The 288,358-nt window shown below is 38.0% G+C and overlaps 1 protein-coding gene across 11 annotated transcripts; it reads right to left on the bottom strand.

The window, feature by feature from the left end:
* Positions 1–93,920: 93,920 nt before the first annotated feature.
* CCDC171 (coiled-coil domain containing 171) lies at positions 93,921–284,115 on the bottom strand. Of its 11 annotated transcripts, none has more exons than XR_014880683.1 (26): positions 283,905–284,114; positions 282,628–282,799; positions 279,231–279,369; positions 277,070–277,244; positions 272,001–272,182; positions 266,092–266,238; positions 255,097–255,189; positions 252,187–252,347; positions 244,402–244,540; positions 233,626–233,728; positions 228,789–228,892; positions 225,921–226,010; positions 223,876–224,076; positions 221,810–221,977; positions 219,711–219,899; positions 213,807–214,311; positions 212,996–213,112; positions 208,198–208,424; positions 207,370–207,552; positions 203,048–203,233; positions 177,837–177,982; positions 174,983–175,037; positions 163,286–163,417; positions 138,353–138,502; positions 101,704–101,834; positions 99,921–100,057 (listed from the first exon to the last, which is right to left on the bottom strand). XR_014880683.1 is itself a non-coding variant. In XM_085214404.1 (26 exons), the coding sequence occupies exons 2-25, from the start codon at positions 282,684–282,686 to the stop codon at positions 136,652–136,654; spliced, it is 3,837 nt and encodes a 1,278-aa protein (XP_085070530.1). In that variant the 5' UTR covers positions 282,687–282,799; positions 283,905–284,115; the 3' UTR covers positions 105,042–117,963; positions 136,635–136,651. The 11 variants fall into 11 exon arrangements, 9 of the variants coding, with proteins under 9 accessions (XP_085070534.1, XP_085070530.1, XP_085070531.1 ...); XR_014880684.1 differs by lacking the exons at positions 99,921–100,057; positions 101,704–101,834 and adding exons at positions 105,042–117,963; positions 127,651–127,878; XM_085214404.1 differs by lacking the exons at positions 99,921–100,057; positions 101,704–101,834 and adding exons at positions 105,042–117,963; positions 136,635–136,837 and having other exon boundaries at positions 283,905–284,115.
* Between the last annotated feature and the right edge of the window lie 4,243 nt (positions 284,116–288,358).

The raw sequence follows: 288,358 nt of genomic DNA, 5'->3' as shown, positions 1-288,358 counted from the left end.
CCTAAGCTGCCACCCCAAATTGCCAATACACTAGGTCCATCAGCTTTCCTAAGCAGCAGTAAACTCATGAGAAATAGAAGTGCTCAGTGTTCAGCACATCTATAATTGTGAACAAAAAGTTTAAACCAAATGAAAACCAAGATGCTGTGGTGTTACATGATCAAAACCTTACAGGCTCTGATGGAAGGACTAGGGAGGATTGGTCGGCGTTTGGAAATAAAGCTGTAGTAGAGAGAAACAGGGAATTTTAAAACTGAGGATGGAGAGCAATTGACTCTGCTAATGGAAACACATGCAGTATTAAATGAAAGTACTCCACACCTTCTTCCTAAGGTGGCACTTGGGAGCTCAGTCTCTGCATCCTGTAGGGTATGCTTCAAGCACAGTGTGAGGGGGAAATCAGCTGCATGATTCCAGCTCTGGTTAATGGGAGCTGTGCTCCTAATCCACATGGTGCACAGTATAAAATATTTACCTATGCCTTTCTAGTGAGGCTACTTGTGTAATTTCAAGGGAAGAAGTAGCCAAGGGGAAACTGCTTTATACCAATTAAATGGAGAAGAACTGGATGGAGGGCAATTCAGGGTGTTCACCCTTACCGGGAGATCTGTGTTTAAACATCTCGATGGGACATTTTTTAATGAAGAACAAAACTTCACGCCCTGTGTATGTCAGAAAGGGCTAGCTGGGGCCCACAACACAGAATTTCTCTCTGAGGAAGAAGACTAGTATGCACTGAAGCTTCCTGCTGAGTGATATATTTACTTTATCAAGATGCTCACAGAGAACTGTGTAAGCATGTGTATTCATAAATCATTTCACCTCTGGACTATTGATGGGAAAATGCCACAAGGCTAGAAGGTTTAGAAAACACCTTCCGAGTGTGTTGAAGCTTTTGTCAAAGTTTATCAGATTCTTTCTGACCCTGTGAAGTTTTCTTCTCGTCTTTCTTCTACTCCTCCTCTTTATTCAGCTTATAAAGTTTTTTTCCACTCCTCCTATTCCCTTCATTCTTCATTTGCTCTACTCCAGTCTTCAGTTTTGCTATAGTGCTGCAGCTCTCCTGTCTCCAAAAACAAACAGCTGTTGTGCTGATCTTCAATCTCAATCTGAAATGAAGAGGCCAGAACAGAAAAGTGTAGAAGATGCTTTCGTGGTATATCAATATCTTAAGTCACTTTGTCTCATTTTGCTTAGTCACAACTGAGTCTAAGTTGGTACAGACCATGCTGGATTGGGCTTTAGGTAACCTGATGTAGTGTAAAGAAAATCATGGCATGAGTTGGAACTAGTTTCTAGCATTATGATCCTTTCCATCTCAAACCATTCTATGACTCTATGACTATTATTCAATTATTCTCTGATTTAATAGTCAACTTCCTGAGGACCAAAAAGAAATACTCCACTGTGAGTATTGGGCACCTTTGCGCATGTCGCATCAGTAGAAGCATTTGGAATAGGGAAGCTTAAACACCATCTGGCCTGTCAACTCTGATGACGTTCTAATGCGTCCTACATCTACAGATCAGAAGTTTCATCCATAAATGTTTAAAAGAGCAATCCACCTACAGTCAGGCCCAGCAAAACTTTACTACAGATATTTGTGGAAAAAAGAAAAAAAAAAAAGAAAAAAGAAAAAAGAAAAAAAGAAAAGAAAAAAAAAAAAGAGCACAGCCACTGGATCAGAAATTTACTAAATCTCTCTCAAATTTTTAAATAATCCAGACTGGTGTACTGGTGCCTGTGCATTGTTTTACAATTATTTTATTTCATCATACAATACAGAGTCCTCTGTGTAGGATACACAGTTTGGATGCAACTCTTCCTCACACTGGGCATCAATGAAACATCAGTGCAAGCCACAATTGGACAGTTTTAGACCAACACTGTGGTATCAGAGGAGTTACTCTTTATTGGCAAGGGTGTAAATGAGATCAGAATCTGGCCAGTTCTGTACCACTGCAATCATACTTGAGAGCTGAGCTAAGACTCACAGGCAAGAATGTGCATTTATCTGCCAAGCCTATCAGCTTGTTGAACCTCAGGTTACATATGTTTGCAGATTTTCTACACGAGCAGTAACAAAGACGATCATCTGGTGTAGGACAACTACAAAAGATAATCATTTATACTGAGTTCTGGTACGCAGTTCCTGCTGCTTCTGATGTTTGCAGCTATGAAGGTATCAACTCTTTTGTCTCCAGTGTTACTCTAGTTTTCCCAGCCAGCAAGTCAGTCAGATCGAGTCTGAACTGCCAGACGTTTCCATCCAGCTCACTAGAGTACATTCAATTTAGGCAGAAGTGGTGAGAAAAGAGCACTCATGCAGCTCCTGCTTGCTATGCTGCCAGACAAGAAAGGGCTGCTGCCGTTCCCACAGAGTAAGAGGCAAGGGCTCATGGGTGGGTGGAATGCAGACAACTGTGCAAAGATTAGGATTAGAAAACAGTATACAAAAGCACTCTTGGTCCTATTCTGCATTTACCAAAATCATCTCTAGATAGTGACTTGCTCTCCTGCAGAGATCTGTAACGGGTTGCCTGGGGTTCACCAAAGCCTCACCCTCTTATGCAGGTTTTCTTTGCTGCTGCTGCTTTAAAACCCTTTCATTTGTTTTATGCATCTCAAAACATAATTTACAGATACAATACACTGAGAAATACTGTGTCCGCTCTCTCACAAGAAAAAGTAGGTTTTCTGTACCTTTGGCTTAGGAGCAGCATCTGCTCTTTCCTGGAGAATATGGGACTCCCAAGGATGCTACATTAATATGCACTTTTGCACACTACTGAAGTGACAAGTAGTGGAGGAATTGAGAATGGATTACCTTATTCTGCTCCCCAAGTCCCCTTCTGAGTAGTACTCACGTCAAAAGGAGAAAGACAATGACACAATAAGTCTGTCAAGGTTGCAACACACAAATGTCCCAGTATGTTTCTGATCAATTGCCCAATTTAAGACCTTTGACTGCTGATGCAACCCAGTCTGGCCACTCTGGTCCCCCTGCAAGTAAAGATAGTGAAGTGAGAAAAAGACAGGTTTTGGCTTCTTAAGAGGAGAATTATTTATTTATTTATTTATTTATTTATTTATTTATTTTATTTTATTTTATTTTAAACATAAAACAGAAAGGAGGCAAGAATATGAGCATTCAAGATCCCAGGAGTTCACAACAAATAATGTAGGTTTGGGAGGAATGCCCTAATATCAAAACCCTTCTGCATCCTGGAATACTAATACGTGCTGAAAAGCGAGTAGAGTTAACTTTACGAAAACTAACAAGGATAGTACTTCCTTCCAGTGAAGTACATTTCATGTATTTGTGACCATAAACTTTCTCAATAGTCAGTATACTACTTTCTTATCCTATCCTCATGAATTCCTTTCTGTCAGTGTCCAGCTTTAGCCAGCAACCCTTTAACTGAACAACACTTTTAAGTTACTTGGGCAAAAAAATGTCTATTCCCCCTTCCCAACCACTCCCATTCCATTAGGACTCATACTGGAAAGTATCAGCTTTTGATCCTCTCTTTCCATCTGCTGCAAACTGCTGCAAACTGCTGCAAAAGGGTAATTCGGTTCCTTGGCAAAGAGGCAGAACAGAGGCAGCAAGGAGAGTCTCAGAACTGGCTTTTCACTGGGTTTCAGCAAGAAGTGACAATAAGGAAGACTCAATATCCATGTAAGTGCAGAGAAATTCAGAGAAAATGAGGCAGGTGGTTGTTCATCTTTGAGTTCACCAAGAAATACTGGGCCATGCTGAGCCCATCAGGAAGACCCAAGGCCTGAGCAACCTGATCTATTTGTAGATGTCCCTGTTCATTGTAGGGGAGTTGGATGACTTTAGGGGGTCTTTCAAGCTCAAACAGTTCTATGATTCTGTGAAGACCCATGTTGCTATCCTACTTCTGCTCAGGCTGAAACAGTTACTCTTATCACAAGAAATTGTCTCTGTAAAATAAGGACAACAATCTTGCATGAAAAAATGCACAGCTAGCCACACTAGCCATGTTCACAATGGCCACCTCAGCATCTTTGTGCAGAGGCATGCTCCTGTGCAATTGAGACAGGCTCCGTGGGCCAGAGATCACCATGATGCCAATTACTGCAAGCCTAAACAGGACCAGTTAGAGGTAGTTAATGATATCCATATTTCTTGTTGAGGCTGGCAGACTTCTCTGGGTGAAGTTTCCCTGCTTCATGAGAGTAAAGCCATTCCCACTTCCCATTTCTGGAAAAAAAAAAAAAAAAAGGAAAAATAAAAACCAATAATTGTATTTGTTACCATTCAGCTGCAGTGGGGTGGGAGGACAGTGGATGATTCCTTTCTCTCCTCAGAAATGTGATAGCTTCAGAAAATCTTCCACCTGGAAGAATGAACAACCACTCCATGCACACCCAAATGCAATATGTGCATGTACAGAAAGTGGGCAGTGTCTTTCATCTTACCTCTATAACTTTGTAATCTTCTGCCGTGCTCTGTGTACTTACATACCAATATATGTTCTTTATCCAACAGTCAGATTGCTGATGGCCAGACTTGTTTCTTTGAATTTTAGTGTTTCCCTGCAGAAACTAACAACCTACTCAAAGATTAGGACAGGCACAAGGCATTGCCCCTCTGTTCTCCATGAGGAATGGTGAGAAAGAGAAAGAAAAGAAATAGAAGAAATAAAGACTGTTCCCATGGGTTTGCAGTCCACAGTGGAGATACATGCAGTAAAGTGCAAAAATACTTTATTATTGTCATGTGCAGAAAACTTTTCCTGTTGTCAAGTGCAAGCAAGCTGAATTGGCTTCAGAGAGACAGGCTGCTAGCCAGTAAGCCCTGAACACCAGCCCACATGTAACAGCTCTCCAGAGGCTGCCAGCCCTATAGAGAGACCAGAAAGCAAAAGAAAGCATTTAAAAGCAGCCCATCCCTTCTCGCTGAGAGCTGGCTCAAGTAAACCAAAGTGCAGTCGCAGCACTCAAGGAAAGCCCCCACCCCTTGTTTCTTGGGCCATCTTCAACCTGGCAGAGGCCCACAGCGGAGCAGGGAGACAGCTTCCCACCCCCTGCCTCTTGATTATGGGTCGGCTCAGATTAGGGCAGGCCTGTCAGAGGACGGAGGGGCAGACCACCCCAGCCTGCGTGGGCCAGCTGGAATCCCTCTGTGTCCACCAGAGACACAGCGGGCCCAGGGGCCCTGCTTGGGCGATGGCCTGGGGTGGATTACTCAGAGAAAGACAGGGAACATAAACACTGGCTTTGTTCTGGTTTGGCCCTCAGAGGCATGTGAGAAACAAAGAGAATTTCCCTGCAGCATCATCCTCCCGAGTCTGCAGAAGCAGAGTAAGAAAAAAGGAGGGCCATAAACCCTCTCTGACATACAGTTCTAGGCCACCAGTCTGCATGCTAGGTTACTGCCTGTGTGTTTGTTAAGAGAATATTCATTATCATGATCTGGAAGATGCAGAGTAAATCCTGCCTTATGAAAAAATTAATAAATGGACAACTTCCCACGTAGCCACAGCACTGACACAGAACCTGTCACTTCTTTCCAGGCCACAGGCCCGCCATATTGTTTGCCCTCCTCACCCTCCCCTGGTAGGTCAGTGCAGGTTAGGGTTCATATGCCACCACTGTTGGGGTTCTCTGGGTGAGATCAGAATCCATGCACACTTGTGTGTGAGCACATGCATGGCACCATGCAGTGACGGATACTTGTGTTTATTGGTGTTATTTGTAAAGGTACCTGGAGGCAGTATAGCAGTGACTGGCAATGGCAAATGGTCACAAGGGGGAGTGGGTTGTCTGTCCCACACTGGTAAGGACTCATGCTGGAGAAATCTCTGCACCATTGTGAACTATCCTCCTGTTGGAGGGTCTCAAACTGTGCTCAGGAGACTTAATGCTTCTCCTTGGCATGTCCTTCTGGTAGTGCTTCCTCTTTTCTGTGATACCTTTTGCTGCCTGGGGGAAATTTCCCAAGGATCTCAACTGGCACCCAGAAAGCTCTGCAAAACCCCAGTAAGATGGTGGCATCCTTTTGCCCAAGGACATGCAACTGCAGCTGTTCAGGCTCACCCAGAGGAACAGAAAAGTCTCCACGGGTTTGGAAAGGAGGACAAAGAAGGAGCATCAGGCTTCTTGAACTGGATGCTATGCTCACTGAGTTAAACATAGTACTAAGCTACTTCAGACATAGCTGCTAGCCAGATGTATTTGCCTGTCTAGTTGGAGCCCCATACATGGCCATCAAATACTATTCCTGTGTAGATTTCAAACCCTTTCTTCTCTTATCTATAACATCATGGTGACACATAGAAGGTGGATACTAATCAGTTCTTCTCTTTCACGGTGAAAATAAGGGAGTGGTAAGTGGAGTTAGTGGGACGTATGTTCAAAACAAACTTAAGTCGATCACACAGAGTATAGAGACTTTTAATGGAGCAAGACAAAGTCAGGGGAATTCTGTGATCATATGAGCAAAAGCTCTCCACAAACTTTAGGTATTTCTTCTAAAGAAAATCAAATCAAGCTAACTCTGAGGATTCACTATTGCCTAGTGAATATCATGTATGAATCTCACTGGGTTAACAATGATATACTTTACCCAAAACCTCGAAAAATAATTGGTTAATTGTGATCTTTGCTTACTGAAGGAAGGAATCAAAGTAAGATTTACAGACACAGTAGTGTTCCTTGCTTACCATAAAGTACTTCACAAAAAATAACTATCTTCTGTAATTCCAAAGCATGTAAGTAGCTCTAAACAATATTTTCCATTAAGATGTGAATAAGTTATTATCAAGTAAAGCACAACTGGTTTAGACTTCGTAATTGTTCCTTGTTAGCTCAAGTTCATCGTGTGGCCCTCCTCAGAAGAACAGTTTAAAAACGTGGCAGAATAAGCTCATGTCCTCTTTCAGCTCAGCTATGGAGCGCAGGACCCAGGCAACATAATCTTACTGCTCTATTGCAGATGTTCAACTTTGAATTATATTGCTGGCAGGTACAAGAATTGTATTCCTTGAATATAAATGGGCATCTTTTTGTGCTAAGTTATATGCAATTGATTTCCTGTGAGTTCTGACTTTAAGTGAAAACAGAAAAAAAGGGAAGGGAGAGAGAAAAGGAAGGGAGGGAGGGAAGGAAGGAAGGAAGGAAGGAAGGAAGGAAGGAAGGAAGGAAGGAAGGAAGGAAGGAAGGAAGGAAGGAAGGAAGGAAGGAAGGAAGGAAGGAAGGAAGGAAGGAAGGAAGGAAGGAAGGAAGGAAGGAAGGAAGGAAGGAAGGAAGGAAGGGGAAGGAAGGGAAGGAGGAGAGAGAAGGGAGAAGGAATGGAAGGGGAAAGGGAAGAGGGAAGGAATGGAGGAAGGAAAGAGGGAAGGAAGGCAAGGGAAGAGGGAAGAGAGGACAAGAAGGAAGAAAATTGAAGAGAAGAAGCAAGAGAAAAAAATAGAGCTCTTTCAGTCTCCTCTGGAGGTCTAAAAGGTCTTATTACCAGTGATAATTTAGCTAACAAACATCTGACCTGAATCAGCTTATGCAGCTATTTGGGTCCTTTCTTCACTTTAAAAATAAATCCTCAAGCCCCAGTTGGAAAAGCTTGCATGGCAAGGGAGATTTAATCCATACCAAGATTTTGGTCAGATATTTTTCAAACACTGGCATAAATTTTTAATTTGGACTTTGATATCCAAACAGGCCCAGCTGTAGTCCTCCTGGGGATCCTTCCAGAGGCCTGGACTTTGAACAGGCTCTGCAGCAAACTGCAGAGACTACTGAAAATTCTGACGGCTGGTGCTGAACTACTGAGCACTACAATAAACTGGAAAGCAACACATCCTCCCACTTGGAGGGTCTGTTTAGAAAGAGTTTCTCGAAGGAGAACAAATGGAAATATAGTACACAGAGGCAGGAAATGCTGGTGTATTTGTGTCTCCATCTGGGAAACATTCTGGGAATGTACTGAGAAACACAGTATTAACACCTTGAAACGTGAAAAAGCAAATAAACATGACTGGATATGATTTCATTATTTGCTTTATTCTGTTTTGATTTCCTCTTCACACTGCAGGTACCATGTACAGTATTTTTTAGATCTGGCCCTAGATAACCATGTGTTAACTCTTTGGATGCTGATCATTAAAAAAAACTAAAAAGGGATTTTTCTTTTCTTGTGGCAAGCCTTCTTAGATCTTCCACAATCTTCACTTCACTGCAGGTTGTGGCCAGCTGCTTCTTTTTGAGAGCAGCAAGTCAAGAACATGAAACATGGTAAAGACATTTTCTTACTGTTTGAGGTCCAATACCCATTAGAAGTGTAAAGCTTTGATATGCTAATATCTTACCAACAGAAATTAATACTACAGACAGAGCTCCAGGTACAGCTGCTATGGTATTTTGAATGCAGATTATCTTAATGATATTAATTCACTAGAAAACCACACTTTCGTTAAATAGTGAAGTCAATGTCATTATGCCATTGCTAACTAAGAAAGTATGATTACCTGGACTTGAGACAGAGAAATTCAATAGTGCTACAACAGTGTAAAACTGAGCTGATGTGATGTGATCATCAGATTCTGATGTCTCATCATCTGTGACACCTCTGGAAGATGACAGATCTGGTTTTCTTTCTCAAGCACTGAGTTCTTTGGATTGGTTAGCATGTTTTAGCGAACAATTCTTAAGCCTTTGCATAGTTGGCCTAGACAGTCTTGAAGGTTTTTTCCAGCCTTGGTTATTCTATGCTTCTACTGTTCTTTTCACTCCGTAATAGAAACTCCTAATTGTGAATTTAGGCACCATGAAAATAATAAACATCATTGAGTATACAGAAAGGGATGTTGTAAGACATAATGGAAATATATTAAAAAATATATATCTTAGAAGAATGTCCACTAATCTTCTTTCTGTTGCAGCTGACTTTAGCCAAACACTATGCTTCTCCTGTTCCATGAACATCAAGTTCACTAGCAAAAAGAAAATATAATAAAAAGAAATATGAGAGACTAGATCTGTTGGAGTGTGTCCAAAGGAGGGCCACAGAAATGATCCAAGGGATGGAACACCTCTCCTACAAGGACAGGCTGAGAGAGCTGGGTTGTTCTGTCTGGAGGAGGCTGCAAGGTGACCTGATAGCAGCTTTTCAGTATTTAAAGGGGAGCTACAGGAAAGAAGGGGACAGACTCTTCAGCAGGTTCTGTTGTGACAGAACAAACATTGATTTCAAGCTTGAAGAGGGTAGACTTAGGTTAGATAAAAGGAAGAAGTCTTTACTGTGAAAGTGGTAAAGCACTGGAAGAAGTTGTCCAGGGATGTGGTTGATGCCCCATCCCTGAAGACCTTGAAGACTGGACCAGGCCTGGGAAACCTGATCTAGCTGTGGAGGTCCCTGTTCATTACAGGGAAGTTGAACTAGATGGCCCTTAAAGGTCCCTTCCAGCTCTAAGGAATTTATGATTCTGTGATTCTATGAAATGTCACCATTACCACCACAACCACCACCAAAAAAAACAAAAAACAAAAACAAAAAAAAAACTTATTTTACAAAGAAACAGCCAGATGGGAGAGAGTATGTTGTTTCTAAAGATTCTGGCAATAATAAAATGTAATAAAATGCTCTGGAGAAGTTCTTGTTGCCACTGATCAATGCAAGATAAGCAAAAGTACCAGCTTATCTAACAAAATGACAACAACAAACTTTCTGAGAAGAGGTGTAATTTGCTCCATAGACCTTCTTTCTAAAACTCTCCTTGGTTTCCTTTTGTGATATGAACTCACATCTCCAAGTGGAGGACTGTGCCCACCATCTCAGTAGAGGGGTTCTGCACTGAGAAGATATTTCAACAACTATTAGCCTGAAACAATAAAAGTTTTCCCTGACTATGTCTATACAGTCAGTATAGTCCACTAATTGTCTGTTTCTGTGAGCCTGAATTAAAAAACAGCCCCAAAATATATCGCCTGAGTTTAATCTCTGCTTATTAAATTCACTATACATCTCTTCACTATACATCTCTCACTGAAGATTCTGATTTTCTTATGGAACTATAAGGAAGTGAAAAAAATACCAGGTCTGTGCAATACAGGAAAATCTGTTGAAGCAAGGCACAGTTCTTCAAAATCTTATATAGAAGAGAGGGCCAAGAAACTACTGTAAATGGAAATCAGGCTCTCCAAAGTAGCTGACTTTATGCAAAGCAGGCAAGTGCAGTCAAAACACTTACAGCAATCAATTGAAGTTGTTGGGTAAAGTTTTTTTCCATGTCCCATAAATTATTGAACAGTTAATTTTGTCTTTTTGCCTGCAAGACATTCTAGCTTCAGGATGACAGCTTTATCCATTAAAGGGAGTGTGGTGACAGCAGTACAGAGTGCTGAGAATGCAGGGAGAGGAGGCCCATTCTCAGCTGCATTACCACTGAGAAATACTGGGACACATCAACATCTTAATCAATATGCGAAAGTCAATTACCGGGGAAGCACAAGGCTTAAGCAGGATCTGATTATTAGGTTCATGTTTAGTCCACTGAATGGGTGAAATCAATATCAAGCTGAATTTAGTATAGAAAATACATAACCATCCAGTCCTACTCAACCTTTCTCCCCTCTTTCAGGACTCCCGGGCTGGATTCACATGTCTTTTCTCTCTATTTTTCATTTTGCAAGAGTATATCTCAAGGCATGCAGCAAAAAGGGTAGGCACAGAACAGACTGCAAAAGGCCAAACTCTAAGCCAGGGACTCAACCCCTGAGTGGTTCCAAAGGTGCAGTTCTGTAGAGAAATATCCTTTTGGGTGAAAGATGTAATTCTTCAGAAATGTGTTTCTGTTTTTCTCCCCTTCGGAGGATTCAGCTGATCAAGACACTGAGTACTGGCAATGCAAGTACTGTTGAGTGCTTTTTTTTTTTTTTTTTTTTTTTTTTTTTTTATGAACAGGAGCTAAGAAGCTATCTGGGTCACTCTGTCTCTTGATTTATATTCTGTGTAACTCCATGGGTGTGAAAGTGTTGATGCACGAATGGAAATGAGAATAGAATGTGGTAACTTTGATGTAGAAGTGACTTCAGATATTTTTTCTGTTCAACTGTACTTGTTGGTTTCATTATTTTTTGGTGGCAAAACTAATGGAGCTGAATCACTGTTTTTGCAGGCACAGCATGAACATGTGGAATAGTTGGTCTTGCCCATAGCCAGGCATTTAATGTCTTTGTTATATTCAGTTGCTGTGGTTCCATACTAAGAAGAAGGATCAAAAGGTGAAAACCATGACTGAATATTGGAAACTGAATCCTTTACTTGATGAAGAGGCTCAATTTACACAGAAAGCAACTCTGTTTAAAGTCTTTGAAAATTCAGAAATGTATAGAAAGAATAACAATTAAGGAAGGTGTCTTGTATAAAGAAGAGTGAAAGGAGTGAATAGCATAATCTGATCAGGCAGTATGAAAGACTATGGCAGGTGCTTATTATGCTAAGGTAAAGACCTGAGTTAGGAAAAAAGGAACAAAGAGAGTCTTCAGAATAGGCACTATGGACCTGCCCTGAAGTTAGCTGTAATACTCAGGTTCAAGTCTATGGTGCAAGGTCAGACTATTGTTTAGTCTTCAAAGTCATCTTCAGGTGTGACTGTACTCTCAGTGACAGCCCTCCAGAGCAGAAGAGAACTTCAGTCTCTCCTGAATTTGGGAAGCCTCAGCAGAGAGACTCTCCCTGAATTTAGAAAAAAATCTCTGGGTTTGGGTGACCAAGAAAAGCCTGGGTAAGGCAGAAAAAGAGAAAGTTGTGACTGGAACACAAATTGCACTTGCTATCTGGTGTTAGGAGGAGAATCAAGCTGATTGATTTTGCTGCAGTGCAGCAGTCTGATTTGGGATGAGATCCTGCATGACCTCTCATCTCCATCTTTGCAGAGCAGAAAACTTACTTGGGTGTATTGAGGAAATGTGCATACCTTGCAGGTAAAGTGCTCTCCCTCCTTTTTTGCTATCAAGTAGGTAACTTAAAAGCATAATAAAGCAACAAATTCAGGGTAGAAAAGGTGTGTCCAGAAATTTAAAATGCAAACAAAAATAAGCTGATGTCAGCCACTGCTTGGAACCTTCTCACCTTTGTTTTTATCAGAGAAAAAAAATGTGAGAAAAAATTGGCCGTGTAAAGGGATATTGAAAGCATGACATATTTGTCTGTTAAGTATAAATATGAACAGCTATGGAGATCTGGTGCTATGGTGCTAGGTTTTAACTCCAGTAACATTTATCTAGTGCCAGGAAACACTAGATTTAGTACCTGAGGGATTGCAGTCTCAAATACCTTCAACATTTTTTTTAATATGCTGCCAAGAATTTAAATTGGTAAAAGCTGGGGACTGACAAAAACTTGATCCCCAAGAGCTTTTCTGGCACTAGTTTATCATGGAATATGGTACCATTATTTTTATTACAATTATTTTTTTGGTGGTGGTCGGGGAGCTCATTTATAACTCTGTGACTTCTAATCCCAGATGTATTTTTTAAAATCTTAAATAAACAAAGGGTTTGATTTTCTTGGTGACGCTAGGAGCTGTCATTCATTTTATATACAATATGTCTTCTTGGATTGTACTCATTTTAACATACTTCTTGAAAGGTCAAGAGCAGGCAACAGAATAAAAAAAAAAAAAAAAAAAAAACCCTGACTGCAGGGTACACATTCTCTCCAAACCACTACCACCCATCTGGTGCCTCTCCATTCCAGGGAGGGATGGACTTACATTATGTAGCAAAGTAAGCTCAGCAGCAATCTTGGGCTTAGTCCTGCTTTCACTGAAGTAAAAAACCAGCACGTGTTTTGTTGTACATGTGTAATGGGAGCAGGCATTTTGCAGGGAAATGCAGACTTGCAGAGGGAAGACTTCTGTTGGAGATAGGTATCTAACAAAATGATGCTTACTGCTTATTGGATTAATAGTACCCTTTTTTATCTTTCACTAGGTAAAAGGTCCCTGTGATGACTGAAGGAAAAGAAAAATCAAGAGTCTCTCTCACACTGCTGTCATCATACAGACCAAATTAGCTGATGTGAAGTCTAAGCTCACTTTACAGTTTGGGGTAGGAAATTGATCTAACTTGCACGCTGATTGTGTTGCCTCTGGGGCAGGCCCAGGAAGCTACCTTGGCCTCTGCAGTAGAGAAGTCTCAGTGCCAACTCTATGGAGATGAGGGGTGCCTTCAAGCTTTCACTTTCCACCTTCAAGCTTTACGCAGTTGTCTTGCAAACCTCTGTATGTTTATCAAACAGGCAACTACAAGTAAGAACTCTGGTGAATAATTTTAGTCACTTACGGTGATAAAGCAAATAAATAGAATAGTGAGTAAAATCACAAAGGTTTCTGATTCCCAGATTTATGCTCATTTCATCGAGTCAGGTTGCAGCCAACAACAGCATGTATGAAATACAAAGGTAATATATACAGTACTATCTTTATGGTCCCACATTGCTCTCAAATGCCACAACCAGATCTCCTTAAATTTACCTTTAGGTTCACTCAGTAACAATTTATTGGGCTTGATGGGCTTTTTTTGTGAAAAGAATTTGTCATCTTGTCCCATGAACAAACATGGCATGGCTTGTACTGCTTGGAACACCATCAATTTTACTGTACAGTTAGGTTAGGTCTCCCAGGAACTTGTATTCTAACTGATACCTGTGGTATGGGTAAACTATCCATTGGATTTTATTTTCCCATGCAGTTCAAAGCACAAGATAAAATTCCTTCCACCTGTTGGAGAGAAATAAACATTTTTTGGTGTATAGAAAGAAGAGCAGCTACGTAGGTTTTGGTCTTCCCTTACATTTTGCTGTTAAAAGAACAAGCACAACAGTTTTCTTATTAAAAGAATTATTGCTTAGGTTTATAGTATGCCTTTTACCTTGAAGGAACACAAAACACTTTGCAAATTGGTGCTTGGACCTGGCAAGCTTCTGTACCCTCACTGCGTCCTGTTGACTTGAATGATGTTCCCAACACATAAAGATTTCTCCATATGGATCCACTTGCAGATCTGGCCCTCAAGGCACAATTTGTCCCTGTGCCAAGAGAATAAAAGCACTTTGAAGAAAGGAAACTTTATACATTTCTGCTCAGAGTTTCCACCTGGGCTTTGTTCCTTGTGGAAGGAGAGGGTTTATGAGTTTCCAAGAGCAATGGGTGTTCTAGGATCTGCTGAAGAGCCCAGAGCCAGAGCTCCATTTCTTTCTGGCCCCACCACAACCTTGCTTTCTGAATAGCCATTTTGCGATGTCTGCATACTACTTCACATGAAAGTTACCTCTTCTGTACCAATCCTCCTTTAATGCACCTGAGGGAGTGTGCACATCTACAAATGCACATGGCATTCATGGGATTATTCTCCCCGCACAAAGGGACAATGGTGGTACTAGAGTGGGCAGCACTGCAGCTAAGCATTTGCCCCCGAAGCAGGAGAGTGCCTCAACAGATGACTGAGCATAATCTCAGTGAAGGTCCCTGAGCAGTCTTCCACACAGAATTGAGTGATGAGGAGGATGCAACTGCAGAGCTGGTACCTTCTCCAGTCTCCTTCCCAGAGGTGTAACAGTTTGATGTGTTTCTCCTGCTCTCCAAACCTAGAAATAATTCCCAGGTCCTTTATAAGTGGTGCTCAGCCCGTGTGACACCCTGCAGAAATCCAGTCCCCTTTGACAAGGTGATTTGATAAGAAAGAGTTCTCCTTTATTGCTACTGTAAGTTAAGTCAGTGAGCTGAATACACTGGAAATTTTAGTTAGGATGCCCAAATTAATATTCCTACTCATTTAAAAAATTATGTAAGATACCTGGATTCTTTAAAGGCAAAGACTTTCACTCTGAGATAGCTTCCAGCCAGAGTCTACATAAAAGCCCCAGACATTTGTTCATTTCTTTCTTTGTAATGGTTATACATACCCATTTGCTTATGTAATTGGTTATACACTACATATGCAATTGTATAAACTGCTGGCATAATTTTCCAGAGAGCCTTTATTTGCAGTGACAGTTTCTATTGCAAGCAGAAAGCAGATATGTCCACCTCTGAGAGGGACGGAGGAGGTTGCTCTGCTTTTAGTACAGAAGAGTTGAAATCTTGCTAAAGGAGTTGCGAATTAACAACATGGGGAACAAATTCTCAAATTCTGGCTTCTGAAAATTGTTTGCAGCCATGACATAGTGCAGCTTGTCCCCACCCAAAATGTGTAGTGAATTTGTGGTAACTTGGAGAATAGCTTCTTTCACATAAAATTACTTAACAAATGCTTTCACACTGTCCTATAAATAGCAAGAATACACATTTGCATGTTAGTACAGGCCTTCTGTTAGTCCAGAAAGGTAATATACTCTCAGTTCCCCTATCTAAACAAATGCAAGAAAAATGCATTATTTTGGAATGCATTTAGTCTGAGAAACACACACGTCCAGTTAAATCTCTAGTTATGCCTTTCTACTCAAAGCATGTGCTCATTAATTGCTTGAATGTTTCACATTGTCATAACTAGCTAGAAGCATCCTAACTGAATACGCTCCACACAATCACCTCAGATCAATGCGGTGGTAGGTCTCCTTTCATCCCTAGTCCAATAACCCCCCTCCAACAACAGAGGTCCTTTGCAGACACAGGGCCCTGATTTATGTTTAATGCAGCAGTGTTTTTACTGCTTTTGGCACAAGATGTTTGAAAGAGGTGAAAAAGACACACAGGCAAAAAGTCTGTTTAGAAAACAATTCCAACATAAGCACCATATGCCTTCAACTCATAGGTTCATTTCCAGGCAAGTCACCACAGCAAGCACAACAATTTAGCTCCCTTTTTAATTTTTTCCCCTTTTAAAGGGGGAGGAGAGTGGGGAGGTAGAGTGTGTGGGGGGTGTCATTTCCTTCCTATAGGATTTTTTATTAGTTTATTTTAACTGTTTTTCTTTCCCTCTGCTGGTTTACTGCCTTGTATCTATCTACCCCTCAGGAGTTTAAAAGCCTCAAGTAAGTATTATTAGATTTTTAAAGTGTATTTTCTGATTGCATGTGTGTGTTGGAGGAAGTTGAACCCTCATACACTAAGGAGCAGGCTGGCTTAAATTGTCATTGGTCCACTGGCTTCAGTGTGGGGATGGCAATTCACCCCAGCTGGGAACATGCCTCCATGGTGTCTCATTGATTCCTGGAAGCGCAGAGACCAAATGAATCTCGCACATAACTTTTTTATTCCATCAAATGTTTTGATGTGTACATGAACAAAATTTCTCTGGACTGGGAAAAGAAACCCCATATTGCTAAAAAAAAAAAAAGGTAAAAGCTATAAGAGAGCAAAACAAAACTAACTAATAAAACACATTAATTTTGTTACCCCTTTGTTCTGTGCTGCTGGTGGTCAAGATAAAGCCCTACTAAACTACTTCACCAGAACAAGGCATTTTTGGTAAGAAAGTTTTGACAGGGCATAAAGGGATATGGCTGCACAAAGGAGTGATGCCGCTACCTCTGTATGAACTGGGAAGTTAAAGACCACAGTTTTTAAAATCTGAATTTTATTTTTCCAGGAATTCAAAGTCTTGGTCTCTCTTGAGCTTTTTGGCATCGATGAATGAAAGTCTTCTGTGTGTTTCAAACAAAGGGAAAAAGGTGCTTAGCTCTGAGTAATCGTGATCGTCAGACACCTGGAAAAAAAACACAAGGTTTAAAATTTATACCACTTCTAATGGATACAGATTATCCATCCTGCAGCATGGATGCATATCAGTGTTGATTGAACAATAACGGCTGAAGAGCTGTTTGTTACTTAAAATTAATGAAATACAATGAATAATATACAATGCTGTTTGACCATATTCATAATCTGGCCACAGCCTATGCATGGAATAAAAACGGAGTGGTTTTTGCATTGAGTCATAATAAATGATTTGCAAATAATTTTTGAAGTTTCTTGGCCAGTTCCATTACATGTGGGCTGCAGGGCTCTCCCAGGATAGCTGCACTCTAAAGCAGCCTTTCTAGGTCAGAGGAATACCCAAATCCAGGGTCCTCCGCTCTCTGCTGGATCTGCAGAAGGTAACAAAGTTCATATTAGGAGTGAATGGGACTGTAATGCAAACTGAGCTCTGTGTCCCTTCTGCCATGGAAAACATCAGATATTCCCAGTTGTCTTAAAGGATCTTATTAAAGGAGAGGTTCTTTCATTTTTTTAAAACATAATTCATAAGGGGAAAGAAAAAAAAAAGAAAAGAAAACAGGAAAATTCAAAAGCAGAAGTGGGGTGGGGAGGGGAAGCAAAGATGCACTTTTCCTTCCTTTATTGAAAACTGACTGGAAACCCCAAAAGGTAATGCCAGTGACACCATCTGCCCAAAGCTCCCAAAGCACTTCACAAACGCCAGCAGAGCTGCCTGTCACAGGCAGAGCATCTCCAGCCAGGCAGGGGCTAGCGCAGGGTTGACAAAGTGCTGGGAACTTGGTTGGCACACTGCGGGTCCAGGCTGCCACACTGAGTGAGTGATCTGGTAGGGAACGGAGCCCGATGAGTTTCCTGTGCTAACACTGTTGGCCCCGCAGATGCCCTCCACCAAAGTCCTGCCAGAAAGCACACGCCCTCAAAATGGTCTGTTGAAAAGAGAAGTTTCTTTTGTGTAAAAGGCAGCAGTCTTTTAGTGCAGTCTCTTTTTTCAGTGCGACAGAGATGTCAGCCCAGAGTAAAACATGACAAGAAGATCCCGAGAGATCATCCAGTCACATCCACCAGCGTGTGATGACAGTGCCAGAGTACTGTGCCCCACCAGCAGCTGTAAGCAGAAAATATTTGTGCTAATAACAATATGACACCAACAGAAAGAGGACCTGGGGACATAGAGAGAATTTCTGGAATTAAAGGAATTAGCTGGAGGCCAGGTGGTGGGAGCATGAGTGGTGAGGTGGAGTGACATAAAGAGACCCATGTGGGTACGATGTTTATTTCTGAGCTGCTTTTTTTGTTTGTTTTAAATTTTAATTTTTAGGGGATTTGTTGTTTGTTTGTTTTCCTCTTCTCGCCTGGAAGCTTGAGATGGGCAACTCGTGTTTTGAACTTCCCACTAAAAACATACAAGATGCAGATCCAAACAATACAGTGATGCTATTGAAAAATCAAATTTTGCTATCTCTGAACTCCATGCCCGCCTTGACTTCTGCAGCCTCTGCCCCTTCTTACCCAATCTGCCCTTCAGTCTGTGTCTAGACAATACTTCATGTTGGTTCATGAAATCCTATCAACCCACTTTTTTTCTTCCCAAAGTATCAAGCTAGCAATCACGTGTCTGCCCCATTGACCACAAGCTCATATATCCTCCTTCCTCCTCCTTTTTCTTCTTCTTCTTTTTTTTTTCTTCTCTCTGGCAATTAAAAAAAGTAAAATCTAAGACCAAACAAATCAATGTTTACGGATTTGTAATAAGTTTCTTTCTACTTATTTATTTATTTCCTCTTTAGTCACTAAAGAAGCAGCAGCAACTTGCAAGGAGCAGTTGTTGCCAGAGGGTGAATCATAGCTATATTGATTTGATTATGTAAAAGCTCAGAGGAACCTAAAGCCAGATACAGAAATATCTCATAGTCCAAACCCTGTGGGACACACACTAGTAAAAAAGCAATCTTTATATTGTTCCTGATAAAAGCATCATTAGTTTCCTCAGAGTGAAGCCATTTCTCTGCTGATACAGTATATGGTTTTCCTTTTCTCCAGAATCCACTCAGACATAATTAACACTCAGTTACGAGACTTCGGCTTCCCTCTGGAGTGCGTGCTTTGAGGCCGGCGGGAGCGCGGGCGTGCGAGCCTCCGAATCCTCGCTGCCCCTCTGCCACCGCTCTGCCGGCTCCTCGGTCTCCCCCCTCCCTCCCTCCCTCCTTTCCTTCCTCCCTCCCTCCCAGGCTTTGCACCACAACAAAGGCAAGGAATCGCACAAACGCAGGCACACGGACCTGCACAGGCAGACAGCTTTCCGGCTTGTCACAACAAAGAGCTCGCATCTGCTGTTTGCTGCGGAGCGGCTCTCGCGGGCGCCGCAGAGCGGGGGGAGCGTTCCGCCGCGGCCGACCCGGAGGTGCGGTGGGACGGCAGGGGCAGCGGGGCTGCGCCGGAGCGCTGCGGTGAGCCGCGGCGATACCGAGTGCTGCTCGTGCTTTTGCTTCCCTGCCGCACAGGTAATGTCTGGAGAGGCTGAAGCCGGCATAGGCATGCTCATTAACTTCGTATTTTTCTGCATATGGTGAAGGGAAAAAATAATCCTGCCGCTCAGATATCTACCCTGAGTGGATGTGACTTCATGGCAGGGAAAAAATATATTGTGAGCCAGTTTACTTTTCCTTCCTTCCTTCCTTCCTTCCTTCCTTCCTTCCTTCCTTCCTTCCTTTCCTTCCCTTCCTTCCTTTCCTTCCTTTCCTTCCTTTCCTTCCTTTCCTTCCTTTCCTTCCTTTCCTTCCTTCTTTCTTTCCTTCTTTCCTTCTTTCTTTCTTTCCTTCGATTTCAACAACTTCTTTTGGCCCAATCAGCGGAAAATGCTCTGAACTTTAACATCACTAGTTTGTATCTGAAATTCAGGCTTTGCTGTAAGATGTAAAGCTGAGGTGGTACCAGATAGATGTGGCACAGCTATGCTACTTTCTAAAGTAGAAACCTCAGAGAAGAAACCTCTTGTAGCTGAGAGAGCAAAAAGAAAGAATCATTTCAATCTTTGAACCTGTCTTCTCTTCACATCAATGCGAAGACTCCTCTAGGAAACTTTAAGACAACTGGGAGTTTTGCTGACAACTCTGAAGGATTCATGCACATGCTGTTTGAAACAATGCCAGAAAACTCTAAATGTGCTGCTTCTGGGGCACATTTTACTTCATTTTACTTACCTGCAAAAGCCTTTAACCTTAGTGTAGTATCACTAACATGACAACAGTTAACATTTCACCTTCTTAAAATGCCCAGCAATTGGGATTATTATTAACAAGCAAATTATTCCTTTTTTTTTTCTCTCTCTCTCTCTAGGCCCTTTTTTTTTTTTTTAATTATTATTATATATTTCTCAGAGTTGTTTCATTGGCTGCAATCCTGGCTAGCATTCCCTTGAACTCTTCATAAATTGCCACATAACCACGTGCAGGCTCAAGCATGATGTTTAGGAGGCTTGTAAGATCAAGCCTGCTGAGCATTGAATTGCATAGCCAGTGCTTAAGAGGAAAGGCTGTTCATATAAATAATTTATTCACCCTACCATTTGCAATGATTTTTTTTCATTATCAACACAAGGATATCTCCTGTGGTCTCACATCTCTTCACCTCCTTCTGCTGCACCCACAGTGGTAGGTATGGGACTGTATAGAACAGTAAGACAAGGGCAGCAACCCAACTGACTGCCTGATTAACCTGTTCAAGTAGGCCAGGTCGTTGCTGCTCACAGCCTCATCTGTCTCCCATTGTTATACTGTGCTGAATCCCAAAGATGTTAGATGCCTTCTGTCACGTAAAAGCCACAAGGTGCCATTTCAGCAATGGGAACTGTGCACACCAAATAGTTCCCAGGTATCGACCTGGAGTATGGTCTCTGAATGTCTTCTAACACAAAGGTGAGAAAAGATCTCATTAAAAGGAGGCTTCAATTACTGAATAAATATTTTATCCATTTTACTCATTAACAAAGGAAGTTTTTAAGCAAATATTAATTACTCCATGATAGGTTATTTGTATTCTGTCTTCTTAATACACTGTGTAGTTGAAGCCTGTGAATTAAGAGCCTATTCCTGATCCATATGTGGTCTTAATTGATAGCTAAAGGTAAGAACTAGCTTTTGGCATGACCTTTGAAGTTTAAGTGAGCAGCTAACATGACCTACAGAATTACAAGTCTGTCCAAATGGTCAGTAGATATCTGTCATTTCAGTTCTCTCAGCATTCAAAACAGGTGAACTCAGCACCTCGCTTGAGGCCGGGAAGAGCAGCTTGCTTTTGGTGGTCTGTGATCTAATGGACAACTTTGTGCTCAAAGTCCCTTGAGCCTCTTTGGGTCCATCCTATCTGAAGTCCTCAAAACATTTGTCTCCAGAGCAGCTAACATGTTTAGAAATCAGACGTGTAAGAAAACTGTGAGAGTTTAAGAAACAAAAGTTTTTAAGCAAATGTTGCAGTTTTGGAGTAGCTGACGCACAATTTTGTTTTTAATAGATTTACTGACTGAAACAATCTTTAATTAGATGGTTTTAATTAGAATTCACTTCCATAAGTTATAAGTCACAAAGTCAGATTCCACTTAAAATAAAAATATCAGCATTTCTGTTTTAGAGAACATTTGTGTTGCCTGGTCACTGGAATTAAATTAGTCCGTCTTTTTTTCTATGAAACAATTTGAGGCTTTTAATTTGCATATATAAGGCATCAATGAGAGCATCAAGGAAAACCTTAGACCAAAATCACAATAATCAGTGGGATTATATGGTTGCTAACTGTGAGCCCTTGTTCTGAGATGGCTTTGCAACTGAGAATGAAGCTAAATACAAATGGTTAAATTCACACAACAAACACCCATATGTTTTGTTTTGCGCTGTCTGTATCTATTCATCAGAAAAACCTTCCATTTAGGGAAGGTGTTCTTACACTGAAAAATGTTCAGTTCATTGGCTTATTCCCTGTAAGAATTAATAAACCCCTGAAAAATTGCTGTGCGCAACAGCTTTAATAGCTCTGTCCGGCTGCTTCCCAGTCTCTACCTCTTGAAAATAAAACAAATTCTAACTATAAATCAAGGCCATTGAAAATGGAGGCCAGTCGCACATCACAGAGAATGGTTTTATAGGTGGAACGTGGGCTTGCTAATTTCTAGAATAAATTATTGTATTTTACTGGATGCAGTTCCATTTACACACTTTCTGTCACAAAGACTTAAAAACAAAATCCCTGCAAAAGACTGATTTTAATATGCTTAATTCTTTTCCAGGCATTTTTCAGTATAAAATGTTTAGCTGACAATGTGCCAGGAAATCCCTTTCATTAAAATAAACACTGATGCACACATTGCAAAGCTATCTCACTTATAGTATCAATGATCTTTAATAGAGTTGTTTTATTAGCAGAATAACATTTCCACCTGACAAGTCTGGAGTCAATATTTAACAGATTTAGGTCAGATTTAGCAATAGGATTTTCCAAAACCTGGCAAAACTAAATTCTGTCTGCAAACTCCTAAAGTAGGTTTACAGATTACAAAATGAGCATTTTCATAAATATGCATGTCTCATAAATATTTGAGAAAAAAAATGAAATGAGATCCAATATATAAATGATTCTCTAATTAATAATTCTTTTGATAGGGCAGTCTTGAATACATATTAAACGCATTAGAAGAAAGAGAGAAAAAGAGGAAAAGAAGGATATAAGGAAGGGGGGAGGAAGGGAAGGAAGGAGGGTAGAAGAGGAAAAGAAAGGAGGTAAACAGTAAATAATAGTAAAGAGAAAAATGCAAGGAAAGGGACAGGAAGAGACAGGAATGGAAGGTACAGGAATGGAAGGGATGGAAAAGGAGAAAAATACATATCTTGAAAGGGGAAGGGAAGGGAAGGGAAGGGAAGGGAAGGGAAGGGAAGGGAAGGGAAGGGAAGGGAAGGGAAGGGAAGGGAAGGGAAGGGAAGGGAAGGGAAGGGAAGGGAAGGGAAGGGAAGGGAAGGGAGGGGAGGGGAGGGGAGGGGAGGGGAGGGGAGGGGAGGGGAGGGGAGGGGAAAGGGGGAAAGGGAGGGGAGGGGAGGGAAGGGGAGGGGAGGGGAGGGAGGGAAAGGGAGGGGAGGGAAGGGAAGGGGAGGGAAAGGGAGGGGAGGGAAGGGAGGGGAGGGGAGGGAGGGAGGGAGGGGAGGGGAGGGAGAGGGGAGGGGAGGGAGGGGAGGGAGGGAGGGAAAGGGAGGGGAGGGGAGGGAGGGGAGGGGAGGGGAGGGAGGGAAAGGGAGGGGAGGGAAGGGAAGGGGAGGAAAGGGAGGGGAGGGAAGGGAAGGGGAGGTGAGGGAAGGGGAGGGGAGGGGAGGGAAAAAGGTGAGGGAAAAAGGAGAGGGGAAGGGAGATAGGGGAAGGGAAAAAGGTGAGGGAAAAAGGGGAGGGGAGGGAGGGAGGGAGGGGGAGGGGAGGGGAGGGGAGGGGAGGGGAGGGAGGGAGGGGAGGGGAGGGGAGGGGAGGGGAGGGAGGGAGGGGAGGGGAGGGGAGGGAGGAGGGGAGGGGAGGGGGGAGGGGAAAAAACATATTTTGAAACAGTAGCAAGATTTTTAAATCCTACTTGTTCATTCTAAAGTTTGAAAATCAGTCAGGAAGACCCTTTAATCTCATCAATATTATACAAAGGTCCTCACATGTATAGCCTGTTGCACATGAAAGATTGCTGTTTGATTCCTGGCACAGCTGGAGTCCAGGTCTTCAGGCAGCAGAGCTGCATGAATTTAAGAACACTTCTTACTTCAGGAAGTGAAAATTCTGAGGAAGAGTAGGTTAGAAGAGCAATCTTAGTTTCTGTACACATTTGTGAGCAGTTACACTGAGAATGTGTTGGTTCTATCTCTTGGCTGGTACTGCTGAGTTTGAGCTATGTCTGCAGAAAAGACTGGCAAAAATTACTTTAGAGCAAACAGCAGAACAGTGATCTATAAGTTGTCCATCTGGCTTCTGCCCCATTCCTTGTGTTGATACAAGAGCTTCTTAGTCCCTTGTCTTACACTACTAGATCCCGTATCAAGGAAATCTCACCAGCAATGCAAAATCCAAAAAATCAATGGAGAAACAGGTTTGTATACATCTGATTCATCTTTCTAAGCTTGTGATTTTCAGCTAAGCTGAACAATTTTTGTTGACATTCACCAGTACTGCTATTTATGAAGTTACTGTACTTGTTCATCCATGCGATTATTGACTACAAGAAATTTCTTCCTTTTACACATACCACATAACATTCCTCATCCATTCCCTAGTGAAAAAAGAATCTGTACTTCTACTTAGACCCACTCAAGAATTACAGCTTCTGCTGCATTTTTCAAAATAGTTAAGAGAATGAGTTTCTTTCCAAAGTAGTGGCGTTAAAGATTCAAGAAACAATATTAAATCTCTGTTCCACACACAGAACAACATGCCCAGCAAAATGCAGCCAAGGTGCATGAAAAATAAACAAGAGATAAGAGAGGAATTCAGCTACTACCCTTTCAGGGAATTTTAGTTAAGAACTTAGGAACTCCTACCTTCATTGTGAAGAAAAAAAGCTTTTTTCTTCAAAAGTTACTGAGGGTAAGAAAGTTTGCATTTGTCGGTCATACTCTGCACATGGGGACACTGAGTTTGCTGTATGCATCAAAGTGGCCAAGTATTTGTCACTTACTAGACCTAGGCCAACACTCCTTCGTTTTGAAATATGAATCCAGCTTTTCAAACTATACCCAAGAAAATAATTTCTATGAAATGTGTAAGTACTAGGATCCTATCTGTTCATCCTCCAAAGTGTTTGCACATGACATGTTAGCATGTTAGCTCAGAAATGGTTTGGACTATAAATTAAGATGGCCAGGTTCTGTGAACAGAGATGTGTATTTCCATAATAAAGTTAGAGTGCAGTTGTGATCATGTGGCCTATGGGTGGAACCACTGTCTTTTTGAAGTCCTTACAGTAGGAGAAAGACTTTTTTTTTTTTTTTTTTCTTTTTCCAAACAAAACTTAAAGAAGTTTGGACTCCAAGAAAGTGCACTATATTCCTCCTAAACTTCCCTAATTAGAAGACAAAAATGTATATCTTGCTCTTATCTCGGATTCACAGAAGCTGAAAAATAGTAGAAATACTGTTTCTAGTAAAAGTATTACCATTTCTTACTAGAAATAGTAGGAAAGTGACAGATACCCAGCACTTATATGCTACAGTGAATGGCATTCTACAAATGGCATATTATTTATGTATTAACAAATATGAATTAAGTATTAGAAGGACCTCTACACGTGTTATAATGCTAAAGAATGAATGCTTGAATTTACAAGAAACTAATTCAAAATACATTGTAAAGAAATCACAGTTGGTTGGACATAGAATACTGCTAAAGAAACTTCTGGAGAAGTGATAAAAATGGGGCACTAGAAGCTAGAAGAAAGAAGAAAGATAAAAAGCATATTCTAAGAAAAAAAAATCTTGGGGAATGGGACAAGGGAGATCTCCCTTTCTGACAGTATATATTCTCTATTCACTGAACAGAAAATGTGGATATTGAAATGAGCAGGACACTAACTTTACCACTGAAACTCATGTAGAAAAGATGTTTTACCTACTTACAGATATATATTTATACACATTTTATAACTTTAGTACTTTTTAATGACGAAATGCATCATTTATGGCAATGAACAAAGCAATGCTCTCAAAGTATCTGCCACTACCGCAACAGAAATAAATAGTAGGACCTCACATTACTGTGGCCAGTAGTGTCAAATAAAGGATAGGTACCAAGGGGATCTCCACTAATATTTCTCATGAAGGAGAAAACAAACCACAACCTAATTGTGAATGAAATTCTGTTGGACAGCTCCAAGTGAAGATGTGGAGACTGAATTCCCCTTACGAGCAGCAACACTTTGACTAGGCTGGCAAAATTTCTTTGCAATTACAGTTGTAGGGTTAAACTGAGAACCTTCCAAAGTCACCGGCTTTAACTAGTATAAAATAAACAAAATCTATTTAAATCTTAAAGAAAAAAAAAAAAAAGAAAAAACGACATTTCAGATACTTACATGTTCTTTACTACTAGAGATTTAAAACATCTCTGTCTCCACTTCATGAGTGGAACTATGAAGTTAAGGAAAAATCAAGATCCTTGATTTTTTGATTTGGGGTGCAAGGAGAGTAAGCAAATATTTGTCAGGATTTTTTACTTACGTACTGAGGTGTAAAAGCAGAAAGATAAAATGAGAAATGAAATCCCCACCCAGTATCGTTTTCTGATCAACTGTTTTTATAAGGGTTTCATTATTGGATGTCCTTGAAAATTCTGGAGAGTAGCAGAAGGCATACAATATTACTTAATAACACCTGAATAGAATATTAGTGTATTGATCTACCTCATGAGCCATTTGTACAGCCTGGTGAAATCTTCAAAATTTTCACAATAGATATCCAAATACTAGATATTCAAATAGGTCCTAAAGCAGTATTGTGTGTCTTCAATGCATAGATGCTATTTTATCTGTTCTAATAAGGAATTTAAATGCAATGCAATAGAAGATGCAAACCTAAAACAAAACCAAAAGATAAAATCTACATAGAGAAATAATAGAAAAACACATGAAGAGATCCAAGCTAAATGAGAATTAACTTTATATCTTTGCACTTTGCAGTATATCGTGTTCACACACCCAATTAAAAGAAATGCCATCTCATTTGGAAAATATCTATTGATTTCCCAGTTCATCAGATCAGCTTGATGTGTCCGGCAATGGCTCCTATGACATCATCAATATTTTTCTATTTAGAATAATGACTTATTTTATATACCAAGAGCCATAAAAAAGAGTATATACATATATTTCTAGGGACATCAGTTTAAAAACCATCTCGATTTCCCCCCTTAACATACAATATTTTTTATCCACCTTTAAAAAAATCTTGATCTTGCCATGAGATTCATTTATGGAACTCAGTAAATTTGTTTTGTTTATAAACCGACCACTAAATCATGTTTCCCATATTAGATGCTGTCGCTTTGGCCTGCTTTTAGGGTCCAAATTACACACATTTTTCTTTCAGAGTATGCAGAATACATTTCATAGAAATCCTCCCAGTCCTGCTGCCCCCCTCCCTTTTTCTTCTTTTGCAGCCTCCTGTATCTTTTAACTGTCTGGATTCCAATTGCTTCATATTATCTCTAAATCTTTCTACAGAGTCAAAAAAGTCATCCATTTAGCTAGATGTTTATTCTGTTCAATTCCTCATGTATGTTTTTCAAGCTACACTCACAGCTGAATCACAGCCCAGTTTCTAGTGGGAAGGAATATTTATATGCCCTGGACATAGATGTGCCCTTAATCAGAAGTCCCTATAGGACCAATTGCCATAGAAAAAATCAAGCAAGATCTGAGCCAGGAACCAGAAATGAGACAGTTTTGACATCTAACCTCATGTAATTTTTCCTTCTAAGAGTCTCACTCTGGAAATGGGGGAGGTAGAAGGAATTCCTTGTCTTTTCCCCTCATTTCCAGCCTACTCCACATGGAGGGCTCCCAGGCTCCACTGGGAAATAATTTTGCCAAGGATGCGAGGCTGCTTAGAGAGCTTGAAAACATCCTTGCAGCTGGAAGTGCAGCAAATGTACTAACACTGCTGCTTTCAAATATTCCTGATTTGCTCTACTTTTATACAGTTCTGCCTATTTCACAGGATATGGCCAATGTGTCTGTGCTAAGCAGACTACAGCAACGCCTTCCTACCTTTATGGTAAGAATTGAGAGACACAGGGTTGTTCTTCACTAGAGGTAATGCTATCACCTATTAAGACCCTGAAGTGGGGCTGGTTACAGTAGTTTGAATAAACAAAGCAAGACACTCATTACCAAACCCACTAATTCATCGTATCACCTCAGTAGTTACTGGAATGTGGTTTGCTGACCTCTGGTGGTTATCAAAGCTATTAGAGATGACTTGCCAGTCAGACCTGGAAAGTCAAAATCACTGAATCACAAAATCACAGAATGGCCAGGGTTGGAAGGGATCTGAAGGACCATGAATCTCCAGCCCCCTGCCACATACAGGGCCACTAACCTCCCCACTTAATGCTAGACCAGGCTGCCCCAAGGCCCCATCCAATCTGGCTTTGAACACCTCCAGGGACGGGGCATCCACAACCTCTCTGGGCAACCTGTTCCAGCACCTCACCACTCTCTCTGTAAAAAATTTCTCCCTGACATCCAACCTAAATCTCCCCTCCCTCAACTTAAAACCATCTGCTCTCATCCTGCAGTTATCTACCTTTTCAAAGAGTTGATTCCCTTCCTTTTTGTAGGCTCCCTTTAGGTACTGAAAGGCTGCAATGAGGTCACCCCACAGCCTTCTTTTTTCCAGGCTGAACAAGCCCAGCTCCCTCAGCCTGTCTTTGCAGGGGAGGTGCTCCAGTCCCCTGATCATCTTCGTGACCCTCCTCTGGAGTCTCTCCAGCAGCTCCCTGTCTTTCTTGTACTGGGGGCTCCACACTTGGATGCAGTACTCCAGATGGGGCCTCACAAGAGCAGAGTAGAGGGGGAAATCACCTCCCCGTCCCTGCTGGCCACCCCTCTTAAGAACTCTTACAGCCTATTCAGCTATGATTTTAAAAGGTGGGAAAAGCTGAGTATTTAAGTCCAGTTACCACTGTCCTGCTGGAGGCAGATTAAATCGCAACACTGATTCCTATACAGCATCAAGTTGATGTAATTTTACCTAGCACAAAATCTTAAATAAATCATAGAATAGAGTTATAGAATTTCTCAGGTTGGAAAAGACCTTAAAGATCATTGAGTCCCACCACCACCTAACCATACTACCCTAACTCTAACAACCCTCCAGTAAATCAATCCGCTAAATGTAGACCAACAGCTTCTGTCTCTTATGTCCTCTCAGCTAGCACATTTATTTTATCTTCCTTCCTGCATTGTTCCCATCCCTGATACATCCCCTAAGGAAAGCATGGATATCGTCATGCACCAGGCCCAGCAGAAAAGCTGAGAGAGTAGATGAGTGATGTCCTCTGCAGGGCTACACAGAAAGCCCCAGGAAGACTCTGGATAAGGCTCAGTGCTTTCTGTACAAATTTTTGCCTACAACGCTGCCTTAAACTCATCTGTGGAAAGCAGAGCTGAGGTGAAATGGACTCAATGGTACTGTCCACAAGATCCAGGGAGGGCCAAGGCCTGGACCTGCACTCAGTCTGTGCTTTCCCAGCTGTCTCTGACATCCTACTCACCGCACAATGCCCAGCAAGTCAGAGAGCAGCCCAGAACTGCCTGAAACTCATCTTCTGAGAATTAAAAAGATAAAAAAGGCAAGCCCTCTGTCTCAGACGTTATTAAAGTTTGCTATGAGTCATCTTTGTCCTAGGTTATATTCCTTCCAAGGAAGTGTTTTCCTCTGCCCATGGAAATGTAAACTAAATATAAATACAGCTTTCTCAGTGACATTTGACCAGTTTAATGACTATACCATCTTCAAGAACACTTTCTGTTCTTACGTACTGTTTCCAGATTGTTCCTATTTGCCTTTTTCTGACAGAATAGTGGCTAAAGCAGACTATAGTCTATTTGAGCCTGAAATAATTTCTGCTTACATATATGTCTGAAATTTTCTATTTAATAAGTGGTAAATGTTCACACCTGCTTTTTACCAGTGGACATGCATTACTCTGTTCAACAACATAGTGCCTCATTTATTCTTCTAGCTCTGTCACTGGTTCCCTGAGCTAACTGTGAGCACTGATCCTCATGATATGTTGAAATTACACTAAATTCATCAATATACATAATACTAAAAAAGATTCAAATAATTAACTTTTTAAAACAAACATGCTGTGGAAAACTTGCTCCAAACATCTCTTCTTGTCCTAGTGTTGACTTCGTTAGATTTGACTCTCTTCTCTGATAGAGAATAAGGTAATAGATGGCCCAGAGAATGTCTCATTAGCACACTTTTGGAAAATAAAAAAACACATTCACACTAACCATGCTATAAACGAGACTAAATGCGAGTTGTTTTTAAGGAATGTAAAAACATTGCATGAATACGGCTTTAGGGTGACTGCCCTGACTTCTGTTAGACTGAGTTTACAAAGAATCAGTGAAATATGGCCCGTACTGAAGATTCTTGGAATAAACTGTCATCATAAACTATTGGTTCTCAGTTCTTTTGTGTAAGCAGGTGTAGGCTAGCATCTGCTAGATGAGTAGCAGATACTATTTCCAGTATCTGCTTGGTGAAATAACAGATCATTTCATTATTAAGGGCTAAAATTTGTCCTCTGATATGTGTGAATGTCTCCCATTGAAGTAAATGAAAATGTCAATTAATTATTTTGCTTAGTTACAGGGGTGTAACTAGAGCAATAATGAGAAGAAATTAAAAGAAGAAAAATTTAGATTGACTATCAGAAGAAAACCCCAAGCAGTGAGACTATTTATAGCACTGAAGAATACATGTGATTTTAAATATGTGATTGATTCTGATTTTTTCATAATGTTGCATACATGTATATTTCAGTTCTTAAGTTAGGTCTGGACTGCATCTTTCCCATCATCAAAACATTAGATGGTGAAATAATTTCTCAAGGGAGAAGAACACTTGGGAACATTTAAATTAGATTGGAAAAACATCAGGAAATATGGCACAGAAATCAATTCCACATTAACAGGAAGATATAGTGGTTGATCTTTATCATCCCAGCATTCCACATAGTGTTTATAATTTGGATCTTATAGATTATTTCCACCTACAGGATGTGGAGGTCTGAGGAAGTGAAAGAAGGCATTTGTATTCACTTCATTACCTGTGTAGGCCAGGTACGTGTTGTCACCAGTTAGATGAATGATCTTGCTTCTTGCCACACCTTGTAATCTTCTATGTAGGAAGCATATAGAGCTATTTCTTATACACAGGACACACAATGTTTACAGCTACTGTTAGAAAAGTCAGATATTTTTTGTGTCTGCATGTATTTCCAAGCTGTGTTCATGAATCTTTGGTATAAAGAAGATGAAAATCAGAAAAGTAGAAGGTGCTAGTGAGCCATACAGCTCAGAACTGCTCAATAAATGCATATTCTAAACCATAGCAGCAAAAATGATGACAAAGCCTTTATGTTTTCTGATAATAAGCTCTTTGAAACACTGCAGGCAGACTCTCTCTACATCATGTCACACAGGACAAGGAATGGGACAGGGCCTCAGTGCTTCTCAATTCGTAGACATGCCGTACAATACAACAACCCAGCCTTATAAAGGCATGCTGAATGAGGCTGTGTGCCTGCAAGGGAAATTTAATTGGATTTCTTTATAGGTTACAACAATCCAATGAAAAAATTATGTAAGAATAGCATGATTCAATTTCAGCATGCACTTCCCCTTTTAAAAGAGAGAATTCTTCATGCATACAGAAAATAAAAGTAAAGATGAAAACAACCTAAATCAGTGGTTTTCACCCCTAATAGACTGCATGGCCCAACTTTCAACAGCATAGATATTGTATGTGTCACTGTCCCAAGTTAGGACATAAAAACACAAATTATAAGCCATTTAATGTGAATATATAGGCTTTCAGAGCTTCTGGCTTTGACTTTTTGGAAGAATAATGATGTCTTTCATTCTGTCCCCATACTCTGGATTACAGTGACTTAGAAAATGAAAAAAAATAAAATATTGCTTCATACAGCTTGCAGTATCCACGTCAGTGAATGAGTTTGGACATTGCAGGTTTGAGTTGCTTGGGTGTAACTTGAATATTTTTGCGCCTTTCTTCACGCTTTACACACATTTTCACTTTAAGTAGCAGCCCCATAAAAACATACAGGTTTTGGATTTCTTTAGGGTACATGCAGAATGCTTGCAAGTGTGCATGTGTGTGTTTCTGTAGATATATAACATATGTGCCCATTAATCAAACCTTAATACTCAATGAAAATTGACACCTAGCTTGACAACAACTTGTTGATTTCTGATACAGTCAGATACAGCAAATCATAAACCCTTTGGTGACTTCAAATAAAGTTATATGGATAATTTTGATTGTATTTCATGTGGAAATGAGGAAGATAAGCAATAATATCAGTTTCACTAAATTTTATAGTAAGCCTAACCTACTTACTTCCTTGATTATTAGTACAACACAAGGTTTTAGATTGGGAATATTAAACTACTTGTTAGCATTTTTAGGCATTTTGACATATAAGCAAGGGACAGAAGAGTCTTATGGCTCCAAGAAAAAAAAGCAGAGATAAATATAATGCTGTAGAATAAAGATGTTAATTTTATACTTCTGCCGAAATTATCAGCAATCAAAACTAGATCAATACTGATATTAAAAATTTATTGTTAGGTTAAAAAAAAAAAAAAGTCTTTCACATATGATGGAACTCTTATTTTAGAAATTACAGTTCAAATGTTATGACTGTGAAATAAAATGTTATATACCAAGTATGTTGTTTTGCAGTAAGAGGCAAATTTTTGTAAAAAGGACTTGCAAAATACACAACGTAGTCACTATTACAGCATAAGTCCATCTATGCTATAGCTAGCACTAGCATTAACATTCTTTATCATAAAATTTCAAAAGCTCATAGTATTTTGCCTTCTGTGGCTTGTTTCCGGGATGGTTTATTGACCTGAATTAGTTGACACTTGAAGAAGTGTTTTCCTTCAACAGCCTGATCCCATGTTCTGAAGTACAGAGGCTTTCATGAGTTAACAAATTCCTCTAGCAATTTTTGACAGCAGTTTTCTGTGGATTCAGGCCCTGCGGCCTGAAGTTTCATATACTTAACTTTTTTCTCCCACTAATATTCCATGTTGAGTCCCTTCTGAGCCCTTGCTTTGGAAAGGCTACACAAAAATGAGTACTACTTAAGGAGATAATGTTTCAGAAAAAATGCACACCAGGGTCACAAATAAAGTGGTTTACACCAGCCTATACACCATCCAAGCAGCTCAACAGCTGCCAGGTTGGTTGCTCAGCTGGTGCAAGCTATATGTATTCACTGTGGGTCATCTTGCATTTGGTGCCTCTGAAAATAAAAACTAATAAAATGAAATAAGTAAATAGAAAAATAAGTCAATTCTTGCAAAAAAAATGAGCTTAATTATTTTGAAGGACTCTAAGCTGAACGCAATATGGATTTCTATTGAGGCTCAGGCTGTTTTCCTCAGAGAAAATAAATTACACATACTCTTACTCTGAGTGTGTGAAGGAAAGGAGTTGAAGGGAAATACGAGAAAGTATTTTGAAGATTTGGCCAGACAAGGAAATGGCTATGCATAGATGGAAAGGGTAGAGAGAAGAAGAAAGAAGCTGGAGGGAAGGATGTTAATTAATGGGAAGTGGTAGAAACAGCATCATTGTTATACGGTAATGGTGGGAAGGGAAGGTTCTGGGGGCTTAGACTAGTGGAACTGCTAATGCAGACTAATGCAGTTTAGAAAAATAGAGAAAAAAGGTTAAACAGATTTCTGAAGAAGTCTTTTGTCTTCTGACATCATTTCAGTTAGGGGGTGTTTTCCACATAGACTGTTTTTGGGAAGTCCTGGTCATATAGGAAGAGTTCATCTGAGCCCAAAGCTGAACAGAATATGGATTTTGCAAGCAATGCCAGACAACCCTACTGTTCCCTGCCACTTGTCATTTACCTACCATTTTTGCCATTCCTGGTTTTGGGGATCATATTCTGTAGTGTGTCTTAGGGCTGACACAGAATTAAAAAGCTCCCTGCAAAGAGTAAACAAAGGTGTACTCTTAAGCTGGATCCATTCACTGATGTGTCCTTACTGTAAAATGATGATATTGGTTCTTGTTTGATGTTAGCTGAGGATATACGGCCCTCATGCATAAGAAAAGCTGCATAGGAGGTATTTATCATGTATATGGACCAGAGTGAGGCTGACAGTGGAGAGCACATGCACTCCGTTTATACCACAAGCTCCCAGCCTTGTTAGAAAGAAGGCAGTGAGGAGAAGCAGAACACACACTGACGTGAATAAAGCAGTTTTGACTTATATGAGGTGTCCCCTGGTGGTATTTCCATCCACTCAAGAAATTCAGACTAGTATGGTAAAACCTTTTCACAATTCTCTGCATGCTTGGCTGTGGACGGCACTGAGGATGAGAATGCCTGGAGACTGGGAGGAGCAGGTGACCCTGGCGTGTATCCTGCCACTGCTTAGCAGAATGGCTGTTGTGAGCCAGAGCTCCCAAGGTGCCCTCTCTCATTCAGAGGGGTGTTCTCTGCCTCCTGTTTAGTCATCCTTGAGCCTGGAGTTTCTCCAAGACCCAAGGTCTTCCTGAGCATGAGCACATGCCTTTGGGGAACCTGTAGCTCCAAAACACTCTTGTGTGGTTTGTGGGAGACATGAGGCCAGAGGGCTGATGTGTGTCATACAAGCAGAGCTGGGAGCTCCTTCCAGCAAAGGAAGCCTCTTGCCTCAGAGGCTGGTGTCAAGGCAGAAACTTTGGGTTCTTTGATCATGGGGCAGTTTACTTGGTCCCTGGCCTAGGCATGGAAGACAACTATCTCAAAGGGGGAAACAAATCCTAGTGCAGGAGTTAGCACGGCTTATCGAAAGAGGGCCTTTCTCTTCTTCCCGGGGCCTGTGCCCCTCTGTCACGGACTTATATCTAAGGGTAACCCATGACATGTAGTCTACCTAGATTTCAGCAAAGCCTTTGACACGGTCTCTTACAGTATTCTCCTGGGGAAACTGCCAGCCCATAGCCTGGACAGATATATCCTTCTTTAGGTAAGGGACTGGCATGGGTGAATGGAGTTAAGTCCAGCTGGCAATCTGTTACAAGTGATGTCCCCTAGGAGTCAGTACTTGGACCCAACTTGTTTAATATCTTTATAGATAACCTAGGTGAGGGGATTGAGTGTACCCTCACTAAGTTTGCAGATGACACCAAGTAGGCAGGTGGCGCCAATTTGCCTGAGGTTAGGGAGGACCATTGAAGGGATCTAGACAAACTGGATCTCTAGGCTGAGGTGAATGGAATGAGGTTCAACAAGGCCAACAGTCGGGTCTTGCACTTTGGCCACAACAATCCCATGGAGGGCAATAGGCTTGGGACTGAGTGGCTGGATGAATGTGAAGAAGAAAGGGACCTGGGCGTATTGGTTGATGCTCGGCTGAATGTGAGCTGACAGTGTGCCCAGGAAGCCAAGAGGCCCAGTAACATCCTGGCCTGTGCTAGAAATAGAGTGGCCAGCAGGAACAGAGAGGTAATCATCAGCCTGTACTCAGCACTTCTCATCTTGTTGCTGTTACCTGGAAGAAGAGGCCAACCCCCACCTTGCTACAACCTCCTTTGGGTTGTAGTAGGGAGCGATAAGGTCTCCAGACCAAACAACCCAGTACTTTCAGCCACTCCGTATAAGACTCTGCTCCACACCCTTCACTGGCTTCACTGCCCTTCTCTGGACGTGCTCCTGCACCTCAGTGTCTTTCTTGAAGCGAAGGGCCCGTAACTGAACATGGTACTCCAGGTGCAGCCTCACTGTTGCCAAGTACAGAGGAACAATCACATCCTTGGTCCTGCTGACGACACTGTTACTGGGACAAGTCAGGATGCCATCGGCTGTCTTTGCTGTCTGGGCACACTGCTGGCAAACGTTCAGATGGCTCTTGACTAACGCCCCCCGATTTTCTCCACCACGTGCGCCATCCACTCTGCCCCACGCCTGTAGCTCTGCATGGGGTTGTTGTGACTCAAGTGCAGGACCTGGCACTTGGTCTTGCCGAGCCTCATGCCACTGATCTGCATCTGTCACCTGCAAACTTCCCGAGGGTGTGGGTTCTTTTTCTTTTTGTCAACCTCTTCCAAGTTCAGTTCAAGCTGAGCCTGCAGTGTGCACTTGCAGCCTGGAAGGCCAGTGTGTTCTGGGCTGCATTAAAAGAGGAATGGCCAGCAGGGAGAGGGAGAGGGAGGTGCTTGTCCTCCACTACCCCTCTCTTGGGAGGCCCCATACAGAGTACTGTGTCCAGGCCTGGGGCCCCCATAGAAGAAAGACAAGGAGCTCTTGGAGCAGGTCCAGAGGAGGGCCACTAAGATGATCAGAGGGCTGGAGCACCTCTACTATGAAGAACGGTTGAGGGAACTGGGCTTGTTTAGCTTGGAGAAGAGAAAGCTTCTGGGAGACCTCATTGTGGCCTTCCAATACTTGAAGGAAGCGTATAAAGAGGAGTGGGAAAGACTGTTTATGAGAGAGGACAGTAATAGGACAAGGTGGGATGATTTTAAACTAATGCAGGGAGTTTTGGGTTATATATTAAGAGGAGGTTTTTCACACATAGGGTGGTGACACACTGGAACAGGCTGCCCAGAATGGTTGTGGATGTCCCATCCCTGGAAGCAATCAAGGCAGGCTGGATGTGGCTCTGGGCAGCCTGGTCTAGAGGTTGGTGACCCTGCGCATTACACGGAGGTTTAAACTAGATGATCATTTTCTCTTTCAATTCAGGCCATTCTGTTTTTCTATGATTCTAAGCTGAGCCTTGACTTTCCTGAGCTTATCCCTATGCAACCTAGCAGTTTCTGTGTATTCTTCCCACAGTACATGTCACTGTTTCCACTGCCAGTGTTTTTTCCTCTCACTCTCCAGTTTGACCAGTAAGTCCCAGTTCAGCCACATGGGTCTCTTGCCTTCCTTTCCTGACATGCTACACCTGACATTGGAAAGCTCTTGCGCTCTGAGGAAAGCCTCCTTAAATATCTGCCAGCTTTGACAAGAGGACCCTTGTCAAGAGGACAGTTTCCCAGGGTTTCTTGTTGTTTAATTCCCCTAGGATCTGGAAGTCTGCTTTCCTAAGGTTTAGAGTCCTAATTTTATTCTTTGTGTGTAGACTGAACTCAACCATAATATGGTCACTGCTGCCCAGGCAGCCTCCAATCCCAGTGTCTCCAGTCAGTTAATTTACACTGGTCAGAAACATGTCCAATACTGAATACCCCTTTGTGGGGCCTTCAATTGTTTGACTCAGGAATTTATCCTCAGTGCATTCCAGGAGCATCCTGGATTGCCTACAGCTCATCTTGCTAATTTTCTAACAGGTGGTATAAATCCTCAAGCAGGACACGCACTTTCGATTGCAACACCTTCTATAGCTGGAGGTAGAATGCCTCATTGGCAGGCTCTGGTTGATCTGGTGGTCTGTAGTAGACAGAGATCACAAGACTCCCTTTGCTGCCTTGGTCTCTAATTGTCTGCTCTAGACTGTTGACTTGCTTATGATTGCTCTTTAGGGACAGCTCTTTACATTCTATTCCCTTCCTGATGTAGACAGAAACATCCCCTCCCCTCCTTTCTTGCCTGGGCCTTCGGTAGCCATTGATAGCCACACTCCAGTCATGGAAATCATGCCACCAGGTTTTGGTGACAATTGTATCGTGGTTTTCTAGTAGCATAAGCTCCTCCTGCTTGTTTCCCAAACTGCATGTATTGGTGTAGAGGCACTTCACCTTCCTAGTTGGTCTTGTCACTTCTTTAAAGGATAACTCCTTAAGCTCTTTTAGGTATTTTCCTTTGTTTTCTTTATTGCCATCTCCCATTGCCCCAGCATCACTTTTGTGTTTTGTGCACGCTATGTTGCCAGCACCCCTCAAAGCAGGGGCTTCTTCAAGGCCCCTGCCAGCGCCCTCTAACATAGGTAGGTCTTCCTATACCTTATCATGGGAAGGCTCACTATCCCTTCTGCCCATTCAGACCTAGTTTAAAGCTCTCCCAATGAGCCCAGTTAGCTTTTTCCCAAGAATCCTTCTCCCCCTTTGAGAAACACGAACCCCACCCAATACCCACATACCCAGGACTGTGTAGGCTAATTGGTTGTCAAAAAGAACAAAGTTCTGACAGTTCCAAAGCCAGGTATTTAAAGCTAAGCTCTTTTGATTTGTTTCCTTCTTCTGCCATGCTACACTCTGTTTGCCTAGTGGCAGGTTTTACACACAAAGGTGGGTTCAGCCACTGTCACCCCTGGCTGCGTCCACACCACGTCGGTACTTCTGAATGTCAGGAGCTGCTCATTCCCTTCCTAATTGTTTTTTTTTTGCAATGTTTTACCTCAGATTTACCTTTCTGCAAAGGTTCTGGGTGCAAATTTCTGCTATGCAGCTCACTTTCCCAAAGTTTTGCTAAAATCTCCCCTCCTTTAGTTTAAAACTATTCCCCCTTGTCCTATCACTATCTATCATGTCCTAACATGTAAGAAGTTGTTCCCCCTCCTGTTTATAATCTCCCTTTAAGTACTGAAAGGCCACAGTGAAGTTTCCCTGCAGCCTTCTCTTCCCCAGGATGAACAATCCCAGCTCCCCCAGCCTGTCTTCAAAGGAGAGGTGCTCCAGCTCACTGATCATACATGTGGTCTTCCTCTGGACCCTCTCCAGCAGTTTCACATCTTTTCTGTGTTGGAGGCCCCAGACGTGGATGCAGTACTACAGATGGGGCCTCACAAGGGCAGAGTAAAGAAGGACAGTCACCTCCCTTTCCCCACTGGCCACTCCTCTTCTGATGCAACACAGGATACCATTGGCCTTTCAAGCTGCAAGTGCATGTTGCTGGCTCATGTTACATTTTTCTTCAACCAAAATCTGAGTTCTTCTCAGGAGGGCTACTCTCAAGGAGTTCTTTCTTCCACTTTGTATACACATCTGGGATTACCTCAACCCAAGTGCAAAACCTTGTGCTTTGCTTTGTTGAACCTCAATAGTTTCACAAGGGCTCACTTTTTGAGTTTATTAAGATCGCTCTGGATGGCATCGCTTCCTTCTGCCATATCAACTGCACCCCTCAGCTTGGTGTCATCAACAAATTTGTTGAGGGTGCACTCAATCCCATCGTCTATACCAGCAATAAAGATGCTAAAGGGTACCTGTCCCAGGACAGCCCTTTGACAGACATTCATCACCTGCCTCCACTTGGATATAAAGCCACTGATCACAACCCTCTGACTGTGACCTTCCAACAGATTCCTTAACTAATGATAATCATCACTCTTCAAATCCACGCCTCTCCAATTTAGAGATAAGAATGTGGTGCAAGACCATACCAAAGGCCTTGCACAAGTCCAGGTAGATGACATCTGTTGCCCTCCCTTTGTCCACTGATGTCATCATTCCACTGTAGAAGGCCACCAGATTGGTCAGCCACAAACAGCACTTGGTGAAGCCATGCTGGCTGTCTCAGATCAAACTGCTCACAGAAGCACAGAATCACAGAACGACCAGGGTTGGAAGGGACCTCAAGGATCATGAATCTCCAACCCCCCTGCCACATGCAGGGCCACTAACCTCCCCACTTAATGCTAGACCAGGCTGCCCCAAGGCCCCATCCAATCTGGCCTTGAACACCTCCAGGGACGGGGCATCCACAACCTCTTTGGGCAACCTGTTCCAGCACCTCACCACTCTCTCTGTAAAAAATTTCTCCCTGACATCCAACCTAAATCTCCCCTCCCTCAACTTAAAACCATCTGCTCTCATCCTGCAGTTATCTACCTTTTCAAAGAGTTGATTCCCTTCCTTTTTGTAGGCTCCCTTTAGGTACTGAAAGGCTGCAATGAGGTCACCCCACAGCCTTCTTTTCTCCAGGCTGAACAAGCCCAGCTCCCTCAGCCTGTCTTCGCAGGGGAGGTGCTCCAGTCCCCTGATCATCTTCGTGACCCTCCTCTGGAGTCTCTCCAACAGCTCCCTGTCTTTCTTGTACTGGGAGCCCCAGACCTGGACACAGTACTCCAGATGGGGCCTCACAAGAGCAGAGTAGAGAGGGACAATCACCTCCCTGTCCCTGCTGGCCACCCCTCTTGTGATGGAGCCCAGGATACCATTCGCTTTTTGAGCTGCAAGAGCACACTGCTGGCTCATGTTAAGTTTTTCACCCATCAGGACCCCCAGGTCTTTCTCTGCAGGGCTGCTCTCAAGGTCCACTCTTTCCAGTCTGTATGGATGCCTGGGCTTCCCCTGGCCCCAGTGCAAAACCTTGCACTTTGCTGTGTTGAACCTCATCAGGTTCACCCGGGCCCACTTTTCAAGCCTGTCAAGGTCCTTCTGAATGGCATCCCTTCCTTCCATTGTGTCAACTGCACCACTCAGCTTGGTGTCATCAGCAAACTTGCTCGATTCCATCATTGATGTCATTGACAAAGATGTTAAAGATCATCAGTCCCAAGACAGACCCTAGGGGACGCCGCTCAGTACGAGCTTCCACCTGGACACAGAACCGTTAATCACCACCCTCTGTCTGTGGCCTTTCAACCAAATTCTTATCCATCAAGTGGTCCACCCATCAAATCCACATCCCTCCAATTTGAAGATAAGGATGTGATGGGGGACCATGTCAAAGGCCTTGCACAAGTCAAGGTGGATGACATTGGTCGTCTTTCCCTTGTCTACCAATGCCATCACTCCATCACAGAAAGCCATCAGATTGGTTAAGCATGACCTTCCCCTGGTGAAGCCGTGCTGGCGGTCTCAGATCACACGCTCATTCCTCATGTGATCAAGCTTGTCATCCAGGAGGATCTGTTCCATGATCTTCCCAGGTACAGAGGTGAGGCTCACCAGCCTGTAGTTCCCTGGGTCCTCCTTGCTCCCTTTCTTGTAAATGGGAGCGACGTGACCCTTACTCCAGTCATCTGGGACCTCACCTGACAGCCATGACTTTTCAAATATATGCATGGGATGATGTTCATCCCCCATGTGTCCTAATATGTTTTCAATGTGGATCTGTTCCACAACCTTCTCAGACACAGAGATGAGGCTCATCAACATGTAGCACACTGGGAGAGGGACTAGGAAAATCCCTTTCTGAGGGAGGTACTCAGTTACTTGATTTTTCATGAGTACATGTCAACTACTGTCAGAGAAGAGATAGTTAAATGTAATATTTAACAAATGCAGAAGGGGGAACGGTCTGAGCAATTCCTGTTTCTAGTTTTGATAGTGCTGATGAGAGATCCATGACAAAAGACTATTTTCAGTTTAATTCTATAGATAGGAGGTTTGTGTGGTGTGGCTTTGAGTATAACCTATGTTTAAAGTAAAAGCTAAATAGCCATACCTGGCAACCATATTTTCTTCATCTTTTGCAAGCTTTTCTCTGAGCTTCAAGGTACTAGCTAGAGGTATGGCAATGATTTAACACAGAGAAGAGGCTACTTGTGCTGGCCAAGGTGTGTGAGTGAGTCTGGATAGGAGAGTATCACAGGATGCGGGGGAAGGACCTCTACCCAGTTCTCCACCAAGCAAACTATACACTTGTTCAAGCTGTCAAGCCAGCTTCTCCAGAAAAATGCTGTGAGAAACAATGTCAAACGCTCTAATAAAATCCAGTTAGACAGCATTCACAACTTTAAATATTGCATAGTCTCTATTATACAGACCTTCATATTTTTGAGAAAATATTCTGTAGTCTGGAAAATTAATCTAAATTTTTTTCTTCTCCGAGATGCAAGGAATTACAACGAAATAAAAGGACGTAAAGGACAATTATCCCACTTCTGTTCTTAGCAGATCTCTGTTGAGCTCCAGGAGATAATATCAACAAGAAAGTGTCTTTTCAGACTGAAATGCAAATCTGTACATGGTCACATGAATAGTAATTTCCTTTAGTCGATTCTGCATTCCCTGATTTCCAATCAATGTTTTAATGGAAAAAAATGTATATACATACATACACACACTCAAGTCTGGTTACAAAGTTAATTCATCCTCAGGTTTAGTTTAGCTGAAAGGTACAATGAGCCTTTTACTAAGTGATTCCTTTATTATAAAATCCCTTAATTTCTGAAGAAAAAAAGAAAAAAAAAAACTTTTTAAAGTTCCAGGTCTTTCCAGCTGCTGACTTGTTTTAAAACATATACCTTTTCCCTTACCTTTTTTTCTCTAAGCTTTCTTGATGGCAGATAATTACAAGACAGAGTACACTCTATGCAGCAATGGTGATTATTGGAATCGCTATCAGAAACAAAAAAGTATTTATGAGGTTTTTTGTTTTTTTTTTTATATTGGAATAAAAGAAGAAAATGTGTTTGATCCTGAAAGTAAGGCCCTTTATGGGTTGTACAACCCTAATGCATAAGGGCCAGTCACTCTCAGTGCTTGAGTGGAAATTTTCATGCCACTGTGGATCCTGAAAATCCACAACAACCATAACAACAAACTCCTTCCTCTGTGTTTGGCTCCTTTTTCTATCTAGTGAAAGTCAGATGGAAAGCTATGGTGCTTTAGCTCTTAAAGAGTAGATGTAGATGTTTCAAAGACTATGTTCAGAATCTGATACAGGATTTCAAAACTTGTTTAGGGGCTATTAGAATAAAGACGGACAAGCAAGAATTGACATGGATGGTTACCTGCAAGAAGAGATTTCTTACTTTCCTCCAGCCATATTCTGACTTCCAAGCTAGAGAAGTAAGCAAACTTCAGTTTTAGGGTGAACACCATAACCAGTATAATAAATTAAGTACTGTCTATACCTTTTTGTGCCAACACTCATTGAATCCTGCAAGGAAATTTGGAAAATGGCAAGTAAATCTCATAAGACTCCAAAGATTTCACATGACCCATTAGTATTTTCACAAAACCAAATAGAATTAATGTACAATGTGGAGCCACAGTCCCTGGAAAACATCAACACTTTGACAGTTTCTTCCAGTCAACCGCTCTGAACATAACAGTTTCTTCCAGTCATCTAATCAGAAATTAAGTGTGTCTACAAACCAGAGCACGGAATCTTTTAATCTTATTTTGCAGAGAAATTGTGCATCAGGACATCAGTATTTAGACTAATATTGTCCTGTGAATTTAACCATTTCAAAATTATGAGCTAGGATAGAATAATAATAGTATTTTTGGTAGTCACTGTCAGTAGATGATTATTCCTGGTTTCTATTTCAGTCCTTTACATTACCATAGTTAAAGATCATGCCTATATCTGTCTGTATCAAAATGTTGCCAGCAGGTGCTTGTCTGCCACGTTAGGTATTCTTTGATACCATGCAATATTGTGTTTTAGCGAAACAGTAAGTATTCTTAACTGTGTGTGTGTTACAGATAGAGTAAAGAGAATGGCCTTGAAAACAAACACAAATTTAAAAATAATGCAGTGCTTGGATTCTGTCAAAACTGCTCAATAGAATTTTAATAATAATAATGATTTCTATAATATTCTATAGTCTGTTTTTCTGAATCATCTTATGAATTTCAGTAGACAGAAAGTAATTTATTACTGGATAAACACATGTAAATGGCTCTTGACAAAGTGGAAGAAAACCTTGCAGTTACTTAGGTTAGCAACAGATGTAGCCTGTGAAAGCTGAATGGCGGAAATGAAGAATTCTTCAAATGAAGAAAAAGAGAAAGGAAAAGAAAAAGGAAAAGAAAAGGAAAAAGAAAAGGAAAAGAAAAGGAAAAGGAAAAGAAAAAGAAAAAGAAAAAGAAAAAGAAAAAGAAAAAGAAAAAGAAAAAGAAAAAGAAAAGGAAAAAGAAAAGGAAAAAGAAAAGAAAGGAAAAGAGAGAGGGAAAGAAAAAAAAAAGAAAAAGAAAAAGAAAAAAGAAAAAGAAAAAGAAAAAAGAAAAAGAAGAAAAGAGAAAGAAGGAAAGTAAGAAAGAAAGGAGGCAGGAAGGGAAGAAGGAAAGGATGAAAGGAGGAAAGGGAAGGGAAGGAAAAAGAAAAAATGAAAAAGGAAAAATGAAAAAGGAAAAGAAGAAAGGAAAAAGGAAAACAGGAAAAAGGAGAAAGGAAAAAGAGGACAGGGGAAGGGTGGAGTGGAGAGGAGATAGTTGTATTAACTCATTAACATTTCCTTAAGGAAATATCTATGGAAACATAGCCAGAACATCTCTGTATTACTCCTTATGGGAAAATTTAACAGCTCCTTAGGGACAGTTTGAAGTGTGAAAATTAGGAGTCTGTCACTATGCTTTGCATAGTGTTTGAACAGTTACTAAGTACTTAGAGAAACTTTTATGGAATGCCTACAGAAGCCTGTCTTATTATTTCTCAACTGCTCTCTGCTGTTTCTGACAGATTGAAAATGCTATTGATTACAGAATAATCCCAATTTAAGAGAAGATCTAGTAGTAGGATAAAATGTCCATAAAAAATCCCTTAATACAGATATGTGAAGTGAAACCAAAAACCATGTATCAAAAAGGAAAATATTGTTATCACATCTGTCAAAGGAATTACCCTGTTTCAGTGAAACTCTTTTGCAGTAGTTCCTGTAATAAAGGATCTAAAGGATGGCTCCGGGAAGAGATCAACTTGTTAACAGAACACCGTGTATTGACTGTGTTCAAAAAGTCTGTATATTCAGCAAATCCCCATTGTAACACACCCTCTGCTATTGTAAGAACAGTAGTTCCTGTGGTGAGTATTTGACTCCACTGTGAACTGTATCTTTTGCACTACAAGACTTCAAAGTTAGCCACTTCAGAGAAAAGAAATGGAAATGCTTTCCCTTTAACTCTGTGCTTAACTGTTTAATGAAGAGTGCGGTCTTTAAAAGGTCAGTGAAGATATAGAAGCAGAAAGTGTCTGCTTTATCTAACAAGATAGAGCCTGTCTTCTTAATATTTAAAAATATTTAACAAGTTTATTCTGATGATATTGCAAGTATAAACCAATCTTCCCAAAAATAAGTACTGGCTCAAGCCTTTCATCATTTACATCGTGTTGGAATTTGAGCAACTCCGTTGAAGGCCACAGTCATGTTAGACTGCCTGATACTAGATTTAAGCCTGGGCTTCCAGCTTCTGTAGTATTTTCCTAAATCTACAGAAGAAAAAGAGGTGCTTTATTTACTTCTTCATTCTCTTCTCCTTCTCTACAAAGGAAAGAATTGAGGATTATCTAAATTTAGTTTGCTGTGGTTCAATACTCAGCAAAAGTGGGCATTTGCTGGGTGCTTGACCTTTGCCTGGTCATTTTCTAATAAAAAATAAAGAAAGCATAAGAAGGACATATATGTATGAGCTGTAAACTGTTGGCTTGCACTTTTTTATGCACGTATTTAACATTCTTGTTTTACAACCTTAACTCTCCCAAAAGAATTTTTAACAGTCACTAGACATGAGCAGTTGCCATGGGCTGTTTGTGATCAAAAGTGGAAAATGGCTACAGAAAAATGTTCTTGTTAATAAAGGATGGACACTAAGCTTTATGTGTGAGGCAAATTTGACAATTTTTTTTAGAAAACCAAAGTTCTAAAAATTAGAGGTAAAAGACATGATTCTGTTTTTGCTTCTGTTGTTTTTTTTACCACATTTAAAATAGAGAAAAAGAGGAGGATTCATCTGAGATCTGATTTATATATATATCTGTATTTGTGTATGTGTGTATATATGGAGAGAGATCAGGTATAAAATTCATTATTGTTCTTTGTACTGATTGAATGAAATTTTAAAAGGATGAATGAGGTGATATCTTTGTCATTGCATGAAAAAAGAATAGAACTTTGGGGTCTGGTTGTTAATTCTTTACTTTTGCTCTTCTCTGCCAGTAGACAAATTAGATATCATAATTAAATACACAAATGTAACAAATGGTGATTACTATACCATTTACAGTATAGTTTGCAAAAGATCTAGAGTACAGTATGTAGGATATAGGACCTTAAGATCCTTACCTCCTGAAGTCAGTGCAAAGTCTTATAAATATATATGTGTGTGTGCGTGTGCATGTGTATGTGTATACCATGGTGAATAATGTAAAACATTGAAACAGTATCTGCAGGGGCCAAATGTTCAGCTGCTGTAAATCAAGATAGCCTCAATCCAGTTAGCAGAGCTATGCTAATTGCCCCCGGCTGATAACAAAGACAACTTTTTTAGTCTTGTGGGTCCATCTCAGTGTGCAACAATCACTAAAAGCAAAAAGACTGAGCCAAACATACAAATGGTGCAAATGAACATATGTTGACTGACTTAATGGAGCTCTGCTGGTTTGTGTCAGCTAAGGGTTTGGTAAAATTTAAAGCAAAGAAGACACATTTCTCACAGAAGATTAATTATGTTTTCTACATACTCACTGGATACTCTTGAGGTACGTTGATTACATAATAACAAGCAGGTAATAAAAAATAATAATAATAAAAACCCTGAATTTGCAGGTGGTCCATTTATTGGACTGAAAATCAAAGACAAATATTTGAGAATCACAAGGTCTTCCTCAGGAGCTAAAGAAGATGGCAAGTTGGAGCAGCAGAAATGAGAGCCTGGTTCTGATTCAGGCTTCATAATTATGTTCAGAGACCAAGATCAAAGCACGAGCTGAGCAGGAAACGGCACAGGGAATGTCAGATGCAGATATTATACTCTGCTCCATTGCCGTCATCACTCAATCTGGGAGCAGATTCAGTGTGGTGAACAAACCAAACTAGAAAATGTGTTTAAAATAATTACCTTGACTGAAGCTTATTATTGTTTTCTTCAGACTATTTTTATTTAGCTACTGCAATTTTTTTTTTTGGCAGTACCACTCACAGAATCACAGAATCATATGGATTGGAAGGGACCTCTGGAGGTCGTCTAGTTCAGCTCCTGCTAAAGCAGATTCCCTCCAGTAGGTTACGCAGGAAAGTGTCCAGGTGGGTTTTAGATATATCCAGAAAAGTGTACCTTTTTTGAGTAGCCTGTTCCAGTGCTCTCTCATCCTCAAAATAAAGGCTTTTTCGTGTTCAGATGGAACTTTTTGTGTTCCAGTTTGTGCCCACTGCCCATTGTCACCAGGACTAATTGAGAAAAGTCTGGCCTCATCCACTTGAAAGTCACTTTTTAGATATTTGTAAGTGTTAATAAGTTCTTCTCTCAGCCTTTTCCAGGCTAAACAGTCCCAGGTCTCTCAGCTTTTCCTCATAAAGGAGATGCTCTAGGCTCCCGATTTTGTACCCTCTACTAGACTTTAAAAGTTCCTTGTCTTTCTTGAACTGGAGAGCCCAGTTCAAGAACACAGTACTGTAGATGTGGCTTCACGACGACATAGAAAATAGAGGCCAATAAATTCCCTCAACCACTGACTATGTCAGTGATGAAGATGTTGAAGAACAGAAGTCTCAGAATGGATGCCTAGGGAACACCAGTCATCACCAGCCTCCACATGAACACAGAAGTCATTGACCACAAACCTCTGGCTGTGGCCATCCAAACAATTCTTTATCCATTGGATAGTCTGACATTCAAATCCATATCTCCTCAATTTAGACATAGGAATGTGGTGTGTGACAGTGTCTAAGATCCTCTCCTTCTTTCTGTTTATTTCCTGTGCTGCATGCATTGGTATAAAGGCACTTCAGAGAAGAAATGCAAGCAGAGGATACAGGTTTCCTTAGTGGAATTCAAGAAAATCTGCAATAGCTATACATACCCTTGATGTGGCCTTCTTGTTCTTGTCCTGAGAGACAACTAAGGAACATTTGTCGCTCTTCTGGCAAGACCCCACCAGGTGAGACTTCACCTCTGGTACTGCACCCAGTTCTGGGCCCCCAACACAAGAATAACATGGGACTGTTGGATCAGGTCCAGAGGAGAGCCACGAAGACGATCAGAGGCCTGGAGTACCTCCATTATCAGGACAGCCTGAAAAAGCTGGGGTTCAGCCTGGAGAGGAGAAGGTTCCAAATAGACCTTCCAGTACCTGAAGGGGGACACAGGAAATCTGAGGAGGGAATTTTTATACCAGCATGTAGCAACAGAATGAGGAGAAATGGCTTTAAACTGGAAGAGGAGATTTAGACTTGATACTTGAAAGAAATTCTTTGAGGATGATGAAACACTGGAACAGGTTGCCCAGAGTTTTTGTGGATGCCCCCGCCTTGGGGGGCCAGGCTTTATGGGGCTTTGAGCAACCTGGTCTACTGGGAGATGTCTTGGCCTGCATGTCCTGCTATCCATGAGCTGTGGTACCTTCTCAGCAGTGTCCCAGATCTTGGCTCCTAGTAGGCAACAAATCTCTTAAGACTTCTGATTGGGCCAGCAGAGGGGAGCTTCTATGCTATTTAACAGAAAGTCAAATTCACTTCAAACATGTGGCATTTGTTTTCACAGTATCCAAAGCAGGCTGCTGGTATGGTTTTTCCTTGCAGACCTTGGTGTAAGATATTATTCTGCTAACATCAGTGTCTCAAAGCTTGCTGGGGATACAGATGGACTTACACAAGTCCAGACAAGTCCTGGGCAAAGGTGGTGAAATCCTTTGTCTGAAGGACATAGATGAACAAGTCCAGGCAAGTCCTGGACAAAGGTTGTGAAATCCTTTGTCTGGAGAACTTTGATGGACAAGGCCAGGGGCAAGGAGAGGAAGATAAGCTGCAGCTAAATAGCTGTGAAGCGGTCTTTTGTGTGGACTTATCTCAGGATGATGGCCATCTCGAGGGGATAGCACATGACTCTTGCTCAAGCGCCCAGGGATGCCACGTAGGTAGGAGAAAAAGGAGGATAAAAGGAGGAACCGAAAACCATGAGGGAGGTGTCTGCCATCAGATCCCTCACCACGGAATTCCTGCGTGCTGGCGGACTCCCCTGGGCCTGCTACCTGAGTCCTGCCGCTTCCTCCTGGATCGGCTCCGCGACCTCCTTCTGCCACCTGCTTGCTGCCCAAGGCCGGCCACTCTGCTTCTCTCTCCCCCCCTGCTGCATCTACCTCGGACCATCGAAACGTCGTGCAACGGGACTGCTGCGGGATCCTGGTGGTGACTATCCCCGCTTTACGCAATTCTTGCTTTCTTTCCTCTCTTTTCTATCACCCTCCTTCCCTTCCCCGTCTCCCTGATTAGGATTATAATAAACTGGTCGGACCAACATTTGAACCGTTGTTTCTTAATCTCACGCTGGGTATATAATATTAAAAGAACCTCATCTCCCTCCTATAAATCGGAGCGAGACACTTGGTCATGGGTGTCTGTAACTGTTAGAGCTTCATATCTGTTTTCGATTGTGAAGCTGGAGGGTGAATACTGAAGAGAAGCCCTGCTTTAGAGGGTCACCAGGGACCAATGTGCTTTATTCTCAGCGATGTCCGATACTGGAGTATGACTACTAAACTACCTATCCGTCTCTGATTTGGTGCCTCTAAAATTATGCAGCCTTTTAATTGCTTCCTGAAAATCAGCCACTTACTAGAAAAGATCACCCACCTGTGCCCACCTTGCACAGGTATTCACCTTATCACCAGAAGAAGGTTCAAGATGTAATCTACTGCCAGTATCAAGGTCTACTTTCTCAGTAGTTATGCCTGGGTGGATGTATCAGGCATCTCTGGGGATTTCTCTGAAGGGACACCGGGTTAAGCTCTCAGGCATGTGCTCAACCATTCTGGCTAAGATCAAGAGTGTTTCCACAGGTTGTGAACCTACAAGCAAGTTACAGCAGTCTGCCTGCACAAACTGCTGCAATAGAGTGTTGCTTCTAGCATACAGAGACAGAGTTAAATGATTGCCATCATTAACACAAGAAGTATCCTGGAGACTTTATTCCAATTTGACACAGTTTTTCCTGGGAAAGGTGTTACTGGAAAAGGGGAAAAAGTGGATGCAAAGTCAATGAAGACTTATTTCCATCTTCCCGATCACCATGATAGAAAGAGAAAATACTATACAGAGATTTCAGCAGATTGGCTCAGAGTGAAACAACAGCCTGTTGTGACTATAGTAGTAGTAATAGTAGTAGTTCAATGTCTATGAGGAGGTTCCATATTTTCCTTGAAATATAACAACTCCAACATCTAATTAAGATGGAGTTTTGGCAAGATAACAGTGAAAGGGATTCATCTTCATACATGTAACCTTATATATGGTAAGAAGTTTATCAGAATAATATTCTGGTTGCAGTTACACACTCTAGACAACTGTCAATGCAAAGATTACTAGTTATCTTAATCTTTGTTTTATTCTATACTATTTTTTTCCATGGAGTGTCTGAACTGACCTACATAAGCCTCTGCTGTTTTTCCTCATTAAAGTTTCCTTTATGAACACAAGTATCCTGAAACTCTTTCTAGAGGTGCACAAGGACAATGCAAATACAGTGTCAAGTTTGTCAAAGAGCAAGGAGGGCCATGAGTCACTACACTGAAGTGGAATGATGTATGATATAAAAAGAAAGCTCAGATAAGATGAGAGAAAATCTAACAGCAGATTCAAAGGAAGAATTTGTAAAGAGAAGTGATACTTAGCTCATAGAAGAGGGCAGTTTTATGAATTGATCACCACATTGCAAATCACATTTTCTCATGCAAATGTTTCTATCTTTGTCTTATAAGAACACGTAACTTTCAGAATCTTTTGTGATTGGTCTTAGAGCAGATTTCATTTCCATTCCACCACTGAGCATAGTCTGTAGATAACTCTTCAAGAGAATGTGGTTTTGCTCATATAATAATTAATAGAAAAACTTTTAATTTCATCTTTCCTGATACTGTTTTCTTTTTTTCTTCATAAAAAAAGTTCCTATACTTTTCAGTTATCCGGGCTAAAAAATCAGTTCTGAATCTAAATAGGTTTTCCTAAGGGAGATTCCAGCCACATATAACAACTTTATTTTTATCTTTTCTATGTGCACAGTGAAGACAGAAATCTAAAGAATGACAAAGAAATACAATCCTGTAACATTTGTAATTACAGTTATTGAAAGGTTACTAAAAGGTTTATAAAATGTACAAGAACCAGTTTTCATAAGGTAGTTATTTCTGTGATCTCTCCTCACTAAAACTCATTTTTAATATAGGTCAGGCAACTTGCGTTATTCAATGCATTCTGGGACAGGAACTTATATTTACCACTATTATGCTAATTAAGTATTGCTTTCAATAAATATATGTACTTTCTTCATTGTTTCCCTCAGCTGTCTAAATTGTAGCAAATTCAGTATAAATCAAGTATAAGATATACATTTTGGGGACATGGAGAACTGACACAAAACCAATATCCATCTGGTGAAGGTGTCAACCTACTGCTCTCTTGGAGATTGTGCCAAATATACATTTATTGTCACAGACAACACTGGAGTATCAGTGCCAATGTTCAAACTAGCTAGCTGGTGAAAACAAGCTGGATTCCAGACTGCACCACTCAGTGGCAAGTGAAGAGAATGGCTGTGTCCTAACAGCTATTCAGAAACAGAAGACCTACAAGGTTGACGTGAATGCTTTAATTCTTTGTAGAAATTACTTCCGTTTGTGCTTTTAGGATTTCAGGATCAAACAACTTTGAATCCAAAGCACTTCAAGCCTATCAACAACCCACATTCTTGCCAACCAAACCTTTGGAATTTCATGTAGCTCTAGCTTTTATCCCTGATCACACTTGGCTTTCACCTGACTTGTCATGCCTTTCTGCTATTATCTCACTTGAGTGTTTCTGAGTTGTTGTTTTCATGTTCTTTTCCCTGTGGATCCCAGCTTTATGCCTTTTTTTCCAAACAAATGATACATTTGAATCACTCAAAGAGAATTATTTCTTTTCTCTTCAGGCTCATTGACAATGGCAGAATGAGACATAACATCTTGCCTCCTATTTGCGCAGATGTTTTCTCTTGTCCTCCGTGATTTTAGTTCTCACTTCTCTCACTAACCAAAATTCCCAATGAGCTTTTTATTTGAGTCCCCAAAATACTGCTTTTCCTCACAGCCTTTCAGTCCTTCGTCAGTACTAAATCATCCAAACCACTGGATTAATTTAACAGTTGTACTAACAAAGGGCAGGGAAATTCCTTCTTCTGCCACTTGACTGTTACTGCAGTAATCAAAAAAGAAGAAAACTTCAGCAACTCTTTTTAAATTTAAGAAAAACACTCAAGCCCATATTTTCAGTCTATAGATAATTGAATGGGACCTCTCCTGTAATATATATTTTGCATTCTCATAAGCAAATTCACTTCTGCATATGTATAACAATTCACAACTGTAAGTGTTAGCATTTCATTCATTTCAAGTTTTCTTTTCCTGATCCTCAGCATAAAGTGGCTGTAGCCATTTTATCTCTTCAGTGAAGAACTGGCATCTACTAGATATGTCTTCTCTTTTCCCTGGTGAAACCCTTAATATTTGCCTGTTTTCACATGATGATACTTTCGTTTTTTTTTTCCCTATCATTACTTGTGTTTTCCTGAAATGGGAGAAGAAGGGAGATGTGAGAGATAGCAGTAGTCAACACTTTTGTAGACAACACATGGCCACTTTCAGATCTCATGTATATACCCGTGTTTTACCTCTACTATTTCAGTTAACTAGACTTTCTGTCAGATCTATAGAGCAAGATCAGTAGTATCTTTCTGCATCACTATTCCCAATATTATTAACCTGATGCTTTCTCAAGCTTTAGGCTAAATAAATCACTAGTTTTAAAAAAAAAGACAAATCTTTGCTCCAAATATTTTCAACCAGCAGTTAACATGCTGCAGGCATTTAGCTTAGATGCTTGTGAAGGTTGTTATTTTCAATTGTACTGAGATGAGTTAAGCAACTTCCTTGGGAATTAAGGTCCACACACTCCAAAGTAAGAGAAAACAAAACATAGATATGGAAGGCCTGAAGAAATCCCCTGATTCACCAGAATCCACTGTATTCACAGAATCACAGAATTGTGTAGGGGTTATAAAGGAGCTCTGGAGATCATCTAGTACAATCCCCCGTTAAAGCAAGGTTCCCTCATTGGTTGCACAGAAAAGGATCCAGGTGAGTTTTTAATATCTCCAGAGAAGGAGACTCCACTACCTCTGGGCAACCAGTGTTCTATCAACCTCAAAATAAAGAAGTTTTTCATGTTTAGATGGAACTTCCTGTGTTTCAGTTTGTGCCCACTGCCCCTTGTCCTGTCCCTGGGCACCACTGAAATAAGTCTGGCCCCATCCTCTTGAAAGCCACTCTTTAGATATTAATAAGTGTTCATAAAATTTCCTTTCAGTCTTCTCCAGGCTAAACAGTCCCAGCTTTCCCACACTTTCCTCATAAGAAAATGCAAGAACATGTTTGGCCCCCAAAACTCACCAAATATCTGTTCTGTATACCAGCAGCAAAATATGCCCCAGCACATCACAATAAAATTCTGATCTATCAAATGGACGAAAAGCCAAGTTGTGTCACAGGAAGACAATAGAAGGAGTCAAAGGCACTGCAAAACCTTTGCAGTCATGGGCAATTCACTGAACAATAACAACAACAAAACAGATGTTTTTAGGTCATGAGGGTACATCCACTTTTTCCACTCTGAGTAGCGAGAATTCTTTCTCCATCTGATGTAAAAAATAAAGATCTCCCTTGTTTCTAAACCTAGTAAGTAATGAACCTGAAGGATAAGGCAAGACACTTTCCTAGAGGAGTGTGATGCCACTGGAAGCAGTAGCAAAACTCAAAAATAAAAGCAAAAATAATATATTTACTTCATCTTGACTTCATAGCAATATTTACTTCTGATTTGCTGCATGCAAACTATGAAGTATGCAAACTACGTGACGTTATTTGTCATTTTTAAGAGACACTGTAGAATTATTGACAAGTCTAAATACAAACATTAATACTATGTGTAAAATATTTGATTTTGTGGTCATGAAAAGAAATATAATTTAAATATATTTTTAGTAAAAATCATTCGTGTAAGTATGAAGGGACCCCTTTCGGAGGTCATATGAAATAATAGCCTCTGCAGTGGATGGGGACCTATGAATTTTAGATAAAAAGAAAGATTTAATCTACCTATTTATTCCTGCTGAGCTTTTTTCTAAACCCACCCATACAGAAAACTAATACATTTGCATAACTTCTCTGCACATATGCTTAAAATAGTATGAAATTGGGCACTGTACAGATGGATCAAAATAAACGATAGCACTAGCAATAAATAATAATAAATAGTGCCTTTCCCCAAGCTCTGCAATCTGTGAGATCAAGCCAGCAGACCACCACCCATCTCCCTGCTGCACGATATGCTGAGATCAAACTCTTCACTGCAATGCTTGAAAGGCTCCTGATCCCCAAGGAAAATCATAGAAACTGTGCTAAGTTCAGAAACTATTTCATATGTACTGTACTCTGCTTGAAAAGAAAGCAAACATATTACTCACAGCTGCATTGCAACAAATTCAGAGATGAAGCCATTTGAGAGCCACTTTGTATTTTCTTTGGCCTCCACACAAATAGTTGACATCATTTCAGTTTTCACCATTCATCTACTGTTGCCCTGAGTTTAAGGCAGTATTTCAAAGTTTGGGGAAAATACTGGTTAATCAGTGGGGGGATTCCTCTGTGAACTCCTTCATCTCTTGCTATTGCCTGAAGCAGCAGATCCCATGCAAAAAGGATATTCAGTAGTCAAGTACACCTTTAAAATTTTTCCGTTGTTGAATTTAGAACTCTAAAAATTCAAATAAATCAATTTTAAAAATAAATAAACTCTTAAGTAGAAACAGAGGTACACAATAGTTGCTAGAATATTTATAGTCTTTGTGTTGCCTTATAGAATCACAGAATAGCTGAGGGTGGAAAGGACCTCTGGAGGTCATCTGGCCCAAACCCATTGCTCAAGCAGGACCACCCAGAGCCAATTGTTCAGGACTAAGTCCAGACAGCATTTGAAGATCACCAAGGAGGAGACTTCACATTTTATCTGGAGACGATTCATGCCAGTCCTCCCTCATTCACAAAGGAAATTGTTTCCTGATGTTTCAATGGAACTTTCTGCACTGTAGTTTGTGCCCATCATCCTAACTTAATTTCTAAAATTTGGGCTATCAAGATCACACAGGTGAAATTCTAGGTGAGCTGAAACACATTTACTGACATTAACTTTCATAATGCACCAGAGATAGTGAGAAATCAAAGAGTATCAGACATAAGGAGAAAAAGATATCTGAATTTATGGCTGTGACATTGTTTTGCACAAACCTTTTGCTACAAACCATTGTGCAAACTCTACAGAAAAGCCAGGACTCAGATATAAGGGAGGGGTAAGGAGCAGACAAACCTCACTCAGTCTGCAACAGAGGCTGTGCTCTACCTTGCCCTGGCACAAATTTAACTGGGGAAGTGCCAGTGCTTTGTTTGGGATTATACAAACCATACTCAAAGAAAGGTGGAAGTCATTCACCAGTCTATAGATGTACAGATTTCAGTCACAGTGAAATAGCAGCAGCATCAGAAATACAGCTCTTGGCTCCTGCATTGTCATTTCCAGTCTTACACACAAAAACTCTTTCCACTTTTCCATCTTGACCACACAAATTTTCTGAGGTGCTGCCTTTTACAGAGACTCTTTTTCATTCAAATGTAGCCTTTTTCTAATAGGTGTGTGGTATGTGTTTGCAGTAATTACAGATGTTGTCCTTTTCATTTATGCCTGCGCTATGCAGTTTGACATCATGTCATAAAAGTTTATGCGTTGTGTTCTCTGAGCTCCTTACTAATATCCCTGGCATTCTCCTTGGCTATCCAAAATCAATATCATTGCTCCTCTCTCAGTAAAAAATGGAGCGTTGAACAGAGTCCAAATGTGCACACTGACAATTTGCAGCAATTAGATGCTGTGCTAACAAATGGCCGTTCTATGGGTGATAAAGTGGGACCAGAAGGATCACTGACATCTTTCATATGGGCACCTACATATAGCTGGGACATTTAATAAGTGAGCTCACTCTTTATCCCTGTCTCTCTCATTGGATAGTCGCAGAAACAGTGAAATTAGGACAGAGAGGCATTCAAATTAGGAACCTGACAATCAATTTTTACTTGCAGATGGTAGATTGTAATCAATGTTAATTAACCAGATTCCTTTTCAGACCAGGCTACATCCAGACAGTAACTGCATATATTTTGACCAAGACAACTGATTTTGCTGGTCTTTAGAAAGGGACAGAGTGATGTCTTTCTGAACTGCAACAGAATACAAAATTAGGTAGAAAAAACTTGAATGACTTTGATTCCTTTAGGAATCAAACTGGCAGTGGGATGGTGCAATACTGGCCTTGCATTTCCTAGTTCAAATTCAACACTAGTTGTCAAGACCAAAAATTATTTCAGTTTTTAAAATAAGCTATGTAAAATAGATCTTAGTCCACAGGTCAAGCTCAGGGAAAAAAGTGCTGAATCAGAAATGACAACTACAGCATTAAAGTCTTCATAGAGTTCTCTTGTGAATTTGATGCTGTTCATAAAACCCAATTTATTTAAGGATGTAATTAAGAGAGACATCAATTTCAGTATACAAAAAAAGTTTCTATTTTCATTTCTACAGAAAAGGAAAAGGGAACTAAAATGTACTCCATAAGCCTAGAAACCAGAACCACAGAATCAAAATCTAGGGGTTGGAAGGAACCTCTGGAGAGATCCTACCTACAAGTAGGTTGCACAAGAAAGCATTCCAGGCATACTTTGAGTATGAGAGAAGGGAACTACGCAATCTCTGTGACTTGTTCCAATGCTCTGTCATTAGATGATTTTAAGTATATCACAGAATCATAGAAGTACAAAATCTTAGAATGGCTTGAGTTGGAAAGGGCTTTAAAGATCACCTAGTTCCAAACCCGTGCCATGTGCAGGGACTCTGTGAACTAGACCAGGTTGCCCAAAGCCCCATCCAACCCAGCCTTGAACATCTCCACAGAGAGAGCACCCACAAGGAGGGAGCAACTTTTTTCAGTATCTCTCCAATCCCATAGTGAAGAATTTCTTCTTTATGTGTAATCTAAATCTACCCTCTGTTAGTTTAAAACTATTACCTCTGTTCTATCACTATACTCCCCAGTAAAGAGTCCCTGATCTTTCCTGCTGGCCTTTAGGTAAAGGAGGGTCACAGTGAGGTCTCCCCAAAGTCTTCTCCTTTCTAGGTTGAACAAGCTCATATCTCCCACAGCTCCACGACCTTGGCTGGGCACTGCAGATCTAGTTAGAGTACTCCAGATGGTATCCCTCATTCTGCTGGTCATGCTTCTTTTGATGCAGCCCAGGATAATGCTATCTTTTTGGGCTGCAAGTGCGCACATCCCAATTTTTTTATTTCAAAAAAGGATGGGGGAGTGGTAGGAGAATGGCTGCATCCAAGTATTTCAACCCTGGGTTGGCAACACTGCACTCCTGGAAAGAGAACCAATGACTGAACTAACATACAAGCCCAGTTGTCTTCTCTCTTCCTGAAATGCTTGCTGCCAGATAAGTGGGCACAGTCTGAGGTAGCTGACCACATTGCTCCTGTGTGGGCTATGCTTGTCCTGTAGATAAACAAAGAAGTTCATTTTCTAGTGCTGTCAGATTATTGCCTCTTCCTGACACAGGACTCTTTAAAAATTCGCAAGAGAAGGAAAAATATACTGCAAAGCAGGATTTATATACTTGTCTTTATGCAAATCTTGCTGCATTGATCTGTGAATTTAGTGAATAAAGCTGTCTTTCCATGGATCTTTGACTGGAATAAAAATTGAGGTTTTCAATGAACTCTGAATGGCACAAGAATGAACTCTAGATAGCACCATAAAATGTTGCTATTCCTCTGGCTTAGAGGTGGCTTGATTGCAAACTCACTGTGACAGAGACTTTTTCTATTCTGCATCTATTCTCTGGAAGCCAGCAGGACATGATTTCTAATTAGTTCTTCTAAACGTGGCAGTGATACATAAGCATTTATGCAAAATTAGTATGAATGACTTGGGCAAAGAAAAGGCAAAAATGCTAATAAAATGTGCTGTTCTATATAGATAGTAGTAAAACTCTGATATGCTTGGTGACAGCAACTGTAGGTAAGACACTTAATGATGGTTACCCAGTTCCCTTTATGTGCAGTTGATACAAAATTAATTCCTTCTCTCTGTCCTTCCTCTTGTCACTTAATATGTCATCTTGCAGAAAAGGATTTGTACTATTACATATTTGTACAGCATCTATCACAATTGAAGGTGTACAGGGAAGGAGGTGCCTTGCCTCCAGGTGTTTGTTTGGATTGTTTGTAGAAAAAATGCTGACTAATGTATGAGGTTTCAAACAACACAGAATTTCTTACTCAAGATTTAGACATTTGTGAGTAATCTTTCTTTCTGTGGCATGTAAAGGAGTGCAATTTGTTACAGTTTTAATATAGACATGGCCTACCACCATCATGAAAAGGGTAGTCCTTGCCTAATGTTCCTGTTACAGAAGGTAGCAGAGAGAACCCCTTGCATTTTATGGAACGTAGATACCTAAATTCATGGTGAGGCAAATCAGTGCAGAATTCATAAAAAGAAACAGTGAGTGCAGATAGACTTTCGGGATGAAGTTCTATAAGCCATTCCTGCTTAGAGGGAAGGAAAATACATATATGTGTTCCAAGCTTATATATGCTGACAATATACATGCTCCAGGTATTCCTGTATCAGGCAGTATGCAAATCACATAAAAGAACAAAAGTGTCCTTTTTTCTTTCTCTGTTTTAAAAGAGCTGGTTTCCAGTTTTCCCTAAAACAGAAACTTCTGTCCTAACTGACAACACGGGTCAAAAGTTGTGGTAAAATGCATACAACCAAGAGATAGTTGTAGGCACAGATGTATATTTTACTATGGAGGAAATAAACATCACTGATCTACATTAGAGATCATTTAACTTCTACTCTTCAATACACAAGACTGGTTATAAGAATATCTTACTGTAAAAGGCTTGCATATTATCAAAAAACTTCATTCAGTCCTGGACTTTAAACAGATGATTTTTAATAGGCCTAAGCTGATCACAAGGGCAACAGTGAAACTTTCAGTGTAAGAGCAAAGACGTTTCATAGCTTTTCTATTTGGTTTGCTTCATACTGAGAATTTTAGTAGGCACTTAAACACTCTAAACAACTGGATGGTGTTGCTGGTAGCTGCTGAGATGAGAATGCCTTCAATGTCCTCTGCATCACAATAGACTTCCCTTGGTCACAAGTTTTTTGTCAAATGACACCCCAGCTGAAAAGCAACATTTGAAGCAGCTTTTAAAGTGGTGGCAAGGCAGAATGTTTTAGTCCAAGTGAGAGATCTTGTGCCTGGTGTAAAGGACTGACACCATGGCTCTTAAGACAGGTGGACAGAAGTCTGCTGCAGTAAAATTTGAAAACAGGTCTGGTTTGTTTCAAGGTCAACAGTGAATCTAGGTTTATCTGTTAAGTTTGAATCTTGATTTATTTCCAAACAAATTTTAAACAGTTTCTACTTCTAATACTAGGTTAAAGACCAGAGATTCAGATCCTCCAGTTGGGATTTGCTTTGAGATTTTGAATGCCTTAGAAAAGTGGTTAGAGGATGCCAGACTCCTGTCTCCCACAGTTGTGGATTAAAACTGGTCTCAAAGAGGGACAGTTTCATGTGATGTCATCCATCCAACATCATGGACTAGAAACACCAAGATCTTCCTTCCGGGCAACAGGAATTTCTGCCATGCAGATACATGATCCATAAAATATTTTCTCATTGTTTCTTTTCATAAAAGGGAAAAAAAATATATTTAATGTTCAACCATTGTCTAGAGAAAGGAAACAGTCACTAATGACTTCATTTCTCACACATTTTGAGTTGGTTACCTAGTAATGACAATATTAAGTTCAATTCATTTCTCTTGGTCATGCAGTACCTTAACTTTTACTAACTTAAGGGTGCTAAAATTTAAAGTTTCAAGCTAGTGAAGATCATATGGATTCCCATGCATTTCAGGCTTGTGAGTATTCCCAATTTTCAGCATTTTCTTGGCTCTCTACAGAAGCTCAGCAGTACAGTGGATGAAAACTTTTCTCAATTCTCCAGTCACCTCACCCAAAAGACTTCACTGATGGAACATTTTGCTGAAATGAGGTCAGGAAACTGTAACCCAGCACACCCCTCTACCCCCCCAGCACACAAACACATACATATACCCTAACACTCCATTAGTGCTGGCACAGCTGAAACCTATACCCAAATATTAGCAAAGGATTAACAAACTCTACCGAGAAACATGTATTCAGAGCTTTCATAGAATATGTCAAGCATTTAAGAGACACTTGCAAAAAATCCATATTTCTTATTCACCAAAGATAGACCATTCAGCACCTTGTAAGACTGAGACCTTTCAGTGAGTAACATTCTATTACTTCATAAGCATCACTGTATAGCATCCCAACAATTCAACCTCTACTGAAGACTACGTTGTCCAAGCAACTGATATGTTTCCTTTTCCCTCAAGAGAATCTTTCCTTAAGATATTTGTGTAAAGGGATCATTTTATCCAACACTGAAATACAGCCTCCCCTGTGGTATAACTTGGCAACTATTAATGGCACAGAGCAATACTGTATGAGAGGTTTAACATGAAAAGTGAAGACCATGAGAAAACAACTCTCCCTTAACAGCAAGTGGCCTATATACTTTCAGGCTTGTACTAGAAAGCATTCATTTTAAATGGAATATAGTTGAACATCATGTGGGTCAGACACCACAGCTATGATGATTGAATTAATATTAAAACACAAGGAATACCTGAGGATTGCTTATACACATACAATATTTAGCATTTGCTTTTCCAATTTTCTTGGCATAAAATATTTTTAGAGTTTGTCATACACAAGATGCACTTTGCAAAGTACACCTGGAAGCCAAGAGCTGGGATTTTTTGTTGTTGTTGTTGTTGTTTCGTGTTTTTTCATTTTGTTGTTGTTGTAGTTGTTGGTTTGTTTGTGTTTTTTGAGAGGATACCAACAGGTAGACTAAGCACATTTATTTATTTCTTTATTTGGACTGCCCTATTTTCTTTTCAGCACAGCCCTAATATTCTAGTGCTTTCAACAGAAAAATCCTGTAGGCACAAAAGGTTGTTACATTTGCCATTGGATGAGCTCATTACCAAGCAATATTCCAGGGATATTTTCAAGGATACAAAACAATGAATGTGAGTTTTTACCTTGCTGACACAGGGTTTGGTGTGAGCTGCAAGTTCTCTGGAATGGCAAACTTATTTAAATGTCACACATGCAGCCTGCTTGGGCTCACATGAGTCTTACTCACAGATTATTTTCTTCTAGCAAACTCATTTAAGATTGGCTAGAGTACAATGGGATGTCAGAGATAGACTTTCTCCTCCATTCTCATTCTCTTCATTGTTCCTGTCTCCTGTCTCAGTCAGTGAAAGGTCCTGATGGCCATTCTGGGATCTATTCCATTATCAACCATCTCATTTTCAGGGAAGTCAGAGAATTCAGAAAGACATAATAATAACTGTTTAAATGAATTGGACATATTCAAGCACAATTCAAATCTGACAGGAGACCAGCTATCTTCTCCGTCTCTACAGTAATGTTCCTGTGGTGAGGAAGCCTCTAAATTAGATACTTCAAGTCAAGTGCCTGAAACTGGGTAGGGTGAATATGGTCCATGATGTAGATAACCATTTTAGAACATATGTTTGACTTCCAGTCACTAAGAAATTAGCATACACCTGAGAAAAAATTTGTTACCAATCACTGTAAAGTAGTTTTTCAACACAAACAACAGCTCATTAAAGTACATATTTGGTAGAGTATTGTTATTGTATTATGTTGTGTGTTAAAAAAAAAAAGTCAAAGCAGACATGGAAAAATATTCAGATCTGGTTACATCTGTAGCACATAAATGATAGAAGAACATTCTGTGGTGATAGAGGGAGCACTGAGAGAGATGCAAAAGAAGGAAAGCAATTGTCCCCAGCATGCTGCTCCGTCAGTTCTCTGGAAGAAAACACATAATATGGCCAATAGAATCTCTATAAGTATGGGATTCAAATTTGATTGAGAAAGAAATGGAAATTGGGAAATTTTATTTGAATAGGCAAAAGAAAGAAAAAAGGGTGAATGAAACCTACTGGTCATTGTCAACAGGAAAGTTACAACTGACACTGAGCAAAAAACATCTCTGTGGAAAGAAGCAAAATAGTTTATAGCTAAACAGAGCAAGCCCATAAAACTCTCTACAATAGATATTCTGAAGCTGTTTTTTTCTCTTTGTTTTACTAGATATTAACTGATTCTTCTTTTAAAAAGTGTTTCTAGTAAGTAAGTTCTCTCTAGGCGTTCTCTCATTAAAATTACAGTAGTATTTGTTCAGTGTCCCCAAGCTGCTCTTGTTTTGGTTTGGCCTTGGCTTTTTTGTTTGGAGTTTGTGTTTGTTGATTTTTTTTTAATTTTTTTTTTTTCTTGGTGGGTTGAAGGGAGAGTGGAATGGTGGAGGGCAGGATTTATGCTCTCATTCTCAAATATAGTCTAAATTCTGTGTCCTATTAACCACAAAACAGTTCCTATTATATCTGTATAAGGTAATAAGAGATTGTGCTGCTAAATGTATCTAGAAAATAAAAGGTAGCTGCTGAGAAATTGCTGTAAAGCAACTACAAATGGAGTTAGAAACAAATTGAGCTAAATATTTATATTGGTAAAATCTGTCGTGGGTCTTGTGTTCCTAGGAGTTTAGAGTTAACTATCAGTTTGTGATTCAAGTGCAAAACAATGAATTTTCTCTTCTCAAGCCAGCAAAGGGCCCCAAACAACACCTCCAGGGAGACCTGATGTTTCAGACGACAGATTTAAGTTTGAAGTTTTCAGATGATTCTGTGTGAGTCTTAATTTATAACTATTTCACCAATAAACAAAGTAAGAAAAAATAAAAAGAATCCGTATCAAATATCAATGCATAATGGACAAAATATAAATATGGTCTGTTGCATATTACACTTTGTTTTGGTATCTTAATTTAATTTTTTTCTGGTTCATGGAAAAGGGGTACTACTTTCAAGAGTTTTCCTACTTCAACATCCAAAGGAAAATGAAAAAGTTCAAGGAATCATAAGGCCATGGAATCACAAAATGACTTTGGTTGGAAGAGACCTCAAAGATCATCTGGTTCCAACTCCCTTGCCAAGAGCAGGAACATCACCTAGATCAGATTTCTCAAAGATCCACCCAGATTGGCCTTTAACACTTCTGGAAATAGGGCATCCAGAGCTAGCCTGGGCAACTTGTTCCAGTACCTTACCACCGTCTGAAAAAAATTATGAGAATATGTTGCCAGTCTTGCTGGACTGTCCTACCACATCCACTGGTAGCCTTATGATTTCCATCTATTTGGGATGATGAGAGATGGACTGTGTGGGCAACATTTTCCTAGCAATTATGCCATCTTAGCAACTGTGAAACAGTGGGTCATCTCTGCTGGTGCAGACTTTTGTGAGTGCAGCTCACACGTTCCTCACTGATGAAAATGTATAGCTAATGGTGGTGACTATGTTAACAAATAACGTTTTGTAGCTGAGAATTTATCAAATAGTGTTAGTGTGTTCTTTGTAGCTGTTGTATTTTCCATGGAAATAAATAGGAGGCTTTATTTTCAGCATGACTGACTTAGTTTACAGTCATTATCCCTTGTCCTACTACTATCCTCCCTGATAAAATAGTCCATTTCCAGCTTTTTTGTAAGTCTTCTTTCAACTGGACGGCCACCATAAAATCTCCCTGGAGCCTTCTCTTCTCCAGATTGAATGGCACAACTTCTCAGAAATAAAAAGAAAAAAAGAAAAAAAGGAAAAAAGAAAAAAGAATAAAAAAGAATAAAAAGGAGGAGAGAGAAAGAAGATGGAAGAAAGAAAGGAAGGGAGGAAGGAAGGAGGGAAGAGAGAGAGAGAGAAAGGGAAAAAAATTAAAACATCTTAACAAAATCAAGGAAAGTATGAGGCTCTAGCAAAATAAATAAAGAAAAAACACTCAAAACCTAACGAGACAAGCAAATTTGGCTATCTGCCCCCCATTCAAATAACAATTTAGCTGATGAAAATGCTGCATTTTGTTGTAATCAAAAACAGCTATGTACTTGCGAAATTAAAGTGTTATTGTAATCGAGAAAGCTGAGCTTTGTGTAACATAGCTGTTGTTGGACAAGAGTCAATATCAGGAGTAAATGCTGAAAGAGGCATTGCAAAGTTTGATACAAAAACCTTCTTTATTTACACTTTTATAGATTATTTAGAAAAAAGAATCTGAAATGTCAATTAATAGAAAAGAGGTTATCAAATTTTCCTGAAAACAGAACAAAAATTCAAAACCATGTCAACTCTGCACCTCATTAGAAGAAATGAACAATTAAATATTCTTTATGTCTGGAGAGGTCTGGGTCAGACCTTTCAGCTTTTAGAAATATAGATTGCAAATATCACAAGGAAACTCTGATTGGAAACACCTTTACGCAGTATAACTTGAGGAAATAACTTGACATCAACAGGGGGCACTTCAGCACAAAGCTGTGTCTACCCAGATGCCTTACCTGTGTGAGCTAAAGGCTTGTTTGGAAACCACTGCTTCTAAATACAGAACAGAGGTACAAGTGCTGCTGTCCACAGTTGGTATTCATTGGTTCTTTTCAGGTTGGTCCATCCATTAATTTTTATTTTACTTTTTCAAGTTCTAAAGAAAGGAAAAACTGGAGTTATTTTCAAACCAGCATCCGGTCATGTTGTTGGTTTTTAACATGAGGTCAAATTCTGGATAAATAATTTGTTGTTTTTAAAAGGAATTCATAGATATTTGATAATTTTAGTTGTGAGACATGCAGCAGAAAACAGGGGAAGGAAAAAGTTCCAGGTTGTGCAATCCCCAACGACGCCAGTTTCTTCTGTTTCTTTCTTGTTTACAGAAACTTGTTGCATCCACAGGGTTTCTCCAGACATGCGTTTTGGGAAGCATTTGTCATGGGTTTGCCATTGAGTGACCTCACTCCCAGAAATCTGTTTGTAATGAGTAATAACAACAATGAAGATGTCATCAAGCTGTAAAATCCCCTGGAGAACTGGAGCCTGTTCTCAACTCACATTATATATAAACATTAGAAATATATGTAGCGTTGCAATATCCTATGGTTGTGCCTGCAAAAATAGAGGAGGTTAGGGCTTTTTCCCTACAAAACCACACTAAATTGTGAGGAAAGAGCTTTACTTAAAATTCTGTTATCTCCATTATCTTGCTGAACTAGAAATACTGGGCTAGTATCTAACCCTTCAGATTTGCAGTGTGCTTTGCCCATTCTAACACCAGGACATGATCTCTTCAGAAATGTCTCTGATGGCTGCCAGTCAAAGCTGCTGATGAAAGCCAAGTCTTCAGTCTGTCATGCTTTAAACATCAGTCTTGTCCCCTTTTATCTGGCTTTCTGTAGAGTTTACAATTCTTGCAAGGGAACAGTTTGTGAATTTTCATTCTTCCTCAGCTTTAATTTCACAGCATATCTTTTTTCTGCATGTAAATCTGGCTATAGAAACAAATAGAAACAAATTTCCTGAACACCCATAGCATCTAACTTTGGAAGCAACTCTTTGACTGGAACCACGTTATCTCCATGATGTACTCAGATCAGTTATTGTCTGAAGGATGTTAGTGTGTTGTACAAGGTCAAGGAAAATTTCTGGACACTCTTTTCCACGTAGAAAATGGCAAAAAATTTGCAAATAATAAAAAAAAAATTCACCTTGCCACTTGCAAGGTAAGTGCTTGGTTCATGTCATAGAATGGTAGAATGGCTTAGGTTGAAAGGGACCGCAAAGATCATCTAACTCCAGTCAGCCTAATGTAGACAGGGTTGCCAACTATTAAATCACGCACTAGATCATATACAGAAATAGATTTTCATGTAAACATTCTTCAAAAGAAACACTTTTATGAGTGCACAGCACAGTAGGCTTTGAGGAAAATGCAGAAATATTGTCCTTCCATGAACGCGTCAAAAAACAATGACTATTTCACACAACCTGATCAACTATTCTTCACTGAAATACTTCAGTGATTTCCAGGAAGAAGTCATCTCTGATGAAGAATATGAGAGAGGAAGGAATAGTGAAAGAACCCACATTAAAGAGAGGAGAGGATTTTCTTGACACGTAAGACTGGGATTCAGTAAAGCAACTGTAATAGCCCTTAGACTGCTTCAGTGCAGGTACTTAAGGTGTAAATGTTGATCATAGTGGTGAAAAATCCACTGTCCTACACAAACCTCATGGATTGCTTCTGCTTAAGAGGAAGGTGCAACAGCCATTTAGCAGGCTAACCTAGGGTAACCTGACCTCCAGTGATGCTTTCTCCTGCCCTCCATCCCACCTCCTTAATCAGCAAGTGATTTTTTGCTCTAGAGCATTAGGGTTTATAACATGCATTTGTTTTTGCTTGCCTAATAAAGATGGATCTTCTAATTATCCATGTGCTGTCTGATGCTTTAATAGAGCTCATTATGCTCTTAATCTTGTGTTTTACAGAGTGGAAATAAGAATTCCGCCTCCCCACACACCCCTCTAAAGGTTATGCTAACAATACAAAGTCTGCCATTTTTTTTCTGGCAAGGTCTTGAATACATCCCTCAGTGCTGCTGCTTGCCAGGCCCCACAGGCTCCCCCATCTTCCATGTGGACATGTAGTCAATCTGTGACAGACCCTGGCACCCCGATCAGCCTGTGTGCTTTCTTGGTCCGAGGGCCATGGCTGGCTTCCCAACCAGAAGATCTCTCTGGGGGATGAGGAGAATCTTTTCAAAATTCCTACCCAGGAAAAGGAAAGAAAACCAACCTGAACAAATAACAGCAATTGTTAAACAGAAGGCTGTCAATATAGCTCTAACTTCCACCAAGTAAAAAGATATTTTCTTTCTAAGATGTCTTGCTTCACAGCTTCTCTGAAATATCTCTTTTCTTTAGAAGCAGAAGCTGACAATTTTCCCCACTCCTAATTTTAAGATTTTACTTTTGTTCTTGCAATGTAGACTACTTTGTGGCCCTGCCTTGGCCTTCTGCTACTCTTCAAAAAGCAGGTATTTTTATGCAAGATGGCAGATGTTATCCACACACTTTGCAGACAACGTGCTGATCACACAGAACTTTTTTAATTCCTTGCTTCCAGTTGCATGGTTATGTTAAACAGGAAAATGTACATTTCTGAAAACTCATTGCCCATGTAAGAAAATGGCTGTAGTTGCTGCAAGGATCTGCTGCAGGTCAAGAATGGAAAGTAAACACACTATTTAAACTGTGGTATATCATATATTTAAAAAAAAAAAAAAAAAAAAAAGTCATTGGATGTACTGAATAAAATAAAAGTGAAAGTAGATAAGGAAATCCAAGGGAATGCTTTTCTGTTTTCAATTAATGTTTATTAGTTTGCAAATGGCTTTTTAAGTTTTTCCCACCTTTATATGCTATGAAGATATTTGGAATGTTAAAAGTAATTCAGAACCAGCATATCTATATAGGAAGACTTATGAAACATTTTGAGGTCATGTATGCCTGACTGTTATCTCACCAGAAAAGTTTCTTCAGCTCATCAAATTCTTGGTAGTGGTCACACATGCTGCTGATAGGACAAAATCTCCTTTTGAAACAGGGGGTGCAGAATCAGGACCTCAAAGCAGACATATGTTACTGATCTGACAGTGAGTAAAGCAGCAAGGTGCGTGGAATCTATTTCAACTTCTTTGGCACAATCTCAGAGTTAATTGAGTGTTGCCAAAACAACAAAATCAACTTAGGACCAAAAATTTTTTTATTGGAGCTGGCATCTTCAACATTTTGTTGACCCATAACGTCAGCGATACCTTTTTTCATCAAGTCATGAAAACCTTAAAAATGTCTACCGGTATATCAACATGTTCCAATCTTACAAAGAATAAGGACTGTTTGTAAGTCTGTTTCTGAATCCAGTCACACCATCATCAGATATAAGATTATAATTTTTATCCCTTATCTATTCATTTATTTTGTTAATTAGGGCACCATTTTTTTGTTTTGCTTTGTTTTGCACTACTTCACACTGCACTGCTCTAAAACAAGTTTTAATTTTAGTCCATACCATATATTTTACTGCCATATCCTGGGAGTGATCAATGACCTTTCTTAACAACGTGTCACTTTTCTGAATGTTATATGTAATTAAAAAATGAACACATGCTATATTTATATTTGGTAGTAAAAATTCCTTCTCATATAATGCTGCTATCGATACAATCATATAGACAGACATTGCTATTAATAGCAAAGCATGAACAAAACCACAAATGTAGAGATTTAGAGGAATTAGCCTCTCAGTAGTGTAATCATAACACATCACACATTTTGAATTCTAGCTGATGTGCTCCTATTTGCAATACTTTCTATTGCTTTGGGAACAACCTATTCCATTGCCCTGTCTCCCTGATTTCAGCTGAATGTTGCCTGTCTGAAAATGACAAGGATGGTAAGAACAAAGAGCCACTAGTAAAATAGCTTATGTATTGTTAGAGAATTTGGAAAGTGGTGATAAATGATATAGAAACATCCTCTATGTATGTAGAAATACAGTTTCTTACCAAAACTGAAGCAGCCCCAAGATTCTTTCACTTTTTTGACACAGACTGTTTTAGCATTTGAGAGGATATTCTGGCTCATATTAGCCCATAGTCTTTCCTAAAGTTATTTCCATATTTATTATGCCCCATTTTCCCTAGAACTAGATCCAGAACTAGATTACAAAAGTCCATGGTTTTCCTCTACTTCTAGCAGGTCTTCAAATCAATTTGCAGCTGATTATGTAAACTGCCCAGCTTCCTCTTGCTTAAAAAGATTCCCACACCGAAGCCCCTGTTTCACATCACTGTGAGTGCAGTTGACTAGTTTACCTGTGACTTTCCTGGGTAAAGTGTTTGTGGTCAGACACCTTCTGCTGTGAACTATGGACTGGGAAACTTGTTCTGTCTCTCTTTCAACAAAGCCTCGCTGTCTTCCACAGTACAGGATAAGGGACTGCTTGTTTGGAAAGGTTTGGTAGTTACTTTTTTATACATATTTTGTAGATGTATTAATGTCTTAAAATATTTGGCGTATTCAACAGACACTGGATATATTACAGCACAGTAAAAAGTGAAAGGAAAGGAAGAAACATTATCCTTGCCTTTGTTTTCTTTTTATGATTATTTTGAGGGTCATTCCAAAAGTAATGCCTTCTATTTCATTACGTTGACCCACAACATCAGAGGCAGATGTTGGCAGTAGGGCAGTAAAGGTTGTGCTTTCCCAACATTATTCCATTTCATGTTGTTGCCTTGTGATAGATGGCTGCAAAGGGGCAATCTGTCAAAACGGAGTCTGACATGGAAGTACATGTGAAGCAACAGTATGATACTGAATTTCTCCATGCAGAAAGAATTGCACCGACGCTTGCTGAAAGTGAATGGAGATCCAACAGTGGAATTGAGCACAGCGAGGGCTGGGTGGTGTGTTTCTGCAATAGAAACAGCAACATGAAAGACAAGACACATTCCAGACTGCCATGCACAACTGTCATAACACAAAATAAAAGGTGTCTCTATCAGCTCATCTGCATGAATCAGCTAATGGTGCTGACTATGTTGAACAGCAGTGTTTTGTAGCTGAGAATTTGTTCTACCAAATAATGTTATTGTGCCTTTTGTAGCCATTGTAGTTTCCATGGAAATGAATAGGAGGCATTACTTTCAGAGAGATCCTCGTATAATGTTTAATGAAAATAAACTGGATTATATTTTTGTTAGTTTAAGTGGCCTTTTTTCTTCCACTGTTTATTATCAGTGCATAAATGCTTAAATAGCAGGATCACCTTTCCAGGTCAGGAATTCACGTAGTCCCTCTATGCATATAAATATTACTTCAGCCTTCAAACTCCAGCACATACTAATTCACGCTACAAATAGTGTTTGTTTCCTTTCTGCAGGCATTCTATTTTTGACTGTGATGCCCATGTTTACATTTTAGAAACAGCAAGCTTCATCCTCTACTTAGTGTAGGAAACACCCCATGAAGGCAACAAAGTAAGCTGAATTAAGAAAATAATCAGAGCTTCGTAATCAGTGGCCTCCATTTTCTACTGTTCTAAGTTACAAAGCAAGCTGAAAGCTGTGCTGTCAGCAGTAAGAAATGGCCAGTGCAATAGGTCTCTGCCACAGCAGTGTGGATGACTGCACAATACTGCGTTCATCCAGAGATCCTTGGTGTCTTATGGTCATCTAGAGACATGCAGGTTGCTATGCCTAGAAGCAATCAGCCTTCCACTGTGACATGTAGCCAGCATGCAGAGATGCTTTGTACCACTGGAACACTCAGTCTGAACAGAGGCTCGAGGTATCTTCTGAAGATTACTAGTTCCTATGACTCCTCATGTCTACAGCCTCATTTTTAATACCCTGGCATATCATATAACATTCCACTTACTACTATCTGGTAAGTTGAGAGAGGGCACCTCATTCTAGATGTAAATAAACACAATTTAACCTAGAGGCCATGTGAAGAGGCCAGTGAAATTCTAAAATTGCTTTCTTCTTTTCCGGCAGCAAAACTTCCTTAGTTGCAGGTTCATGTTTCTGAATCATGTTTTCTCAGTGCAATATATGGGTGCATCAATCTAGCCAGGTGATATGCAGTGCAAAGGAATGGTATTGACTTAGGGATTGACTTAGAGTACTCCTAGAGATGGGAACAGCATTCAGAACTTTCTATGTGTAAAGAATTTCCTATATTTTGTTGTTGTTCAAGACTGGAGGTTATTTTTTGCAAATAGGCATCAACTTGCAAAGACAGTTGATCCTTTAATATAATTTACCTTCTGTTTGGTCCCCTTCTATATTGCCAGTATTCTCTTTGAAACCTCTGCCATTGTTTGTGTGCTTTGTAACACACAGTGTTACAAAGACCAGTGGCAGGGCTCACTTTCTAATAATGTAGAAATAACTTTCTAATGAAAATAAAAGATATTTTCAGATCATAAGAACACTCTCAAGCTGATCCCTGAGTGCACTATTTCATCTCTCCTTCAATTTTCTGCAGGTCGGAGTGACCCACTGTCTCTAAAATCAAGCTACCCTTTGCAGTTGAATTCCCATTGACAAGAGGAACAGGCAGTGATTTTAATTCCAGATGAAACTAGAGGAGGACAAATATCTGTGAAGAAGAGAGGATGGTGGCATGGCAGTGCAGTGAACTGTCTGAGAGCAAAGTGTTCAACATGCTCACTAATAAGTGTCAGCTTGATTTGAATCACTTGCTTAAGTGCAGCCTAGCTGAAGCCAAAAGAACATACCTTTCTTCGATGAAATGGAATCCCAATGCATAAATAAAAGATTTCACCTGGGAAGAGTGATTTATTATCTCCATCCCAAGAAACATGCCTATGATTTACCACAGCTCCTTGCTCTAAAGCAAAAGCAAAAAGTCCCTCCCCCAGTAAAATAACCTCAAATCAGTGACCACCATCACTACCTCCATTAGCTGGCAGAGAAGTCTGAGATACTTCTATGCTAGTAATTTAGCTGAAGTCAACAAAGTCATATGGATGAGAGAACAGACTAAGCGAGAGACAAACAGGGTTTCTGGTTCCAAACATCATGTGGAATTCTGATATTCATTAAAAAGAAGAAAAAAACTATATCATAGTAGGCTTCTGTCCAATCTAAAACTCTGATCCCATATCCCACTGAAGGAGCCAGCTAATTTATTCCTCACCATATGGATGTTGTAAAGCTGTGGAGATCAAAACCTTCCCTGACAGAACCTTGGATCCACCAAAGAAAACATTTCTGTTCCCTCTGAGCAGCCATGTAGGGATTTATGAAGAGCCTGATCCATGTTGGGACAAGGCTTTGGACAGCTTAGTCAATTCTAAAGAACATTCACGCAGCAGACAGAATCAATAAAGCTTATAATTTATTTACTTCATTCCTGAGTGTATGAGTTTTGATTTAAGGAGCTGACATGGGATGTCAAAGAGAGGAGGGACTTTCAGATGTGAATGGCAAGATTTAAATACTGTCTAGGTCTTAGGTAGATTCTCCAGAACAAGACACTATTCATAGAGACTCTCAGCAGATCACTACACTGCATCTGCTGCTAGCTGTTGCCATAAATTACATGCACCAAATTCAAAACCACTGGACTGTGATGACTCGCTCTCTCTGACTCTACTCACTCATGAAGCCTGAACTTCTACAAGCTGTGGGAGATACAAGCAGGATAAAACATACATCTCTAATTATATCTTCCTTCCTAATATCACTTGAAGTTGGGAAAAGAAAGAATGGTAAGGAAACTAGGAAGATCAAAAGTCAGGAAAAACTGAGTGCACAAGTCTCCTTTTTTGCCTGAGCACCCTCTCTTTGTTCCATCCAGAAAATTTCAGGGAAAATGCAAAGAAAATGGCTGTCAATGACAATAATTCTCTTGTGGAGACAAGTTCACTTCATTCCCCAGTAACTTTTTCTTCCTTTCCATTATGAAGTAAATTGTTTGTGGTTCCTGCAGAGTTGCTTGTTGAGACAATAGAATAATTTCAGGTGAAACAAATTCTTATTGGGGAAACATTATTCAATTTACTCAAGCTTTAACCTGAAATTAAGAAGCTACTTCTGAACTGCTTAGTGTCTCTTTTTTCTCTCCAGTTCTCAGCAAAGTGTTAGCCAGATTTAGCACAAAATGTTCACCAGTAGGGACAATTATGAAAGCATGACCAGCCTTGAAAATTTTCACGTGGCAGTGAGTAGTTGAAGACACTGCCTGAAAAGAGCATTGAGTGATCTACCCCTTCTTCTTTCCTTCCAGGGTTTTATGATCTCTAACAAAGGTGAAAAAATGATGTGAGCGTGACATGCCTATACATTTTCATTTACAAGATGTAAACTATTGCCTAAATCTCTAGTCCCATTTACATCATGAAACATAAATAAACATCAATCCAGGGAGATAAAGAAATGTGAGCTTTTGCAAGTGCTGTAATTGTACTAGTTCTGTCTTAATTTAATTTCTGGGGATTTCTTTCTAATGGGAGATCACAGAGCCATAATGTAACAGGAATGGAAACCTCCCTGAAGGAGGAAACCAGCAAGAGAGTAGGAGGAACTGGCATAGAGTATTTCCTTCAGCCTAGTGGCTACATCCTCTTAGACCGGAGCACACAGCTGACACTTAGCAGGAGAGAGCCTGCACATGGGCAACTACAGTGGAAAGACAAGGAGTGAAGAGTAAATCAGTCTTTGTTGCCCCCACTTTTTTTATTTTTTTTTTTATCAGAGCAAAAGCACAGCAAGGATGTGAATCTTAGCCTTCTCTGTGTTGTTTTCTAAGTTTCCTCAGAAACAATCTCAGCTGGTTTTGCAGCATCCAGAGAGTACCTATTCCCCCACTCAGGATTCCTGTCACTCCTTGTGCTGCACGGTAATGTCCATTACTAATAGACACAAAGGCACTAGAGAATCTGCAGTTTATTATGAGACTTCATTGGCCCTCCAAATGTAAGCTTTGAAGTCATAGTACTGCAGAGAAATTATCCCTCCTCAGCTTAAACAAAGTGGAATTTTCATCTTAACATCCTCAGAAAGTACAGTGCCCACTCCAAGAGCAGGGCAAGCAGAGCAAAGTACAAAACAGGTATATCAAAAATGTAAGCAACTTTCTCTTTCAGGAATAAATATTAGCACTAGCTAAAAGAAACTACAGAAAGACAGAGAGAAGCAGAGACCACCTATTTCCAGTATTCAGAAATATACAAATTGCAGAACTAAGATAAATAAAACATGTATCTGCCTCCTCTTTTCATGTTCACAAAATTAAAGGTAACAGTTGCATTTTTCTGCATTTCACAACTCAAGCGCACATAATAAAACTCCCAACTCTCAGTCATCTCTATATACAACATGCTTCTTGTTTTTGCCTGAGTGTGAAAAAGAATGTTTTATTTGTCATTCAGAGAATGCTCTGGAAAACAAACTTTGCATTTCTACTTCTTCTCTGTAACTAGGAAAAATATGACTCTTTAGGCTAACAAATCAGTTTACCACATGATAACCAACAGTCATTTTCGCCTGTTCTTGCATTCAACATAAAGCTACTGGTATTTCTGAAGGAAGTAGAAAATTGTAATGAATTTCCAGTTTCTGGTACCAATATACAAGGAAAATGATTCTATCAGTTCGTATCCCTTGCGCTTGTTCTGTCTGTATGTATTATTATTGGTTTTAACAACAAATCTTGTACTTCAGAAGTGGTCTAAGTAGTAAGCTTTGAAGTCATTTCAGTAGTACTGCAGAGAAATTATCCCTCCTCAGCTTAAACAAGGTGGAATTTTCATCTTAACATTCTCAGAAAGTACAGTGCCCACTCCAAGAGCAGTCATACTGTGCTTGAGTGAGGTTTATTTCACTCTTGGCAAGAAGTCACTTGTTTATTTGGAGGGGTTTAAACTTCTGCTTGTAGCAAAGTGAGAGGGGAAAAACCTCTCCTTTGTGCTCAGACTCTGAGTTTTTAGACCTTTTGTTTTTTTATATTGGAAAGAAGTTCTGAAAATCTCACCTCCATGTAGTCTGATGTACTAATATAATGCGCGGCTACTTGCTTTTACTCATCCTGTTGCCCCTCAACTTTATTATTGCTGGATTACTTCCAAAAAATCATCATAATAAAAAAACTTGTTCAGAATATGTTTATCCAAACACCTAAACCATTTTTTGAGGAACAAATCTGTATTGAGCAGAGAGATCATTTGCAGCAGTAATGTCTGGAAGAAAAGAAAATGAAAATTGTCAGTCAAAGTAAACAGATTCTATATTGCAACACCCAGGAGGCCGTGCTACAGTATATAATCTATTCAGTTGCTCACACCTAGTCCTATTTTCAAAGTCATAAACTGGGGTGGATTTGTCAGAGTTTCAACAATGTAATTGTTTAGCTGTAAATTTTCCTGCTGGCAAGTTCCAGAGTTTTCAGATAATCCCAGGCAGGGATTTAGGCTTGCAGTCACACACACAATAAATAGTTCACAGGTAACATGTGGAGCTTGCAAACCATGCTACCACAGAAGTTTGCAGGGGATTATGAGCTCCCTCAAGCACACAATGTAATTTGAATATATGATACATTGGTACTTTCATTGCAGTGAACAAAGAGAGTGACATTGTTGTGGATTATGTATGATTAATGGTAGATGTGCAGTGTAAGTTTAGAAGTGTGTAAATCACTCAATTTTTTTTGCATCTTGAGCAATAGGATGCATTCCCACTTGAAGCCATGTGGAGAAGGCTTGGCTCAGGCCTCATTTCAAAACAGTCAAGGGAAACACCTGTGTCTCTGTTAGCAGAAGGCATGGCCCATAGCTTCTTACTTTGGCTATTTTTTCCTGACTACACAACTTATGTCCTGGCAGCAAGATCTCCTGAGGACTTTTGTTTAATTTGAATGCTTATTTAGCTTCCATCTGAGCTATACAGCAGGGCTTGAAGTGTTTATAGAAAAAGCTAGAAAGATAGCAGTCATACTGAAACCACTTCGCAGGTAAACATGATGAGAGCTGATGTACATAAACTAATGAAGAGGAAAGGAGAGAGAAGAGCATTTCCGTTTCTCAGTGGATTAGTAAGCCAAAGACTATTTCCCTGGCTGAGCTGGAGTTTTCTCTCTCAAAGCACCTACACAGAGACATTTACTCCCATCTCTCACATACTCTTCCCCTTCTGTTGTGTGAAGGGTAGCACAAATCCTGACAACAGGACTCCTCTTCTGAAACTCACTGCAAATAACCTTCACCCCTCAACTCTTTAAAAAAAAAAAAAAAAAAAATGTATTGCAAGTATTTCAAAAGCTGTTCCCTTCCAAGTCCCTAAAATTGTGTGAGAGCAGGAGAGAGACTGCCACAGTATTCAACCCGCCGGAAGGGGCCTCACTCATAGTGCAAATTCTGCAGATACTGTGGTGGGATTGACCTTTGCACTCAAAGGGTTACCTGTTGCACCAGTTGGCACCATTGTTCTGTAACACCTTACCCAGTCCTGTTGTATTCTTAAGTCTTTCTCACCACTTCAGCTCCCCAGAGTTAAAAGAGACACAGCTGGCAGGAGCTCCTAGGACATCCTGGTGAGCCTTTCTTTCTGAAATCATTAATACTGCAGACCATCTCTGCTTTACTGCAAAAAAATGAATTTAAAAAAAAAAAATCACAGTTCTTTAAATAGAAATATGTATCAGATAGTATTCTCAAAAATACGTGGTGAGGCACTTAGCAGAATTTAGAAGAAAAACAAAGGAGAGTTGGCAGGTACAAAACAGACCTAGAGAAGGACAAAATAGCAAGCATTTTTCTCAGTGGTCCAGAATTTCCAGAGTTTTGTGGTACAAGTCTTGCTGGTGACCTCAGTGATGCATGGAGACACAGAAACACCAGCCACAGACATCTAGTTCCTATGGTGATCTTTATCTTACATTTTGCAGCTTCTCCCTTGTTTAGGAGCAGCAAGGCAGTTTTCAAAGTCCTCACAGATCACGTAATTCAAACTTCAGGATTTGGTGCGGAGAGTAAGAAAAACACTGAATATAGTCTTTTCCTGAAAAGTTATAAGCTTCTTCAAAGATAATTGTGAGTACAATTTTAGAACATAAAACTGAGTGTCAGAGAAAGAAAAAGCTATAAGTATTTGCTGCTTCCTTTTTCTATTCTATTGAAAACACACAGAAAGAATTGCCTTGTCTCCATCTTCCTTGAATACCCCTGAAGATCAAGAGGCTTATAGTCAAAGTTATTTTAAATTCCTCTGTAACACAGTTCTCTGGCTGGTATCTGTAACTGTGTGCTCGCCTCAAGCTTTATCCAATAATTAATCAAATTGCCTTGGTCACACATACTTGGACTGTAAAATTCCTCTGCAAGAGACACTCACCCCATACATGTCCTGACTCCATACACTAATTTATTCATCAATTTGGTCTGACTAGGAGCAGAGCTACTGTTTTTCACCGGGGGTCTGATCCAGCTCTCACTGATGTCAAAGGCAGTGCTCCTATTGACTTTCATGGGACACAGGATCAAGGTTTTCGCCCACCAGCAACAGACAGCAAGTCGTGCTGGTAGCAAGGGCAAGACTCCCAAAGGCAATGTAGAGTGCAACAAATTTACCATTGAGTGCTAGGTTTCTGGAGATGCTCCTTGTAATCAAATTGTCCATGCTCAGCGTATAGGTACTTATGCTGAGCAGCACTGCCCACAGTAGCTAAGCTCCCAAACACCTACTTCAGCCTCTGCCAAATTCAGAGGCCATTTCCTACTTTTCTTTCTTTCTACCTTCCTTCTTTTCTCTTTTTCTCTCTTTTTCTTTCTTTTTCTTTTTTAGAATCATAGAATCATAGAGTGGATTGGGTTGGAGGGGACCTCAAGCATCACCAGATTCTACCCCCCTGCCACGGGCAGGATTGCCATCCACTAGATCAAGTACCATATCAGGCAGTTCAGGGCCCCATCCAACCTGGCTTTGAACACCTCCAGACACGAGGCATCCACCACATCATTGGGCAACAAGTTCCAGCACCTCACTACCCAGACAGTGAAAAATTTCCTCTGACATAAAATCTAAATATCTCCTCCTTTAGTTTAAAACCATTCCACCTTGTCCTATCTCTATCTACCCATTGTAAAAAGTTGACTTCTCTCCTGTTTACAATCTGCTTATAAATATTGGAGGGCTGCAGTGAGGTCTCCCCACAACCATCTCTTTTCCAGGTTGAACAAGCCTAGCTCTCTCAGGCTTTCCTCATAGGAGAGGTACTCCAGCTCTCTGACTATCTTTGTAGCCCTCCCCTGAACCTGCTTCATAAACTCCACATCTTTCCTGTGCTGCGTGCCCCAGACCTGATGCAGTACTCCAAATGAGTCCTTATGAGGGCAGAGTAGAGGCAGACTAATACCTTCCTCACCCTGCTGGCCACCCCTCTTTTGCTGGAGCCCAGGATACTGTTAAGTTTTTCATCTGCCAGGACCCTTAAGTCCTTCTCTACAGGGCTGCTCTCAAGGAGCTCTTCTCCTGTTTTGTATATATTTTTGGGATTGCCCCAACTCAAGTGCAGCATTTTGCATTTAGTTTTATTATAATTCATTAAGTTCATATGGGTCCACCTTTCAAGTTTATCAAGGTCCCTCTGAGTGGCATCCCCTCCTTCTGTCATATCTACTGCACCATTTTGCCTGATTTCATCTGCAAACTTGCTGAGGATACAATCTATCCCGTCTATGTCATTGATAAAAATGTTAAATAGCACCAGTCCCAAGATAACCCCTGGGGACACCACTTGTTACTGGCCTGCACCTGGACATAGAGCCACTGACCACGATTCTCTGGCTGTAATCTTTCAACCAAGTCCTTGTCAGTCTTACAGAGTGGTCTTGGACTTGCTCTGCCCTTACAGTGGGGGGGAGTTTGCTCCCCCAGCTCCTTCCAAGAGGTTCAAGGATGGGAGGTTCGGAGATGTGAGAAATATGAGAATTCTGGCTGCCAGTGAAGACTGAGGGAAAGAACTCATTGAGTACCTCAGCCTTCTCCTTATCTGCTGTAAACAGTTCTTTTTTCTCATTTAGCAGAGAAGGTACACTCTCTTTGCACTATCTTTTTTGACTTAGGTACCTACAAAAGCCCTTCTTGTTGCTTTTAACATCCCTTGTCAAGTTCATTTCCATCTATATCTTGGCTTTCCTAATTCTGTCTCTGCATCCCTGTTTTCTTCCCAAGTTACCCATCCTTGTTTGACCAGAAGGTCCTTGCCAAGCCATGACAGTTTTCTGTTTCCTCTGTCTGCTTTCTTATTCTGACAAATTCTTATCTCTCTTTCTTTTATCTTCCTTTCTTCCTTCTTTGCAATCATTATAGAATCACAGATTGATTTGGGCTGGAAGGGCCTCTAAGATCATCTTGTTCCAACCCCCCTGCTATAGGCAGAGACTCCTCCCAATAGACCAGGATGCTCAAAGCCTTGTCTAGCCTCATCCCCCCAGGGAGGGGACATCCACAACCTGTTCCAGTGTCTCACCAACCTCACAGTAAAGAATTTATCTCTAATATCTAGTCTAAATCTTCTCTTTTCTAGGTTAAAGCCCATTTCCCCTCATCCTGTTGCAACACGTCCTTACAAAAAGTCCCTTCCAGCTTTTTGTAGGTCCCCTTCAGGTACTGGAAGGTCACTACAAGATCCCCCCGGATCCTTCTCCAGGTCATAGAGCCCCAACTCTCTCAGCCTCTCCTCACAGGAGAGGTGCTCAAGCCCTCTGATCATCTCTGTGGCCTTTCCCTGGACCATTTCCAATAGCTTGATGTCCCTTTTGTGTTGGGGGCCCCAGAACTGCATGCGGTGCTCCAGGTGGGGTCTCACAAGAGCAGAACAAAGGGGCAGAATCATTTTCCTTGACCTGATGATCATGCTTCTCTTGATGCAACCCAGGATACAGCTGGAATTCTGGGCTGCAAGCACACATTGCTGACTCATGTTAAGTCTTTCATCAACCAACACCACCAAATTCTTCTCAGGGCTTTCCCATCCTTTCTTACATCTTCCTTCCTTCCTTTCTTCCCTTCCTCTTTCCTTTCTTCCTCTCTTTTTAAATTTATCTTTTTCTCTTTTCTTCTTTACTATTGTTTTATTTTTTTCCCTCTCACTCTCCCTGCTGCCTGTATCCTGAGTTTGTTCTTGGTTTTTCATCAAAATGCAAAACAGCAAACATCTGTCCCATTCTTTAAAAGGCATCCAGGCTAATCTGACTATGATGTAGTTGAAAAAATCTATTTACAAATCAAGACACAGGATAGAGATGTCTTCAGTCTGTCTCCCTGCAGCTCTTTTCTCTCCGAAGTCTATGGGTGACAATAGAGGGAGAGATAGTCTGGCAGTTAGGAAAGCACTTTTCTTGGTATTATATACTGGTTCACCTTTATAAGATAAATTTTTATAGTAAACACTGAAGATTTACAATGACTGAACTGAGAGTAGACTTCATCCTTATTTGTATGAAGGTAGCATTTGCTCAATTTAGTTATTTTAAAGATGGCTTTTTAACTTTGATTATTAGTCAAATACCTTTTCTTTAGTCAGGATGTGACATGCTGTTTCTTCCATGTGTTCATTGGGCTAACTATTACTGCAGTTTATTTCTGCTTTTCTCTATCTTTGCTATGCCCCAAATATACTAAAATGTCCCATCTCTCACCATTTGAAGGTTAGAGGTGATTGGTTTATTTAGAGTTCACTTCAGTTATATTGACGCACACGCACTGAAACTGGCATGCTTGGGCCTCCAGGCTCCAGCTCTGAAAGCCGTTTCCATACCGAAAGAGGAGCAGAGGTAGGCTGTGACCCATCAGTAGGCTGTCTATACACTAAAATAATGGAGATTGTGATAAACTGTCACCAGAAGACAGTCTCAGTTCCTTGACTCCTAATGGTAGAATAACACAATAGGGTCAGACTAAAAAGGTTTCCTTATGAAAATTTTATCAGCAACTTTGGTAAATTGCTGTGGGAAAGGTGCTTTTCTCTCAGGCAGACCTGGAACCTGTTTTTACAAGGTACAGCTCGCATGCATTGCCTCACCCCCGCAAGATATTAAGGGCACTCAAATTGAATTAACACCAAATCAGGCCGGTGCACTTAACAATACAAATGCACTTAAGGGATGCCTCAGAATGATTTGTGACTAAAGAAAGCAAAGAAGAAATCAGCCTTCAAGACCACAGGGGTGGTGTTGTGTGTCATATACAGGAAAAGCCATAAGCACAACTTAGAATACCGGAAAACCATGAACTTCAAGGGCTCTCAGATACCTTAGACCCAGCCATAAAGTAGATGGTCTCTTTTGTGGTACATAGAAACAATTGATAAATAAATTAGAGACAATTTTCGTAGTGGCACAGTCTCCATTACCTCTGACAGCAACATAACTGCTTTGCTAAAATGATAAGAGGTGAATAATGGTGTATCAGGTAGCAGCAAGGAAATTCTCCTAGTTGCCTGTTCACTCCGTGAGAGCAATGACACAATGCAGAAGTGAATGAGATGGGATGTGGCAGCTGACAGGAAGTTCCATGTGAACTGCTGTTAAAGCAGACAAACTACAATCCTAATAAGACAGTGGAAATAGTGGTGTTTTGCTGAAGTGCCATACTCAATCTTTTCAGGAAGTCATCTCTGCTTGACACCTTTTTCATCAAATTATTTGTTTGCGTCTCTGGGTCTACAGGCCATATTCTCCCTTGTGTGAGGGCATGAGCTCACAACGTTTAGACTACAACCAAACATAAAGGAAGGTGAAAGACTCCAGATACATTTCTGAGGTCAGGATCTCTGTCTCATGAATAACATGTCACCCACAACACAGCCAACAAAGAAAAGCTTTGGGCTGGAAAACGTTTGCAAACAAAATATTCTGCCTAAAACAACATGGCTGCAGAAGGAGAAGGAAGCATGCTAGGCAGCAGTTCAGCTTCCACACTACACCTTTTGACTTTCCACTCTTCTACCTCATAGGAATTCAACATAAAAAGACATGACATGGCTGCTGAAATGGTTGACCCATTAGATGTCCTTCTTAACAAATATTTTTATGAAATTTAAAAAAGAGGACTGTGCAGCAGCTTCACATTAACTCAGACCCAGTTTCAGCTTGTTCTCACCATATGCTTATTAACACCTCTTAGAATACTTATCAGATGTCTGCTACATTTTTTTTTAACATTCAAGAGATATTCCACTTAACATCTGAAAGAAAAGGATCAAAAAAGGATTTTCACTTGCATTTTTGTTCCTGGAGAGAATTCCTTACTTGCTTTCTAAAATCAGGTTTTTGAATGATTTCTGGGGACAATCTTAGTTTAATGAAAAGGTCTGAAAGGTACACATAATAAATATCTGCATGAGTTAAAACTAATCAAGCAGATACAACATAGAAAGCCTAACGTACAAAACATAATCGTTAAAACTCACTGTATTCATACGTATGTCAGATTCCAATGATCTGTCTTTACTTCAGCTTCTTTATTCTCATTTGAGGCACATTTTATCTCAAATAAATCCAGTGAATGGAAGGTTACTAAATAATTAATAAACTAAATGATTAATAGGTATTGCAATAAATAATCAAGTGTTTTAAAATCAAATTTGTCAATAGGTTGCTAACAATTATTAAAAACCATGCATTACACCACCTCCTGACATTACCTTCCTATCACTTGTTTCTACACAACTTACACCTCTTGTTCACCTCTAATAAACATTTTTTAATTCCATAAGCTAGCTGGAAATGAAACGATATAGAATGCAACAGGAATACCTTGTGATCAAGTCTGGAGGCAGCTTAACTAATTTCTCTAGTGGTACAAGAAATAAAAGTCTAGGAATCTGGAGTGTACATATGTAGAAGAATCACAGAACTGCTGAGGTTGTCAGGGATCTCTTAGTCCATTTGGTCCAAACCCTGCTCAAACAGAGACAAGCAGAACAGGTTGCCCATAACCATATCCAGACAGTTTTTGGAGATCTCTGGAAAGAAAGTCTCCACAATCTCTGGGCAATCTGTGCCAGGGCATGGTCACCTACAAAGGGTAGAAGCGTTTCCTGATGTTCAGATGGAATCTGCTGTGTCCTAGTTAATGCCCATTCCTGCTGTCCTCGCTCTCGGCAGCACTGACAAGAGCCTGAGTCTGTCCTCTTTCCACCCTCCTTTCAGTTACTTACAAACACTGATGAGATCCCCTTGAGACTCTTCCAGACTGAAGAGTCCCAGCTCTGTCAGCATTTCTTCATATGAGTGGTGCTTCTTCCAATCCATTCTCTATCTCTGTGGCCTTTCACTGGACCCCCTCCAGTAGCTGCATCTCTCTCTTGTACTAAGAGTCCAGAAAAAGCACAGTGCACTCCAGGTATGGCCTCATCAGTGCTGAGCAGAGGGGAAGGCATACAAAACGTAGTTCAAAGTACCATTCACCTTCTTTCCAGAAAAGGCACGTAGGAATCCATGTTCAGTTTATTGTCTGTCAGGATCTACAGGTCATTTTCTGTAAAGCTGACCAACACAGCTTTAGGTTTATCAAACATCTAACCTGTTATATACAATATCACACTTCAGACTAACTCAAATTAACAATGTTAAAGCATCTACCAAATTCAGAAAGTTCAAAATTCAATCAAGGAAAAACTAATGAGAACATCAGGATTCTTCTCAAACCCTTTGGAACATTCACTTAAATTAGAATTGCTGAAATTTATGACTAAACTCATTTTTTATTACTATATTAAGTATTCAGTGGGCCATTAGTATATGAAAATAGGTCCCAGCAACTTTTTCCTTCAGGACCAATTTAAATAAACACAAATGAAGAAGAGGATGCTCCTGCTAAGAGTTAACGAAAGTCAGTAATACTGACTGAACTGCCAAACAAGGAGACAAAACATTGTTTGGTTTGGAATCAGTCCTTTCACATATCCCCTGACATTTTAAATGAGTTCATTGTATTTTATGAGCATAAAAGCTTCCCTCTCCATCAGTCAACCCCTTCTCTTCGTTTAATTTTAATACATGCTGTGAAGTTATATCCCTTGAAATCATTAGCTTGTCTGAAGATCCCCAGACACTCGCTCCTCAGTTCTCTCTCACAGTCCCACTCGCTCTTCTCCACTCCCCTTGAAGTTTTTACTCAGCTGTTTCAGCCCCCAGAAAATTATCAGTCACAACAGGAAAGTTTTCTCTCTCAAATTCATGCTCTGCAGGAGAACACAGAATAAATATCCTGCATATGTGCTTGTGTGTCCATGCATTTAACCTACACACTTCAGTGACTATATCTGCCTACCATAGGATTTACAATTGGAGGTGAGATTTGTTTTTTTTATTATTGCTGCAAGTGCTCACTCCAGCCAAGAAAGGGGAACTACAGCTTCTCTCCCATCCCTGATCACAAATCTGGGCAAGAGTTTCATGTTTCCTTTATTACATTACGTGTGGAGTTAGGTTTCACATTACATCCATAATGTGATCAACAACTGGGTAAACTTACATGTGCTGCTACAGTCTCATAAAGCCAACTAATATTAAAATATAAATATTTGTGTCGCTGAAAATTCTTGTGGTTGCAATGGTCAGTGTCAGAGGGTTCAACTGTGGCAGTAAGCGTGTCTGTCAAAAATTCTACTGTAGCAAGAGAAAAAACAGATTCAGTTTTCCATCATATAGCTTCTGATAGCATATGCCAATCAGGAGCTGTGGATTATATTTAATTACCTAGTTCTCTTGTCATAAAATCATATGATCTTTTGATTTGGAAAGGACATTTTAAGGTCATCTAGTCTAGCTCCTTTGAAATGAACAGGGACATGTACAGCTAGATCAGGTTGCTCAGGGCCTGGTCCAGGCTGACCTTGAATATCTCCAGGAATGAGGTACCTACTACCTCTCCAGGCAAACCATTTCAGTGCCTCACTACTCTTTATCAAGGAAATTTTTTCTCATATCCAGTCTAAACCTCCCATCTTTTAGTTTGAAGCCATTTCCTCTTGTCCTATCACAACCAGCTCTGCAATGGAGTCTCTCCTACTTTTATATCTCCTCTTCAGATACTGAAAGGCTGCTATCAGGTTCACCAAGAGATCTTCTCTTCTTCTTCAATCTGAACAGCCCCAGCTCTCTTATTCTGTCCTCACAGGGGAGGTGTTCCATCCCTTAGATTATTTTCGTGACCCTCCTCTGGATGCACTCAAACAGGTCCTTGTTCCTCCTGTCCCGTTCACATCTGGATGCAATACTTGAGGTGAGGTCTCATCAGCACAGAGTAGAGGAGTGGGATCATTTCCCTTGACTTGCTGATCACACTTCTTTTGATGTAGCCCAGGATATGGTTGACTTTCTGGGCTCTGAGTGTACCATGCTGGCTCATGTCCAGCTTGTCATCCTCAAATCTTTTTCAGCAGGGCTGTGCTCAATCCTTTCATCTCTCAGCTTGTATTCATAATGGAAGTTGCCATGGCCTAGGTGCAGGGACCTTGCATGTGGCTTTGTTGAATTTCATAAGATTGTTCTGAATCCACTGCTTGAGCCTTTCCAGATCTCTCTGTATGGCATCCCATCATTCATGTGTGTCAACCACATCACACAGCTTGGTGCCGTCTGCAAACTTGCTGAGGATGCACCCAATCCCATTGGATATATCATTGATGAAAATGTTAAAGAGCACAGGTCCTAGTACAGAACCCTGAGAGATACTGCTTGTCAATGATCTCCATTCAGACATTGATCAATTGACCAGTACTCTCTGAGTGCAATCTTGCAACCAGTTCCTTGTCCATCAAAGAGACCATCCATCAAATCTATATTCTTCCAATTTTAAGAGAATGATGTTGCAGGGTGCCATGTCAAAGGCATTAGTGAAGTCCAGATAGATGACATCAGTGCTCTTCTCTTGCACAGTGATACAGTTATATTATCATAGAAAGCCACTGAGTTTGTCAGGGAGGATTTGTTTTTGATGAAGCCATGCTGACTGTCTTTCTTCACCTCTCTGTCTCCCATGTGCTTTATCACTGTTTCCAGAAGGATCAGTTCCGTGATCTTCCCTGACACAGAGATGAGGCTGACAGATCAGTAGTTCTCTGGATTGCCCTTTCTAATCCATCTTAAAAACAGGTGTCATACTGCCTTTTTTTCCAGAAGCTTCACCTGGTTGCCATGACTTTTAAAATATCATTGAAAGTGAATTGGTGTCTTCATCAGCCAATTTCCTAAGGACTGTGGGAGGCATCTCATCTGGACGCATAGACTTATGGATATTCAGGTTCTCTGGTGGTTGTGAAGCTTTGGAGGAATCTTTGCTTCCAGTCAGAGGGACTTTTTCCCCCAAGATCCCAACTTCAAAACGATCTGCTCAAGGTGAGTGTGAAGATGTTTTTTGTCAAATGGAGATAGCATGTGTACATGAAACTATGGCAAAGATGTTATCTCCAGTTCTATTTTGGAAAATAAAACATTTGAATATTCTTCTCTTTTCAGAATAGGGAAGAAAATCAAAGAATAAAACAACCATGGGGGAAAAAAAAAAACAACACCACTTTCATTGATTAAGCCATTGCTAAAATTACATTTTTTGTCACTGTTCCTGAGAAATTTGTGGTTTCCAAAAAAATATTAATGAGTGTTGACACTTCGGGTCTTCTTCCATGTGGGTGGGTGGGTGGCCGCAGTGTTAACTAACTGAATCCATTTCAGAGAAATCTTTTGCTGCTGTCAAGTCCCAGTTCACAATCGAGTATGACAAAGAGCAGGAACCCTGCAACATCACCTGGCAAGGTGACCTGGAACACCGAAGCTTTCCTAAGACTGCCTGGAACAATGAACTTTCTTCTTCTCATAAAGAAAACAAAAAGTCTGTTCTTCTCCTTTTTTTCTCCTTCTTTCCCATATTTAGAACCATAGCTTCATTCAAAGGTTAGTTCTGGCATGATGGCCAATGCAATTTCCATATGGTATTTATTAATTTATTCCTTGCCTAAAATGCTTTTGGGACAATATATTTGTGTTAGTTAGATCTTGTACACAGAAAACCAGAGTTCTTAGAAAAGATAATTGGCTCATTATTTCTCATTTTTTAATTTGAAATCTTCTCTGTATTTTTTCCTGTTGTTATTGATTTTACTTGTTTATATGTATTTATTTCTTTTCTGGATTCATTTTATGAGGAGGTGTTGTTTGTTTTGCATTGTATTTTGCATTTGTGTATGCTTGTTTGTTTTTAGTTACAACCATTACTGAATTTTCTAGAAAACATCAGGTAATCTTATTAAAAATGAGGAGTATGGTTTTGCTTATATGTATCTCATAGATGTATCTCATGTAGGTAGAGCCCATTCCTTCTCTAGAATATTCTGCACTCTCTCTGAAACAGGAAATTCGATTCTGCTGGAATTTTCTTGTGAAACATAACACCACCAGAAGCTCCACATCCCACTCACAGTCTTAAACACCTTATTTCAACCTCTAGCAAACGAAGGTGCTGAAAATACTCTCACTTTGCCTACTTGCAATATTAATGAAAAACCTCAGTTAACATGTTTTCCAGTTCAACACAAGGCTACGGCAAACTCCTAATTCAGAAGAAGCGCTGGCTCACTGTTTCTTCCCTAAATGATATCCTATCTTCAGTACTGTAATTTCTAAGCTATGCCAAATGACACTAAGGTCATTTCACTCTGCAGTTTTACGTTCTATGTCCTCAGCAGAGTTATGTGATGAAGCAATTTTTACTGGTTTTCTTTCAGATCGAGTTGGTAGGAGTCTAGCAAGGAAGTTATCTTTCATGTAGGCTTCTTTGCTTGTTTGTGTATATAAATATATATGGTATTATATATATATTTTTTATCCTGTTTTATATTCTTGATGGTTAGTCATAAAACAGTCATAGAATGGTCCAAGTTGGAAGAAATCTTAAAGATCATCTAGTTCCAAACTTCTGCCATGGATAGCAATACTTTTCACTGGGAAGACATCCATCAGACTTCTCAAGGTTCCATCCAGCCTGGTGTTGAACACTTTCAGGGATGCAGCATCCACAGCCATTCTGGGCAACATATTGCAGTGTATCATCGCCCTCACAAGGAAGAATTTCTTCCTGATATCTAATCTGATCCTACCCTTGTTCAGTTAAAAATTGTTGTGTGTCAGATAAGAAGCTCCCTCCAGTTACACAGTCTGTAATTTTTTTCTGAGTCCAGCACTAGGCAGATAACAGCTGCGTTCAAATGATTTAGAATTACCCTGAGACCTCAAGCCCACCATGAAAAGTTTCAAGATCAAGGCAAATCTTGATGTTCTGAACCACAGAATTGCTGTAGCCCCTTTAAAATCTGACTTTCTGACTTTTTATTTCTACTCGGATTCCTTTGCAGAACAAAGGATCTTATGAGATCGATATCAATATGGCCACCTTGACTGTCTGAAAGAAAAACCCTGTGGTCCTTAACATTAATGCTTTACACTGACATCATGGCTACTCATGTTCTTATCTGACCATAAATATCAGCAAAATCTTTCCAAATCATGTTAGTTTCAATGCAAATAATTCACATCAGAGAGGAAAGTCCTGCTTTTTCTTAGCTGCAGATGTTCCAGGTCACTGGCTGTGAAGCATCACCCATCACATCAAAGGTTGTACAAATGAAATGGAAGAACCAGGGTATGTAGACCTTTTATTCCTAAAGCCTGAGCATATACTCTATTTATGGAAAAGGACTTTTCCACAGCTTTTTAGCTGTTGTATCTGTTCTAGTGCAATAAAGTACTGTGCCACTCAAATTGTAGTCATTTCTCAGCCTGGCTAAATTTTTACCTATTTTCAGCTAATAGAAAGAATGCTGTCTGTCATGGAGACCTCCAGTACATGACAATAGGCTAAATGACTGAAAGAATCATTTAATGTTTCTGAACTTGTTTTTCAAGAAGTTGTAAGTTGGAGTTTAGGAGGAGTACTTGTATCTACCACCAAAGTTTGTATCATTTGCAGAAAGTTTCTCCCATATCTTGCTTTAACATTTGTTTATTTATATCTGTACATACTCATATTTCAGATTTTATTTTGGTTTTTATTTTTCTGTGTTTTCTTCAGCGGTCATTTGCATAATGTTTAGAAATGGACCTTAATTTCAAAGATTGGCAGATTAAAAAGCAATAACTGTACATTGTACGGAAAAATCCCCCCATGATAGGTTGATAGGTTTTATACCAGGAAATTGTTTACTTCTCAGATATTTTGCCCATTATTTTTGTTTAGAGTAAAATTTCCTATAGAAAAAGAAGCCTGAAATGAAAGCAGAGTGAACCTCTTACCTCTTTGCTTAGAAAATGTAGGATTTGTAGGAAAAATGAGTAAATAGTTGGTTAATAAAAAGTCACTGTGAAGGGACACAGCCTTAGCAGGCCAAATCTTCAGTTGACAGAAACCAGTGTAACACTTCTATTTTCATCTCAGAGAACACTAGAAGTGCATTCAAAATATGACTTTAAGTTTCCCTTTTGCATACATTATGCTTTAAGAAAGACGTACTTTGCAATCCTATGTTAAAGAATTCTGTATCTTTATGATGATGAATAATATTTATTCAGTAAACAAAATCACTGATTCCTCCTCTTTTTTAAATAGAAGTAACCAATGAGAAATAATATAACAAACAAAAGTTCGGCTAACAGAATCAAATGAATAATTTTGAAAAGTCAGGCCTATTATTGACATGTCTAAATATTGACTTTAGCCTCTGTGAATAGATCATTAGTGTTTAATGTCAGAATGGACTTACCATAACAGAAGACAATGACTTCCCTTAAAAAATCGGCTTCTGACGAATGCATTCTCTATAATTACAGAACAACAATAATAATTACAGAAAAATGTGTATATACTTATTATGATTACTGACTGTGGTTATTCTTAGTGTGTTTTAATCACGGACCCTGTTGCTTCAGTGACTATCACTTTTAAGAACTGTTTTCATCTCAGGCAGAGTCTAACTTCCATTCCCTCTCTGTGAATCCTGCTAGGTATTTGGCTAATAGAGAGTCCTTCAGAATAATCTGCACACCATTTCACACTGCAGCTCACCTTCAGAGACTAGCATCACCCTGAGACCTCGCCCTGAGCCCCTCTGCATTCATCAGTGTCCTCTTAGACCAAGACACAGTGATGGGCAGTACTACAACAAGCTGAGTGTCAGGCCTGTGAGTGGTGAGCATAGATAGCACACCTCTCTTCGCTCATGACAATACCAGTTCACCTTTTTTTTTTGTTTGTTTTCTAAGATAAAATCTCTTAACCATGAGACCAACTTTAACTCAACAAGACATGGAAATGCATATTGTTTTCGTGCATCCTGACTGTAACAAATAACAAACTCTGCTACTTGTTCCTCCATTCCTGCAGAATGACTAGCCATTTTTCAGCAACAGTAATGATAATTGCTTGGAGAAATGGTAAACAGCATAAAGCCAGGTCAAACACCTGCAGCCTGAGAAAAAGGTGCAATTAAGATTACCTTTCTGAGACCTGCCCCTTATCTGTTATCTGAGTGCAATGTTGATTTAATGTCAGACTTCCAAACAAATAGTATATTAATACAAAAGAAATTGTATTATTTCCAGAGATTTCCAGGCTTATAGCAACAATGTGTTCCTTTTAGCGAACAATATTTTTACATGTCACATATACACCAGTTATTTCCCCACATGCATCTAACCCATGGTGACTGCCATTAACAAAACCATCACCCTTTTATTTAGTACCTATGCTGATTTTCCACTATTTCATGTGGCACTGATATTTAAGACAGAAGGTTTAGTAACCCCTTTGAATTCTGTCCTAGTATTTGTTTTACTTCAGTTCTCTTGGCATGGGTGTGAGATGTGTTAGGGAAAGACATCAATGTTAATAGCTTAGATAACGTCTCATACATTTTGTTCAAGATTTTCTGGTAAAAGTTCTCTGAATTAGGTGATTAAACAGTCTGATTTTCAAAAACATTTCTCAACATCATCTTTCATTTCCACTGGAACTGAAAAGGATTTAGCATTATATGGTAGAATTTTGGATTTCTATCAAATTTGTAACAAAAGTAATTAATAGTCATGACTCTTCACTATAAATCCTAACTGTACTAACTGCTAATGGGTCAGTGTTGACTCATTTTCTTTCTCCAGAGGCTTTATCTATGAAATTCTCTTTGTAATTTTTTTTCTTCTCTTATCATATGTCTGCTTTTCCTGTATTTTAACTCATATTCACTGCTGTTGTTTTCTACATTTCTTGTAATTTTTATGTCTTTGGAAAAGAAAATGTTTGTTTGCACCTCTATGTTTAATGTTTAAGAAATAAAATGATAATTTTAAAAATCTAAAACAAAATGACTCTTTAATTGCAAGTTCGTTGGGCAGCTAGTCAAATGTTTTATAACAAATTCCAATTATCATTACTAATTTTTTTTGTTGTTGTTGTTGTTAAATTTCCTTTTCCTAGATGATTTCTCTTGGAATTATTTTCAGTTTTATGAAAATGACCCTTTAACATATTTTTCTTCATCTATTATTGACTCAGACTGTATCATGTTTACACATTAACAAATGTAACTATTTAGTTAAGACAATTCACACTTTAAAAAATGACTAGTTACGAAGTCTAAGACCAATTTTTCCTTCTTTGAGGTGAAGCACAAAGCTCACAGGGGCTGGATATAGCACATACCAAGTTAGAAAAACAACTTTTAGAAATTCCAAAAGCAGGACATTGGCATACTTGTGTGACCTGGACTGAAGTCCCACACAAGGCACCCACCTGTTGAGAACTTTGGGGGATTCTGCTGAAGTCTTGCCCAGACTGAACAAACTCAGGTCTCTCAGCCTTTCCTCATAAGGGAGGAGCTCCAGGCCCCTAATCATCTTTGTGGCTCTCAGCTGGACTCTATAGAAGTTCCTTGTCTTTCTTGAATCTCGAACACAAACTTTTCTGCACACTGTACAGAGGGGTTAATGGTCTAGATAATGTTTGTATGTAGATATGCCCTGGAAAATTGGCAAACAGATGTGAAGGAGTATGCAAATTTTATTCGTTTGCATAAGGAAGTTCTTGTACTTCTGGATTATAAACTGTGAGAGACTACGCAATGGACTTCAAACAAAAAAAAAAACTGAAAAATTAACTGCAACCACTCTAAGTGCTTGATCAGAGGTTAGTGTAAACCTGGAATAGAGAGTAATGAGGTCTCCTTCAGTTTGGTTTGCTATTTTTAGTAGCAAAGGAATGTTAGGTTTAACTGTTACATGTTTCATATGCACATACATGGGCAAGGCTCTTTTGAAACATCTCTTTTGATGGCAAAAATCTTTGTAAAAGGGTTAACTGGAGTCATGCAATTACATGAAAGACACTTAAGTAAAAAAAAAAAGAAAGAAAGAAAAAGAGGAAAAACAAGATACAATTAACTTAAATTACTGCCTCACACTGACATGCAAAGCTGACAATAGATCGGGACTGTAATGTGGTTCCTTGTGGGAAGAATAGTAAGTTTATGTTGTAATTGACATTGTAGACTGAGTTTGTAACTTTTTAAGTGCATACTTATATGCCATGCTTAATCAATAAATCCTTTTTCACATTCAGAAAATGTCAACCAATTTAATAGTAACTAGTAGTCTCTTTGACAATGAGAATTCTTCATTTTTGACCTAGCAGACAGAGCCAGACAGAGCAAGGTTTGACAGAGATGAAATCTATCTTGCATGTTACAGGTATATAACAGTGGTGCACTGGTGAGGTTAAAAAGGGTTTCAACTCACCAGGCACTTTGATGCACTTTGTTTCCTTTGCTTCAATTCATGACCATAAGGCATAATGATGTTCTGGTTTGCTAGCATTGTTGGCATTGGCATTGTTGCCAATGTAGGCTTCAGGCCAGTCCTCCTCCCAAATACATTTCTTTTCACTGTGGTTGTTCATAAGAAAATACATATTTCACTGAACAAATAAAGACATTACCCTAAGAGGAGTATGGGATGACCACATGTCAGCCAGCCATCAACAGCACCAAGTCTTTGCTTAAAACTGGGGAATGCTATGGAACCAGAAGGCTACAGGGGCCTGCACCTAGATCAAAAAAGGTGTTGCTATAGAAAACCCCTATCTGATTTATCATTTCAAGGCAGGTGCTATTTTTGCTATAATATTTAAATCATCCTGCATTGTCCCTCATGAGATAGGAACTTCTAACAAAACAAATGAGCTGAGATTTCTTATCTGCTATGAGTAATTTGATGTTACACTCAAAAATTTGTTATGGCAAAAAGGGGCAATACATTTTATGTGGGAAATCAAGAATTTCTAGTTAGTTTAACTAAAATCCTACAGAGTAACTAAGCAACAACAAATAGTTCTGAATAGTTCAGCTAGAACAGTACTGACACTCATCTCCCAAATGATCTGATTAATACAAGGTAAATCTTAAAAATACAGTTTAGAATCATTATATGAAACTTCAAATTATCTTCCCCTTTCTCTGGTTTTATACTCACCTTTCCACAACAGCATCTCTACAGTTTGCTACCAGCTTCTTTACTGGCCTGAAACAGTTATGCCCTAATTTGCTCTATAGGGTGTATTTTACATTTTTGGATATCTGTTGCTTTTTACCCCTACAGCTGGTTGTGCTCAAGTTTCCAGTCGGCGTTCTTTTAAGTGACAGTGTCATATATTTAAAGTCCTGTGGTCTCCATGCCAACCTACTTCCTTCGTCGTATTATCCCAGGTCTGTACACCTCTGTGCTCCGTACTGTTCCCATCTGCAAGGCCTCTGCTGTCACATCATGCCTGCATTTCTCTGTATGAAATTATCATGCTGGAGTTGTAAACTTTGCATTCTGCACAGAATAACTATACTGTCTGTATAAAATTGTGACTATTCTGTGATTGTACAAAGAGAAGCAAAAGTAAAACAAATCAGACAAGAGTCACATGACCATTGGAAAAATTGCTGTTACAGCTAAATTAACTAAAACAAAAATCCAGGCAGGCCCCACACAAAGCCTGGCAAGCTTCAGTCTTGAAACCAAGTACAGTTATTGCTAAGTCTACAGATTTTACTGAGCTACACATGACTACCATGAGTTTCTTATAAAGAAAGGAAAAAACATATCCCAGAGGAAGAGGAATCATTCCAACAAAATGTTCCATGTTAGTCTAATGGGAAAAGTAAACATATGAATGCATTATCAGAAAAATAAAAGCTGAACTGACACTGAACCGGTTGCCACTCATGTTCTCCATGAAGCAAGCAAGCTTATTTGTAATAGACACCCCTCTTCCAGCTCAAGACACACATTCACATCCCACACTTCAGATTTTACTGCTATGTTTCCTGTGGCATATTAATGAGCAAAGTTAGAAATACCTACAAAAACATTTCTGAAATAGTTTTTATCGTATAAGGGCATTCCATTTCTAATGTACTAACCTATTATGAAATGTATGTATCTTGAATGTGCTGCACATCCATGTGGAAGTGATGAAAATATTTAGCACTTTTACAAAAGCCTTCTTTGGCTTAGAGTTTTTAACCCCCCCCAGTTTTATTTTGTAATGGCATTTGTCTTTTTCAGGGTCAAACAGACTGTCATTTGGCTTTCCCAAGTTGTAATGTCTATCAGCACATGCATAGCTGTGTACACAGATCACTGGTACATATATATTTGTATCACCATAACTTACAAATGCATACACTTTTATTTTTCTTTCCATTTTTCTATTGAGCATAAATGAGATTTCACTGATGTACACAAGCAAACAAATGTATCGTGGATGGACATCTTTGTAAGGTGGACTTTAGCCTCAAATAAATTATTGTAGTCAGGCTTAAAAGCCTACAGAATTGGAGATTTTAATGAAAGTAGAACACTACTGCAAAGAACGGCACTGCAAGTAGTCTTTTGTGCAGCAAAAGGAACAGAGAGACAAATCACAACATAGCAACAGTACTCCGCAACCCCTCATTCATGCTTTTAACAGCAGTTTTGTACTGAAAAATGAAAACAGTAAACAATAGCTCAAAATTTCTACCCACAGTATTAATATCAATGATGCTAATAAAACCAATAGCACAAATCTTGCTCTTAGCACAGTAGCACATGTTTAATTAATCAGGCCTACCATCCTCATTTGCCCTTCACTGGATTTCACTGATGATTACCCAGTGGAAAATTCAGCCCCTTAATGCAAACAATATCCTTTTTAACACTTTCTTTCCAGAGACCAGTTGTGAGGTGGTAGAGGCATCACTGAGACAGGGCCTGAGCACTCAGCCACCTTTCCATCACTTAACTCTTCCTTGGATTACAAACCAGCTTGCGAGGGCTTAATTTCCTTCCTCTTTTACAACAGTTTTCCTCCAAGACCTCTTTTATTTCAATTTTAGCTTTGATGAGAGAATTGCAGCCAAATATTTGCGCATTCTGTGAATGTGAGGCAAGAGAGGTATTAAGTGCTAAGTTATTCTAATTTATTCTGCTAAAGAAATTGTCTGAGGTAGCACAAAGATTGCCATGGCTTTGAATTTCAGGACAGTCACAAGTTTTACTTTTAAAGGCCATCAGAATTTTATTTTCTTGTTGGCAGTCCCACCCAGGAACAAGAGAGAAAAATCGCCTAAGAAATGAAGCCCTTGTAAATAAAATATAATTCGCAGACAAGGAGCAGAATTTTCCTCTGGGTCATTATTAGTGAAACCCAGTGAGGGGATAACAAGGACAGAGACCTGATTAATTAAACATTTGCACTTATTGTGCGTAATTACAGTTTCGTGAATCATCCCATGGACATCTGCTTGCACGGAGCTGGAGGACCCACCACACTGGGCTTTGCAGGCACCCCAGGCAGAGCTCTGCGTGAGGCCTCCTTCACCAGACCAAGCAGCCTCAGCCTGCCCTGGCACTTGTCCCCATGGGAGGCACCAGACTGCCCTGGGGGAGTGCTGCCAGCCTGCCATCGTGGGGTGACACCTGTGTTTTCACATATTCGGGTTCCCCTGGCACACAGATGGTAGATCCACGTATCTGTCATGCCAATCTACCTCCCAGCCCTGAATGGCTCACAGGATTTGATATGTGGGGGCTTTTCTTTGAAACATTTTTAGAACAGTCTCTGACATGCTGTATTTGCAATTTAAAGTTTTTCATTGCTTTTGTTTTACTAATTAACTTATCTTGGGTTTTGTAACATTCTGGCAAAAAAAAAGCCTTGAATTCCTGAACCATGGTGAAAACCTTGATGTCAGCACTATCAGCTGTATGCTGTGGAGTTGCTAATAGAGACTGTGTCAGCCTGCTTAAAATTTACTGCAGTAGAAACATTAAATTGTCATAGCTCACATGCAGCTCTGCAATACACTTCCTCTTTGAAAAATAAGGGCAAAAAACACATTTTGTGCATCTGTTTCTCAAAAAGGGCTAGGACCAATAGTATTCCAAGCAGCCCTATCGCTAAAACATGATCTCTGCTTCTGAAGTGGCTGAGAGAGGCTATGCCTCTTGGACAGGTTGCAACAAGCTCATCTGGGATGGGAAAGAGTATCTATTGCAGAAAGTTGTTCATTGAGCATCTCTGGAGAAATGGACACATTCATGAGAGAAAGCTCAAAATTTTGGTTTATGCCTTGGCTTCCACTTACTGATGCATTTGATGTGTCTGGAAATCCTCTGTGTTACTAGCTGCAGCTGAGGGAGAAGAAGAAACTCAAATAAAATTAAGGAAGAAAATATAATATCATATTTTTATAGTTTTTTTTCTATTCTGATAGTGAATATAAAATTTCTCACCTCCCTCCCTTTTCAACTGGTAATTATCCTTCTTTTTTTACAGTACCTGTAGTTCTCCTTCCTCTGCATGTGTAAGAACAGATAGTAAATAAGAACATTTCTGGAAAAAAAAGTATACAGCAAGAACAGTCTGGTTAAACAAGCTACTTCTTACATGATAATTGAAAAGCACAACAGGTTTTACAGCAACAGAGGCTTAGATGTATGTGATCAGAAGGGAAATGGAGAAAAAGAGTTGTACAGTTGAAAACTTCTGCTGTATTTTCTGTTGTAAGAGGAATGGGTTTAAAACCCTGTTAGCAAAACCCTGCCAGGCACTATGGGTGTCAGCATCTTGTGTATGCAAACAGCTGAGTTATGTTCAGTGCTATAGAAATCTAGCTGTCACAAGTCAAAAAGATGTGCTGAGTTGGCCCAATACAATTTTAGAAACTCATTCTTGTTGATTTTTCCTTGTAGAAAAATACTTTCTGCCCCAACATCACCTCACTCCAGTGTTAAATGATAATGCTTGTAGCAGGTTAGTACCTGGTTTCCTTTAGGGATATCTTCTTCAGCCCACAATCCACATGGCCAGCTGTGGCATTCTGCCAGAAAAACAGCATGCTTTGAATGCCCATCAGATCCGCCCACTGATGTGGTTGGTTTCTGTGTGGGAATAATAGATAGCAAAATGCATCTTCCAGCCCTTAGAAATGAAAATATGCTGGACTGACAAGTCCAGCACTGAAAAGCAAAAATAGAGCTGGATACCTGAGTCAAGTCTTCAGACAGAAAATCAATAAATGTACTGCATATCTGCAGGGACAGTGCAATTGAGCAAACCTGCAGGTTTTCTCTCTTTATTCTTCCCGCAGACAATGGGATCTAGCGCTAAGGGTCCAGTAAGGAAATAAACCAATTGAAAACTCTGTGTTTGGTTGGTTGGTTTATTTCTGTTTCTGCCTCTTTTTAAACCTCCTGTTCAGTTTTATGATTTCATTCTAAGTACTCTTCATTATTCATTGCATTAATCTGATGTGCTGCAGGTATATAGGTTTAGCAAAAGTGATATTTGAATACAATATATCTGAATGACTCAAAAGAGACAAACTACAGCGTGTTTTCAGTACAGAGGGGTATGGAGGTGTTGTCAGATACCATCAGCATGGGCCACTTCTCAATATGGCAGAATGAGGAAAATAAACAAAAAAGGAGAACTGGTGCCAATTTTATAAGTGAATTTAAAGGGTAAGTAAATGCACTTTGCTCATTTTCAAAAATATTTATTCAGTCATCATTTTCAAGCAGTTTATCACAGAAGTCAGATTACACATGTGTAACCCACCCATGCCTCCTAACAGTCTTCATAACAAACTAACTCAACTACAAACACATCAGCAGTGATCCTAATACCTTTCTTTATAAGACTACTTTTAAAAAAAGGAGGAGAATTAAGATGTTTTACAAATTCTAACCAGTTTATGCTGGGAATTTGGCTTTCTGTTCATGGCACCATTAAAGAAAAAAGGGGCTGTTCTCATGAACAGAACTAAGTTTTGCAATTAATTTAGTTTTCAGGTTGGAAGAGGCATTTTAAGGGCAGTTGTAACTCTCTCTGATCCTCATTACCGTAAATTATGAATTTTAATATTTCTCTTCCTTCACTGAAATAGTAGATTCTTCAGGTGAAAAGCACAAGACAATACAACTTGCTACAATAGAGAAATGTGGTAAACTACTCAATTGTCTTAGGTGATGAGGTGCTTAATTTGTTAGAAGGTGCCACTAGAAATACGTATTTGAACAGACACCTCTCCTGTCTGATACCTGACATAATGCAGAGTAGTGATCATTACTAAAAACAGTGTGATAATCAACTTCCTCACTTTTTGAGGGAGGTTGGGCAAGAGAAACAGAAAGAAATCTCCATAGTGATCCTATCACAGCAACTTTGCTATGAAAATCATTGGCTTTGCTACAAACTGTGCTGATCCTTATATGAAAACAAACAGCAGGGAATCCTGAACAACTTACCGGCAAACCACGTAGTAACCACAGCAGCATTTTTTTTCCCTTTAAACCTTGCACTGCATAGTGTTACAATTGACTGCGTGACGCAGTAGCAGAAATCAATTGAAAACTCTAATAAGGGCACCAGATAGGAATGAAGCAAAGCAAGTGAAAAAGATTGTAGATGACATAGCAGTGCCGTCCGAATACATGATAGGAATGCAAAAAACAGCTAGCAGTTCTCAGTGATGTCAGTCTGTTTCAGCTTCATCAGTACCAGAGCAATAACATTCTGCATAGGAGAGTCAGCACTTCAGAATAATCAGAGAATTACAGAATCACAGAATGAACTGAGCTGCAAGGGACCTTAAGTAACTTCTAGCTCCATATTCCCTATGCCTGGGATGGATCGCCAGTCAAGCTGCCCAGGATCCATGGTTCATTAAAAATGTGGCCATGAATACCTCCATGGATGGGGCATTCTTGGCCCTGATGAACATCACAGGATTCATTTATCTAAGATGGCCTGGACCCTGATGCACTACATTTTACTTGGCCCTGATGAACATCATTGCATTCATGCGGGCCTACTCCCCAAACCTATCCAAAACCCTTCGGACAGCATCTCTTCCTCCAGTTGTATCTGCTGTATCACTCACTTTGGTGTCATCAGCAAATACACTGAGAATGCACTCAGCCTGTCTAAGTCATTGATAAAGATGTTGAAGAGCACGATGGACCCCACAAGTATATCACTCATCACCAGTTTCCCTCTGGACATAGACCCACCAAATACAACCCTCTGGTGCCATTATCCATCCAAGTCTATAACCACTGAATAGTCCACTTTTCACATCCATTTCTCACCAGTTTATGGAAAAAAAACTGTGCTGTGGGATCCTATCAAAGACCCTGCACAAGTCTAGTTGGAAAACTAGTTGCTCTTTCTTTGCCTACTGATGCTGTCATTCCATTGTAGAAGCCATTAGATTGGTGAGGCATGATCAGCCCTTGGTGAAACCACTCTGGCTACCTCAAATCATCTCCTTGACTTGTACATATTTACTTTCATCATTTAGTCTTGGACTTGCTCTTTGCTTACAGTGAGAGGGCGTTTGATTCTCCCAATCTCCCTCTAGATGTTCAAGGATTTGAGAGATGGGAGACCTGACTGCCAGTGAAGACAGAGGTAAAAATCTTCTTCAGTACCTCAGCTTTTTCTGTGTCTGTTTTTGCCAGCAGAAAATTGTCTGTGCTTTCAGCTGATGTCAAGAATTGACTCATTTTCTCCTACTTTCTTTATCATTTGTACTACAGATTTTTTCTGATTGTGCAAAACTTCATGACAGGATAGTCATTTAATGTCAGTAAAAGTTAAGTATAGAAAAGACATAAAAAGGAAAATGGGGAAATCTACCTATCTATTTGTCTATCTATACATAAACTACACGTAAGCAGGTAACACGATATAGGCATGAGACAGCCACTTTCTTCTACGTTTTAAAATTTGCTTAAATATTTGACAGAACAACTGGTTGTGGATATGAGACCCATAGAAGTTAAGGAGGCTGAATATTTGAATCTATTTATCTCACATTCTTTGGGAATGTTTTCAACAATCTTAAAATGAGCTTGAAGCTCTTACTTTCAAAGTCTCCAAGAAAAGAGAAGGAATTCTACTTGTAGCAACAAAAATATCTACGGCACCTACTTATCTCAGAAGAGGAGAAACAATTAAAATCACTGAAAAGTTTCTCATTAACATTCCTTAAAGCACTGAGCATCTTTGCAGTTTCTTGTGTGTCCACCTTGGGGATAATATCGGTACAATTGTAGGTATGTATACAGATCGGGAGAGAAAATTCTTGAGGGTAGCCCTGTTGAGAAGGACTTAGGGGTCCTGATAGATGAAAAACATAACATGAACCAGCAGTGTGCACTTGCAGCCCAATGGTATTCTGGGTTCCATCAGAAGAGGAGTGGTCAGCAGGGTGAGGGAGGTGATTTTCCCCCTCTATTTTGCCCTCATCAGGACTCCAGATGGAGAACTGCATCCAGGTCTGGGGTTCCCAACACAGGAAAGATGTGGAGCTTTTGGAGCAGGGCCAGAGGAGGACTGTGAAGATGATCAGAGGGCTGGAGTACCTCTCCTATGAAGAAAGGCTGAAGGAGCTGAGCTTGTTCAACCTGGAAAACAGAAGGTTACATTGTGGTCTTCCAGTATTTATAGTCAGATTATAAACAGGAGGGTAATCAACTTTTTACATGGGTAGATAGAGAGTACAAGGCGAAATGGTTTTAAACTAAAGGAGGGGAGATTTAGATTAGATTTCAGGGGAGAAGTTTTTACTGAGAGTGGTGAGGTGCTGGAATATGTTGCCCAAAGAGGCTGTGGATGCCTCATCTCTACAGATATTGAAGGCCAGGTTGGATGGGGCCCTGAACAACGCGATCTAGTGGTGGCAATCCTGACTGTGGCAGAGGGTTGGAACTTTATGATGCTTGAGGTCTTTTCCAACCCAAGCCATTCTATTATTCTATGATTTTACTGGTGAAATAAAAAGACAGAACTTCCTCTTGACTTTAGTAGTGTCAGGATTTCACACAGGAGATATACCGCCTTAGTTTCTGTATAGTTTACTAATCTTCCTTCCTAAGTGCCATTCCTACTTTCCATTCTTAATATGACCAGGCTCTCTCCATCATAGTTGGTTTAATTATAATGATTTTATAACTGTTTATTATTATTGTTTATTATTAAGAGCTGTTATTAAGAGCTGTTTAAATTGATGCACTTCTTTGACTACTTACTAGTGATTAAGTCTTTCTGTTTTGGAACCTACTAAATCAGTAGAAAAACAAAGTGAAAATCCTGCAGCAGAAAATGTTTCTTGCAGCATCCCTATGCTGTGAAAAAAGAACCTTCTGAAGGTGATTTCTGGTTTATAAGACATCAGATCTTTGAAGTCCTTTCAATCTGGAATCAATTCAGAAATTTACAGAATATGGGGTATCAGCCTTTGTTTATTCATAGTGATGAGTTTAATTAACACAATGTATATTCGTCATTTTTTTGCTTTTAAACCTTACCATTTGCTCATCAGCCAATCAATAAGTATTTTAATCCTCTCTTGTTTTCAGACACAGTTTTAACATCCTACAAATAGGAGCAGACTTCACAATCATTAATAGCTATTAGCAACCCTTTTGTTTTCTGATCATCAGCAGTATCTATAAATTCCACTTTTATCCACATGTTATATTATCTATCCTTCACTTACAATCTATTTCTGCAGTATTCATTATATATATATATATATATCTGCAGAGAGGTTCTATCAACCAGTTTTAAGAAATTAATGTTTTAAACAATTTCCTTACAACCATTAGAATTTCTCCTATTTGACATGGAAAAAAAGAAAAACAATAAGAACAAATTTCAGCCATAGAAATACTTCCAGATCTGTTTGCAAAACATAAAGTACGGATGAGGAAAGTAAAGCAATTTTCCCTGTTATAAATACCATTAAACAATTTACTTCAAGATACAAACTAACTTTTTAACCTGAATAGGTCTTGGTGATAATTAAGTCCATCAAAATGAAAGTGTTTGAAGGTCTCCCCGACATGTCAAGATGCAGCTGAATTTCTGTTCAGATTTGATCACAAGGTTAAAGTTTTGGTATGACTTTGTAATTGTTTGCTCTACTCTTGCCTGTTAACCAAATTGATAGTTCTAGGTAGACACAGAAGAACAACTCCCACTTAAATCTTATTTCCATTTTATTCATGTAAATGGTTTTTAAGTGGGCTAGAAGAGTAGGCATGATTACCTGCTTTGTTTTCATCATTTCATTCATTGATTGAAGAGAGAAACAGCAGGGTGGTTGATATTTGAAGAACACCTTTTCCAAGTTCTATCTCAACAAGAAGAAATTCATGCAGGGTTGAAGGAGGCACTGCACTGTGGATGAGCAATAACACCTAATATAACTTATACTTAAAAGTGAAGTGTACATGTCATTGATACAGGAGCATGCTATCTAGAAGAGACTGATGAATCATGTCCAATTTTTTCAACACCTTTATTTGTGGTGGGAGTGTGGGATAGAGTGCATCCTCAGCATGTTCATAGATGCTCCAAAATGGGAAGAGGGGCTAATGTATCACAGAGTTTTTCCATGATTCAGCGGGACTGTAACAAGCTAGAGAATCCAGCAGAGGAAACTCCTGCTGTTCAGCAAGAGAAAATGGAATCTCCTGTATTTGAACCGGTAGCCAAACACTGGCTTAGGTTCTCTACTGAGGAAGCGGAATCTCTGTCATAGGTAGAATTATACGCTATGTCACTAAAAGAAAAGTGGCAATATATTTATTGATATAAAACAGAGATATAACAAAGCTTACTCATAAACATGAGAGTGACTTGAGATTTGAGATGGCAAAGTGCTCTGGATTATTTACTGTATGGAAGATAGGTTTAAACACATTTTTCCAGGAGAACCTCCCACTGACAAATAAGGTTCAGACTCTAAGATTTTCTAAACACCTAGACTTCAGTGAAGTGTAGCTGTGGCTGGATCCAAACTCAGGCTTGGTTAATGGTTTATGTCTAAAGGCTGAGGAGGCTCTCTCATTGAGTCATGAAGTTCAGACCCTCTTGCTTTCTAGACTCCTTGAACCAACAAGGTAATAAGTAGGCTACGTATAGTTGAATCCAATCCTAGTCCAAGGTTTGCTCAGTGTTTATGTCTAAAGGATTGTATGTGCACAATTAATCAAAGATACAATCTTAGTGAAGCTTATGAAGCAAGATATTAGTCACTTAAGAACTGTCTGTAGCAGCAAGAAGTTATTTGACATCATAAGGCATAAGGGAGCTCTGCAGCAGGTGTAACCTCAAGAAGAGTCTCTACTCAGTGAGTGATCCTGCTGTACAGCCAGTTGCCATATGGGAGAACTCAACAACCTCTTGGACTGCTCACTAATTACAAGGAAAGACAATTGACTTATAGTCATATTTGCATACTGTAGATGTTAATTTCTTCCAAATTTGACATGATTAAGACATTGACCAGCACTATGGATAGATGGGTGCATTGCTCAAATTAGACCTTGACTATTGTGTTATTATGTTTCCACAAATCCACTTTTAAACAGATGCAGCTGTCATGGTCACTCACATCTATAATGATTGTTGTTAATCATTAACTGCTCAAGCTGGGTGCAGCCATCAGGATCTGATAATTATTGTTTGAGCAGGGTTATGGGGAAATAAAGATCCGTCTATGGAAGAGGTAGAACACACAGTCATAGTCTCCATCCTTGGAGATTTTCATCATCTGACTGGGCACAACCTTGGACAACCTGCTCTATCAGACCCTGCTCTGAACAGGTGACACAGACTAGATTGTATCAAGACGTTCCTTCCAACATAGATGATTCAGTATTTCCGAGTTTTGTAAAACTTTCAGCCAGTGGTTTGTTTGCTGTTATTTGCTGCAGCAATTTATTAATTAGATGACTTTGTTCTGTGATCTATGAGAATGATTAAATCACTATTGTAGTGTGCCATAATGGAAGCAATCATCAAAAACCAGGAATGTCAGGAAACAACCTGAACGCTCTTGGGTACAGTGAGCTAAAGACAGTGAATTATGAAATTTTAGGGCATGCTCATCCTCTCTTTCGCTGTGAATACAAATGTCAAATTTCAAAACAACCATATTCTCCTTCCAACATGTTACTGGAGTGACTGGTCTCCTGGTGTGTACACTGCACACTATGCATTCTGAATATATACTGAGTGAATTGATTGATTTTGATAACTTTCATTTTGCTATTAGCTTTACACTTCTCTAAGTTCCAATCTTCAAAACTTTTAGTTATCATGTGGTGGTCCCCCACACATCCTTATCTCCAAAATGGAGGAATGTGGATTTGATGGGTGGACCACTGGGTGGATAAGGAATTGGTTAAAAGGCCACAGACTGAGGGTGGTCATCAATGGCTCTGTGTCCAGGTGGAGGCCAGTAACGAGCAGCATCCCGCAGGGGTCTGTCTTGGGACCGGTGCTCTTTAACGTCTTTGTCAATGACATCAATGATGGAATCGAGTGCACCCTCAGCAAGTTTGCTGATGACACCAAGCTGAGTGGTGTGATTGACACAATGGAAGGAAGGTATGCCATTCAGAAGGACCTTGACAGGCTGGAAAGGTGGGCCTGGGTGATGAGGTTCAACACAGCAAAGTGCAAGGTTTTGCACTTGGGCCAGGGGAAGCCCAGGCATCCATACAGACTGGAAAGAGTGGACCTTGAGAGCAGCCCTGCAGAGAAGGACCTGGGGGTCCTGATGGGTGAAAAACTTAACATGAGCCAGCAGTGTGCTCTTGCAGCTCAAAAAGCAAATGGTATCCTGGGCTCCATCCTGGCCAGCAGGGACAGGGAGGTGATTGTCTGCCCTGGTCTTGTGAGGCCCCATCTGGAGTACTGTGTCCAGGTCCGCAGCCCCCAGTACAAGAAAGACAGGGAGCTGTTGGAGAGGGTCCAGAGGAGAGCCACGAAGATGATCAGGGGACTGGAGCACCTCCCCTACGAAGACAGGCTGAGGGAGCTGGGCTTGTTCAGCCTGGAGAAAAGAAGGCTGCAGGGTGACCTCATTGCAGCCTTTCAATACCTAAAGGGAGCCTACAGACAGGAGGGGAATCAACTCTTTGAAAGGTTAGATAACTGCAGGACAAGGGGAAATGGTTTTAAGTTGAGGGAGGGAAGATTTAGGTTGGATGTCAGACAGAGAGAGTGGTGAGGCGCTGGAACAGGCTGCCCAGAGAGGTTGTGGATGCCCAGTCCCTGGAGGTGTTCAAGGCCAGACTGGATGGGGCCGTGGGCAGCCTGGCTTAGTATTAAATGTGGAGGTTGGTGGCCCTGCATGTGGCAGGGGGTTTGGAGATTCATGATCCTTCAGGTCCCTTCCAACCCGGGCCATTCTGTGATTCTGTGATTCTGTGAAATTACATTATTTATTTATTTATTTTAAGAAAAGCAAAAGCACTAAGGGTAAAACAATGTTTTCCTTTTGGACAGGCTACGTTTTTTTTTCTTTCTTCCTTTTTTTTTTTTTAGATTAACTCCTCACAATGTGAATAATCAGGGCAAAGAAAACTCAATAAGTATCTTTTAGAATTTATTTATGTTGGTATTTAGAACAAAAGTACAGTATTAGGTTTACAACTTAGCTCAGTGACCCTGTATTTCTGATAGAATAATATAAGGAAGATCTAATACAAGACAATACTAGAAACACTCAAAGTTTCACTACTTGGAAGTACTTTATTCCTTTCTTCATTCTCACAGAGAACTGCTTCACTCCAGGAAAAAAATAAAATTTTCACTGTAGGAAAAATACTAGATGTATAAACATAGAAAGCAAAGAGGAAAATTGTATATAAAAAAATTGAAATTTAAAAGTAAAGGTATTAAAAAGGAAAAAGAGCCTGTTAATACCACTAGAAAGTTTGGGTCACAACACTTTCCTCAAGAGTACAGCCTCGCAGATTTCAGTTTCAAGTCAACTCAAGCATTTCAACTTCATGTCCCTAAGATTTATACCCTTTTGAGAGCCTCAGATTTACAGTCTCTAAATTGGGTGTGAATTAGACAACAGACAATGAACAAAGATGACTAGCAGCTGTACAGAGAAATAAGTTTGTGTTTGACTGTCTCACACGGTGAACTGTAACTATGCTTTGTAAGAGGTTCTTGCAGACTCAGACAGCGGTAGAAACCATTTCAGTTATTAAAAGAAACCAAGGCTTTTTGTGCTGCACCAAAAAGAGGAAACTCCTCCCTTTCAAATTGTAAATCTTTAAAGTGCAATTCTTTCTGGCTGGAAGGAGGACTTCAGACACTTTTTCAAATAACCCCAACCATTTAATCTGTACCCTTCAGGAAGTCAAGCTGTGTGTGTACGTGAGACAGAAACATTTTTGCTGAAATAGGAAGAATCTTCTGTTCCTGCTCAGCCCACTGTTAAACTGCATGCTTCTGATAGGGAAAAAAACTTAGTTTTCTATTGCAGAGAACGGTATTATTTGCCTCATGAATGTAACTTCTGCAGTCTGGTCAGTACCTGTAACCACAGAAGACTACTGTGGGCAGATTTCTCCTGAAAAGGAAATGAAAGATGGATTCTTTAGGATAGAAATTTAGTTTTGTTTGTGTAGAAAACAGGCTGCATTTGATTTTACTGGAAAAGAGGTCTCAGACATTCATGAACGATCCTACTTATCAATTCTTAAATTTACAATTAGTGACAATCCAAAGTCATTTAGTCAAGGCATTGTCCCACTATGTTAGAAATTCTAGCAAATGCAGAACCCCAGGAGTAATATTTATCACTTACCCTATCTTTTCCTGTGCAATGATCAGCAATCAACCAACTACAGAAGTGCAAATCCAAACAACATAAGTATTTCACAAAAACTTAGTGAAGACATTAAATGTAATTACAGTTGTAGAAGAGAATGAGAGAATGTTTCATAAGAGAAAAAATGTACTTTCAGTAAATCAGGATAGCTTCACAGACTTCAGGATATTAGTATAGTAGAGATGACCATGAAATAACTTTGCAGATAGGTAATGGTTTTCATCTGAGGATTTTTTTAAAGTACTGCAGCAAAAATGGGTAGAAATTCTTATTCAGGATAGTTTTTATTCAAGCTTACAGATAAAGGAATTCCATGATGAAAGGATATGTTTATTTGTTTCTCTGGCTTCTTTTAAGGAGAAGTTGACATGAAAGATGAGGGGTTTATGTTCTGTTTCTGAGAGAGGGACAAAGCCAGCATCTTCTGCCCATATCACAGAATCATAGAAAGGATTGGGTTGGAAGTGACCTCAAAGACAACCTAGTTTCAACACCCTTTCTTCGTGCAGGATTGCCAGCCACTAAATCAAGTACTAGATCAGTGTGCCCAAGGCTCTATACACCTCCAAGGATGGAGCATCCACAACGCCTCTGAGCAATACATGCTAGCACATCACCACCCTCTCACTGAAAAATCCTCCCTGACACCTAATCTAAACCTCCTCTCTTTTAGTTTAAAACTGTTCCCCCTTGTCCTATCACTATTTACCTGTTTCCCTCCTGCACTGGAAGGCCACAGCATGTTCTCTCTCCAGCTTTCTCTTCTCCAGACTGAACACACCCAGCTCCCTCAGCTTGTCTTTGTAAGGGAAGTGCTCCAACATGTGAAATATTAATCCATGAGTAAAATCACACAAAACCTTTTCTTAGAATTAAGCAGGCTTTTGCTGCAGTACAAGGCTACAGCTTACTTCATGTCCTCTAAAGACCCAGAGATTCACTTTTCTGTCTGGTCTTTCACAGTTAAAGCTTTGTATAGCTGGTCTCCATTTTTAACTTATTTCCATAAAGCAGAAAAATATTGGAAAAATACTGTCATAGTTTTTCTTAATTGGTCATTTTTACGTGCCTTCCTCTTTGGAGAATTTTGACCAACTGACTAGAACTAAAGCTGTTCATGTATGAAGACACTGCATGGACAGTTAGACTTCAGCTACACCAGGTTCCCGCAAGTCTATGTACAGCTTCACCACTCTGTACTGGTCAGCACAGCACAGTTTTGAGTTTCTAGAAGCTGGAAGGATTCTTTTTTTTGAGTCAGTGGCGACACACAAGAATTGGGTCCTGAGGATCGGACTCCTATAGGTGCTGCCCACTGAACCCACACTGCTCTCCACCATATGCCAACAGGCTTGGCACAGATCTTGGAAGAAGCCAGTAATTTCTACTCTGAAGTTGTTAGTCCGATTCCAAACACTTTCACAGTGTCTTAGACATTATAAGGAAGCTAAATATTTTTATTGAAATCCATAAAGACACTTAAATGAGCTGCTGTTCCTAAGCACTAATACAGTTTTCTATGGAAAATCTGTGAGTGATTTACCACTGACAAAAGATTCAAGTGTTTAATTACACTTTTACTGCTCACATAATATTCAAATAATCTTAGCTATACTTTTTAGAACCAAAGTGTGTTGTTCTAATATCACTATAATATCTAATATCACTAATCACTAATTAGTAATTTAATTAGTAATTTAATAATCACTAATCACTAATATCACTATAAGATAACATCAGAATCAGGAAGTTTCTGTTTTTGTATGAAAATCTTTTGAAATATAAAGTTTTTCATACAAACTGGGCCCATTTGCAGTTGCAGACTTCAACCAGGCTGGCTAACATCAAGTTAAAAAATGACATTGGCTTGCAAAAAATCAAAGAACTATGAGTCATTAGCAAACTCATTTCCAGAACACAGAATTCTAATGACTTCCAGAAAATATCCTGCAGTCATGAGAAAAATCCTGGAAAGCACAGAGCCCAAATACATGACAAAACCCTGTGGGACTAGACAAGAAGCCTGCAGGCTACTTCAGCCAAAATAAGGAAGTTTATAGCAGCTGTCCATATGAGGAAGTTATTTTGGAACCGTTATTTTACCATGCAGAAGTACAGTATGAAACATACCCTATCTACTGTGCACACAAGATTTTGTAGGATCACCAATGTACACTGTTTCTCACATTCCACTTCAAGAGCTCTTGTTTATTTGTGAGAACACAGTTTACAATTTTCTGTGCCTTACATGCTATGTCTGTGCTTATTTCCCCAAAATGTTTTTAGATCAGCATGGAGATTTAACATTAAGAACTATATGGAGAAATAAAGTTTCTAATTTTTTTCTAAGACAAGAGGAAAAGCTACTGATGTGTCCTAAAGAAGCTTACAAAAGCTATCAGAAAGGGCTCCCACAACAAATCTTTTTGAAGTTGACTTTGCACTTTTCAAGGTACATTTACTAATTTACGTAACACACCCATCAAAAATCTTGAGATGAATTTATCTGGAGACCCAACAAGTCTGTCTTATCAGTCCTCTCAAAAGGCATGAAAACATATACAAGAAAAAAAATCTAGTTCACATTTCCTGTCAGTATATAATGAAAATTGCCACCATTTAGACAGTACAGGATTCCTACTCCAGCAGGGCAAGAATATTCTGCCTTCCACTCTATTCTTCTAGCAACACGATATGTCAGTGTATACTTTGCTGAAGAGAACTTTCTGTCAACAATCAGTGTTTCACTGGCATTAATGTGCAGTAAAAGACAACGAAGCATGACTCAATTAAACCACCAAATACTGCATTTAAATAACATTAACACCTGACATTTTAAAAGAACTGTGCAGGATTTTAGCTGCATGACTCTCGTTAAGGTCAGTGCTTTAATAATACAGCTTCTTAACCCAAATGCCTGACATAAACTTGTATCAGTAAGCCAATTGAGAATAAAGCCTGAAACTAGAATGCATCTTCTTCAACAAGTATATTGCAGGAAAGATTTCTCCCATGCTATTGTTTGCAGGAACAAATTTTATTAACATTCTCATGGCACAGAAGTAGGAAAGTACTTCATATTTAATATTTAATTATCTTGCTGTTCAGATAACTACCTTATGAACAAGGGATTTTGGAATAATTTTAAACCATTTTTTATTCATTAAAAATCTCAAATGTCATTGGGATGTTACAGAATGAATATAGCATGGGTTCCAGCTAGTGTGTGCCAGCAGATCCCTATGCATTAAAGAGATTTTATGTGTGGAGTCATGATGGGCTGGCAAATCAACAAACTTAGTATATATTGAAACTACTGAAAATATTGCCTGATTCATACAAATGTATCCCTATCATACACATATACCACATTCTTCCATCTAATGGTATTTTCCCTGTAAAATGTAAAAGATGTATGATTTACTTAACAGAGTACTGCTCACTGTAAATAGTCTATAATGTTTGTTGCCAGAACATTCAGAACCAAGACATTCCTGTAAATTAAGCCATTCAGGCACTGAGTGAACAGTTATTGAGGCTGCTATATGAGTTAGCTGTGTATCATGCAAAAAAGTAATGTAAATGTGTTTATGTATTAAATATAATTGTCTTTTATTTTGAAGAACCTGCACTAGGAGGTTATACATTTCTTCATCATGAAAAGAAAAGATAATTAAATAATAATGATCACAGTGTTTGTGTTTAGAGTGAATCCAGTGTTATTTATTTTTTAATTAATGATTTTTATTCAATAAATCATAACAAAATCTAGCAACTTCTGAAGTTTTAATCAGGCATCAGTAGAACCATGAGAAGACAATCTGGGATCAGCAATAATCATTTAATAGTATTATCTTACAAAGGGAGATGAAGTAGGAGTAGTGAATAAAGAAGTGAAGAAAAATTGTTCACTGGGCTCTACGTGCTGCTGATCATTCACAGGAAACAGTTTAGTTTTCAGACATTTCTTCATACTTTTATTTGAAATTATTCAATTTAATGCACTCTGTCACTGGACACCAGAAATGGCAGTGAAATACCCGTTTTCTTCTGCATTGCCGAATGACTGGTTTGTAAAGTAAGAATTTTTTTTTTTTTTAACATTAGCAATACGTAAAACTGTATTTATTGCACAAAATCCTTACACGATGCTCCCCATGACAGTAAAAAAAGACCTATATTAGCATGACAAAGAGGATATTGCCGTCCATCTTCCATTGATACGGAAGATCTATTTGAAGAGAAAAAATCAAGTCTACATCTGTAAAATCACAGTACAGGTACATAATCTATAAGGGTATTTATTTATAGCACTTTTCATCCAAAACCATCATACATAAAGGAGACAAATAGTTGTAACGTGTTAAGATCACTTTAAATTCTATTGTTTTAGTATTCAATACCCAGCATGGAGGAAAGAAGACACTTGAACACTGTAAAAGGTAAATTTCTGGGTCCTAAAAGGGAGCATAATGTGAAATGATTGTCTAAAAATAATCAGATTATGAAGACCAAAGTAAGGCTGAATCAAGCAAAGTCTACTAACATTATAATGGGCAAGATGAAAGCTGCAAAGACAGGAAAGAATGTGGCAGATCCACAATGTGAGTTTAAATTTCAAGCATATTAAATTTCAGTGCTGATCAACAACTGAGAGTGAAACATTGAGTAAGCTGGTGTCAAGGTCCAACAGTGGAAGAAAGATACTCTTCACATAAAGATTTGGATCTAACTGATACTGGTTCACTGGTCTTCAACTGAACAACAGAAAACACGAAGAGAAAAATTCTTCTGATGTAATTTTGTATTTCAAAAGAGAGCTTAAATAGTTTTTAGGTGTCAGCCTTTACCTCCAAATAAGCAGACTTGGATAACAATAAAGATTGGTACCTTTTAAAGTATAAGAATGACCCACCACTGAACAAGAAAATAAGAACAAGTTATGTGAACAACAAGTTGAATTCAAATCTCCTTGTACAGCTAGGGTCAGAGGGTTGTGATAAGTGGCACAAGGTCCACCTGTAAGTCTGTTATCAGTTGTGTAGCACAGGTGTAAATACTGGGGTCAGGACTGCTTAAGAACTTCACAAATGACCTAGTAAATGAAATGCAGTCACCCTCTACAAGTTTGCTGTTGAGAAAAAAGCTGGGAGGAGTGTCTGAGGTGGGGATCTAAGACAGGCTGGGGACTAATCAGATAGGGAACAACATAGCAAAAAAGAATCTGGAAGTCTTCACTGACTCTAAGTTGACCATCAGACAGGAATGCTCTCTTGCCCAAATCACTGACAGAATGATAGAATCATAGAATCACGGTCTCATTGACTGGGTGTGTTGGAAAGGATCTTAAGTATCATACAATCTTGCTTCCATGGGCAGTGTTGCAGTGGATCAGATAAGGCTATTCAGGGTCCCATCCAGCCTGGCCTTAAACACCTCCAGGGATGGGACATCTTCCAAACAGATAACCCAAATCTCACCTCTTTTAGTTTAAAAACATGCCCACATAAAAGGCCGCTTCCTTTCTGTTGGTAAGCTCCTTTTAAGTATCAGAAATCAACAATAAAGTCTCTCCTAAGCCCTTCCTTCTCCAGACAGAACAAGCCCAGCTCCCTCAGCTTGTCTTCATAGGTTAAATTCTCTAATCCTCTGAATATCTTCGCAGCCATCCTTTGAACATGCTCCAACAGTCCCACATACTTCTTATGCTGGCAGCCCCAGACTTGGACTCAGTACTTCAGATGGGCCTCATGAGAGAACAGTAGAGGAGAAAAACAGTTACCTCCCTCACTCTGTACACCCTCTTCTGATACAGCCCAGAATACAGATGGCCTTCTAGGATAGAAGCACACACTGCTGGCTGGATAATGACAAGCTTTTTGTCCACCAGAAAGCCAAGTCTCTCTCCACATGGTTGCTCTCATGAGAGTCCTTCTCCCAGTCTGTACATGTATCTAAGATGGCCTGGACCCTGCTGCACTACATTTTACTTGGCCCTGATGAACATCATTGCATTCATGCGGGCCTACTCCCCAAACCTATCCAAAACCCTTCGGACAGCATCTCTTCCTCCAGTTGTATCTGCTGTATCACTCACTTTGGTGTCATCAGCAAATACACTGAGAATGCATTCAGCCTGTCTAGGTCATTGATAAAGATGTTGAAGAGCACGATGGACCCCACTCATCACCAGTTTCCCTCTGGACATAGACCCACCAAATACAACCCTCTGGTGCCATTATCCATCCAAGTCTATAACCACTAAATAGTCCACTTTTCACATCCATTTCTCACCAGTTTATGGAAAAAAAACTGTGCTGTGGGATCCTATCAAAGACCCTGCACAAGTCTAGTTGGAAAACTAGTTGCTCTTTCTTTGCCTACTGATGCTGTCATTCCATTGTAGAAGCCATTAGATTGGTGAGGCACGATCAGCCCTTGGTGAAACCACTCTGGCTACCTCAAATCATCTCCTTGACTTGTACATATTTACTTTCATCATTTAGTCTTGGACTTGCTCTTTGCTTACAGTGAGAGGGAGTTTGATTCTCCCAATCTCCCTCTAGATGTTCAAGGATTTGAGAGATGGGAGACCTGACTGCCAGTGAAGACAGAGGTAAAAATCTTCTTCAGTACCTCAGCTTTTTCTGTGTCTGTTTTTGCCAGCAGAAAATTGTCTGTGCTTTTAGCTGATGTCAAGAATTGACCCATTTTTTCCAGGACCCATAGAATTGTAAACATTCAGTCTGAGTTGGTTCTGACTTCTTGTTCTATGTTGTAGGAGGGATTTTGCTCCCCATCCCTCACCTAAAGATTCAGGGATGTGAGAAGCCTGGCTACCAGGAAATTCTAAGGCAAAGAACTTGTTTACTACTTCAGACTTCCCCATTTTGGTTGAAGCCAGTTCTCTCTTTTCACTGATCAGATGAGCCTTGGCCTTTTTTGTCTGACCAGTGTACCTGTAGGATCTTTCCTGATCCCCTCTCTGCACATCCAGACAGCATCCCTGCATCATTCCTAGGCTGCATACTCCCTGCTTCTTCTGCCTGCACATTTCCTTGCTTTCCTTCCTTCAGTTTGTCCAGCAGATACTTACTTGTTCAGCTATGACAGTTTCTTGCCTCTGCATGTTTTCTTATACTGAGGGATGGAGATCTCTTACCCTCTCTGAAAGGTATCCTTACAGAGCTGCCAGCTCTGTTCCATTCCTATTTCCCTAGCGACAGTTTCCTGAGTGATCTCATCCAGCAATTCCTTAAACAGCCAGTTCACTTTACTGAAGTGTAGGGTCCTCACTTGCTCTTTGCCAGCCCCGTATTCCCTGAGATCATGAACACCACTGAGGCATGGTCACTACATCCCATCCACAGAGTCAATTCATCTGATGTGTTCTCCTCTTTCTTCCCAGGTCCCAGTCTCTAGCTGGGAGGAAAGTGGCAAAAAAAAGGATGCCGTCAGCCTCCTAGAGCTACTTCAGCTACTTCAGGAGAAGTGTTGACTGAAGGTTGAGGGATGTGACACTCCACGCCCTGATTTCAGCATGCCTGGAGTGCTAGTTCCCTTCCCGAGCCCCTATTAGGAAGACATGGACTTGCTGGAGTACCGAGAAGGTCCACAGAGTTGATTGCTGGAAGGCCTCAAGTTCCTATGTGGAGAAGCTAAGAAAGCTGTAATTCATTTAGCTTGCAGAAGATAAGGCTTAGGTTATAAATACCTGCAAAGTAAAGAAGATGCAGACAGTCTCTTCTGTGCAGTGCTCAGTGACAGGACAAGCAGCAATGGGCAAAAATGGAAATATACAAAATTCACTTAAATGTAAGAAAAGAAGCATTTTTACTCTCAGGGTGAATTCACACTGGAATAAGCTGAGAGGAGAGATTGTATATAGACTCCACTATTGCAGATACAGAATCCCAATTCAACATGACTCTCAGTAATTTTAGTTGACCATGTTCTGAGCACATGGCTTGAACTACTCGATCTCCAGATGTACCTTCCAAGCCCAACTGTCCTTTATTTACTTTGCACAGAAATAAAAATTCTTTTTCCAGCAGAGGAGAAGGCTCCCATAATTATACATCAAACTTTACTAACAGTAAAACTTGTACTGAATTTGCAAATATTTGTGGGAGAAAAGGAGAGCTGAAAAACCCTTCTCTGCTACTGCTGCAGTATTAATTGCTTACGGTATGTGATAATACAGTCAGCTCAATAAACACTTTGCCAAGAACTGCATGCAAACACATACTCAAAGAGTTTGTATTAAAAACTGTAAAACTTCCTATTCAGTAGAAATCATATAATTCATAATCTCTTTCTAGAGATGAGTTGCTTGTCAGGAAAATAAATTAATTTTATTTTTAGACCTACCAGAAGGCAGATCTGTAATTAATTATTTCTTGTGTGGTTTTCCAAAAATCCTGGAGAATATTCTAATCCACCAAAAACAGACTTCCTTCTAAGGAAAACTTGTTTGTTCTCATAGAACAATATAGATGATGGAATTGAAGTTCCTTAAGTGGAAGCAGTCCTTCTGACATCCCAAGCCCAAACCATGCATAGCTTTGAAAATAAGATTCAAGGTCTCAAACTTTGTAACTTCTGAAGCAGACAACAAAAGCAAAAGGTATAAAACCAGTCATGGATTCTCTTTTGGCACCTACTTTTACCAAACTGCATTGTCACTTTTTACACAAGCATGATTTTTTTAGTGTCCTCCCAGAATGGAAAGAAATGCTTTGGTAGGATCATTTGTAAACTATAATGGGAGATCTTGCCAGCTGGATTTCTTCTATTTGCTTGGAGTTTATCACAAATTCCAATTTATCACATGCCTGGAAAAGCAACGTGGGATTATTTAACTAATGATAATCCAGTTTATTACTCAACAACTTCTTTACAATATGTGAAAGAGGAGCTTCCCATTACAAATGAGACATCAAACATCCAAACAACACATATTTCAAAGTCTCTTCAAAGCACACGGGTTTATGAAAAAGTCTATAACTTTCAGCTGGTCAGTATTTTAACAGATTGAAAAGGCCCTCCTTTTAATAAAAGTATACAAATCAGTTTATGTGAGAAATCATAGCTCGCTAGATTATTTCTATTATCTACAACCAGTTTGCCATAGCTGTGACCTCTATACAATCTTAATGCTTGGAGAAGCTGAAGTAACTAGAGGAGATCAGACCTAGTGAAAGCTAGATATGGATTTCAGAAAGAAAAATAGATTTCATAAATAAATCACTTCTCTGTATCTAGATATACAATATCATATGTATTGGCGATGACAGGGAAGGGACAAGCATGTAGCAAATTTTCTTCACTAAGTTGAGATAATATAGTACTGTCTCCCTGAAACTACAGAGTACCATGAGAATATATTTTAAAAATGAAACACACAAACACTTCTATATGCAGTACTGAAAAAAACCTGCTCAATGTATTATGAAATATATTATTTCATTCTTTGTGCAAACATAACAGATGCTTGATAGTATATCCATCAGGGAAGAATACAGTACTTGCAGCACCTCAAGACTGGTCTCTTCCAGGAAGCAGGAGAGCCAGCAAAACCTCTATCTTCAGTGTTCAAGACTAAATTCATCAGCATTAAGAAAAGGAGTGTTCTTCCTGTATCAGATAACTTTTATTGTGAGAGTTCAGTTTTGGAGAATTTACTATTTGTTTTTGCATGGCTGTGTATTAGTACACATGCATATCATGACTGTCAGCAATGGACCTGTACAAGAGGCTACCTGAAAACATGAAAGTCTTTGATTAAAGTTCTTTTGTCAGGTGTTTGAGATTTGTATCAGCCTTCCTGGTACCTGAGAACAGGGGCATCTGGAAGACTTTGATCATCGTAAGTTGTATATTATCTACACAAATATTGTTTTCCAGAAAAAATGGAATTTCAGTAGTCAGGGCTCTAAAATCAAATCCTGTCTTTGACATACTAGAAGAAACTACAAATTCCTTAATGCATAATATTATTTTTCTAATGTATCACTGGTCCATAACAAGAAACAATCTATTATATAGATTTTGCATTCAATCTTTTTGTCAAAAACTACATAGTACATCAAAAGTTAATAACATTGGGGAGTTCAGTGATTAATATGGAAACAAGTGTTATATTACAGATTTTCTTTTGTTCCTCATTCACAATGATGAAACTGCTCGGATTTAACCTTTAAGGGTTAAAGAGTTTAATCAATGTCAATGTCTGATCTTCTGAAGGCGATAAAGAACAGTCTGTCTAGCGATACCCAACAGAACATCACTTTGTCAAGCCACAAAGCGCCCAATAGCTTGTCAAGTAAGCTACCAGAAACCTCTTTGTGGTTAGAACTCAGCTCCTTCCTGCTTGACCTATTATTTGATATTTGACCACTTGGTTGCAAGACACTTGCTCTTTCCAGCTGAAATGTCACTGGGGCATCTTGTCAGCTCCCCGACATCTCGGCCTGACATACAATTTTACTTTTGTGTGCTACAAGGCAGAAAATGCAGGGCAATGGCCTTGCTTTAAATTCTGTCAGCATCAAAGATAGGCATCACTCTTGGGTCCTACCAACAACAACAAAAAAGAAGTCTATTTGAAGGTCAAAACAGCCATTACTTTAAAGTCTTTCAGCTTAAACTAAATATATTACCTGCAACATTGGTTTGGAAACTGTCCTTATAAAGTACATAAACATATCATCAGAAATCCTCCCTGCACAATTGTTCTTCTTTCTTATGAAATGCAGACTTGGTAAAAGGGTGAGTTTTCAATGCCTGCAGGGACCAGATTCAGCAGTTAACTTAACTTGTTCAAATAGGCAAGTGGTATCATGTAGCTTTACAAGGAGCAACCTGACCTTCTCACATTGACCAGCAGTGACATTATTGTGCAGGAAGAGAAGCAGTCACATCATTTCTGTTTTGCACAACCTGCTTAAAGTTTGCAACTAAATGCTTGTCTTCAGTTGAGCTGACAAGAGAAAAGAGGGGGCTCAGTGAACCATGGCAGGGCTGCCATGAAATGACAGGAATCATTGGCATACATTTCAAATAGCTCTCTCAATCCTATTAAAGTATTGCAGTCCTGCTTTAAAATAGACAAGTATGAAACAACTTTGATAGATAGAGACTAAAATGGCTTATTGATTTTTTTTTTAAGACTGAGGAAAATTACCCAAAATGTGTCATTCTTTAACATTTAAAAATATATTACATAAAAAAGAGCAACCACAATAAATAAAAGTTAAAAAAATTACTGTTTTGGTATGCAAAGAACTAGTAGCATAGAAATGTGAACATATAAATGCACATTTTCATAAAACCGTAAAATTAATGTCAAAAAATACAAACGCTGAACTACAATCCAAAGGTAGCAACAAAATTGCACTTTAATTGCATCATTTTACATTAATGCAATTTTTTTTCCTTCTCGAAGATTATTGATACAAAATCCATTTTCCATTGTTCTTTTGGGACTGGATGTGACACTCAGGGTGAAGGAATAGACTGAAGACTGAGAATTGGCTCTATTGTGCATAAAACTGTTGTAGGATGTGTCAAGATCAGCTTGCAATGCCAAAAAATCTGGGATTCAACGCTGGTCAGGCTGAATTCCTAGCTTGATGTCATGGTGATGTTTGAACTCCCTCTTGATTCCTGAAGTAAAATGAAGTAATATAAAAAATAAAATCCTGAGAGATTCTACACTCAATGTTAAGCAAGCAAGAAAAATAGTGTATATATTGATGCACCTTTTATACTTATATTATACCCTTTACAAATAGATGTATATGAAGTATCTGCAAGTGTCCATTTTTTGCTTCAAACATTTATTTAAAGTATACCTGAATATATATATAAGTATATATAACCCTGTAATAAGCAGAAACAAAGCAGAAACACACCAATTGTGCACTAATAAGTATTATAAAAGCATGATAAAACTATAGTCCATCTTATTTGAAGTGTTTAAAATATCCACAGAAAACAGATAGTCCTTTTCATCACCATTTCTAAGTTCTGATTTTCTTAAGCAGGTACAGAAACATCTCTGTCACTGTTATTGGGAAAAATGCGCTTTGTTACCAGTGGAAGTTACTAAATCACTTTAAAATATATTTTGCCATAAATTGAAATCAAACATTGCATATTCTTTGAGCATTAGCTTGTTAGAAGACTGTTGAGAATATACACTGAGTGTACCTTGCCGGGGAACACAGCTCATCTTTCAGTGAATCAGACATTCAGTCAAACAGTTACAAAGGTTAGACCATCTAAAATTCAACACTAAATAACTTGCAGAGCCAAAACATTGTGCATTCTACTTTGAAAGATTATGAGTACCAGTATATTGACATTAATATAAACACTAAATAGAGACACTGCATATTTATTTGAATATCTATTAAAAAATACAAAATGCAATGTCATATTACTTTTCTGCCCTTTATCAAGGTACTTTTAGCCAACGTTCTACATAGCTGTGAGAAGTATAATCAATCATTTCACTATGCCAGAACGTATGGGAAAACTTCACATGCAAAGCATAACTATGGATAAGACAAAAAGTAAGGCTGTTACAGCGCATCCTATCTTATTTTTTAAACATTCTCTTTTCAGCATTTGAGAAGGAGTGTATGTGTATACACATAGACAAACACACAATGAGGAAGAAATGCACATATATATAGGCACACAGGTTCCAATACACAGACTCACAGATACACAGACAGAGGCAGCAGGGTGTATGTATATTCATATTTCAACTAATCCAGACTCAGTCATATGTATACGGACACGTTCATGAAAGATCCCCCTTTCCTCTCTTACTATTGCTGGAGAAAAATCAATGGTTGCTTCTAATACCTATTTCAACAGTTCTCTTTGATATGGACTCTTTTGATTTCCTGGCTCATCACATCTGCCATACTGCAGATCCTGTAAACAGCTGGGTTATGCTACACCTTCATTAAGAACACATATAGTAGCCAATTTAGATGACTGATGCAAGGAGATGATTAAAATGAGGTGGTGCCTTTAGTTTTTCTAAACTACGGTGGTTATGATGAGATAACCAGAGTGATCTATAACACACTGCCTATTCAGTCCTGCTCAATACTATGCAGAATGGGAACCACTACAGAGCAAAAGCACAAAGAAGCCTCACTGTGTTTGTAGCAGCATATCTGAAATGAGATCTCAGTGAAGGTATCCACCTCTTACACTGAGTAATAGTTTGTGATTTGTATGCTTTAATTAGCTGGCATAAATTCTCTCTCTAAAAAAAAAAAAGTCATTCAAAAGAAAATATTAACAAGATATTGAAATATGCAAATAAACTGTGAGATTATAGAAATAGTTCTGTGTGTAAGTAAATGAAGTCACTAAGGCATAAGTTATTAACAGGTTTCACTCTGGATAATAAATACTGAAGATAAATATAAACATAGAAATTTTTACTTCTTTCATTATCTTAATTTATCAGCATATCTTAATGACCAAAATTGCACGCTACTATTGCTACCTTATAATTTTTTTTTTTTTTTTTGATATAGTGATGTTACTTTTTGAGGAACATGACATCAAAATCCCAGTAAAAAGAAATGAGATTTCCTTTGAGAATAGCAGAAAAAAGTATGAAACTTAATGATTGGCAGCAAGTCAATAGACTATGTTACAGTAAAAGCTTCACTGTTGGGGGAAAAAAGCTCTGCTTTAGTTATCCAAATCCTGTGCTGTACATCTTGCAAGGAACAGAATACTATTCATTGAGTAGAAGGGAAATCAGATCGAATAACAACGTGATTGATGTAAAAAAAAATCTTGGCCGTTACTCATAAGAACTGTTTTGATGCAATATCATTAATATACACTCATGAAGAATAAGAAAAGCATGTTCTTTAGGTTAGTAGAGGAAAAAAAGTAGAACTGTTACAATACACGTTGTTTGAACACATACCCATACAACAGAATTTTAAAGGCAGCTATAATTTCCCAACAAAGCCCTTTGAACATTATTTTATTTAGAGACCTTTCTAAAATATGTATTAAACTGACAAACTCAGATGACTGTGCCATGGTTGTGATGATTATTCATCATATGAATATACATTCAGCTAATTTTTAAAAGAGGAATTACACATCTTAAATAAGGTGTCTGTTCAGGTATATCTTTAACACAGCATTTTTATTTACCTGATAAGCCATAAATGATTCCATCTAAACTGTTACACTTCATCAGGTAAATAGGTATTTAGGACACAGCAGGTCTAGCAAAAATAGGCTTTCAAAATGTTTATGGAACACAGTAATTGGTCATGTTTTATGGTCATTTTTCAAAACCTGATAACCTAACTTTATGAAAAACATTTTCCCAAAAGAAAAGAAAATATGAAAGATTAGTCTGTATTATGAAATATTTGCTTTTGATATTGTAGTTAATTCAAGCAATTTTTTTATGTTTACACATGGAAAATAGACTTCTAAAACTGTCCTTTACTGTTCTTTTGTGACTAACCTATGATACATTTGTGACCTAGTTAAGTGGTTGTCTCATAATATATGTGCTGTTTTACAGAAGTTGCTTTATAATGTATGACACTGCGAGAGAATATTACAATACCATCAGTGTTATGTTGATATGTATGTACCAGTCTATTCAAAAGCATCATGTTGGGATCAAAAACACCCTATTTTGCTTATTTATACCAACACTTGTGAAGTAATACACACAGTCAGATGCTTGGAAGTAGAAAACTGTCCATCTGTTTTGTCAGCGGTGCAAACAAATAACTACATGAAGAATTACACTGTCAGAAATATATTGTTTATCTTCAACAATGGGAATAAGATCTATAACCAGAGTAGAAGCCACAGATCAGTCAGAATGGTTTTAGCCTACAAAGTCAACACAAAGATAATTTTACTGGACCACAACCTTCACTATAATACCACAACTTTTCAATTGCTTTCTATTATTTGTATGCTAAACAACTCCTTCCAATTCAGCAATTTCCCACCACTAATTTTAGTCACTTTAAATTTCTTTCAAATATTCAGTTACAAAACACACTAGCACAAATTTCCTTTCTCCCCTTTTGTAACATACATAAAGCTATAATATATATATATATATCAAAATAGTAAACATAGTAACATGCTTTGTGACTTAAGGCTTCTGGACTGTGAACTGACAAACTTGCAGGTATTATTTTGACTGAGGTAAGGAAGTAATGCAGCCACTTAGAACAGAAAATGACCAAGAATGGTATGTAATGAAGGGGCAGAAAGAAAACCAAAGTTGCAGTGTAATACAAAGGCTCAGCTAGAGAGGTTCTCTGTAACTCACTCTTCTATCACATGGCAAATTAAAGATGACTGCTGAATTACAAGGCCAAAATGTTATCTACTGGAAGTCACCATGCTACAAGCTACCAAGATAGTGAGAATGGCTGGCAGAAAATAGAAGTGCAGAGGGAGAAGCAAGCTGTAGTTTCTCCCAGCAATCTCTAAAATCTTTGAAAAGGCTGTAGCACAGCCACTGAGGAGTAGAAAGGAATGTGAGTTAAGCACAGAAAGGAGAGCAAGGGGAAAAGTGGGAAACAATGTATTTCTTCACAGTTGATTTCTGGTACTGATTCCTTCCCTTCTCTCTCCCTTATCCCAAATCTAGAACATATACACATGTAGGCACCAACCAAATGGACAATAATATTTCTCCTTCTTCTTCCATCTGTGCTATCACTGTGTTCCTTCACTTCACCGCAGTGATATCTATCTCAGTAATTGTTACATAAACAAGCACAGTCTATGATTCCATTTTGCTGCACTTATGTGGAAAACCTGTTTCCCCGTAAAAAAGATGCAATTTTTCAGATCATTCACAATCTTCTTCTCAGACTGCTACTACCAAAACTGAGTTGGGTTTTGCCACACAATGGCAAGGGACATCAGTATGCTGCTAATTCGCTTGCTGTTAGAAGCAGCTCAAACAGCCGTTTCTCACTTGAAGTGAAACAAATAAAACATCAGACTGATGAAAATGCTAAAAGCAGCTGCTTAAAATGGAAAGTGTTACTATTGACATTGCTAGTTAACAAACTTCTTCAAAGCAAGAATGTATGCTGGCCAAAACTAGGAAGTTTGCTTCCTGAGTCAATGATTTTGCAATTCTGTATTCTGAGACTGTAAGACTAAATTTCTGCTCTGACACAAAGTAGGAAAATTGTAACGTTCAGTATAAATTTTAATTGTCAGCACTCCTGCCTGAATTCTGGAAACAATTTACCACCGGAGAATAATTCAGTGGACTGCCAACTCATTACATATTAAGTCAGAAAGGTAGACACACAACACACTTTCTTCCTTGGATGCTGCTAGCCAACAATACTAATGGCTTTTTTCATTTTCAAAGAATTCCCTCTTCAACTTTCAGGAGTTATTAAACAAACATGATTATAAAATATCTGGAAATCATTTTTTTCCTGCTTCTGTAGTGCTTTTGTATTTAATGCATTCAGTGAAATCACACTCTTGAGGCTCAATTAAAAACAATTAAAGGAAGATTTCATAATATTTTGCTTGTTTTCTAAAAGAAAATCTTGTTTTATTCAAACATACTTAAATCTGTTCCATTTGAAGAATGAAAGATGGCTTACCACATCAGAACACTTTATCTTCAATGTCTTCTTCACTTAAAGAGAGAAAATTTGGCTTTGCATTGTTAATTTTAATGATTTCCAAATCTTTTGGCCAGAAATCTACCCTACAGCCTACACAGTCTTTTTTTCCAGGTACTGCAATGGAATACACATAGCAATCTCCCATTTTCAGGTCAAGTTGTCTGCTCTGCACTGTAACAATTCCAAAACACTATGCAAAAAAAAAATATATATTTTTTTTTCATGGTGCACTATTTTCATGGTGAAAATGCTCGTTCAATATTGTCTTCAACCCAAGTTTTCAAATTCTTTACTAGAGGAGCACGATCTCATTAGAGAATTTTTGCCCATACTACCTACCAGAGACTTTCCACTTCCTCAAGAATAGAAGCAACTTTTATTAATTTATTTTTAGTCTTAATACCCATTCTGAATGGCTACTGGTTTATTTGTGCTGTGCAACTAACACTGAAAGGTACACTGTATTCTTACTAAGCCTTTATGACAGCTCTCCATGTCTTGCATCAGTGTACTGTAAGACACTGATCCTCCTGTTGCTTCCAATAAGCCTTTCTTAGCCTATGTGAGTTTTACTACAGCTTTTTATTGCCTCTGATCAGTATTTCTTTCTGATGGTCACCTTTTCTGCTCTTTCCTTTTTTTCCAGAAAGAAGATAGATGATGACTATAACTGGAGACTACATACACATGTACATATGCATGACCATACGCTGAGGCACAAGTGGCTCATGAAGTAGTGCTCGCCACTCACTGCTTAGGCTTTTCTTCTGTCAGGCTCATGGAAAAGCAGTCCCCATCCAATAAGTTAAGGTGTCAAACTTCATATTCTCTTGAGAAATGTGTTCAGTCATCAGCTGAACTCCTAGGCTTTGGGACTGTCTGTAAGCCTTCAAAGTTTCTTCTGAGTTGCATGCATACTGCCACCCTAGCATAAAAAGGAAAGTGTATTTACATTCATTTTGCCAAACATTAGCATCTTCTGTCCAATCATTTGAATGCAGAAGTGTTAGGAGAAAACAGCTTAGAGAACAAGAGTTGACACGTACAGTGTGAAATCTTAAGGTGCTTGAATGCAATGAGGGAGAAAGTGAGACAGAACCACATTTCATCTCCCTAACTGTGCGATAGTCCACATGAACTTTGTGACAGGTCTCTGTCTCTCAGCCACACTTGACTAGCTTCTGCTGACATTCAGCTGTCAGACAGCAGCCCTTTACCATGCCCCTAACATGCTCTACAGCTTCACCCAATTAACTCGCTTTCACTTGACATTGCAGCAAAAAGCTTCATAATAGGTGGTCAAGGTGCATGGTGTCTGTTTGCCCTCTAACTGCTCACGCACAGCAAAATGCTTAGCTACCTTCCTTTTTGTCTGTTTGCTCAGAACGGGTGCAACTACCATCTAGGCACTTCATTACTAAACAGACAAGGAAAGCTGAGCTTTGCCAGTAGTGCATTAATATATCTTTTAACAAAGACTAATTTTAATGCAGAATCGTAGAGCAAATCATCACAAAGATTTTGGCAGAAATGAAATTACTTTAATTCAATAAAACACTTCAATCACTTTATAATTAATGAAGATATATCAGCAATACAGGTAAAAGGGGAAAATACAGAAAAGGTAACTATTTCTAACAGTAACTTTTAACAATATAAAGGAGGAAGATCTATGAATACTGGAATTGTCTTTATGATTCAGTTTTCTTGCATTAAAAAATATTCAGGCATTCAGAATATTATTTTTTGCTATCTATTTCTGCCAAATCTGCAGTATTTTAAAGAATAAGGGTCAGAACAATGAATCTGTGTGGCTAACAAAACAAATGAACTATATAAAATGGGAAAAAAAAATATTTTAGGATGTACTGATAGCTTATTTTAAAATGAGAACAAACATGGAACTTACTGCTACTCTCAAGAGAGATGCCTTGAGAATATTCTTTTGCTCACTACTTCTCTCCAAAGAATTTGAATAGATATGTAGACTAAGTCAGAAAATTCCTTCAAGAAGCCAATACTCAGCATGCACTGATGATATTCAAGTGCCCTTTGATGGAGAGGCTTATTAACCGAAGCTGGAACAGACTGGATGAATGTCTGGACAGCAGAATTATGAGAGCAGCTGCAGTGAATGCCTTGTGGAACCCTAATCGGTTTCAACTACTCAAAAGACTATCCACTGAGTCTGCATATTCAGTTGTTTGCTAAATTACAGTAAATTCAGAAGATTATGCTACCTATTTGCCTTCCCAGCATATCTATAGTGTCTAGTCCCCCTGAAGTTCTCTCTAAAAACCACTGAAAGAGCATTTGTTACATAAGAGATCTGTTTTTTTTATAAAGAAAAGCACACAACCAGCTTGCAGAAACTGGAAACTCAAGAAAAGCTGTAAACATGAAGGAAGGAAACCAAAAAGGAAACATATTGATTGAGATGTAAAGCATACACGTCTTTCAGCACTAATTTATGGCAAGGAGATAGAACCAACTTATCTTTATGAAAGGTGATAAAAAGAAACACGTCATATGGACTTAGGGTACCTGCTTTAGTTGGGCTCAGTGATCTCTTGAGGTGTCTTCCAACTCCTGCAATTCTGTGATTCTGTGAGTTGGAACCGGCACACCTCTGGAAGAGGTTGCTGATGCCAAAATGAGCAACTTTCAGCAGTGAAAACAGGACGTAATGTGCATCTCGCTCATATTTCAAGTAGGAAAATGCTATTACGCAGGCTTACAAAGAAGTGTAAGGAAAGGACAAGGGCTTTTAGTGGAGAAAACAACTTCAGATCCTGAATTGTGAAGAGAGATTCTAAACTAATGAACTGACAGCCTTTAGCATTCCATAGAAAATTGCTGGATTGTAGGTAGCCCACAGGAGAAAGACTTGAGATGATAAGCTGGATGACTAATGCAACTTGGCTGTACCTATTTGAAAAACAGAGTTTTTTCTGTTGTTTTTTGTTTGTTTTAGCAAAGACTGTAATACAGACCAACTCTTGCATGTTTAAACCAAGAGACCTCTTCAGAAGATCTTCCAATGACAGAATAAAAAATGATAGCATTATGCCATGCTTAGAAGTGAGGTGAGCTTTCAGCTTTATTTTCTCAACAGGAATGTTTATTATCAAAACCATCAATGTAGCAAGAGGACAAAAGGTTCCACCCTCCTAGCACTGGCCAGTGCTGTGGCATTTTCTTGGTCATCCAATGAAGTATAGACAGTCACCTCTCAGTCAAAATCCTGATAAGGGCTCCATCTCCTGCCCCTCAGTACAGTGCAGAAAAAGATTCACCTTTGGCTCCGTGTATGTTTGAGGTATTTTTCAAACTTTTGTTCACTTATTCAAAACAAAACATTTTAACGTTCATTCATCCCCAGTAACAACTGGTCCACGTAACTTCAGGAGGAAATTACTCCTTCTCCTGTAAATTACATATAGTATCTCAAACAGTGTGTATTCAAAAGGGTATTTCTAAAGGGTAGCTTTATAACAGTAATCGTTAGGGAACACAGTTGGCATTCCTGCAGCGTTGCTTATAAAATGACAGTTGATATCTGAATGGCCTAAAAAATAATTTTTTTTAGATTCAATTTCAGTTGACAGCAAACATGTAGGTCTTTTGTAAATGCATGATCCAAATTACACTAACTGGGCAAGGAATCAAGCTTATCAGTTATAAACAACTTGAGTGTGTGTGAGCTCGAGTTACTGTATCTGTTGGTTTTGGCCCAATTTACATATACAGTCATACTTCAGACTGAGATTAAACAACACTCTAACAATTGCTTCAGCAGAACTTTTTATACTTAGTAGATTCAAGAGTATAGTCAGCCTCTAAGAACTGTTTTTCAGTCAGGTACTAGACCATCACTTTCTGTGAGGCTGAATATGTAGTTTGAGTGAGGCAAATGGAACTAATATTTCCTGCATACCAATCATATTTTATGCGAATCAACATTAAAAAAATGCTAATGGAATTTCATCCTTCAGTATACATATGGCAAATTTGTGTTCTGAAAGCACAGAAGAATTTTTTTTTTTCAAAAAGCCACCACATACAACACTGAAAACATTCATCCGGCACACAACGTTTTTATCGAAATTTAATGAGAAGCATAGAAGGAAACTTGGAGAGAAGTTCCTTCAGCTTTTTGGCTTTTATAGCAAGAAAGCTGTAGCATAACTTTAAAAAATCATTTTAAAATGGGATACTTCTGTAATTTAGTGTGCTTCCCATGTTTCAGAATGGTGTCTTAAAATTCCTTTACTCAAAACTCATGGTTACATTATATTCTTCCAAAAAATCTTTTATTTATAGTATTGTAAACTTCAGCAAGTAATTAAATTCAACTAGAAATTTCTAAAGCCATAGGATGTTTTGACATGTGCAAATTGAAATGAAATGGGACGACTGTTAGTGTCAGACAGCCCTATTTAAGTTGCAGGATTTGCACAGGCTCCCAAAAGAGTGCAGTACAATCAGTGAAATCCTGTGAAAGAAACCTTGGTGTTGCAGAGATTGAAAAACTGAGAGGGACCCTAAGAGGGATTATACCCCTATAATCACCATATGAGCCAATCATTTTGTGATCAAGTGACACAGGTACTCAACCAAACCTGAAAAATCAGTGTGCTATTTCACGACTGTGGTTAATTACCTGTAATATCTAAGCAGGACAAAAGGCTTCTCAAAATATCGATGAACACACAATTTTAGCACAGGCGAGTATTGCAGTGTCAGCTTTATGGTGACATTTCCTGATTGAAACACATGTCAGTTGCAGTTCAGGCACAGATTCAAAAGTGTTGTGTCTTAACATGGTTCTAAAAGTTCCAGGGATCTCTCTCCGAAAACCAGGAAGAACTGAAGGAAGCAATTACACTATCTGAAAATGATGAAAAGGAATAATTGCATCATCATCATGCCACCGTGCTACCTTAATATCATCAAATGTAGCAGGGAAACTGTTGTTTTTCCACACTGTCCTTGCCCACATTAATACTTTAATACACTTACTACTTACTGTGTATTTTAAAGATACCCTACCTTCCTTTAAAAAAATAAAAAATAAAAGTCAGTTGATTGCTAAATGAAAAGAGGCTCCTTCCCTTCCAAAAGCTATAACTTCTGAAAGAAGTCAACAAAATAATAATTTTTTGTAAAATGGGAAAAATATATCTTAAGGATCACATTGTGTTTTTAAATCTCTTTAACTGTACTGAACTGTTACACAAACTAAAGGAAACAAAAATATTTGAAAAGGTTTTAATCATGATAATATCTCCACAGTTGACAATGAGGTTTTTTTACCTTATCAGGTAGTCATTTCACATTGTAAAAATTTCCTTCAAGTACTAGTTTATTCAACAGTCCAAATTGCTTCAGGGAGCCAGGTCTCTAGAGAAAATAGGTCCTCACTACGATTAACTGGAGAAACTGTGCCTTTGCTACATAATGTGGAGTTTCACAGACTTCCGTGAAAGGTTTTTATACGTAATTTAAAGATGACAACAATAAATAAATAAGTATGTGCTGGTTAAATATTAAGCAGTGTGACTTAAATATGTAAAACCCAATAAACATAAACATTAAGATGGAACTTGCTCACTGTATGTGCCTAAATCGTGTCTATGTTACAGGAACAGGCATGAGTTAAGAACAGTGTTATGCTTTATGCCCTAACACTGAATTTCCTCTCTTTTCATCTGTGCAAGTCATATTCTCTAACATATTTTATAGAGCACATTGTTTTTATTTTTTGTATTAACTTTTATCCTTAGAGTACAAAATGCAAACAATCAGACAACAGAAATAGGTAAGCAGAAGTATTTCTACAAAAACATGTTATTCTATAGTGAAAATGTCACAGAAAAGAACACAAAGGCTGCTTTTTTTTTCCCCAAGTGAAAACGATGTAAACATGAACAATTACACAAGAAGGTAGGAGAAAAGAGCACGAGCAAAAAATCTGATTCTATAAATTCCAGAAAGGCACAAGCTAAAGGACACTGCTGTGGTTTACTGCACCCTTCTTCACCATCATCATTATCTCCCTTTGGCCTGTAAAGGGTCTTCTATATGGTCTAGTCCGACAGCTGAGAAATGTGCTGTGGGACTGATAGTGGAAATAATGCCTGGCCCTTCCAAGGCAGTGCACCAGAAGCAGACTAAGACGAGAGTCATTGGAGGTAGCTGTTTCCTTTGAGGGAAGGTTTGCCCCTAGCTGACGCTGGATTCTCTAGGACTGGGCATTGCCTCCCTGCCAACCAGGGGGAAACACAAACGTGTAAAAATGAGGTTTTGTTTAACAAGGACATAAAATATAGTTTTTGAGGGGAATACTTAGCTCACCACTGTAGATTCCCCAGCCCAAACCAGTTAAATGCCAACACAATTTTTTTTTTTTTTTTTTTTAATAGTGAGTGAATGTAGCCTTATGCATGCCACTCTGAGGGCATGCTGCACACACAGACATTTCTGAGGCTGGCTGAGAAACAAGAGTCTCTCCCTACGCAGTGGATAGTGAGATATTGTTACAAAATAAGAAGAAATGCATGAAAGACAACAAAAATCCTTCCACCTGTTATACCAACTGATCTAATGTCAACACCCAGGTAGCATCTCAACACCTTGCACTATTCATCAAAGCTAATGAATGAAGATCAGCTTGGAATTTTCTTCTTGAACACTGCACTGTATAATTAGCTTGAGATACACAAAAACTCAAAATTAAGCTGGAGTCAGAAGAAGTCAAGGAAATCATTATTCACAACAGCATACTTTATGCAATTTAAATTTACAATGATATGAAAATACGAGGAAGATGACAATCTGGATTCCATGCATTCACTCAACATTTAAGTTTCTAAGCTAGACTCATTCAGGCACAGTTATGCTTTAATCCCCTCCAAAAATTTCTCAGTGAATTCACAGTCACAGAAAAGACAGACATTCTCTTTATGTTTAACCCACAGTTTAACAGGGAATAATAGAAGCTTCCCAGCTCCCTTTCTTGAAATAACTTCTTCAAACAGGAGGAGGAGGCACCTTCTGGCCTGAGTAAAAGTTCTTGAGTCTGGAAAGAAGTGAATTTGTCTGCCTTTGTAGAGAAAATTCCTTTTCTTCTATAAAGCCCGTAAAATTGTGTCCTTGGCTCTGTTCTTTTGTAAAAACTTTTTCTCAGGGTTAAATGTCCTGGTCTATAATATCAAGTTCTCAAAATAACAGCCTGTCTAGCACTGCTGACACTTTTATTTCTACTATAGCATTAGCAGTACATGCAACCATATTTAAAAGTTTCCCTTATTTTGATGTTCTGAAAATTTCACTTTGGGAAATGTGGGAGGAAGGCAAAAGAAACAAAGGCATGTAGCAAACACGAAGCAAACATGCAGCTGGCAGATAAAAAGCACTGTATATTACCAATGAAACACATTCTGAAAGACTGCTGCATAGACATCTGACAAGGAAAACAGTATCACACAGCTGTCTCCTGACTCAACATTGTCCTCCACAGCCACTGAGGCCTTTCTGAAACATCCAGTTCCACAAATCCCACAAATCATTTTGCAAATAAAATAAAAGACTGGCTCGGTTCTATCTTTTTCCTTTGAAAATGAAAGAAAATGAAACATAGGCATTCAGCTCCTTTATCCTGTTAATCTGGTGCAGACAGCGAATGAATGGGCAGTGTTTCTCTACAAGGCAAACTTGAATCTACACTTTAGAGTTGTTTCCTTGTCCAAATCATTAGTCTCTCCGAACTAATTTCCAATTAGTTACTCTAAGTACAATTGTTCTCCTGGCCTGAGCACTTAGGGTAGGAAATGAATACAGTACTAGTTTCCAAGTGTCTTGTTTTCAGTCCTGGGAACTGAGGACCCTTGCTTGTGAGTTGGTAGTTCCAGTACCTTACTAGAAACACGTTTTTAATGCCATAGAAATGCAAACCATGAACGAGAAATGGAAAGCTGCTTAGCTTCCTGAAAACATGACCTTACTTTTCTGCAGCTCAGCCAATGACCTGAAAGATTGTTTTGTGCTTAACATTGGAATAAACTTGTGGTCATTTAGGAGCTTCATGGTTTCCATTAAGCTGCACAGCATGGACATTTGGAATTTCATGGCAACTCTGAAGTGAGAATGTAGACCCTGCTTTTCCAAAGCACAGGCAATTGCCGAGAGCTAACACCCACACACATTCACTCACATTCCTTAGCCAATTCTTGTCGTTAAAGAGGCTTTCAAAACAGACAGAACACAGAAAAAAAAAAAAAAACAGAAAAAAAAAAAAACCATCTAAACAAACCACTTAAATAGCCTTCTTGAGCACTTGAAAGCAGAATACTACCAGTAGAAATGTAATGCTTAAATGCAGCGAATGCATTGTGTCCATCGACAGTATTCATGGCATTAATTCTGCAACTGCACTGAATAGCTGAAGTATTGGAAACCACCTAATTACCCAAACATTTACCTCTCTGCAGGTGTAAATACATGGGCCTAATAAGCTTTCCCACTGTGAAAGCAGTTACTTAAATTATATTAAAATATTAAAAACTATTTAATGAGTTTTTTTCCCCTAAAGTAAATTGAGTGTGTGCCTTAACCTGCTTCAGGCAAAGGAAGTTTCAAACATATTGGTTTTGAAACTAGCCATTATTTCCCATGTTGCAAAAATGGCAATTTTATTTCCCAACAGCAAATGAAACTGTCAGGAAAATTTAGATGCAATAAAATTGGGTGGTTAAACCAACATGCTGGATTTGGAATAAAACTGAATTAAAGGAATTAAAATTAAGCATTATGTCAGTCAAACTTTATAAGAACTATTTTAAACAGGGCGGGTTTTCTTCTTCTTCTTCTTTTTTGCAAAAGTTAGGATTTGGACTCGGTGGAGTCCAGCCATAACTACCCATTTTATGTCCATCAACGGTGTCACATTTGAAATTTGCGCAATGAAAAATATTTTGCATAAAATGTGTTGCTTCTGGCAACATTTCTGCCTAAATAAAAAGTTGTCAGGCAGTGTGTGACTTTAGTGGTACAGAGTTTTAAAATGGTGGCTTCAGTCCAAGGCTAGCTAATAACGGCTGACATGCACTGGAATCTTGAGGCCTAAATCAACATTGTTTTCACAGCTGTAATTAAGCCACCTAATCAGAAGCACATTTTGACGGGACAGTTTCTGGAAGCCAGACATTACAATTTCTTATGCCTGGAGCGCAGTGGCTCATGAGAGGTCCTCATTTAATTTCAGGTTTAAAAAAAAAAAAAAAAAAAAAAAAAAGAAAAAAAAAGGCTGTAAAATGAAAAGACTATAAAAAAGCAGTGTACGACTGTTGAAATGAAGCAGGCCTATGTGTTCATGCCTTGACCAACCCCGAATCCCACCCTCCTTCGGCTCTCTGCCGAGTCCCCAGCTCTCAAGTGGCAGCTGCACACAGTGAGATTAAGGGCTTCTGCCAAAGTCAACAGATGAGCTGGTCTGAACTGGCTCTCTGTGTGTTCTGATTGTAAATTGTGCTGGTGATGATTAGAGAACTCTAACACAGGATGTCGACTCTTAAAACTGTCCAGAGAAAATATTATTTTTTTTTAAGTTCAGGAAATTTTTTTAAACTTCTTTTGTGGGCTGGTACATAGTGTTGTGTCTATAGGTTTCGCATGATTCAAAGGTGAATTCACACAAATGAAGTAACTAAATTACTGAGAGAAAGGACACCTGTACACGTTCACAGCAAGATCCCTCATTTAGGAATGTTTACACAACAGCACTGATGCTGAATGCAATTCTCTGACTAGTATATTCAAGCAGACTGGTGTTTCTGCCACCTGCCAGCAGAAGATACCCCTAATATTCAGAGTATCAACCTTTTGTACTGCGCGACCATTGCTTCAGCATGTTGTCATACTTGAAATGGCTAGAATGTCTTGCTCATTTTCTGGAACACAGCTACATTAGTAACTTTAACATAAACTTTCAACCCCAGAGGCCATTGTAAAACTATCAATAAGAAGGCACAGTCACTGGGGTCTGATTACATTTAGTTCTGCATTTTAATTACATATGGATTCTATTAACTGAACCTCTTGCCTTATAGGCAACATTTTAATCAAATTACTATAATTTTCAAATATGTTACAATAGTCTGACAAGTTAAAAGTTCACATACCTATAATATTGAGTATCAAAATTTTTTTCCAAAGAAAAGGAAGTATTCTTTACCAAACAGCAAGTGTGTTTTTGGATTACTGTAACTGTTTTTGAACACCTTGCCTCAAGTCACAAAATGTGATTTATAATGTTGGTTTCATATTATTATATTTTTATTGGTACTACATAATAAGCAAATAGTTTAAACTACATGATTTATACAGCTTGGTTATAACTGCTACTTATGTAAGCAATACCACATAACAAGGTGAGCATTTATACCAGGATACCTGCATTCCTTGACTGTGCAGTAAAGTTGTCAGCTGAAGGCCAGTTGCTTACAGTCAGGTAAGAAATGTAAATACTTCTGTAAAAAATTGCTCCCTGGTAGATATTCCTGCTTTTCAGAGTCATCTTAATAGAGACTTCGAGCTTAGAAAATGGAATCGTTTTAATTTTTTGCTCATACTGGTGTTCCCACTCTTTCATCTCTCTTATTATCTCAATAGTTGGGAAATTCTCCATGTGGGCTGTTACACGTTCCTTTACTTAGTAACACCTGAAGAACATTCAAACACTTCACAGTAAATAATCCATGCACTGCTAATTAACAATACAGAGCAATGTTCAAACAATTATTTGAGTTTTACATCTTACTGAGTTCTGTTGTGGACTATTCCCAAGAAAATGCTGCAAGACAAAGGTAACAATGAAAATATTAAGTTTGCTTTTTTTTTTTTTTTTTTTTTTTTGCATGGCAAATTAAAAATAAGTTTCTCCAATCTTTCACAAAACCAGCTCAATTCCAAACCTTAAATAAAATCTTTTTGGTTCAACTGTGCAACTACAACTATAAAGTAGTGGAAAAGCCAAGCAGGGTTTTCATCAAGGACCCATCTGCTTCATGCAACATCTGGCAAGAACTCTCCCAGCTGCATCAGTCATTCCATGTTCTAACACAAGAGATATGGCTCCAGCCCATGAAGCACGTTCTCTGTCACATAACATCACACTGATGGATTGTGAGCCTTTCTCCTGAGCAGCAAGTGAAAAGTCAAATAGTTTTTTTCTTCTTCTCCGGTTCCCTTCTCATCATTCTATGTGTAAGACCCTGTATCCCGCTTAGATGCAACTCTCAGCCTTCAAACGATGATTAAAGCAGTGACATGGAAACAAAAATATAAGGGAAAGATATGCACTGCCCTGAACAGTCCAGTTAAATAGGAAGAGACTGTCAGCGGTGTCACTAGCTGGTAAGTCTGAGTTCACTGTGTTTGTTGTGTCTCTCCCTGCCATGAATGAGGTGCAAGTAGAAAATGAGAACTGAGAGCTGACTGCTCTGAGTAGGAAGTATGCTTTCTGCTTAATGCTGTTCTTCAATAAAAAATATGAAGGCATATGTATTTTTCACACACATAACCACTTTACTTACTTCTCTCACTTTATCAAAACTTACGGTCTTTACATTTCCACTACTGTGTGAGGTATCACTAGAAATTTTTAGACAGAAGACAGACGTAGCCACAACTGTAGGGGTTAAAAAGCAAGGATGATGAAAAGCCACATAAAGCAATGAGTGATTTGATTTTCAGCCCCAGTTAGGAGAAACATCCAAAGACAACAGTTGTTTCATGGCTCGTTTCATGAGAACTTTGCTCCTCTTGGAGTCTTTCAATGAACTTCTCTCACCCATCTGAAACCTTCTCACCTTTTACAGTTAAAGTCATCCTGTTGTCTCCCCAAAGTTCCATTTAACCAGAACAGCAAAGAAAGCTTTTCCCTCCTCATCTGCTTAATAAAGTTACTCTCTTTTCCCCTTCATCTTCTATTCTCCTTTGATTCTGAAGTGAAAGCAAAAAAAAAGCTAAAAAAAAAATAAAATAAAAGAAGAGAGTAGGAGTATATGAGATCAGCTGCATGCATGCATAAGGCCACAGATATGCAGTACTCTCCAGGTCAGAGAAACACCTGGCCTCTTAGAATGGGGCCGAAGGAGTTTCTTTTGTCAAAACTGGTACCAAAAAAATTGATGTTCTTAAAATTCTGACAGTACTACTGACACCAGGCACAAAATCTCAGGTCTAAAAGCTATAAAAACACCTTCCAGAGCGCTACCATAATGAACTGAATTCAGTTAGTAACTCAGATGTGTCAGAGCACACTGAAGAATACAGCATCACTGCATCCACTCCCCACAACACTGTACTTGTGGCCACAAACTCCCTTAGGCAGGGATTCACATGCTTGCTGTGTGACTAACTTCATGCCACATCTTACCCCACAGCACCCACAAAGTAATTGGTTATGACTGCAGTATTTCACAGTACAGCATTTAAAAGCTCTCAGTTCAAAGCCTACTTGCTCCTACAACTCTGAATGAAAGTGCAAGCATGGTAATAAGTTAATATATTTGAAGACATAAAATGGATTAAAGTAGTAGAGTCCAGTACTGTTAAAATACTGGCGGGTATTCATTTAAAAGGAAACCTTGAAGCACAGTCCAATGGTTACATTACTAACTGAATAACAACAACAAACAGTAAAAAAAGAAATATGGGAACACTTTCAGCTGGTATCTTCTCTTCTTTTGGGTACAGTTCCTACTGTTGAAATACTTTCACTAAAGACCACCTTGTAAGGCAGATCAGGCTTTCCTAAAGCAAGTCATAAGAGGGCATAAAGTCAGAGACACGTGAAGGGAAGACCACTGAGAAGTTTTTAACTGTGACAGTGTTTCTTAAATTTCATGGACCAAAGGGCAGTGCCAGTCCATGGAGTTCAGCACTCAGTGAAATTCTCCATCTCATTTCATACTAGAGGCTCACTGCTGGCTTCTCTGTCCCTCATTTGACAACCCATCAGCAAATAACCCAAATGCACCAAATTGTGGAGAACAAAACTGTGACTAAGGCAGTTGCGTCTCAGAGAATGTAAGTTAAAAAAGAAAAAAGAAAAAAAAAAAAAGGAAATACACGGAAGCAAAACTGTTATGATTGCAAAGAAAGACTATCACAAGATACTAATAATCAAGGAAAAAAAAACCCTCCTTTTTAAACAGAGGAGAATTTAGTGCAAAATTTCATCAAATTCAGAACAGGACACTGTCAACCGATCCTTTAAAATGTAAGCCATGCTGGAAGCCCATGACTCCTGAAGGTACTAAAAGTCATGCTTGATGAAACATTTGCGTGTATTATGGACTAATTCCACAGAAAGTACATATGTTACAAAATATCCAATAAACACATTTTTTTCAAGGAAGTAGGAAAAACAGCTATTTGGATTTGGGGGTGGGGGGAGGGTGGACTTTACACTAAAATTTTAAAATACTTTCAATTAGCGCTTATGCTAAATTTCAGTTTAAATTGTTATTCAAGGAGGAACTATTTTTCTCCTCAGCGGGTTGTGTAGAAGAGCCAGGCAGTACTTCAATGCAGACAGTATGATTTGTACATCTGTACTGTATGCAGACACAAATTACTTACTAGAAGATTGCATTTAATCACAGGCATTGGAGAGCTGGGGGTGCAGGTTGTTTGTTTTCACTGTAACAAATCAAGCCACTGCAAAGCCCTTCACAAACAGGGTAATCTTCTCTAAAAGCTCTCTCAATCAGAATGAAAGCAAACCTCACTGCAGCAAGTTTGGCAGGCTTCTGAATCCTTAGTATACAAGTGGTCATCTTGATCTAAACAACAAAAACAATCATAACAGGCTAGGAGCGACACAATTACACTGGGCACAGGCTCAGCAGGATGCATGTAAATCTAGCAGAAATATAGAGAAAGGCTGCTTGGAGGAGAAAAGAAGTAATTTCTTTAAGTGTCTTAGAAACTTTGCACATCCACAGATAAGACAATGCATTCATCCAACTGTGACTGTGATCATCCTGAGATCAAGTGAAGTTCAGCACTGACTAATATATTTTCTATTTGTGGTAATTTTCCATCATGCTGATCCATTCTGAAGCATGTTAATAAATAAATGGAATTGTTTTGAAATCTGTAAAAATTTGGAAGTCACAGCCACAACCTTTGGATATATATAACTTCATGTGTTTCTGTCATTTGCTTTGAGTGCTCTCCTCTCAAAAATCTTCACAGAATCACAGAATGGCCAGGGTTGGAAGGAACCTGAAGGATCATGAATCTCCAAACCCCCTGCCATATGCAGGGCCACCAACCTCCCCATTACTTACCCAATAGTAGACCAGGCTGCCCAGGACTCCATCTAATCTGCCCTTGAACACCTCTAGGGACGGGGCATCCACAACCTATCTGGGCAGCCTGTTCCAGCACTCCCAACTCTCATAGTAAAGAATTTCTCCCTGACATCCAACCTAAATCTTCCCTCCCTCAATTAAAACCATTCCCCTTAGTCCTAATGTTATCTACCCTTAGCTACCTCTTCAAAAAGGAAACCAAACAGTCCTCATTTTCTTTACTGTTCTTTGCTTCACAAGAGTGAAAGAAAGGAGGAAGAAGAAGGGAATCAAAACAAAACAAAAATGCTTTTAAAGATTTAAGATTTCCTCTTAATCTTGTATTGAAAAGTAAAGAAAGAGCAGAAATACATCAAGGGCACAACTTACACAGTCTCATTCTAGACATATTTGGCTACATATTTATGCTATTTATTTATTTACATGTCTAGCCTCCTGCATGCATGGCATAAATATACCTGCACTCAATAAAAACATTAGAAACAGTTCTCCGTTATGAAGAAGCACCTTTATAGCCTTAAACAAGTTCAAGTATCCTTGCAGACAACATTTTAGAAAAGAATGATTTATTTAGCCTTATAACCGGATACAGTATTTACTGAGATGCATTATTTATCACAATTGTCTACAAAAAAATCTTGTATCCTAATTAATATTGTGCTTTTATACACCATCAACAACTTTCATTGGCTGTATCTTTCGACAGTTAAATTCTTCAGGTCCAAAATTCAACTGTGTACTTTTCCAGTGACACCAGCAAAGAACAGGTTCCCAAAGAAGGTACAGTAGTAAAACTGATTCCTGTGTTAACTCTTACATGCCCCTATTCTCTTATGAAAAAGTCTCAGAAAGTTTCTGTTGCTACTGTTTTTATTGATCTACTATATTTATAATGAAAAACTACTGTGCCCTGCAGAAACTATGCAGTATGAATGGTCAGGAGATCCAAATGACAAAAGTGTAGTTAAAATGCAAACTTACCAATTGTAAGATCTCACTTTCATGAAGGCAAGCTGTTTGGTGCTTGGACATTGGGGCTGCAGTGTGAAGATGAGGTGCTGTTTCTTTCACTAACACGTCAATTCTGGAACTTGCAAGTTGGTAGATATCCATAAAACTTTTAATCATGGCCTTTAAAAAATAAAATAAATAATTAGCAACAGGCAGGTTATACTTAAATGCCAAAAAGCATACACCCAAATCTATTACTTAAGAGCTAAACTTTCTTAATCAAAGAAACCAAACAAAAGCTGGAAGGCAGACTGAACTTCAGTCTCAGGACCTAAACATCTTACATGGGTCTTCGTCTTGCTTCTATCATTTTACAGATTAACAGCATTACAGTAAAGCAAATGGTGGTGCAATTAGGAGATGTGGATTAATTGTTTTCAAACTCACAGTGCAGTACTGAGCAGCTGACACTACTTTTCACTGTATTTAAACATACAAATGTGCTAGACCGATTTATTTCCACAAAGAATCACTACAGTCTCAGATTAATGTTCCTACTAGCAAAATAAGTTATTAATCCTCCAGTCCACGTTAAAAAAGCAAATTAATTTGGCGGAAACAAAAGAAACAGAGTAAACATACAGACCTCTGAAAGTAAATAATCTGATTACAATATAGCTGGGAAAATATAATTGTTTTCATGTATATAGTGGGAGAATGTCCCAGCCATGTAATATTGATCAGACTGATAATTAAGTTAGCAGCACAAGAGAGTACAAATGATTTGGCAGTACTGGTAAACTCGTATCTGTCCTAAATAGTGTAACACTGTTGAGATTATTGGACTTCTTTACAACTGGTTAATCACATTTTACAGGTTACAGTTTTCCCTTCTGAAATGACTTGTAATGAGTTTCTACTGTATGAACATACCTCAGATGATATGAAATTGGTCTTTTGAATGTAATTCTGTGGTATAGGCAAAAATAAACTTAGCACCACAAGCACGTATTCACTAAGATTTTTACTGTTTTCCTTTCTTTATTTCCAAACATGTTACTGCTTTTGAGAATAAAAGCATAGCTGAAGTCAGTCAAATCACTTTGTTGTCAAATGTAGAAAACAGCAGTGGTAAATTAATACCATCATATATTTTCTCATTGGAAAGAATATCCAAAATATTTTACACACTCTAGTGCTAGTCCTGGAAAAAGGTGCACACAGTTCTATAAATCTGCTTCTGTGAGCTCAGATCCTGATTTTAAAACTGTTTCATTTACATTCAACTTCACTAAAATGCTGCAGCTCTTCACAAACAATACCAAGCAAGAATGTGGATACAACTCACACCCCATATAAAACTGCATAAGAACCTTCCTATAGCAACTGCCCATATGTTAAATATGAGACACATGTTGAAATACTTCTGTGGAGTGGGCCTGTGACTCATAAGTAAGGATTATACCAATATGTCACAACAAGCTGTGTCTTACAGAAAAACAAAAAAAAGAAAAAAAAAAAAAGAAAAAAAAAACCCTTATGTGTTCCTTTGATTATTTCCCTCATGATACTTAAAAGTACCATTAAATTAGAATACATCAAGAAGGTTCCTTGCCTTCTTCCTTTCAACTCCACTACCACAAAGCTGGTGAAGCCCTAATCTACACAGATTCATTCCACATTTATAAAGGCACAATAAGCCCATGCAGTTATCTGAAACAGCAGTATAAATTCCTTGCTGCTCAAATCAGATACTTCATTTGCTCTCTTCTTTAACAAGTCCAAAAATTTTCAATCTAGGGAAAACGTATTCATTCTCCAGCTTTTATTTTCATGTATGGCAAACTTTTTTCTACGACATGTAGATTTTTTTAGTCCAGAAGGAAGCAATTTCTCAGTTATTTACAATTCTTTAACAATGTGGAAGGCAGCTTTTATGCACCCTGGGTATGCATTCTTTACAGTATACTGCAGCTCCCTAGCAAAGAGTCAGGGTCAGCTTGGATTTCTCTCACTCAGGGTCAGGTTAGGGAAAACAATGTTTTTGGGTCTTCCAATGGGTGGCATGGAATCCTTGATAATGAGTATGCAGAACACTTATTTTAAATGCCACTGGGAGAAAGGCAAATACATTGGGTTTTTAGACGTGCCATTGGAAGGCATTCATTTACATATGATTTTCTGTAACTCATGTCAGTCACATTCTGAGTCACAAATCTGTTTTCCACAGTACAAGTTTAACTGGTTAGAAAGCTTGATACACATGGAATGGGGTGAGAACCCGATCACCTGCCTGTTACAAGATCTATCACATAGCGATTAAACACATCTCTACAGGAGTCCAGCAGTTTAATTTAGATTTCTATTTCTGGCTCACAGATACAAACATATCTGCAGCTCTGAAAACTGTTCAACAATCAAGAATGTCTGTAAATAGAATTTCAGAGAAGGGACATCTTGCTCTGCAGAATTCTGTTGGTCTCCTGCTAAGGAGTGTTTTCGTTTATTCTTAAGTACACAGAGCAGTAAGATGTAAGATACTTCCACAGCTCCCCTGGTTAATTTTTATAGTGCAAAATTTGACATTCAGATATATCTGCAGGATCTGCATTTAAGCAAGGACTTCCTGTTTTAAATGCATTGGTAATGTTGTGACATGCAAACTGGGAATAGAACATCTGAAATAATAAAAATTTGTCGTCTATTATAAATAAAAATTGTTTTTGAATATACATCAGAAAATTGATTCTATTCAGAAAGGCCAAATGTAGTGATCCTTGAACATTATAATAACCAATATTAATGCAACTCAGACCACTTTAAACATTTTCAGACAGTTGAGTAGTGGGAAGTCTTAAACAAGGAGGATAGAACAACTGTGGGTCTGAAGAATATGAATTTTAAACATTACTGACTCTAGAAGGCCTTGTCTGAGCAGGAAGGCTAGGCTGGGCGACTTCCAGAGGTCCCTTCCAACTACAACCATTCTGTCATTCTGTGATTACAAAGCCATTTGAAGGATGGAACATGGAATGCAAGTTAACTACAGTTAAAATTTACAGAGGTTTGTCTCTTTTAATAACAGTAATTGGAATGAATTTCTCTGCAAAGAAAAAATAGTCCATTGAACTGTTGTTTTTCAGTGACATTTTCCCTTTTCTTTTACTCCAACTAATGTTCTATTTTATAAACGATTTCACTATTTTTAAAGTTCTACATCGTATATTACTGAAATAGTACAAGCAAATTATAATGGCAGAAGTGTTTACACTTCTAAAGTGTCTTAGTGCTTGTCACAAAGAAAACAAAAATCATAAAACATTGACAGTGCTCCAACACTAAGTTAGGAGATGAGCAGCTTCATGAAAACAGTAGCATGACCTTCCCAAACAACTAGCTGCAATTTACAGGATAAAAATATATTTGTAATGTTGACAGGGAGCACCAGTCTAGAGGCAAACTGCACCTACAAGTGCTGAGGGAACTGATAGATGTCACTGTGGGGCCACTCTCTCTAATCCTTCATCAGTCACAGTGATTGGAAAAAGTACCTGAAGACAGAAGGAAAGCAAACATCATTCTTATCTTCAAGAAGGGTAAGAAGGAGGACCAAGTGAACTACAGGATGGTCATTCTCATTTCAGTCCCTGGAAAAGTAATGGACTATCTAATCTTGGAAACTATTTCCAGGCATAAAAAAAAAGAAGAAAATCAGCAGAAGTAGTGAGAATGAATTCACAAAGGGGAAGTCATACTTGACTAATTTAAAAGTTACTACTGAAATGAAATGACCAGCCCGATGGGTCAGACAAGAGCAGTAAAGCTGAAAACTGACTGACTGATCAAGTCCAGAAGGGTGGTGACCAGTGGCTCAAAGTTTAGTTGGAAGTCAATGTGGACAGTTGCACCCCAAGAGTCAATACTAGGCCCAGTCCTCATTAACATCTTCATTAGCAATGAGGACAAAGGGGCTCAATAAGTTTGCTTATGACATAAAGCTTGGAGCAATGGTGGGTATATCAGAAGGTTGTGTCATCATACAGAGGGATCTCAGCAGGTGGGAGAAGTGTGCTGACAGGAACCTCAGGAAGTATTACAGGGAAAAGTGCAAAGTCCTGCATGTGGAGAGGAACAATCTCATGAACAAATTTATACCAGGGGCCACACAGCTAAAAAAGTGAAAGGCAGAAATGGCAGAGGGGTTCTGGTGGACAAATTGACCATTAGCCAGCAGTGTGTTCTTGTGGCAAAGAAGGCAATGATGTCCTGACTTGTGTTAGGGAAAGTAATTGCCAAGAAGTAGAGGGAATTAATCCTTCCGCTATACTCAGCATGAGGCCACACTTAGAGCAGTATGCAACTCACAATACAAGAGACACATGAACATGTTGGAGAGAGTCTAGACACAAAGGTAACTGAGGTACAGGAGTACTTCTTATATAATTAAGAAAGGATGAGAAATGGGACTGTTCCTGGACAGAAGGCTCCAGGAAGATCTCATCAACGTATGTAAGTATCTGAAGTGAAGGTACAAAGAATATGAGGCCAGACTCTTTTCAAGGGTGCCCAGTGTCAGGACAAGAAGTGATGAGCACAGACTGGAACACAGAGGTTCTGTCTGAACACAGGAAACACTTCATTATTCATTCAGGTGACTGAGCAATAGAACAGCTGCGCAGAGAATTTAGGCAATTTCCCTCCTTGGAGATGTTCAAAAGCTCCCTGGATAGGGTCTTGAACAATTGTCTCTAGCTGGCTCTGCCTGATCAGATGGGTATGATTAGATGGTCTCCAAAGGTTCATTACAACTTTTGAGAGGAGAGAAATTTTGCTTTTTTGAAGAAAGTGCCGGGCTGGGCACAAAATTTCCAAGAGCATCAAAGTCCCTTTTCAAATGTGGTTTTTAATGGACAAGTTATTTTAAACTTAAGTACCTAAAACCTAAGGATTTTGTTTGTTCGTTGAAGACAGTGTCCTAGTCTAGAAATCCCAATAAACAATTTTGCTTTCTTTTAAATGAATCTGAAATTTTCAATTTTATTTTATTTTTTTTAAGATATCCATGTTACAAAAGAACTAATTATTTTATATTTCAGATCCTAATTTGTTAGGAAGTAGTATCCTGAAGATTCTGAATATTTCACACCCAGTCCTTTTGTTTGCCTCTCCAGTTTCTCAAAAGAAGGCCACAAGACGGGGCAAAACAAGATGCCACCTAATGGTAGTGCTGTAATACTCTGAAGATAGGCACTTAAGAATGCAAATAGATAAAAGAGAACAAGCATGAAATTTAATAAAAATCTAACACACTTTAAGTGAAATTAGCAGATGAGATTTACTTCAATGCAGACATAAGGAAGAAGGTCCTTATGGCCCTGTTCATAGATGTCTTTAGTACAAAGGTACTCTGCCTAAAGTTTCAGTTTGGTGAGGTGACAAACTTGAAATGTTGACAAACTGATGCTGTTGGTACACCGCAGATCACTGAATTGCAGAGCGAAACTACAAAATTTAAGCTGTGATTTCTTTTTCCACATTAGTCTTTAAAAGGACTGAGAATACTTAACGCTTGAGATTGTCTTCCAGAGGATCTATAAAATTATTTTTCCAGTATTTGAATAAGTTATCATTTTCTTGTGCTGTACATCACTTTTAGTAACTTTAAAGTACACAGCATTTTACAGTGCTTTAGAACAGCTTTTGCATGTATAACTTAACCAGACTGGAAGACTCCAATCTTCAAGAATACTTTACTTGAGGAGAAAAATGGCACTGTACTAAGTAGTTTAACTAAGTACTAGTTTACTAAATTGAGCAGCCATTTTCAAGGGATATGAAACGTGAGTAGAAATTCAAGCCTTATTTTTTTAATTTAATTTATGAAATTCAGCAGTTACTCAAACTTCAGTTGTTCTGAACCCAGTAACAACAGAAACATGTTAAAAGAAATATACAGATCAGCACGTGCAGATTAGCAGAACTCTCATCAGAGTTTTGATGCTTAATATACATTACAAAAATGGAATTGTTATTCCAAATTAAAGCAATGTATATGTTGCCCTCCTTATCTTAGTACTCTTCTAATGAGAATGAACACAGTTTGAAACAAAACATTTTTATTTGGATTATGAATTCTAAATAACTGCAAATTGAAGCATCCAGTTAAAGTTTTAGACCGCTTTGAAGTTACAAATAAAACACACAGCTATTAAGAACCAGTTTCTTTATTTTAACATCCATGATATATGAATTTAGTGATCTTATCGGGCCTACTGTTGTTCTAGAACTGTATCTCCTGAACAGAAAGAACAAAGCTAAAAATAACCTGGTGTGAAACGCTGATAATAAATAGATATCAAGCAGACTAACAGCCTGACAATGTAAGTACTGCATTTATAACAGCACATACAGCAGCCAGAAAAATAAAATCATCTGCTTCACACAATTTGTTTAAAAAAAAAAGTATTAAAGTTAGAATTAACATTTGCCTGTTAGGTTCTCCCTTCAGGAAATTCTTGAACTAAAAAGAATGTTAGCAGGTTGTAAATTTACCTGAGGGCAGCATAAACAAAAAAAGATGAAAAAGAACAAGAGAAGGAATGATGAATAAACTTCAGAAGAATGAAAGATTAACTTTAGTATAACAAGGTGCTTAGATGGGAATCTGAAAAGACTGTGAATTTCATTTATGGTACAGAATTTGGCTGAACTGCAGTGCAGGGAAAGGCAACTGGTGTGAAAACAGCTCCACAGATTAGACTTCTACATGTTTAATGGATCACTTACAGAATGGCTGTCATTACTGCTTTGCTTCAAATTGGCATAAATAAGATTAGTTTTAAAAGTCCACAAAACATAACATATTCCAATTAATTTTGGTTTTCAGAGGCAAAATTTCAGGTCATTTATTATAGGTTTAGGAGTTCTGTATCTAGAGAGGAAAGGATTAAAACTTATTTCCACCAAATATTTTAGCATTTGAAATCCCATTCTGGCTGCCCTGGCTATCCTGACCAAAATGTCTCGTGGCAACAGCATTCGGCAAAAATTGAACTTTTGCAGCTGTTTGGCACTTCTTTAATGATCTATTCTCCTTGTATCTCATTTCAACACTAAACTTTTTGTTATGTTCCATTCAAGCGTGGCAGGCACAATTTAAATGTGCCAAAAAGCAGGTCAGTTCTGTTGCAACTATTTTTTTCCCCCAACCAAAGCTGACTCAGTGCCACACACAGGGTCTAACTCTATCTCCTTCGCTTCAATAACAATTACTTTACCCCAAAGGTCTCAGGAGGGTTGCCCAAGGGAATGAAGCTCTAAATAAAAGGCTAGATTCTCTGCAAGAGGTAATGACATGACTTCCTACAAGAAAATTGAAAAGGGAGCTTTGAAATGGAGACTGAAGGGAAAGTGCTTCTACTGGAAACCACAGTGGATGGGCATAACAACAATTGCCAAGGAAATTATTACAAAGTGTAATAGTTTCAAAAGTAACATTGATCTGGAAAGTGATAGATTAAGACCATTAGGCAATGAGTCTGTTGGTATGGGCACACAGAAAGGATCTTGAAATTTTTATAGCAAAGCAGCTTCCTGTACTCTTTAATACTCAATAACAGACAATGCAAGCAAATCACAACTTCACAAAATCCAGGAAGATAGGCAGATATAGGCTGGTAATATTGACCTGTGAAAGATTGTTCTCACTATCTATAACACTAAGCCAAGTGTACTTGCATAACAGAAAATGATTGTTGCCCCAAAGAAAACACAGTTTAAGCTGGTGCTAAGGGAAATCTTACCAATACAGTGTACTCCTTCTCATCTTCTTACACAGTGCTAATACAAAAAGAATACTTTACTCTGCAGAGGAAAGATAATTTCAAGACAGTCGTTTTGGCAAGAAAGAAATTGCAGCTGAAAAGTGTACTGTCGGGCAGTACATTTCCTTCAAGTTTCTGTTGCAGTATATATTCTAGGCAGGAAAGAAAGAGGGACAGCTAGTCACTGAAAATGAGACTCAGTGTGAAAAGTGCCTCATATGAAAAACTCCCTAGAGCGAGCGCAACATATTGCAACTAATAAGAGGAATTAACCAGCAGTAGTTGTAATAGAAATGTCAGGATGCAGTTTTATTCAAAAACCTGCAGTGTCTCATCAACCATTCAGTCTTGAGGTGATCTGAGATTAAAACTTCATCAAAATCCATGTGAAATGTCAAGTGGAAGTAGAAGTTGTAACTGGATCATGTTGGTTTCGGTCTACTGTAACGATACCTTGGAACCAGAAAAAATGTAAAAAAGTTGCAGTAAAAAATTCTGGTCTTACAACCAAGACTATAGAAACAGAAGCAATAAAGATAAACCTTTCTCACACTTACGACACTACTCTCTATAGATAGGATATCCTATATAAGCAAAACAGTGACATTTTTATAAAAAAAATATAACCTAGACAGAAAGTCATAACTTTCTGAAATCTGATGGATTAGTTGTATTCGTATGCATATGCGAATTTAATAATGAGAATAAGTTAATGTGTGGAGAGAACCACGCATTAATCTATGAAGTTATTAAACATGAAAATCTGAAACAACAGAAGAACTTCAGATGGAAGGTAAATGCTAGATCTGGAAATTTCTGAAATGCTGTGCACAAACTGTCTAAACAAATTAACTAATGCTAAGACTATTTGTGAACATACTAGTAACAATTAATTTACTAAAAATTAAAATACAGTTCTTTAATTGTTTTTAAAGAGAGCACCATTAATTTTTTAAGATAAATTTCTATTTCTTTTATGAAGGCAAATACTCTACAGGCAAACAGACGCTACCGAAACTTTTTATAAATCTTTTTCAATACTCATTAAAAGATCACTTTTAACAACAATTTGTTGTTAGCCACTACAGAAGTCTGTCACTGACCCCAACAGATGAAAATTATCATCTCACAAAATCTAGGTTAAGTATAGAGATTTCCTTAAATATTTTGACTAGAACTTCCTTTCTGGAAACAGGAAGTAGTTTGTCAGTCACAGAACATCCAGAAATGGAAGGGACTCGTAAGGATCATCAAGTCCAATTCCTAATTTTAGATTAAAACATTTTCAAATTGAATTACATAAAATATATTACATAAAAATATGTCCACCTTGTCTTTTTAATGCAGAAAGATAATCCATGTTGTAGTTAGGAGTTGTTAGGAGTGACAAGGTTCCCTTCCAGTAGATTGAGTAGACATGAGAACTGTTATGTCTTCCGTAGAACCCTCCCGTTGTGAATTTGCTGAGGGAGGGTTACAGAACAGCAGGTATTGACTGCTATCACAATGGTGCACCAGTTGATTCCCAATTCATAAATTTATTAATCAACTGAAGAGTTAAAGAATAATCAGAAAAACCTGTTCACCTCTTAATAGTCCCATACGACCAGTGTGAAAGTCCAATGGGGAGTAGAGGCTAGCAGTGGATTACTTGGTCTAAATTAAGACACACCATCTGGACTTGACTGCCCCAGGAGCGGAAACACAGCCCTACTATTTACCATGGGATGATCCAGACTGCATTGGAAGAAGGGGAAGTTCCTGAATACCTGCAGTACATTGATGATATAATTATGTGGAGCAACACAACATAAGAAGTTTTTGAGAAAGGTAAGAAAAACAGCCGAAATCCTTCTGAAAGTTGGTTCTGCCTTAAAACAAAGTGAGGTCAAGGGGCCTGCACAAGAGATCCAGTTTTTAGGAATAAAATGCTAGATGGATGTTCTCAGTTTCTAATGAATGTGATCAACAAAATAAGAGTTATGTCTCCCTTAATTACAAAAAGAAAACATAAGCTTGTTGTGGGTTTTTGGAAAATACACATACCAAATTAAAGCCTGACTGTAAGCCCTCACTATCAAATGACTCAGATGAACAATTTCCAATGGGCCCTGAGCAAAAACAAGCCTTTGAATAACTAAATGGGAGATAGTTTGTCTAATTTGTTGGTATTAGTCATTTAGAAGATCACAAAATCGTAGAATCACAAGGTTGGAAATGACCTGTAAGATCATCTAGTCCAACCACCTTCTCATTACCATTGCTACCACAAGCCACTAAACCATACCTCGTAGCTCCTCATCCAGACGCCTCTTGAACACTGCCAGGGATGGCGACTCCACCACCTCTCTGGGCAGCCATCCCAGTGCCTGACCACTCTCTGAGAGAAAAAGTTTTTCCTCATGTCCAAACTAAACCTCCTCTGGTACAACTTGTAGTCATTTCCCCGGGTCCTGTTTGCTGTCTGTGAGAAGAGGCCAAAACCCTCCTCATCACAACCTCCCTTCAGGAAGTTGTAGAGTGCAATGAGGTCTCCCCTGAGTCTCCTCTTCTCCAGACTGAGCAATCCCAGCTCCCTCAGCCGCTCCTCATAAGATTTGTGCTCCAGTCCCCTCAACAGTTTTGTTGCCCTTCTCTGGACATGCTCCATGGCCTCAATGTCTTTTCTGTAGTGAGGGGCCCAAAACTGAACACAGTACTCAAGATGCGGCCTCACCAGTGCCGAGTACAGGGGGATGATCACCTCCCTGCTCCTGCTGGCCACACTATTTCTAACGCAGACCAGGATGCTGTTGGCCCTCTTGGCCACCTGGGCACACTGTTGGCTCACGTTCAGCTGAGCATCAGCCAACACCCCCATTGTATTGTATGGTCCCTTTCCTCTTTACAGTCATCCAGCCACTCAGCCCCAAGCCTGTAGCGCTGCATGGGGTTGTTGTGGCCAAAATGCAGGACCCAGCACTTGGCCTTGCTGAACCTCAACCCATTCACCTCAGTCCAGCGATCCAGCTTATCTAGATCCCTCTGAAGGGCCTCCCTACCCTCAGGCAGATTGACACCACCTCCCAACTTGGTGTCATCTGCCAACTTACTGAGGGTAACGGATGGATTACTTAAACTCAGAAGTGTAAATTCCTGTCAACATATGCTGAAAGCTAGTGGATGAGTAAGACAGCACTACATCAGAGTCTGTGTTTAAAGCCACACCTGTGCAAAAAGACAACAAGCTAAGTGAGAAAGTTGCTTACTTGGAGCAGCTTGAAAGACAAAGAGCAGAGAATAACTCTTTCATTAGCAGAACTTGTCCACATTCAGAATTGTCCGCATTCAGATCAACAACTCAAAGACTTAATATCTGAATATCTTGCTTTTTTAGATAACCTTTTGGATGACATTGATCTTTTACTGTCTTCATTAAATTCACTATGTGCTTTTGTATTAAATGGAAAAATATCATCAGATTGCAGACAGTAATTTAAATAATTAGACTGAGAGTCAAGTAATTAAGGTCCATTGCCCTATCTGGCCAACAGTCAACAATTGGATCCAATTCCTCAGAAGCCTAAGAAAAGAAGACTTAGTGACTATTTGAATTATTGGATGTTTGTAGAAACACTGAAAGGACAAAACTATGTCAGATAGGTACTTCTGAGAGATGAACTGGCTAAGAGAACACGAAGTATTATTTAGCAATAGGATTCAAAGTAAAATATCCTAGAGCAAAGCATGACAAATAGATGGGAGAAAATACTTTTTGTCTGTTTTTTTTTTTTTTTTTTTTTTTTTTTTTTACCAGATTTGCTAATGGCTGCAGGAACCACAACATCATGTGTTTTTGCGGCAACTTGAATGAAGACAAACCAGAGGGACTACTTCTAATCCACGTATGTCAGGTTATACTAACTTGTAAATACTCTAGAGGAAAACATTTTCTGAACAACGTCTGACATCAACTATTTCAAGAAGCAGACTAATTATTTGTTCATTTTCATAGCTGGACCAGTACAGATCATTTATGAGTGACTGTTCCTATCGATAATGGTAGCATAGAAAAAATCCCTTCCACCGTTTACTAACTCTAGAAACTATAGAAGACTTCTCATGTTCTTCTTGTAATCTGAGAATTGTGAAACTAACCTGAAAAAAAAATGTCAGAAAGTGTAGTGGGAGATATGACAGATGATGTCAAAGCACAAGTAGCATAAAGGAGGTGAATGAGGAATAATTATCCACTTTCTTTTAATACAAAAATGAGAGAACATTAAATGAAATAAGAGAAACAATTTTCAAAACAAGCACTGAAAATAACTTTTCAGAAAGCATGTAGTTAAGCTTTGGAAGTTCCTTCTACAAGTAATGTGAATAGTTAACTTCACATGGATTCAAAAGGCAATGAAACAATAAATACAAGAAAGAAACATTGAAGGCCACTGAACAGAAAAGTATGACCTTTGTTTCAAGAGGTACTTGAGCTAAGATGTTGGAGAGTGGGAGAGATTTTGGAGACATTTTAGTCCTGTTTCTTGTAGTCTTTCCTTTGTTAACTTCCCCCTCTTTAACCTGTTTATAAGCTGGGACAACCAGATTTACTGCCAGTCTGTGTGCCCTCCAGGCGTTAAATGTTTACTCAGTCCCACAGTCTATTTCCCAAAGGAGTAAAATCTGCAAGTCTCACACGGAATAAATGCAGAACAAATCAAGCATCTAGAGTAGTGACCTTTGCCAAGGTACAGACAAACATCACATTTTGACATGTAGGAGACACACTGCTCAAAATCCAGTCTTGTAGTCACTGCAAGCAGTTGTAAAAATTTCAGAACGTAAGCTTCAACTTGTAATCTTTCTCAACATTAAATTCATTTTTAAAAGGGATTCCTTTCAGAATGGGAAGCTAGATGGAGAAACTGGCACTACAGGAAGTCAAGAGGGCATGATGTCTTGCCCTCTTATCCCTGCCTTTAGTATTTGTCAACTATGTTACGATCAGGAAGGGGAGAATGTACAAATGAGTGCCTGGAGCAGATCACACAATCTGTCTCTGAACAGAAAGAAGTCAGAACTAAATTATAATCTTCAAGCAGTAAGTGGGCATTGAGAACGGTTTTACAGATGGAAACTGTAATTTTGACAAATTAGATTATGATGTGGAATCCATTCAAAGGAATCTACATATGAGTTCTATCAAGGTTCCAGGATAATAACTTAACAATGATCTTTCCAATTACATTATTTTTTCAGAAGCCAGAAGATATTCAATCCTTTGCAGGTAAGCATGCCAACGTGCAGACTGTGTATCCTTATGATTCAGATTTGCAAAACAGTTCCACACTCCTCTTTTCATTAATTTAGCAGTTCCTACGCTAACACTGTTTTGCATCTAACAGGAAGAAACCATAACAAAGGAAAAGTTAAAGAAGATGACAATAAAATTGGACACTGCATTGAGCAAGTCTTTTTTAAGCTTGTTTATCCTGGAATACACAGAGAAATAGAAATGATCAGTTCTAAAATTTTTTGATTTTCACAGTCTAATAAAGGTGTCAGAACTTTTGACCTTAGGATTCTAACAGTATTTATCACTAGACCATCAAAGAATTCAGTAACTGAAAAATCAAGATAACAGTTTCTGAGCACTTCATTATAATTTCTGAAAGATAACTGTGTAAATGAGAAAACTTTTAGCTAAAAAGATATGTGAATTTATAAGCTACAATTTACCAATACACACACATGTGTGCACATACACAAAGTTCTTTGTATATAGGCAACAAATCTGTGGCAAATTGGTCACATTTGAGGGAAAAATTTAATTTCTAATCTTTTCAAAACCCATCCTCTGAGTTTCACTTCAGTAGTATACCACTTGGTTTGTTACCCTAACCTATTTCTTAAATAATGGACAACTATGAAACTATCAGAACAGCCACTTTTTAATGCCTGGTTTATATTCTGAAAGGTTTACTGTGTTTTACTTAATCCTTAAGTTGCATATTCATTGCTATATTTTCCTCTAACTGCTGTCACTTATATTGTCATGCAGAAGGGCAAATCAGGGTCAGTTTATGTAAGCAGCATCAATCTGAAAAACTTCATCAGTCTTTATTTCAAGGCATTATGCAAAGAAAACTGACATTAAGAGAGCCTTAACTGACAGCAAATGAAATCAATCAGCAAATCACTAAGCCATAATAAACTCACTCAAGTTGTAGATAACCCTTCCTTTTCCAGGTCTTTAACTACAAGGCCCAGGAAATGCAGAACCTGGGCATAAAAGTCTCCCTTAATTCCAATACAAAATGCTAATATAGAGCATTGTTTTGTTGTGTAAGCTATCAGTAAAAATAACAAATGAGTACAGAGATGTTCTATAAAGATAGAATAACAAGCAGGTAATTGAAAAAGACTAAGCAAATATTCAGCCCTTGAAGATTTTGTTTGTTTGTTTGTTTAAGTGTAATTAATATAAAAAGTTTTGATACTTTGATTCCTGCAACTAAGATATTTGTGCCTATAATCTATTGCTTTATTAAATCCTATTGCATAGGCTCACTTGCTAGTTTTTAAATTAAAACAAGCACACACAAAAAAAGTAAGGCCCCAGATAATTCCAAATCTCTGATAGCATTCACTTCATGATTTCTTTTTTGCAACCCACATGATCATCAGCAGTTTAACAGCTGTGTTTCCTAATGGGCTTATCTGCGTTACAACAGTATACACTGCAGACAATATCAAACAATGTAATGACATCATAGTATCACAGAATCACAGAATGGCCAGGGTTGGAAGGGACCTCAAGGATCATGGATCTCCAACCCCCCTGCCACATGCAGGGCCACCAACCTCCCCATTTAATGCTAGAGGAGGACATCCCGGCTACGCAGTGGTTATCTGATAAAATCACTCCTTTTCTGAAGATACTGTGCATAGATAATTACACAAATTTATGAGAAAAGCTGACTAACAAAGGAAGTGCTGCGATAACTATATTTGTTATTTTCTGTTACTGCATGCTGTTTCATTTTTGTAGTTCCAACATTTAGAGTCTGCTTTCATTCATAGAGACAGCTTTGGACACATATTGACCTCACCACATCTACTGAGTGAACTTTCTTACGTATCAGTACAGATGATTCTTAAGAGATTATCCACATGCCACAGATACGAATGTATGAAAAATTCAAAGTGGACAAAGGCATAATTGCTTCAAAGGGTCAAGAAAGAAATTTATCCATTAAGAAAGGTTACTGAAAGGTTAAATGATTATATACTAACTTTAGAATTGAAGATAATCAGCAGCAGATCTTGACTAAAAAAGATTTTATAAAACTGATATTTACAAAAAAAGGCTAGGCAAAAGTTTCATAGGCATAAAGAGGCAGCTTTCAGTATTTAATTAATTGGTGATTACAGATACTGACTTCGATATTTGCTCTCACTAACTGCCAAAGATTTAACAGGGTGTAATCATTATCACCTGCTACAACAAGGATTCTCTCATTTCTTAGACTGAAGAAAGGTAAGGTGAGAAAGAAAAAAATGAAAATTTGATGAGAATGTGAGGGAAATAGGCTAACGATAAGGAGAGGAAAACCCGAAGGAAGAGTGGGATTAAATACACACTGAGGGCACGGAGTGAAAGACTGCAAAAAGAGCAATGCAATGGAGAAAGGAGGAAACTGGGAACACAGATAATCAGGAAAAAGGAGAAGTGGTGTGAAAATCAAATAATAAAAGCCAGATTTTCAGCATCACTAGTACTTTGAAGAAGCCTCACCTATTTATGTTTTAAGTTGTATAGGACTAACATATGTTAATGTTACGCTTTAACAACAAACACAATGATATAAACAGTAACAAATACAGACTTCCAAATCCTGAAAACTTGCTTCCTGAAAATCTGCTTCATTTAGTAAGAATATTACCAGAACCAGCCATTCCCAAAGGGAAGTTTCCAGGGACCAGTAAAGGATATCTGGTGGTTGAGGTCTACTACAGAATACTTGATCAAGAGGGGGGACTATTGACAAGGCCTTCTCGCTTCAACTGTCGGAAGCATCTTGCTTGCAGGCTCTCATCTTGATGGGGAATTTCAACCACTCAAATGTCTGCTGGGAAGATAATACAGCAGACTACAAGCAATCCTGGGGACTCCTAGAGTGCTCTGAGGATAACTTTCTGGTCCAGATATTAGACATACCAACCGAAGGAGAAGTGTTACTGAACCTACTGCTCACCAGCACAGTGGAGCTCATTTAAAAGACTGAGATTGGAGGTAGTCTGGGCTGCAGTGACCACACCTTGGTAAACTTTGTGATCTTCAGGAAGATGGGCCTGACAAAAACTAAAGTCAGGACCGTGAAGAGTGAAATTCTGGCTGTTTAAGGAATTGTTGAGAAACTGTCCTTAGGGAAATAGGAATAGAAAAGAGTTCTTTAAGGATAAGAGCTCTCCATCCCTCAGTATAAGAAAACATGCAGAGGCAGGAAATTGTCATAGTTGAACAAGTAAGTATCTGCTGGACAAACTGAAGGAAGGAAAGCAAGGAAATGTACAGGCAGAGGAAGCAGGGAGTATGCAGCCTAGGAATGATGCAGGGATGCTGTCTGGATGTGCAGAGAGGGGATCAGGAAAGATTCTACAGGTACACTGGTTAGACAAAAAAGGCCAAAGAGTGTAGCTCATCTCATCAATGAGAAGAGAGAACTGGCTTCAACCAAAATGGGGAGGTCTGAGGTACAGACAACAAGTTCTTTGCCTCAGTTTTCACTGGCAGTCAAGTTTCCCCCTCATGCCTCTCACATCCCTGAATCTCTAGATTATGGCTGAGGAAGTAAACTTCTTCCCTCCGTAAGAGAAAAGCAATTTGGACACAAACTAACAAGACCGAAGTAGAAGTCTACTGGTGTTGATTACACACATCCCAGGACTCGAAGAAGCTGGCTGATCTTGTTTCCAAGGCTCTCTCCAATATATCTGAAAAGTCGTGGCTGTCAGACAAAGTCCTCAGTGACTGGAAAAAGGGAACAATCACTCCCATCTTCAAGAGAGAGAAAGGAAGACCTTGGAAAAAACAGACCAGTGAGCCTCACTCTGTGCCTGGGAAGACCATGGAACCAATCCTTCTGGAAACTATGTTAAGGCATGTGAGAGACAAGGAGGTGATCTGAGACAGCCAGCACAGTTTTACCAAGCACAGTTTATGCCTGACTAATCTGGTAGTCTTCTACAATGGAGTGACAGCATCAGAGGGCAAAGGAAGAATAACTGATGTCATCTACCTAGATTTGTGCAAGGTCTTTGACACAGATCCACATCACATCCTTAGATGAGAGATATGAATTTGAAAGGCAGTCCATTTGGTAGATAAAAAATTGGTTGAAAGACCACAGCCACAGCAGTGTGATCAATGGCTCTGGGGCTAGGTGGAGGCAATTTGTGGGCTGGTTTCCCCCAGGGCTCCATCTTGGGTGTGGTACTATTTAATACCTTTAATAAAGACACAGATGCACCCACTGCAAGCTTGCAGGTGATACCAATCTGAGCAGTGCAGTAGATTTAGCTCAAGGAAGAGATGCCATCCAAAGAGGCCTTGAAAAGGTTGAAATGTGTGACCCCAATGAGGTTCAACAAAGCCAAAAGCAAGCTGTTGCACTTGGGTTAGGGCAAACCCAGAAATATAAATAGACGGGGAGAAGAACTCCTTGAAAATAGCCTGAGAAGGACTTGGAGTTCTGCTAAATGAAACAAACATGAGTCAGCAGTGTGCATTTGTATCCTGAGCTGCATCAAAAAAGAGATGGTCAGCAGGGTAAGTGAGATACTGTTCCTCTTTCCTCTGCCCTCATAATGCCCCATCTAAAGTACTGCATCCAGGTCTGGGACACCAAGCACAGAAAAATGTGGAACTTTCTGATTAGGTCCTGAGGAGGGCCACAAGAATGATCAGAAGATTGGAGCACTTATCCTATGAAAAAAGGCTGAAGAAGCTGGGATTTTCAGTAAGGAGAAGACAAGGTTCCAAGAACACCTCACTGCAGCCTTCAAATACTTACAGGGAGCTGGAGGGAAATCAACTGTTCACACGGTCTGATAGTGACAGGATAAGGGGGAACGGTTTTAAAGGAAAAGAAGGGAGATTCAGATTAGATAGGGGAAAAATTTTCTCTGAGAAGGTGATGAGGTGTTTGAACAGGTTCTCCACCCCTGGAGTTGTTCAAAGCTAGGCTGGATGAAGCCTTGAGCAACCTGATCTAGTGATGCCAATCCTGTTCATGGCAGGGGGTTAGAAACATAGGTTTTTGAGGTCCCTTCCAACTCAAGCCATTCCAGTATTCGACAATTCTGTATGATGGCCCTCATTCTTCATCCTTCAGCAACTCAAGGGAGATTCTGGGCACCTACAGTTTCTTATTAGCATAACATAACTACTCTGTAAGGTGGTTTATCTTCATGCCAGAAGCTCTATACTCATGCCAGAAGCAATTTCTCTTGTAATGCAGTATGGATCCCATGAAGCATGTATTTCATTTGAATACCACAGAATACAATGGAGTGTTATTACAATCTGAGACCATCACCACTACCACCTTAACAATCCAAGTAAGTTTACGTATACTCTATAAAAAGTATTTTCTGTCAGCACATGCAAAATACATAACTATGCAGTCAATTATACAAAGAATATTATCGTTGAAGGAGTTATGGTTAAAATTAATTATGGTAAAATGGCTTCTAAATACCTATCATCGTGTTGCAAACTACCTGAAGACATGACTTCAGATACCAATTGAGCACATTCAACAAGATACTAGAGTTTTTCATGTTACAACTCTTCAGTCTGGTCATTCCACTTTTATTTAGATGTTAATTATTCAATATTAAACCTTACATCAACTTTATTTTTGGTAAACTGAAGTTTCCAAAAGGTAAGAGTTGCAGGAGATGTAATCCCACTCTAATGAGTTTAAAGCACTTATTTATGAGGATTTCAACTCAAGGCACTTAGTTGAAAGTAAGTACAAAGTATCATTATATTATGTTTTAAAAATCATTTTTATCTTTAAATGTTATATTAGAAGGCAGACTGGTGACCAGCCCAGAAGCAGGACATTCTGACAGTAGATAAGAAATTTGTTATTTTGGAAAAGAGGAGGGCAGCCCAGGTGCTGCTGATAGCAGATGTTGAGCTCCAAGAGAAAGAATACTCAATTTCACACAATAATAAGCAAAGTAGTCAGATTCCGGAAGAGGCACCAGCCTGGCCCCTGTAATAAAGTGGCTAGTTCCTTCTGTGGGTGAAATGGTAGGAACAAAAAAGAAAGCAACAGAAGTGTTTGCAGTTTGGGTGTAAGTACATATAAATACATCATCTTCAAGATTGTTGAAAAGGTTTATTTTCTGCAAAGTATTAAGAACTGAAGAAAAAAAAAAAAAGAGAGAGAAAAGAAAAAAGGAAGGGAAAAAAAAAGCTCCAAAACAGAATTACAGGATTTAAAATACAAACAATTCTGTTTTCAAGCCATTGCACAATTAATTCGTGTCATTAAGCCCTCATACTAGAGCTATACTTAATGTTTGAAAGATTCTCTCTCTGCAGATGATAAAATCTGATGACAGAATTATAATGATATCTTTGAAACCACTCGCTTCCTCAACTTGGCAAGAAATATTTTATTGACAAGAAGTAAACAGAAGAATGAAAAAGTGTTTTTTATTTTGGAAAAAAATACCAGCAGAATTATGTATTATCTTTACCTTCAAATCTATCAGGCATAAATCTAAAATTAATGAATAAGTGAAAATCTTACAAATTGAAATGTTCCTAACACTTAAAACTACATTTATGTTTGCCCAAGTAATTAGAAGATCTATAGCCCAATCAGACAAGGCCTTACTAAATCATATATGAATATAAAATTTACATATAAAATTACACATCCTTCATAAACTTATAATGATTATATGTTAATACTGAAGATAGATCAGTGTTTGACTATATTACTACCACCCCTATAAGCCTTTGTGTTATTACTACACTTTTCATTTCAACATACCTCCAAACACCTGAGGAACTGAAAGAAGAAATCCCATGTGGACTTCCTCAACCTGTATGAACAGTCGAACACATGCTGAAGGCAGAGGGAGAGGACAGGGAGAGAAAGGGGAGCCAGGAAGGGAGGAGAACAGAGGCAGGGAGAGGGAAAATGGAGGGACAGGACTGGGTATCAAAGGGATGGCAAATGAGACAAAGGGAGGGAGTGGAAGGAAGGCTCAGAGACAAGAGACAGGCAGAGGCTGAGGCAGGGACCTATATGGAGTAACCGGCAGAAGCAGAGGGAGGCAGCAAGAAGGGAGGGAGGAGAGGGAGGAAGGCAGCAGGCTCAAGCAGCAGGGAGGGAGCAGGAGAAAGGCTATATGTGCAGCAGGAACAGGTGCGTAGTGAGAGGCAAACACAAAAGAGGGAGACAGAGAGGGAGGCAGGCAAGGAGCAAGATAACTTATCTATCTCAAATGCACTTGGAGGAAAGAAAGCAAACCACAACTATACAGTACCTATGTCAAAACTAAAGGAGAGCTCAGTAATGAAAATAATTACATTTATTCAAATTGCTCAGAGTTTATGTTTAAAACAAAGTACAATTTTATTAAAATACAAAGGACTTCCAACAACCAGGTAAACTGTCAATCTCACATCTCAGGTGAAGGGCAACACATGAAGAAATGTTTTATCATAAGAGTTATAATGCTGACAAACAGCCACAGGTACCTGCATCCCTTATATACCATAAGCTTGCCTATTGTCTCAATCCTCATATCTGTTTTTTTATACACGTCATAGATGCACCAAAAGGGCAAATCCTCATTAAACTCAGAAAACTTATCTATTTGGAGTTTCTAATTCACGTGAATCCTGCAAAATGGCAACATAAGTTAATCTCTGAATATCAGTTCTCTTCTGAAGCAATATTCAGAAGTCATATTATATCCTTCAGCAACCAGGTATTGGAGGAAGAACACGACCTCCATGCCAAACACTGACCAAAAGCAATCACCAAAAATTAAAACAGCCAATAAAATGTGCAAATAGAGACTTCTAAGGTAGAGGTCAAGGTAGTTCCCATGACATAGAAAATGATTACTCTTTCTGTAACTGCACTTCTGCAGGCAGCTACCACACGTGAATATCACCAGCTGTCTGATCACACAGTCATCCACTTGCTGTTAATGGCATCTTTTGGACAAGGGGTGGATATGATTCTGATACATGTAGCTAGTTTCTATTTGTCATTGTTTTTAATTGTCAATGCCAGGATAAATTTTAAGTTTCACATACAATTTCACTTTCTGTCTTCATAGAAATACTCAGGTATGGCCAGAACAGAACATGTTCTCCTTTCATGTATTTCAGTAGCTCAAAGGTAACACTTTGCATTTTCAAACTTAGCAAACTAACAAACAGTAGATCTTCATGTCATAAGTCACAGTAATTAAATACCAGATGAGGGAATTTCAAAACTATAGCCTTCGTATCAGTTTATTCCTGAAGATACTGCACCTTTTCTATTACTTATTCATCCCAAGTCACACTTTCAAGCTATTATAGTAACTCTTGTTACTATGTAATAGCTTCCAAGAATTTAACAAATACCTATAAATTAAGTCACATTTATTACTAGCCATGCATTTCAGTCTTTACATGGGGTCTTAGAAGACATCTAGTGCAAGGACATTATTGTTGAATAGCTTACATTTTGATTAATTATCTAATTCTGCAATTCAGTAAAACGCATGCTTTGGAGAAAATTTAGAGTTTTGTTTCCCAAGTGTTTCACGGCCCAAAGGTCTATCACTAGAGTGCATGACACATTCTTTACAACACACAAGCCACTTCCTACGCAGGGATTTTTTTTCTCTGAATCTTTCATCAGCCCTGTGAGTAGTAATGGTATGTGGAAAGCTACATTCATTCAATAGAACGAAAAAAAAAAAAGAAAAAAAAAGCAGCCTTCTGATAATTAAGTACGCCAGAATAAAACAAGCCTGATAGCTTGGTTCATAGTCAAGCAACTTGTGTTCATTACGGTAGTTTTCTTTGTACTTCTTTCCTCTAAAGAGGGCATACCTTTCCCAAGAAACATTCACACGGAGATAATAGCAACTCAAAAATTCCAAGACTTCCCATTTCCCAATGACAAGGAATACAGATCTCTAATGCTACGCCCATAAAGTAAATTTAGGGTAGATTTAAGATTTCATCCTGTCAAACGCCTTTAAGTGCCACTTGCTTTCTGAAAATTTTGGAAAAAAGATAATCTCATAGATGTGTGTGTACTCAGAAGCTTTTTATCTTCCTCTCTTGTGAGGAAAAGGTGAGACTCACCAATGCACTGGATATCAAAGATCAATTACTGATTCCAGCCACTTGCTTTGAATTGGATACATGAAAAATAAAAACAAAACAATGTGTTTTTCTATGAATATTCAAGAACTATTGCTTCATCCCCATCATAAAATCTAATTTTGGATCGTCATTTCTCTGCAGTTTTTTAAAGAAAGCACCAAATAGCAACAAATTTAAATTTGGTAAATAACTTCTCATATCTAACATTCATAAAGAATAAGGTCTTTAAATGAAATGTACCCAACCTATAATTACTATAAAGTACACAACCAGCAGTTAGAGAAACCAAGCATGCAAACAATTCCACTGATTTCCATCAGTAGTGTTCACAAGCTGTTTACTGACTCTTTACATCATTCAAGATCTTAGGATTGCTTTAAATGCAATTTTGCATACAGAGGTGAAATTAAAGAAAATTTGCTGACTGTCAGCTATATAAAATAAATAAAGACTCTAAAATATACTTAAAAAGCTATCAATCAGACACTGAGTAACTAGAATCAGGAAAAAAGGAAAGGAAAGAAGAAAGGAAAAGGGAAGAGGGAGGAAAAAGGAGAAGGAAAGTAAAAAGGAAAGGGGAAAGGAAAGAAAAAAGGGAAGGAGAAATGAAAGGGGAAAGAGGAAAGGAAAGGAAAGGAAAAGGAAAGGAAAGGAAAGGAAAGGAAAGGAAAGGAAAGGAAAGGAAAGGAAAGGAAGGAAGGAAAGGGAAGGAAAGGGAAGGAAAGGAAGGAAAGGGAAGGGAAAGGAAAGGAAAGGGAAGGAAAGGAAGGGAAGGGAAGGGAAAGGAAGGGAAGGGAAAGGAAGGAGGAAGGAAAGGGAAGGGAAGGAAGGGAAGGAAAGGAAGGAAAGGGAAGGGAAGGGAAGGGAAGGGAAGGAAAGGGAAGGGAAGGGAAGGGAAGGGAAGGGAAGGGAAGGGAAGGGAAGGGAAGGGAAGGGAAGGGAAGGAAGGGAAGGGAAGGGAAGGGAAGGGAAGGGAAGGGAAGGGAAGGGAAGGGAAGGGAAGGGAAGGGAAGGGAAGGGAAGGGAAGGGAAGGGAAGGGAAGGGAAGGGAAGGGAAGGGAAGGGAAGGGAAGGGAAGGGAAGGGAAGGGAAGGGAAGGGAAGGGAAGGGAAGGGAAGGGAAGGGAAGGGAAGGGAAGGGAAGGGAAAAGGAAGAAAGAGAAGAGAAAGAGAAAAAACAGTAGAAAAGAACAATGAGATAGACTGTATCACTGACGCTGTTTGCATACCTACAGTGTAATCATGTGCAATTGGAGCTGTTAGGTGAATACGAAGTGAGCTTATAATAGCACACCACCAGTGAGCCAGCCAGAGCACACCATGCTATGTTCCTACCACAAGCACTACGTACAAATGTGAATAGCAGTTTCTGAGACTCGTACTGCTTTTCATCTTTTTAGATAGGAAGAAGGAATGGGTTGCTTTGCAAATGGCTCTGCAGCACTCCTGAGATCCAAAAAGAATAGGGATTGGAGTGGAAGTCAGCCAACAGAGTAAGATCTGAATAAGAACAGCAATATTTTAAGTTATTTCTCCAATGTCTTCTTTGAAAATAAGTCACTAGTAGGAACTTTTTGCAAAGACACAGAAGTGCTCATCACTGTATGAAAACATTTCAACTGTACTCTCTGGTAGAGGCATACAGCTGTTTTAACTAAAGTTCATGGGAATTCCAGGTGTTACACTTTATTACGTTATTATGAAAGTATGATAATAAAGACATAATTTAAATCTATATGATATTGAAATGCATGCACGCAAGAGGAAAATGGCAGATGTATGAAGCATAGAATACACCTCTCTAGTATGTCTGATTTTGTGACCCTGGTCCTGCAATTATGTACTTCATCTAGAAGTGAAAATCTGTAATAAATTAAAAAGGGTTATTTTACAGGAATGTAACATTTGCAGTGTGTGACTTCCTTGCTCTTTATACGACTAACTTTCCTTTCTCAGATTCACGTAGGAAAGCACAATGAAGAGGCATGTACTCACCATGCTTTTCATTCTCTCACTGAGAAAACAAAATAATCTGTCTTTAGCGATAAAGTATTACAAGAACAAAGTCATTCTGCACAGCTATGAAGACTAAGAGACAGTTCATGTTTAAGAAAACACAACGAACTTTAAAAAAAGATAAAAAAGCATTACTCCAAATCCATTCTCAGAGCTGCAAACGTACATTTTTAGTTCATTTCTCTTTTTTACCCCATTCTTCCTCTTCACCAAATCATTACTATTAATCATGCAAGTCCTTAAACCTACACGAACAAAACAGTTTCTGTAACTGAGTATTCCAAGTAGTAGTTTATTTTATAAGGAATTTTATAAGGAATGCTCAAAAATCTACTACTACTACTACTACTAAAAAAACTGTAACATTGAAATTATGATACTGACCACATAAGCAATAAAATGCTGTGAGTTTTTTCCCTGCTTTGCCTTGCCTAAATCAATGGGGAAAATAGAATACACTGATATTAATTTTTAAATACAATATTTGCATGATCATTTTCCATGACCATATTCCTGTCAGTTATTTAACATTATAATTGCAAAATTAAAAGTTGACATCATCTGCAAAATACAATATTTAAGAGCATGTACAGAAATTATTTCTTTTTTAATTGTTGACTGCAGTAGTCTTGAAGCTTTTTGTTCTCCACGCATTCAGAACAGTCCAGCTTCTCAGATGCAAAAAAGGGAAGGAAGAAACAGGATTGTTTCAGACTCTAACCTGAAATGCTACAACCTCTGGCTTGCCCTTCAGCCCTTCTACTGCAAAGGTCTCTAGGTGCAGTTTGGGTAGCTGCAGGGTGAAGTCATTCCTGGTTGCTGCAGTCCATGACAGCAAGGTCTGATCTCTGACCTAAAGGGAAAAAAACAGCATCAATGGTAATTCCCCTTCAGACACATTAACTGGGATGAACTGGGTCCCCTTGAGCCCACTGAGTGGACTTGCATTGATCGCTGGACCTGAAATCCATGAATAAATTTAGGACTAATTGATTTTTCGTTGCAAATAAATCTCTAATTCAGAGTGCTGGGAGAGAATGTTAAGAAGAAAAAGCATCTTCCCCTAGTCTGAAATGAGAAGGAAAGAAGAGATGCTAAGGGCTCCCAAGACCACCTGATGTACACATTTTACAGATCTGTCCCCTGTAAAAACACTGTAAGAAAATAAATAGTAATTGTACTCCTGAGTCAAAAACCCACCAGCTATGAAATTAAAAAGTTTGTGTGATCATACAAACAAGAAATTGTTACACGACTTCTGTCTGGTGTATGGAGATCATATCAGCCCTTCACAATTAGATTCATTTAATACCAGTTCAGTTAGAGCCCTGACTAAAATGAATAATCCTCAAACAAAGCCAAAAAATACCCTCAACCTGCAGCACTGCAATTAACAGAAGGTGAAAAAAAATCTGCTCCTAGCTTTCATATTGTGGATTCACATATAAGAAATAATGCGCTAACTGGCATTAACCAACTTTTACACAGTTCATAACTGTGACAGTTTGGAGTGAGAAATGCCACAGTTTGCACAAAATTCGAACAGTTTGATATTTATTTATTTATTGTTGCAGGCAATCTGAAATGAAAGAATAAAACAAAACCCCCAAACGCTATCAATGCGATTTCTACATAAGGCCACAAACACAACCAGATGCAGTTGGTGTCACAGTGCCACCTGCTGACTAAGAGAGAAACTGGTTTTGATTTAGAATCCTGCCCGCTTTCAGAGTGATGAAAACACGTAGGTAAAAACTGTTAGCCACGTAAAGTGATGAGTGCTTTTTTTTCTTCAAACACAACCAGACTTATAAGTCTTGCACAAGGGACAAATATTTTTTCATTATTTAATTTCACATTTTTCCATATTACCATAACACGTAATTAGGCTATTAGCATGCATTTGAAGGGTTACGTACTTAGCACACAACTTCCATGGACACATCACTCATATTGCCATACTCACATTTTTCATTCTGTTTAATATAAAAATTATCATGTGCATCTCCAAAAGATGCCAGTAGTCAGATAAGATTCTAATACAGAAGGATAGAAGCACGTACAAAGATACATAATGAATAGAGGAAATATGTTTATGTGGCACAGGCTGACTCTATTGAGTAGCAATAGCTAGTACCGCCAAAACAGTCAACTCTTTAACAACTATGCACGCTGACATACTAAATACACCCAAAATACATTTATATTTTTATATGCATAATTTACTAGATACCATTTAAAACAAATTTCAGATTATGTAGAGCCTCCCTCGTTCCAAAGAACTCACCATTCATGAATTAAAATATACTCCCATTCATTTTAAATCCCAGATTACTTTTTTGTAGTTGCTTACAAAATTAATTTTTTGTAAAATGTTGATGAGAGAACATATTTCAAATAATAGTACAGGCTTTGAAATCTCTTCTGACTGAAAGAAGCATGCACGTGTAAATCTACTGATACAAAGAAGAAAAGATTTTATTTTATCCGCTGCTCTCTTCTGTGGGAATAGGGAGCCCTACATTTCCCAAGTTGACCTAAAGAATTCCTGTCAATACCTGTGGCTGCCAAACATATGCACTATGATGCAATTTTTATAACAGGAAAGGTCCTCTACGCATTTTTTGCACACATAGTGCACTAGGTTCAGCATATACAGTCCTGTGGAACAAACATGCTCTCCGGAATGTTCTGTCAGCATGTGTAATTCCAGTCAGATGTTAACCTTGCTGAATATGACAAAACATGTTACTTTAAATACGTACATATATACTTACATACACTCACACATAGGCAAACTTGCTTTACATTTTTATAGCCTATATATCACAACATTTCAGTGTCTTTGCTGCCAGTATGCACACAGATAAAAGAAAACATTAATGTGGATTAAGGTACTAAGAATTTATCAACATCAAACCACCAGTGTTTTGCCTTCTACCCTTCTGAACCGTAGTCAATAGATCTAAATATTTTACTGCACCCTGGCCAATTCATTGTTTGATGTTTAAAAACTCACCCAGAATCAAAGAAAATTTATTAAATTTGAGCCCCCAAATGAGATACTATTAGCTTTGAAAGTCAAGTTTAACTGCGATATTGATGATTCTCTTTTTTCTGTGACAATATTCACAAGGGAAATCCCTATGTCAAAGTACAAAAGCAGATTGCTAATACTAGGGGGAAAAAAACAATGTATAAGCAATGGAGGTATAATACACACACAATGCAGACAGTGGAAGTCCTTTTAACCCTATTAGTTTCAAACTCTCCATTTTAGTATTGGGGCCTGACAGTGAACAATAAAATACAAAAGCCATTTTTCAAATGGCTGAATTGAGGTAAGCATAAGCCATTAACATTACAGCATCAGAGAAATACTTATTAGCTCCCTAACGAGCATGATTTTTGATAAGAATATTCACAAATTAAAAAATATAAATAAAACTTTTTGTGTCTACAAATAGGTAGGTAGTGAGGCGGTGAGGAGTGATTCTTGTTATCCATGTGCAAACTGAGAAAAAAAAATGAAGCTGGAGCTTTCCTCTGAAAAAGTGCTCACAAAGTTCAGGTTCAGGGAAAGTGGTATGGAAATACTAAGAACAAAAGACAAGGCACAGGTTGTGCAAAAATCATTACACTGCTTCAATAAAGGCGAAAACATCTTCCACTTGGCTACTAATTCAAAGAATGGAAAGACTTAATGGCCATGCCTACCCTGAATCACATTGGCTATGCCATATCTATATGTTACCTTCATTACGAACTAGAAAGATAAAGACAGGAGCTGGGAGATTGTTATTATTTCCTTAATCTCTAAGGAAGTAAGCATGGTACTTACACATTTTACCATCAGGAAAAATACAAAACTGTTAGGATGATTTTAATTTAAAAAACAAAGAAAAAAAAAAAACAATAAACTTTGCAGACTGTCAGGAAGAAAAATCTATGTAGCTGGACTATACAAAGCAAGTTTTAGGGCTTTTCTGCATTTATTTACTCCGGTTTTTTTTCTGCACATAATATCTGAAGAAAGAATATTTTATCTGAAAATGCTCCACTGGCTAGAGACTCAATGTTACAAACTAAAAAAAAAATAATCAGGCCTATTGTAACAACTAACAATTTGTAAAACCAGTTTCGCTTTCCTATACTTAAAATATGGATATAGAGAAAACATGCATAAATCTATCTACATGCAATGCTTGCATAGGTTTTGATCAGTCCTAGCTTTGTTAAATATTATTTGTCTGGGACAATGAGAATTCACAAAAGTTGTTTGATCTGGAGCATAGTTAGTATGGTGACAGTGGATTGGTAAGTATGGCCACTAGATTTTTCAGTTTGAACTTCCATACATAATGATTAAAAATAGGAAAAATCACAAGTGGATTCAAGCAAGTCTACAACAGTATTCAAAACGTTTTAAAACAAATGAGCAAAGTGACTTATGACTGCATTTAACTTTTTAATTAATTAAGAGAACAACACAGAATACAACACCATGGCCACTCAATTTAAAATCAATAAAGTACTGATGAATTCAGATCAAAGCTGAAATTGAATAATAAAACAAAGTTACATTATTGACTGAATCAAAGGTGTAGAATTTGATGAACTAATTCTACATGTCCAAAAATGATGCTAAAAAAATTCTCTGCTGAGATTTATTTTTTTCTCTGCAGACCTCTTCTGTACCCACTGCTTTGTTATCCTACTGCAAAGTTTGAGATGGAATGTCCAGTTATGCCAATAGAGACATACTACAAAACATGAGCAAGTTGTAAACTGCATTAACACATGCTTACACTTAGCCTGCTGTCTGACTAGTACAACAGATCATTGGTTCTAGACCTCATTTTGGGCCTAATTCAGTGCTTTCTCATGTCAAACAGAAAATATCTGGATATAAACTTCACTATGTAAGCAATACAGCAGAACCTTTTCTAAGTCTGAAGTTCACCAATTACAAACAAAAAAGAATTCACTGAAAGTAAAATACTTTGGGCTTATTATGCTTGTATTTCCTATTACTACTCTAATATAATAATAAATCATCTGCAATTTAAATGCTAGAACAAAAATCTAGAATGATGCAGTGATACATCGATAGCAAATGACGAACAATGCTTCCATCTACTTGGCTTTGAGATGACAGCGTCGTCGATGTAACAGAAGCAACAAATATGTTTTGCAAATCATTCTAAAAAAGCGCCAGCAAAATGGTTTTTACCACACTGTTAGTAACACTGCGTGTAAAATATAAATAAGAGAAAGGTTTTTAGAAATTCCTCTTTATAAAGCAAGGAGGCAGTTAGAAAGCAAACCACATCTTAGTCTTAACCACAGTCTTTCAAATACGTGGCTGGTTAAGTCACATAAAGTCTGACCTCCCAGGCAGCATAAAACTGCACAAAACACAGACAAGAAGTTAGTGTTGCAAGGAACGTCCTTCATGGTAAAACATACAAAATTAATATATTATAACATAGATAAAAGTATTTTTATTTGTATACTACGTATACGGACACGAGGATATTTCAGGAACCAAGGGTCACTCCAGAAGTCGAGAAGCTGGCAGTGACAGGGCTGCACTGCTCAAGCTCAAGGCATTATAAATCAAACACATGATGTAAAACCATAGTTGAACTTACAAGTAAAGAGCGTGGATCTTTAGATGAGAAGTGATGCTAGGAACTAACAATTAATCGAACTAAAAAAAGAAAACATCTAATTATTATTTTTTTTAAAAAGGCCAAAATACACCAAATCACAACAAATCCCTCTGAGACAGAAAAGTGCCACATACAAGATAAAGGGGAAAAGGGCTGCGTGGTACAGTTGAATGGGCACTACTTGAATGTCCAACACAGCTAGATTTGAGCACTTATTAAAGATCAACAGTTTGCTGCATACTGTTTCACCAGAAAGAAGGTATTCATCCTCTATTCCAAGTGTCCAACTTCTGCTGACAGTGGAAGAACTGGATAGCATCTGTACATAGTCTGATACAGGTAGCCATTGATGAATCTAATTAGATAGGCCACAATTAAAAATTTACTAAAAAAATTCTGTGCTAATACACAGATTTAGTGATTCTCCTTTTTGATTCCTGCCATGCAAACCTGTATTTTATTACAATTCAACATTTTTCATAGGTGGTGTTTTAATGAGCACAAATATCATTTGTGTAAGGAGGTATGTATCTCATAAAGCAAATCTTTTTGCTATGCTAGTTTCTAATTTGCTTTTCTTTCCTGCGAGTCCAGTCAAGATTCTGGAAATTAATCTTCACAGTAGAATACCTTCCAAAGCTTACCTAGAAGCTCAATTCAAGATTTCTCTTCTTACAGTACACAGACACTACATGCTCTGTTGAGTAAGATGTTAATTTGACCCAGAGACATTTTTGCAAACATTGACCATTGCACCTAAGCTTCACTATAGTTGCAGAATGTGCATTATAATACATCCCTTATGAATGGATTTGCAATGACCTTGGGCTGAAAACGAATCTATGTTCGGAGAAAATAACAGTCGATATATTCAGTAATTCCACAATTCTCCAAACAAGGATTTTTCCTTACTAAATGTACATTACACAAAACTGTTCGGCCAATTCAGCCTTCAAAAGAAAAAAAAAGAAGGGAAAAAAAAAGATGAAAAATGTGCTCTGAAATTAGTTATTTAGATATGTCGAGAATGAAAACAGTTAAGCACATGGATATGACATTCAGCAATGTCTTATCTTTAGTTTGTCAAGGATTTTAAATCCCTCTTGAGCTGGAGTACCATTTTTAGCTTGGCTAGGTCAGAATGACACTGAACAATATGAGTGATGACACACTAGACAGCTATATGGACAGAGTTGTCATCAGCAAACCAGCTGTGCTAACACCTGTATGTCCTGCACAACTGATCTTTGGGAACAAGGATCAAGGAAGTCAGATTAGTAGGAGGGGAAACAAAAGTAATTCACAAAACATTTAAATGAAAAGGTGTTAGCTGGAAATGGAGAAAAACTTATCTTTTTATTGCTTTTTTTCCCCTTATAATGGGGAAATAATACCTTGTTTCCTCCTATAAATTCTTCAGAGCAGTCATTCAGAATTTTAATTGCGTGAACACATGTCATTGCTTCAGAAGGCTTGTGACACAGCCTGTTGAGGACAGCTGAGGATCACAGTGATAAACAAACCCTGAACACACATACGCTGGCTTACATAAACCAGCACGCTGGCATACATAAGCTGGCTTCACTCAAAGCATATAAGCACACTAGAACAAACAGCTCTGGAAATGAAATTCAGCAAAGGAAAAAAATCATATTTAAATCTATCAAAAATAATTTTTACATCTTTGTTGAGACACCTAAATAATAACATGATGCACAGTTAGAGACGTCAGTTAACTTAGGAAAAAAAAAAAGGGGGCTGAAAATGATCTAAGTGGGCAACATTTATTAAAGTCTAGTAGTGGCAGCCAATGTTAGCTCAATCAATCTGCAGTCTTCCTGCTGAAAGTAGCAACTAATACTATTTACAGCTAATGTTATCACCAATGCTATTCACTTGTATATGGACTTAAGGCTACTGCAGGTTAATTCCTTACAGGCCATAAAACAAGTATCATAAAAAATGCATTTATTACTACGGACCACATCAAAAATAAGACTCTAATGTTACTAATTTTCAACTGTTCCAACATCTCACCTAATTTCCAGCTGACTCTTTGCCTTGTATTTTTTTAATACATTGTATTTCTGGATCAAAAAAGCACTCTTCTTCTTTTTTTTTTTTCCCCAACTGGTTGCACTGACGGGCCCAAGCCTCACACCTGTCCATTTTACTGATATTTCAGAGAAGAGAACGGGCACAAGAAGCAGTGGTGAGGCAATGTAACACAATTATTGCATGGAAGCAGTTCTGCCAACTGGCATACAACCTTCTCAACCAGCAGAAATGAAGTGCATTGCAGAAGTGAAACGAAAAGGAGTTTACTAACCAAGTGCAAAAAGGAAAAAAACACATCGGATAGATATTTCGATCCTGGAGATGTGCCAGAATGTCAGAATGAGTGGGCTGCTATCAGGTATAAGGAAAAAAAAAAAACTGGGAGGTTTTTTTGTTGACTCATTATCACAGTTCTTCAACCTCACATAGAATAGTGGGTAAAAGTCCAAGCTGAGAAGACATGGTATTTTATTAATCTGACAAAAAAGCCAAATACTAAGCATCTGGTGTTCTAGGCAGACTGAAAACTTTGCCAGCTCATAAAGCTCATCGAGACTTTAACAGTTAAGAGTACAAGGAGAAATACAAACAATTCCCTGGCTCTGCACAGGCTGACTCACTGGGATGACTTCCCAAGACAGTGTTTTGTATAGGCAGAAGTTCAGAGAAGACGGACTTAGGGAGGTTGAAGAAAAGGGAGTTACAGCGCTGTATTTGTGTGTAGCTGTCAAGGAGCCAGCAGCAGTGGGAAGGTGAGGGGGAGCTCCATAGAAGTGTTCAGGGCTATCCCATACTTGATACAGACACATCTGGCTCATGCCAATGGCTCTAACGCAGGGAATGGCAGAGCCCAGCAGCCAAAATGTTGGAACCCCAGTAAAACTGTGTGGAAAAAAAAACATAAGAGCATATGGGGGCACAAGGAAAAGAGTAAAAAGCAGCAGTGCAGCCATCAAAGCCACTGAAGGACAGTGAGCATGTGTTCTACACACAAGGACACATTCCTTAGCAGCTCATTGAGATGATGTTGTGGGTTGTCCCCCTGCTGCACAATGGGAAACCATACTGGAACAGATGTCAACACTGCATCCATTGGCACTGGTTAGTATTTGATGAAGGAACTGCAGCCCATCAAGAGCCCATGCTGGAGCAAGTTTTCCTGAAGGACTGCAGACCATGGAGAGGAAACTCACACTGGAACAGTGGATAAATGTGAGGAGGAAGGACAAGCAGAGAACTATGGAGGGCTTACCACAACCACCAGCCTCAAAGTAAAGATAAAGAAGTTGAGAATGAAATAGTGAAGTTGAATCTAAAGATTCGAAAAGAAGAGGAGCTGGGGGGTGGATACAGTCTTGCCTTAATTCATTTTATCTTCTTTTTCCACTATCCAGACCTTCCTTTTTCACTACCCAAATCTATTTTAATGTACGTTAATTAATAAATTAACTTTCGCTCAAGTCAGCTCTTTTGCCCACAGTGGTAAGCAATCTCTCTGCCTTTATCTCAACCCACAAGCTTTCTCACCCCATTCTCTCCCCATCCCATTAGGGGGGACAGAAAGCACATGCCTGGGTGGGGGTCCACCAATAACACTCAAACTCAGAAGCTAAACAAAGGGAAAGCTAAAGATTTTACTACAGACAGCATTAAATGATTTTTTTTCTACAGATTGGATTAACATGACTAGTAAGTCATTAACTACTTATGTTAAAAAATCTAATTGTATGCAATTAACAGATTTAATGCCATGAATGTGTTTTAAGAAAAAAATAATATTGATAGGAATAAGTACAGAAGATGCTAGCAATGAAATAGTTCATCAAAAAAACATAATGCATATATTTTGAAGAAAAATAAAACACTTCTCACCATTATTTTTAGAGGAAATCTTCAAGAAACCATTTGCTTCCCATATACAAAAAAGGCCACTAGACAATTTATGAAATAAGGCATTAATTTTTTTTTTTTTTCTTGTCTTGGTCAGAACTCTTTAAGAAAAAATCTTTGTGTTTGAACTTCAGAAGAAGTTTCTTCCAGAATTTCTTCCAGAAGAACTCCTCCAATAAAATTCATCTACTGGCATTTTGCCTTCTTATGTTTTATATTGCTGGTTTTTTAAACTATTATTTGTTCTGTTTTGTGTTTTTTTTTTTAAAGTAAGGGGTCAGTTACAGGCACAGTTTCTCTAAGCAGCCAGTGTTTAACCTGTTCTATTTTGAAAAGTTCTTCAGTTTAAGGCTGAAGATCCTATAGATCCTATAGACAAAAAAAAAAAAAAAAAAAAAAAAAAGAAATCTCTTTTTCCAAACCTAAATTTTCAAAAATTCAGCTAGTATCTTTCGTTTACAAAAACAGAATTAAATCAAAATAAAATCAGATGATTAGGTTCCTTGTTCACTCCTGGTGTTTTTTGTAAATTTGTTAAAATATTCACTTAATACTTGACTTCTAAAAAGTATTTTTAGATGGTATAAAACAACAACAAAAAAGTTCTCTTATTTTAATGGTATCATGAGAATTCTTGTGCAAATAATCCAGCTCCCAGTGTCAGATGCATTTGTTGAGAGTCAAATATACGATACTAGATTTTCCATCCAGTCACATGGGGGCAGTAAATAATGTAAATGATCCCTTGTCTAGAGCTGTATTAGTACCAGGCACAGAGATCCCTTTCTGCTTTGCTTGCTGAAGATTACATCCAAGTATATCCACCTACAGTGGATCTGGCACCTACACTGCTGCCTTCTGCAACTCTTTCAGTGACAGAGTACAATAAAGAATGAGGTTGCCTTAATGGATATCGGTGTATGCCTTCTTACCCTGAGACTAAGTAAGATTACTACAGATGTCTGTAAAATCCCTCGGAGCTCTATAAGCAAAAATTTAGTATTATGCATTGATAACACAGATCCTGCAGGTGATGCAGTGGAATTTTGTGGATATTTGCTCATGAATACATAAATGTAGAAATACCACAACGTTCAGTGTCCAACTCCCATAAAGGTATTTGCAGCTAATACTGATACTTTTTCAGCTCCAGATGATTCAGAAATTGATATCCTTTTTCTTTTGATTCACTTTGGAAAATGAATGCAATTCCCAGAATTTCAATAGAGAAAAAAAAAAAGAAAAACCCCTTTACTAGTATTTCATCTATTTCATCATGTTTTCATTTTTCACTCACTGTAGGAAAACATTTAAGAACAACAATGCGAGTTGGATAGGCTACACATAAGTCATGCTCATTACTGTTAGATAATTAGATATCATTATGATATCAGATCTAAGTTTCAAATATTTCCCAAAAGACGATCAATAATTTCCCTTTGTTCTTGTAGGAGAAATAATACGTCAAATTACAACTGATTTACAATCAATTGTTTTATATCCTGCTGAAAAGATCATCCTGACATTTCTAGTTCTTATGTTTTCCTCATTCTTTAGGTTGGCAAACCAGAAAAGACAAATTACTCTGCTATTCAATAATTAGTTATTCGGACCTAACAACTATGTACAAATCTAACAAACGTGAAGAAATGAAAAGCACACATGTAACTAAGTTTCTAAAAGAAAAATGAGGTTTTTTTAATGTATTAACTGCATTAGGAAGAACAGTGTTACGTACACTATCCTTAAGAAAATAGTGCAATCGTGCTTTTAATTTTAATAAACTTTTAGTTTAGAATAATAAATTGTCAAGGTAAGAATACTACATGTATACATCAGTGAAAAAAACACAGCACTTTCTGCACTACGTAGATTTTCCAAGCTTAAGAGAAACATGAAGGAGATGGAGATGCAAAAGAAAAAAATTACCTCTCAGCACTGTTTGGTGAAGGTAAAACACAAAAGCAGTTTAGGTGCTGTCACTTTTTATGAATGTTAAAGGAAAGAAAATTTTGAAAAGGGTATGTGAAAATTAAATTAACAACAGTTTTGGTGGACACAGAAACTAAAATAAAGAATAGATTCCCACATTGCTGGGAATTCAAGATGTGATAAGGGAAATGAACACTCTAAGGTAATAAAAACTCTTTTTTTTGCTATGTGTTGCTCTGGACTAAAAACAATTACAAAACAACCAGCCACCAGAGCTACAGTTAAAAACAACTCTGTCTCCCAAATAATTACATATTCCTTCATGAACCTTCCAAGAATACTATATCAGAGTAAAATAATATCAGTCAAGGAGAATACTTATGTAAATAAAAAAAAAAAGGATTTGAAAGAAAATATTACTTATGATTTTACATATAGGTTAATACTTGCCATCTTTTCCATATGATACATACTATGTATCAAAGATTAAAGCAGCATAACAAAACCAAATATCTTACGAGCACGATGTTTGTAACCACATACCTCAGCAGTGAGGTAACTCAGCAACTCAGGATCAACAGCCAACAGAAATATTGCTCAGTGATGGAGAAAAGGAAAGCGAATTTCATCACATTAATACTTACATAATAATAAGTTTAATATTGAAACAAAGCAGTCTATATATATCAAAGCTGTATTTTAACTTGCTAAATCTGAATACTTTTTGGAGCCAAAACAAGCTGAAGGTGGAAACTTGAAGCTGCTATTCAACTTCTGCATCCCTGCTTCCCTGAGAACAAGTAGCTGTAAAAGCTTGATGTGACTGGAAATACAAATGCAGACAAAACACTTCAAATTCTTACCGTATGAAGAGTGGTTTCCACAGATTTCATTTGATTAATGAACAATTCTCTGTCCCTGTTGTAAGAGAAAAAAAAGAAAAAAAGTAGTTAATAAAACTGAAGTCCTACTGATATATAAATTCATTTTCTGCTACTTTATAACAAAAAAGTCTTTAAAAATAATTTTGACAGCTTACAAACTAATATACTAGTTTCTCTCCTCCTTTTAATCCAGTACAAACCTAACAAAAATAGTTCATGGTCTAATATTCAACACATTTCCATATGGGAGATGCCTGTATTGTATGCAAGAGATTAAACTAGTACAGGCATTTATTTATATATTATTCATTTGTATACCTGTAAATATATAGCTTACATACCATATTTATAGGAATATCAATTAATAATCATTGTGTTGTTGGAGAGGAATTCTGCAGTTTTGGATTAAAAGGGCATGTTGAAGGGACTCCAGGCTCTAGTGGGATGAGATTACATTCTCTTTCTGGAGAATACTGTCAGATTACGTTTTTCATCAAGTGTTCTTGTATACAAAAACAGTCTTCTAGAAACCCGACCAGTCTTTACACATCCCACTAGTCTTTTCCAGTCCAGTCAAGAATCCTATCTTTAAGAAACAAAAGTTCAGATAATGAAATACTACTCATGCCTTTTTGCAGACTGGGGCTTAGGTAAGAAAGACAGTTTTGAATAGTTTACTCTGCCATAAAAAACCTAGCACTCAGAGAAATGTAGCTGCAGTTGCATAATATTAAGAAGAGTGGGCCACAGTGACCAACAAAGCACAGGAGGAAATCAAATAGAATTCATTCCAAATAAGTTGATACCCTGGTATTCCAGGACAGGTTTGCCAGTTAAGTGAATATTTTGCTCTAACTCTTAGGAGCTCCTGAAGCTGAATTCAAAACCATGGTAGTGTTCTGCTTAGAATTATGACTGTTTCCTCATTTTACTGATTCATACTATCCTGAACAGGAAAAACAGCAAGGCAGCAAGAAAAATAACATTGGTTATCACAATCTTAGTAAAGCTGTAACATAGATTTTTGCCTTTCCAGGATCTTATCTTTCTTCAGATTGGATTTACAAAGACTTTCTCAATTTTCCTCATTCATATAGTGATTGCTTTGTCTGGGTAAAAAATGGTTCTAGAGAGCCAGTCCAACAGAATTAATGTTTAAGTTAGTTAATGGTATGGAAATCAAACTATTCCTTGCATATTCTCAGGCGTTCACAGTTTTGTGAAGAAAATCCCCGTGACTGTTCCTGAATTACTATCTCAATTTTTGGGAACAGTTAAACAACATCTTTACATAAAACTCTGACAATATGTTTACAGCACTTAGAAAAAAAGTTTAATAAAATGAATCTTCTTGCACCCCTACATGACAGAATCCAAATGTCATTCATATATTTTTCACTGTCTACAGGGGTAAGGAAAATTGGAATTGAACCACAGATCTATTATTTATTATATTTAAATGTCGTTCATGAATACAGAATGTGTTTCGTAACATAGCTTTTCTCTAGCAGAGAAGACAGAGAAAGGGCTAATGTATTACTGTTGGGTTAGATGCTTATAGGCTCTCTTTTTACTAATGCTACTTCCTACTTCAGAAACAGAATTTCTGGCCACCATGCAAGAAAATCAAAGAAGACTTTTTCAGAATGAGCCAATCATCTTCCTATCCCTTAAGACTGTAGGAAAAAAAAAAAAACAACAAACAAACCTGAAAGACGCCTAGGAGCATGAAAATAAAAATGTATTGCTTACAGTCAATCAGGTGGTGGAAAAGTTATTAAATAAAGATTTTTCTGGACAAATATGAAGTCTATTTCATCTCTTCTGCTGATATGTTCCAAAGTTAAAAAAATAACAATTAATGGTAAGGGGACATTTTTGTATTCCAAAATATTCAACTACTACATACAGAAATAAAATGGATTCTAAATTCTAAATGCCACAAGGAATGCTCTATACTATAGTATGTAACATAGGCTGAGACAGGGTGAAAAGAACCAAGTTTTCGAGACCAAAACCTTCTTCAGGTCAAAACTACTTTAACAGACTCATACTAAATATCACCCAGTATTTTCATTAGCTTGCTAAGCATTTCAAAAACCAAGAACCATAGCAATTACAAGATTTTATTCATACATAAAACACTTCAATCTTCTAAGTTATTATTTTTAAGAGGTTGAATACTTACATCTTTGGTATAATGAGAATTTTTAAACGTTTAAATATTATCTTTTTATCTGATTACATGACTCTAGGAGGTTACTAATAATCACATTAATGTAAATGGTCAGTCTCTCTTGTAATATAGAAGAGCACAGGCTTTACATCTAAAACTGAAACTCCCTGAAATTAGCTGAAAGATCCACCCTCTCGTACAGACATGATCAGGTCCAAAATGAGTTTCAACTCCTTTGACAGTGAAGACCTGATACCTAGTTGATGTTTTTGTTTGTCTTATGAGCTAATTGTATCATTCTATAAAAAGATGATCTGGAAATGCAGAAAACTAGCAGTCGTTTCCTAATTAAATGGTATGGTAGAGCTCTACCAAAGAGACATTGTCAAATCAGTAACATAATTGGCAACCCAAAATACCTGCATTATTCCAGGACTTAGAAATCAGAACACTTTTAGGAACTAACTACAGAAAACATAAATCTAGCATGTTGGACTAACAGTTTTCTTTTTAGAGAACTACCACTGAATTTCAAAGAGAGACAGATGTACTTTTGTTTTCTAGCATTACATTAGCCGGAGTTAAAACCCTGTGCATGAAAGTAAAAATTGATCTTTTGTCTGTTTTAAGTGATCTCCCCAAGGTCCCAGCGCTCACTTTGCTGCCATGCAGAGGGCACTCTCTGCATCATGGATGCTCTCTTTCAGTCGACGCTTGTCCTGCTCCAGCTGCGTAAGAAGTCTATTGAGCTGACGCAGAGATTGATCTTTTCTTCTCAGCTCCATCTTTGCCTCGGAGAGTCTCTGCAAGCAGACAGAAAGCAGAGTTACTTGTCAGGCCAAATAATTAACTTCAATTTATGCCATAGGCTATTAAACAAAGCGGAAAACAGACTGACTGTGAAGTATATTTGGACCATTAGATACTAAGGGCTTACAAACTCTGTGGTAAAAACATTACTTGCTCACAACATTCCCGTTTTTAGCACATTGCCTGTGTACAAATGTATTTTATAAAATAAAATGATTTGTTGAGTAGTACTGTATTTACAAATACTAGATCTAAACACAGTGGGAAGAATCCAGAGTGTAGCATTAGAGAAACAGAATATTCTCAAACTTTAATTTAAAACAAGTATTAAATAAAAGAATTCACAAAAATACAACTGTGTGTAAATATTCTGCATGATTTAGATAATCCAGTTCTCTGTTTGTGCACAAAATATGGCTCTCCAGCCGTTCTTAATACCAAATCACTACTTCATGGTATATCTCCTGTTTCAACATGAGTTTTCCAAGTGCAAAATATTGTTTGTTGTTCTTTTGGCTGTTGTTTTCCTTTTTCCCATTCTGGCTTAGAATTAACATAATGTGATTTAAATCAATTCAGATTAATCCACAGATGACAAATAGCACACAGAACTAATTAATACAGAGCCTGGCTAGTTGCTACTTCTTTCAGCTAGGATAAATCAATGCATTTTGAGATGGCAGTATTAATAACATGATTTCATATTTTGCTAAATGTCACCTTTTATATATAGTGGCTTATTGTTTGGTTTTTTTTTAGAAAGAAACTGTTCTGAAAGTAATGCCTCCTTTTTATTATGTTGTCCCATAACATCAGAGGCAGACACTGATAAGGCAGTAGAAGTTGAATATTCCCTCCAATATTCTATTACATTTTGCAGTTATATGGCAGATGGCAGCAGAGGGAACTCCTCTGCTGAACTCCTCCATGCAGAAAACATGGCACCCTCTGACATTCATCAACACATGTGAACACTGATGGAGACCCAACAGTGGATGTGAGCAGAGTGAAGCAGTGGGTGGAGCATTTCAGCAGAAGTATAAACAACGTGAAAGACAAGCCATATTCTGGATGGCCAAGCATAGCCCGGAAAGAAGAGCGTCTCAATCAGCTTATTCACATGAATCGATGGATTATGGCAAGGGAACTGAGTACAGAGCTGAATAGCAGCTTCAATCCAATGGAAGCAAAGATGGCAACAATGGAATATCACAAAGTTTGCTCCCAATGGGTCCCACTAGTGCTTGCAGAGGAAGAAAAAGAACACCATATGCAATACCATGTCAAGATCTAATGAACCAATACAATGCTTAAGGTGACAGTTTTCTAGATCACATCGTCACCAGTTAGACAAGATGTGATGTAACCACTGTGAACCAGAAGCAAAAGAGCTGTCCATGGAGTGGCAACATGTGAATTTCCCCAACAAAGAAAAAGTTCAAGACACAGCCCCCAGTGGATAAGGTGATGTGCACTGTCTTTTGGAATAGGAAAAGAGTGATCCTTTTGAGTTTTCTGGAATCTGGATGAACTATCAATCTCTACTTAGTGATGCTGACTAAGTCGAAGACTTGATCTTCTAGAGCCAGACCAGAGAAGATAACCTTTCTCTTGCAACATGATAACACCAGGCCCCATTCCAGTTTAAAGACCATGAAGCACACTGCCAATCTTGGCTGGACTGTCCTACTACACACACCATATAGTCCAAATTTTGAGCCTCCAGACTTCCATCTATTTGGGATGATGACAGATGGACTGCATAGGCAACATATTCCTACCAACAACACCATCATTGCAGCTGTGAAACAGCAGGTCACCTCTGCTGGTGCAGATTTTTACATGAATGGCATACAAGCTCTAGTTTATTGCTAGTGAAAATGCCTAGCTAATGGTACTCTGACTACGCCGAAAATCAGTGTTTTGTAGCTAAGAATTTGCTCTGTCAAAACATCATTGTTGAGCTCTTTGTATCTCTTGTAGTTTCCATGAAAATAAATAGGAGGCATTATTACCTTCGGAGATACCTGTGTAGAATGGAGCTCTCGGAACATTTGTTTAAGAATGCAAGTTTCTTCACAGATTCTAAAGAATCACAGAAAAACAGAGGAATCCACAAAGTTGCAAGACTAAATTCTTGCATCTCGTTTCAAAATTTATGGACATCTTTTCTGCTGAAGCTTTAAGAACGCACTGCATCATTTGTACTCGGGGGTACCTGATTTGGACTCTTGAGCATTGAAAATACGCTGTAAGTATGAAGAGTGGTATATAAAAAAGGCAAATAAAAATTTGCAGGACACCGATGACTAATTTGAAGAAGCCTCAGATCTAGCCAAGAGCCAAAAGCACTTCAGAAAGCATGTGAGCCAAAAAAATATGGCACTAAATACTATAATCCTGAAAAACGAACTGAAATCTATGAACATTTTTTTCAAACATTTCTCATGGTAATAAGAAGAACTACATATTCTAACAGTACAATGCAAAATACAGTACTGCTACCAGAATCCTCTGTTCAGGAATTTACAAAATCCAGGCTGAAATCAATCAGTGATGTAAGAAAACCTCAATCAGGATTTAAGAAATTCTAAATCATGGAGATGTCTTGCTCAAGTTAATGCTGGTTGAATAAGTCTACTATGCTTCTTATTTCATTAATTTCAACTAAGTATCCTATTTTTCATCCAAAAAAAAAAAAAAAAAAGGAAAAAGGAAAACAGATGAGCACACAGATTTCATACTCTCATTGTATTATTAGCATAAACGTATCCAAAACCAGAAATGACTCTGATGCCAGCAGAGACTGTTAAAATCTTGTCTGAACAACTGTGTTTGCAGATAGAATTTCAGAATATTACCTTCTTCCACTTATTGTGCTTACTGTTGATATATTTTTAGGCAAAATCAGCATTGAAGAAATACAGCTATAAATGCAGAGTCGTGTCCCTCCCACTCATATTCCCATTTTTTGACAAGCTGAAAGTACTGAGCATAGAACATCTCTGGTACCAATGCCTCACTTTCCCATTGCCACTGGAAAAAAAAAAAAAAAAAAATTGAAGATGCAGTGATTGTATTCAGCTCTGGTCTGCTCAGAAAATAATTCTGCTAATACTTTGACTCAAGCAACTTTAGATGTAGAGGATACTGGGGCGGAGCCTAGCTCTAAGATTCTAGAGATCTAAATGACTGGAAAAATACAGGCCATTATATACACTCTAGTAAGAGAGGATGCATATTAATTTTAGTTATTCTCCTACAGGTACTGAAGAGTAGGCTGTTCCAGCACACAGCTTACATCACGGACCACAGAAAACGAGGAGGCCCATAATGCTTGAAAAGCCTGTGTGAGCTGCTACCTAACACTGCTTATCAATTCCAAACACAGGACTATTAATGAGGCAGTAATACGAAACACAGCTCTTGTAAAGCAAGATGCTGATGACAAAGCTATATAGAAATTATTAAATAAAAAATCTTACTGCTTTATTTTGATAACTTTCAACATTATTTGGAGAAATCTCCAAAGGATTTCAATTCTACCTATCTTTGATATTGCAGTATCAAAGCAAAGTGTAAACAGAACAGCTCCCTAAAAACACTACCAGTATTCACTTGAAACTCCTTGCTACTGTGGGTAAAGTCAAGCTGTAACAATTGCTCAAATACAGAGTGGAATGTTCTAAAGTAATGGCTTCTAAGCCTCTCTTTTTTTCCTTCTTCAGATTGATCTAATTAAAACCCTTGATAAACTTTATGGACTCTAATATTTCCAGCTGAGTGACTGAAACCAAGAGGGTGTGCCTCAAGGCAGCAAGGCAACAATGATAAGCAGCAGGTTAGCCACTAATTTCTCAGCCAGGGTAGATTGTGAAAGTGCGATGTTCTGATATCCAAGAAAGTGTTCAGGAGAGAATAGGATAAATCAAGTTTAATAACTCTGCTCCTAATTGTTCCCTCAATGCTCCACTCTAATTACTTGGAGAACTCTCCTGACTGTCACCTGATATTAAGTTGTTGGAGGCTGAGTGTGGAGCAGCGAGATAATCAATAAACATTTAGTGGGGAGAAGAATGAAGATCCCGTTAAGCAGTGGGAACCAGCAGCACCCAAAGCCCTTCTGCTCATGAGAAAACCTATGGGAGAGCCATAGTGATTGCAAAGCAATAATCCAAAGCACTGTTTTTAGGCCTTGAGGCCTTTAGGCAACAGTACATTTGAGAAAAAAAGGTTAACACGGTCACCCTAATTACAGCCCATTTTCACATACTTCATATATAAGCGAAGACAAGCCAATTAGGTAGAAAGGAAGATAAGGGAAGTTTTATTTGTATACTAATTAAACCCCTGATGAAATTAAAGGAAAAACATACAGCTCTGTAATTGTGTCTGAGAAAGGTCACTTCAGGTTCAGTTATCAGAAAAGCACAGCCTTGAGATATTTCACTTAATCCACAATATAGCCCTTATTTTGCTCCCCAGGTCTTAGTATTTACAAAAATAAGAAAATTTCAAAACCTGATAGTGCATTTATCTTGAAATGTTTTCTGTGGACAATTACAATTGTTAGAAAGTTAAGGCTAAATACGATAACAAGGATGGAGGTTTTAAAAACCTACTTTAAAAACCTACTGTGCACGTAGTTTATAGAAGATGCTGAGCTTTCACTTTCAAGCATAAGTGATTCTGAACCAACTTAGAAGACAAACTCCAAGTTACTGACATTTCATAAAATGCCTGTTATTCTTATAGCTCAGATGTTTAGGTATTCAGGTGCTCATTCAGATACCACTTTATTTCCTCTACAGCCCCAAAAATCTCATATATCAATCAAGATTTCATCAGAATCCTTAGAGGGCGATCCCTCTGGAGAAATTTTAGATTTGGGTTTCTTTTTCTCCATAAACACAGAATGCAAAAGCACTTGTTGATGAGAATAAAATAACTGGTAGCAGTGAAGGAAAATCTCTTAGGGTGGAGCTGGCACTTCCACAAATGATTTTAATCATCTTTGGCTTTTCTTCTAAATCAATTACAAAAAGAAATGTAAAAAAAAAGAGTGCTAAACACTGTCATTCTTTAAAAAACAAAACAAAAAACAAAAAACAAACAAAATAAAACCCAACACCTCTATTCCACAGTTAACAGATTGACAATTTATCCAGCTGAATGATAACTGCCATACAGCTTAAATTCATGCAAAGTATGTGTGACGTGCTTATAGTGAGAGCATATTTTCCAAGACAAAAATATTTAGTATGTTAGATTTATGTTGTGCTGACACAACACGGCACTACAAGTCATGAAAATATACTTCAGTATACGTGTTATGACTGATTTATGAAATCAAATCAAAGATTTTCTCTTCAGGAAAAATTTTGTATGCAGATTTTCAATCTAGATTCAAAATTCTTTTTTTTTTTTTTTTAAGACCTGTATATAGAAAATCTTCTGTAAAACAGTCCTACATACATAATAAATAATTGTCCACAGCAAAAGAACACAAAGTTAAGCCAGCATCCATTTGTCTACTAGTATAAATATACTTCACCATTACCCCATTTTGTTCATAAAACATAAGTCATACAAAGCATAATTTTTGAATGTCATTTTTTATCTCTCTTTTCTACAGCAAAACATTCATCTCTCTCTCAAGTGCAGAAGTTAAAAATGAGTTTACATTTGGTGAGTGAGAAAGAGTAGGCTGGTAAAAGCACATGGGAAAAAATACAAACAGAGCCTTACTGGATAGGAAGGCAGGAATATAGCATTTGAAAACGAAGGAAAAGAACTCTGAAAAACTAAATATTTGTCCTGACATTTTTTCCATTTGCACTTGGTTATAGAAAACATTTAACAGCATGCATCATGACTATACAAGCATTCTGACTTTTCTGGAGTCTGAAATGCTTATTTAAATGGCTGATCTACAAGGCAGTAAAAGAATCCTCCTACTAAGGAAGAGATTTGACACCTACAGGGCATATCTTTCTATCACAATGTACAGAAACAAGAGAGCTGATCAGAAAACTGACTGCTATACCAAGTTTGAGTACACTTGGGTTTTTTTTCTGTCTGTGATTTTTTTGTGTCTGCTTTCAGTTGTTTTGTTGCTTTCTGAAGGTAGTGATAAATAGTAAACAAACTGACACAGTATGGATTGAAAAGACAGTGAGCTGGGTTAAAAACTGGCTGAACATCTGCGTCCAGAGTATGATGATCACTGGAATAATTTTGAAGGTCAGGAATTAGCAGCATACCCCATGGATTAATACTGAGTCCAGTCATGTTTAGAATCATCATTAATAATTACATGGATGATAGCACAGAGTGCACCTGCAGCAAGTTTGTAGATGACATAAGACTGAGAGAAACAACTGATACACCAATGTTTCATGCTGCCATGCAGAAGGACCTCAATATGTTGGAGAAATGGGCTGACACAAATATAATGAAGTTCAGCAAGACGCCACAGGAATCTAAACTGTCCTGGAGGCAGGCACCAGGACAGACTGGGAGCTACCAAGTTGAACATGAGCATGTTGCTGCTGAGAAGGTACCCAAGGTGATCCTCTTCTTTCAGAACTGGTGAGGCCACACCAGAAGTTCTAGGCTCCTCAGTACAGAAGAGAGAAGTTTCTGGAGAAAGTCCACTGAAGAGGCACAGAGACGATGAAGGGACTGGAGCATCTCATTTACAAGGAAAGGCAGAGAGACCTTGGACAGTTCAGCTAGCAGTGCTACCAAAAAGGCAAGAACAGAATTGGTACATTTAAGTGTTGGAAAAGAGCAGAAAAGGATTTAACAGCGGAAAACAAAACAAAACAAAACAAAAACAACAACAACAACAAACAGAAGAAAGTACAGTGAAATAAAAAAATTGAAGAACTCACTATTTTCATCTTACAAAAACTTCCCAAGAGTAAGTAGTAGCTCAAGGTAACAGTCAGAATAAAAGATGGAAGCATGCAAAAATTTCTAGCCTGGAGAGGTCCGAATAATAGTAAGCAGCAACAGATCAACATGCCAGCTCTAACAGAAAGCTTAACCTAATCAAATTTGGCTTTCTACCAGCACTCAGGGCACATACATTACAGACTTAAAATCAATGTTTTAAGTGTCTTCTTCCAACGCGTTATTTTGCTTCACATATTCTAGTAATACAAACAGTCACTATTCTAATTAGTATATCATACTTTTTGTCATCTATATTTTATTTTCTTTATCAGCATGTCTTCCTGTGCTGTATCAGATAAGAAGACATCTGCATATGTTTTTTTCACCCACTAAAAGCAAATACTATTACACAGTTATGACTTTAGGAGAACAATATCCCTTTCAAGAACAAAAATGAGAACTATTTTAATATGTCTATGTTTTGCTGGCCACAAGCATTGCAATCTCCACTACTCCTTTGGCTTCTAGTCCTAGAAGAGCAGTCTGGGCAAATTTATTTGCAATCAGGCAGTCTATTCAAGATGGCTAGTGGGTCTCCCTAATACAGTGGATATCACTCTGCTTTTGATCATTCTTGCAAATTCAATGCCTAATGGCAAATAAAATCTTCAGTGTAGTCTGTATCTCCTCAAAGTCTACAGATAAGCTAGAGAAATCTTGGATCTTTGGAAAGTCCAAACACAAAATGGACAAATGTAACAAAACTTACATCAGTATTCAAAGCCAAATGCTTTTTCAGTGAGCATGACTACTATACAAACCAAATTACATTAATTCAAACAACCTAGCTGAAACTCAAATCAAAATGAAATTTTGAAAGAATATATGAAAAGGAACAGCTAAGACATTTAAAAATACAAAGATTGCTCTGAAAGTAATGCTTCCTATTTTATTATGTTGGCTCACAGTGGCAGATGCTGATGGTATGGCAGTAGAGGTTGAACCTTCCTGCAAATATTCTATTACATGTTGTCGCTGTGTGGCAGATGGCAGCAGAGGGGAAGTCTGACAAACTGGCATCTGATATGGAACGAAGCAAAAGGGAATTAAATTCCTCCATGCAGACAAAATGGCATCCACTGACATTCATCGACACTTGCTGAACATTTCTGGAGACCAAACAGTGGATGTGAGCACAGTGAGGTGGTGGGCAGTGTGTTTCAGCAGTGGTGACAGCGATATAAAAGACAAGCCACATTCCAGGCAGTCAGGCACAGCTGTCACACCATGGAATGAAAAACATTGTTCTAGATGGCCATGAAGATTTTTACAAGTGCTGCATGCAGGGTCTTGTTTATCACTGGTGAAATGCAAAGCTAATGGTGGTGACCACACTGAAAACGAGTATTTTGTAGCTGTGAATTGGCTCTATCAAATAATATTATTGTGCTATTTGTATCTGTCATTTCCATGGAAACAAATAAGAGACATTACTTTCAGAGTAACATACATTAATCAACAAAGGAGATGGACTTAGGATTTGCAACAGAAAATGAAACTCTGTAATACTAACATATTTATGTATTGACAGTATGCTTCAGAATGGCTGCAGTAGTCCTAAAACAGTTTGAAATGAACTCCATGTGTCTACTCTGCTCTTGCAAAGAACTAACCTGAGGCTGACCACCCATGACATCCCTTCAATAACGAATGCTTTCACACACCCCTTAAACTCCTATAGCAACAGAAACATCTGTGTATTCAAAAAGATATCTGAATGAGCTATGCCTGCTTTGCAGAAAAAGCAGTCATTGCTTAATATTTTTTTTAACTTCTTTGCTGTTGAACCTTCAGTCTGACAGCAGCTATCTTTTTACATGTTGGCACTCTGAGAAAAAACATAGATGATGTCTCTTTTTAAAGTACTAGTGTAGAATGGAAGTGACTAAGCAGCTGACACCTAACAAGGTGCAACATTACTTGACATTGAAAGAATCCCATGTCACAAGGTAACAGAGGTAAGTGAGGCTACTGAGCAAAAGAGCAGTATGAATCAGTGCAACAATTTTAATGGATAGCTAACAAAACACTGGTGAATTAAGGGATACTTTCAGACATATTTTCACATTTCTGATACAGAATTGGATCGACTGTGATTGTTCTACATAAGAAAATCCTGTAAGACTAGAACATGAACGAAGCTAACAGCAGAAAGCTTTTCACTATCATGAAAAGCCAAGTAGTCATCTCCAAAAAAAAAACCTAGAAATAAAATGTTCATGCCGGTGGCTCAAAAAATACCTCAAATACTGTTATCCTACAAGATTTAGAATATTAAGAAATATTTCAATTAAAAAATAATTATTCAGGAAAATCATTCAACAGACTGGATGTGAAAAGATACACTTTTTCATTTTGTAAGAGATTTTTCACACAAGTTATTTGAAACTGTAGGCGCTCACATTCTGAAACTCAGTGTCATTACTTAGGTATGTCTAGACAATAGTCCACTCATTAACTGAAGCACAGCTCAGACACCTGAGTGGGTTAAGTTACGAAAAGCATTGTACCTGCAATAGCTCAGGATGGATATAGTATCTCAAACTGTAAGGGCTAATATTTCTGTGGTAGAATGCAGCCTATTTCTCAAGAGAGTATCTTTTCTAATCATTTTTCAATTGCATTAGCTCAAAATGTTTAGCACAGCATGACTGAAAATGTTTTTTGAAGTCAGTGGGCTGTACATGCATTAAAGTTACCAAGAATTAAAAGAGCTTCTTAATTTAAACACTGCAGCTATTCCTGAATAATTTCATATAATGACACTTCTTCCAGAATAGACATACTATGCTCAAAAGTTACTCAGTTTCAAAGTAACTGAAATTAAATAAAACTTCAGAAGTTTTATATAAAGTAATTGCAGAAGACAAAATGGCTGTACATAGAATCACAGAATGGTTCAGATCAGAAGGGACTAAGATTTTCACAGGTTGTTCATACAAGCAAGCAAAAGCATCAGTGTTAAAATGTGTTAGCTTAGTAAAGTAAAGCATTTTAAAAAGTCAAGTGAGGGACAATCTTTTGAATATTAACATTCGCTTGGCCAGCCAGACATACCCTAATCCAATCAAAGATAACAATGAAACTCCACTTCTAAACAATATTTTGGAGAATGCTAATATGCAAAACAAAATTTATGCACATGACAATTTACAAATTCATTTTGTCTTCTGAGCTAAGTGAATTATGTCATTATTAGTAGAAAGCTGCAGAGAAAGATTATAGCAACTCAACACAACCTAATCAAAGACACTTTTAGAAAAGCTTGGACTTAATCAATCCGAGTTCATATGGATTTTTTTTTAATGGATGTTTAGGTGACTATAAATTTTTGGAATTGCTTGGTTGGTGATATGACTATGATCATTCATTTCTCATTCACCTCTGACGTGCTGCCTCCTTACTCGCAACTGATTCACTTGCACAACTTTTTATTTATTTATTTATTTATTAACATTCTAGAAAGCTCAAATGATGTTTTTTAGGTTTTGTTTGCTTTAAAACCTAAAAAACATTCCATTGTTAGATCCAGCCCTGCAGTAGCAGCAGCAATTTTTCTATGCATTAGCAGAATGAAGCGTAAGTACGTGTACCACAGAAAAGACAATTCTACATTGTTCTATGTTACATTTTTACCCTGATAAAACGTAAGCCTTATCATTTCTACAATGTAAAATTATAAAAGATGGTAGATACTTGATTCTGTAAAAGAGGACTTCTCTCATGATCCTGTATATAAGTCAAGTAACTAACTCCACATGTGAAACTGTCATGCACCTCTCCAACACTGCAGACTGCTATGCACAAGCAACTGCAACATTACCTAATTGTGCACATTTCCACACAGTTTAGGATATAGGACTGCAACTGGCCCTTATCCTTTATAATCATTTAGAAATGCTACTGTATTAAATGTACATATACAGAAATACCTAGTTGGATATCCATGGTGCCAGAACATACTCCATCAGCTTCTTGAACTTTACTACAGGTGAACTGGTCTAAATCCAGCCATCTCTGATTAAGTCCTTCCAGTCTTAATAAGTCTTCTGTTATCAGTGACATTTCTAAATCCAGGAACAGCATATTTTAAGTTCTCAAAAAAGATTACTTCATTGGATTTGCTCCACTGAATTTGTTTGCAATATTTCTAAATCACAGCAGCTACTTTAGATAATCCCAGAGCAACAAGAAACATCAACAAAATGATCATCAGTGGCAAAGGAATACTGCCTACAATTTAAATAATCAGAAATTACATTCCAATTGCTTACTTAAAGGGGCACATAATTTAAAGCTGATAGGAAAGTGGACATAGGTTAAGAAGGTTCTGGGGAAAGACAGAATCACACAGCTTCAGACCTAGATGAAGAAACAAGTATTACAGAACATCAGGTCTACCACAGTCTTTACTTCAGACATTGGTTCAAAATTGGGAATCCCAAAAATCTTGATAACAAAAAATAATCTAAACTGAACTTAATGTTTAGTTCTGAGTAAGAAATCATACTTTCCGTGATAAGCTCAACACACTGGTTGTTGTCTCTGTTAAACTATTTTACTTTTCCTCCCACAAGAGGCTGCTACCAATTCCACTGGTTAGTGATACATTAGTGAGGGCCATCACACTAGACACTTACAGACAACAATGAGTATACCAATTTACATCAGCTGAAATTTTGATATTGCATCAGCAAGAATTTTTCTTTCTCTTTAAATAACGGATTTGACTTAAAAATAAAGAAACAAAAAAACAAAGCATCAACATTAAGGTGGGCTTAGGCAGATTTATCATTCAAAACTACATTCTCTTTCAGTAGAAGAGTTCTGACCATGCTGCATATTAGTATTTGAGTATGTGTTCCCACAAACTGCTCCAAATGCTGTCTAGTATATGCATATTTAATTTCAATATTAAGTCAACCACATCATACCAATGAACTATCTGCAGGAAGAAAACATACTTTTGTGATTCATGTGATCCCTTTTACTCCTTAAACATCAATAAAATAAAAATGAATTTATAAATACATCCCTTCATACTAAAAGGTCACTCCTTCATTAAAAAGTGGACAATAGTCCTCTCCACAGAATGAACAGATGGAGTAAAGCAGAAGCTAACACAAAGGGCAACTTCTAAATGGTTCTATTGAGAAAGATATATTACATCCCAGTATTCAACAAGAAGATCAAAGTGCTATAAAGGCATATTGATTGGGCATCTCCCTTCCCTCTGGATATGCTTTGTGTCATACCAAGTGCCAAAAGAACATAAACTGTAAATGAGGAATACATTTTTCTGAGTATGGTGTTCATAGATCCTGAAGTAGACATGGCTGATGTTGACAGCAATAAATCACTGCAACTACTGAATTGAATCACTAATCACATTCTTCACTTTCAATATATTTCATAAATAAGACAAAATGACATCAAAATGGTACAAAATTTGGCAAAAAAATTCGAATTTACTCACCTATCAAAGTAACACTAGTACAACTACTAACTTGGAAAACATTGAAACATACAGTGGAATTGAGAAACTGAAATTTGTCAGTTTTAAATCACATAACTACTTATTTTATGGCCTACAGAGAGAAAAATAATAATAATAAGGTGGGATTAACTTTAGCTGGAAAGTTTTAAAAACTGTTTAACTAAAACAGTAGTAAGATTCATGTGACAACCTTGACCAATTTCTTCAGGTTTTTCACAAATACATACTGTAAACTGCTTTGAGTTAGTTATGGTTTTACAAAGAGATAAACAAGAGATTTATACAGTTAACTTCTCAAAAATAGCAAGGGAGATCTGACTAAGGTGAAACAGTAAACGAATCCAAGAAAAAAGTAAAAGAATCCTAGTTAAATAGCAACAAAAAAGCAAATCTACCTATGAAGGACTTGAACGCCAAGACATTGACACACAAATGACTTGCAAAAAATTGGGTTTAGAACATTAAAAAAAAGAAGTACGAAGTACTGTTTTAAAGATCTATTGATTTGCTCTGTACATCCCAAGGTAACAAGGTTACTTTGAAGATGAGACAATAAAGTAACAGGCATCTAGGAACCGGATTTTAAGAAGCCCTTCTGTGTTCTTCTATGAAAGCTCAAAGATTGTTGAAGGTCGTGAAATAACAGGGATAAGTGGTATGCAGGTACATACACTTAATAACCACAACCTGTAATTATATAATAATCCCATTTTTCTTCCAAACTACATGTCAATAAATCTTTCTCACTGCACTATAAATTCCAAGGTCATGGACAGAGGTGTTTACTAGTATAATTACAATGCAGCGATAAAACCATAAAGCCTTTAGATCCTGATATTATTCCATTTATTTTTCCTCCCCTGAAGGAAGGAAAATGATTCCAACAGATGGAATACTTGGAAAATGCAGGAAGTTACTTTTAGAACATTTAAAAATACTCTGCTTTATGCAGTTACTTTCTTAAAGTATGGAGTGTTTTATTTTGTTTTTATTTAAGCTGTGACAATATCAAAATTATTTCAATCTAAGTAACAGTGTAGCAAACAGCATTCAAGACATAGCACTCTCTGAAATGGGCAACACTACCACACTGAAAATATAAACACTGCATTCTAGATTTTCAGTCATGGGTCAAGTTTGACCCCAAGAAAACAATGTTCCAGCCATCTGTTCAGAAGTAACTTGCAAATCATCTCATTTTACTTGCAGCTCCTGTTTCCACATTAATTGCATTATTCCTAGGCACAGTTCTACCTGTCTTGATCCCTTGCTATACTGGAAGGGGACCTAAGTGCATGATTAGTAAAATGACTGTATAAATCTGAATATCGAATCAGACAACAACAGAGAAACGAAACTGTTTTCCTTACTATAGAAGGAAAAAATTATTGTTGGTTGGAAATTAACTCTCAGCCATGATTAGCTCCTTAAAAATTAACTGAAGTGATTATAAGTAGTCATGACCTATTTAGAGTTCTTTTTCAGTGTCTACATTACACAGTAACTGTCATAGTGGTGAGAACAGCAACCTGTTATCTATAACCCTTTGACACTTCAAAAAACAAAATATGACGAGATCTTTTCTTTAATAGATAAATAATCTTTACACCTGACTAAATTTATCATACATGTCAAAAACTAGCAATTCTTTTCACTCTTCTCAAACTGTAAAATGGATGTAATTTTCGAGATAATTTTTTTTTAAGGTAGTACAGAATTTGCCAGAATTTGCCTTAGTAATATTCTTAATGCTAACTAATACAACATTTTAAAATAGAGCAATTTAAAAAAAAGAAAAAAAAAATCATTTTACATGAAATAATGTTGGGTGATCCCCAAAATGGAAAAAAAAAAAACAGGGCAATCCTTTGATCTGGAATGTTACAGGTTAACCAGAGAAGCAACACACATAAACATTCTGACCAGGCTTACTGGAAGTGTAGACCTAAAAACAGAATGCAGACTTCAGTATAGTTAATGCCATTTCCTTTCTGTGAAGGGAAGCTCTCCGGTTCCATTTAGAACAAGATGCTCTCTATCTGGCCCACCAGTTATGTAAAGACAACGGTTTCTAGGAGGATGCCTGGAAAGACATCCCACATTCCTGAGTTCCATGTGCAATGAAGGGAAATTTCTAAACAAGAAAGCACAAAGGACCAGCTTTAGGGCAGAACGCCAGATGATCTAACTCCTTGAAGACTGTTCGAGAAGTTATCAGTAGTGGAAGTTATGTAAATGAAGGGGAATGAGTAGGCTCATGTATTTCACAGAGAGTGTTAATGAAAATTGAAATACATGACAAAGCTGTTTAACCTGTAATTTGTTATAATAAGAAAACAAATGACCTCTTTTGACTAGAAGAATAGGGCAGATGGCAATGCTAATCTACTCCTAGCTACCTTATAAATTATTTAATATTCAGAACACAGTATTAAACTTAAAAAAAATTAATTAATGAATTATGAGTTTTAGTTTCCAACCTATTCAGAACAGAGCTTGCTTCTCTTTAACATGCTAGATTTGATTAATACAGAGTTTCCAGTAAGCTAGATACTAACAGTAATTGTTTTCTTCAAAGAGTAACAAGGCATAGAAATATGCTTTCTTGCTAAAGTGACAAACAACTTTCTAGGGATCAAAAGTACAGATCGGTAGGGCCAAACCCTAACAGTTTTTAAAATAAGACACCAGACAAGTTTTAAAAAAAAATCAAAAAACAATTACTCTTTTTACTGTGACTGTAATCTCTGCAGCTCATATTTTAGAAGCAAGAAAATCACTTGGACTACAGAGCTGTGGTTCACATCTGCAGGGAGAAAACAAATAAAGCTAACGCTCAACTTGAATTAACACTGGCCAGCACTGTGTAAGACAACAAAAAAAGGCTTCTCCAAGTGTATCAAGAGCAACAGAAGATCAAAGGAAAACACTAGACTGATACTTGAAGCAGGTGTCACCTAACAAGAAGAAATGGCAAAGGCATTTAATGCCTTTCACCCCAGTGTTTAACTCTAATAGCAGATCTTGGGCTGCCTGGATCTTAGAGATGGAGAACCATGACTGGGGGAGCAGTGACTTTCCATATGTGGTAACAAAAATTGTGAGGAAACAGCTATATCAGCTCAATGTTTATAAGACCACCAGGACAGATGGGATATTTAAAAGGAGTTTACAAACATGAGGAAACCAACTTTTTACCAAATATGGGTAGATAGTGACAGAACAAGGGGAAATGGCTTCAAATTAAAGAAAGGAAGATTTGATTAGATGTTGGGGGAAGTTTTTTACTTAGATAGTGTGGGGAGGTGATGGAACAAGCTGCCTAAAAAGCTTGTGGATGTCCTATCCCTGGAGGCATTTAAGGCCAGATTAGATGTGGTCATGGGCAATTTGATTTATCATTTGGTAACCCTGTCTCTAGCAGTGCGGTTGGAACTTGACCATCCTTGAGGTTCCTTCCAACCCAAGCCATTCTATGCCTGAGAGTGCTGAGTTAGCTGGCCCCTTCTCAACAATTTACCAAAGGTCTTGGGAGTCTGGGGATGTCCCTGCTGACTGAAAGCTAGCCAACATTCTATTAAGCTACTTGAAAGAAGAACTGGAGAACCATAGGTCTACTAGTCCAAGTTCAGTTCTGTGAAAAGTTATGGAGAACTTTATCCTGGGGAATACTGAAAAGCATTAAAAGAGCAAAGCTGTTTCCAGGCATAGTCAGCATGGTTTCATTTGACTCTCCCCTGATGCACCTTTGTGCCATTCCTGTCCTGCTGTCAAGGAAAGCTCAGCCTTAGAAATCTGTCCTCCTTCTAAAATAGGTCATCTTGGTGGATGAAGGGAAGGCAGTGGACATAATCCTTCTAGATTCAAGTAAGGACTTAAATACTGTCCCTCACAGCACCCTCCTGGACAAATTTTCCAAGTGTGACACAAAGAGGTCCAAGTTATGCTGGGTGGTGAACTGGCTCAACAGTAGAGCTAAAAGGGTTGTAGTGGCTGTATCTGGCTGGCTGACAGGCATTAGCAGTGTTCCCCGGGGCTCAGTTTTAGGACAGGTTCATTATTTTTGTTAATGCTCTCAACAGAGGTGTGAAATGCATCCTCAGCAATTTTGCTGATGATACTAAACTGGGAGGTGCTGTTGACACCCTGACAGGATAAGAAGCCTTGCAGATGGATGTAGATAGATCACAACACTGGGTGATCAGCAATGACATGAAGTTCAAGAAAGGAAAATGCCAGGCTCTGCACCTGGGATGGAGTAGTGCCAGACACAGGAGAGATGAATGGTTGGAGAGCAGCTCAGGAGAAAGGATCTAGGACTGTTCATGACAGCAGGCTCAGCGAGAGCCAGCAGCCTGGCAACCCTGGCAGCCAACCTCATTTTGAGATGCATTAGATATAGCACAGCCAGCCAGACACCTGCTAAATCTAGTTGGTGCAGCCTCCACCAACAGAAGAAGAGAAGAGGAGGCCAAGAGGCAATCTCACTGCTCTTTGCTGCTCCCTGAGGAGGGGAAACAGAGGGAGGTGCTGGGCTCTGCTCTGGAAATGTTGACAGGCTGGATATGACATTCTGCAGCAGATCCACCAGCAGAGTGTCAAACTGGGCATTCTTTACCACAAGGGTAGTCTAACATCAGAACAGGCTTCCTAGTGAGGTGACTGATGCCCTGTGCTTGCCAGCATTCAAGAGGAATTTGGGTAACATCTTCAGTCACAGAATCACAGGATAATTTGGACTGGGAGAGACTTTAAAGATCAACCAATTCCAGCCACCCTGCCATTGGAAGGGCTGCTACTCACTAGCTCAGGCTGCCCAGGGCCCCATCCAACGTGGCCTTGAACACCTCCAGGGATGGAACATCCACAGCTTCTCTGGGCAGCATGTGCCAGGGCCTCACCTTCTAAATAAAGAATCTCCTCTTCACACCTAACCTGAATATCTCCCTCTTTAAGTTTAGAACAATTTCCCCTTTACTCATCACTAACTGCCTGCGAAAAAAGTCATCTCCCTCTTGTTTATAGGCTCTCCTGAAGGACTGCAATGCTGCGGTGAGATATTTTTGGAGTATTCTCCAAGCTCTCAGCCTTTCTTCGCAGGAGAGGTGCTCCAGCCCTATTATCACCCATCCTTGTGACCTTCTCTGGGTCCACTCCAAACAACTGTCCTTTTTGTGCTGGGGTCCCTGACCTGGATAATATGCTCGATAATATGCTTTAACTTCTGGTTAGCCCGGTCAGGTAGTTGAACTAGATGATATTTGAGGGCTCAATCCAAACTGAAGTACTTTATTCCTCATATAAGGGAAGCCTGTTGACCTTTCTGTAAGTTAGAACACAGCAATCATTTGTAAAAACAGCCAAGTATAAAACTGATTAAGCGTGTGCAATGCTATTAATAAAAGAAATTGAATAAATACTACATGATTCTCTACCAGAAAAAAATACGTGTCTAAAAACATATGAAGAAGAAAAGCAACAGAATGATGTTTTAGTAAGGGACATGGTTTAGAGAGGAAATATTGGTAGTAGGTAGATGGTTGAAATGGATAATCTTAGCAGTCTTTTCCAGCGTTCGTGATTCTATGATTCCATGGAAATCCTGCAAATTATGTACCACTTTCACCTAAAATCCATACCAAGATGAGAGAGAGGCTGCTCAGAGAAAACACTCACTCTAAGAAATCTAGAAATCCTATTCTCCTCCACAATCTAATTTATCTGGATGACTCAGTTTAAAAAAAAAAAAAAAAAACATTCCAAACCTTCCCATCAGAGTATGTTTTTCTGTGTGATATCAAAGCCCTTGGATAAGATTATTTTAATTAACATGAATCAACAGCAGCTACTCTAAATTCAGAAGAGTAAATGAAAATAGAATTCAGTCAGAATACAATCTTCTTAAACATATAGTTCAATTTTAAGGTTGATCAGCCGCAAGATGGAGGATATATTGCATTTGAAACCTTAAATACACAGAATTATTAATTAAGAATTTGTAAGACATTCTATAAATTAAAGCTTAAAAATTCATGTTTTTTATTACATGCACTAACATCTAAATACAATGTCTGTCAACAAGGAGAAAAACAATTTTATTGGACCAAAGACATGCTTGTATAAGAGGCAAAAACTATGCCTGTTTTAGATGTGTATTTAGCATTTATGTATAAGCCTCTCCTCAAAGAAAGGGGAATTGGAACTAGCAATTTAGTTCATCTAATAAAAACAAGAAGTGGTGTAAACCAGTTACTTAGTTCCAGCTGACCTTGAAATGTAATTGGCTACCTCAGATGTCTCTATGGTATATACCATTAAGAAGATAAAAATATACAGGATTAAAATCTGAACTGATAAAGCTAAGAAATTAAGTATTACTCCTTTAATAAGACTACTCTATGAAAGTATGTGAATAACAAAGCATTTCCTTAATGATTGTTACTCAAGTGTGGATATACTTCAAAAGAAGTTATACAATGGAAAAGAGCCTAATATTTTGTTTTTAGCTTTTTTACAGCTTTAAAAACTATGAATGAAGACTTCAAGGCTACAAATTTTTGTATGTGCTTAGTCCAAACTGATGATTATTTTGTATCTTATAACATACAAGAAAGCAATTTTTTCTATCGTATTTTTTCAGTGCAGAATCACTGTTTCCTATACTTAAGTGCGATAAAAAGAATTAAACTGCAAGAATGCCAAGTTTTACAAAATCAATTTTACAAGCTCTCATTAGCAAAGATAAAATTATTCCTCTTGACTGCAGAATAAGAGCTACAGAAATGTATTCTAAGTTAAAAAAAAAAAAAAAATTAGCCAAGAGAAGAGGTCTGCCAGTTAAAATATTAGGGTGGAGGCAGAAATTGTCTCTGCCAGTCACAAATAAAGCCATGAAGAAAGTGGGATTATGATAAACTGGTGTAAAAAGCTTATAGACATTTTCTTAAATCAAACAGCAAAAACAAGAACAAACAATATATATAGTACTGTGTATATATATGTACGTAGCACAGTACAAGTCTGACTTGGTTTGGGTCAAGATAGAGTTAATTTTCTTCATAATAGCTTGAATGGTGTTATAGTTTGGATCTGTGACAAGAACAGTTTGATAACATACAAATGTTTTTCTGTTGCTGAGAACTGCTTGCACAGTCAGACTCCTACTTCTTACACTGCATCACCAGTAAGGAGACTGAAGATGCACAAGAAGCTAGGAGGAGACACAATCAGCACAGCTGACTAGAAGGATGACATGCTCGGCAAAGAAAAGCTGAAGAAAAGTAGGAAGGAACATTTCAAATTTTGATGTTTGTAAATAACCGATTAAATATGATGGAGCTGCTTTCCTGGAAATGACTGAGCATCTGCTTGCCAATGAAAATGAATTCCTTAGTTTGCTTTACTTTTACACACAGCTTCTGCTGTTTATTAAGCTGCCTTTATCTAAATCCATGAGTTTTTACACTTTTGCCCTTCCAAATCTTTCCCCCTTCGCTACAAGGGAATGAGCCAGTTGCTGCATGGGGCTTAGTGGCCTACTGGAGTTGAACGACAAAAAGCTCAAAATAAAAGAACTGTTTTTACCCCCTGGTAAGTACTCACAGTTTGTGTTAGACTCATGCTTGAATTTAAGAGGTTTATATATAGCATAGATTTGAAACTTGTTTTTGAGTTAACACAGAGATTGTAAAAAAACAGCAATTAAAAACTGAGTGGGTGATGATTTAGGAACCATGCGTTATGAAATCTGTTCACAATAAGAGGTCAAGAAACACTATATTATGAATGTGTAGTGCTATGCTACTATGACTGCTCTTTTCCTTTCTTGATATAGCCACAGGTACAGGCTCTTACAACCAAAGTAACTAGGTTAGGTACAGTTGTGAAGGAATTAAAAGACTTATTCTCTGAAGTACCTGTGTACCAATGCACATGGAATGGTGAATAAACAGGAAGAATTAGAGATCTGAGTGCACTTGTAGGACCACGATCTCACTGAGATCACACAGACGCGGTAGGACAGCATGCATGACTGGAATGCTGTCATGGATGGTAACGTACCTTTTAGGAAAGACAAATCAGCAAGGCATGGTGATGGATTTGCTCTTTTTGTGAGAGAGCAAGTGGAATGTACCAAGCTATGCCTAGGAATGAATGGTGGTTGAGTAGAGAGATCATGGGCAAGAATTAAGGGACAGACTAATACAGGTGACACTATTCTGTGTGTTTACTACAGGCTGCTTGATCAGGAAGAGGCTACAGACAGCTGAAAGTAGCCTCACAATCCAGGACCTGGTTCTCATGAGGGACTTCAGTCATGCTGGTATTTGCTGGAAAAGCAACACTGCCAGGCTGACATAGTTCAGGAGGTGAGTGGATGATAATCTTCCGAGCCAGGTAGCGGAGGAGCCAATAAGGAGAGGTGTGCTGTTGGATCTTGATCTTACAGACAAGAAAGACTGGCTGGGAATGTGAAGGGGCTGTCATGGATGCAATGACCATGAGATCATGGAGTTCAGGATCTTACATAGAAGAAACAAGGCTATTAGTAGGAAGATCCTGGTCTTCAAGTCTGCTAACTTTCATCTCTTCAAGGACCTACCAAAAGGTATCCAGCGCGTATTGGAAGGTAAGAGGGCCCAAGAGAGATGGTTGACATTCAAGCACCACTTCTTTTGAACACAAGACTGATGCATTCCCAAGTGAAATGAAACCAAGTGAAGGTAACAGAAGACCCACATGGATAAGCAGTGAGCTCATTGAAAAACCCAAATGGAAGAAGGTCTACAGAATGTGGAAAAGGACTCTGGTTGCATGTGAGGAATATAGCAACACTGTCACAGCACACAGGGATGCAATGAGGAAGGCTAAGGCATACTTGGAATTAAATCCAGCAAGGGAGGTCGGGACAACAAGAAAGATTTCTCTACCTATGTCAGTAGCAAAAGGAAGACTGGGGGAAATGGCCTGCTGCTGAATGAAGTAGATGTCCTGGTAACGAGACTAAGGGGGAGTTACTGAATGCCTTCTTTTCTTCAGTCTTTAATGCTAAGACTGCCCCTTAGAAATCTCAGATTCTAGAGGTAAGAGAGTCTGCAAAAGAGAATGCTTCCCCTTGGTGAAGGAGGATCTGATCAGAGATCATCTTGGCAAATCTGCTGCACACAAATCCACAAGAGTGCCTCAAGAGTATGCATCTATGAATGCTGATGGAGCTGTCAGAAGAGACTGCCAAACCACTCTCTGTCATCTTTGAAAGGTCATAGAGAACAGGAGAGGTGCCTGAGAACTAGAGGAAAGCCAGCGTCACTCCAAACTTCAAAAAGGGCAACAGGGAGAATGTGAGAAACTACAGGCCAGTCAGCCTCACTTCTGTCCCTTACAACATCTTATTCTGGATGTCACCTCAAAGCAAGTAGAAGAAAAGGAAGTTATCAGGATTAGTCAATGTAGAATCACCAAGAGGAGACCACACTTGACCAATGAGGTAGCCTTCTAGGATATCATGACTGGCTGGGTATATAAGGGAAGCTCAGTGGATGTTGTCTACCTTGACTTCAGCAATGCTTTTCTGCCTCCTGTAACATTCTCAAAGGTAAGCTTAGGAAGCACAGCATAAATGAGTGGACAGTGAAGTGGACTGAGAACTGGCCAAGCAGTAGTGAAAGTTGTGATCAGTGCCACAGATTCTATTTGGATAGTGGTTTTTCCCAGGGATCAGTACTGGGTCCAACCTTGTTCAACATCTTCATCAATGACATGGATTAAGTTATACAGTTCACCCTCAGCGAGTTTGCTGATGATACAAAGCTTGGAATGGCTGACACACCAGGAGGCAGTGCTGCTATTCAGGAAGACCTGGACAGACTGTAGAGCTGGGCAGAAAGGAACCTGATGAAGTGAAAGTGTAAAGTCCTAGACGTGGGGAGACAAAACTGCCTGAATCAGTACAGGTTAGGGACTAACCTGTTGGAGGGGAGTTCTACAGAGAACAGGTGTCCTGTTGGACAATAGGTTGGCCACGAGCCATCAGTGTGCCCTTGTGGCCAGGAAGGCCAATGGTATCCTGGGGTGCATTAAAAAGAGCGTGACCAGCAGGCTAATGGAGGTTATTAGAGAGGTCCCTCTCTAATCTGCCCTAGTGAGGTCACATCCAGAGTACTTTGATTAGTTCCAGGCTCTTCAGTTCAAGAAAGACACGTCATTTCTAACGAGAGTCCAGTGGAGAGCCACAAAGATTAGGATCCTGGAGACTCTTCAGTACGAGAAAAGGCTGAGAGATTTTTCAGCCTGGAGAAGAGAAGGCTGTATCTTATCCATGCTTATTAATACTTGATGGGTGAGAGCCAAGTGAATGAGGCCAGGCTCTTTTTAACAGTGCCCAGAGACAGGACAAGGGGCAACGGACACACACTTGAACACAGGAAGTTCCATACAAACATAAGGAAAAACTTTATTTTGGGAGTGACAAAGCAATGCAACAAGATGCCCAGAGAAATTGTGGAGTCTCCTTTTCTGCAGATATTCAAAACCAACTTAGATGCTTTCCTGTGTAATCTACTGTAGGAAATCTGCTTTAGCAGAGAGGGAGAGTTAGATGATCATGAGAAATCCCTTTCAAACCCTACAATTCTGTGACATCAATCAACCTTTTAGTATTTAAACAGAAGTTAATAACAGACTTGCTTTAATTGCAGTTACAATGGGGCAAGTATACAGCAGTAAGTCTACCACCATGTTTAGTTCAAACTCATGCATGGAAAGAATTGAGAGATTACAGAGTAATGCATTTGAAAACCAATCAGAGTAACTGCTAGTGGTAGAAGTTGCAGCTTTAAGCTTATTTTGTCTGCTTTTGTAGCATTTATCCTATCATAACAGCTAGGCTATTAGTTACTGTCTCTTCACAAGCTTCAGTAAGTTATAATCAAGCATTTTACACTAAAGCAAGTTCTTCTAGTAACCAACAACTATTAGGCGTTGCAGAAATAGAATGCACTTTAGGAACAGCACCATCTCAAAAAAAAACTATGTTCTAAGCTTCATTAATAAAGCCCAGAAGCTGTTAAATCTAATTCAGTATCCAATAATGCATGTAACGGATTTGTTTAAAACTCTATCTTGTATTTTAAATGCTTATGATTGACTTCTAGTTTCATCTCCAAACAAACAGCAAGGAATTATTAACTCAACAAGATGGAGTACCATACAGCAGTGTACTAACAGTAGACTCAGATTAAGATTTCAAATAAGACCTGTCTTCTATTCTTTCCCTTCTTTATGATACCAATAACCATTTTAAAAAATCAAAAAATTTCCAAAGGAATCAAACAAGCCTAATTATTAGGATTTAATTAATTAATTATTATTATTATTATTATTAGGATTATACATAACTCATTTTATCTGAAACATATAAAAAAAAACCAATAGTATTAGCAAACAGACAAGTTTAATTCACTCAAACACAGAAATGAAACATCCACAGCTAGGGACATGAGAGAGAAGAAAATCATAAAAAACAACTGTTAAATTGCAATTGGATTGTCTTTCTCCCTTAGTGAGATACAGCTCATATAGTAATATTTCTAATGAAAACTCTTCTTACTAAACTTAACAATATCCTTCAGCATTCTCCACTGCACAACATTTCAAACCATAACACTTCACTACCATCATCCTTGACATCCATCTTCATTGCTGTATTTTCAACAATGTTTTCTGCACTTATACTAGGTTTGTAGTTTGTGTCTTTCAGGTTCTCATTCTGTTTCTACACTTTCCTTATCACTTTCTCCCTAAATCCTTCCTCAGATTTGTAAATGCTTTTATTTCTCCAAATACCAGTGAAGTACTCTCTTCTGCTCAACTACCATTTCACAGAAAAACACCAGGAGATGAAAAAATAATAGTAATGATGAAGAAGAGGTAGAAGCAGCAAAGCCTGCTTTAAATAAAAAATAAATAAAAACTGCAGAGTTAAGGTCACCACACATTATTAGCTGTCAACACAATGTTTCTGCTGTTTCCATGTTATCCATCTCATTTTAAAGCTCCTAGTTCATCTCTGCTCCTTTATTTGTTACCAAAGTTGCTGATAACAAGTTCTTTTTCTTCATTACTGATATGTCTGGGGAAAATTTTATTTCTGATGAAAAAAGAACCTCTTTCTATACACTCACCGAATAACTTAGCAAATGCATTATTTGCACTAAGATTAGAATTCAGGAAACAGTTAATTGAGATTTTAAAATATTCTAATGATCTCTAAAAAAGAAACTCATTTATTTCTTCTTTTTCATTAAGCCTGCAAACACCTCATGACATCTAAAAGTCCCATCTCTTATCTACAATGCCAGCTCAAAATACTTCACAGATTACTGATACTGCTGTACATTGGATACTCCTAAAAACAGAAAAGGGAGATCATATCTTAAAGTTTCATCTTGAAAGTCTTTTCTGAGTACCACAGAACTCCAACAGATTGAGCAGTATGAATTAAATTACTACTAACATTTTATTTGAACAAAATCTGAAAGGTTATGCGCATTCACAAAAAGGTATACTTCAGGTGTCTGTTTTGTAAGAACAATCATCTTACCTTTACAGTTTCACTTAAGACTTGGTTTTTATCTGCTTCTTCACTGGAGTGCAATTCTAGTTTATTATTTAACTCCTGTAGCTGTTGTGCCTGTTCATTCAACAGCACTTGTGCTTGATGCTCCCAATGTAATGCATTATTTAATTCTTCACATGCACTTTCAAACCTCTTGTGAGCGATCAATTTCTGATAAGGGAAATAAATTGTGTTTGATTGCATAACTATATTCATTTGTTTACATGCTTGACTTCCAGAATTCTATTTGCTAGCATATAAAATTCTAAAATAAAAGCATGCTCAAGATGAACGCTTAGGTTTTTAAATATGAAGGCAGATCATGAAATACTAAACAGTAGGCAACTTTTTTTGGAAAAAAAAAAAAAGCATTTAGGGTATTGTAAACAGTATGCATTAATTATTTTATCCAAATTAACATAGTGAGGTTGTAAAAAAATCAGTATTAAAAAGGAAATATGAAGATCAACATCACATTTCAGCGTGCATCATATTAGCCATTGTGAATGCCTCCCTGGACCATTTCTCCTCTGCTCAATATGGATCAGAAGAAAGAAATAAAGCATCTACATCTAAATGACATTTTCATTTAAGCACCCCAGAACTGTAAAAGGGGATAAAACCATTATGAACAAAACTGAAGACCATTAGATAGCCTTATTCATTTAAATAAAACAATCATTTTACCGCCTAAGAAAAAGAAGTGAAATCATCTATTAAATATTTTCTGTTTAGAAGTGTTTTGATTGGGTCACACTAACAGGTCTATCACCTAGGCCTCAAGATCAACTTTGGGCACAGCTAATATTGCTCACTCTGAGAAATGACTATTACAGTTGCTCAAGCAGCAAAAAAGTGTATACAGGGACACTTATCCACCCAGTTTCTCAATCTGCTAAAACATTGGATCAATTTTGAATTTAAGCAATAGAAGAGAAGTACGGGAAGAAAGGTGTCCAGTCAACCCACAGAATTTCTCCCTGCAATAAGGACTGAAGGTACAGATGAAAGAGGATGATGGGGAGTATGCCAACAATCTACAAAAGGACATACTGGAGACTGAGAATTCAAGTTCTAGAGCAGTGATAATCTGAGAAGACTAAATCCCTCACAGAACAGGCCCATTACTTGTTACATAATGATTTTAAGTAGTTAAGAAACCTTTTTCTCATTTCTTCTCATTCCAGCCAGACAGTGCTATGAACAACTTAGTAGACCCATGGTGCTTAGGTAAATCCTCTAGCTGCTCCAAAGGGTCAGTGGAATTTAAGAGCGTAGAAGGCTTTTAATTTTTTTTCCTTCCCATAAATTCATTTCTTCAAGGAAACAGACACACTAAAATTTGCACTAACTAGTTCTCAACACCACTCATACTCAAAGATACAGTAATACTCTACCATAATATCCAACGATTATATAATCATAGTATGCCTTAGGTAGGAAGTTACCCAACCACTCCGCTGTTGGTTTGTGACCCACCAGATCAAGTTCCTAGGGCCAACACAGCTTTGAACACCTCCAGGGATGGAGCATCCACAGCTTTTTTGGGCAACCTGTTCCCTCACCAATCCTTCGAGTAACATCTAACATGCTTCTCCCCGCTTTTAGCTCAAAATTATTCTCCCTTGCCTTACTACTAAGAGACTGTGTGAAAAGTTGGATTTTCCCTTCCTGCTTATAAGCTCCCTTCAAGAACTGGAAAGCCACTACCTAGTGTCCCAAGAGACTTCTCCAAGCCAAACAACCCAACTCCCTCTACCTTTCTTCACAGGAGAGGTGCTCCAGCCCTCTGATCATCTTCACGGTCCTCCTCAGACCCTTTCCAACAACTCCACATCTCTTTACTGCTGGAGACCCTAAACCTTGACACCATGTCTACTCCAGATGGGGCCTCACAAGGAAGGGCACAGTAGAGAGGGACAATTATCTCTCTTGCCCTGCTGGCCACCCTTCTTCTGATGCAGCCCAGGATACAACCGGTCTTCCAGGCTGCAAGTGCACAATACTGATTCATATCCCACTTTTGGTCAGCAGAACCCCCAAGTCCTTCTCTACAGAGCTGCTCTCAAAGGGTTCTTTTCCCAGTCTGTACACATACCTGGGATAGCCCCAACCTAGGTGTAGCACCTTTCACTTAGCTTTGTTGAACATCATTAGGTTCACAAAGGTCCACTTATCAAGCCCAACTAGGCATCTCTTTTTTCAGTTGTACCATAGAATGGCCTGGGTTGAAAAGGACCACAATGATCATCTATTCTCAAGCCCCCGCTATGTGCAGGGTCACCAACCACCAGACCAGGCTGCTCAGAGCCACATCCAGCCTGGCCTTGAATGCCTCCAGGGATGGGGCATCCACAATCTCCTAGGGCAACCTGTTCCAGTGTGTCACCACCCTCTGTTTAAAAAACTTCCTCCTAATATCTAACCTAAAACTCCCCTGCCTTAGTTTAAAACCATTCCCCCTTGTCCTATCACTATCCACCTCCGGCAACAACTGTTCCCCCTCCTCTTTATATGCTCCCTTCAAGTACTGGAAGGCCACAGTGAGGTCTCCCCGGAGCCTTTTTTTCTCCAGGCTGAACAATCCCCGTTCCCTCAACCTTTCTTCACAGGAGAGGTGCTCCAGTCCCTTGATCATTTTAGTGGCCCTCCTCTGGACCCATTCCAAGAACACTGCATCTACTTGTGCTGGGGGCCCCAGATCTGGACACAGTATTCCAGATGGGGCCTCACAAGAGCTGAGTAGAGGGGGACAATCACCTCCCTCTCCTTGCTGGCCACCCCTTTTTTAATGCAGCCCAAAACACAGTTGGCCTTCCAGGCTGCAAGCAAATACTGCTGGCTCATGTCCAGCTTCTCATACACTAAGACCCCAAATCCTTCTCCACAGGGCTACTCATAAGGAGATCCTCCCCCAGTTTGTATAAATACCTGGGATTGCCCTGGCCCAAGTGCAGCTCCTTGCAACAGTATCTACTATAACACTCAGCTTAGTGTCATCAGCAAGCTTGCTGAAGGTGTACTCAACCCCACTGTCTAAATTATTGGTAAAGATGCTGAAGAGCATGGGTATGAAGACAGACCCCTGGCAGACATAATTCAGCACTGGCCCTCCCCTCTGACTCCGACCATACTACAAATTCCATACCCACCAAACAGTCCAGCCTTCAAATGCATATCTCATCAGCTTAGAGATAAGAATGCGGTATGGAACTACGTCAGATGTCTTGCACAAGTGGGCTAGACAACATCAGTTCCTTTGCCTAGTTCTCCAGTGCTGTCACTCCAGCAGTTGAAGGTTACTATACTGGGTTAGCATACTGGTGAGGCACAATCTGCCCTTAGTGAAAGTGGGCTGGCTGTCTTCAATCACCTCATCTTGCATGTCCCTTAACACAGCTTCCAGAAAGATCCATCCCATGATCTTCCCAAGCCTCACAAACGTGAGGCTCCAGCCTGTGGTTCTTCCTTTCTCCCTTTCTTGAAAATAGAATTGATGTTCCCTTTTTCCAGTCACCACGAACTTCACCTGACAGCCATGAATTTTCAGATATGATGGAGGGTGGCTTGACAACAACATCAGCCAGTTCCTGGCCCATAGTGTTGCACACATTTAGTGTAATGAGGCCATCTCTGAGTTCATCTGCTGTTATAGTGAAAGAGATTTTGCTCCCTGAAGTCCACACCCAGAGGTTAAGGGACATGAGAAGTGTGGGAAGCCTGACTGCCAGTGAAGAATCAGGAAAAGAACTCACTGAGTACCTCAACCTTCCCCAAGTCTGCTGAAGCCACTACTGCCTTCACATTTATCAGAAGGGGAACACTCTCCTTGACCTTTCTTTTCTGACCAACATAGCTACAGAATCCTTTCTTGTTATTTTTCAATTCAATATAAATGTAGAATTTAAAATGTTACATTATTGCTTATGAGTTTGTCATCAACATAATTATTTAGTACCCTCACTCTAGCCAAATTTACTCTTTTGATATGAAATCTATAAATTCTTTTAGAGCATACAAATAACATCAACATTTTAACATATAGAACTGAACTTGAACTGCTGAAATCCAAATGTGTAATTTGAACAAAACATCTTATTCTGCAAACCAAAGCAAAACTCCTGTGGATAGGAGATACTTCTAAATACATTTTGCTTATGGTTTAGACATTTACAAGGTAAAATATTTGGAAAATTCTTTTAATAGTAGACTGACTTTACACTTGTTTTTCAAAAGAATACAAATGGAAAAAAATGCATAAATGGAGAACTCTTGTAAGCAGTCTCCTCTAAATCAAATATACTTACAGATTGCTTAAACAAACTTAATTGCTCTTTCAGGCTCTGGGCTTTGTCAGCCTCCTGTTTCATCTTACTGAAATTCAACTTGAATTCTGCAAGTTCTAGGCGTAGTGAGCGGCGTTCCACCTCTACCGTATGAAGTCTTTGTGTCAATGCAAATATTTGCTTCTGCAAGGATGCTATGCTTTTCTGTTGGTAAATGGAAAGAATTTCACGTGCTATAAAAGTGTGCCATTTTATATTTATACACTGCTTATAAAATCAGTAACAGTAATATTCAAGAAAATTTTGCAAAACTATTGTCTTGTCCTCCATCCCTAGAGGATGCACAAGTGCAAAAACATGAATCCATTTCACCCATCTTTGAGGGTTAGTGAAAATTTTGTTTCCAGAGAAGTATCTTGTTTTCATGCAAGACTCACAATAAAAGACAGGCTCTGAGAGAGACCTTAACCTTTAATTTCTATTAGAGAGGAGAAGGTTATCTTCACTGGAAGGTAACCTTAACAGAAAAAAAAAAACAAACAAATCTTAACATTTGGTAGCTGAAGAGCAAGTTTGCTCCTATAAGTCAAACATAATTTTGATAGAACTTCAACTTTTTTCTTGCGCACATCCAATTCCTTCTTAAAATTCCTAGACTTTAGAAGATCTACTCAAGACATGATGTTTTAAGGCGCTGCAAATCAAATTCTGAATCCCTATATAGCTGACTTCAATGTAACTGACTCATAAATCTGGAACAAAATTAATGGCACCATGAAGAGAGTTACACCATAACACTTATGCTGTGAACACACTGTTTGCTTTAAGTAGCACTATAAACATGCATACCATAACGGGCCATCTGTCACACGATCCAGCTTCCAGAGCTCGTGCATTTATTTTATGAAGTCCATGAGCGAGCCTCTGTATTAAGGAGTTTTTCTCCGTGTAAGTAACACTCCTGCTGCTATCTAATGGAACAGTCTCCATTATTACATTAAGCTTGTCCAGAAGTTTTGAAAAGGAGTTCCTGGCTGCACTTACAAGTAAGCGTCCAGAAAGAGAAGACTTTGGATCTTTAAGGAATAACAACAAAACATCAAAGAGGTTAAGAGTCTCATTTTTTCAGAAGAAAAAAAAAGTAACAACAAATAGCATCTATCAGCAGGAAATTTGCCCCATTAAATGGAAGACTGAGGACCAGGTAATGTATCAGAACAAATATAGAACAAATTCTGTATTTAGTAGTAAACAGTCTACTTCTATCAATCTTTGGATAGGAAGGGTAAGACTGGATAGGATCTAAAAGAACAGGATGCATTTTAAAAATAACTATTTTCTCTATCTTTTTAAATGTTCTCCTCCAACACTGTATATTCTGAAGTCTTTCTGGCATGTTCAAATTTTGTGATTTATAAAAAAAAAAATGTAAGATTGAGGCAAGCAAAATGCAAACCAGATCAAATATATCAGATGTTATAGCACATGGTAAATCACTTTATCACAATATTTACAATGCAAATTTCTGAGCATTTTCTGATTCCTCTTCCCTCCCCTCCATAGATGTCTAAATCATTTGCTGTTCAAAATTAGTGAGCCTTGGTACCTTAATGCCATAGTATTTATATTCTGAGACAAGAGAATATAATTTACCTTATTCCAAGGCAATTAAAATTTTACAGCTACAATTACTTATTTCCCCACAGGATTTTGGTAATCATCCTTCTCATATAATGGACTTAAGGCCCCAGCACACCCAACATGTCCTGCTTACTGCTAGATTCGTCAGGTCTGTAATTAATAATTGTGTTTAATGTTGATAAATAAAATTGTCAGTGCTCCTTCCACTAATTGGTATTCCAGATAAGAGTTAATAGGTTTATTTATGCCTTAATAAAAGTCTTGTAATTTAGTTTTCCCTCTGCTAGGCAGGTCTTAATCTGTCATTACTTGTCTTATGATACTATCAGTGTAAGATGACAAGCATGGAAGAGCTTATTTACATTCAGTAGTACAGCAGATCTCCTGTTGCCGTAGTGAATTAAAATATTTACTTAAAAGTGCAAACAGAGAAAATAACAGTGATAGCTTTTAATAAGTAAAATAATTTCTTATTATACGTTACAAGAATAAAGCCAAAGGTTCAGAGTAAATAAAACAAGATTACTGCTATCTTCAGAGTTCGATTCTCACCATAAAGAATATATCATTTATACATATAAGAACCAAATTGCCTGTAAGCAAACAAATGAATTAGTGCATGATAAAGTCAGATAGTATTTTTTCACAGCCATTCTCCTACTTCTATTTCAAAATACCACCATTTCAATGACGTCAATGATTAAACTAAAATTATCATTTTTTCATGCTCTCCATAACTCCTACTGATAGTAAATCTGTCGTTTCTTCATTTCCTTAGATAGGTCTCCTTCTACTCATCTTTAAAGCTAAAAACACTGTCCAACATTTTTATATTTTACCTCAGTAAACCAAGCGGCTTTTGAAACAGGAAAAAATGATTCTTGTCTTACCTAAAAGAAACTGGTATTGCAATGCTGTGCCTCCTTTTGCCAAGGCTCCTCCCTTTTTCTTCTGCTGGTTCTCTATTGCTGATCACATTCAAGATCAGCTATCTTTATCATTTTAACTCTTAAAAAATTTAGTCTTGCCTACCGTTCAGTTTCAAAGACCATCTCATTTCTTCAGTTGAAATGGCAATGATTAGTTTGAATGCTTAGTGCAATTTACCTAAAACTGGAACTATGCTTACTACCTAACACACAAGATGACATAAAAAATCTTCCAAAAATCTCTCCTTCAAAGTGATTCTGGGTAAATATGAAAATATTGATACGTCAATGACCTCTTTTTGCTCCGTTAACGATGGCACTTCCATCTACATATTTTTACATGATACAGTCTGCCTGCCAGAAAACAGTATTTCTCAATGTACTGAGTACCAAAGATGGTCCGCCATGTTTAGATGTTTCCCCTATGTTTAGAATCACCAGATTAACCATGTGAAAAATAAACTAATAATATTTTGGGGGAACTGTTTTGTATCAAGTCATTATCCTATTTCAAAATTGGGATTCCAGTTGCTGAGTACTCCATACCTTAAGACATTTTCTTGGGATGACGGGAAAAAAAAAAAGCAAAGATTATCTCTGTTTTATTTCCATTGAAGAATGGTTTAAAGGAAATATGCAGAGAAAAGTTGATATAAGATACTGTTTTGAAAGATGAAATAAGAATATAATGAAATTCCACAAGGAACTGTATCTATAATGACTGGGTAGAGAATTTATGCTTTAAGCATATACATTTTAAGAATATGCCCACAAAGGATCAAAAATAAAACAAAGATAAAACAGTGAAGAGAATGAATTCAGTAGTACTACAGTACTACACAAGACTAAAATTAAATAAAAGATCAAATTTCAAAACCTCTGTATATGTTTCAATTGATAATATTTGTATTCAAAGTACTTGATCTATTCTTTTTCTGATATACTGCAGTACAGTGCTCAAACAAACTTACAAGATTAACCTTACAGAAAAAAATAGAAAAACACTTAAACTTCTAATCAAGTCGAACATAAGAGATCATTCCAAGATGTGCTGGAGTGAGGACCAAAAGGACCAAACAATTGAAGGGAAACAATCATGAATGTTAAAAGACAAAGCATATATATTTTTTAAATTAGAAGCACAATAAATGTGCCTCAAAGCACAAGTCCCAGAGTTCCAATTCTGTGTGACAGATTTGGGTTCTCCGAAGTGCCTCAAATAATTCCTCAGAGCCTGGTCATCTTTAAAAGCCCTTTCAAGACACTGAACCATTTCATATTGTAGATCCACAAAGCACTTTCTTCCTTGTGCTTACTCCCTCCTATGATGGAAAGTCTAATCTGAAAGTGCCAGAATTTCAAGATCTGATGAGAGAAAATGCTTCTCAGATTGCCTATTTACATTTAAATATTTTTCAAAATCACTTGAGTCAGTTTGCAGCTTTAAAACCCATTTCAAATAGGGTTTGCAGAAAATAAAAGCAGAAGAATGCAAGCCTTTCTTTCAAATATATCCCTACACAGCCTTGTCACTTCTATACTTCTGGAAATTTGATGTCCAACTTTAAATACTTATTAGTATTTTTTGAATCAAAGGTTCTTCAGAGATTTTCAATCCCACGAGTAATGGAATCTCAAGTAATACGTGAGCAGTAAGAACTTGATGTTCTCTAAAAATATGACTTAAATCGTTTGCAGTTATAATATTCTCAGCATGGTTCTTGCTAATTCTAAACACCAAAAAACTATGCTGTGTACAGAGATATCAAGCAAACAAAGCCTATCAAAGTGCTCATCTACTTCAATATGGGAAAAAGACAATTAGGGTATCCTAACAAGTCAATTCAGCATATTGATACAGAAGTAGAGTTTATATTAGAGTTTATCTTTTGTATTTGTAGATCTTATTAAGCAGTCTGTACAGTGTATAAACAGGAATATTTGCAGTAAAAACCCTGTAAATGTCTTGAAAAACAGTTCAAACTTTTTTTTGTATGGATACAGGTTTAAGTTGCTGAAAACAAGATGAGTCATGAAGAGAGCACCTCAATCAAAATATTTTTGATTAAATGGCTTTACTTCTGTAAATTATCCTTCTTTTAATATTCTTTATATATCCTTTAATATCCATTATTCTGTGACATGATTTTGGGACTCCAAAATTGCCAGGTACCGAAAAACAAATAAGGGTAACAGCAATGCAGAGGAACCAAGTGAGATTTTATCTTAGTCTTAGCAAAGACATCAACAGCTAATAGACAGAAATCAAGAGATGACATATCCAAAGACTGGCATTAAAATTTTCCATAGGCATAGTAGAATACACATGTGAGGAGAAGCTAAGAAGATTAAGTAACTGTGACAATAGGATGTGCTTAGAGAGGGAATACAATAGGGAAACAAGATGAAGATTGCTAGAGTGTGTAAATTGACAGGTATTTATTTCTCTGTCAGAAACAGCAAAATAACAAGCACAAAAGATGAAAACAGTATGAAAAGACAATTGTTTTCAAGATGCTAGTAATTTCAGAAATTCTAAATTCATATCTGGAATTTAGATACATATCCTGTAAAGCATAGTAGGAAATTCACACAGTAAGTGGGGGCAGTATCCCAGGTTAAACATGTCCCAGCTTTAGGGTCCACGTTTAAATCAGAAATGCCATAGACTTCACATAAAAAAATAAGGTTGGTCTTCAGTAAAAGAATATATTTTTTGAATATTAGAAAAGTGGAACAAGGTAACAAGAAAGCTTTTAAATATTTTGTTAAATATTCCTTAAATACAAAAAAAGAAGCTTTTAAAAATTTTTAATACATTACTAGAAATTTTTAAGAACAAATTAGCCACATACATATTGGCACGGCGAGGTGTATTTTTTCTTACTCACAACAAAGAGGTTCAGGCGATTTCTAAAAACACTCTTAAGCCTTCTATTTCCACGACCAAATGTACTGAAAAGACTTCATAAAAACCAGTTCATATAAAACAGTAAGAATTTCAATCATGTAAACTTCATAATTCATGGATATGTTTATGTGTTCGAATCTACTACAATAATATTTTTTTAATTTACCTGTTCTGCTAATAACATCCTGTAATTCTGTGACAGAACTGATTACTGCAGTAAGGAGATCAGAACTAGTAAACCAGTTGAGTGCTTCAACACAACGAATTCCTTCCTTGTTGTGTCCTGTGAAAGAGAATTATAGGGAGCAACAAAATTGAGTAACATAGATAAGGCACACTACCATCTCTAAGTCTTTCAGAAATTGATCAAAACTTAGTGTATAACCAACAAACTAATTCTTCTTTTAGCATACTTTGGACTATATTAAGTATTTTTCAACAGCTAATAAAGCAAACAGGAAAGTAAATGAATTGTTGAGTTTGTGAAACATTTTGGATATCAGTCGTTCCTGGAGAGGAAAGCAATTTGGTAACAGAAAGGAACAGAAAGACTATATAATCTCCAAAGAAGACACATTAGACATTCTATATTAATATTTCACCTGAATCAAAATGCAATTTTTTTCTTCCATTTTGAGTAGGATAAAAATTGTGAAACTGATTTATAAAAGGAGTTATCTTTTCTAAAACAGATGAAACAGAATATATGGTAGTATCTAATTCCAAAACACATAATAAAAGTGTCAGATATCAAACACTATGAATTCACATGTGAAGCACTGAAAGAAAGGTTACAGCTGTGCAGACTATGCAGTGTCTTTTTTGGGGAAATTACATTTGTCAAGAAATCTAGAAAATCCATTTGTTAAAATGTTAATGCATGAGACTTTACGCTCTATTACTAACATTATTATTTGTTATTCACTAACCATGTAATGTGACATAACTTCTATAAAACAAGAAAACAATTAGCTTACTTGACATATTATGTTTGCCTTTGGAGTCCCCTACACACACTAGAATTCCAGTGCCTTCTTTGAAGCCATTGATCAGTGAGAAGAGAGAACTAGAAGACTGGGATAGAACTTTAAGTCTGTTAGCTGCCAAAACTGCAATCACACCTCTTCGGAACACACGTATCAGGCCTTTGAATTTTTGTTTCTTAACTTTTGCATCATCTTCCTTCTCCCCGTCTACACCAGAGAGAACATGAACTAGAGTCCTAATTTCCTGGTTGACTAGTTCATAAACATTGACTTGATCCTGAAGAAGGTCTCTTTGGATAGACATAGCACATGATCGGCCATAGAGAGGATACAGGGCACCTGCCAATAGTGCACATGCTGCCAGGAGAGATGAATGCTCCTTCTGAATCTGTGTTAATGTATTTTTCACATAGAGATTTTCAAGGGCCAATTGCTCCCGTCTTTTTTCAAGGACACAGATTTTTTCTTTGTTTTTTTCTGCTGTTTCTTGGTATTCCTGGGATAAAGGAGGAGGAAAACAAAACAAAATAAAACAGAAGAAATATTAACTGAAGGTAATTGCTTAAATTTAAAAAAAAAAAAATCATTTTACCTCAAAAAAGAAAAAAAAAAAAAAGCTAAAAGAATACTGTGAACAATATAGGAAAACATGTCTCCTAGAAAAAAGCTATGAAAACACATAAATGCAAACTAAACATCAGTACGAGTAAAATTTGCAGAGTGTTCTGTAACTGTAACTGGACTCCAAATTTCTGAAGCTAAAGCACATTTACAACAACAAATCAAAGCAAGTCCAACAGTACCTGGTTGACCACAACACAGTTTGATGACTTTGCTTAACAATACACAATTACATGTTCCTGTTTCAGAAAGAACATTGTTCTTCAAAGCAGAAAAGAAAGTATGAGAGGAAAAAAAGTAAGGAAAACTCTGGAAGATGAAAATAGACAGATTGGTAGCAGCTGGGAAAGGGGAAGTAAAGGTGATCTCTTAATTACTTTGTAATCAACCCCCTACTTATAAATTCACAGATTAATTATGTCTCATACAGAACAGAGACACAGTTTTGAAGAGAACAATGTAATACAGACATTTTTATTTTGCCTACATCCATCACGGATGTTTTTTCAACTTGCATCATTTTTTTCCCTCTCTAAGCCTTTAAACAGGGAAAGAGAAATGTTAAAAACGGTAAACTCAAGTAGCAAAATAATGACACCAAAAACATCAGGACTACACTTAGACCATGCATGCTGGTTGGTGCTGATGCCATGCATGTTCTTGTACCAGAATCAAGACATTATCAGAGGCTCAGATTGGCTTCCTGATGCATGAGTCCTCTGCGATTGGAGCACTTGAGTCTGTGTTTGAACAGGATCCAGTGATAAAAGGAAGTAATTTTTATACACTTCATAAACAAACCACAAACTCAAGTTAAGCTTTTTTTTTTTCAAACTCTAGTTACAATATGTGAACACAAAAAAGTAGAATGCTAAGTCAGTATGATAAACAAAAGATAAAACTACATTAAGCTTTAGCTCCCTCTCTTGGAGCCCTAAACACTTTTGTTAAAGAATGGGGATCAGTGGTTATTCCTGTGGGAAAACGAGGGCAAAACAGAACTAAAATGGCATCTACCAGCCATGTATCTACACATCAACTTTGCTACAGGCCTCAAGCAAACGGATGCACTCTAATTTCTTCTGCCTCTTCCAATAAACATGGAGGGGAAAAAGTACATAAGCTATCCCTAGAATTGAAACAAAGCTTACAAGTTTCTGTAAAAAGGAAACACTGACAGCTCAAAAGGTCTTTAACCAAATAAATACTTAATTATTTTTTAGACAGAGGAAAAAAGCATTTTGGCTAGACTAGGAAGACAAACAGAACGACACTATTTCATGACCGAACTTAGACACATTCCTCTTCAAGAGGAAGAAATAAAACAACAGCAGGTAGATTTTGCAGATGTTTTGGCAATACAGACATTGAGAAAGCAGCCATTCATAAAATCTAGTCGTATGTAAAACAATGTAGCTTTATTAAAATACTTCCCGTAACAAAAAAGTAGAACAATTTAACTGAACAATTTAATTACAAAATGCAACTCAGAGGCCTCATATGTCACTCTAAAATTAAGTACGAACATGTACAATATTTTCAGAGCTAATGTATTACTTACAGTGTTAGATTTTCACAGAAAAAAAAAGCTGGTAGCATAACTGGAAGGAACTCAAAAGGTAAGCTGAATTTAGAAAACAACTTATGGCTTCTGGCCAGAACAGGTGAAAGGCCAATATCTGAGTAAACAAACATAAAAGTATGATCCCTACAGGGCTGTTAGGCAGCTATACTAACATTCAGTTCTCTAGCTAATTAAAGCTTTCTTCCCTAACGACAAATCTTTTTTAAAAAAAGAAATATTGTTCAATGTCTGATAATTAATCACAACTTCCATTTCATTATTTTTAAGGCTTTCTTCAAAACTCAAATGGACAATTTTGAAAGAAATATAGAATGCTCCTCCTAAATGCTTGCAAGCCAGCTTCCTTGGGTGCTTCAATTCTGAGGCATTCCTGAGTGGCTCAGTGAATTTTAAGAACCACTTACTAAAAACTCAGACACTACCAACAACAGAGTTTTATTCTACTTGTTTTTGTGTCCTTATACTTTATTTTGGCAAGAAACAGAACTGAAAGCTAGAAATATAATGAAATTGATTTCAAAGCATCTTTCTGTATCTCATTTGTTTTATTTTTCTGGGTTAAAACACTGAATTCTGATGTAATTGCAAGATACCACAGCCTTTATCTAATTTACAAATAGCAAAGCACCTTAACAACCAAAAAAACAAAATCTAATAAAAGGCTTTTTTTTTCAATCCCTAGAGGATTTTTTTCCCCTTTCATCTTATGGCAAAATTTCACTAATCTGTTGAAATTAACATTTCAACATATGAGGGCTGCTCTGAAAGTAATGCCTCCTATTGTATTATGTTGGCCCAAGACATCAGAGGCAGATGATGTTGGTATGGCAAGAGAGGTTGAACTTTCCCAACACTATTCCATTACATGCCATGTGACAGATAGTAGCAGACGGGCAGTCTGACACAATGACATCTGACATGGAAGTGTGGATGAAGCAAAAGTGTGTCACTGAATTCCTCCATGCAGAAAAAATTGCACTCGCTGACATTCCTCGATGATTGCTGAACATTTACGGAGCCCAAACATTGGATGTGAGCACAGTGAGGTGGTAGGTGGTAGTATTCAGCAGCGGCAAAAACAACATGAAAGACAAGCCACATTCTGGATAGTCACACACACCTGTCACATCACAGAATGAAAAGTGTCTTGATCATCACATCCAGACGAATCAACAAATTACAATCAGGGAACTATGCATGGAGCTAGAAATATCTGCTTCAGTGCATTGAAACAATGGTGACAAAGTTTCACAAAGTTTGTGAATGTGGGTGACAAAGTTTCACAAAGTTTGTGCCAGGTGGGTCCCACAATTGCTCACTCAGGAACAGAATGAGCACCACATACAAGTTTGTCAGGAAATACTGAATGAATATGACACTGAAGGTGACGATCTCCTGGTCTTCTAGATTGCATCATTACCAATGATAAGACTGGTAATGAGGGTGGTGTCACCACTATTAGCAGGATTCAAAATGGCAGTCCATGGAGCAGTGACATGTGAAATCCTCATCAAAGAGAAAGCTCAATATGTAGTCTTCAGCAGGTAAAAGGGTATGCACTGCCTTCTGGAATAGGAAAGGAGATCCTATTGGATTTCCTGCAGCCTGGACAAACCATCAACCCTGAACGCTACATCGTAATGCTGATGGCTTGAACTTCCAGAGTCAGGCCAAATAAGAAGATAACTTTTCTCTTGTGACACGATAATGCCAGGCCCCAGACCATGGAGCACACTACCAATCTTGGGTGAACTGTCCTATCGCACGCACCATACAGTCTAGATTTGGAGCCTTCTGACTTTCATCTGTTTGGGCAAATGAAAGATGGACTGCATGGGCAACATTTTTCTAAAACCACCACCGTCATAGCAAATGTGAAACAGTGGGTCAATTTCACTTGTGCAGATTTTTACAAGTGTGGTATGCAGGCTGTAATTCAATCATGGCGAAAATGCATACCTATTGATGACAACGATGTTGAAAAACAATGTTTTGTGTTTTGTAGCTGAGAATTTTGTCTTTCAAATAGTGTTATTGTGCTATTTGTATCTGTTGTGGTTATGAAAATAGATAGGAGGAATTACTTTTGGAACAAACTATACAGTTACAGGATTTTTCCCTTACAACATATTTTTCTATATGAGAACAAAACCCTCCGATTTTAAGCAGCTGCCACAAGAAATGGGGATAGATTAATAAATGCCTATATAATAAACAACAACTGCTAGTTGAAATTCAGAGGACATTTCCTATGAGACTGTGCATTGGCTAAATAAATAATTTGTGCAAGGCTAAGGAATAGGCATAGTAACACTTTTGGAATGGCACACTACCAAATCACGGGGACTGTTTTTTCTACATAAGGCAGGGAAAAGGATATTCATTTTAAGCTCAACTGACCAAGTATGGAAACCAGGAACAAAGAATGGCATTAGCTGTAGGGAGTTTGTTTACTGCTGATCAGTATTAAGGCTACTCTGGGAAATTCTGCCTTACAGAAAAACAGTGAAATTGCTTTCTGGTTACATCATTCACCTGATCAACAATAACAGCTGTGATGTACAATCTAACAATATCCATAGATCTTACCTTAAGTCAGGGATCCTGAACAGTACTAGCTTCTGGCAGGTGTTACTGTCTCCATATTGCTACATCACATTTTAATTAAAAAGGAACCTTTCAGAAAAGTTCCATTTCTCCACTTCAGTTCTAAGACACCAAAACAACAATCTCCAAGATATTTTACTCATACTGTGCAGTTACAGTTCTCAGATAAATTGATAAAGTCATGAATACAGATCTAAGACACATGTCTGAACTGACATTTTTCTATTTGCCTTCATATATGATTTCTATGTTAATAAGGCTACATTAGTGTATCCGCATAACTGATTCAGCACAGCAGCAATCATCCAGACTAACACAGCTAACAGGACCAAAATGTAATAAGGAAAAGACAATCAAGTCTCACAAGAAGTAGGCAGTCAGGATTAGAACAGTCCTAACTGCAGACATCCATGAAGCCTATGGACTTCAGAAAGGTAAAAGTTTAATCAATATTTGCAGGTCCAATCTTGAAAAGCAGAAATTCAGAAGGAATAAAATGTCTTGTTCCATACAAACTGGAACTCTAGAAAGAACAAAGATGCAACTAAGTTCTGTTGAGTAATCTGTGCGTACAGATGCTACATTGCCAAGATACCAATCCCATCAGTTTGTACACTTACGTAACTTTTTTTTAAAATATGCACAGATATTTCTAAGGACAAGCATTTCCTGCTTAGAAACCCAGCACTTCTTTACAACTAGTTGACAGATAAAGCATTTTCCAGAAGGTTTGTCTAACGCAATGCCCACAGTAAAGAGTCACGTTATCAGTACGCTGCTGTACTACACAATTTCTAATACAAGCAATTTAAATCTTACACCTTTAGCTGTAAAGAAAAAAAAAAAAGTCACTAGTAAGTGCTAGACCGAAATAAACAGTATTTAGATAGTCATTTGTTTCCTATTCTGAGAGAAATTAAAACTAGCACAATTGCTGTAGTGATGCAGTATTTTTTTTTCATTATTTTAAAAATACACTAAAATTCCCAAATAATCTGTAATTGGTTAGATGCTCAAGCTTCTGAAATAGTCCATTAAATATTTACAAGGAAAAAAAATCAGAGAAGTTCACAGCACCATACCTGTGCCCTTGCATGAACTTCCCCAAGGAGATCTGAGTACTGCTGTTCCAGGCACTTTTTTTGTTTCTGCCAACAGCTTTCCTGTGCTTTCATCTGCTCAGCCATTTTGCTAATATCATCTTCCTGGCTCTGCTGAAGCTCCTTCATAGTATCAGAGTTGTTCTTACAAACATATTCTAGATGAGATATCTGTGTGACAGGTGTTTAAAAAGAAACATTATCTCCCCACATACACACCTTTTGACTTTAACTGTACATATTAATTTAAGCACAGACTCTTCCAGCATAAAATCTAAATTTTAATTTCTTCAACATATTTATGAAAAGTAAAAAGCCTTTCATGACAGAACACCTTCTTGAATCTTGCAAGACATATGTTAGAACAATGGCTTTTATTCTAGCCATCTTTGTTCTTTTTTGAAGATAACTGCTGCCTTCTTTCTTGGAAATTTGAACTGGAGATCTCTTGCTTACATTGAAAAAAAGTTAAATCTTGTATTGCTGAATTAGTAATTCAATCATACTAGTCCTCTAGTAGCTTGCAAGAACTGCAAGCAATAATGAAAAAAAGCAGTTCTTAATTTTATTTTTTCTTTCCTTCAAAAACCAGTGCTTTTCATACACTGAGTATGAATGTGACTGCAAGAACTGTACAGAAGATTTTTCTCAAAAGTAGCTCACTAGATTATGATGTGATTCCAATGAGCATTAAGGGCTTCACTCTGCAATTCAACTTCTCAGTTCCCATGCAAACTAATGGAGGAATGAATGAAACTAACAATAATCTCTAAATACACGTACATATATTTTGTTACAAAAGAGTACCAGCAATGTATTTTTCAAATCAATCACATGACAGAGCAGAAGAAAAATTTTGTTCTCAGAGAACAGGTAGGCCACAGGCAGCAAGGCTGCCTCAAATCCTTAAAAAGTTGATAAGTTTGTGACAACAGCCATACAGCCCACTTAATCAATTGCAACAAGCTTACTAAAAAGCTGAAAGAAGAAAAATATACCTAGAGTCACTGCCAACAATGTTCACTCCCTTCACTTCTGCTTTCTTTCCACCTCTATTTTGAAATGAAAATAGAAATTTTGCCTGTACAGTCAGTCTGCATAGTCCAGAATTTATTCTAATCTATGTATCTGTAGTAATTTTGATTGACTGTTAGGTTATTTAACAAATAATGGGAAGAGTCAGAATAATTCTCTGTTAACGAGCTCTGTCTCAAGTCTGCCCACAATTCTAGCAGATGAGAAGATTCTGGAAGAGCCTTTCCCTTTTGATGCTTCAATACCAACATGTCCAGAGCAATCAGGACCTGGAACCATTCTACTAGACCATGTCAGTCTAGGACTGCCCTGATCGAAGGTGTCAGAACATGAACTGAAACTAAAGAGTGGCATGTGTTAGCCAGAAGAGCCAGTTTAAGTCATTTTAAAACACTTTTTTTTTTCCCTAAAAAATGTAGAGATTTCCATGAAGAAGGGCCACATAAGCTTAGTAACATTGAAGTCACTCAGAAAAATGCAGTTCCTTCCTTGAACAAATATTAGCACACACTGACATACTTCACAGAAATAACTGTTTTCTATTGTATTTTTGAATACAAATCTCATGGTCAAGAAGTTATAATTAAACAAAAAATACACAGGCATTTCTGCCAGTAGTATATCTGAATCTTAAGCACATAATTTAAAGATGATGTTCCTAAAATAAGTGCATTTTGTTTCTGTTTTATGCTAAAATAAAGACTTGCTTTATTAGTGTAAATGACTAAGTTCTTTGAATTGCTTCATCAGTAAGATTAATTTATTTTCTTTTAATTAGGTCCCTGTGGCTAATATTGGCTAGTACTATTAGCATGTCCTGCACAGAAAGCGGAGCTTAGAGACTTCATACAGACTTCAGTCACTTTTACATGCCCACAGCAATGGCATCAAACTGAGTTGTAGACAAGCCATAATTAATGGTATTGAATTATTAACGCCCAAATTCTTTTTGAAATAAGATGAATGTCAGTCCTTTTTAATGATACTGTGATGTGGACAAATGTCACTGAATTTAATAGAGGTAGCTGGTGCCTAAGGACACTTACCTTCTCATTAGCCCTGTTGAGGTCTAAGATCAGGGCATCAACATTCTCCTGCAAGACTGCACAAAGCTCCAACCAAGAGAATCTATCTAGGATGCCTTCTGGTTGTTTTATAAGCACGCAGCCTGCTACCAAATGCTGGTACAAGCCATGAAGGAAGGTTAGCTTCTCCTGAGACAAAAACAAAAATCAACTGTTAACTATGAACTAGAATCCAAAAAGATACATCACACTTGTAGTAACACAGATTTAAAACAAAAAAAAAAAAAACATAAGAGCTCATTCTCAAACCTTCTCAAAGGCAATACTGTTAATATGCGCAGTCAAACATATTAAAGTTAGAATAGGAACACAGTTTGTACAACATCTGTATGATTAGAAATACCATATAAATACAGAAAACCCAGTCTTGCAGTGCTCAAAACCAATGCAACCTGACGCTGCTAAAAATTTTAGTGCTATCAGTAACATGATTGATGAAATTGCATTTAATACTTCCAGGTACATTCAAGCCATACTTACCTCCAATATCTGTACAGCACACAGAAAGCGGTCTCATAGCTGAGCAGCACAAAACACTGTTCAAACAACTGAGACTACAATCGTTCAAAAATTTCTTTTGTGTGAAATGTGTACAGTCAAATTTTTAGACAAAGCAGACTTACAGCTTCATTGGTAAAATTTCACAACCGACATCTCTCTCATTTATACTGATTTTAGTCAGTGATATAATAAATTGATATGTAATAAATCCTCATTAGAAGCAAAAGCAGGCAATGGAAATTCCAGACTTCATCCTTTTAGTACATATATGCAACTTAACAGCCTTCATTAAGAAAATGATAGAAAGCTGTACTAAATAGCCACAAGAACAGAGCCCTTATTCAGAGTCAATAAACCAGTGGAAAGGTTCCCATTGTTTTCCAGAGGCTCTGGATGAGGCTTTAAATCAAGGAATTGCGGACAACTGAGTTGAGAGACTGTTTTTTCTGACTCTTTTCCATTGCATTTCAGTGCATTTTCTCACAATTATTTCATGGTGTTTTAGGCCAAGGGGAAAAAAAAAAAAGTAGTTTGTTTTAACTTCATTTCTGGCAGATCTTTTAACTCCCCGAGGGAACTGCAGTGTGCCACCATCACTGCATTTTTGCTAGAGCTGTGATAAACCAAGGATGATAATTATACATTTGGCATGAAAATAAGGGATCCCAAGACCTCAAATCAATTCACACATGTTGAACGCAACCACAGTTCAGTAGACATGCTGACTTTACAATATAACCAGGCTTCTAGTTTCCTTCACTTTAATCAGTATCTGATGTGTATAACAATTCCAGCTGCTTCATGTGGACACTATTTAAATACCGCACTGCTAGGAAGGTGGAAAGAATGTTTCCTTTTTACTCAAATTGGCATGCATATTTAAATTTGTGAAAGTAATGAGCTCAATATGGACAACAACGATAAAGAAAATCACTGCTATTGCTAATACAGAACTACTTTACAGGGTGAAAGAAAGCAAGAAAATCAACATCTGTAAACAAATACAAGGAGATGGAGAAAAAAGTTCTGAAATAAAAAGTTTTGAAGCAATTCCCACTTAGAGTAAACCACAATAAGCTAACAAGTTGCAAAGAAGAATTTTCAGGTCAGGCAGGCAAAATTACTTAAATTTCGCATTTCCTAACTATTTATTGCTATGTGAATCAGTAATTAACAACATGTGAAGACAACACTACCATATGTTCTAGTGTATAGAATATTTCCACTGACTTTCAAGCTGAAAGAAAAATTAATGTTCATCAGGTATAGCTATTTAAATAAACTCAGTTGTTCAAAAATTCAAAATACCAGAAGAGTTAAGATATTAGTTCCAATACAGATGGAAGGAGAAAGAACATATCCTGAGATCTTGTAGATATTAAATACACATTTCAGAATACGTATCTTAAAATCATATTTTTGGGATAAATCTGTTAAGTCTAAAGGTAACCATCTAATGTATGTAAATGTATAAAGTGAGATTAAATAAAGACTCTTTTTGACAGTCGTCTTGTCTCTGGTAATACCTCCATATCCTTCTGGTAAGCCCTGGTAAGCTTCTGGATTTCATTTTCAGATTCTGCGGCACGTACTTTCTCCTCCTCCCAGCACTGCAGCACATTCTGTAGTTCCATTTGTAAAGTTCCTATTAAAGCTGTTCTGTCTGCACACTCAGTATGCAGATGATTTAACTCTTTATTGGCATCAGCCAGCTTATCCCGTGCTTCCTGTAGAAGAGAACAGAAAGGTTGGTAAGAACTCTTTTCCATGAAATGCTACATTACTCCAGAGCTCTGCAGCTGAAGGCTCCAGTCTGACATCTATCTACAATCTTGCTACTAATAGATTTTTCAAAGTTGACATAACTGTGAACTAAACAACATCAGAAATGTATCTCTGAAAGTCAAAAGCACCATGGTATGACAACATTTCCTTCTCAATTCAGAATCCAGTTTCTCTCTCCAAATGAGAATGCAAAAATCACGAACATAAATTATCCTCAGCAGAGTGGACTGCTCTTAAAGACACTGAAAAGACACATTATTTTCATAAGTAAATCTCTGATCCATTACAGTCAGGTTGGTGGACAACATGAACAGCTACTGTAAACAATTGTACTCTTTATGGTATGGAAAAAATAATAACAGCTGGTGGAGTCCCTTTGGAGGTGTGACCATGAAAACAAACTGTTTAAGAATTGGTTACAAGTACTTTCATGTTACCAAGACCAAACTCGTAAACAAAGAATTTATTAATTTGCTGACATGGAGTGAATAAATACACATGCTTGCCGTTCCTATAAGCACTGGACTTCTGGAACTGCTACAGGCTGTTAAAACGCTGCTTTTCTTAAACAAAATGAAAGCATTGTTTATTTTCTATAAGACCATAGCTGCTTACACAGGAAATATAAAAGACAATTCATTAGACAATGTCAACTTTTCTTCTTAATGAAAATATTTAAAGATTAAAGCATTGGCAAATTTCTAACAAATACTTATTGAATTTTATTACCAATGACTTAAAGAAATTTTTGTACTGCATATAAAGCATGCATTTAGCAAACTCAATTTTTTCCATGAAGAATACATATATTTGTTGCATAACATCAGGAAAAAACAAAGCACCTAGTATTTTAAAATAACTTATAACAGAAGAAGTAGTCTTATGCATCCTGAACATAAATTAACTGCTAAAGAAATAACCAATTAGAAGAGATCGTGTCCAACTATAAGCTAATATGAAGATTCAGTGTATGTTGCAAAAATATCTGCAACTAAACTGATGTGATAAAGCAGAATATCCCCAGCAAAAGAATCTCAGCAACACTGGGAGTAAAGACATCTTATTTTGGCAATAATATAATATTCTATCAACTGGGAGATTAAATTTAACCACAACCTCAGGACTTTCTCAGTCCCCTGGGCACTAGGGTAACCAGACAGGACATTACAAAAGTAATATATCAGCCAAAAACAGAAACAAAAAACAAACAAGCAAACATCCTCCTTATTCAAAAAACAATAAAAATCTTCTTATTCTGAAAGTAAAGAGAAGAGTTACTAAATGAGTTCTGAAGTGTTTTTAGCAGCTGCCAAGTATATTTTATTATAAGTAATTTTGTACTATGCATTAACTTGATACCTAATACTGATATTAACATCTGATATACAAAAATTGGGGAAGGACATCCTTAATAAAATGTTCTTTCATGTGTGCAGAGGTAATTAAATAATTCCTTTCCTTTTAGATTTCTTCAGAAAAGTAGATACAGCTAGTTAAGAAAAAAAATACTGACATTCATTTCAATATAAAACAATGCTTGACAAATAAAAAAAAAATATCTCAAATTATTTCAGAAGTGAGATGACTGGAATGGTCAGTTGCAGAGACTCAAGTTGTGACTAGGATAAGGCAGCATGACTTCAAACTAGCTTGCTAGGTAATTAGTCTGCTTAACAGAACACAACGATATAGAGACTTATTTTGATAAAACAAAAAGATAACTTAAATCTAGAAGGATACTAATTGCAGAACTTTTAAATTCAATGTTAAGTTCATTAAACCATACCTTAAGATCTTGACTTAAAACATACATTTTGTTTTTGGATATCTCAAGCTCTTTCGTTGTGTTTTCACACAAAGTGTTCATTTTCTTAAGCTGTGAAAAACATGAAGGTCAAAAAGACTGTTAGAGAAAAGCAACATAATAACTTGAATATAAAGGAAGAATTATTTATAATAAATTTGTTTTCAATTCCTTTGACAATATTTACGCTTTCTACAACCTAGATAATGTGCCATTAAAAAGGAACCAAAAACTCTTTTACAGTTATTAAAGATAAATAGTAGTGGTTAAAATCCCAAACTGAGCCCATTATTAACCCTCTCATCTCAAAACATCTTACAAAAACAAGGACTCTGAAGTGTGTCTGAAATGTAATAAATTTAGATTATGATTTAGGGAGTGGTTTCAGAAAACAAGTTTTCAAAGTCAGTGGCCTTCTACAGAAGGTGTCCAGGTAGAGAGTAGTCTCCACTTTTTACTAAGGGCAGCATAGCACTCACATAACCTGAAGAAGTAGCAATGTTCTCAAGAGAGGTACAATAACTACTGAACAGTTTGGGGTATTAGAAATAACCTTCTTAATCTCAGAGGTAGGTCATGACTAGTATGTATACCAGCTTCATTTTTCACTTTCAGAAACACCACTACAATCTGTGTTACAACGTAGTTAATAATACGTTTGTCTGAAATTAAGCACCAAATATACAGGTACTATAGTAAAGGTTACTCCTCACAGCTGAGCACGCAGAAGCAACTCAGAACTCAAATATTCCATTTACAAAATTCACTAATTATTCTGGAGCCTATATTTTTGTTCTATCTCAAATAAGGAGACCTGGCAAAAAACTAAGGAAATAACTGCAGTACATTATAGAATGCAGTAATTTTATTAGTTTAGAAGCCTTTTCTCTCTTCCCAAACCTATTCTAACCTGTGCACTATACAAAAAGTCAAAAGCTTATTTTCTGTCAAAACCAAAACATGTGTACACCTTTCAGTCACACAACCAAAGTAGACCATTTAATCTAACGTTTAACAATTTAAGCTAAAGGTGACAAATGCCAAGTCTATCAGCAGATTTCACATGTACACACAGATGTAAGTGTACATTAATAATTTCATCACTATGCGTGATCATGTTGGAAACCTCACTATAAAAATAACTGCTCCACAATTCTTCTAAACTAAATCCTAAGTAGTGCGTAATAAAACACCCTATTTTATTGCACAATGCCCTCTATCGTCCCTCTTAGTTTTATTGTATTATAGGGAACAGTTTTATTACTAAACATATCCAACACACAAGAAGCCAAAAGCACTGTTATTTATGCGGGCAGGGAGAATGAAAAAGGGCAGAGCTCTGCCCTTTCTGTGCACAATGAAGGTGCTCAGTGATCTCTGGCTCCGTATGACAACTTCAGGGTCAGTCACACACAGTCCTACTGGGAAGTCTTGTGGCAGGTCATCAGTTGGTCCTGCTCTGCTTGCGATTTATTTTCCTTGACAGTTCATTCTTCTTTCTGTCAGAATACTCACTTTGCTTTCTTAGCAGCCACCCCCTTGGTCTCCCCACTGCTGTCTCTGGCACAGTTTCACAACAAAGCACATCACCAAGCCAAAGCCTGCTGAGTCGACTTTTCAACTGTGCTGCATATCACGTGACATTCCTCCTCCCAAATAACAATTCGCTGTGGGTAATATGTTCCTAGTTACTCTGCAGCTCCCAGACTTGGGTCTCGGAAGACTTTCATAATGACTATACACGTCAGTTCTCTTATCTCACTGGGAGAGTCCTAACTGTGCTTGCTGTTTACTAAAGTATAATTGTTTCCATGGTTACTTATTTTTGCACCCATTGAACAAACTCAACGGTATTCCAGGATACCAGGCTTTTTCCAGTAAGAGGGGCGAAGATGAGACAGTTTTGTTTTTAACATTATGAAGGCACAGCAAGGCTGTGTATGTGTAAAAACAAAAGATGAAACTTAGGAATGAAAAATCACTACTGGCATTTTTACAATCTTATTGCACCTTCATCATCCGTACTTGCTAACTTAATCCAAAGATAAGCTATTTACAATTTTGTACAAAAAAGCTTCAGAAGAGTGTATTTAACTTCTCTCCACAGCCTTTAAAGCCACAAATTCATAAAACATTTAAACCCAAGAGGATTAATTTAATCACATTAGCAATACAAATGAGAAAATAAATGCAAGATTGTGACTTTTCAGACAGTGAAATAAAAGGTCAGCAGAATTCTACCAAAAGCATTCTTTTTTTTTTTTAATCAAAGATAAGACTCACGAAACTGAAATGTATCAATTGTCATCTTAGATATCTTAATGAAATTACAGCCAATGTACCAGTTTACTTAAAAAGACTGCAGGAGATCACCAAAAACAAGAGACTTCATAATAAACTCACTAATCTCAGCAAAGTATGCCACTTCCAAAATATACAACAGGGTGCATATATGCATATCTGATATCAAAGACTGTTGAGGCTCAAGTGGCATTCAGGATTATTGTGTTATACACAGCCCATCGAAGTCTTACACTCTCTTTTAACCAAAATCAGAGATTCAGAAGAACTATTTCCATGACTGTTTATTAAAAATAATAAGCCAAACACATTAAAAAAAAAAAAACACAAAAAAGGAAAAAAAAGACACTCTTCTTCCCTTTCCTCCCAAATGTAAGTGAAACTTCACTGTAAGGCAAGCTTAGAGAAACAATAGTGACAGAGACTATTTCTTTTAGTATATGTGAAGCTGTCAGCATTCCCTCTCTTCTGACCTTTGTTGCAAGCAAAGCACATGTACTGCTGCAGGCCGAAGGCAATACGTATAGAGCCAAACAGTGCAAGTGTTACCTCATTAGATGTGTCTTCCAGCTTGTTTTGGTAAGCTGTCAAGGTACACCTCAAAGTCTCAAGGACAGAGAGGCTTGAAGGTTTATCTTTATCCTTACAAGTGCCTAAAGAAAAATACAGAATGAAAATTAAGCCCACAAAGCCACAGAGAAAAATCTACTCACACTAGATGAGAGGTATTAAAATTAAAATGAAGTTAGGGCTACAATGACAATACAAAACACTGAACAACAGCAGCAGCAGTCCACAGAAGATAAAACTGGATAGTCACACTTTCATAATAAATACAGCTGAAAACATTTGTATAAAAGCTTTAATACAAGATACAGAACTGTAAATTCTGAATTATATTTTTACTTAATGTATTTGGTATGCAATGCACAAGTTCTACGGCGATCAAATCTCTGTTATTCAGTCATACCAGCCAGCATTAAAAACCACACAATAACACACCTTGAAAAACATGTTGCCTGAAAGTTAAGAACATTACACTTTTTTTGACATTACTCCACTGTTGTGACTAAGCATGTAAATTACAGTGTAGTACATCATTTACTCAAAACTTTACTGAGCCAAAGATCACACAACTGTTATGCTTGGACAACTCTTAAAAACCTTTTAAATGATTTTCAATTTCATTCCAAAGGAAAGAATAATAATAATAAAAAATATTATCTGTCTGCAGAGTCCTTTATAATGTTTCAATTATAAATCTTCATGTTGATACATCCATTATACACACACACTACATTTACTTATTAAACCTTTAGACAGAAAATTCTGATCTGGTGCCCTTAATTAGGACTTACGAACATGTTTGAACATTCCAAAGCCTGTAGTACAATGTGCTAAGAAAGCAAAACATCACAGTTCTGATCAAGAGATGACATCACAGCTGATATTAAACTTCTATGAACAAAATTCCCCATTTTTTTTCTGGCACTACATCAAAACAGCAGATTACTGACAAATTCCTCTTCTTCAATTTGTTAATATTAGTATGCAACACTTAGAAATCTATTTTGTAACAGATAGTAATATATTTTCCTCAAGCTTTAAAGTTAAGGATGCACAGGTTACCCACTGTAGGAACATTCTGCAGTGATCCTACTGCACAGAAAAAAAAAAAGTATCGCTCTTCCATACTTCTAGCTCCAATTAATCTGTAATGCACAATTATCAACAATTTAAAATAATACCGATTAAGTCAATCTAGGGGTTGCCTCTCACTCTATTTTTCAGTAAGCTCTTCAAATAACATATCTGAAGTCCAAACCTGTAATGATATCCTTGACACTTACTTTTCCACTACCTTAGTTTATCCAGGGTGGCTCATAAAGACAAATTAGGCACTAAACTCTTCTTCTTGGGTCAGTCAAAGTCCTCCATAAAATTCCGCCATTCAGTGAAGGTGTCCTTACAGATTTAAAAGTTGTTGGATATCATTTTTTTTTAATTTTAAGAATACTACGGCTAGTGTTTCCAAATGATATATTACTCCATGTATTATACAAAAATGATTTATCCTGCAGATTACATACAACACACCATTGCTATCTACACATACATGCAAATAGGAAGCCAATGACTTTCCTGAAATTTTAATTATGGGCTTATTTCCCAGCCCTTGAGCACAAAGAAGCATAGAATATGGCTGAGTACCATTCAGATTGGACACTAACACTTCTTGCTAGCCAGCCGTAACTGTGGAAGTCACACCTTGAAAAACAAATCTAGATTTGTAAATTTTCTTTCAGTCATGGGAGCAAGGTCTACTCTACAGCATAAAAAAGTGAATATAGAAAGAATGCATATCTCAAGCACAGAATGCTCCCCTGTAATATCAAGTACCTTCAGCAAGTAGGTACTTACTGGAGCTTCTAAAGGTCTACAGAGTCAGGGAAAAGCCAGATCTTTTCAGTGGAAGTCCCTAAACCAAAACTGAATTCTAGAACAGATAACAAAATGTTACATTTAAAATCAACATGAAAAAAAAACAAAAAATGTTTTGTCACCACAGCTAAAGCAAGGAATGCCCAGGACCCCAATCCTGCTGTCTCAAGACTTCTTTCTATTACCCACTGTAGGAACATTTTGCACCGATACTACTGCACAGAGAAAAAAAGAAAAAAGAAAAAAAAAAAGAAGTATTATTCTTCTATATTTTTCACTCCAAAGAAGCTGTAATACACAATTATCATCAATTTAATACTCATTAATTCAGTCTAGGGGTTGTCTTCCAATATGTATTTTTCAACAACCTCTCCAAATAATTTATCTTCATTTCTGAAGCCCCAAACTGCAATGCCATCCCTGAAACATGTCTCTGAACTGTCTTAATTTACATAACTGCTGCCAAGAACAGACTTTTGCCAGTAAACTTTCTATCCTGACATTCCTTGCCTTTACTGAAACCCTATTTTCTAGGCAGTTCAGCCTGCCAACAGAAATACCAGATTCCACCTCCCTCCATTAGCTGAAAACAAGCCTGCACTTCCAATACTGGCCAAAATTTGTCTGTGTCTATACAATTTTGCAAGAGACATGCAACATAATCCAAATGGCATTATCTTACTGGCCCTTCTTCAGCAATGAGGAATTAAAAAACATTACTTGAAGCATTTGCCCAGTGACATCTAAGAGCTTCAGGGAAGAATTTTGAGAAGATACCAGGTTCTACAGAATTCTGACAGGAGGTAAATAGGTGAGAAAACTTTTAAAGCCACTCTTTCAGACTTTCTACTGACTCAAGAAGCTAACACTCCCACCTCTTCACAGACAATTCACTTTCTTGTTTTCCCCAGATTAATTCAACCACTTTTTTTTTTTTCCCCCCTGAAATTAAGACAATCTTCACCAAGCACAAGTCCCATGGTTGAATAATTACAAAACATAACAAACTGAATAGAGACAAACTTATCATGCAAACTGGCCAGCAAGAGTAACAACACTGAAGAATGCTTACGAAGGTTACTTGAAAAGAGGAAGATGTAGGCTAATGCTTTTTCTTTTGGGAATGAAAATGGAAAAAATAACTTTTTAAAATACTTTTTTCTTAATCTAACAAATATAAAGTCTCCTTTTCCTGCGTAGCTCAAAAAGCATCACAACTATCAGCACTTAAATGGTGAGGCTGAACTCTTAATATTGACAGATTTTTAGTAAAACATTAACCATTTGAGATGGAAGCTTAAAAAATGCAACAGAAAGAATTCCCAACAAACTGCTCATGTAGCACTAATTTCCCACTTCTGCCAACTGGACTACAGCAATTTATTGAAGATTTTCACTTTTACTGACAACAAGGCATTATCATTTAAAATAAGACTTTTTTTTTTAAATGAAATAAATTGTTACATAATAAATTCATAAGTACAACACATTAGGGTAATAGTGTTAAAAATGCTTGCTAAAAATTTCACACCCTGAAGCACAGCAAAACTGTAGAACAAATACCCTACTCAACATCCAGTTCTCTTTAAATAAGCTCTTTCAAAGTTTACTCGAAACAACAAAGCAAATTAATGTTGAAATTCTCAAATCACAGCTAAGATAGGTCAAAACCATTGTCGGGAGGGTTTATCACATGGGTGAGCAGAAAACCTACTCAGAAGACAATTACTGCTTTGCAACTATGCATTGGCTGCAGCATCCAGCTCCCTCCAGAACTGCAGAATCCCTTCTAGGCATGTGGAACTTTGCAAGAATGAGGAAAACAAAGTTTTGAAGAGCTTTTCAGTCTGACATATCTACAGTAAACCTACAGAACCTATTATGATGTTGCCCACAAGAATTACATTTTTTAATTACAGAATAAATCTGTATCCAGTTTCCAAATGAAAGTTTTATAACCGATATGATGAAAGCAATTTATCACAAATGCAAGGCTAGGTTTTTGAGGATGAGAAGTCTCAGGTTTCTCTATTCCATTCTAACAGTACCATTCTAACTCCTAAAAAAGATGCTTATATATATATGTATATACACACATTCTTCCTTAGATGTGCTAAACCACCTTTTACACCTATTGCTACTCAACAGTGCAGAAACCTATCATCACAGTTTAAATAAAATAAATTCATTTCCCCTTTAAGCAACTTTTTATCTGTTTTGCTTTTTGTCCCAGTTTATTTGCTCTGGCAGTTGGAAGTTTTTCATGTCTAGCAGGAACTATATACCTAAAATTATTTTTAGATAATTTAAAATAGAAAAAGTGTACTGTTTCACTTAAAAAGAAATTAACACCTTCCACATTAAAATACAATTTCCTAGCCACCATTTTGAATGTTTAAGCACGTGGCAGTTTGCTGAGTGACAAACATTAACTTACAATTCATTTAATGAGAACAGAAAAATATTTTTTGTTTCATATTAGACAAATGAGTGCAAGACAATACTAGTGCAGAATCAACAGTAAAAAGTATTGTGTTATATCATGTGTCCTACAGAACCTTTTTGAATATATGACCTTTATGTTGCTGAAGGTTGCCTCTGAATTTGGCTCAGTTCAGGCAAAACATCTGTTCCCTTTGCAGGTATACTGTAAGGACTTTTTTCTCAGTTGGATTTAGAGCTCAGCAAGTGAGCCCTTTTCTGACCGATCATATACACCCCAGCATTTGTAAATCAAGCTCTGGGCTGACAACAGCAAGTCCACATTCCGTCACCCTTTCTCAGCTAGCAAGGCCATTTGACTGCTGTGAGAACTGCTCTTATCATGTCATCAAATCAAAGCATGTTGAGAAGAGGGAATGCAAGAGGCATCTGCAGAATTCCCACAATGTAGTGACTTTGGAACATTGACAGATGCATCTGTCATTTTATACCTTCAACTAACCTGCTGTCCGCTGGCCTGACATAGCAAAGCTGTCCAAGAGTAACTTCAGCTCCATCATGTTGTTTTCGTATGTCTCTGTTACAAAGACCTGGTGTTTCTTGGCCTTTATTTGACAGGAGATGCAAACAAGAGGGGAAAAAAGAAATCTATTAAAATAGCAAACATAAGCAGTACAGATCACAATATTCTTGTTGTCATTGAAATTTAAATTCATGTTATATTTGTCACTCCTTTTCTTGAGTCAAGAAAGCTAATATCACCATAAATAATTAACAGAGTTTTATGGAACCTTGAAATCTATTTAAAATAGAAGCATAAGCTCCAAGTAGTGAAAACAAAAATAAAAAATGATTGTATTTAAAACTAGTCTTAATCTTCTGCTGCTTTAAAAATATCTTAATGACTGCTAATTAACCACTGTCCAACAATGAAAGCAATGAAATCTACTGTTATAACCTACAAGGACATCCAGAAAGACAACAAACTACTGGCAGACAGGCTAGAAATTCATTATTTGGCACTCTGTCAAATCCCACACCTATTCTCATTGCAAATCTGTCTACTTCAGTTGTTAGTATCTTTCATGCTCGATAGTGATTTCTTCAATCTCAAAAACTCTTCCTTATGGATGGAATATGAAGCAGCAGAGGTCATCAGCTTCTAGCTCTGAATTTTCTCAAAAAAAGCTGTTCATTGAAACTTGTTCAAACTAAGATACTGGATTTCCATTAAGTTTAACTGTACTATAGAGGAGTTTTTAATCAACACAATTTAAAGACTAGCAAATCATTCTTTCAATTTATATTTGATTTTAAAGCTCGCAGCTTTCAAGGACTATTATTACAGATGCATCCACAATTCTAGACAAGACTAACATCCTGTTGGGCTGATTTCTCAACAAAATGCATAATTTTAGAAGACCACAGACAAGATGTGATATATCTAAGGAGATTTTTTAAAAAGACAAAATGAGACTTAAATAATTTTTCGTAATTAATTTCATAATTTCATAATTCCGTAATGACAAAGGTTAAGTTCAAAGATGACTCACCATTCTTAATTACTATTTTATAAACTCTTAGCGCCCATTTTAGTAATTTCTACTTCTACTTGATTACAAAAGATTATCCTCGTTGTAGTGAGAAAAATCCTACTGTTTTCTATAATATCTATAAACTATTGCTTTAGTTATGCTTCACTGCACATGTAAATACCCTATCAATTTCTTAAATATGGAAAACATCCTTCCTCAGAGAACTTCTACATACTGATAGTATATAACTGGCAGGCAAAAAAAAAAGAAGAAAAAAAAAAAGACATGTATTTAATTCTCTGCAGTGTTCTTCACTACTCAGTTTAAATATTTTATAAATTTGCTTTACTCTTTCAATTTTAATTATATGTACTGTATATCAACTAATATATTATTCATATGTGTATTTCAATGTTAGGTTCCCTGTAGCATTTACACGCCTTTCCTTATGTGAGAATTTGTACTACTCTTCATAAAAAATTTCCAAACCACTTCCATATATTTAAAAAGTGAGGTTTTAATTCTTACTCTGTAGAATTCTGTATGCAGACAGAGCTTGTATTTGCTAAAATCCAGTAAAAATAGTTTATAGGATGTGAATATATTAAATTCATTTACTCTCACGCACTGACAACATCTGAAAGACCTCACATGTCACAAATAAGATAATGTAAAAACATGATCAGTATCATAACAAAATAAATTCTCTTTTTTACATAAACCACCACAGCAGAGACAAGGTCAAATTCAGCCTTCCCAGAAACAAAATCCTTTCCCATGGAAAAGTCAATTGTGAGAGTTCTTTTTCCATCCATCTTTTTGTTTTTTGTTTTGTTTTTTTTTTCATTTTGGCTAACTTACCACAATTTAGGCAGAATACTGCAGTTTATTTAGTCTTCACTGCTTCTTTGTGCTTTATCTGTTAACTGCATTCATATTCTGTATGCCAATTTCAGTCTTTTACACCAGCAACAAAGATCAAAGGGAAATCCTCAGACTCACCAGTTTCTCCACACTTCAGCTGCAAAGAATTTAGTATACTTCCTACAACCCATTTTCACTCTCTTCCATTACTAGAAATGAAGAAAAATACTGTGAACTACAATGTTCTGGTTAGGAAATCCAGACACTGGTTAGGAGTCCAAAATGTTTGAACATATCGATCTAATTTCTTAAGTCTCACTGACAGGAATCTAGTAAGAATGTATAGAGTCATAAAATCATGGAATAATTTAAGCTGACAGGGTCTCCAGAGGTCACCAGTTCTTCTCCCCACTCAAAGCAGGGCCATGCTTGAAGTAAGGTTATGCTGTTCAGAGCAATGTCCAGGAAAGTTGTGAGCGTCCTCAAAGATGGAGATTCGACAACCCCTGCAGGCAGTCTGTTCAAGCACATCACAATTCTTTGTGAAGTTGTTTTTTGACTCCTCAAAGGTAATTAGAATTTCCCTTTCTAAAACTTCTGCTTCCTCTCATACTCGGCAAGGCCCACTCCTAAAGAGAGTGGAGCTCTCTATTCTAAACAAGTTTCCATGCGATAGCATTCATGGCAATAGCTATAACTCCCTTAGATTTCTTTTCTTCAAGTGTGTCAAAAACAGTGAGCACACATAACTCTACTTTGAAAAGGAAAATAGAGTCCACTAGAGTATACAAATCAAACACGATCAATTGTAGTTGCTGAATAAAATGGCAGCTCCAATTCCAGAAGATGAGATTACTTCTCTCCTAGAACCTCCATCCATCACCACATTTACATTACGGGATGTCATTCCTGTGTGAATGTTTCCTAGATTACCTCAAAAGGTAAATCAAATGACAGCTTGTTTCATAGCCCAGTTCAATAGAAAGAGGTGAAAGAGCACTGACAAAATGTGTGCCTTTTGCTGACTTTGCTCGACCATTTGATCATTTAGGTCAACCATTCTTCAGGTTGGAGGTGATCCCTGAAAATAATCCTTTTAAAATCAAAGGCAACTGAAGACCTGTAAGGATGAACAAGGACCTCCTGACTACATTCAGACATATAAAGAAAGCACACATGACATGGAAGCGGAGATAGGTGACCTGGAAGGAAGACAGAGACACTGTCAAAGCATAGAGGGATGAACTTAGGATAGCCAAAATCTACCCAGAATTGAATCTAGCAATGGCAATAGTAAACGTGCCTTCAAGTACATCAATAGTAAAAGGAAGAGTAGGCAAAACGTGGGCCTGCTGCTTAAGTGGGAAAGGGATCTGGTAATGAGGACATAGAAAAGGCTTCCTCAATACCATGTTTACCACAGTCTTTAATACTAAGTCTTGCTTTCATGAATCCCAGTTTCCAAAGACCAGTGGTAAAGTCTGGACCAATAAGACTTACCTTCAGAAGTGGAAGACAAGGTTAAGAAACATTTGAACAAACTGATCAGATACCCATGTGATCTGACGGGATGCTCTCAGAAGTTCTGAGCTAGCAGGCCAATGTCATTGACAAGCCACTCTAAATTCTTCAGAACACCACTGTGATCCTGAAGTTTGCAAGAAAGCAAAGGACAAAAAAGATGTGAGTAACTTAAGGTCAGCTGGCCTCACACTGATTTTTGAAAAACTTATGGAATAAATAATCCTGGAAACCAGTTCTGAATACATGAAGGGCAAAGAGGTGATCAGGAATTTTAGAAAGTGGAATACTCACTTAAGTAATATGACAGCCTTTGACAATGAGCCATCTGTCTTGAAGGCAGAAAGGAGAGAGCAATTAAAGTTGTTTATCTTGACTTTCATAAGTCTTTAGACACTGCCTCCCATAACATCCTCACAGGTAAGCTAGGTAAGTGGAGAGTGAGGTAGATTTAAGATTGGCTGAACTGTGGGACAACTGTGGAGGGCTGTAAGCAGCAGCATAAAACCAATGGAGTCAGAATCCTAGCAGATGTTTAACATATTCATTGATGTCTGGGATAATGATCAGAGAGCTCTCTTAATAAGTTTTCAGGTAGAAAACTCAAAGGATTGACTGATTCACCAGACACGTTGCACTACCCTTCAGAAAGACTTGAAAATAGTTGAGGAATGAGCCAACAGGAACTTCAGGAAGTTCAAAACCAAGAAGTGCAAAGTCTTGCATCTGAGAAAGAATAAATCCATGTAGCAGTTCAAGCTGGGGAGTAACTTGTAAAAAAAAAAGGAACTAAAATGTCATGAAACTGAGAATGAAACAGCATTGTACCTTGAGGACAGAAAGTCAATGATATCCTGGTCTTTATTAGCAGCAGGTCAAGGGTGATGACGTTTCACATTCTGCTCAGTACTGGTAAGGTGCATCTGCAGTGCTGGGTCCAGTTCTGGGCCCCTCAGTACAAGAGAGACACAGATTTATTCAAATAAGTCTAATAAAGGGCCAAAGCTGATTAAATAAATCTGTATGTGAGGAAAGGCTGAGAGAACTGGGACTATTTAGCCTAAAGAAGAAAAGGCACAGGGGAATTCTAACAGTGTCAGTAAGTACCTGACAAGAGGAAGTGAAGAGGGAGCCAGACACTTCTTTGTGGTGCTCACTAACAAGACAAGAATCAATGAACATCAATTAAAATACAAGAAATTTCATGTAAAACAAGGATAAAACATTTTTACTGTGACAATGGTCAAACACTAGAACATGCTGCCCAAAGACACTGTGGAGTTTCTATTCTTGTAAATATTCAAAATCTACCTGGACACAGTACTGAGCAACCTGATTTACTTGACCCTGATCTGAACGCTGAATGCATTAGACAATCTCCAAAGATTGTCTAATCTTTGTTGCCAGCAATCCCTTGTTGCCAGCAACAATGACTCTGCAATTTTGTGTGACTATTCTGAAGGGAAGGTACTCTCAGGAAGAGATAAAAGGATAGTCTAGTTAGAGAAAATACCATTTCCACTATCATATCTGATTTAAAGAAGCCTAATTATACTCAACAAAAAACACCCTAGAATTTGAAATTTTCCAAACATATTAGAACTATTTCCTCTTCTTCACAAACATAATTCTCTGCCTCTGAAAATATTCAGGATGAAAGGCCAGAAACCAAACAATGTGGTGATAAAGCTGTAATTCGGAAATCCAGAATAGATTTTGGATTGTAGTCCTTTCTCCACTTCAGAAGGCTCCTAGTATCGTAAAACATCCCTTCAGAACAGAAGAGGTTCTGGAAGAAAAATGTGTTTCACCATATATTTACGTAAGCATCGATCTGAAAACACAACTGCATTTTTGAAGAGATTAAATAGAAGCCAAACATTTTTCATTACCATTGGAAAAAAAAATCCAAATGCTAGTTATTCTTATTTAAAGACAACTGCAAGCACTGAATTAGTAGGAAAACTACTACTTACAAATTATTCCACTCACTGTCAGAATTACACTTAATATTCCAGAAGCATTTGCATTTATCTGGACAATACCCTATTACCGTGATTGCAAAAGTATTCGCATTAACTACCAGTCTTCTATCTAAGTATCATTACATAATCAGCTCCAGGAGCCAACTCCCACTGATTTATTCAGTACTTTCCAAGAGTCAACAACGATGTTGAATGAAGTAAATATTACCACTACTATATGCACTTCAGTAATAGCCCCTGTGACTTGATTCTGAAAATGTGCACATGTTAGACTCAATAGCATTTAAGAATAAACATGGAGGCAAGACTTTGAGGTCCTTCCGAAATTAGCTGAACAGAACTCCAGATCTATCATACAGGAGAGTGGAATCCTGTCATGCAGTCTCTGGACATTATTCCAAGAGCGATATTCTCAGGAGTGCTGTCTGCTTTATTTGCAGTTAGTTATAGGGATTTCCTGTGCAATCCTATTACACATAGACTAATTCAGTCACTTAGTGTTCTGTCCAGGTCTCATCTGTTGACACTGGAGCACGTGTCAAAAGCCACGTGCCACAAAGCCACCAAGCAGCAGCATATGTCCAGCTACTCCTTGAAAAGAGGTTAGGTAAATCATAGAATCACAAACGTTGGAAAAGATCTCTAAGATCACCTAGTCCCTCCATCAAACCATGCCTGCTAAGAGATACAACTCAGTGCCACATCTACCCTTTTCTTTAAAATCTCCACGGGCAGTAACTCCACAACTTCTCTGATCAGCCTGTTTTGATACTCCACCACTGTTTCTGAGAAGAAATTTTTCCTAATATCCAAACCGAGCCACTTGAAGCCATTATCTTTCCTCCTATTACTAGTTATCTGGGAAGAAAGGCTGACTCCCACCTTGCTACAACATTCTTTCAGGTCGCTCTATAAAGCAATCTGGTCTCCCCTGAGCCTCCTCTTCTCCAAGCTTTACAAAAGCATCAGAACATTTACCAAGCATGACCCTAAGAGAGCCAAAGGAAGGCAATTACAGAAATAGCTACAAAAGACTGCTCCAAACAGTCTTAACAAAACTTGGTTTTACTCAAGTGATAGTAGTGATAGTCTGTATTACAGCATGGTTAAGTAATCAAGCATTACCTATAGTATTAAAATAATCCCCAATAACAATCTTTCTCTCTTTTGCTAATTTTTCATCAAGTTATCTTGATACTTCATCAATTTCCTTTGTTTTCTTATGTTAGCTAGAATTTTTGAAAGTCTATAGAGGAGCCTTTAAGATGTGCTTAGTAAATTAAATCCAATTTCTCAAGAAATACAGTGTCTCAGATTTAATAACTTGAAATAAAAATAATCAAAAACGTTCAAGTTTTAAACTTAAATTATTCTAGTTTCCTACAAAGAACTTTGCAACAAGTTTTGGTGGGGGACATTTTTCTGGTTGTTTAAATCAGAAAATTTCTCAAGAATTAAGAACTTTAAAAGTACTTCTTAGGCTTCTATCTTCAAACACTAGGACATCAATATGATTTATTAAACTGATTGGTCATTTTAAATAAGGACAACAGAAGTAGGAACACTCTTGCCTTGAGTTCCGGCAAGCAAAACAAGAATATAAAACAAGGTAATGCAACATTAAAAATAAGGTAGTATAACATTAAAAAATCACTAACACTCCTTGGGTGTTAGGTTTTGAGTTTTTTTGGTTTTTGTTGTTTTTTTTTTTAACTTGAAACAAAAAACTCTATTCATAGTAAATTATCTAGACGAAATTCCATCTTTGCCTTTGAATAGCAGACTCTACTCCATAGAATTTGTAGTAAAAATTTTTGTTCTATTCAATCAATACTTAGAAAGTTAGTATCAAAGAATAATTGCTATTGCCTATGTATATGAAATAGATTCTCTAACAATCCTGCCCTAACTTTCAGCTCAAGATAGCTTACAAGGCTATTACAGACAGCCTAAATATACATCACATGATTGCACACATGACTGAAAGAGAAAGATTTATATCCTGTAAGGTAAAAAAAAAAACTCTGGCGTAATCTATTACATTACTTACATGCTAATTATAAAATTATTCTACTCCTGATAGTATCTATACAAAGGGGAATAAATGAATACATCCAGATTAAAGAATTTTACCCTAAAAAAAACACTATTCTTCATGACTGCAAATTCCCAATATGCACTCCTGTGAATTGCCAAGTTCCTCAAATTTCAATATACATTTCACATAAAATAATGGTTCAACATCTCCCTCCTGTCTGGTAATAAGTATTAATATTCATCCACTACTAGGTGCCAGAAATGTAAATACCTCAAGTAAAATTAAAATCTATTCAAGACACCACTTATTCTTTCAATGGCGCAGGATTACAGCTGGGACTGTTTCAATTTAAAACCAGCTCTGAATCACAATGGCCATTCTTCCAAATTCCTGTTCCTCAAGCTAAAATTTCTAAAAGCCCAAGCTGGAAATAATGACAAGCTTGAGACCAATTTCCTCAGTAAGAACACAATGGAAATCTTGAGAGCTTCCTCATGCTGAACATTCATAAGCAGTTTTGTTTGATACCAACAGATTCTACCACATTTAATCCATGCAAATATCTGGCAAACTTCTACCACACGCTGATATCTAAAATTAAAAGCAGTGTAACTACTTTACTATTCACTTGAGTCATTAAAAGAAAGTTCTTTTTGACATAAAAAGTTTCCAAATAATGTATTTGATTCACGTGCAAGTTTGCTTCTCCAAAAACAAACAGCCTTCACTAGTTGATTATATTTCCCAAAACATTTTACAAACAAAAATATTAACTTGCACTATGGTAGTACAGTTAGAAACCAATATAAGATTACAAGCCTGAAGTGGAATGTCTATATTCAGAATGTCTAACAGTAATATAAAATACAGGAAAGTAATAAATAGATCAAGGAAGCAGAAGGGGAAATGAAGAGAGAGAACAGACTGGCATTTTCACACAACTTTAGTATGCGCCTGATAACACTATGTGACAAGCTATATATACTTACCTTTTGCCAGAGTGTTCTGCTTTTTCATTTTGGGAAAAATACAAAAATTTAAAAAAATAATTAAAAAAAAAAAGCTGTCCAGACTGAATAAACAAAACCACACACAGCCACTCCTGCTTCCCAAAGAAATACATAGTCTCAGGAAAAATACAAAGTCATCCAAGGTGATAAAATACCCTAATCCCATAGGGTATCTCAAATACAACTCCACAAAAATGATGACTATTTTTATTACCTGCTCAAGATAGACTTCTGGTTTGAAATCATTCCAGTGCAACAACTAAAACAATCAGCTCTTTGCACAAGATACTTGCTTAAATTGAGACAAATTATTCTGCTTTTTATCTTTCTATAATGTAATGTTCAATTCAAAAGCATAATTTAAATACTTCAGTCATTACCAGAAACCTAGACCAGCCACCAGAATTTGCTCTTTTTTTTTTTTTTTTTTTTTTGGTCAGATATAGCATCATATTACTAAAGGACACAAAACAAAAGCTTGTATCAAAGAGGTTGCTAGCAAGTGTCAAAAAGTTCACGGAAGAAATATGTCATACTGAATTTGCATTTTATATGAATACATACCAGTCATTACTGATAGTAGTTCGGGGATTTAGTTGCTTTTCTATTTTCATATTGCTTTTATGCCAGATAGAATGATTTCTCTAGGCCAGCAACTGTTTCTTACTATATTACTGCTTGTATGAAAGAAGCTGCTGAGATTTTCCCAAAATGAAGAAGGCTTTCTTTTTCATTTGGTTTTCAAACATAAGTTATGAAACTGTTCAAGAATTGGGTATCAGAACAATGTATGGAATAACTCCAACTAAAAAGGAAGAACCATTTGATACCATCTGAAACCAGTAATTAGCTATACGGCAAAATGTAAAACCATGAGTAAGTGAATGCTTTGCCATTCATACACACTAATTTTGTAGTTACTGTAAAAATGGCCAACAAGTGTAATTTTGAGAGACCAAATGCACCAAAACATTGGCAAGAGCAAGGACTGATATACAAGAAATCTAAATACATTGGGAAAAAACATCAGAGCAATTTTTAGTTTATCTTTGTTGTATTACAGAACACAGAGGTATCATACTCTGCCAGAGGACAGAATAAGTTGATCCTAAGCCCTTAACCAGATTTTATTTATAAACGTAAGCTATACACCTCCATGGACTAATTCTTGTCTGAACTAAAGTACATGAATTTTACAGAAATCACACACAATATTGATTCACCATTCGTGAATCCACAACCCTTCAGCAATTTTTACCACAAAAGGCAGTTACAAGCTTCTTTTCCAATTCAATGCTATCTAATTTCCAATTTTCACTTATTTGGCTACCGATAGCCAAGGAAATTGCAATTATCAAGTATACTTGTTCACTACGTTTTCGTTTACAGACTGCAAACACATCACCCATTAAAACATCTTTATTTTTCAGATAATCTGAACAGAAGATAGCAACATGTCTACAGATCCTCTGATGCGGACTTCTTTTCCTTTTCACTGACATTACAATATCTACCAGCAAGAGGGAATCGACTACTTTTACCTTCCAAATTCAGCTCCAGGAGATGAAAAAAGGAGAAATTTGAAGTCCAGTATTAAAACACAGTTTATATTTATGAAATACAGAAATACTGAAAATGCTTCTACATAGCTGAAGTTTTTACATGGAATGCCTAAGATATTTGCTTTATCTCTACTGCTATGCAAAAGAGCGGGAAAATAATTATTCAATATTAGGGTGAGCAGAGACAGAGGGAAGGTTCCAGTTTGTTATGAAAAAAAAAAAAGAAAAAAAGAGAAAAAACAAAGATTCCAGAAAACAATTCGGTAAAATGCATCCGAATATCCTCTACATTGTCGTGTTCAAACTAGTTATTTATTAGAGCCAAATGTTTGCAGTAAAAAACAATATGTTGTGTGAAATAAAAATGCTTACAATAGCAGCTAACAAGGACTGTAGACTGAAAAGGGCATGGTAGAAAGAAGTAACATTCTCTACAATGAATCATAATCCATTTCTAAAAATTGCTGCCTTCTCAAAAAATGTAAACACAAGTTACTCTTTGTCTTATAGGCACACTTTCAAAGTAGTTGTTTTCTGGAAAAAGAAAAAAGAAAAAGAAAAACCTCTTCAATTAAATACAGGGAATACACTTCCAAATTAGCTTCTGCAGTGTATTAGCTACACGTATTAACACTCATATTTTACCAGAAAAAGCAACAAGTAAGACTAGAGTAACACAATGATTGAAATCTTCCATAAATGCATTTTATGTACATAATATGTCGAAAAAACCCTCAGAAGCATCACTGGTGTTTTGTCTTACCACTGCAAGTTTATCTTGTAATTCTCTGTGAGTTTTTTCATTTTCCCGTAGTCTCTCCAACAGATCTTTAATTACCTCCTTCTTTTCCTCAATCTTCTCATTCATTTGCTTGTTTGTGGATATATACTCTCTTTCTAATCTGGAAAGTTTCAGCATTAAAACATTTATTCATTTATTAATCAAAAATACTTTTGACAGCTATACTATATACTTTCAAATATAACCAATAGATGTGACACATCTGATGTTCACACCCTGTAGGGCTTCTGAAGTTGCATATTATATTTTTCAATGGAAAAAAGTTCTGTTTTCCTTTCAAGAAGAGCTTTTTCACTAAGTGGTATGTTTTCCAGTTATTGATGCTTCTACTAGTCATAAATTTATTCAGTTATTTTAATATGCCCTTCAAATTATATGTAATAAACAGAATTCATTAAATTTTAATTAACACAGCAGCTCTCTTCAGAAATACCATGTCAAGTCTTACGTAATCAACCCTGTTCTCAAATAGAAAGCTTCCTCCTAATATTTCCATAGTTGACCATATTCTACTCACAATGGCACGCCTTTAGAGTTTTCCACCAGCAGACTCTCTCGGAATTTCAAGGAACCTACCAAAACTGTCTCTCATGGTATCCAGGAAACTAACGTATATAAAGAGACTGGTTGGCTAAGCAACTCATGAAAGTTGCAGGACCAAACAGTGCACAGGTCACAGAAGTGACAAGACAAATCCTAGGAGGAACTTAGAAAGATTGCCAGGCACATCTGTATTGTGTCAGAAAAGCCAAAACTCGCTTTGATTTGATGTTTGTAAAGGATGACCAGAACAAGAAGAGATTTTACCACCATACTGTGGTAGGGGAAAGAAATGTGGGGCCTGTTTTCTGTGCAGGTCAGGTAATTTATCAACACGCTCAATGCCTTCTTTGCCTCAGACTTCAGCAACAAGGTCTCCTAAGCCTCTGTGACTGCTAAATGCAAACAATAATTGAGTGAGCAATTACTTATGAAGACAGAACCCACAGAAACAGAAGAGATAGGCTCATCTATACTCAAAGGTAGACAGAGCTAGACAATCACAGAAAGGCTTCTTGCTATCTCTGAAATACTGAGATCAGAGAGGTCCCTGGCACACCTATAGTCAGAGAAAGACAAAAGAACAAACCATGGGACTACAGACCAGTTAGTCTTACTTATCTCAGGAAGATCAGGGAGCAATAACTCTTAGAACAAGCTTCTGGGCTCATGAAAGTGAGACAGATGACTGGGGAAAAAATCAGAGTATTTATTAAAATTAAATCATGTCTGAACAACACAGTTACCCGTAACAGAACAACGGGATCTGTGGACAAAAGGAAAGCAGTGAATAGCATTTAATTCAACTTCACCAAAGCTTTTGACACTGTCACACAGCTTTATTACAGGCAAATTAGAACTTCACTGTCTCGATACATAGACTAACATGTAGATTTAAAAAAAAAAAAAAAAAAAAGGGTAGATAGTAAGGTTCATATGGTAGTGGTGGGTAACTACTGTAGGATACTATAGAATTCTATATTAGAATCTGTTTAACATCTTTGTCAATCACATGGATTAGGACAAGAGTGCCATTGGATGGGAAGAGGTCACAACACAACAAAATTTATACGCTCAAGTGAAGAACATACATAGACATGAGGTAGACCCTACTGTGAAGCTTCTGAAATATCACACTGACAAATGCAAAGTCCAGGGTTTAGGAAGGAAGAGTCCCTTTGAAGCAATACACCTAGTGACCAGCTGGAGAGCAGCTCTACTCAAAAAGGACCAAGGAGACAGCCAGCTAGCCACAAATAACTGAAACATGGTGGGATCACTTTTATGACTGGAATGTTGCAGTAGCTATAAGCTCTTCAGAATGGATAAGTAAGGAACAAGAGGCAGTGGGGTGACTTTGTACGTTATGAAGTATTTTGATATTGTAAAGTCAATGTTGGTAAAGATACAGTCAAGGCCCTGTGGGTAAGGATCAGAGGAAGGCCAAAAAGGTTGATATCCTGGTGAGACTCTGTTACAGACCACCCAACCAGAAAGAAGTGTCAGATTAAGCATTCTAGAAGCAGCTGGTGGAAGAAACAGTCATTAGCCCTTGTTCTCATAGGAAACTTCAGTTTGCTAGATACTTGCTGGAAATACAATATCGCAGAAAAGAAAAAGTCTAGGAGGTTCCTGAAGTGTGTGGAAGATAGCTTCCTAACACATCTGTAGGACAGCCAGGAAGGTGCCCTGCTAGATCTGCTATTTACAGAGAAGGACTGAGGGGAGACACGGTAGTCTGAAGCTGCCTCTGATGTAGTAACCACAAAATGATAAAGTTCTTGATGAAGTCAGGAGGGGCATCAGACAAACTGCTATCTTGGACTTCCAGAGGATGGACCTTGAGGTTTTTAGGACATTAGTAGGCAGAGTCCCATAGGATACAGTTCTGAAGGACAAAGTGCCCATGAAGGCTAGACATTTCTCAGGAAAGAAGTCTTAAAGGTGCAGAAGCAGGCCATCTCTGGTGTACCTTAAGACAGGCAGCAGGGAAGAGGACCAGGAAAGATCTTTTGCTGGAACTCAGAGGAAAAAAAGAGAGTTTATCATCTTTGAAAGGAGAGAAAGGCAAAGGAAGTTGCCTGAAATTGCAGAGGGAAAATTAGAAAGGCAGGAGGCCAGCAAAAACTTAATCTGATCACCATTCTTGACTTCAGATTTTTTTGAAGTTAATTCTTGAAGTTAATAGAATTGTTTTTATAACTATATTAACAGCTAAAAGGAGCCTAGGAGAATATACATCCTTTATTGGATGGAACGGGGAACATTACTACCAAGGACAAGAAAAAGGCTGAGGTACTCAATGCTTTCTTTGCTTCTATCTTTAATAGTCAATAGGGTACTGAGTTCCCTGAGCTTGAAGACAGGGATGGGGAGCAGAATAAACACATTACAATTCAGCTACCATCTGGCTCCACCTACACTATCACATGTCCATGGAGCCAGATGGGACCTACACAAGCTAGCAGAAATGCTCGCCAAGCCACTTTCCATTATTTATCAGCAGTCTTAGTCAAGCGGGAAGCTCTCAGACAATTGGATGAGGCCATGTTGTGTAACATCAACAAGACCAAGTGCTGGGTCCTACACTTTGGTCACAACAAATGCTGCAGACATGAGGCAGAGAGGCTGGCAATCTGTATGCAGGAAAAGGATCCAGGGGCACTAGTTGATAGGCTGCTGAACATGAGCCAGCAGCATGCTCATGTGGCCTAGGAGGCCAACCGTATCCTGGCTTGTATCAGAAATAGCACAGCCAGCAAGATTAGGGAAGTGATTGTATCTCCTTGCACTGTACTGATGAGGCTGCCCCTTAAGTACAGTGTTCAGTTTGGAGCCCTCACTACAAGAACAACATTGAGGCCCAAAGAATTTCTGAAGAATGGCAACAAAGATGGTGAAGGGTCTGGAACACAAGACTTACGAGGAGCAGCTGAGGGAACTGGGATTGTTTAGCCTGGAGAAGAGGAGGCTAAGGTAAGACATTATCACTTTCTACAACTACTTGAAAGGATGTTGTAACAATGTGAGGTTGGTTCCTTCTCTGACACAACCAGTGGTAGGATGAGAGGCAGTGGACTCAGATTATGCCAGGGGAGATTCAGGTTGAATATTAGAAAAAAATTATTCTCAGAAACAGTGGTGAGATATGGAAATAGGCTGCTCGGGGAAGTGGCAGAGTCATCATCCCTCTAGGCATTCAAGAAACATGTAGATGTGGGGACATGGTTTAGCAGGCATGACACTGATGGGTCAAAGGATGGACCTGATGATCTTAGAGGTCTCTTCCAACATTAATGATTCTACGATTGTATAAGCTGTTAGCATGACATTTTAGTAGAAAACTAATAGCAACAGAACTAGAGTGAGCTCATGAGAATATCACCAGAATGATCAGGGGCTGGAGTAAAGGCCATATATGATGTTAGGAAACTTGGTATATTCAGCCTGGAGAAGGGTGAATAACAGACCCCACAGTACCTTTAGGTCACCAAAAAGACTGAGCCAGCCTCTTCACAACAAAGTATAGGACAAGAGAGAACAGTCACAAATTGAATTGGGAAAGATTCAGACTATGAGAAGCTTTCTTCCACTGTGACAGTCAAGAAGAGGATCAGGCTCCCAGAAAGCTTGTGCAATCATCATTCTTGGGAATATTGAAGATCTACTGGACAAAGCCCTGAGTAACCTGATCTCAAAGCTGACTCTGGCATAAGTAGAATGTTGAATTACAGATCATCTACAATCCCTTCCAGCCTTATTCTATGGCATAATTTTTAACAATGGCAACATCCAGATGTCTCTCTTTATTTTCTCTTTTCATTGTTCTTTCATTAGAACTGCTAGTAACCCAAAAGGCTCTAATTTTTCCCAACTTTTAAATCAATATTGTCACTTCCTGGTTTTGAATTAAATAAGTCTTACAGATTTAACCCATACATAAGGACAGAACATGCCTTTTAGCTGAAGGAATACTTTATCATTCCTCCTAATGCCTATGTCTTTCTGCTCCAGCCCAGCTGACATTTTCTTTTTCTTTTAGATGTAGATGTTTACTTCTTATTCTTAAAGAATTTGCCTGTCTCAGCTCTCAAATGTCATTCCTATTTTCATAGCTTTCAGAAGCACAGTAAGAGAAGTTCCAATTTATTCTACATCATGTCCTCACTCTTCAAGAAAAATAAATTCACATGAAGAGCCAGATCTCTTGTTACTTACAATTTACATAGTGCTACTGGGTTCGGAGCTAATTAATAAATTATGCAACCCAGAAAAGTCTGTATGCTTGGAATCAGTTACTGATCTTTTTCTCAGAAAATCAGATCTCACAGCTTTGTATAGCTTCCACTTATCCCACATCAAGTCCAGCTAAAAAGACATACATGTATTCTAGCACAATAAATGAAAGTCCCCAACAATTTCCAAAAACTGAAAGACAATCTTGCGGGACCCCTCCAGGCAAAGCAAAAATATGTTAGGATGCCAAATCGTGGCTTAAAAGAAAATGAAAAGCTCCTCGTCTTAAGTTCAAGGACCACACCCTTCAAAGATAAGTAGATCAAAGGTTCTTCTGTTCTACCTGAAGGGATCCACTGAAAGTAATCACTGATACTCACCAGTATAACTGATAATTCTATGCTCCAACACATAAAAAGAGCAGGATAGACTGAAGAGACATTCATGCCCATTACATGCAAGTATCTAAAAGGAACTGAGTATACTGATAGTCCATTTGAGGTAAATTTTAACCTTCACTACCTACCTTTACAGACTAAGAGTTCAGAGAGACAGTATTCTAAGAATAGGCAGTTTCTGTTTCTTAAGCCTTTATTAAAACTACCAACTGTGTAACTTTCACAGAGAGGTTAGTATTCTCTCATGTAGACATGAGCTGCTCATATAATACAAAAGCAAGTTTTTGAGCTTGGATAGAAACAACAAGGGAGTAATTCCTGAAGTTTCTAGAAGGAATGATATATTGTACCTAGAGACTGCTGGAAGGCTAATGGCTCCTTGAATTATAGAAAGTTATGCTTTGTGCCCATATTGAAGACAGGAAAAGTTTTTCTAGACTGAAAACGACTTCAGCTTAATAGAATTAGCCAAGAAAACTCAAAGCCCCGTGTTTCATTTGATGATGCTGAATTTAGCTGGTCTCGCCTCAAATACAAAGATGGACCTTGGAATATTCAGCTTCGGAATCACACAGAATTACAAAATGTCAGGCATTGGAAGGCACCTCTGAAGATCATCTAGTCCAATCCCCCTGCTGGAGCAGGAACACCTAGATTAGACCACACAGGAACGTGTTCAGGTGGGTTTTGAATATCTCCAGAGAAGGAGACCCCGCAATCTCTCTGGGCAGTCTGCTCCAGTGTTCTGTTAGCCTTACTGTGAAGAAGCTGTTTCTCACATTTATGTGGAACGTCCCATGTTCCAACTTGCCCCTCCTCCTGTCATTGGATGTCACTGAGAAGAGCCTTCATGACACTCTTTCCATATTTACAAATATTAAAGAGACCCAGCTTCCTCAACCTTTCCTCGTAAGGGAGATGCTCCACTTCTTTAATCATCTTTGTGGCACTGCGTTGGACTCTCTCAAGCAGTTTCCTGTCCTTCATCTGAGGGGCCCAGAACTGGACCTTGGATGGAAGAAACTGTTCAGGAATTAGCAGGGAATGAAAACATTTTATCTGTGAATTCATCTCCAAAAACATGAATTTTCCATATTTTCTTCACCAACTAAACATGGAAACCTACTGGAGGAAAAAAATTCTGTGCAAGACAAGAAATTAGAACTTAGATACAAGATGAACACACGCAATGCAGGTCAGAAGTTGGATGGGAAAAGCTCCTGATCCAAAAGATTTCAAATAAAGCTGCTTTGAATATGAAGTAGATTTTTAAAATTTATTTTAAAAAACTCATATTAGTGGCACAGGCTTTCTTCACTTCAAGAAAATGCAAAGAACCTGGTATTACCTTAATGCCATATAAACTGCTAACATAGAATTCATGCTTAGAGCAAAACAACAAGGCAGGACAAGTTTACAGTTAATTAAAAGTCTCAAAATATACCTGTCAGCTTCCTAGATGTTTAAACTGCAATATTCCTGAATAATGACATTGGATTACTATCATAATGTATTTCACGCATTCTCACCATTTTTACATGAAAATAATTTTCTTTTCTTTGAAGAAAAAGTTTGGGTTTTTTCTTTTTTTTTTTTCTTTTTTTTTTTTTTTAATATGGCTTTTGTTTACCTAAATTCACAATCTCACTTTCAGACTTCTTTCGGCCTAACTATGATTAAGAGTTCCATTGTGTTAATCACTCTGCAGATGTTTCAAACGTGTTACTAAAAACATCTCTGAAACTACGTATATAGAAAGGCCGAATTCAGTGCTCTAAAGTCCACAGAATTCTTTACCCACACCACCACAGTAAGCCATCAACTTTAAGTCCTCCCAGACCTCTTCCTTCTCTAAATCTATCCTTCTTTTTACTTACTGCTTAGCTACCTGTTTTACAACACCATTCTTATGTTTTCTTATCCGAAGATATACTTGATTCAACCAAGGAAGAAGACACAGTAACTGTGCATCTTTCTATCTGCTTGGGAAGTATAACACAGCCATTCTTCCAAGAACCATCTGTTACCACAGACAAAGCAGATTGTACTGAGTGGGAGAGGAATTCAAGTTAATTTTGTCTACTTCACACCTTTTCCTGTCCTTTTCTTACCAAGCCAAAACTTTCCAGGTGTATTCAAAAGCAAAATATGAAGATTATTCAGCAGAAATTAAAAACATTCCTGGATAGAAATCTTGAAGATCCACCCACTTCCATGAAAACTTCTCATCATAACATTGTATTTGTATGAAGAAAAAAATATTTTTAAACCCACTGTGTATGTTTTTCTATACTTCTCCCAAATGCTACAAGACCCTATCATAACTATCATTTTCAGTATTTTGCTTAGACAAATAACTTACATAATAGATTGGTTATTTTCTCCACCTTCCTCTAACGTTTATGCTTACTAGTATGGACCTGTTATTAATGGAACCAGATTTGAAACCTTTTTTAGGTTTGGTAAGGTTTGTAGGATGGGTACTGTTTTCTACTGACAGAAAACTATAGAACTCTAAGTGCTATTCCAGCTTCCTACAGCCAATTTGCAATGAATACAAAAGATAACTTACCTATTGACTTTTTCCAAGTTCTCTTGGGCTTTCTGTTTTTCTCTCTCATATGCATTTTCTACCTCTTTGAATTCCTTCCTGATCATCTCTAAGTCTGAAAGAGCTTCTGCTTGATTGACTTTTTCCATTTGCAAAGCTCCTTCAAGTTCTCGAATTCTCATCTACCAAGTGATCAGAAAATAATGAAACAAGTTAGAAAAAAGTATCATGGTGTTTAACACTGTTCCATTTTCTGTTTTAAGAACAATTATATTCCATTAAATCTAAATTATATTCCATTAAATCTATCTTACTGCATTTTTAGAAAAAACACTGAATATAGGCAGAAATGTATAAATAGTTCAAACAGAGACAAATAGTAAGTTCAAAAAAAGTGCCTTTTAATGTTCTTAAAACTGTGCCTTCTAGGTTTTAGGCACAGTTTTTCAGGGGAATTCTATTGTTTAAGTTTGATACGTGGTTGCAAAGACTACAATTATTACTTTTACTAAGAGGAAACCATGCTTGAAAAGTTCATGTATTCAAAAAGACAAGAAAATTGTACCAGCTTCTAGGTTATAAAAGTCTCTAATTTTATGGAACGCTGCCCTCTCAGTTCCACTGAATATGATGAAGTAGATAAAGAAAATGAAGAAAACCAAATCTCTGCTTTTTACTACCTTAATGGTATCCTTAAATAAATAAATAAATAAGAGCTTTTTCATAGAGAAGATCATTAAAATAAAAAAAACTAACTCAAAAATGGCATCATTTACTTTTGTTGCTCAGAAAATAAAAAGGAAGAATACAAATATTACTGATTACGTTTGTAAAATTTACACTGTAAAGTCTTATATTATAAGAATATTAAAGTACTGGGGTTTTTTTTGCTTTTTTGCCTGCCTTCTAAAGCAAGCTGTAATTGCCTCATTTGGTCAAACATTATGTGATCATAGAGTCATAAAACAGCTCAGGTTGGAAAGAACCTTGAATATCACCTGCCATTGGCAAGGACACCTCCCACAAGATCAGGCTGCCCATAACCTTATCTTCTCCAGGCTGAACAAGGTGCAGTGGTCCAGCACTCAGATCATCTCTGTGGCCCTTCTTTGGACACACTCCAACAGCCCCACCTGTGGCCAACAGCCATTGACCACAACCCTCTCGCTACAACAATCCAATCAGTTATTTATCCACTGAATAATCCACCTTTCAAATCCTTATTTCTCCAATTTAGAGAAAAGGCTGTGGTATAGGACCACACCAAAAGCCCTGCACAAATACAGGGAGATGGTATCAGTTGCCCTTCGTGTGTCCATCAACACCATCACTTCATTGTAGAAAGTCACCAGGTTGGGAAGGTCCTTGGTAAAGCTATGTTGGTGTCTCAGATCATCTCATCTTTCATGTACCTTAACATAGCTTCCAGGAGAATCTGTTCCGCAACCATTCCACACATAGAAGTGACCGGCCTTAGATTCCCCAAGTCTTCATTTCCCCAGTTCTCACTGGGGACTTCACCTGACAGCTGTGACTTCTCAAATATGATGAAGACTTGCTTCACAACCACATAAGATAGTTCTTTCAGGAACTGAGATGTGTGTCTGTATGGGAACTGCTGAATCACAGCCTGAACCTCTGATTGACCACCTGAGGTGAGCAATGAGTCAGCTCTGGAAGCACAGGTGAAAGCAATTCTCCTTCCTAGACCCCATTTAAGAGCTGACTACCACAGAGGAAGGAACTCTTTTGGAGATTGCTCCTCTTGGAGTATTCTCAATGATCCCAGGACAAGGGTAAGCTTTCCATCCATTCTTCTTTAATGTGATAACCTGTTTAGCCTAACTTTCCTGTATATTTCTTAATTATAACATCCATGTATTCATTGATTATACAGTGTTGTAAGGATCCATAGGCTTATACACATTTGCATTCAACAGGTTGTTTCAGACTTGCTCTTTGTTTACAGTGGCCTGCAGTAAATTGCAATCACCAAGTGTTTATTGGTCTGATCCCTGATTTTTTTATTTTTTACTCACAAGCTCTCAACCTGATTATGACTATTTCTCAGAGGCAGCACCCTCTGATCTCCTCTGAACAGCTTGTAGACCTTAACTGTCATGCTCCAGTTGTGCAATTCATAACTGCTATCATAAAAATGTGATGGTAAATCACAGTGTTCTAACTTCAGCTTATGCTCATGCTGCATGCATCGCTGTTGAGGCACTTCAGCTAGTCTATCAGCCTTGCTACCATCTTCAAAGTTCCCAAGTTTTGTTCCCAACAGATTTATCCCAATTCCTCTGGGACAAATCTGAGATCTTTCCCTACTGCTTCCTAAAGTGACAGTATTTCCCAGCATTTCTCAGCTCTTCTCAGTCATATAGATGTCCATTACGAAAAATGCAAAGCTTTAATATTCAAGTATATATATTACATTTTCTCATACAATTAAGCTTTACTGGTAATTGCTGATACAGTAATGTTGTTTGAAGGTGAAATCTACTTTGAACAACTACATTTGGAACAGCAGTTTCAGCGTGTGTTTATTCAGTACTCGCTCCTATAGAAGTCAGATGTATATACTGCATATCCAAATAGTCCTAATGAGCGTCTATTCAAAAGACATAGGACAAGATATTTACAGAGTACCATGGTTCTTAGCTCTAATTAAATATTTCTCTTGCCCACGCTGTTTAAATACTAGAAGTTACTCTCTCATCCTTACAAATCTGAATAAATTTTTAATATTAAAAAGAATATTCCGTGAGAAACAGGTATTTTTCTGATCTTCCCTTTATGTATTACAGTTTTGAAACTTAAATGCAAAAAAAAAAGTGTTCTTACTGAAGCATCTAGAAGACTGCAACTTTTTAACTTCAGGAACTCATCTGATGTAAAGCTCCACAAAATATTTAACAAAAAGTTTACCTGGGTGATTTCCAAATTGAATTTGGATTTCAAATGTGCTGCTCTTTCTGCTTCAATGCTTTCTTCCAATTGCTTTATTTTGTCTGTTGCTGCCTAGAAGTACATTTTGAAGAAATTTAAGTTCAGACAGATAGTAAACATGACATAAAGATTCTTCTTACGACTCAGTATTTTAGGATTCCATATACCAACCCAGTATATCTGACTTGCACAGGAAACTATGATTATCCATGATCTAAGAAACACATATCAAAATAATTTTTACTGAGCTAAAATATTACATTATTCTATTCTGTTAAGTAGATTGATTTAGCATTATGTTATCACTGCATTGTTTTAGAACTAAAAAAACTCTGGCTGGAATCAGAAAGTGAAAAGACTGAGCTTAAATATTCTACTGATTACCATACTATTTGCTTTTACCAAGGCTGTAACCTGAGGCAACACAACTCCATCCTACATTTTCCAAAAAACAATGAAATAACAATAGAGTATCTATAAATTCAGTAATGAGATGACAAAGTATTCAGAAGATTGAGAATTCCATAAACACATAATGTTTTTAGCATGTAATTTCCAAATAAAGTGCCAAGAATACATTGCTTTGCAGGCCTAAATCAGTGAGATTCACTATGCTAAAGATCTTTAAAAATAATGTTTCAAAGAGCTAACACAGTATTTGTATTGACTTCTAACTATTCTGCTGGTTTTGTCTAGAAAATGTCAGGATGTGTACGATATTTTAACAAATATCCTGACTAATCAAATCAGTCACATTTCATTACAGAACAGAGTATCTGTATATGCAAGCACAGTTTAAGCAACATGGGATTGTCTGAATGTGACTGTTGAACCTCTGTTGTCCATTCTTCCAGCATTTACAGAATGCAAATGACTATGCTAGAAATCTGTCTGAAATCTGGATTGGCCACAAATGTTCAAAAGATAGGCTATTTCCTTACTTAGTTTTTTTGGGAGCAGCAGGGTTTTTTCGGTTCATTGTTGCTGTTATTTAAGGGATTCAACTTAAAAAAGTCTTCCAAATTACATTAAACACAAAAGCAATAACTAGACACATACATCCAGATAAAAGCCTGGACACTGAATTTCATCTGAAAAAATGCTTTTAGCTAAAGCAGTAAGTAAAGATCTGATATAATGCAAACTCTTGTGAATGTAACTACCCTGTTTTATACTACTGAAATATTTTCACTTTGATGGATGATAGAATTGATAAAAAAAATTGATGAGAAAAAAACAATCTAAATTTCAGCATTTCAATTTAAATTAGGGATACCAAGAAAAATGAATTAATATCAGAAAGTTTAACATAATCAATGAGACTGCATCTTGATTGCAAACATTTAAGAGAAGAAACTTTAACAGATATTAGAACAAAGGTTCTTGATAATAAATGTAATGTTGTATAATTTCTCACATGCACAACCAAAAAAAGGAAAAATGTTCAATACAGATGTTTGTCAGAGGCATACCAAAGAGAAAAGTAGAAAAAGCACAGAGCTTACCAAACCTACTCCATAGTAAGATATGTCAGAAGGCCTGAACTTTTTCTTTTCACAGAAGTTCTATGATTAACATATTTAAGGAAAAAAAAAATCCTGCACAAACTCTCCTCCTATACTTCTGTATTTCTAAAACTATCCTCAAAATTTTAAGTCTTGATTTAGCCTTAAAAGTCTTATTCCTTCCAAACATCAGCTTTAATGCAAAATTAACAAACTATCACCTGGATCAGTTTGTAACTACCTCCTTAGCATACTTCAACAGGTCAACAGCTGCCAACAGGATGGTTTTACAAATGCCCTGCCAGCCTAGTAAAAGTAGTCCATGAACAAAAAATGTTATTAAGATAGATTTCATGGTTTTTTGTAGTAGTTAGCTTTAATACACCTCTATTTACTCTTGATTAGAAGAGTAAAGGGAAAAGTGAAGAAGGTATTTATCACAAGTTTTACATTTAAAAATACAACAGCTAAAAAAAAAAAAACATGAAAATTTCAACAGGAACATCTCGCAATATAGACTCAAGTGCAAAAATTACCTTCCATCTTTCGCTACCTTGTACAAACATCTGTTTTTATACCAAACACTAGAATGAAAAAATTGAAAAAAGTGACTGCAAGGTTTTAATTACTTACTAATTCATAAGCTCATTTGACTACTAATGTCAGATTTTCTGAGAACCAGTCAAACTGAGAACTCTGTTCTCTGCCTTTATCTCATTCTCCCTTTGAATGAAGCAAGAAAATAATTTTCTGTTTGTTAAAAGGCACCGCAATCGTTAATTTATTTCTGCAAATGAGTACCCTGGGGAACAAAGAGACAGTCCCAATAATAAAAAAATAAAAATAGAATAAGTAACAGCTTGATTGAGGGTACCTGAAAGAATGAAAAAATGTACCAATCTAATTCTCCAAAACTTCTCCAAAATAGATTACATATGTAGTTCTTAATACAGAACTTGAAAACTAGAGCACATATAAAGCTGACATGATGGACGCTTAATTGCAAGGGCAAAAGGCATGGTCCAGAGGAAACTTAAACTGTCAGAAATACAGAAATTCATTTCTAAAAAATTCTGAAACAATGAGTAAGAAGCGCCAACACATCACTCTTTTACTGTCTGAGAGTAGTTCCATTTAAAAAGACACATTTACAGATCTGCTTCAGTTGTCACAAGCTACTGAAGAACTAACCTGTAGAACTAGCATGCCTACAAACAGGAAGAACTGGGAAAACTAGTATTTGACTTGCGAGGTTAGGAACCTCAAATTCTCTTCTTGTTTTTGAAGTTCATCTTCTGTTTGACTTTTTAGACTCATAGCAGTAACTTCTTACAACTTCAATTTTTAAAACCTTGTTTAAATTAGCTTGCTGAAACTGCAGAAAACACAGACCTAGAGAGAAAACGAGTATTTACTTTCAACATCAGTCACTGTCAGGGACCAGGCAAAAACTACTTTCTTAGACTGCTAGTAGGCAAAGACGGTATTTGAACTACATTCTCTTCATGTCTTGAAAAATTCGTCAAGTAGACTTCAATCTTAGTTTACTAGTATAAGCAACTCTCTTGCAAAAAATAATTTCAGAAATTTAAGGGCTTCCAGAAAAAATACACCAGTAAACTGGGGAAGTAATGAAGATGTCATCCAGTTTCTGGTACAAAAATTAATATTCTGTTTCCAGCGTTCTTTGATTTGGTTAATGCAGCTTCTGGTTCACCATATGGGCCTGATGGAAAGTGTGCCTGCCTGTGCAAGGGGGTTGCAATGAGATAATTTTCAGGGTTCCTTCTCACCCAAACCATTCAATGAAATAACTACTGTGGAGTGTTGAAAGGAGAGCTACAAAGATGGCGGAGGATCTTGAGAGCAAGATGTATGAGGAGCAGCCAAGATCCCTTGGTTCAGCCTAGAGAAGAAGAGACTAAGTGGGAACCTCATCACAGCCTACAGCTCCTTACAAGGGGAGGGGAAGGGCAGTGCTGACCTCTGCTTTCTGGTGAGAGACAGGATGTGAGGGAGCAGCACGGAGCTGTGTCAGAGAAGGGTCAGGTTGGGAGTTAGGCAAAGGTTCTTCACTAAGACAAGTAGTCAGGCACTGAAATAGGCTTCCCAGAACAGCAGCCACAGCAACGAGCCTGATGGAGTTCAAGAAACTTCTGGAAAATGCTCTCAGATGTAGGGTTTGTTTTCTTAGGTAGTTCTGTGTTAAGCCAAGATTTGGACTTGATGATCGCTGTGGGTCCCTTCCAACTTGGGATATCGATTCCATATATTTAGTAAATTTAAACAAGTGAGATGTCAGTAAATCAGAAGAAAATTTGTGGGAAAACCAAAAACTGCAGGAGGTAGTTAATCAGAAATTAGCATATAAGCCTGGCTAAACAACAGAAAGATTCATCAAATGTCACGTTTCAGTTAGAATACTATCTGGGATTGCTGTTTATCTAAATATACATCAGCCACGGAAATTGAACTTGGATTCCAAACTGAGACTAAAGAGGAAAAAAAATTCAAAAAAACCTCAAACACTTCATATAAATTTGTGTCTATTTTCCTACTGATGTCTCAAACAGGCTCTGCTAATCCTTATAAGCACTTCACTCCATAGTGCATACTGTTGTCATACCATAGCAGAGATAATGATCTACTGTACATTCTGTGGGAGAAAGAAATGTCAGGGATGAGTCTAATCTGTAACACTACATTAAAAACTCCGGAACGTGAACTGGGATGAGAAGAGGAGTTCCACATACCTTTCTGACAGACAGAAAGATGCAAACCTCATTTGAATTATGCAAAAGATAACAGCCAGTCTCCCTTTGTGTTCAAAAACTTTACACAATGCCTGTATACAAAGGAGATACATGAAAACAAATTCTAGAGAAAGCTTATGGATCTCAGATATCCAGATTACATTTTTTTCAGTTGAACGTTAAGCAGGAATATTTTCCATTTTAGCATGGACTATTTCTTTTTATTAATGTATCGCTAGGACGGATTGAAATAAGTGGGTTCTCCGGTGAAGCTTTTTTTCTTATGCAGCAGTGGTAACATGGTTATTCAGCAATATTCAATAGTGACAGAGCTCACCAATGACATTCATGTTCACCTGACATGCAGCAGATCTGAAGACAGACAAGTACAGTACTACACTGAACTCACAGAATTTCCAGCTTCCTCAAATACTAAAGCTGAACAAACGTAAGTCTCAATTTAAAGAACACGGATCTCTTGTCTATTTTCATGACAGCACAGATAGAATTGTGTCTTTTGAGAAAATGACTAAAGAAAAATGGCTAAGGAAACTTCTGTGCAGGCTTTAACTTATAGGCAACCACGCTGTACGATTAGACTAAGCCCTTACTATTCAGACACTTTTTCCATTATCCTTTTATATGTAAATGCTAATGAGGAGACATTTTCCATATGCTAACAGTTTGCAGTACCATTTTTCAAAGTGTCTGTGTGGCTTCCATGTTTCTCAGTTCCTCATCCTTACTGTAAGTACTGCAGTATGCATGAAACTGAATTACTCCTTCAGAATATACTGCCCAATATCCTGTATGTGTGCAATGCCACAGTTACTTAATTGAATCCTCTGACATTTGCACTCAGATTAAAAACTTCAGCAAACGATGAAGAGGAAAAAAAAGTACATTTCCAATAGTTACTGACTTCAGATGTGGTAGTGTAAGCCCATTTTTCCTCCTCTACTTCTATTTTGATAACTTCTACAAGATTTTTAGGGTACGAAGATTATTAGGATATTTACACATCTCTATGGCTTTAAGTACACAGCCCCTTACATGCAATGCTCAACCATGATATAGTTTTCAGGGAAGAGAATATACATCAGATCAGAATCATCACTCCATTTGTGTGCTTCCACATTCAGATTAAGATGTCACTTTTCCCAACTTAAAAGCATTTCCAAACAAATCCTAATTCAAATTAAGAAGTCAGGTCTAAGCACATCTTTGGGAAATATGCTGACCAGTTCCATCTACTGTTATAAATACTGGTCCTCTTGATCATGGTAAGGTGGAGCCATCTCCTGTCCAGATAATAAACAACTTATTATTAACTATAAAAGTACTTAACTACAAGTAATTCTTAACCACTAAGGTGAATGTTCTTTCAGCTTTACAGAATGCAGTCTACACTATCAGTATTTCCTATAATGAAGTCCTATAAATGAAGAGTAACATATCTAATTGACAAGAGTCAATTAGACACCTGTGTAACACTGATGTGGGGGCTACAAAATAATCCATATGCTTGTCTCTAGGAAAAAAAGTCAAAACCAATAGAACTGTTAAACAGCTACAGCTCGGTTGCCTTTAGATAAAGTGCAAACCTACCCCAATCTGCAACTGATTTGCAATTGGCAAACTCATCTTAATTGCTCTCCTTCCTACAGTACTTTGAGGGGAAAAGGGTATCTCTTCTGAGTCTTATTCTCCATAGTTCATAAAATGCTTAAAAGCCCAGTCATCAACACTGTCACTTTATACATGCACAGACAAGATTTAAATATGACTTGTTACTAAATCCTAATAAGGTCTACAAAATATTCAGCTTTGGTCTGACAGTGAGTGAAGAGTGACAAGTCTTCAACCTTTGCTTAAATAACACAATAAAATGTTTTTGATAATGAGGAAGGTCCTCTGTAAAGTGCATTACATTAGTAAGCATGTCACTGAAATAACCTAAACTTTGGAGCCACTAAATTGCAGTGCTTGAAGGGCATATAAGACAGCTAAAATAGCTCAAATTCCTAGATATGAGCTGTGAGGATGTGCAGGTGAGTGTAGAGACACTGTGAAGTCGAGGCTTCAATACGAGTGAGCCATGAAGGAGAGTGCAGGCAGAGAAAACAAAAAGGACTTCAAATTTTAAGCAGTGGCACTGTTAACCTGCTGTGGAAAGTGTCCTTTCTCATACTGTTTGAAGCTTTATCAACTCTTTACTGTGAGACCTATATAACTTACCCAACACTGCAATTCAGTTAGTTTTGTCTGTTTACAATTTTGCTTTTATCTGAGATTCAGTTTCTCAATTCACTAACTTGAATACAGTAAGAAATTTAGTACATTCAAACTTTATTATTATGTGTACTTTATTATTACATATACTTACACTTTCTGTAAATACAAAGGTGGACCATCACTAAACAAGTTTTCTTCCCAGTCATTTTCCCATTATAGCAGCATTACAAAGTAATGCAAGACTGCATGTTCAGCAGTGTACTGAAAGGTCTATATAGTTAAAGGAGGGGAACATAGAAAGACCTTCTGAAAGCTAAGGAATTGTTCTTAAAACGGCAATACACTCAAAGTATCAGAAATAAAATGAACCCAGTTATGGGACATTTTTCAAGACTCAAGAGAAAGGCTTTAAAACCTTGACAGATCCTGAGCTCCAACGTTCTGGGAGTTGGCAACCTCAAAAACATAAAACAGAAAATAGAGGATCACCACATTTCCATGAACAAGACAGAGTTTGAAATTTATGAAATAATAATTCTGTTTTTCATGATAAAAATCCACATTCCCCTCTCATTCCTTGTTCATCAAACAGCTTTCCTGGCAGTTTTTTCACAGCCAGACACATTACAAGAAACACTGTTTTTATATACAAACTGCTCTATATTTCCCAAGAAATCATTCTTCTAGAGTAGAGGAGCAAAGGGCAAAAATAAAAGACTCAGGTTCCAGAAAATTAACATTCATGAATAGTAGGATCTTGATGAGTTCAGTACAAATACATCAAGAATTTGACTAGTGAATCCTGGGCTAAAGAGACAGAACAATAACAAGGTTTCAACTTCAGTTTTTTTTTCTGGTAGAGTATGTGTTCAGAAGGAGCCCAGGCTCATGCAGTAATACACCACATTTGGTACTGCTGCAAGCTAGAACAGCTGTCTTGCAACAGAATAATGGTAATTTTCCACAGACTAATCATTCACATCAATTCTTACTCCAGAAACTAGAAATATACTCCGGAAACTAGAAATGTGTTCATTCAAATCATGTTCAGAATAATAATTGAGGCAGAATACCTGAGTAATATTAAAAAAAAAAAAAAAAGGAGGGGGAGAAGGTTAAGAATTTTCTCCTTCTTTCTTTCTATTACAATGTAATAGATATAATCTTCTCTAAGAGTGTCAGAGACTTTTAAATTTTTCACTTCATTCATTACAGCAAAAAGTATTTTTTCATGGACTTCTCTCTTATGTCCAGTAGAGGGTAGTAAACAGCTTTGCAAACTCTGAGAAACTTCATCCTGACTGCAAGTGAAGAGGCAGCGTACTGCAAAAAATAAAAGGATTACCTTTTAATTGGAACAACCCTATTCTCCACACAAACCACCCTAAGATTATCAATGTCATCAAAAAACTATAGTATGCATTTCCTATTTAATGCCCACTTATATAATAAGGTAGCCTGCATAGGTATATAAATAGTGATAACTTCTGAGACCATTTTCCCATTTAAGGAAAATTTTAAAAAGCAATCCATAACATGAAGACAGATAAACAAATACAGGACTACTACATGAAAAAAAAAAAAACCTGTTTTCTGTTTGAGGTGTACTACTTCAAGGCTTCTGAATGAAATCCACCTCAAATATCAACATTATAGGTAAAAATAACATCAATAATTTAATCACAGCTTTAAATATAGGTTGGTTATCAGAACATTAACAGAAATACCTGTATTTCTAATAGGCAATACTTATTCCCATACAGTGAGGAGTTTAAAATTGACACAGGACCATGTGAAAGTATTACAGAACTCTAAGGAAACTTAAACATCTTGGCACATAGTGAGAACTACTGCTTAGACTTTACTGCCCTTCTTTAATGTCTCTTCCACAATACACAGGAAGAAAGTGGCAACTGAGAGTATGATGTACAGAAGCTATCATGGTACCAAGGCAGCTGCTTACAGTAGAGAGGAAGAAATTCTATACACAGCAATGAGCTTAAATCTCAACAATCTCCAGGTTTCACAGAAGCACCTAAGGCTATGTGGGAATGCAGCATGCCCTTGTAAAAGGCTATGGCCCTTTCCTTACACCAATTAGGAGGGAAACCAGTGCTCGTTTCCCCGTCCTTTATCAAACAGATCTGTCCTTGAATATCTCTGCATTACTTCCTTCACAATTTCCAAGGAGAAAGCTCTAGTAGCCACACTAAGTTGAAGATGAGCATATCTGGCCTTTTTTGTTGAGGTCCCTCCACTCTGCTTCTTCAGGAAGGAAAGATAATATCTCAACCTGATTGAGTTCCAAAATGCAAGGGAATAAGTAGAACGACAGATGTATAAATCAAAGAAAGGCTCTGAACAAGAAAGGCTGCAATTCAGACTTCAAGCTCTGTTAATACTAAACTGCTTCCCAGTATGCTTAATTTTTTGAGGACAGGAACATGGCTGATACACCAACTTAAAATAGGTTTTATCAGATAATCAATCAATTCAGAAATTTTGAATTGGTAGCATTTCATGATCACAGAAGAGGCAGAACAAACTTCTCAACAAACAGGGATGCAGGTATTTTGTACAGCACAGATAATGTTGCTGTCTCAAACCCTAGAGCTTGAGTCCACCACCCAGTGTGAAGCCTCCAGGTAGCAGTAAGCTAAATAAGATAACCAATAAACAGAAAACATCTAGTGCTTCTACTTCTTAAAGCACAAAGGTGTTTTGTTTGGTTTTTCCGAGAGATTCTTATTAATCTAATTTTAAGCACAGAATGGTAAGTTCTTTCTCACATCTACACCTTTGAAATTTAGTTTTATGATGGTGAGATGCAAGCTGACCAGAGCATATGCACTGCAGTTTAATTTACTTTTCACTATTCTTATACACACGGACTTGTGCTCATTTGATTAAACTCTCCTATGCAAGAGCATTTATCACATACCTTCCTTCCTTCATCGTTGCTTAAACACCTACACTTGAAAGTACCACAAGAATACTTTCTCTGTAGCGTAGATTGTTTTCTCACTAGATTATAAAGAGATCAATACATTGATTCTAATAAAACTTAAGCCATAATTAAGTTATCTTAGCTGATTTTGGTTAATAGATAGCATTCCATGATAAAACCACCTCCAGCACACAGTTAAATATCTGAGGAACTGAGCACATCCTTTATAAATTTACAGATGGTAAATACACCCAATTAAATTACTTAAAGAGAGAAACCATTGCCTGCCTTATTCTTCCTTTCAGCTCGTGATTTTTATGTTAATACCATATGTCCTTCAGTTACACCAAAAAGCAGCCTTCATGAAAGCCCTCTGAAGCAAAAATCTTTGTTTTAAAAAGCCTATTCAAATTTCATAGTACTTTCCTACCTGAAGGCAATTCTGTCTAGGCCAATATATGCACCTTGCAGTACCTAACAATAGATTTCCTATAGATCTCTGAGGGTACAAATGTCTACTTTGTTCATCAATAATCAGTGCTTTTAGTTGACGAGCTTTGATGTTCCCTGCAGTAATTTTCTTTTCTACTCCATCTTTACTGCAGTGCTCTAACTTTCTAGCAACCAATTCTCTAAATATTTTCTTTGCTTTTAAGGAGAAAAACAAGAACAAACACAACTAAAAACTGTTCACATTATTCTTAAGGACTCCTAATGTTCCAGAAGTGCTAATTTATGACTAATTTTCTAAAATTAGTCATAGAAAAGGTCTAAAACTATCTCTGGTAGGAAACTTACATCGTAAAGAGTCATCTGGTTTCTATGCTTTTTAGCAGTAACAAATCCTTTGTCAAGAATCTCTTGGTTCAGATCACACATTCAGACAGCAGTTACTATAAAACTTAGATGAACAAAATAATGAAACTTTGGAGAAAATTGCAAATAGCATTTTAGTAAAAGAAATACATTTAGAAGACACTAGTTTGAAAAGCTTAAGGTTTCTCAGTAACAGGTATCACTTAACACACAAACTAAAACTACCTTTAGCATTTAAGCACAGATAGGAGTGCTGTAAAACACCACTGTGATCTGCTGTTATGTTATTTTCTCTACCTAGTACACCATCTGGCACCTTTCTCAGCTATAGTATATTTTCCATTTCAAGTTTACTTATTCTAAAAACTTGTGCAAAAAAAATAAGAAACCCTAAGCAAAAAAGAACAGAGGATTTAAAAAAAAAGACATTACATGGTTAGAGAGAATGCAAAGGGAAGAAAGGTTTCCTGATCTCAGCCTTATTTTCATGCTCATTTAACCTTTTTTCCATCTGCTCCTCAAACGTCAGTCTCAAGTGAGAAACACATAGCAAGTGGCATTGGTCTATTCAGTCTGCTCTGCAAAATGGATGTTCAACATTTTGTCAATTCTGTGAACAGAAATCACCAGAAAACTGAGAGGTTTCATCCCTCAAAAACAAAATTGCTCAGAGCTTCAGTGTTTCTTGAGAGGAATAGCAGTAAGCAAAAAGCATTACTTCAAGTTCTTTTTTAAGCAGCTCCTCTTGTTCAGCACTGTGTTCAAGCTTGTGTACATGACGAGTAAGCATTTCTGAACAGTCACGATGTTCCAGCTCCATATCTTTCATCTTCTTACTTAAGTTTTGCAGTGCGCTATTCTGCTTCTAGATAATAAAAAAAAGAAAAAAAAGAAAAAGAAGAGAGAATGAAATAATGCTTTTATTAAAGTATTATAATAATAATGAAGAGTTTAAAAAAGGAAAACTCTGGGGACAGAGACTGAATTACCATTTATTAAAATCCAACCTGTCAACTGAGTCACTTGCCCAAGAGCATATAAGTTCGTCATTCACCACCAGGCAAAATGCTGATTCAAAAATCAGCATAAGTATGACCTTCTGCGCTCAAAGTAAAAACAAAGACAATTCCCCACAGGAAACTTTAAATAGTAAAGGGCTACTCTTCCAACCTCTTCTACCATCCTCCCAAATGTCAGTGGTGGAAGGAAAGCATGCAATTGTACTGGACAAAAGGTACATAGGGACAGGAAGTTTTATTTTGCTTTGGTTTTAATTAGTAGAACTTGAAATCAAATCAGACATCTTTAGAATTGGTTACTTCCATAAACTTAAAATGTTCATTTTTGCTAATATTACAAAGACATTTGTCCAGAAATTGAATTACTTTAAACAATTATGTATGGGATCTACAAAGTAGCTCTCAATAAAGATGCAGTTCCCCATTCAAATTTCTGCATTCCGTAGACGAGAGAAGGTACGGAGTGGGATAATTAATAGCACGGCTGGACTCCACAACTGCATGGAGTCAGTGCTACCTAATCCACTTCTGCAACACAGCTGGCTGGGAGAAAAGTAGTCAAATAATGAACTCCTAGTAGTCTAACACATACTTAAGCTAGAGATCACAGAAGTCTCAGAATTAATAGCTTTAGTCTAGTGAACAGGAATAAGCTTTCTCATAGCCAGGATCAGGAAGAAGCTATAAATCCAGTGATTTAGTTGGAGAACCTTTGGAGACCTAATTTGTTAAAATGGCTTTCTGTGCAAAACACAGAAAGACTCCATTAAGTCTTCTTGCTCATTTAATCCTATTCAATATCATGGCAAGAGACGTTTTGTGAAAATAAACCAGATCTATTCAGTTGGTCTGCACACTCTGCTATTATTTCTACATCACATATTCTTGTTCCGAGAAATTACTAATCATAAAGCATATCCCTAGCATGGAGAAAGAGAAGGACAAAATGAATTATTCATGTAGAATGATTTTTTTGAAGAATGAAGTCTGACGGAACCACATTTACACCTGAAGACCAAATAAATACAAGTTGTTTCCAAAGTCTAGAAAAAGATTTCAGATGTTCCCCTGAACTGAAGGTAGAAAGTTTTGATCATTCAAACATGACAGTAAGGAAACCATGGCCACTCTAGGATGCTAAGTATTACGAACTGCTAATTAAAAGTAAGTTTATTTTGCCTCTTTGTTCATGTGCAGGCACTATCATTTGACTTTTTTTTGCATCCCCTGAAAAAACAACAAGAAACATCTGCGTAAAACATGAATTAAGAATGGAAACCTAGAGTAAATACAGTGCTGCAAATAACAGCTCTGGAAATGTCTTCTCCCACCTGTATCAGGACTCCCACTACAGAGCAAAAAAGAAAAGTTTAATACACAATTACTCATACTCTCTCCACAGTGAAAAGACAAATATCTGTATCTCTTCGGTACACCTTTGAGATGTTAACAGAAATAAGCCAGGAAAAATATGAATTAAATAAGCAATATATCATTTATATGTAGTGGAAAAATACTGTGTCAAGATTTAAAAATATTTCATACTGGAAATGTAGTTGACATCAGTCTACAACTAACAGTAATACATCAAGCTAGCTATACAAGTCAGTATGAGTTGTAGGATGTCATAACCTTAAAAAAACATTTTAGAGATTTTTTGACTTCTCCTAAGTATGAAACTGTACCACATTAGCCCAAAAGTCACCTGCCCTTAGAAACTACAAGGAGAAATATTTGACTATGTTAAAAATATACACATATGCTCACATAGCATGTACAAACTATGCACACACATATAAACATCGCTGACTATTTTTTAATGTCTGTATAAATAATGCGATTACACAAGTAATTTAAGAAAAAAATGGAGTGTTTCTGGAAAATAATATTATCTTCTGGCTAACCACAAGGTGATGCTATTGCACCTATTATTAAACTCCAAATCTTTCTCACCTTATGAAGCAGATGGGCTGTAAAGTATAATAAACAGACACATCAAAGAGCCTGTTACAAATCAGACAGGATTACTTTCCCTCCAGTCAGTGTAACCTTTATGAATTTCAGCAAAGCTTTTGATACTGCATCTCACGGTATCCTTCAGGACAAAATGTCTAGCATACAGCTAAAGATAAATGTAATCCATGGCTGAACAAGCAGTTGATGTGTCAGGCTCACAGTTATAGTGAATGGGTGATTGGCCTTCAAGCTGGTGGCCAGTAACTAGTGGGGTTCTGCACGGCTCCATTTTGGGGTCTGTTCTCTTAGATCTTTTCTTAAATGACTTGGATGTAGGAGCTGAAGGTATATTATGCTAAGTAAGCTCGCAGATGACTCCAGATTAGGAAGCAATGTTGACTCTTGAGTAGAAAGGCCTTGCAGAGAAATCTTGACAACTTTGAAGGCTAACAATCACCAATCACATGGAATCCAACAAGAATAAGTGCTAGACTCTGCATATGAAATAGGACAACCCTGAATTTATGTACAGTCTAGGTAACAAGAAGCTGAGGAGCAGCTCCATGGAAAGGGATCTGGGGGCTCTGGTTGACAGCAAGTTGAAGATGAGTCAGCAGTGATTCCCAGCAGCCATTCCTGTACCTTAGGGTGCATCATACCCAGCACTGACTGAGGGAAGAGACTTCTCTGTGGTGATGCAGCCTCATCTCAAGCACTGAGTGCAGTTTATAGAGCACCACAACATAAGAAAGACATTAAGTCTTTATAAGAGAGTATGTAAAGGAAGGAAACAATGCCATCATACATATGGTTTGAATATGGGGTAGAGGCAGGAGTTGGGACTCAGTGATCCCTGTGAGTGCCTTCTAATCCACTGGAGATGTATCTCAATAGGTTAAGCTGACTTCATCTTCATGCCTCAGGATTTCCACAGCCAACTTCAGAATCACACTTTATTAGGTACAGCTTTTCCAAGAAGGATTGGCATGCATACTTACAATCTCTTTAATCTGTGTAAAGTAAGACCAAAAGTAAACAAAATCACACAGTGCTGTGATCTTCCTCCACAACCAGGTCTCTCAAGTGTTAACACAGCAATACAGTGTCTCACGGTTTTAAGACTTTTGTTATTGGTATTCCACATCATAACATCATGTAGTGCACTGGGAGTTAAAGAGTTAATGCTCCAGTTCTATGGATTGATAGTTCTGAGTACCTGGTTCTCAGAGGAGAACAACAACTACATATCCCAGAAGACTTTCACTGTTCCATTTCTGTTTTCTATTTAGTAGGAAAGATAAAACGGCTTACAAATCACAAGACTGCCCCTTCTTTCAGTGCTCATCTCTGCAGTGTGTGCTCCCTACCCATCTCGTCTTCATTATTACAGTAAGACCTTCCACTTTTGGACACTCTCATTTTATTTGATTTACACAATTCCAATTATATTGTAATATATTGTGTTATCATGCATTCTGCCATCATATTTAGTAAATTAGTTTTCTCCCTTAGCTCATTGCTGCTGTTTTGTTTTCAGGGCCATCTCCATACCTTTTAACCTCCACCCCTGTCTCGGGGTGGGGGGGTTGTGGGTCCCTCCACCCCATTAGTCACAGAACCAGCTCAAAACTGGTTCAAACAGCCAAACTGTTGACACAGTGCAACTCCTGTAAGCACAGGAACAAATACAACCACACTACTTGATTTCAGGTCTAATTGCACCTTTCTTACTACATTGTGTTTTCAAAGGATTGAAAAGAAAGTTTACAGTACTCTGGAATAGATGTAATTCAGCAATTCTCTCCGCTTTTATTTTTTTTAATAGATGTAAAAAAATATATTTTTTTATTGAATCTGATAAACAGCATCATAATGTAGCATAAGAGGTAACTTTGTTGTCAGAACATAGCTTCCAAGCTGCCAAGCAAGGGTTGTTTAGTGTCACTGGGAGGACTGTTTGGCAGTGCCCCAGGTCTGGAGTTAAGTGCGTGGGAAGAAAGCAGAGCTAATTTTCCGCAGCTTGACCTGCAACAAGTCCAACTGAGCCAAGTTTCTCATGTTTTAAAGGAAGTTATAAAGTGGAAAAGCATTTAAAAAAACCCGAAGTTGAATAAGAGAAAATGAATGTCTAAGTAGCAACTTGTTTTCTGAATTTGTCACTCTTACGAGTAAATGGCTATCAAGTCTACTAGAGCCTTTGCTCTACACTTCTTTCAAAGCATGAGTAATAGAATATCCTGAACTCTAGAAGACAAACCCCCAGGCACCATCAAGTTCAACTCCTGGCTCCATCCAGGATCACCCAAAATTCCAACTCTTATTTTTAAGAGCATTATCCAAACACTTACTTCAGTAGGCTTAGTGCCAAGACAGGTTCCCTGGGAACCCGTTCCAGTGCCCCATCACTGTCTCTGTGAAGAACCTTTTCCTAAATCCCAACATGACTCTCCCTTGAGGCAGCTCCACACCGCTCCATTAGGTCCTGTTCCTGTCACAAGAGATCAGCACCTGGCTCTCCACTGTGTGTGAGATGGGGGGCCTACAGCTTTGAGGTCTCCCATCAATCTCCTCTTCTCTAGGCTGAAACAAACCAAGGGACCTGAGTAACTCCTCACACATCTTACTCTCTAGACCCTTCACTATCTTCATAGCCCTCTCTTAGATGTTCTCTAATAGTAGTTAAATACCTGTTCATTTTTCCTCAACTGGCGTTGTTCTACCGCTGAGGCAATGTGGTGATTCAGTTTTCCATTATAGAGATTAAAATGATTAAATTATAATTATGTAACTGTTAGTATCCCAATGGCATATGTTAATGGTTGGGCATGTTAACGTCTCCAGAGCTTATTACTATGTTTCTTTGAAATATAATTATTTTGAATTGCTTGATTGTGAAAAGAGCATAAAAATTATTAAAATTATAAACATATTTTGTATCTAGGGGATTTATGCATGCCAGTGCAGCCCAACTTAGAAAGTGACTTTCCAAAAATACATAGAAATTAACTATCTGAAGAATAAAATCCACAGCATAAGACATAATATATCACCTCTAAATACTAAATGATTTTTTTTTTCCTACTTGAATTTCCAATAGCAGTTCTTTCTATCAATGCTAAGGTTACAGAAATTTTAAAACTCCACTGATATTTATCACGTTCTTCTTATGTTGCATAGAGTGGATAACACACAACACACATTTGGAAATCCCATTATCACAGTCTGGATTCTATGAGTGTGTTTGCTCCATACTGTACAAGTGATTTTTGTGCTTAGAGGCAAAAGACAGACTAAGGGAGGTAAAAAGAAAATTGAGTTAGAAGTTAGGTCTTAGCCTTCCCTGGTTCTACTAACTCAGCTTTGAACTATATAAAGGACAAGTGGGCCTCACCAACACTGTGCACTGTTGACTTGGTTTAGCTGCTTAACATGAAACTTGCTATATCACATACTAGCAAAGCAGGAAAGTCTGCAAAACAGTAAGTATAACTTCACCAAGTTATACTCTTCAGAAAAAATACTGCAACGTTTATCTATTAGGGAGATTTCTTTACCAGAAAAAATCCCAATCCACTACCCAGTCTTTTGCACCAAAAAAGGTTCTAGGCATCATCTCATGCATTTCATCTTCAAAGCTATTAATAGATCATACCTGCAAAACGCTTTCTAGTTCACTTCTTTCTTTAAGAAGCAATTCATATTCATCCTTGTGTGTTCTGAGAATATCATCCTTTTCACTTGCAAGTCTTTGTTGTTGTTCTTTCCACTTCTGTTGAGCAATATGAAATGTTTTCTCAGTCTCTACGAGTCTCTGCTGAAGCTTTTCGTTGAACACTATTGTTTACAGAAAAAGAGAAAGATGACAATACTACTGCTAAGCTCAGAAAATGCTAATGCTCAGAAAAAAAAAGGTGAGTATTGGTTCTTCTACATATTGTGATATTCTCTGGAACATTACAACAAATATTTCTAGCAAAGGAAGGCACCGCCTCCTCTATAAAAAGGAAAAAAGTTGAGGCTTGAGTAGCATCTTTCTCATAAGGACATATGAATGCTTTTAGAGATTTTTATGAATTGAAGCTCTTCTCCTCTTGGATAAGACTAAAAACTGGAGCTAATTCTTTCAAATGAGGTCTCTCTAGTATGGACGACTTAATTTCAGATTTCCACAATATTTGGTCAATTCCATTTCTACATTTCTAACTGATTTGAGTTTCTACTATTTAACTCTGAGTTCAGTTAAACGCAGTTAAAGACTATAAAGATATGAACCTATCCAATGAAAGGATCCTCTACTCTGCCCTGGTCAGGCCACATTTAGAAAACCGTGTCCAGTTCTGGGCTTGCCAGTTCAAAAAAGAAAAAATCTCCTAGAAGGAGTCCAGTGGAGGGCCAAAAAGATGATGAAAGGCCTGGAGCATGCTCTGCATGAGGAAAGACTGAGTAACCCAGGTCTGTACAGCCTGGGGAAAAGATGACTTAGAGGGAATCTGATAAATGTCTGTAAATAACTGAAGGGAGGAGGGAGGCAAATGGATGAGGCCAGGCTCTGTTCAGTGGTACAGTGATAGGACAAGGAGTAACGGCCTAAAACTTGAACATAGGAAGTTCCATAAAAACACACAGAACTTCTACACAATAAGGGTGATGGAGCACTGGAAAAGGTAGCAAATAGAGATTGTGGAGTCTCCTTCTATGGAGACATTCAAGACCTGTTTGGACGCCCACCTGTGTGACTTATTGTAGTTTACCTGCTTTAGCAGGGGGATTGGACTAGATGATTTCTTGAGGTCCCCAATACTGTGATTTTATGATTTATAGGAAAATCCACCAAGTGAAGCCACTGACACAGTGGAGGCAAGGGATGCCATCCAGAGAGGGCAGGCTTGAGTGGTGGGTCTCTGCAAGCCCTATGAACTTCAAGAAGTTCAAATGCAAGATCCTGCATCTGAATCATGGCAATCCTAAGTACAAACACAGGCTAAGCAATGAACAGATTTTGAGCAGCCCAGCAAAGAAAAACTTGGGGCTAGTGGCAGACAAAAAAAATGAACATAAATCAACAGTGTGCAGTAGCAGTCCAGAAATCCAGACATATTCTGTATCAAAAGCCGTATAGCTAGCAGATCAAGGGAAGATTTTTGCTTTCTCCTCTGCTTTCAGGAATCCTTGCTTGCAGTACTGTGTTCAGCTCTGGGGCCCCTAACCATAAAAATGAAGTAGATCTGTTGGAAGAGATCCAGAAGAGGGCCACAGTGACAATCAAAAGGCTGGAGCATCTCCTCTCTTGAAAAGATGAGTTGGACTTGTTCAACATGAAAGAAGGCTTTGAGGAGACTTCACTACAGCCTTCCAATATTGTCGTGGTTTTACGATTTTTGGTTATCAATATTCCACATCATAACATCATGCAGTGCACTGGGAGTTAAAGAGTTAATGCTCTAGTTTTGGGTACCTATCCTAGAAAAAAAGAACAATTACATACCCCGGTCCCATACCTGGACTTCGTGTTCAGAGAACAGATGAAATCTCTGGCAAAGTCACAGGAGCTGGCTCTCCTCCCTTCTATTCACCCCAACTGCACATCTTGCCTCAACATTAGTGTAAGGTCTTCAGTTTTCAGACACTCTCATTTAATTTATTAGTTTCAATTCTAATTGTATTGTATTATAGTGTGTTATCTTGCATTCTGATATTTACTAAAATAGTTTTTTTCACCTCAGATCGTTGCTGCTGTTTTGTTTTAGGCCCATCTCTTTATCTTTTTCCCTTATCCCTTTCCGGGGCTCAGATCCATGGGCCACTCAGCCCAGCTAGTCACAGAACCAGGCCAAACCAGCCCATAAACCATTGACAAGTATCTAAATGGGACCTACAGGAAAGGTGGAGGAATCTACATCAGAAAGTGTAACGACAAGACAAGGGTATGAGTTACAACTGAAAAGAGAGTAGATTTAAGATTAGACATCAGGAAGAAATTCTTCACTATTTAGGTGGTGAAGCACTGGAATAGGCTGCCTAGAGAAGTTGTGCATGCCTCATTCTTTGCGGTGCTCAAAGCCAGGTTGGATGGGCCTTTGGGCATCCTGGTATCTGAAAGAAGTCCCTGCCCATTGCAGGGCAGCTAGATCTAGGTGATCTTTAAGTCCCTCCCAGCTCAAGCCATTCTGTGATTCTATAACACAAGGCAAGGTAAGCCAGTGAGAAAATGCTTACCCTTTACAAGGAATCTTAGTGTTGCTCGAATTCAATCCAGTCAAAAGAAGCCTCAGAAAGAACAGGGGGGGAAAAAAAAGGAGGAAATATTGACAAGGGCTATAGGACAGAAGGGCTCATTTGTGTCCAGTCCAAGCCAGATAAGGTCACATCTAAACACTGAAGAGCTGTAGAATCACAGAATCACCAAGGTTGGAAAAGACCTTCAAGATCATCCAGTCCACCCATCCACCTATCACCAATAGTACTCACTAAACCACGTCCCTCAACACAATATCCAAACATTCCTTGAACACCTCCAGGGTCAGTGACTCCACCACTTCCCTGGGCAGCCCCTTCCAGCACTTGACCACTCTTTCAGAGAAGTAGTATTTCCTAACTTCCAGCCTAAATCTCCTCTAGTGCAGCTTGAAGCCACTCCCTCTAGTTCTATCACTAGTTACACGAGAGAAGAGGCCGACCCCCAGCTCACTACAACCTCCCTTCAGGTAGTTATACAGAGCAATAAGGTCTCCCCTGAGCCTCCTCTTCTCCAGACTGAAAAATCCCAGCTCCTTCAGCTGCTCCTCATAATGCCTGTGCTCCAGACCCCTCACCAGCCTTGTTGCCCTCCTTTGTACCCGCTCCAGGGCCTCGATGTCTTTCTTGCAGCGAGGGGCCCAAAACTGGACACAAGCGAGGGGCCCAAAACTGGAGATGCGGCCTCATCAAAGCTGAGTACAAGGGGAACAGAAGGCTTCAAATGGCAAAGAAAATAAGCAGAAAGTTACAAAAAGCAGAGGAACTGAGAAAACTTCATAACTATTGTAGTTCTTTGGCAGTTATTGCAAAGGAAAAGAAAAAATTTGGGCAATTTCAAACAATTCAATCAGACTGCTAAGTATAGTTTATATAATACAGTAATACAGTAATACACTGACTTGGAAGAAAAATTCTGCGAAATCTCCTGTTTTTGCCCTTCATTTCCCTTATCACAAAATAAACCAGTCTGTTTGGTGAGGGGGAAGCAGGGCGAGTACACTGTGATTCCTCCAGTGGCAGAAGCCCCTATGGAGTCCTACCTTCCAGACCCTGCCAGGAGATCACTACTTTGGGCCCAGTCTTACTCCATTCCTGCCTCTCTTCTTCTATTCCGTCCACGTCCCTCACCCATCTCTCTCTACTTGTTCTGGCACTTTCTGTTTGTTTGTTTGCTTCCTCTTACACTTTACCACCCTTTCTGATCTATGTTTCTAGACGTGCCAAAGGCTCACTGGTGGGCACACTGTCACAGTGGGTGGGTGGGCTCACCTGCTGTGGGACTAACTACAACTCATCTCCTCCTGCAAGGTTCAGCCATGGCCCCATGCCCACCACCCACTGCCATTTACACAGTGGAGCTGCCAATAAACACAGCTTTTTCTACATCACAGGATATTACAAAATGAGATTTTAAGTAGGTTTAAGTGTACACACACTTACAACACACATCTAAATCAGAACAGACTCAAAACTGGCATGTAAACTAGCAAAATGAGCATCTAAAGATAGTCTCCTTTAAGTAAGAAAACAACAGTTCAGGCTTGAAATTCCCAAAGAATGTTTTGCTACATCTTTTATACTCCAAAGGATTTAAAAATTCAGTTTTCCAATTATATTAGAAACACCTGGCACTTTCAAGCATTTCCAAGTTTCTAAGTCTCCTACAGAGACCTGAAAGACACATTCTACATGAGAAACACTCTGAAATCTTCACTGAAAAAAATCTAAGATTTAAACTCAAATACACCTCCTCTACTAGATCTTAAGGTATTATATTTACCTCAGCAACTAGAAATTGACCTCCAAGTGAGGTAAGAATGAGAAATTTCACATGCACTGTTGAGAAGAATCAAGGAAATATGAGTTTCTGAATATAGACTAGCTACTAGACTAGTAGTAAGTAGCTGATTTTTATCTAGACACTTTTTTCCTGCCGGTCTATGACTACTGTCATATTCCCACAGAATAGATTAACTTTGCAACACATATATGTTTCATTATCTATAACAAGTGAAGCAAGGAGGAAGAATGGGAACTAGACAAGTATGATGAAAATGATGCTTTTGAAGAGGTGAAATACAAAAGAAATGCTAGAAAAATAAGTTGTTGGAAATAGTACAAATGAACAGTAATACTTTTTTTTTTTTTTTTAAGAGAAGGAAGAACTTCACTACACTACTATCCAGAGCGGGTAAACATGGATTAACCATGATTAAAATTCTGTACAAGGACAGCAGTTGAAGAGAGAACAACAGAATGCATGGGGGGAAAAGGAAAAAAAAACAAAATGACAAGCTTAAAAGCTTAACTCATGCATGAGCCACCAAGCATAAGAGTTTACAAAAACAGATGGCTAAGAGATGGGAAAGAGAGATCCAAAAAAATACAGCAATAAGTGGGGAACTTAACCTATTAGAAGTCAGTTCCCTTCTTGATCTGAAAGAAACTTCACCATTTTTCAGCATTTGCTTTTTTGAAACTTACCTTGCAGCTCTGCAAGCTTGTTTCTTGCATCACTTAACTCTTCTTCTACAGCACATATTCTCAAACGAGCATCTTTTTTGGCAATTGCCAGTGCATACTCCAGATTTTGTCGAGTTGCCTCTCCTTTCTCAAATTCAGACCGTAATTTGACAATCTGGATTTCATAGTCACGCAGCTACAAAATAAATTTGTTTCAGAAAACTGGCAAGAATGCTCTCTTAAAGAAGCAGCATATTACAGAAATACATCTAAGGAATATTTTAGAAAAAGAACTTCAACTGCATTTGCAGCTACCTACTCATTTGCAGATACTTGAACTTGAAATCTATTCTTGCAAAAGACAAAATTTGTGTAAATGAGTGCTGATTATTCCTGTTGTTTTATATAGCCAAATTATTCACATTTCTAGACTGAGTTCAGGTATTTCAAAAATACTCCTTCCATTTATCAAAACTATTCTACCATAAGAAAATAAAAGCTGTAATATTATCATTTCATGTACCTTAAAGGCAAAAACTGCAGCAACCAGAACACTGTTTTCAAGTAATGAATTTATATTAATTTTCTCCAAATTTAACTCTTGAAAGACAGTCCAGTATCCTTCATGACTATCAGACATCTAATAACTGACAGGCATGAGTATGAACAAAGTTTAGTCCAATGTAATTATTCAGTAGTCAAGCAGAATGCAGCTAAATTTAACAAATTAAGAATGAAAAATCCTTTAAAAAGTAATTTCATCTCGATTAAGGAATGCAGTCCAGTCATCACTACTAAAACCTGTGTCTAGAAAATAAAATCCAAGCTATTTCATTACAAGAAGGTGGAGAGTAAATACAGATCTCTTCAGAACATCTACAGAGTTTGACTTCAGTAACAGTGTTTTTAGCTAACTTGAGCACTTCCAATATCTGTAAACATCTGGCACAAAAGTATCCCAGGTAGTTCAACTGCTTGAAAAGTAATCCAACTTTGTGGTTCCAGTACAACACTACACAGCACGTGAATTTTGTTGTGCACACTAAATTTACTTTGAATTTAAAAGGTTACTCTTCAAATTTAGATAACTCCTGGGACCCATTTTTACAGAACAAACCCACAGCCAATGGGACAGCAGGAGAAGAATGCCGCACAAGACCAACTTACTGCAGGAGAGATAGCCATCTCTTAATTTGCATGCAGACACCAATAATGAACAGATTATAAAAGCAAGTTCAGTGACTAGATTTAGCACCGAAAATGAATGAGTAACAGCACCAACCACCCATAGCAAACTCATAAGACTAGAACTGTTATCCAGAGAGGTAATTTCTCTGCACAAGCACAAGTCTAAAGTAGCACATCACTTGTCATGTTGACTTTAGCAAGAGTGGTAAGTATTCCAACAGCAAAAAGTCCAAATTGATTACTGATACAGCTGTACTCACAGCTCATCCTCCCTTCCATATGTGAGAGCAAAAAATGGATACTCAAATTAAGGTAGATTAATTCTTAATACTTCAATACTAATTTGTCACAGCATCATGAGGAAAAAGTTTAAGTTGGCATCTTCATTATGCTAAGCATTTCCCTACGCATGGAGTCTTCATTAAAGAGCATTAAGTTTTTGACAAATGTCATGATATTTGTGCTTTTGCAATAAATTATGCAAAATTACAAATACAAATTAAGATAAGACATTGCAAGATCATTAAAAGATATCCCATCTGGATGTGATGCACACACAGAAATGCTGTACTAGATTTATGAATTCTGCAGAATTAAAACAATTGCTTTAATATTCTGGCAAAAAAAATTATATATAAAATATATATATTATATGTATACACACACACACACGTAAAATTTAATACAGCCCTTTCATCAGGATTAACAAGCTATGATTTGTATCTATTTGTGCCATTGGGCAATTTCTGTCTAACAAGGTACTGGTAGAGGCAAGTACTTTCCCTGAAGTGACTTCAGTTATTAGCAAAGACAAAAGAGCTGCTATCAGTCCCTATGAATAACTGTTAGAGGTCTGTACTGTGACATCTTTGATGTTGCTTTTCTTTTTTGGCTAATGACAGCATTTTTGACAAATCATGTAAGAAAATAATCTTAATGAAACATATTTACACTTCTTATAGGACTAAAATAAAAGAGAACAAAAAAAACTTACTTCTTGATTGTGTTTAATGATTATGTCTACTTTTTCTTCTTTGGCTTGACAGAGTTTCCTTTTCAGATCTTCAGCAATGTCCAACTCTGATGCACTGGTATTTTGTAGGAACTGTGACCCACTTTTGGCACTACATAAGCTGCAAAGTATGAATATTTCCAAAATGCATGAATAGTACTTATAAATTTTAACACTCCCTTCTTTAAATGACTAGATTCTGAGGAAAAAAAATGCAAAGCATTCACTTATGTAAAATTACGCTGTGTATTTGCTACCCAACTATTACTTTTAGAAAAAAGAGTTAGATGTAACTGCTCACGCAAGATATAGGATGTAGCTGTGGGCATTCAGAAGAGAGACACTGGCTGGATTTCCTAGAGTTGATGTTAAAATAACCATTATTTTATTATTTTTCATTTTCTTATTTCAGTTCAATAAACTTTCAGGACAGTTTCAATACATCATTACACTTCTCTTTGTCTCCTGCAGTAAGGCTCTTTAAAAAAAAAAAAAAAAAAAAACCATGAATTACTACGTCAAGACCACCTCTGCCATAGGACAAATGCAGACCTTTGCAACCAAAATATTTTATCTTTATATGTTTTTCAAATATGTATACACTTACTTTACATATATAAGCAATTGATTATGAACTACACAAATTAAAGGTCTACTTCTTTAAAATGCCCAGCATATTCATTTCAATTAGAATCTCAATTAAAACTGAAACTACAACTAATAAGATAGGCCCTTGCGGACCACAAATAATAATAAAATAATAAAAACAAGCACTTATATGTAGAATGGAAATTTAGTATAAAAATGATGATTTAATTAACTTGTTTGATAATTTCATATGCAATTACTGCTATTCAAGTTGACCATACTTTAAGTTATTTCAAGTTTTAAAGGTCATTTTTTGCACGGACACATAAAAAAATTGACATTAGCTGCTCCACATGAAAGCAAAAGTTGTCATGATCACCAAGAAATATACAGCCCAAAGAAACATGACTAAATTAACCACAAAATAGTCAGTTTCCAACAGACTTAAAAACAATAGAATGTTTATCTTTTTCTAACAAGTCCTAAATATTAATTACAGAAGTAACAGAATTTATTACTATTTAATTAGTTGTTGGTTAGGGTTTGAGAACTTTTGTTTTTTTAACTGAGTCTAAGTTTTTATACTAGGTTATCTTCTGTGAATGAGAACCCTGTGTGTTAATATGTGTAGCTGAAATTTTTTTCAAAAGACAAGAATGCTATGAAAGCCAGGGAATGTAACATAACTTTTTAACTATTAACTGTAATGACATCACTAAAAAGAGGATGACATTTTATTTTTTAGCCCAGGTCCAAAGATATTTTATCATACAATTACTATTTCCACTTTATATATCAATATGAAGTATATAAAACATATAAAGACTTAAGTTAAGTCTATTTTCACTTTAAAACAAGACAAAGTTAATGTCAGTGGTTTACAGGCTGGTTTGGCCCAATTCTGTAACAAACAGGGGGAAGGGGCGGGCTGACCCACAGACCCACAGCCTGGGAAAGGGAAAAGGGAAAAAGAGGAAAAGGATGAAGAGATGGGCCTAAAAACAAAACAGCAGCAACAATCTGAGGAGAAACAAACTAATTTACTAAATAAGATATTGGAATGCAAGATAACACACTATGAAACAATACAATATAATTAGAATTGGAAGTAATAAATCAAGTTAAATGAGAGAGAGTGTCCAAAAACTAAGGCCTTATCTAATGCTGAGGCAGGCTGAGACTAGAGATGAGCTGGGGAAAGCAAGTAATCAATGAACAGTTACTATCTTTCCCTCGGAGTGGAAACAGCAACAAAACAGCCAACAGTCCTCTGGGGTACATAGTTCTTCTTCTCTTCTGGGATAGCTACCCAGACCTGGAGCATTAACTCTTTAACTCCCAGTGCACTACAGGCTGTTATGATATGGAATACCGATAACCAAAAATCATAAAACCATGACACCTATGAAATCAAAATAACTGTATGTTACCAGTAATTTCCACATGGTGCCACTTCTTTAGCACATTTTGTATGTTTAATAAATGTAGGAGATCAGGACCATTAAAACCTGCATATACTTAGAGAAAATGCCAGGCACATTACTAGCTTTCTGGTAAGGTGGCAGAAAGAATTACTGTTATTTTAAATAATTCTTAGCTATGGCAGCAAGATGGGGTGATAAATCAAGCAGGAAACAAAAGAGATCTGAATGCTGTGCATTTCCAGAAGCTGTGTAAGAGCTTGTTTGCGGACATCATATAAATGTCCAGAGACTTCTCCTTCGCAATCCTGAAATGAGCTGCCCAGAGAGGTTGTGGAGTCTCCCTCTCTGGAGATATTCTACACTGTCTGGACATTTTCCCATGTGACCTGCTATAGGAAACCTGCTTTTAGCAAGGGCAGGTTTGGACACAAATCTCAAGAGGACCCTTCCAACCTTTATAATTCTGTGAGATTCTTCCTTCCATATTCACATGAAGTAGCGCAGAAGCGTTACAATATAAAGCTGAGGGAGGCTTAAATTAAAGACAAAAATTACATAAAATCCCTGTGTAGTGTTATAGTATGTATGTTTTGCAACCTAACAAGAATTCAGAGAAAGCTTTTTATTTCTATTGTCTTACATTAATAGTTCATTAATAACTGCTTTTGAACAAAAAAACATTTTATAAACTGCAGCTTTTATCAAAGGCACTGCCTTGGAAGTATTTTGAAGTTTCTTAGCGACACTCAAAACAACTTTTGAGTTCTACCCTGTAAAGTGCCTGTCTAACTCAAAAGCTTTAAGCTCCTACTCATTTACTAAGGTGGCTAGTTACAGTGGACAAAGAACATAATGGAAAAAGGTTTTTCACCCATCCTTCCATCTACATGTAGCAGAAAGCGTAGGAATTTTAACAGGGAGAATTTGTCTTATGTTCGACTTATCAGTGCAATCCTCAAAATTCCCCTACCTGAGGGAGTGGTCCACAGTCTGACTGCCTAACTCAAGTTTATATTCAAGGATTTTTGTTCTTTCTGCCTATGTGTGAGCAAGGCTTAAACTCGATCTTTTCAACCTCAACTAATACAGAATCATTCTGGCATTTCACATCAGCGTCCCGAACAGGAGACAGGAACTCCCTTTCTATGCAACTTATGTCTTCTGCAATCACGTATTCCTGTACATCAGATGGTCATTACAAATCTCTTTAGACAAATAAACCTCTTCGTATAATGACTATAATGGCATGACACAGATTTAATGCATCATATCTGCTTCTTCTGACTTATACAGTCTCAGGGAACTAGAATGATAACCACAGAAAGCTGAACCATAGTACCAGACTAAGACTCAGAAGTAAAACTCACCGTTCAGCTTCATGGTCAACATGGCTGACTGGAGAAGACAAATTCATTATGTCAGTCATGTAGCTTTTTAAGTCTATGAGCTCTGTGGAATTAAGATCATCTTCAACAATATATGTTTTAAGTTGAGAAGCTTCAAAGTTTCCTCTTTTCCATAAAATAAAGACATTAAAACCTGTAACACAGAGACATACTTTAGTTTACTTGGTGACATAATCTGTCAAAACAAATACTTTAATGAACAGCATTACTGCAGCACCATCTGAACAATTACCATCAACTGTAATTTGACAATTATTTTATTCAGTAAACACCTGCACTGTTAGTCCTCTGAGCCTGAAAGGTTTAGATTAAAAAAAAAAATTGTAGAAAATCCGCTATCAGTTTTCAGATAGACGCCAACACAAAATGCACTGTTTGCACAGATTGTACCCGTCACAACAGCCTTCACTCTTAAGAGGATCGCAAACTTGATTTCTCTTCAAAATAATTCTACGGGAGATTAACACTGTACTTTGTTGGGCTTTGTTTTGGAGGTTTGCCTGTTTGCTTTTTACTTTCTTTTTTTTCGTTAAGTAAGTCAATAACCAAGTGTCAGTGCAGAGAGCAACACAACCAGTCTTCTATTTCATAGATCTGGTACTTCCTACGCAGCAGTATTTCTCTTGCATGAGATGCATCAACAATATCAGAGAGCACAAAGGAGGAGAACCAAACTGTAACCCAGATCCTCTTTACTAGAAATTTAATCATTCAGTATCAGCGATAGAAAAAAAAAAAAAATCAGTATCAATTTCATTTTTATGACACAGACTGTGGATACATATATCTGTATCTATATACATACACACGCATATGTATCTGTGTGTGTATATATATATATATTTACTTCAGGTTGAGTACTAAACTCATAATTTACGAGCTCTTTCAATCAGTTAAGGTGAGCACACAGGACGAACACACAACATTCAGCACTCAGGCTAACGAGGCAAAGAACTCTGCAGTTCCCCGGCACCAAGGCACTCCTCTATGCCAGCCCACGCTAGCAGCACGCACCGTTTCCCTGCTGACACGCGCGCCCGTACCACAGCTCCAACAGGCCGTGGCCAACAGACCCTCACCGCGACGGGCTCAAAGACAAGAAATGCCACAAAGGAACGACGGTTCGGCCGAAGCGTGGCCGCCGCCCGCTCTCCCGCCTGCCTCCAGGCCGGCCGCCGCCAAGCTGAACGCCAGCCCGGAGCGGCGCCGCACCGCCGAGAAGCCCTGTTCCGCCATACCCGTAGCTCATCTCGTACCCTCGCACCCCTCCGGGCCTCTTGGCTGTTACAGTCCAGCTAGAAGAACGCGGCCCCACCCTGCCCCGCGCGCCGGGACACTCCGATTGCCGCTTCCTGTTGCGGCAGCTCCACCCGAGTCTGGAACGCAGTGCGTGGAAACGCTGTGCCCGGGCAACGCCGGCGCGAGGCGGGAGGGAGCCGCGCATGCTCCCCCCTCGAGCTCGCGCCGTCGCCGCCGCCCTCGGGCGAGTTAGACTCTGGCTGCGGCGCGCTCGCAGTGCCTGCTTCCCGCCGCGGCGGACGAACGTAAAATGGCAAAGTAATACATATCTAAAGCACCTTCCTAATTCCTTGCTCCCAAAGTCTTAATGTGTATCCACTTACAAGCTTGCTCTGGTAGCAAGGAATTAGAAAGGTGCTTTGGATATATATTATTTCCCTATCTATATGACTTGAATTTCCACAGACCCGGGGAGGTGTGGGTCCCGCTGAGCGGGATTGTATCCGAGCTCTCCCATTCCTCAGTCCTCTAACAGAATGTTGATCTGCATCTGAAGAAAACATGAATTCTGTGAAAAATGTATCAAGATGTCCACAGATTACCAGACAATCTGAATGAAGTACATAATCTACACAAGACCAAGTTAATCTCGAAAAACAGTCCAAATATGGGCAGATTACTTGAGAATACACAGCACAAGCTTTAACAGTCACAATTTTCCTCATGTTTGTGTGGAACTTCCTGTGCTCCAGTTATTGCCTGTTGCCCCTGGTTCTGTCTCTAAAAAGCCTGGTCCCATCCTCTTGAAACCCTCCCTTCAGATATTTGTGTGTGTTGCTAAAAAACTCTCAGTCTTCTCCACAGTCTTAGAATTACATAATCATTAAAGTTGAAAAAAAAAAAAACTCAAAGATCATCTAGTCCAACCATCAATCCATAACCTCCACTCCCACTAAACCATCTTGCTGGGTGCTGATTCAGGTTGCAGCTTGACATTTCCTCCCAACTTGTCAACTTACTGAGGGTGGACTCAATCTCTTTGTCCAGGTTGTCAAAGAAGATATTAAACAGGACTGGCCCCAGTACTAACCCCTGAGGATCACCAGTAGTGACCAGTTGCCAGCTGTATTTATCTCAATTCACCACCACTCTCTGGGCTCGACCATGCAGCCAGTTTTTCACCTGTGAACAGTACATCTGTCCAAGCCATGAGCTGCCAGCTTCTCCAGGAGAATGCTGTGGGAGACAGTCAGATGTTGAACAGACCCAGATCTCTCAGTATTTCCTCAGAAGAGAAATGATCTGGGACCCTGATCATCTTTGCTGGACTCTCTTCAGTAGTTCCCTGTCTTGAATGGACGAGCCCAGGAACAGACACAGTACTCCTGATGTGGTCTCAGAACAAGTCACTGAAGAGGCAACATAGATCCAGTGGATAGGGCATAGAATGGGCTCCCTCAATCTGCTGGCCACGTTCTTTCTAAGATACCACTCACTGTCTTGGCTACCAGAACAAACTGATGACTCATGGTCAACCTGTATTCACCACGACAGCTAGGTCTTCCACAGAACTCCTTTTCATGACATTCTAGCAAACCACCAGATGGGTCAGGTATGATTTCCTCTTGGTGAATACATGATGACTGCTCCTGATAATTCTTTTTAATTCCACTTGCTTGGAGATAGCATCCAAAATAAGTTGTTCCATCACCTTCCCAGGGATGGAGGTGAAGCTAAGTGGGCTGTACTTTCCCAGGTCCTTCTTCTTGCCCTTTTAAAAGACTGGAGTGACACTGGCTTTCCTCCAGACCTCAGGCACCTCTCCTGTTCCCCATGACCTTTGAGAGATGATAGAAAGTGAAACCCACTCCATCACTTTTGCTTGCTCCATCAGTATGCATGGGTGCATACTGTCAGGCCCTATGGATTTATGTGTATCCAGTTTGCCTAAATAATTTCTGATCAGATCTTCTTCCACCAAGGGGAATTCTTCCTTTCCTCACACTCTCTCTCTTACCTCCAGAGACTGGGATTCCTGTGGGGCAGTCTTAGCAGTAAACACTGAAGAAAAAAAGGCATTCAGAAGCTCCACTTTCTTGGAATCCTGCATTACCAGGGCACTCACCTCATTCAGTGGCAGGCCCACCTTTTCCCCAGTCTTTATTTTGACCTCCCTTACCAGATTTGATTCCATGTGGGCTGAAACCTTCCTTGTTGCATTCCAGGTAGTCCTAGTACAGCACTCCTGTATTCCTTCCAAGTAGGCAGACTGTCTTTCCACTGTCCATAAACTTCCTTCTCCCATAGTCACAGTCTAGAACATGTCACCGAAGAAACTACACAGACCAATGGATAGGGCACAGAATGGGCTTATAAACACAGTTATCCTCATCACAATTGTTACAGAAGGGATTCCATCACTTTACTGTGGTCTATGTTAATTTTAAGAACCAGTGTAGATATCCATGAAGATGAGCTGTACAAGGTTCCAGCCAGCTCTGCAGAGCTGTATGGGTGCCATGTTTTTTCAGTACTGGAAACACAGGACTGATCAGTCCCATCATCAGTACTGTGTGCTCTCAGCACTATAAGGAGCTGTGCTGCATCATCTATTCTGAATATTTTGGTTGTATTTGGTCTGGCAACCCAGTCTCCAGATTTTGTGTGCCTGCTTAAGGTGGTTGCAACAGCTGGAAGAGAACAGAATCAAGTCTTAATCTTTCTTTAACTCAGTCTGTTGAATCTAAGTGCTTGAAGTTGTGGAAAAAGGAAGAGAATAAATACATCAATATAGTTCTGATCTTAGCAGAACAGCAAGCAACAACTTGCTTCACTTACAGGCCGGATGCCAGCCTGCTGCTTTGCAAAGCAGCAAACTGACACTTGTAGGAAATCATTTGGAAGCAGTGTTTTAAACAGATGATTCAAACTACAAGCTCAAGAAATGCCACTGTTCACAAGAAGAACTGAACTGTTTTTCACCTCTGAAGTTTATTTATAGCTTGCAGTTATTTATCACCTACCAGGATACTAACTTCTTACTTTAGCAGGCAGCAAGTCTGGTGGAAGAGCCACAGATTCTATCTTTCAAAACGAAACCATTTGCTAAAAATTGGTGATCAACTCTTCTTAAAGTGTAATAGCATTGGCATGTTATGCTACTATCTTCCAACACAGTATCTTCATTGCAAAATACACATATTTTGTTATTGTAAGTTGCTTTGAACAATTTGTCTGCAGTTCTTCTGTTTACTCAACACACTAGTCTGTATTTGAAGTTTAGCTTCAGTCTATGTACTTAACAATGTACTAATGAGCCTGATCACTGGCAAAATATTGTGGAAACTTTTTGTTTCACTCTTAACATTGTATTCATTTTCTTTTAAAAAATGCAATAGGCTCAGTAGTCTCTTTTGAAGAACACCTTACTTACAGATGAAGCCAGAATCACAGAATCCTAGGGTTTGGGAGGGACCTCTGGGGATCATCTAGTCCACCCCTGCTAAAGCAGGTTCTCTAGACAGGTTTTGAATATCTCCAGAGGAGGAGACTGCACAGCTTGTTTCAGTGTTCTGTCACCCTGAGTCAAAAACTTCTTTCTCACATTCAAGTCATCTTGAGTTGCTTTTTAATTAGGAAGAATCAAAATATTTTCAGCAGCCCATCTGTCATCCGAAATAAAATCACTGAATTAAACACACAGAGGAAGGCTTCTGATTGACAGATTCGAAAGACCTTTTCCAAAAGCTTAGAAAATTGGAATACCTAAAACAAATTCTGAAAACATTGCCTGAAAACTAAGATGTGAACTTGTTTAATCTGATATGGAAGATGAACATAATTATATGACTAAACAGAACAACAACTGAGCCAAGGGAATTTCTGCAGATTGTCAGCTCTTGCATAGTAAAATACTAATATATGCATTTATTTTTTCTTCAGTAGCCAACACTTTATAACTTAGGAGAAAATAGTAAACTTTAACTACTGCTGAAATATGCATGAGTTGAAGGACCAAACCAAATAATTCTCTACCGACCAAGGCAGATGCAATTTTGCGTCTGTACTTGTACCTTCAGCTAAGCAATTCCAGATGTACAGCCTACCTTGTTTGTAAACAGCTACTGCCTCAAATGATCATCTGTTTTCCCAGAGGAGAAATTTCTCTCTCAGGTGTTGTTGATTGCCTTCTATTTTCTGATAAACTCTCGTCCAACTCTGTGGGAACTTTGCAGAGAAATAAAACAATCAAGAAAATCAACCAAATTTGACTCCTGGACTTCTTGCCACTGGAAAACTGCAGTTTCTATCTGTTCAACTGAGTAGGAGTGAAGTTTTGCTGTTAACATTTATAATTGACCTTTCTGAATAAACCAGGAAAGCCTAGAACACAGCAGGACTTCTCCAGTAGCAACTGCAGTCGTTTTTTTTTTTTTTTGGGTCTCAATTGAGT

The sequence above is a fragment of the Meleagris gallopavo genome, chromosome Z (genome assembly GCF_905368555.1).
Source record: "Meleagris gallopavo chromosome Z, MGAL_WU_HG_1.1, whole genome shotgun sequence".
NCBI lineage: Eukaryota > Metazoa > Chordata > Aves > Galliformes > Phasianidae > Meleagris > Meleagris gallopavo.
The sequence above is the reverse complement of the archived record's forward strand: the minus strand, read 5'-3'. Positions and strand labels throughout refer to the sequence as shown.

Bases quoted from the DNA above. Each gene is read 5' to 3' on its own strand.
- CCDC171 (XM_085214404.1), bottom strand. From the start codon at position 282,686: ATGACTGACATAATGAATTTGTCTTCTCCAGTCAGCCATGTTGACCAT. The intron at 277,245-279,230 runs GTAAGTTTTTTT...TTTATTTTGTAG, and splicing joins TCATTAAACACAATCAAGAA to CTGCGTGACTATGAAATCCA. The intron at 272,183-277,069 runs GTAAGTTTCAAA...TGTAAACAATAG, and splicing joins CAAGCTTGCAGAGCTGCAAG to TGTTCAACGAAAAGCTTCAG.